Source organism: Cnephaeus nilssonii, assembly GCF_951640355.1.
Source record: "Cnephaeus nilssonii genome assembly, chromosome: 3".
In the NCBI taxonomy this organism is placed as follows: domain Eukaryota; kingdom Metazoa; phylum Chordata; class Mammalia; order Chiroptera; family Vespertilionidae; genus Cnephaeus; species Cnephaeus nilssonii.
The window spans coordinates 54,592,425-54,807,513 of NC_137074.1; the positions used below are offsets into that span (position 1 = coordinate 54,592,425).

Below are 215,089 nucleotides of genomic sequence, written 5' to 3' on the forward strand. Positions count from 1 at the left end.
CCGCTGAGTGAATCCGTGTCCTCTATGCTGTGTCCATGGACCACTTGAAATCCTTGGTGGATCAGAGTCACCCAGAGTCTTGTTAAAACACAGACGGCCCATTCAGTGGGCACATTTGAAATGTGCATCTACAAAGAGTTTCCAAGTCACGCTGGCATTGCTGGTCTGGGGAACACAGTTCCTGCGTCGCATCCTCTCTCACTTTGGGAATAACTGGGTTCGGGAAGGCTGACAGGTGCAAACCAGAAACAATGGCAAACCCCAAACAGGGGCAGCCTGCTCCCATCTGTGGTTGGCAATTTTCCTCTGAAAGAGCAACAAACCCAGGCCCAGCACTAGCATCCCTGAGAGCAGTTATACGCCCTGGAACCACTCACTTCCTCTGGGAGGGGACCTGAATTATAATTTGTAGCTGCCTGAGGACAGCTTTCTGACCTTAGTCAGCCCTCCCCAGGACCCCTCCCTTCCGGTGAGTGGAGGAGGAAGTAGGTGAGAGGTCAAACTACTTTCTGGGGAAAGCCCCATCCATATAACTTCTCCAAGAGCGTGTTAGTTCCAGGAGATAGATGGTGATGAGAATTTTTTTTTTTTTAGAGCTGACTAAAGTCAGTGGGGTGATTAGATAAGCGATGGCAGAGTTTTATAAGCCAAGACTCCAAAAGCCTATTCCTGCGTGTGTTTTTTTTTTAAACATATTTTATTGATTTTTTTTTTACAGAGAGAAAGGGAGAGGGATAGAGAGAAACATTGATCAGCTGCCTCCTGCACGGGGTACCCCCCACTGGGGATGTGCCCGCAACCAAGGTACATGCCCTTGGCTGGAATCGAACCTGGGACCCTTGAGTCTGCAGGCCGACACTCTATCCACTGAGCCAAACCAGTCAGGGCAATTCCTGTGCTTTTTAAATGGAACACATCTCCAGTAACTAGAAGCCCACAGGGAGGCATTAAACCTCTCCTGAGCCTCTGACATCCTTTGTGTATGAGAAGAGAGAAACCCAGGAAGAGAGCTCAGCCACACCACTGCCTCCCAACAGATCCAACCACGTCCATTTGTCCGCATTGCCTTCTAGTGCGCTACCTTGTTTCTATGGAAAAATGGAGTCTGTGTTCTGGACTTACAGCCTCGGCTCTGGAATGGAGCAGGGGCAGTGCTAATGAATATCACCCCTTTTCCTCGCCCAGGTTCTGAATCATGTAAGAATTAAAACAAAGAATATGACAGACGGCCGAAACTGGTTTGGCTCAGTGGATAGAGCGTCGGCCTGCGGACTGAAAGTTACCGGGTTCGATTCAGGTCAAGGGCATGTACCTTGGTTGCGGGCACACCCCCAGTAGGGGGTGTGCAGGAGGCAGCTGATCGATGTTTCTCTCTCATCGATGTTTCTAACTCTCTATACCTCTCTCTTCCTCTCTGTAAAAAATCAATAAAATATATTTAAAAAAAACACAAAGAATAGACAGACGGAGACAAAATATCGCTCCTCTGGGAGAATGTGGCTTCGGCTTCCAAATGCTGACCCTCTTCCCTCCCAGGCACAACAGTCGTGAGCACCCAGGTTCTCTCCCCGAAGGGAAAAGGCAGGATCAGAGGTGGGTAGTCCCACTGTGTTCTTCTGAAATAACTCACATCACCTCTCTCAGGGCCGTGAATAAAGCAACGCCCAGAGCCCAGGAGCGTGGCCCTCACTGAGTCCCCTCCACATGGAAGGACCCATGAGCAACAAAGAAGCCTTTCCCGGAATGAGAAGCTCCCTGTGCCCCTGTCTGTAATTCTTGGGTGTTGCTATCGGGTGTGGTCTGTTAGGAGGGGACATAAAAAGGGATGACAGCTGGTCCGCACTATCGGGACTGCCTGACTTGCTTCGTGGCTGAGCTTCCCCAGGTGAGGCCTGGGTGAGTCAGGCAGGCAGGTGTTTAGCAGGCCTCCGTCCCCTCCTGGCCATCTGCGTTGTACGGAGAAGAGGTATAGAAACCAGGGTCAGCGTCGGCACCATTGTAATATGGTGTCATTGGCAGACATTGGCAGACGTGAGCTATGGGCACTGCTCCCTTGATTGCCGGGACCCAAGACAAGGTGGAGCAGTGGGCTGTTCCTGGTTTAGGAGACAGGAATGGGGACCCTGCATTTGAGACCCTGCAGCTAATCTTGTGACCTCAGGCCACTTTTTAGATTTTCCTAGAATCCTGGTTAGTCTTTTATAAAGTGAATGTATAAATTTACAATGGTTGAGATGCCATGTAAAAATGGCAAAGGGAGACCATCTATGCAATCCTAGCTAATAAAGAGGGAATATGCAAATTGACCATCATGCCATCGCAAAGATGACAGCGCCCACAGCCACAAGATGGCGGCATCATGTCCCCTTAACCCCGCTGGGGCGGCAGGCACAGGGTATGGCCAGGCCTACCCCCAGACGGGATCTGGTTTCTCTGCTCGCCTGCCTCCAGAGTCTCCCAGTCTCCTCAGCCCCTCAGACGCCCAGGGCCAGCTCGAGGCACAGGCAGGCCTCAGATGGTGGCTGCCCAGCCAACGCCCAAGGCTCAGGCAAGCCTCAGATGGCAGCTTCCCAGCCGCCGAGGGCTGCCCGAGGCTCAGGTAACCAGGGCCGGCTGAAGCTTGCGCTGCTGGCAGTGGCAGCAGCAGAGGTGTGATGTGGGCGTTGCCTTCCCCTGAATGCCAGTCGACTCCCACCCCTGAGGGCTCCCAGACTGTGAGAGGAGGCAGGCCGGGCTGAAGGACCCGCCTCCAGTGCATGAATTTTCATGCACCAGGCCTCTAGTACATATATAAAGAACTCGTACAATTCAAAAATAAGATGACAAACAACTCCCATTCAAGGGCATATACCTGGGTTGCAGGTTCAATCCCAGCCCCAGTTGGGAGGCGTGTGGGAAGCTACCAATCAATGTGTCACTCTCACATTAATGTTTCTCTCCCTCTCTCTAAAAAAAGGAAAAGAAAGAAAAAAAATGGGCAAATGATTTGAACAAATATTTTACAAAAGAGATGTGAGTGGCTAATAAGCACATGAAAAGATGCTCAATATCATTTGTCACCAGGAAATGCAAATTAAAACCAAAGTGAGATACCACTACATACCCTAGGGATAGTTAATATTAAAAGACTGATAGTGACCAAGTGTTGGCAGGATGGGTAGCGACTGAAACTTGTGGGAATGCAAAAATGGCACAACTATGGAAAACAGTTTGACAAATTTATTACTAGTTAAACATATTCCTACCTTATGAGGAAGCCATTTTGGTTCTACCAGTAAGTATTTACCCAAGAGAAATGAAAGCATACATCCACACAAAGATGTGTACATGAATATTCATAGCACCTTTATTTTGTAATAGTCAAAAAGGAAACAACGCAAATGTCCATCAGCAAATGAATAGATAAACCATGGTATATCCAACATAACTATTATTACTATTCAGAAATAAGAAAAAACCTATTAATATATACAACATGAATGAGTCTTAAAATAATCATGCTGAGTGAAAGAAGCCAGGTCAAACCCCCAAACCCAATACATCTTTTAATTGCATTTATATAAAATTCTGAAAATGCAAACTAACCTATCATGACAGAAACCAGATGAGTGGTTCCCTCAGGTAGGGTGCGTGGGGAAGGATGGACCCAAGAACACTCAGGGGGTCATGAGGATGTTTGAGATCTTGATTACAGTGATAATTTCATGGGTGTATGCACATGCCAACACTTTAAATATATGCAGTTTATGTCAATAAAGTTACAAAAGAAAGAAAGGAAGGCAGAAAGGCAGGAGAGATGGAGGGAGGAAAGGAGGGAAGGAAGGAAGGAAGAAGGGAAGGAAGGAAAGGAAGGAAGGGAGGAATGGAGGGAGGGTGAGAGGGAGAGAGGGAGGGAGGAAGGAAGGAAAGAAGGAAGGAAGGAAGGAAGGAAGGAAGGAAGGAAGGAAGGAAGGAAGGAAAGGAAGGAAGGAAGAGGGAAGAAGGAAAGGAGGAAGGGAAGGGGGTAGGAAGGAAAGAAGGGCTGATATACACAGTAACATGGAAGGATTTTTCAAAATCATTGTGCTGAGGGGGAGACGCCAGACATACAGTCCATACCATATGACTCCATTGTTTTACAATTCTAGAAAAAGTCAACTGCTCCCTAGTGACAAAAAGCAGATCAGTGTTGCCTGGAGTTGGGGGTGGAGAGAGGAATGGACTGTGAAGGGGAAGAGAAAACGTCAGGGTACGATAGAAATGTTCTGCATCGTGAGCGTGATGGTGGCTCCAGATGTGTGCACATCTATGAAACTCATGGAATTTTACAATTTAAATGGATTTGTTTATTATGGCAAATTATACCCACCTCAAAAAAATTACACCTATCTCAAGAAAGTGAGTTTCAAAGGGAAAGAGAAAAGGATTATTTTAAAAAGGTTTTTGTTTAACTCCTGGTGCCAGGAATCACTCAAGTTGAGAATAACAGCATGAAACTTGGGCCCAAGAGGTGTCTTGCGTGGGGAAAATATGTAAATGAGCCTTTTAGCTTTATAAGAGCCAACCCCAACTCCCGTTGCTGAATGGAGACTCTTAGGACAAGAAGAAATTAGCCTGCTATGTAATAATATAAAAAATGTTGTGTTTACAAGGTCAGGGCGAAAACAAGGTGGTATTGGCTCCATTCCTCAGGCCCGGCTACCCCCAGGGGGTAGCGGTTCTGGATTTTCAGGAGGGAGGACTGGACTAAGCAGACCCTCATCGGACTGATAGAGCTGGTTCCTGAAATGCGGTGAGAGGCCAGGGGCTGAGGAGCGGCTGTCCGTACAGGACCCGGGAGGCAGCCACTTGAGCAGTGAACAACCAGGAATGAAGAGATAACCTCATCTGCTTACAATCTCCCCTTTTCTACACTGTATTTCTCCCTCCTTGACCTGCCACCCACAAGCCTTCGGTAAACATAGGTTAAATGCTACAAGTTGATATTAACAGTGTTTGAGGGCATTAATGGGGGCGAGGGTGGGGTCGGGCACTGTCCAGGTAGAGTGACCTGTGGAGAACGGTGAGCGCTCGCAGACATGATTACAGAGTTGCTAGGCGTGACCAAAAGGTGGCCAAAGCTAAGCAACAAACAGGCTGGGGAAACATGTAAGTACTCCTCAGGGATTCTCAAAACTACCGGGGGAAGAAATTGGATTTCCTCCACTCAAATGGGGTGAGGAAAGCACAGGCTGTATCATTGGGTATTTGAAGAAAGGGTGACCTCCTAAAAGGTGGTAGCTTGGGGACGTTTGGGATATAAAGAGATGAACCGCCACTCCCCCCCCCCCCCCCAGTCCCGCCCCCACCATCCCAACTCCTAAGGATGTTTGGACTGTCCTGAGTTATTTTGGACCATGACATAGAAAAATAGTTCATAAGGCCAGGTTCATCTCTTCCATCTCAGAAGCTCATCTGAGACCAATGGTATATGACCAAACCCTAACGAGTAATTGCTTTTGGCTGATTTGACGTCAGTTAATGGCTGGACTTTGTACCTGAAAGAGAGTTAAATCGGAAGGCAGTTGGGGGAAGATCATTTCCTCCTTGGGTTACCTGGCAAGAAGATCTAAAATGAAAGCCTTCGCTTGCCTCTCTCTCCTCAGCCTCCTTTTTGTAACTTCAGGTAAGGAACATTTAAATTTTTAACATTACTTTAATTGTGTTTGTTGTCTTTGGGATAGAACCAACAGGCTTTAGCTGTGCCCAGCAGATGGATTATTCTGTGGACGAAATTTCCTCGCCAACTGGGCTCAAAGACACAAGGCATTTCAGCCTGTGATGAAGGAGGATAGAGCAGTCGTAAGGAGGCCTCTGGACTAAGATTTGGGGTTCAGTAACCAGAGCTATTCCCGAGGCCAGAGAAGAGTGACTTCGTAGGTTCCCAGGGCCCAATGCCCTTCTTTTGGCCCCCCGACGTCATTTGGGTCCCAGGAAGCAGGTTTAATCCCTGCTTCTGGCATCAAGAGTTTTTTGCCCCCTCACATGTGGGAATTAAAGGTTTAGCCCCGTAAATCTCTTACTCCCTCTGAGTATTGGTGCACTCTTCTATTAAACGTGTCGCTCATATCTCCGTCCCAGGTCCTGTCAGGCATAGGGGAAGCCCTTGGTAAATGAGAACAGTAGGAGCGGGAGGAGCAGCAGTCAACGTGACTGGCTGGTGGACCATTTTCTGGCCCCTGGAAGAGCAATTGCTTACCTCCTCGACACCTAGGAATGGCTAAGCTGGGCCTCGTCAAGGTGGAGCCAGATTCTGCCGTCTAGGGACTCACAGACCCAGGGTGAATCAGGGAGACTTTCAGCAGTTTTCTATACTCGAGGGTTTAGAAATTGCTTTCTCTCTAAAACTTTTTCTTTTAGTCATGGGTTTAACCGATTGTCAATGTCAGAGTTCTAAAGACAAATAAGGGTCCTAGAAAACTGATCAATGGATCACTAAGCATTTACTACCCCATATGTCCAAAGGCATCTAAGAGTAAACAAACAAACAAACAAACAAAAGACAACTTTAATGATCACCATAGCCCTTAGGGCAAAGAACATCTCTATTCATCTTACTCTTTAAAAAGTTCATGTGTCTGGAATTTTTGGAGTTTTAATAGACACTTAATGAACTTTTTTATTTCATTATTCTTTAAACACACCCTTTCCCTTCTCTCCCTCATACCTGTCAACAGCTTTGCCTTGTAATGAAAAATTGGGACAATTGCCTTAAACTGTAAGACAAAGAAGTCCATTTCCAGGTTGTAACAGCGCCACCAGGTGACAGATTGACAGTACTACAACTACAGGCATAAATGATATTACTTCTTGGTATTCATGAACTCTGTCATATTTTAATAAAATTTTCCCAGTTTTATCTGTTTAATTTTTAACTTAATTTAATGTGAGTTTTGTGTGTGTGTGTGTGTGTGTGTGTGTGTGTGTGTGTGTTTTGAAGGAGTCACGTATTTTCGTTTTTAATGTTGTCAACTAAATAGTAAGTCCTCACCTTGTCGATAGGTTCTTCAACTTAAAGCAAAACGATGTATATTGAAACAAGTTTTACATAAGCTAATTGATGCAAACCAGAGTTAAGTTCCTACATCTAATCAACATTATTGCAAAAAAAAAATGTTGAATGAAACAACGTTATTCAAGAACCTGTTGTATTTATTTTTCAGAAAAGAATTAATTGGGTACTAATTACAGCTGACCCTTGAACAACACAGGTATGACTTTTAAAACCCAAGTATAAGTGGACTCAGAAAGTTCAAACCTGTGTTGTTCAAGGGTCAACTGTTGTATTAAATAAGTAGAGGCCCTGTGCACGGATTTGTGCACCAGTGGGTCCCTCGGCCTGGCCTGCACCCTCTCGCAATATGGGACCCCTCAGAGGATGTCAGAGGCCTGGTACACAGATTTGGCCCCATCCCCGCAGGCCAGGCCAAGGGACCACACCAGTGCATGAATCTGTGTACCAGACCTCTAGTAAGTATGCATATAAGATCTTTCGTTAATCTCTTCCCATCCTCTCCTCTCCCCCCTTCCCTCTGAGATTCATCAGTCTGTTCCGTGTTTCCATGCCTGTGTGTTGAGCATCTGCCCCCTGGTGGTCAATACGTGTATAGCTACTGTTGAACAGTCAAAAGGTCACTTAGGCTTTTACTAGTATACTAGAGGTCCGGTGCACAAAATTCGTGCATGGGGGCGTGTGTCCCTCAGCCCAGCCTGCACCCTCTCCAATCTGGGACCTCTCGAGGTCCAGGTAGGATCGGGCCTAAATGGGCAGTCGGACATCCCTCTCACAATCCAGGACTGCTGGCTCCCAACTGCTCGCCTACCTGCCTTCCTGATTGCTGCTAACCACTTCTGCTTGCCAGCCTGATCACCCCCTAACCACTTCCCTTCCAGCCTGATTGATGCCTAACTGCTCCCCTGCCAGCCTGTTTGCCCCTAACTGCCCTCCCCTGCAGGCCTGGTCACCCCTAACTACTCTCCCGTGCAGGCCTGGTCCCCCCCCCCCCCAACTGCCCTTCCCTGCAGGCCCGGTCACCCCCAACTTCCCTCCTCTGCTGGCCTGGTCACCCCTAACTGCCCTCCCGTGCAGGTTTGATCACCCCCAACTGCCCTCCCTTGCAGGCCTGGTCCCTCCCAACTCCCTTCCCCTGCTGGCCTGATTGCCCACAACTGCCCTCCCTTGCAGGCCTGATCCCTTCCAACTGCCCTCCCCTGCTGGCCATCTTGTGGTGGCCATCTTGTGTCCACATGGGGCCAGCCATCTTGTGTGTTGGAAGGGATCAGTGATGATCAATTTGCATATTACTCTTTTATTAGATAGGATAGAGGCCTGGTACACGGGTGGGGGCAGCCTGGTTTGCCCTGAAGTGTGTCCTGGATCAGGGTGGGGGTTCCCTTGGGGTGTGGGGCGGCCTGGGCGAGGGGCCTGTGGTGGTTTGCAGGCCGGCCATGCCCCCCAGTGACCCAAGCGAAGGCCCTGGTATCTGGGATTTATTTATCTTCTATAATTGAAACTTTGTAGCCTTGAGTGGAGCTAAGCCTCCTGCTTGCTCCATGGCCGCAGCCATTTTTGTTGGGATTTATTTATCTTCTATAATTGAAACTTTGTAGCTTTGAGTGGAGGCCTGGGCCAACCAAGGTGTGCGGAAAGCTTGGCTTCCTCCATTGCCGAGGAAATGCAAGCCTCCTGCTCGCTCCATGGCGGCAGCCATCTTGGTTGGGTTAATTTGCATACTCACTCCTGATTGGCTGATGGGCGTGGCTTGTTAGTGTAGCAGAATGGTGGTTAATTTGCATATTACTCTTTTATTAGATAGGATATATAGATAGCCATAGTAATTATATAGTTAATGTTCTGCCTTCTGAAACTTGGCATCTTTGTTCTTCCAGCCTTCAACCAAAATATAACTTCTGCAAACACTACTATCACCATCACTCCCACTGCCACTACCACCACCGCCGCTCCCGCCACCACTACCACCACCGCCGCTCCCGCGGCCACTACCACCACCGCGGCTCCCGCGGGCACTACCACCACCGCCGCTCCCGCCGCCACTACCACCACCGCCGCTCCCGCCGCCACTACCACCACCGCCGCTCCCGCCGCCACTACCACCACCGCGGCTCCCGCGGCCACTACCACCACCGCGGCTCCCGCGGGCACTACCACCACCGCGGCTCCCGCGGCCACTACCACCACCGCGGCTCCCGCGGCCACTACCACCACCGCGGCTCCCGCGGGCACTACCACCACCGCGGCTCCCGCGGCCACTACCACCACCGCGGCTCCCGCGGCCACTACCACCACCGCGGCTCCCGCGGCCACTACCACCACCGCCGCTCCCGGGGCCACTACCACCACCGCGGCTCCCGCCGCCACTACCACCACCGCGGCTCCCGCGGGCACTACCACCACTGCCGCTCCCGGGGCCACTACCACCACCGCGGCTCCCGCCGCCACTACCACCACCGCGGCTCCCGCGGGCACTACCACCACCGCGGCTCCCGCGGGCACTACCACCACCGCCGCTCCCGCGGCCACTACCACCACCGCCGCTCCCGCGGCCACTACCACCACCGCGGCTCCCGCCGCCACTACCACCACCGCGGCTCCCCCGGCCACTACCACCACCGCGGCTCCCGCGGGCACTACCACCACCACGGCTCCCACAGCCACTACCACCACCGCGGCTCCCACAGCCACTACCAGCACCGCGGCTCCCACAGCCACTACCAGCACCACGATAGCACCTACTTCCAGCAGTGTCATTTCACCAGGTAAGAGCAACTCCCTCAAAGACACCTCACTGAGGAGTCAGCATTGTGGAGGGTGGCAGGCAAGTATGTTCTTCTGGGACAGGGAAATGGTTATAGAGACTCAAGGTTTCCTTGGATATGAACCCTTGGAATTCAAAAATCTGAGTCACAACGGCTAGTAGTGATGGCCGAGGCCCTAACAATTACCCACAGTTCCATTATGTCCTCCTTTCCTTACTACCCATCCTACCTCAAGCTATTGATGTGGAATATTTTTATGAACTTGGACTTTATGAAAGGCATTTCCCTAACTGCCCCATCCCTAAGGGTTTTCAAAAATAGTCTCGGCTTCTCTGTGAAGGCCATGTCCAAATAAGCACCAACGCTTCAGCCCCGCCCCCTGCCCCCAACCTGGTCTAGCTCCTTTACCTAAGGAAGGAGTCAGCTCTACCCTTATTCCTTCTCAGGTGTTATTGAAAAAGAGGACAAGTTATGATGGTGGAATTTGAGCCTGAGGGATAAAAAGCCAAACAGCAGCAGTGCTCAAACGGTCCTAGATATGACCGGGCCATTGTCCAAAGGCCCGTTGTGCTGGGAGTACTGTCTAAGAGTTGGCCTCAAGCCAAAGTTATTGAAACAAACCACTTGACTCATTTCCCAAAGCTTGGTCCAGCATAGGGGTCAGCAGACTTTTATCGATAAAGGTAAACTAGTAAATATTTTAGATTTGGTGGTCACAACAGGGTCTTTCTTGCAACTACTCCACTCTGCCATTTTGACGTAGAAGCAGTTATAGTCAATATATAAATGAATGAGCCTGGCAGTGCACCAATGAAACTTTATAAGAACAGAAGATTGACCAGATTTGGCTCATGAGTCATCGTTTGTCAACCCCTGGTCTAAAAGAATCCTCAAACCTAGGCTTGAAGGGTCTGGATAAACCCTGTTGCTCTCAGATAGGGAAACAGAGGCCTCGAGAGGGCAGCCACAGAACAAGTTGAGTCTCCCTACACTTACATCTTTCGGCTTCCCCAATGTTCTCTGAAAGATCTAAAAAAAAATGGTGATTAGCAAATGGAGCCCTTATGTAAGACCTGGCTCCCAGTCTTTTGTGTTTGGAGGGGCCACTAGTTATGGAAAAAGAAGCTTAAACAGGGTAAAAGGATAGTCAGTAAAAACTAAATCTCCCTCCCGTCCTAAATCCTTAGGATCCAGGTTTCTAGTTTCCTTCCCCAGAGGCCAGTTCTGTGGCCAATTTCTTGTGTCTCCCTCCACAGATAATCTATACAAATATGTACATATTAGTGTGTTTTTGTTTATTCCCCCCTTTTTTGTATATTTCTATTGATTTTAAAGAGAGAGAAAGGGAGAGGGAGAGAGAAATAGAAACATTAATGATGCGAAGGAATCATCTATCAGCTGCCTCCCGTGTGCCCCATGCTGGGGATGGAGCCCGCAATCCGGGCATGTACCCTGACCCAGGTCATCTAACCAGTGGCCTCTTAGTTCGTGGGTCGATGCTCAACCACTGAGCCACCGGCTGGGTATGCATTCCCCCTTTTAATCACAAAAAGAGTATGTTATACACATTGTAACTTATATGTAGATTTTTTTTAAAAAGCTATATCTACCTATAGGTTCATAAGCAATCAGACAACTCTGAAGGTTGCCAGACATTTCATTTATTCAGAAATTAAACCTCAGAATCATTTCATTTGAAAGAGAGGAATAAAATGGCCAGCCAAGATCATCATTTGGCCACTGACCTAACTTTCTTCCTTGGATCCCATCTGATCTCTGGAGATAAAGACGCTGCACCCTGCCTGGTCTGGGGTCCCAGCCAGCAGTGCAGAAAACAACTGCAATATTATCCTAACCATTTATTCAAGTAATCCACTCAGAAAGCTAGGGAGTGGAGTATCATTTCATCAATTCCTCTTAGAATTGTCACTGACTTAATCCACATTCTCCCCTTAACATTCCTTCCTTTCATTATGGATCTGTATATCATGCATGCTAACCAGAACATAGCATCTAGTTTCTTTTTGGAGCTTCTTGCCTGTTCATCCCTATAAGACAGTTACTTATACCTTCCTTAAAATATATTATTTCTGTAATTTGAAAGAAGATATGTACCCCTATGTTCATAGCAGCTTTATTTACAATAGCTGAGATCTGGAAACAGCTCAAGTGCCCATCAGTAGATGAGTGGATAAAAAAGCTGTGGCACATTTACACAATGGAATACTACTCTGCCGTACAAAGGAAGAAAACTTCACCCTTTTCGACAGCAGGGATGGACTTGGAGAACATTATGCTAAGTGAAATAAGCCAGCCAGATAAAGACAAGTACCACATGATTTCACTCATATTTTGGCTTTAATTAACACACTGAACTACCAAGCAGACTACAGCCAGACACATAGATAGAGAGTAGGCAGACAGCTGGGGAGGAAGGGTGTTGAAGGGATTGAGCAAAAAAGAAAAAAGAGAGAGAGAGAGAGAACTCATGGACATGGACAACAGTGTGGTGATTGCCGGTGGGGGTGGGGGTGGGGGTGGAAGAGAACATAGAGATAAATGGTGATGGAAAAATAAAATAAATTTTTAAAAATATGATGATTTTATTATAAAATAGTTTGGGGAGCCCTATCTGGTGTTATTGGGTCAGACACCAAGGCTCTGGAGGTCCCTTGAGTTGCAGAGATTCCTGGCTCCTGGGAACTGCTCTGAGCACAGTCTTGCCACCAAGCTCTGACCTTTACTGTTCACAAGCACCTGTTCCTGAATTTCAGCAACAAGCTCCCTAGATGCATGAGAAAATATGTATTTGCTTCTGGCTCCTCTCAGGGTGTGCCCTGGAATAACACAGCCAAGGAATAGAAGACTCCCAGGAGGGAGGCATGAACATTTAAAAGTATGTTTCTGGGTGTCATTTGTTGTTCTGTGGAGTTTTCACCTCTTTTTACTCCATTTCAGGTCTTTGCAAAAATGATTCCTGTAGCGGTGGTGCTTCGTGTGTGGATCTGAATAATTCATACTTTTGCCTGTGTATTGATGGGTATTACTATAATTCTTCCATATGCAAGAAAGGTGAGTTACAAAGGATGAACCGTGCAGAGCTGCATCTCATACTTAAACTGGAATAGGCCCTAGCCGGTTTGGCTCAGTGGATAGAGCGTCAGCCTGCGGACCCAAGGGTCCAAAGTTCGATTCCAGTCAAGGGCATATGCCTGGGTTGTGGGCTCGGTCCAACGTGCAGGAGACAGCCAATCAATGATTACCTTTTATCATTGATGTTTCTCTCTCTTCCTCTCTGAAATCAATAAAAATACATTTAAAAATGAAGGAAGGAAGGAAGGAAGGAAGGAAGGAAGGAAGGAAGGAAGGAAGGAAGGAAGGAAGGAAGGGGAATAGAAAACTTAAAATAATGGCAAAAGAGCTTCCAGGATATGAGAGGTAGAGGAACATTTGGAGGCAACAAAGGCCAGTAAACTAGAAAGATGGCTCCTGCCTTTGTCTCCGTGGAACCAAGTGTGAGAGGAAATGGACTGTCAGGTTTGTGGGCTAGTCCTGAGGTCTGGGAGTGGATGTGCCCCTTCACTTTTCCTGTCCAAGGGAACGGTGCCATGAGGACAAATGGGAATGACAGGTGTCAAAGGCCCTGAGAAGGTACAACAACTGCACAAGTAGTGCTGTCACGTGGGGACCCTGAGGCAGATTGAGGGCAAGTGCCTAAGACCACGTGGTCTGACAGGCATGGCTGGTTCTCTGCCTTAGGATTTGCTGACTCCATAATAGCAAACCCCAGTTTTAGAGACTTCCGAGCCTCTCGGGTCTAGAAAGGGACACTAGGAGCAAATGTCCATAAACTTGATGTAACACCTTTTTGGTTAGGTCAGCTGGGTGCTATGAAGTTTCCAAGGCTCTTTTCTATAATAAACTTCTATTTTTCATGAATGAGAAATCACCCCCCCCCCCCCCCGCCCTTGCCAGAGCAGATCAATTGTATAGAAAACAAATGCATAGAGCAACCAAAGAACTTGTATGCATACATATAAGCCTAACCAATGGACATGGAACCAGGGGGGTGAGGGCATGAGTGGGGAGGGGTTAATGGAGGGGGTGAATGAGGACACATATGTAATACCTTAATCAATAAAGAAATTAAAAAAAAAGAAACCAAATGCATAGTATTGGCCACAGGGATTAGAGGTATTTCAAAAGCTGAAAGGATGTTATTTTTTGTGCTAATAATATTGTTTCTAGGGATTCTCTCTAAGTCAATGACCCAAAATATAGAAAGGTATGGGCATAAATATGTTCATTGCAACCTCCCCCCTTTTAAATAATTAGAAGTGCTAAAAAACAAAAATGACTACATCAATGAAGGGAACACATATTTCACAGAATATTATGCAGCTTTAAAAAGTAATAGCTATAAAGACCAGGTAATGATTGGTAAAAATGTTTAAAATTCTTATTATTTAATAACTAGAGGCCTGGTGCATGAAATTCATGCACGGGAGTGGGGCCCCTCAGCCCAGCCTGCATCCTCTCTAATCTTGGACATCCTTCTCATAATCCAGGACCACTGGCTCCTAATCGCTTGCCTGCCTGCCTGCCTGCCTGATCACCTCTAACCACCTCTGCCTGCCAGCCTGATCACCCCCTAACTCGTTTCCTGCTGGCCTGATCACCCCCTAACTGGTCCCCTGCTGGCCTGGTTCCCCACTAACTGCCCCCCTGCCAGCCTGGTTGCCACCTAACTGCCCCCCTGCTGGTTTCCCCCTAACTGCTTGCTCCCCTGCCAGCCTGATTGCTCCCTAACCACCTCTGCCTTGGCCCCCACCACCATGGCTTTGTCCGGAAGGAAGTTGAAGATGTCTGGTCAACCAGGTCTAATTAGCTTATTACCCTTTTATTAGTATATATAAGTAAAGAAGATTCATGCTATAAACTTGGAATTATAATGATATAAACTATGTATAAAAAAAAAAGGAACTGGGGGAAATATAGATTTCCCCGCTATCTGAAAGCAGAGCTTTCCACTGAAACCTTTTGTACACCGAAATGGTGTAAAATGAAGAATCAATTATCTTAGGAGACATCCTGCTAACAAAGCACAAAATACATAGAGATGACGCCGTGCAGAGCTATGGCAGTTTGGTGCCGGGATGCTGAGGGGTGTTTCTAGGGAAGGAGCTGGTGGGCCACTCTCACTGCTCAGGGTGTGTGCTGCCTCTATAGCAGCTTGCTGCAAAATGCTGAACGCTGCTGGTTTGCTCAGGGGTTAGAGCATCGGCCCACGGACTGAAGGGTCACAGGTTTGATTCCGGTCAAGGCCACATACCTTGGTTGCAGGCTTGATCCCCAGCTCTGAACCGCTGAGTGTCTCTCTCACATCGATGTTTCTCTCTCTGTGTCTCTCCCCCTCCTTTCCACTCTCTCTAAAAATCAATGGAAAAGAAATACCCTCAGGTGAGGATTAACAAATTAATTAATTACTTAAAACGCTGAACACTATTTTTGATTTTCACCTTTTTTTTATAAAAGCAAAAATCCTGTTAGGGTTTCTTTTGGTTCACGAAACAGGTCCTGATGTAGGCCTTTCGTCAAAGTGAAGTGGCATAAAGCGAACTTTTGAAAAGTTGGGGATACCTTATACCAAAATGAAAATGGTTGTGTTAGGTTGGGTGGGATTTGGGGTAACATTTATTGCATTTCCAGGCTTCCTGTCACAGCCTCATATAATGCTTAGAATTTTTTTTAAAGTATGTTTTTAAACAAAGTGAAAATGACCCTCTTTACATTAAACATTACAGAAAGATTCTGCTTGAATTTCAGGAAAGGTTTTCCCTGGAACAATTAAAGTAAACGTATCAGAAACATCTGGCTTGGAAGATGAAAAGTCGATGGCCTATAAAAACTTATATGTGGAAATTATAAAATTCGTAAGTATTTTCCAGCCTTCCTCCCTGTATAACACTGCGTCGCAGAGCATAGGGCTGATACTCAGGTGGTACAGCTGTTCCAGTAGTTGTTCACATAGCGAAATGCACTCTTACTGGTTGGTGAACAGCAGCTGTCCTGAGTCCCTGGTCCCTTCCTCGGCCACTGGGCCCCCCATGGTCCTCGCTCCAGCCGTGCCACACCGGTCGTTACATAAGCTCTTAGAATGTTTTTAAATGAACAGGTAAATATAATGATGTTTTAAAACGCATTATTTCCACAGTATTAAAGAGAAAACCTTTTAAAGATGTTGCTTTTTTTTTCTTCCTACATTCCAATTTGCATACATTTCTGAACTAGTGTGAGTTTTTTAATACCTGGAAGAGGAACTCCACCTGAAGGTGCATCTGGTCCCCTTTCTCCCTATTGTTCAAAAATTGCTCCTTTCCATTGTGGTTATCGTGAGCGACTGCGTCCACGCGAGATCTCCACGCCAGGACCACAGGCGTGGGACCTGGAGGGGCCTGCAGAGGGCATCCAGCCAGTGTTTCTCTCAGTGTAGCAAGACTTTGCCGTAAAAACTAAGGTCTTATTCTATGACAATGTACTTCCATTCGGAATTACATCATTACAAAAGAGTTTTGTTATTATAATAGATAACATATAAAAAAAGATTATCCAAACGACTTTACAGATTGTACAGAGAGAACTAGTGCCCAGGATGGAACAGCTGGCGCCTGGCGCTGCTGGGATAAAACCCCTGGCTGCCCTGGCCCCGGTCATGCCCCCTGTGCCCCATGGGCCAGCTGCCCATGACGTCTCCTCTTATTCTGGATCCACATTCCCATTTGCCAGCTTGGATGAGAGTCAGCACGTCGAAGAAAGCAACGTCAAGGGGCTCCTCCTTCCAGGGAGCCCTGGATTTTCTCGTGTGCCTTTACCGAGCCCTGGCCACTGTGGCCACCAAAAGGCCCCTCCAGCTCCAGAGCCCAGCTTAGGGACTTGGTCTCAGTCAGGTCTTGATGGTCCCAGGGGCATCAGGAAGGGGAGAGAGCGTTCTTATCATTTCCAAGAGGCTGTTAATCCAAAAGGGATGTGCCAGAACTTCCTTGCAACTCCGAGAGATAGGGAAATAGAGACCATTTACTTTCTGCAGGGTCCTCTCAGCAGATTTGGTAGCTGGGGAAGTCCCAGCTCAGACCTTGAGAAATCTCCCAGGATCCATTGTTTTACCCAGCTGGACCCAAATGGATAGTCCCTGATTTGGAGTTGCCCTGTTGCATGCGGGACCTGGCATTGTACATGTAATATTTCTAATTCTCAAAAGAGCCCCCTGGGAGAGAGAATACTGTGCTGCCTATTTTGTGGATTAGGCAGTCAAGGACCGGGAAAGTGAAGTGACCCACTGAAGGTCACCAGGCTAATGAGGGAGAAGGTTGGGATTTGAACCCAGATCTGCCTGACCTCAGACCTGCCTTCTCCTCACTTGCTGGCCCTGCTGTGCAGTGGCGGCCAGGCAGGCCTGATAGCTCCTGCCTTCTTACCCCTGGTGTACTTGCCTTGCAGGCAACTTGAAGACGTGTTCCTTAGGTGAATTGATGCGTGCATGGAGCAGGCATATAGATAAGTCTAATAAATAGGCAAAACTTCACCGTGACTTTAAAAAGACAAACCTAATAAGTTAGTCACCTTAATTTTTAAGAGTATGATCATTGATTTCGCTTTTTTAAGTTTCTAGCTTGTTCTTGGATAACCCTGACTTATATTAAATTCTTACCATTTTACAGCAAACATTACTGAAAGGTGTTAGAGAGCATATCAAGAATAAGTAATTTGCTGCAATGAACCATGTGTATTTATATACAGGAGTTTAGAAATGTATTTATGTTAAAACCTAGATACAGTATCACTTTCCCTGCCTCTGTGTAGTTGTCACTCAATTTGTTCTTCTCTGCCACAGTTCAAAGGTGCATTTACAAATCCGGATTTTGGACAGACGGTGATTCATAAAGTGAGGTAAGGCTGCTATGGACCGGTGGGGTACTTTGGAGGCAGGTGTGCGTTTGCTTGACTTCTCATCTTCTCTTGAGTTCCCTGTGCCGCACTAAGGCCGCCAGTGGGAAGTCACAGGTCAGGAAGAGGTGGTCAGCCTGATGTCACACTGACCTTGGTGTGGATGGGCAGAGTGTAGCCTGGGGACAGCAAGATGCTGTCTGTGATTGGCCATTCAGCAGTTTGCATGCATGGTCCAGGGCATCACCTGGATCCGCTGGTTTGGTTTGACCCCTTGGCCAACACATCACACCTGGTCAATCCCCGGAATGTGCATTCCAGGGGGGCCAGGAAAAGAATGAGTGGCTCATGGTCATCTCTTCCCTCATATGGGGGGAGTGAGGGAGACAACACCCACATCCCACCTGTGGCTACTGAAGAACCAGTTGTGAGCTCTTCCTGCAGTAAAAACAAGCACTTGTTGAGCACATCAATAGGCAGTGACCAGTGTAGAGGGCTATTGAGGGACACAAGGAGGCGAAGGGTTCTCAAGAAGTTAGCGGTTCTATATCAGCCTTCTCGGAAGCACATTCACACACAGGTGCTGCAGCCCGAGGAAAGAATGCTCTAAGATGAATGAAGTTGTGCAGGAAAAGCAGCCCTAATGAGTTCGTATTTTATGGTTTGACTATTGCATCTATCTTTATAAGCTTTGTCACTTTCTTGGTAGAATACCATACAGTGTATATTTATGCATAGAATTCAGAGAAAGCCTCCTGACGTTGGTGAGTTTTGAGCTGATGGTGAATGAGGGGCAAGTGTGATTGGCAGCCAGGAGACCAGCAGGCAGTCTAATGGGAGGCACAGTGCCACGTGGCAAGGGGCAGGCAGCAGGCAGAGAGGCAGGGCCCTGACACAGAGGCTCTGAAGCTGGAAGTTCACAGGGGACAGCTGCTGGAGGGATTCGCTTTGGTTTAGTGGACAACAGGGAGGTCATGCTTTCAGCACGGCTGGATAAGTGAGGTGGGATGGCTTCAGACAAACCTGAATCCTGGTCTTGGTGCTTCCTGGCTGCATGGATGAGCAGTTGTATTAACCTCTCTGCACTTTGGTTACCTCATCTGTATACCTGGGATCACCTGATCGACTTTCCTAAAACCGTGGGAGGAATAAATGAGGTAGCCTTTGAAAGCTCCCGTGCACAAAGTGCCTGGCACATGGGTGATTTCAGCATGTGTTAGCTTCCCTTCCAGCATATGGGGCTCTGCAAGTGTGATGGTGGTCTGGTCCCACAAGCACTTGGGGGGAGGGTTCCCTGAAACCGAACTCCATTTGTTCTTATGGAGTTACTGAAAGGGAGCCAGCAGTGTTCAGAGGCAACCTTTCACCTGTGAGCTCAGGGTCCTGGCCAGGAGCTACCTCCACCACGGGGACTGTGGCCGGGGGAATGCACCCTAGTCTGATTTTAACTTGAAGATGTGTGTTTTGTTTATTTTTAAGTCATCACCCAAGGATATGTGTGTTTTTTTTTTTATTGATCTTAGAGAAGAAGGGGGAGAGAGAGAGAGAGAGAGAGAGAGAGAGAGAGAGAGAGAGAGAGAGAGAGAAACATTGATGTGAGAGAGAAACATCAATTGGTTGCCTCCTGTACAGACCCTGACCAGGGATTGAACCCACAACCTAGTTACGTGCCCTGACTAGGAACTGAACCCATAACCTTTTGGTGCCTGGGACGATGCTCCAACCAAATGGACCACCCAGCCAGGGTGGAAGACATTTCTTGGGCTCCATCCCATGCTCTCTCCTTTGAACCCCCAAGAACTGTATCTATGGTACAAATGTTGGAAATGGAAGGCTCCTCAGAATTTTTCTAACTCTCAAATCTCTCTTTGGACAGAGGCAGGAACTCAGGCTCAGGGAAGCTGTGACGGGTCTTGGGCCGCAGAAGATTGAGACTATTTTGGGTCTAGATCTCAGGTCTCTTAACTCCAAGCCCAGCGCTCTAGTCTTTTGTCCTCTACCTTTTGGTGTCACTTAAGTGCACAGTGGCTCCCATCACTCAGAGTGTAATGTCTTGCCTCCTAAATTGGAGTGTAAGCTCAGATTCTTTGAAGGGATGAAGTACGGATGGCGTTTCTTCCCTAGCCCCATTTTGTTAAATTTATACCATAGATTTCTGGACACTTTTTAACCGATAAAGAATAACTGTATCAAGGAGCCCTTTCCACTCCATCTACATTCCTTGCCAGCTCCAAATCATAAATGAATCCTGGGAGACAAGTTAAAATAAGAATTCTGAAGCCATTTGGGTTTTTTTGGACTCGCTTTTGAGGTCATGGTTTCTAGAAACAGAATTTGGTAACTGTTTTTGGATTATGCTGATTGTTCTGAAGAACCAACATGGCTATCAACCTTTCCTAAGCAGGTTGGCTATGTTTTCGAGCTTCTGTACTTATTCCACAGTCCTAATGGGGTAGAGAGAAAAAAACGCTGAGCAGGAAAAATGTATCCTGAGTTAAAAATACACAGCCAAAGTTCAAGGAAGGGAGTTTTCTTAATGTCCTTTTATTTTTTTCTCAGTGGTTGTATCACTTGATTCCTTTGGGGCAATGAAAGAATTAGAAGTTGGCCCAGCTGTGCTTAGGGATCCAACATGCAGGGCTGATTAGAGAGAGACACCCTTACAAGGTCCTGTCCATAGCGGACACTGCGTATTTGGTGATAGGGTTTGGTATTATATGCTCATGTCTCCCACAGCCCCTGGGAGTGACCCAGACCCTGTCTGATGGATGACTGCTCTCTGGGCGCAGGGAGGGACCCATTCCCCTCTGTCTCTCTCCAAGTCCAGTTAGAGGTTTAACAGCTCAGCAAGAGACTCACTCTTAAGTTTCTACAGACAGTGACAAGTTACTATTTCAGATGTTACTTGTCCTACTTCTGGTTAGTTCCAGGCTCCTAGATTCTAAAAACGATTGTCCACAATTTGTCCAAGGATCCTCCAGTGGGATATTGCGTTAGCCATAGGTTTCCTCTGAACACACATTGAGCAGAGAACTCTGGGCCTATAAATTGCTATCCTATGGCAACCCCAGGCCTCCTTATTAGGCCCCTAATTATGGTTGTATCTGTGCATCAGGATTGGAACTGGGAGACTTGGGAGGATAGGAAGCTCAAAGACCAATTTGTTGACGCTTGTGTTCAGTTCCTCAAGTGACGAATTCATTTCATTTTTAGAATACCTGCTTCGGCAAGATCTGAAATGCGTGCTGGTAACAAGCTTGTTGATGTAACAGTAGTAAACCTTTTTGCAGAAAACGCAAATGAAAATGAGACAACCATATCTACTGCTATTGATAAAGCAGTTGCAAACAACCGTAATACCTTTTCAGACTATACTAGTAAGTATGAAATAATTTTATTCAAAGCTTACCTAAACACCTACCTACCTTTTTGTAAACTTTCCCATTATATGTAAGAAGGGGGCAAGAGGAATTGGATAACTGAATCTACAGATCTCCAAGAATGGGCTTTTTACAAGTCCTTTCTTACTCCCTTTCTTCTCTCACTTGCTTTCTACTCCTTTCTAACTCTCTCTCAACTCCTCAAACTGACCAGTTTGTTTCTCTTTTCGGAAAGTAGTCTTGGACAAATAGTCTCTGGACAGGGAAAGAGGAAGCAAGGTGAAACAAGAGGACTTTATCCCAAGTTATAGCTTTCCAAGCGATTAGAGAGATTTTACCTCTACTGCTTGCCCTTTAGGCGGATACACAAACTCATAGCCTTGCTGTAACAATTCACTTTTGCTGTGTTACAAACCACCCCAAAACTTAGTGGCCTATTTATTTACTGCAATGCCATCATTCTGTGGGTCAGAACTTGGACTGGGCCCAGCCGGGCAGTTCTGCTGATCTAGGCCAGGCGTGGCTGATCTCTGCTGGGCTCACTTAAGCAATTGCTGTTAGTGCTGGGTGGGTCAGCTGGGGGCTGACTGACCTAAGGTGGTTCAGCGGGATGGTTTGTCTCTGCTCCACATAGTCTCTCATCCTTCAGCAGGCTAGGCCTAAAGAGTTTCAAAGGCAGCGAGAGAGTAAGTTTCAATGCATAGGTATTTCTCAGATTTCTGCTTATCTGTCGTGATGGCCAAAGCAATTCACATGACCAAGAGCAGTGTGTCAGGCCCTAGCAAAGGGCATGGGTCCAGAAAGGCATGAGCAAATTGACCCTATTACAGCAGTCATCAGAAGTTCCCCATCTCAGAGATACCAGCCATGGTGGAAGCGGGGTGCAGCTGATTCTCAGTCCTGGCTGCCAAGTCCAAAGGCGTCTGCCGAGGCACAGTTGGTTTGTCTGCAGCATTTGACACGGGTCCTTTCCTGTCCTGAGGTCCTCTTCTCCCTGCGCCCCTCCCCCCAATCATACTCATGATTCCCTTCCTGCCTCCCTCGTCCTTTTCTTCCATGTTTCTAAAACTCTTTAGTCTCTTAAAATGTTTACTTTTTAATGATTGTAACCTCCTTGACCTACGGTCCCAAACTTCTCTTTCTGAAAATATAAATAAGTCCTGTTCATTTATAGCTTTCCAGCACCTCTTCTCTTTCCTCAAGATTCCACAAAGACCCTCACTATTCTCTCAGGACCTGGAGTGTAAATGCTCTATGAAAAGACATTTAAATTCTACCAGAAGGGATGGGCGCTCCTCCTACTGTTCGCTCTCCTTGGGCTGCAGTCCCGCCAGCAATGTCCATTCAACTCTTTCCATCTAAGTGTCATTTTCGGGCAGGGAGACTGGAGAAAATAGTTGGGGAGCCATTCTGTTTGTCTTATGTTATCCATCAACATAACACCAAGCAGGCCTGGCCTCTCCTTGAGCCCCTATAGCATGGAAAACACACGCATATGTACACACACACACACACACACACACACACACACACACACACGCCTCCATTCGTTTACCCATTTTCCCACTTCATCCCTTTGCTCTTTGTTACTGGATGTTGTTGTTGTTTTGGGTTTGGCTTATTGAGCTCTTTGGGGGCTCTAGCCTTCCTCTCACACTGGTAATATTCTGTCTTTGGTTTTGGGACCTTCTTTCCATGTTTTTTATGTCCCATTTGATAGCTTCCTGTGCAAACCATGCCAGTTTCTATTCCCTGACCCTCTCCCACATTTTTTTTTTACAGCTCATTTAGCAACTGCACAGTTAGAATTACATCTTCAGAGCTTCTAACATTCTCGAGTTGGATTCGTCTTCCAGAGTCTCGTGCCACAGAGTTATACCTTTTCCCTTCTGAACATTCCAATTCTTACTCTGTCAAAGTCATACTCCTCTCTCTGGCTATCACTTAGTTCTTGTATTCCAAGGGACCCATCACTACTACCTGCCCATCGATTTCTCCTTGGGCCAGAATTTGGTGCAGAGTAGCAATTCATGCAGTCGCAACCCCTACTCCCTGGGAGATGAAATTGTCAGCAAGGCAAGATGAACCTTAGCATACACTCTGCTTTTGGCTAGATGAGACTTCTAGCAAGTGCGAGGAAGCCGAGGGGCCCCATCAGCATGGAGACTGACCATTCAGAGTGGTTGCCAGCTGAAAATAACGAGTGCATTCTTCAAGATAAAGTTGGGGTCCCCTGTGTAATTCTCTCGTTTGAGATCTCCTCTGTAACCGCCTTGGCTTGAGGCCCTGGGACACTTGAAACCATTTGACCTCGGCTTGAGAATTACTCTCTCTTGACAACTCCTCTCAACATCTCTCCACTCTGAGGCCAGGCATGCGCTCTTACACACATTAACAAATTACCAAAGGATGCCAGTTAGACGTGGCCACAGCAGCCTGCACGCCCAGCAAAGGGAAGTGAGAGGCTCGGAACTTTTAGGGGGAAACACCTTTTTCTGCTTCCCGCTTCTGCTGCAAAGACGGTGTCTGCCTTCGGTGTCAAAAGTTGTAGGATCTTTTTCTCTAGACCAGGCGTCCTCAAACTACGGCCCGCGGGCCACATGCGGGTGTTTTTGCCGTTTTGTTTTTTTACTTCAAAATAAGATATGTGCAGTGTGCATAGGAATTTGTTCATAGTTTTTTTTAAACGATAGTCCGGCCCTCCAACGGTCTGAGGGACAGTGAACTGGGCCCCTGTTTAAAAAGTTTGAGGACCCTGCTCTAGACTTTTAATCGGAGGCATTTTTAAATAGCATGAAGGAAGGTTTGTGACAGGTCTGGGATGTTTAGAAGAGAGTAGCCACATAACTGTTCTACCTCCTCTTCTCTCCTCCTAGTCTAATCTCAGGTTTATCTTTTTATTCCAAATGCCTTCCAATCTGCTTCTAGAGTAACGTTCTTTTTAAAAAATATATATATATTATTGGTTTTTTACAGAGAGGAAGGGAGAGGGATAGAGAGTTAGAAATGTCGATGAGAAAGAAACATCGATGAGAGAGAAACATCGATGAGAGAGAAACATTGATCAGCTGCCTCCTGCACACCCTCTACTGGGGATGTGCCCGCAACCAAGGTACATGCCCTTGACCAGAATCGAACCTGGGACCCTTCAGTCTGCAGGCCGATGCTCTATCCACTGAGCCAAACCGGTTAGGGCTAGAGTAACATTCTTTTCAAATTTATTTTTCAGCTACAGTTGACATACAATATTATATTAGTTTCAAGTGTACAGCATAGTGATTAGACATTTATATGCCTTACAAAGCGGTCGCCCTGATAAGTCTAGTACCCATCTACCACCATACAGTTATTACAGTATTATTGACTATGTTCCCTGTGCTGTGCTGTACATCCCTGTGACTATTTTTATAACTGGCGATTTGCACTTCTTAACACTTCTTAATCCCTTTGTCTTTTTCACCCACTCCCTCATTCTCCCTCCCATCTGGTAATCATCAATTTGTTCTCTGTATCTATGAGCTTGTTTCTGTTTGTTTGTTTTGTTTTTTAGATTCCACATATACATGAAATTATATGGTATTTCTCTTTCTCTTTCTGATTTATCTCACTTGGCAAAATATCTGCTAGGTCCATCCATGTGGTCACATATGGCAAGATTTCATTCTTTTTATGGCTGAGTGATATTCCACTGTGTATATGTATATCACCTCTTTATCCATTCTAGACTAACATCCTTCAAAGATTGCTTTTTCATGCATGCTCCTGCTCAGAATCTACCAATGGATTCCCAGGCTTATGGGATAAAAGTCTCATCCTTAGCCTGGCATTCAAACCCTGCTACACCTGTGAATGAACAAAAGAATGATGATTTGTTGAGACTCCGACAGTGGGCGTGCACTTACGTTAGCTCACTCAGTTCTCACAACAATCATGTGAAGTAAGAATTACTCGCCCCATCTTATAGATTGAGGGAACTTGGACCCTCCAAAAATCAAATGATTGAACAGAGAGAGCCCATAGCCAAGAGCCCAAATGGCACAGCCAAGAATTTTCCATTTTTTTACCCTTTACCACACTGCCCTTCCCCTACCCACATACAACACCACTACTCCTAAACAAGAATTCTTTGCTTCTGCTCATGCCTTGTTTTCTCTACTTAGAAAGACTTTGCCTCTCCTCTGACTGTTCAAATCTTCCCTATCTTTCAAGGCAGCCCAATTCCCATCTCCTCCATGATGTTACCTTTAGCAACTTGAGCCCCTAACGTCCCATTGTACTTAAAGTCTGAATTATGAGTTGCTTGAAACAACTCTCTATGGGTTCAAACGTGTCATTCTACAAAGATGGGACCCAAAAGTTATATAGCTACTGTGTCCCTTGTGGAACCAGCATCGAGCGAGGGACAGAAGGTATCTTGAACTGGAACATAATTGCACTGCTTTCGATGGAATTAATTTGAATTGAATAATGTAAGGAAATTATCATGGAAGAGAGGATTGGGGAGTCGGGTTTTAGAATCCCAGATTTTCATTTGTTAAATCCCAAAACTTATTAAAAGACAGTTATAACAACACATATATTTTGGAATTACCTGTGCCCCTCAGCGCAAGATCGGTGTGATTTCTATGGTTGTGAGAATGCGCAAGATGACTGCAGGGACGTCTTACAGTGCAAGTGCAAACCGGGACTGTCAAGGCCCAACCCACAGACGGCTTTGTGTCTTGGTAAGTGTTCCACCTGCTTCTAAATGTTCTGCACAGCGCCTGCCCTCTCTCCTGTCACATTTGCAAAACACAGACTTTACTGCTCACGTGTCGAGGTGCTGAGGGCTGTGACATTTGGCTCCAGACACATGTCCGAAGTGGGGGCTTGGCCAAGAGCTGGTGCGGCGGCCCGTGGGCAGCTTCTCGGGGCACACTGTGTGCACAGCCCAGGAGCACCTCATTTTGCCTAGAAAAAGAAATGTGAAAAAATTGTATTCCGTGACGTATTACTTTGGGGTTAAAGAGGTTGGTTCTGAAGATGACCCCGAATTCACTCTGTTTTGAAGCTTTGTGTCCTGATAACTGCAATGCAGAGCTCAACATGCAGTGCCTGGTGCGGAGCGGTGGGAGCCCTGACTGCGTGTGCCTGCCGGGCTACCAGAAGGATGCCCAGGGGAGCTGCCAAGCGTAAGAGAAACCATTCCCTTTTTATCTTGCCATGGCTGGAGCTGATGTATGGGGTAAAGGATAAGGATAGAGCTTGCAACATGGCTTAGGGTCAGGAAGCTGGTATCCTGGCGTAAGTTCTCACAACAATCATGTGAAGTAAGAATTACTAGCCCCATTTTATAGATTGAAGTCTAGAGCATCATCATCGTCATCAGTAGTTTCTGAGCACGTCTATGTGCTGGGAGCCACCCTAGGGATACCTCTCATACAATAGCACCGTCAGAAATATGCCATTCCCCCATTTGCAGGTGAGGAAACTGAAGCTCAGAGGATATCCATCCTTTTCTTCAGCTCACGGGGGAGCAAATACATGCAGAGACCCATGGCCTCCCAGCCCGAGGGGGTCCCACGATGCTCCATGCCTCTGGGGTTCTGCTCCCCTGGGATAGCTGAATATTCCCAGAGATCAGGGGACGGAGTATTCTGTCAGTAGAAAATGAGACTGCCTGGGATTATGTGACCCCCCCTAAACCTTCTAGAGCTCCATGGAAGATGCTCACCGGGAGAATGGGACTATAGGGAAGGAGAGAGAAACAGGAGAAAGAACAAGGGAGGGGAGGATGAGAGAACAGTGGAAAGGAAGACGTGGGGCAGGGTGGGAACTCTGACACGCTCTTTACCATGGTTTCCTGTCATGTATTGTATCTTAGGTGTCCATTTGGCTACAGTGGAGTCAACTGTGAAGACGGTGAGTATAAAAGTCTTGCTTTGTTGTTAAGCACCTGAAAAACAAACATTAATCCCATTCAGAATTCAGCCCGGCCACCCAAAGCCTCTGGCTCCGTCATAGAGAGGGAGGGACCTGCCTGCAGCGTGTCCTCTGGGTGGTGCCAGCCCATCCCGCCCGCAGGTCACAGGCAGCAGCCCCTCTGCTGTAGGAAGTCACAGAACTCGGCCCAAGAGGTGGGCAGGCACCTCTGGACAAGTTCCCAGTCAGCCAAGGGCATCCTAACGTCCTCTCCATTTCCTACAGTAGCTTAACGATGCATTTTTCTGCTACTAGAAAGGACAAAAGACCAGTGTATTCCAAACGTGCTTGTGGTTGTGGGAGAGAACTAGACACCAGACATTTCAATACTGAAATATTTTTCAGAGCTACTTAGTAGTTTGGGATCTGTTGTTGCAAATTCAATGGCTTCATTTCCTCCCACCCCTCACACCCACCAGGTTGGGACAGTACTAACTTTACTAGAATATTTTAAATTATTTTATATTTAACATTTTACAAAATGATCCAAGATGAGGGAAATATTACGTTTGGCCTCCAGCCAGCTCCAAAGTTAGTGATGAGAAATGCGCTCAGTTTCTACATATTTGCTGGCAGAACTGGATATACTAAGTCATTTCTTCCTTCTGGGCTTTCAGCGTCCACACCTATACAATGAGAAGGTCAGGCTGGGTGACCTTGGAGGTGTAATGGTCTACGGCCCCATGAACCCAGGCGGAGGCATACATGACCGTCACGTTGCAGAGAGAGAAAGGGTCCAGGGCAGCACTATCTAATAGAAACATAATGTGAGCATCATATTTAACTTAAAATTGTAAAATTCTAAGTACATTTTTAAAAGTAAAGAGAAATGGATTTTAATGACATTTTATTTCACTCCACATATCAAAGATGTTATCACTTCAACATGTAATCAACATAAGAATTATTCACGGGATATTTCACAGTGTTTTTCAAATGTGTTTGAAATCCACTGGGCATGTTACACTTACCGGCCATCTCATAGCCATATTGCAAGTGCTCAGCTAGACAACAGATCTGGAGAGGGAGGATGGTGGTAATGAACCTGTTGACTCTCCCCTCACCCATTCTACCAAGCCATTGCCTATCTCCTCTATGAGGGACAACTTAACTCCAACCTACTGGGTCCCCCCAGCTTATCATCCAGGTCAGGTGTGGTGGGCAGCCAAAGGCAGCAGAGCTCAGGAGGGAGTGTGGTCCTCGGTTGAGATCCCATCCCCCACAAAGCCCATGGCCTCCATGGCCGCCTTCGCGTTTCTGGTCTTTTATCTGGCAAGGCTGCCTCTTCTGATTGAGTTCTGCAGATACGGTTGGGGTTTGGAGGTGGGGGGAGAGGTGAGGGACCCATCCAAGCTGGCCCCAGAGGGGTCCGAGCTGAGAGCCTGATTGGGTGAGCCCCTGGAGACCACGCACCTGTGCAGGAGACAGACAGTGGGGGTTTGCTTGTAGGATACTGCTCCTACTCTTCTCTTTTCCCTTCCAGAATTTCAGCTGATTCTCACTATCGTGGGCACCGTTGCTGGCATCCTCATTCTTGGCATGGTGATTGCACTTATCTTCCTGAGGTATGGAATGGAAGGGTCCCTGTCCTGGGGCACAGCGCCACCGGCATTACACTCTGGTTTGCAAAACACACGCAGCCTTTCCCAGGCAAGAGAAGGGACGTGGGCGAGGCTTCTCTAAAACCATGGAATGTTTTTTCATACCTTCTGATTACATAAGCGCTACATGATCATTGCAGGAAGTCTGGAAAATAGAGAAGGGCCTAAAGGAGCAGAATAAAACCACCCCAAAACCCACCACTCTGAGGCAACTAACATTTTGGCATATACCCTTCTGGGTTTTTCTCTATCTTTTGAAAGGATATTATATACATACTAGAGGCCCGATGCACGAAATTCATGCAAGGGGCTCAGCCCTCGCAGCCCTGGCTTCATCTGGAAGGTTGTCTGGAAGGACATCCGGAAGGTCTTTCAGCTGTCCAGTTTAATTAGCATATTACACTTTTATTATTATGTAATTTTGTGTCCTTTGTGTTTAAAAAAGTATTTGTTGAAGTTATTTTTGCTTAACACTGTAATGTGGCATAGCAGCCATTTCCTTGTGTCATAAAAACTCTTTGTGAACAGTATTTAACTCCATTGATGTTGTCAAATGTCATTTCCATGAAGTCAGTCCCCGGCCAGGACTTTGCTGCAGAGGATGGAAAATAGCCTCAACTGGAGCCCCTGGGTTTTAAGTAGAAACGTTTTCTCTCAGCTAGAGGCCTTAAGTGCTCTTAAGAACTTAAGTAGGGCCCATTCGTTTATTCAACAAGTAGTTAGATACCCTAAAGTTCCCTTCATTAGCAGGGAGAGAGAATGCTATTAACCATTCCATTCTTGTTTGGTTGGTTTTTGTTTTTTTGGTTAATCCTCACCTGAGGGTATTTTTTTTTTCCATTGATTTTTAGAGAGAGCGGAAGGGAGAGGGAGAGACAGAGAAACATGTTGTGAGAGAGACACATCGATTGGTTGTCTTCTGCTTCACCCCAACCAGAGCCAGGGAACCTGCAACCAACATACATGCCCTTGACTGGAATCAAACCTGGGACCCTTCAGTCTGAGAGCTGACGCTCTAGCCACTGAGCCAAACCGGCAAGGGCCATCCCGTCCATCCTAAATGTGCCAAGTGGTGAGCCACTTAAACAGGAAACAATCTACTTTTTAAAAAGAACATTTAGCTCATACCTTACATTTTGGCAAAATATATTTGCACTCTTACGTGTGAGGATACGTAGATTCGTAGGTTCCTAGAATATTTTGTTTCTGCCCTTTTTAAAAATTTCACTTTGATATTACCTCTTCCCTCTTCCCCAGAGACAATTATAAGGACAAAAAGCTGGGAACTGGGACTGGATCCGTCCCTTTTCCAGGGAGACGGCCGGAACATTCCCATCACGGCCCATGGCTGCCTCCTCCTTGCTTAAGAGAAGACCAGCTCTCTGTGCTGGGCCTCCAGGGCCCGCTGGGGCTGCTGTGGAACCTTGTGGCCCGGTACAGCCATGCCCCCTTCTTCCTGTTTGCTCTTCACTCAGCCTGATTCCTGGTTCTTGGGAACACACCCCAGGGGGTACTTCTTGGCCATTTGGAAGGAAAGAAAGTCTCTCCTCAGGCCCCTGAGACAGGAGTTGTCAGAGGGCAGGAGCTCTATGGTGGGCTGGGCTGGCCATTAGGGTCCAGAGTGAGTGGGTCTTCCCTTACGACATTCTCAGTGATGGAGGAAGAGTGACTGTCACCCTGGAAGGGCCCTGTGGGCATCATGGATGCAGCTGTCCCCAAATCCTACTCCTATCGTCTAGGGCCGTGGTCGGCAAACTGCGGCTCGCGATCCACATGCGGCTCGCGAGCCACAATTGGCCGCTCTGTTGACTAATAAGTTTGCAGACCACTGGACTAGACTAAATGTTACCGTGTAGTTGGAAGCTGTGAGGATTAGACAATTGTGTGCAAAGAGGTAAAGGGTAGTATATGACAGTGGTCGGCAAACTCATTAGTCAACAGAGCGGCAAACCACGGCTCGCGAGCCGCATCTGGCTCGCAAGCCGCGGTTTGCCGACCACTGGTCTAGGGCACTGCAGGGGCAGCCAGACCTGGGTTCAAAGCCTTGCCCTTCCTGTTTACTAAAAAAATAGAGGATTAAGGAACAGAAGGAAGAATAGGGCCCGAGGAACAGAAGGAAGAATAGGGTCACGATCAGGATGAATTGGGGTAGATGCCTCCTTCACTTGCAAGAACTTCACTTGGCTTGAAATGCTTATCCCCGAGAGGCCAATACGGAAAGGTAGTGAGACCTGTATACCTTGAACTTGTTTCCTTCACTGAGGTGCTTCTATAGACATAGACTTTGCTTGAATGGAAAAATGTATCACAAACCATCTTTTCTCTTTGACTTCTATTGTTATTTCCATAAATAATTCAAAAGCACACTTAAGAATGCTAACATTAGTGAAATCTACATGGCCTGGTGGAATTAGATGGTAATGTCGAATCCGTGTTAGCCCTCTGGTTTTAATGGTTACACGAAGCTTATGAGGAGACAGTCCTCAGACTTACTACCGACTCTACACTGAAATATTATAGGTAATAGGACATCAGGTCTTCGACTTATGCCTAAATGGTTCAGAAATGTTAACAAGTGGGGAATCTGGGCGCTGATGTATGAGAACTCTGCAATTTTTTTGGCAATTCACATGTAAATTTTAAAATATTTGCAAATTTTAAAACGTTTTTTAAAAAGAGTATTGGCATTAACATTTGCTTTCAGGAACTTTCTGCTATTGTCAGATCCTAATTCCCGTTACTAATTACAGATCAAAGAAGAATAAGGGTATTGAAGAACAGAACCTGATTGAGAACGACTTTCAGAGTCTGAGACTGTCGACAACAGGCTTCAGCAATCTCGGAGCAGAAGGGAGCATCTTCCCTAAAGTCCGAGCCACCTTCAAGGACAGCCCCGCGCAGAATCCCTACTCGCAGAATCCCTATTCACAGAGAAACATGCCCCGCCCCGACTATTAGGTGAGTCAGTGGGCTTGGTTTGGCTTTCCTGAGTGCAAGGCCCCAGGGCAGAGTAGGGACTTGGCTATTGTATGTTCACCAAGCTCTGGCTGCCTCAAGGGCCTTTTTTTTTTTTTTTTAATCAAGCTCTCTGTCATTGTAAATAGCCACCATTTGGTCCCTAACACTGACCATCTTTGTGACTTTAGCTACATCACTTAATTCCTTGGCCAACTATTTCCTTAATAATAATAATAATAATAATAGTAATAATAATAATAATGAGAAGAAGAAGAAGAAAAAGCTTAATTTAGATTCCCTTAAGGTCCCTTGAAATTACAAGTTTCTATGGTTACGACCCCTGTGGTTTTGTGGGGGTTGTTACAATTCCCAGGCTGTTTAAGGACCCAGGACATAGGCCAGGCCTGAGGAGGACTGTTGGAGGTAAACATGGTTCTGTGGATCCTTTCCAGTCAGACCATGTGCCCCCCCACCCACCCACCCGCAACCTGACTTCAAGGCAACCTGATCACCTTCAGTGCATGGGACCAGCTCAACCAACTGAGCTGATCACTTTCTAAAGAGAAGAGAGAAGGCAAGTTCGGCTGGTGGTCCTGTATTTCCCATGGAAGGGCTGTCAAGGAGAATGAATGGCTTGTACTCATTGGATTTGTAGCTGGTGTTGCTCAGTGTAATTGATCCAAAGCAAATGCTGAAAGGAGGAAGCCTGTAAGAGGCGACTCTCATGGAGAGAATGACCAAGGGGCTGAGGTGGACAGAGGAGAGATGGTGAAGGAGGAGGACACGGCGGGGGAGGGGGGGGGCAGAGAAGAGCCAGGAAAATGAAGGCAAGGAAAGAAATTATTTTTTTCTTTTTGCTAAAAAGGAAAGAAAAGGGGAGCAAGGGAAAGAAGAAAGGGTGAGGGTGAGGCATACCCAGAGGAGTAGAAAAATAGAGGATTAAGGAGGAGGGTCCAGAGGGGGCTGGAGGTGGCTGAGGTGGGCGGGCATAGGCTCCGAGGTCTCGTGGGGACGTTTCACCTCTGCAGGCTGCCCAGGTGAGCACACTGCCCTTTGAGGATCTGAACATGTTGGGAAAACGTGGATTTTTATTTTGAAATCCTACGGTTTATGTTGTGCATAAACTTTCCTTATCAAGGAAATCTAAGTGATTAATGTGAGTACAAAGGGATGACTTGCACAAGAGGCACCACGTTGGGTCAGACACGGGCTAGCCAGCAATAGCCACAGACGGATGTCCTTGGGGAGTGCCTGTAGGCCCCACCTGAAGTGAACCCAAAACACCAAACTCATTAGGAACCTCCTTTCCTCCTTATCAGTGGAGACCTCACTTTAAGTAAAACCTCTAAAGAGAGCCCTTTAGTGGTAGAATAAGTGTGGGGTTTAGAGTCAGCCAGACCTGGGTTCAAAGCCTTGCCCTTCCTGTTTACTAGCTCTGTGATCTCAGACAAGTGATTTGTTTTCTCATCTATGAAATGGACAAAACGCATCCTAGCTCATAGGACAAAGATCTAACACAGGGACAGGTTCTAATTTTAAAAACAGTATTCAAAGAATGTTCATCAAAATAATGTTAATAATTTATGCATCTAAATGTTCTCATGTTTCTGTTGGGACACTGCTTTTCTAAGAGTTTTCCTTTTCCTTCTTCCTTTCTCTCTTTTTGTCCAGGACGGTAAAACATTTGGAACCATCCAGGGCCCTTAACTCAGTGTCTGAGCGTTTACTTTGACCAAGAGACTGATGGAGCAGTGAGTAGCAGTGAAGACCTGGCCTGGTATTGTTCTTCCATCTGACATCCAGCCTCTCTGAGTGGACGTCGGGAATGTTTGCAGTGACGACAGCTTGTTTGCTATCTAAGTCCCTATGAAATTAAAGGCACTCAGATGCTATTAGCACTTGTAAGACAGTTGATTTTCTCCAAGCAGTACAATGGTTAGGGTTTTTGTTGTTTGGTGTATATATATATTTTTTTCCTGGTGGACAACAATAACCATTTCTAATCTAGAGGAGAGTTCCCAAGATTGTTTCCTCCTGGGGAAATGTTGCTCTTGAGTTGATCGCCTGCAGATGAGTGACCCACTTCTGGGGGGTGCTCACACAGCAGCTGTGGGGGTGCCGGGGCGTTGGCAGAGACACCACCTCTAAGGTTCTTCTATCCCATTGCATTGCTCTTGAATTGCCGGTGCCTGTGACATGGCCTCACACCAGGAAGACAGAAAGCAGACATGTCTCGGATGTTTGGGAGGAGTGATGGAATCCAGGACCTTTTTGTGAATTGGAAGGCTTGGACTAGCAGTGTCCACCGCGGGGTGCATTTTAGAGTTTTGGAAATGCCAGTAGGTGAGAGAGGCAGGGAGGAAAGTCATGACCAGGAGCAGGAGGGACAGCGGCAGAAGGCAGCTGGACTGGGAGATGAGTGAGGACAAGGTGCCCGGGTCGCCTTGGTCCTCAGATTCCCTTCGTCGGTGAGCAAATGGGCACTTCCTCTAATGCATCCCTTACCCAAGGCCCAGAGCCCAGGGGAAGGTGTGAAGACAAAAACCCCAGCGGCGAGAGCTTGAAGTCGCGTTGGAATTGCAGACATGCTGTCTGGCTGGTGGTGGGAGAGGGAGCTTGTGCTCTGGATCCAGATGTCCAGCCTTGTGATGCAGGTTCCAGAGGCCCTTCACTGAGGCCTCCGCCTTCCCTGGCGGCAGAGGCCTAGCTGTGGCCACCACACACCCAAGAAGCCACCTCCCGCACGGCCTTTCTTTAATGTCCGTAGTGTCCTTATGTATGTCTAATGTCTGGTCCCCTTGCAAGTTATTTTTATTTGTTGTTACTATTATTTGGTGCTGACTGTTCATGTGAAAGGTAACAAATAAAGTGTCTTTGGTAGATGGCGTCCCTCTTCGTGTCCCTTGTGTTCGGAGCTTCCGGTGCTGCACACGCCGCAGGAAGTCTCACTTTCGGTAGCAACCATGACACATGGCATGCTAGACTGACACCTGCTGTCCTCCTCAGGGGCGGTGGGATGACCCAAGGCATTTTTAAACAGAGAGTAGATGTTTTCAGCTGCTTCCGGGTGCACATCCCACTGCCCTCCCATTAGGAAACAGCCAAGCCCCTCCGGTGGGAATGATTGGAGCCTCAGCTCCCAGGGGCGGGCTTTGGTTAGCCTGAGCCAATCAGCAGAACCCCATCCCCCCTTGCTACAGTGACTGACTGAAGAGTGAGTTACCTGGCCTAACCGGATGCAATTAGAATGAAGCCCAGACTCTGGCAGGAGGCTTGGAGGAAGAGAAACGCTTTCTTCTGGAGAAGGGGCTGGAGGAGGTGAAGCCTCGAACTGCTCCAGTTTTGCTGAGCTGACAAAGAGGAAGACAGAGCTGAGAAGACCGCGGGAATATGAAGCCGGAGTATACAATCAGGCCATACCTAGGGCCCCTGGGTTCGACTGTTAGGCCAGGTTGAGAACAGGCGTACCTCGAGGATGTCGTGGGTTCGGTTCCAAACCACTGCAATAAAGCAAGTTGTAACCTTTTTTGCTGGTGAAGGGTCTTGCTTTCAATTTGTAAAAAAATGCAACATCTGTGAAGTGTAATATAGCAAAGGGAACTAAAACGAGGTAAGTCTATTTGGCCTTGTTCACAATTCCTGCTTCACAGTTTCTGAAACTCGGAATTTCCTAGGTGTTGAGAGTGGGGGGGGGGGAAAAGTGTCTTTTGTTATGTTAATGAGGTGACTTTTGGAAAGCACTCACTTAAGGAACCAATGGAACCAACCATGTGATTGGAGGGTTGGAACTTTCAGTCCCACCCCTAAATCAACCACCAATGGCCAGTGATTTAATCAATCATGACTAGGTAACTGAAGCCTCCATAAAAACCCACGAGGCTGGGGTTTGGAGAGGGGTGGGGTGGGGTGGGGGGAGTGATGAACAGTAAAGATTGAGGGAGTGTACCACACCTAGAGGGCATGCGTCTGCCCCTTCCCATATACCTGGCCCTTTGCATCTCTTCCATCTGGCTGTTCCTGGGCTCTATCCTTTAACAAACCAGTGATCTAGTAAGTAATGTTTCTCTAAATTCTGTGAGCTGTTCTAGCAAATCAACTGAACCCAAGGAGGGGTGGTAGGAACCTCTGATTTACAGCCAGTTGGTCAGGAGTACAGATGACAACCTGGACTTGTGGTTAGCATTCTGAGTTGGAGGGGGTCGTTGGAACCTCCAGTCTGTGGCCAGTAGGTCAGAGCACAGTGTGCAGCTGGTGGCTGAAGTGGGTGGAGGTGGGGAGCGGGGCAGTCTTGCAGGCCTGAATCCTTACCCTGTGGAATCTGGTGGATAGTGTCGGAACTGAGTTGAATTCTTGGACACCCTGCTGGTTTCTGAGAACTGCTTGTTGGTGTGGGGGAACACCATGGTAGATTTGGGCCTCGAACCCAGTTTACTTAATAAATCTCCAGGTTTTTGTGTGTGGTTTTTTGGGGGTTTTGCTTGTTTGTTTGTTTGTTTGTTTTTAAGTGCAGGGACCTCTCTGACCTTGAGAAAGGCATCCTGGGATCACAGGCCTAACACAGGGCAGGAGCATATACATGCCATTCTGCTGATCTCTGCATTAGACAGAAAGTTCTTTGAGGTCAGCAAGGGGTGAAACCAACTGGGGAAGGGCCACGGCCCTGACAGCCACTGGTCTCAGCACACATTGGAGTCACCTGAGGAGATTTAAAAATCCCTGATGCCGGGGCCCCGGGTCCCATGCCAGAGCACTTCACTGGTGTAGGGCAGGCATGAGCGTCCTGATTTTTAAGCTCCCCAGGTGATTCAAGGTGATTCAAATGTGCAGCAGCGTTTGAGACTCACTGCTTTAGATCTCCGCCAAGCCCCAGGTCACATCATTTCCCATTCCTTCCCCTCGAGAGTCTAGAAACCAGAAGCCCATTATGCAAGAAGCTTCCGTGTGCTCAACATCCTCACGGAGGAGGAGGTTAGGCGTAAAGGGTAGGCTTCCACACCAAAACAGCTTGAAACAAATCTTTGGCGAATTTTGCGCCTGAACCACCATCGCCCCTCTTACTTCTTCCTACCCCTTGGGCTAATTCTGAGGCCGGTAGGTGGCGCTGTCTCCTATGGCTTACAGGAAGCCCAACTCCCTGAAAGACAACTCTTAAAGGGCTTGTTTGAAATCGTTAGCTTTTAATCCACCAATTCAAATAATTTTCCCTTGACTTCTTCTTTGTCTCTTCATTCCTCGCTCTCGTGCCAGGGAAACATGAATGTTACTCAGCTCATTCTTATTGCAGTGTTGGCCTTATTTTTACTGGATCATTGGAGATCATACATTGTTCCTTTTTTTTGGCCCTATAATATCTTACATAGTATTGAAGTAGTGTTAATGTCATATTAATGGTGCATAAAATTTGGAATAATTGTTTATATAATCAATGTTTTATTTAAGGGTGATTTTTTCAAAATAAAAAAAGGAGATCAATTTTCACTGAAATCCATTTTTTAGTATAAAAACAAAGTACCACTAGTGGGAGGTCTGTCTCTCATCAGCTTTTAGGAGGTGAGCAAGGTCTGGCTGAACTTTTTTAGAAAATGAGTTTGGGAGAGCTCAGGGGCACAGTATGGGGTTTTCCCAATCTCCAGGCTGTGAAATTGTTCTTTTATTTAAAGACAGAAACAAAGCCTCATAATTCCTGCAGGCCCAGTAACATCTTTTCTGAGCCCACAATCATGACGTGTGGTCCAATAAAAGAATTCTCTCCTGCTTTCAGAAGAGAGCCACTTTGAAAAACAATGATGATAATAGTTAATATATTGTGGAGTGCTTAATGTATGCCAGGCACGATTCTTAGTTCTTTGCATATGTTAACCCCTTTAATTCTCACGATAATCACAAAGTAGGTACCATTATGAATTCTGTTCAGCAGTTGGGGAAGTAGAAGCAAGAAACACCCAAAGTCACATATGTGGTAAGAAGCACAGCTAGGGTTTGAACCCAGGCAGTCCAACTCCAGAGCCTAGCTCTGTCATTTAATGCCAAAAAGTTGGCATGACGGGTATTTCAATGGTCAGTAGGGACAATGAGACCTATATTGGAAACTGAGAGGTTCCTATATTTTACAAGGCCTGGTACCTGATGAAAATAGAACTTCCTGGTTCTTAGGTTAAAAGGCCTTTATTACCAAAAATGAAAAATTCTGTCTAAATTTATGCAATTATGAAATCGTTCAAATTTCAGAAAATAGTCTCTCCATTTAAAGTAATTCATTTAAATCCATATGCAAAATGCCTGCTGCTTTTTAAAAATATATATATAGCCGAGGCCGGTTTGGCTCAGTGGATAGAGCGTCTGCCTGCGGACTTAAGGGTCCCGGGTTCGGTTCCGGTCAAGGGCATGTACCTTGGTTGCGGGCACATCCCCAGTAGGGGGTGTGCAAGAGGCAGCTGATCGATGTTTCTCTCTCATCGATGTTTCTAACTCTCTATCCCTCTCTTTCTCTCTGTAAAAAATCAATAAAATATATTTTAAAAATATATATATATTTTTTATTGATTTCAGAGAGGAGAGGAAGGGAAAGGAAGAGAGAGATAGAAGCATCAATGATGAGAGAGAATCATTGATTGGCTGCATCCTACACGCCCCCTACTGGGGATTGAGCCTGCAACCCGGGCATATGCCTTTGACCGGAATCGAATCCCGGACCCTTCAGTCCGAAGGCCGTCGCTCTATCCACTGACCCAAACTGGCGAGGGCGGCCTACTGCTTATTATTACCCCAGGTGTGGCTTCTGTCTTTGTTTGAGGGGCCCTCCAGCTTCTCTCTCCATTCTCAACCAGCTGTGGTGTCCTGCCCTTATGTGGTATTAGAGAACTCTTTTTTTAATTTAATGATTTAAAAAAAATGTTTCTATTACAGTTGATATTTAATATTATTTTATATTAATTTCAGCTGTACAGAATAGTGGTTAGACAATTATATAATTTACAAAGCGATACCCCAATAATTCAAGTACCCACCATGGCACTATACAATTCAGGATGGGGCAAAAGTAGGTTTACAGTTGTTTGTATGGAAAATAATACAATAATTAATAAATGATAATACAAAAATAAACTTTGTGTTTCATGTACTCACAGCTGTAAGCCTACTTCCTCCCGCCCTGTAGTATTGATTATATTCCCTACGCTGTACTATACATCCCCATGACTATTTTGTAACTACCAATTTGGACTTCTTACCTTCAACCTTTTCACTCAGTCCCCCAAACTCTCCTCCCCTCTGGCAACCATCAGTTTGTTCTCTGCATCTATGAGTCTGTTTCTGTTTTGTTTGTTCATTTATTATGTTCTTTAGATTCCACATATAAGTGAAATCATAAGGTATTTGTCTTTCTCTGTCTGACTTATTTCACTTAGCATAATACTCTCTAAGTCCATTCATGCTGTGACAAATGCTAAGATTTCAGTCTTTTTATGACTGAGTAATATTTCACTGCATATATGTATCACTGCTTTTTTAACAACTCATCTATTGATTGGCACTTGGGTTGCTTCCATATTTTGGCTATTGTAAATAATGCTGCAATGAATATAGGGGTGCATATATTCTTTTGAATTAGAGTTTTGGGTTTCTTTGGATATATACCCAGAAGTGGCATTGCTGAGTCACAGGGCAGTTCTATTTTTAATATTTTGAGGAACCTCCATACTGTTTTCCAAAGTGACTACACCAGTCTGCATTCCCATCAACAGTGCACGAGGGTTCTCTTTTCTCCACATCCTCACCAACACTTGTTGTTTGTAGATTTATTGATGACTAGAGGCCCCGTTCACGAATTCATGCATGGGTGGGGTCTCTCGGGGTGGCCTGTGGGGAATCGGGCCGAAACCAGTACTCCAACGCAGCCTGCCGCTCCTGCCTGCCACTCCCGCCTGCCACTCCTGCTCATCCCGGCCCCGCTGCGCCTGCCGCAGGCTCGCGCCCAGTCAGTCCCAATTGGGAGAGGCTCGCGCAGCCACAGCAGTGCTTGCCAGTCATGAGCCCTGCATCTGGTGCCTGTCCTGAGGCGGGTGGAGGGGACCAGGATGTGATCGGCCCTCCAGGCGGGTGGTGGGATGCCCTTGCCAGCCCGGGATCCGGGTCCGTCTCTTTAACATTTGTGCTGGTTGTCGGGAGCCACCTGGCGGGCTCTTTTATATCGTTTCTGCCTTGTGGAAAGTCTAGGGAGGGGAAGTGGCCGTGGTGGCCGAGGCGGACTTCCAGGAGGCCGGCAGTGCTGGTGGAATCCAGTTGGCGGCACCAGTCCGTCGGTGCCTGGCTCGTTCTCTGGAGATTGGACCTGCTGGACTACCAAGGGAGGGAGTGGCTGCTGCCAGGCTGGTGGGCTGCTGGGACTGTTGGTCAGCTTAGTGGTGCTCCTGCTGTGGCAGCGCACTGACCACCAGGGGTCAGCTCCTGAGCTGAGCATCTGCCCCCTGGTGGTCAGTGCATGTCATAGCTACTGGTCGTTCCAATGGTCATTCTGCCGTTGGGTCTATTTGCATATTAGGCTTTCATTATATAGGACTAGAGGCTCAATGCATGAAAATCGTGCAAGAGTAGACCTTCCTTCCCCTGGCTGCCAGCACCGGCCTCTCTCTGGCACCCGGGACCCGGGCTTCCCTTGCAGCCCCAGCTTTGTTGGAAGGTCATCTGGAAGGACGTCTGAACAGTCGTTCCACTGTTTGGCCGTTTGGTCAATTTGCATATTATGCTTTTATTATTATAGACTAGGGGCCTGGTGTACAAAATTTGTGCACGGGGGGTTCCCTCAGCCCAGCCTGCACCCTCTCCAATAGGGGAACCCTTGGGGGATGTCCGACTGCCGGTTGGACATCCCTCTTGCAATCTGGGACTGCTGGCTTCTAACTGCTCGCCTGCCTGCCTGATCACCCCTAACTACCTCTGCCTGCCTGCCTGATTGTCCCTAACTTCCCTCCCCTCAGCCAGATCTCTCCCCCAACTGCCTCTGCCTGCCTGATCACCCCTAACTGCCCTCCCCTGCTGACCTGATCTCACCTCCAATGGCCCTCCCCTGCCGGCCTGATGTCGCCCCTAACTGCCCTCTCCTGCCGACCTGATCTTGCCCGCAACTGCCCTCCCCTGCTGACCTGATCTCGCCCCCAACTGCCCTCCCCTGCTGGCCTGATTACCCCTAACTGCCTCTGCCTCAGCCCCCACCACCATGGCTTTGTCTGGAAGGAAGTCGGACGTCTGGAAGATGGCTGGTCAACCCGGTCTAATTATCATATTACCCTTTTAGTAGTATAGATAGATTATATAGGATAGGATTGCTTAAATGGCGGGTTGGGGAGTGGGGGAGGAAGGGGAACCTTTTTCAGCAGGAAGAGAAGCTCTTGGCAGACAAAAACACACAATCCCTATATCTGCACTGACAGCCAGCCATATGCACTATGCTACCAAACTGGTCATGAAAAAATTGAACCGCTTTCTTACATCTTACACCAAACAGCTGTTGCCCTTAAAACCCCTCCTCAGCCACCACCTTAGGTTCTGCCTTCAAAGTTCACTCAGATTAGGTTCTAATTGGTCGGTTTCTATGCCAGTCAGCATTAAAAGCTCCACTTCCTAGGCAGCCATTGGCTCCTCACATTTCACCCAGATTAGGTTCTGATTGGTCAGTTTCTATGCCAGTCACCATCTCCAGGCCTATCTCTGGGCCTGATCAAAGAGGCGGGGCTGATCAGCAGCCCAGAGGAGGCCTGAAGAGAAACAGAGGCGGGGCTGCTGGTGAAGCCTGGAGAGAAAGAGAGAGGCAAGGGTGGATCAGCAGCTGCCATGGAGGCTGGGAATCAGACCCTGCCTCTCTCTCTGCAGGCCTCTCTCTGGGCCTGATCTGCAGCCCCCTAGGCAGTCAGTGCTGGGTCGCCACGGCAACCCAGCACTGACTTCCGGTGTTCAGTCAAGGCTTGGTCCTTATGGACCCTGGGTCTTTATATATATAGATAGATAAGCTGTAAGAAGGTGGTCTAGTTTCACTTTTATTGCATGTATCTGTCCAATTTCCCCAACATCATTTATTGAAATAGATTGTCTTTACCCCACTGTATGTTCTTGCCATTAAGTAGCATGATAACTCCAACTGCGTTCTTTGTTCTTAAGATTGCTGTAGCTATTTGGGGTCTTTTTTGGTTCCATATAAGTTTTTGAACTATTTGTTCTAGTTCTGTGAAAAACACCATTGATATTTTGATAGGATTTGCATTGAATCAATAGGTTGCTTTGGTAGTAGGAACATTTTAATGATGTTAATCCTTACTGTTCATGAGAACATTTATTTGTATCTTCTTCCATTTTTTTTTTTCAGTGTCTTGTAATTCTCCAAGTATAGGTCTTTTACCTCCTTGGTTAGATTTATTTCTAGGTATTTTCTATTTTTGGAAAGAATTGGAAATGAAATTGTTTTCTTAGTTTCTCTTTCTGATACTTCATCATCGGTATCTAAAAATGCCACCAGTTTCTGAATATTTATTTTGTATCTTGCTATTTTGTATCTTGCTACTATGCTGAATTCATTTTTCAGTTCTAGTGGATTTTTGCTGGAATCTTTGGGGTTCTCTCTATATAGTATCATGTCATTAGCAAATAATGATAGTTTTACTTCTTCCTTTCCAATTTGGATGCTTTTTATTTCTTCTTTTTGTTTGATTGCTGTGGCTAGGACTTCCCATATCAAGTTGATTGAATAAGAGTGGTGGAAGTGGACATCCTCTTATTCCTGATCTTAAGGGAAACACTTTTAATTTTTCCCTGTTGAGTATGATGTTAGCTGTGGATTTGTCATATCTGGCCTTTATTATGTTGAGGTATGTTCCCTTTATTCACATTGTGCTGAGAGTTTTTATCATAACTATGATCATATGATTTTTATCCTACATTTTATTTATGTGGTTTATTATATTAATGGATTCACAGATATTGTACTAATCTTGCATCCCAGGAATAAATCCCACTTGATCTTTTTAATGTATTGTTGGATTTGGTTTGCTAATATTTTGTTGAGGATTTTAGTATCTATGTTCATCAGGGATATTGGCCCACAATTTTCTTTCTTTGTCATGTCTTTAATTTTGGAATCAGGATAATGCTGTCCTTGTAAAATGAGCTTTGGAGTCTTCCCTCCTCTTGAATTTTTTGGAATAGTTTGAGAAGCATAGGTATTAGTTCTTTGGCTGTTTGATAAAATTCACCTGTGAAGCCATTGGTGTAGGACAGTGGTCGGCAAACTGCAGCTCGAGAGCCACATGCGGCTCACGAGCCGCGGTTTGCCATTCTGTTGACTAATGAGTTTTCCGACCACTGGTCTAGGACTTTTGTTTTTGGGGGAGTTTTGTATGTTTCTGGGAATTTATCCATTTCATCCAGGTTGTCCAATTTGTTGGCATACAATTGTTTGTAGTATTTTCTTATCATCTTTTGTATTTATGTGGTGTCAGTTGTTACTTCTCTTTCATTTCTGATTTTATTTATTGGAGTCCTCTCTCTTTCTTTCTTGATGAATCTGGTTAAAAGTTTATTAGTCTTGTTTATCCTTTAAAAGAACCAGCTCTTGGTTTCAATGATCTTTTGCATTATTTTTAGATTCTATTTTATTTCCACTCTGATTTGTATTATTTTCTTCTTCCTATTCACTTTGGACTTTGTTCTTCTTTTTCTAGTTCCTTTAGGTGTAAGGTAAGATTGAGATTTTTCTTGTTTATTAATGTAGGGCTGCATTGCTATGAATTTCCCTCTTAGGACTGCTTTTGCTGTGTCCCATAGATTTTTGGTTGTTGTGGGGTTTTTAAAATATTTTTTTATTGATTTCAGAGAGGAAGGGAGAGTGAGAGAGAGCTAGAAACATCAATGTTGAGAGAGAATCATTGGTCAGCTGCCTCTTGCATGCCCCACACTGGGGACCGAGCCCACAACCTGGGCATGTGCCCTGCCTGGGAATCAAACCGTGACCTCCTGGTTCATAGGTCAATGCTCAACCACTGGACCATGCCAGCTGGGCAGTTGTTGTGTTTTTATTTTCCTTAGTTTCAAGGTACTTTTTGATTTCTTCCTTGATCTCAAAAGTACCTTGAGACCATTCATTGTTTAGTAACATGTTATGTAGTTTCCATGTCTTCGTGTGTTTTTCAGTTTGTTTGTTTTTTATAATTGACTAGAGGCCCAGTGCATGAAAATTCATGCACTGGAGGGGATCCCTCAGCCCGGCCTGCCCCCTCTCACAGTTCGGGAACCCTCAGGGGTGGGAGGCAACCCGGCAATCAGGGGAAGGCAATGTCCCATCACACCTCTGCTGCTGCCACTGCTGGTGGCACAAGCCTCGGCTGGCCCTGGTTACCTGAGCCTTGGGCGGGCTTGCCTGTGCCTCGGATCGACTCTGGGCAGCTGGGGGGCTGAGGGGACTGGAGGACTCTGGAGGCAGACGTGTGGAGTGGCTGGGCCATGCCGCATGCCTGCCACCCTGGCAGGGCTGAGGGGACTGGGCACCGCCATCTTGTGGCTGTGGGCGCCACCATATTTGAGGGTGTGACAGTCAATTAGCATATTCCCTCCTTATTGGCTGTGGGCACCACCATCTTTGTGACAGTGTGAGGGTCAATAAGCATATTCCCTCTTTATTGGCTGTGGGCACCGCCATCTTTGTGATGGTGTGAGGGTCAATAAGCATATTCCTTCTTTATTAGCTAGGATTTCTAGTTTCATACCATTGTGGTTGAAGAAGATGCTTAATATGATTTCAATCTTCATAAATTTATTGAGACTTTTTTTGTGGCCTAACGTGTGATTCATCCTGGGATATGTGCACTTGAAAAGAATCTATATCCTGCAGTTTTGGGGTGAAATGTTCTGAAAACATACATTAAATCCATCTGCTCTAATGTGTCATTTAAGACGGCTGTTTCCTTGTTGATTTTCTGTCTGAAAGATCTATCCATTGATGTCAATGGGGTGTTGAAGTCCCCTACTATGACTATACTATTGTTGATCTCTTCCTTTTACGTTTTTATATATTTGTCTTTATGTATTTGTTTTTATGTATTTGCTTTATATATTTATATATAGGTGTTCCTATGTTGGGTGCATAAATGTTTAGAAGGGTTATATCCTTTTGTTGAATTGATTCCTTTATCAGTATGTAATGTTCTTTATAGTCTTTCTTCCATTTGCCCATTTACATTAAATGTCTTTTTTCCATCCCTTTACTTGCAGTCTGTGTGTCTTCTGATCTGAGGTGCATCTCTTATAGATTATATATATACTAGAGGCCCAGTGCATGAATTCGTGCACGGGTGGGGTCCGTCCAGCCCGGCCCCAATCGGGGTGGATCGGGGCTGGGCCAGTTGGGAGGAAGAGATGGTGGGAGGTTGACTGGCTGGCCTGCTCCAATCAGGGCCCGATCAGGGACAAGGTGGCTGGGGGAAGGGGTTGTGGTTGATTGGCTGGCGGGCCCCGCCCCCTAATGGGGTGGGGGTGCTGATCGGGGGCCAGTGGCCTTGGGCAGGGGCCATGGGTGGTTAGCCGGCCAGCCCTGCCCCTGATGGGGTGGGGGGGGCCAATCTGGGGTGGGGCCAGGCAGGGGGAGGGGCTGCAGGAGGTTGGCGGGCTGGTCCCATCCCCTATTGGGGTGAGGGAGCAATAAGGGGCAGGACCGGTGGGGGGAGGGGCTGCGGTGCCGATCAGGGTGGTGGGGGCCATTGGGGAATGGCCAACTGGGAGGAGGGGCTGCAGGAGGTTGGCTGCCCAGCCACACCCCATATTGGGGTAGGGGGTGCGATCAGGGGTGGGCAGTGGGGGGAAGGGGCTGTGGGCCTGTTGTGGTGGGGTGGGCTGATCAGGGGCAGGGCTGGCCAGGGGGGAAGGGAAGGGGCATTTGGCCGGTGGCCAACTCTTGATCGGAGTGGGAGAGTCTGATCAGGAGCAGGCTGGCAGTGGGGAAGGGCCAAAAGGTTGGCTAGCCCCACCCCCTCATTGGCTGGTTCGCTGGCCACAGTGGGCGTCATAGTGACCGGTCATTATGGCTGTGAGGGTCGCTGGCTTTATATATATATATAAAATACTGTGTGTGTGTGTGTGTGTGTGTGTGTGTGTGTGTGTGTGTAGTTCTGTTATCCATTCAGCTACCCGAAGTCTTTTAATTGGAGCATTTTATCATTTACATTTAAAGTGATTATTGATAGGTATGTATTTATTGTTATTATTTATATTTATATTCCTCTTTTGTTTTTTCTTTCTTCTTAAAGAAGTCCCTTTAACATTTCTTGTAATGCTCATTTGGTGGTGATGAACCCCTTTAGCTTTTTCTTGTCTGGGAAGCTCTTTATTTCTTCTTCAATTTTAAATGATAGACTTTCTGGGTACAGTAGTCTTGGTTGTAGGTCCCTGCTTTTCATCACTTTGAATATTTCATGCTAATCCTTTCTGGCCTGAAAAATTTCTGTTGAGAAATCAGTTGACAGTCTTATGGGAGATTCCCTGTCTTTCTTTTGCTGCTTTTAAGATTCTCTGTCTTTAACCTTTGCCATTTTAATAATAATATGACTTGGTGTGGGCCTCTTTGGGTTCATCTTGTTTGGGACTCTTTGTGCTTCCTAGACTTGTGTGTCTTTTTCCTTAACCTGGTTAGGGAAGTTTTCAGTCATTATTTGTTCAAATTATACTTCTTTTAAATCTACTCAAATTATGTTGACTATTTCATAGTCACAGTGAAGATAAAAAATTCCATTCAAAATGAGGCAGCTATGATATAATAGAAATAACAGCATAGCTTAAATTCAGGACATGTTGGCTCTATCAGTTATTACCACTTCTCTGAGCACCAATGTCCAAATGGGGAGAATAAGGTATGTTTTATGGCTTTGGTTTCCATGAACTATACATACCTAGCTGAGCACCTTCTTCTGGGCCTCTCTGAGTATGGTGACTTTTGAACTGTGCCTGTCTTCTGTTAGGAACCTGAAAAGTATATCCATGGATGTATTCTAAAATATAACGGCCTCTCAGCCTGCGAAGCTCTTACACCACCTGAGCAACATGGATCAACACGCACCTGAGCTGAATGCTGTGCCAGACTGAGCCCAGAGCTCTTGTGAGATGAACTCTTAATGCTGCCATGCTGGCCAGCTGCAGCTCCTCCCTATGTTGTTTTGAGTTGACTAAAGCCAAGTCTGGCTTCTGGAAGGCTTCTGGGTCTGAGTGTTTAGTTGAACCTAGGAAGAACCTCTGGCAGGCACAGCAGGCATCATGTTTTATTTTACTGTCTCTGAAGTGTTGGAGGGGACAGTAACCTATCTCTGCTCAAGCCAGGAGAAGAGGAAACTATCAAAGAATGAGCTTGGGCTACATGAAATGAAGAATTTGCTGTGACTTATGATTAAATAATCAGAGTAGGTTAATGGAGGTTGATGGAGGGTCCTTGGAGCATCATTTAAAGAGGTGATTATTTTCAGAGTGAACTCTCAAGGCAGACCCTCACAGTCTTCCCAGAGAGAGAACATGTTTTTTAAAAAGCATTACCTCCTCTGTGAAAGGGCAGTGACTTTTTGAAGGACATTTTTTAGTTGGTAGAGCAGGTTATATAAACCAGAACCTGCTGCCAAGTGCCAAACATTTGACTTCATAGCTAGTAATTATAGAGCCAGCTCTGGCATGATCCAGATCCTTTGATTTCTAAATAAGCAAACTGAAGTCTACAGAGGGGCAGGCAGTTGTGTGCTTGCTCAATTCGTTGATGGCACTGAGGACTGAAACTCCGAATCCAGATTTCTTTTTTTTTTTTTTTAATATATTTTATTGGCTTTTTAAAGAGAGGAAGAGAGAGGGATAGAGAGTCAGAAACATCGATGAGAGAGAAACATCGACCAGCTGCCTCCTGCACACCCCCCACCGGGGATGTGCCCGCAACCAAGGCACATGCCCTTGACCAGAATCCAACCTGGGACCCTTGAGTCCGCAGGCCGACGCTCTATCCACTGAGCCAAACCGGTTTCGGCCCGAATCCAGATTTCTAATTTTATTCCAGCAATTAAGTATGAAGAGTTAGCCCTGGCTGGTTTTGCTCAGTGGATAGAGCGTCAGCCTGTGGACCAAAGGTTCCTGGGTTCTATTCCGGTCAAGGGCACATAACGTTGGTTGCAGGCTCCTCCCTGGGCCGGTCCCTGGTCAGGGTGCGTGCAGGAGGCAATCAATTGATGTGTTTCTCTGACATCGATATTTCTGTTTTTCCCTCTCTCTTCCACTCTCTCTAACAATCAATGGAAAAATATCCTCAGGTGAGGCTAAACACACACACACACACACACACACACACACACACACACACACACACACAAAGTAGGAAGAGCTGTATTCTACAAAAGGGGCAGCAGGCTCTGCACACAGGGCAAAGTTGGGTCCCAGGTGGGTGGCTGATAGCTTCTTGCAGACTCAATCCTTAAGCACCTGCCCAGCTTCCGCTCCCTCATCCTACCTACAACCAGGGCCCCTAGGAAGGAAAAGGGGTCAGAAGCTTGTCTCACCTTTTGAAATGCTGCTGAACTCCTAGCTAAGCATCATTTTAAGGGCAACTGATAGACCTAAGACAAGGCAGAGGAGAGAGGCAAGAAGGAAGAGGCGGGTGGCAAGGAAGGGAATGGAGTGTAGGTGAGAAAAGGAGGAGAAAAAAGGAAGTGGTTATTTAGGTAGTCAAGGCAGAATGTTGACTCAGCTTCAAAAGCGTTCCCAAGTGACTGGCTTCTCCCTTCTAGTCTTCAGAGAGCTGGGTGTCTGTGATGTTCACTGCCCTCTGTCCCATCCTCCCATTCTGTGGCATTTCTCCTCAGGCCACATCTGCATGGACAGTACCTGTTCTGTGTCCCTTCCTCATTCCCTACTCACCCCTTTTTCCCCTTAGCATTTACTCTAGAAGTTTCCAGCCATGATTAATTACAAAGTGTGTGTGTGTGTGTGTGTGTGTACTTGTAGTCATTCATTGTACTTTTTAAAAACACAAACTAATTTTACTTTTTTTATTTTTTAAATTATTTTTAGAGAGAGTGGGAGGTGGAAGAGACAGAAACATCGATGTGAGAGAGAGACATTGATTGGTTGTTTCCTGCACATGCCCCGACCGGGGCCAAAGATCAAGCCTGCAACGGAGGTACATGCCCTTGACTGAAATTGAACCTAGGACCCTTCAGTCCTCAGGCCAATGCTCTGTTCACTGAGCCAAACCAGCTGGGGCAATTTCTTTTTATTTTTTTCTAAGTTTTATTGATTTGAGAGAGAGAGAGAGAGAAACATTGACTTGTTGCTCCACTTATTTACGCATTCATTGGTTGCTTCTTTTTTTTTTTTATTTCAGAGAAAGGAAAGGAGAGGGAGAGAGAGAAAAAGAGAGCGATAGATAGAGAAAGAGAGAGAGAGAGAGAGAGAGAGAGAGAGAGAGAGAGAGAGAGAGAGAGAATCAATGAAGAGAGAGAATCATCAATTGGCTGCCTCCTGCATGCCCTCTACTGGGGATCAAGCCTACAACTTAGGCATATGCTCTGACCAGGAATCAAACCGAGACCTCCTGGTTCATGGGTTGACTCTCAACCACTGAGCCACGCCCGGCAGGCCATTCATTGTACTTTTTTTTTTTTTATTGAAATAACTGGACAAGAATTTATGCCCTTAGGTGGTGTGTGGTATGCATAACTTATAGGAACAGAAAAACAGATTGTGATGGCTTTGCTAGAGCAAAAAGGGGCATTTAGATAAAGACTTTAGCAGTCTCTTCTGGGTCTAAGCCCTAAGAGAATTTTAAAAGAAAAATTTTCTTAAAAAAAAGCACAACATGCCAAAATTAATTGAAAAATATCACATTTTTACTGTAATTTTATTAATGAATATTTTTAAAAATATTTCTGTTCATGAGAGCTTGAAAACATACATTCCATCCGGAATATTTAATCTTAAAGAAAATTGTTCTCAGAAAGATGTAACTAATAAACACTTTCAGAACTGATAATTATATGAGCAGGGGGTTTGAAAACACATGAATTATTTGCGAAGGGTATGCCTCCTTAAAAAGTTTAAAATTCTTCTTAATTTCAGAGAAATCTGACATTTCTATGACGCACAGCTACATTTGGCATTAAAAGCAACAACAACAAACAGAAACACCTTTCCCTATTGTTGAAGATTTCTGTCAAGACCTGCTTTTTATTCCCCCTCTCGATGTGAAACTCCTCCCACTCAGGCCTGGCTTAACCACAATGTGATGCTTAACCCTAAATAAGCAAACAAAAGTTACTGAGGGATCTGCTATCTGCCAGTTAACCTAATAGGCTATTTTCACCAAACTGGCACGAGGCTTGACCTCTGCCCATCTCCCTGTTCACCTGTCCTCGGGATGTTGCCATTAGGCCTGACCTTGGGAGTCTGTGCAGGCTGTAAACTCTGAGAGCTGAAATGGGGATTATTTTTTCCTAACCAGGACCATGGTACACAGGGGGAGAAAAACCTGTAAAGGACATTTTCCTATAAAAAAGGAATATAATTTGACATTTTAAAAATAAAAAGTTGAAGAAAAATACATTGCTGCAAAAGAATTTTGTAATATTCTGTCACCAGGGCCATTCATTTCTTGCACTGTGACAAATTCCAGACATAACTATTAAAAGCAGAGTCAATTAAACATATTACCTAAACCAAGGTGAATATTGTAGGGTTGCGGTCTTTTCCCCTCTCTAATATCCGCCCCCCTGCATATTAAATTACAACCATGTATCAGGAAAATATTCTTGACCTGGATTATAAACTGAATTGCACAATGTGACAAATCACTGTGGGAGTGGTGAGTTAACATTAAATCTTAATTGCAAAATAGAAAAATTTTTACTAATGTGACTTTCAGTGTTTTTTAAAATTATGGTAAAATATACATAACATAAACTTTACAATTTTAGTAATTTTTAAGTATACAGTTTAGTGGTATTAACTCAATATTGTACAACAATCACCATGATTCATTTCCAGAACTCTTTTCATTATCTCAAATAGAAATCCTATACCCGTCCTTTATAATAAAAGGCTAATATGCAAATAGACCAAACAGCAGAACAAACGAACAACTAAACAACCGGTTGCTATGACATGTGCTGACCACCAGGGGGCGCGCACAGAATGTGTTGGGCGTCAGCCACAATGGGTGTCGGAGTTGCCGCTCGCACCCATTGACAGCGCCTGGTGCTAGTCCCAATCGCTCAGCATCATCAGCAGATGCAAGTGGTGGCTGCTGCCCCGATTGCCCCTGAGGGCTTCTCTACCTTCCACTGGTCCTGAGGGGCAATCAGGGCAGCAGCTGCTGCTCACACCCACTGCTGGCCCCGGCCCCAATCACTCTGCGCCATCAGTGTGTGGGAGCTGTGGTGGCGGGAGTGAGGCTGCCAGCAGTCAGGGGACGGGGGGGGGGGGGGGGGGGGCTGTGGCAGGAGGGGCCGGGCAGGGGCACAGAGGATGGGCCAAGACCTGCCCCTGTGCCCACCGCAGCCTCGCAACCCACAGTTCCTTTCCTTTCAAGGTGCATGAATTTGTGCACTGAGCCCCTAGTTAATTAATAACTCCCCCTCGACAGCCTCTGGTAACCTCCATTATACTTTAACTCTATGAATTTGTCTATTCTAGGTACACTCGTATGTAGAATGATATGTTTGTCCTTCTGCATCTTGCTTATTTCACTTAGCACAATGCTTTCAAGGTTTACCCATGTTATAGCACATGTCAGAATTCAATTCCTTTTTAAGGCTGGATTATAACCATTTTATATAGATACTACAATTTGTTTACCCACCCATCTCTAGGTAGACATTTAAGTTGCGTCCACCTTTTGTGAATAATGCTGTGTACACAGGTGCCTAAATATCTGTTTGGGTCTGTTTCAGTTCTTTTGGGTATATACTAGAACTGGAGCTGCTGGATCATATGGCAATTGTTTCACTTGTTGAGAAGCTAACATTTTAAAACTAATAAGAAACAAAGTTTCTCTGGGTTATCCATGCCCAAACCTCAAGAGTCAAACCCAATCCGACCAGCAGTTTCCATTGGGCCCAGAAGCTCAGCAATGATCAGAATTGGGATGTTCCCCAGACCACCACAAAGGAAACTGGTTCAGTGACGGTGGGAAGTACTGCCTCTTCTCCCTCCTGAGGGGGACTGTTAGCACACCTGGACTTTGCCAAAGCATGTGAAGGGCACTTTCATCCTCCGGCTTAATAAAAAAAGAATAAAGGGTTCCTGGACAGGAAAAAAGCTGCAAACCAGAAAGCAAACGCCTCAGAGGAATTAGAAAAGGCATCTCCAAACTGGTTCTGAGATAATGGAGCACGGAAGAATGTTGTCATCACTGGGGATTCATTGGCTTACGGCAGGCCTGGGCAGGTTGGAGACCTCCAGGTGGGGCAGGACGGGGCGTATTTGATTGCAGCTCTTCCCAGGTGCAGGCAGGTGAGTGGGGCTCTGTGTTGGTCTGAACAGCGGAACACAGTGTTAGGGTGGGGAAGGCGATGCACAGACACCACAGGGCCTAAACTTCGAGGATGCTTGATAAATGAAAGTTATTATTACATTTAATGCACTATTTACCCGGTTTATGAGCCTTAACTTTCTTCCACTTAATCTGTCCTTTACAAACCCTGCCAGGCAAATCTTTTAAAATCACCACCTCCCAGTTCAAACTCTTTTGCTAGCGCCCCATGCTTTATAAGCATTGCATTGCCTCTCAAGGTTGGGTAGGAGCAGCCCAAGGCCACTCCCCTGCGGCAGAAACCCCAAGATACACCCGGGGCAGCCTCGGCAGCAACAATTTTACTGGCAAGTGTTTGAAGACAAGCATGACTTTTACACCAGAGCAAACAAGATGCTATAGAATAAATGATATTTGCATGCAGGTAAAGGACGAAACGCTGGCCTTCAGGGAAACCTGGAGTTTTACTTCTAGGCACAGTATACTGTAAGAATAAGTTTACTTTCTCTGGCATGGGGCACCACTTTGGTAGTGTGTGTGTGTGTGTGTGTGTGTGTGTGTGTGTGTGTGTGGAGAGGGGCGGTGTAGAGCACACATGAAGATTGAACTCCAAACTCCCTAGTCTGGGCAGCTAGAAATATGCCCTGCCTGGCCCCTGGGAGCCATCTGTCCAACTGGTTCCTGACCTGCAGAGGCCAGGTCACACTGCTCTTGCCTCCTTCCTGCGGCTGTTTTTAGTCAAAGCATTCTGAACTTTTGGACGAGGCATCCCATCCCTGTCAGTTCCAGCAAGTTAAACCGTGTCTTGGTTTTCTCATCCGGATGACAGCCGAGTTGCCAGGAGGATTATGTGAGTTGACGTGGTGAAGCATTTAGTACAGCAGCGTGCTGTTTTCTTCCTACCTTTCCAGTCTCAACCCATTCATCAGTGCAGCTCAAGCCCACTTGGTCCTCCGCACGCGCCAACCCAGCCCTCAACCGGCAGTTTCAGAACCAACTCAGATGACGAGTTGAAATTTCGACTGAGCAGCCGTTTTTGAGTTTATCAGTTTGGCTTCACGGAACCCACTCGTGTACCGAGATAACACACAGAACAGCAGCACATCGGCCAGGCGCGAATCCTCGAAAGGGGAAGGATGTTAATTTGGAAATAGTGGGCTCCACGTCTCACGTGCCCTCCCTTCTCCATCCAGCTCGTCGCCTCGCGGTTACTCGCGCGGGCGCCTCGGTGCCTCCTCCGGCGAGCGCGGGGATGGAGGCACGATGCCACCTACCTGCCCTCCCTTCCGGAGACCAGCCGCCCCAGGTAACCTCGGCTCGCCCGGCCGAGAGTGCCCCGCCCCCCTGCGGAAGCGCCCAGAAAGCCTAGCCAGACACCCCCAGCGGTTCAGAGCCCCCGCCCCGAGTGCGCCGGAAGGGACTCCCACCTGGCCGCCCGCCGCCTGGCGTCCCGGGCCGGTCCCCGCGCGGGGGCGGAGCTGGCCGGGCAGGGAACTCGCCCCGCCCCGCCCCGCCGTAAGCTGACCGTGTGGCAGCCGGGCGGGGGCCTGGAATGGGAGAGAAGGGGAGGGGAAAAGAGGGGAGGAAAGTGGAGCCCGGCGGGCCGGAGGGAGGGCGGGGAGGGGCGGAGGCGAAGAACGGAGTGTGCGGCGCGCGGGGGAGCCTCTGCGCGGGGCGCGTCCCGGAGCCCAAGTTGCGGCCACAGCGCGGAGACAGCCCCTCCCCTGCCCGAGGCCGCCCGCAGGGCCGTCCCGATCGCCGACACCCCAGGCGTCCCAGCCGGCGAGCCGGGGCAGCGGCCGCCCGGGACTCCGCTGCGGGCGCTGCGGGAGGGATGGTGGCGGCGGGGCGCGGGCCAGCGCAGCCGCCGCCGACTCCCGCCCGGCCTCGGGCGCTGTGAGTCCCGGCTGCGCGCCGGGCATGCGGCTGCGGCCCCCGGCCCTCGGCCCCCGCGCAGCAGCCCCGGACGCGCGCCCCCACCATGCCGCGGGCCCCGGCGCCCCTGTACGCCTGCCTCCTCGGGCTCTACACCCTGGTGCCCAGGCTCCCAGGTAAGCCGCTCCGGCCGCTGGCGGAAAGAAACTTTGTGGCGCACAGAGCCGCCCGCAGGCGCGGGGCTGGGGCGGGAGGCGGTGCCCGGGGTGGAAAGCGCCTCTGAGCCCTCCCAGGTGGGCGAGCCGCCGCCGTTCGGCCCGGTGGGGGGTTAAGAACTGCGTGCGCCACCCGCGGTCTCGCCGGGCTGCCGCCGGCCGCCGGTCCTCTCCTGGCCGAGCGGGAGCCTTCCCTTCCTGTGTAAACAGCCCGGCCCGACCCAGTTCGCCCGCGCCCAGTGCGCGGGGAGGGCCGCGCCGGCCCGGAGTTGGGGCCGGGACTGCACTCCCTGGCACAAAGCGGCCCTTGTGGCCGGCCGGGGGCCGGCGGGCTAATGCGAGGCGCCAAGTGATGTCGCCGGTGCCCCGTCCCCGGACGGCGAAGGCTACTTGGAGGTGCGAGACCCGAAGCGTTAGCTGGAGCCAAAGAGGGGAGCCACGGCTCACCCCGGAGGGCTCGTCTCCTGGAGCTGAGGGTGCTCAGGGCCCAAGAGCGGACCCGAGTTTCACTGAGCCCAGGCCAGCCTGGCGCCTTCCTTTAGCGACGTAGTCCCTCTGCTTCTCCCCCAAGAAACCGCAGACCCGAGGGGAGAGCCGCGTCCCAAGCCCCAGCCGCCCCTGGGACTTCCCGATCTGGTCCCTCCGCCTTACTTCATACCGCGATTGCAAACGTGCTCCGTGCCTCACGCCCCCTAACTCGGGAGGATTTGCAGCGGAGGGCAGGGTGTGTGTGTGTGTGTGTGTGTGTGTGTGTGTGTGTGTGTGTGTGTGTGTGTGAGATTGCGTTAGCGCGACACCGCCAAGGGCTGGCTGCAGTGTGTTACCTGCCGTAAGTTTTTTCGAGTTGGGAGAGTGCTGGACGTGGCAGTTAGGAGGCCCCAGAGGAAGGATGCTCAACTGGGTGCTGGGGTTTCCCGGCAGAGGAGCTACCCCTGACCCCTCCAAAAAAGGGCAGGAAGCCCCCAACTCTCTCTTTCCCCGTAGGAAATAAGCGTGTTGGGGTGCGCCGTTCACTTGAAAGGCCGATGTACTTAGTGGCTCTTGTGAGCCAATGGCCTGGCTGCGGAGGGAGGCTGCACGCCCTCTCCACGGTGACTCATTTACATGAAGGCGGTGGAGGTTTCGGTCTGAGAGCGCAGGAGGGGTCTGGGCGAACAAAAACCTTCTTCAGGCCTAATTCAAACTCACTACTGCAGCGAGGTTTCTTTTACGGGACACTAACCACTCCAGAGCTTGGAATAGATCAGCGGCTTCCAAACACCCATCTGGCAACCAGTGCCCATCACTGATGTTTTCATGGGTCCCCAGGGAAATGCCAAAAAAAAAAAAAAATTTTTTTTTTAAAGATGTAGCCTGTCTCACACACAGGAGTGTATCTTTGCCAACCGGTCCCCTGCTTCACAAGGACTGCCCTTTAATTTGAAATTCTTTTTTATTTGTAGTGGGAAACTTTTTTAATGATTTAAAGTGGTAACAGAGGGTAGTTTTTCATTTTTGACAACATAAAAAAATTAGGTAGTCCTATATACATTTTGCTCCCCCCCCCATTTTGTTTTGTTGTGATCTTAATGTTCTGTGAACTCCAAAAATTAGGAATTGCTAAAGGAAACGACCTCAAAGTTCCCTCACAGCTTGACCTTTCTGTGATTCTAATAAAAACTCATATTTCCAGTTGCAAACAATTCTTTCCGCATATTATTTTTCATTTGCATTGTGATTTGTTTTTTGAAGTTCATACATGTCCCTACAATGATCTTCTTAAAATATATATATATATATATATATATATATATATATATATATATTATTGATTTTTTACAGAGAGGAAGGGCGAGGGATAGTTAGAAACATCAATGAGAGAGAAACATCCATCAGCTGCCTCCTGCACACCCCCTACTGGGGATGTGCCCACAACCAAGGTACATGCCCTTGACCGGAATTGAACCTGGGACCCTTCGGTCCGCAGGCCGACGCTCTATCCACTGAGCCGAACCGGTCAGGGCAAGACCTCAAGTCTGTTTAGGCTCAGTGCCCTTTGTCCCACATGATGCACCTTCGGTGGGAAAAAAGCACTGAGCCATGGTGGTACATATTTCCAACTCCTTCAGGTTACTTTTTCCTTCTGCCGTTGCCTTGGAGCTGAGCCAGCTCCTGGTGGGCCAGCAGAATGGTGGCAGGGCAAGCCCATCGCTGGCCTCCAGACCTGGTCATCTCCCTCTTACGTAGGCCCTGCAGCTTGTCGAGGTTCAAAGGGGCTGACTCAACTCCCCGTGAGTCCTGGTTTCCCAGCGGTGCTGAGCCAACTTCAAACATAGTTTGAAACAGTTTTCCGTTTTTTTCCTTGAAGCCCTGCAGGTACTTTCTCCAGAGTTTGTTTCTCTCTTGCTACTACTAGTAGGAACATGATTTGAAAGAAAAACCTTCCGCACCCAATGAAAGAAAGAGGTGCTCTCAGGGCCCCTGCCAGGGTGTCCCTCGACCATTAGCCAAGTTGCCGTCTCTTGCTTTCACCACACTTTCATCTCTGCGCGTCATCGAGCTGGAAACAGACTTTTCAGGGTGCTCGTTTCAAACAGGCCTCTGGGAGGTTGACAACCCCCCATCCCAGGCTTATCTTCTCTGCTCTCTGCCTTATCCCATGGCCAAGGGCCTCGGACCGGACCCTGGGACTGGTCTTCCCACGGAACCAAGGGAGGGTTTCTCTGGGGTGAGGCCCTTGCTCCCTAAGGCGTGGGGAATGTGCTGTTGATCTTACGGCAGGGCTAGAGTCGCGTTTGCTATCATAGTGTATGGCGTGTTACATGTCCCTTCAGTGATGCCCTGCGGATAGAATGCTCTGAGCCCTACAGAGAGCCCTTTCGTCTGTTTAGAGGCCTGCTGGTGGCAGCACGTCCCCCACCCCCATGTCCCTTGGTCTGTGATGGGGCTGTTGGAATCTGCCTGTGGGTTGGTGGCCCTCTTCAGGTGATCAGATGTAGGTTTAGAAGTGACAGGACAATGAAATGCAGATGGGGGGCCTGGTGTGTGGACTGCTGTTTACCCTAGGTATTTACATTCTGGCTCCATCATCCTTGAATCGGGGGGCTTTGTATAAAGGGGACTGAAGCGGAAGAGGGCAGGGCCTAATTAGCTCTAATTAGTATTCCTCGCCTGCTTGTTCTCCATGCTTATTTAGCTGCTGAGGCAACGGGGAATTAAAATATCTAAGTAGTTGGCAAAAGGCCCTCCGTGCCTGCCTGGCAACTACCTTTTCTCCTTCACGGGTTCACGGGCATATGCTGAGAGGTGCCAGCGCTATCAGCGATGTGGGGCAGTTACACGGCACTTACACAACAGCGTCCTTTCTGGGGCTGGTGTGCGGCTGGGTCAGGGGGTAGGGCTCTTTGCACAGGTATCTTCATTGGACTGGGGCCCAGGCCTTTGGAAGCCAAAGCTATGGTTTGTTTTCTTTCTTTGCAGTTGGAATGGGATTAATGGCCTTTAGAGATGTAAAGGAACACTTTAGTTACAGGCGCCCGTTTGCGTTGGAGGCCTCTTCTTGCCTCCGTTGAAAGCAGGGTTTGATTCCTGGGCCACACCACGAAACGTTGGCTCCAGGACGGGCCTTGACACGTCCCCCAGGGCGGATGTTTGGTGGGGGCTGTGCATAGCGGGGCCTGCCCTCTCCTTACTGGATTCCCCCCTCCCCCTCCCCCATCCCCTACCCCCAACACCACTCCCACCAGAGTTTTGCAGAGATGGTTGCTTGTCTCTTGTAGACCTGGGACCAGCTTCTGCCCTTGTCCCTTGAGTTATTCTTCACTCTGACTCGAGCGATCCCGCTAAAACTTAACTCAGACCATGCCCCTGGCTTTAAACCCTCCAAAAGGTCTGCCGGTGTGCTGCCGGGCTCTCTGTGAGCTCTCCCTTGCCCTACTCCCCTGACGTTACTTTTCTTACCACTTCCCCTCACACACTTCCCTCCAGCAGCACGCGCCTCCTCCTGGCTGTTTCCAGAGAGATGCCCAAGCTCCCACTGCTCCCGCTGCAGGCCCTTCTTCGGCCTGGAACACGCTCCTCCCAGGGATGCAGGCCGGCTTCCTCTACCTTTTCTCAGCCGGTTCCTGCTCAGCCACGCCCGGCTAAAGCTGCAGCCTCCTGCCCCACCTTCTTCCTATATCCTTTCCTTCCTTAATTTTTCTCCTTAGCTCTCAGCGCTGGCCAATGTACTTGCTTACCTTATTGTTATCTATCTTCCACAACAAGGGTATCCCCCATCCATGACATAAGCTCCGTGAGGCAGGGAGTTTTATCAGTCTTATTCCTCTCTATCCTCTGTGCCTGGAACTGTGTCTGAATGATATTAGTTGAATGTATAGATGAGCAGCAAATGTTAGTGTTGTGTGTGTGTGTGTGTGTGTGTGTGTGTGGTGGGGCGGCTTGTTTCATCCTTACCTCTTCACTGCCTTCTCCAACCAGTTTTGAGGTCAGGACTCTGCATGTAGCTTATTAGGAAGAAACATTCTGGGGGAGAGAGAACCCACTTAAATGTCAAGATTAGGGGGGAGGCAGAGTCTGTGATAGAGACCGTTTAGTTGAATTGTTTGCATGAAGATGCTGAGGCCTGGGAAGGTAAAATGACTTGCTCAAGGTCACGTAGCCAGTAAGTGGCAGAACAAGTCCTTGTTCCAGCCCGAATGCCCCCTCCCCATGGAGGCTTCTCTGCAGCCCTCTGGTGGAACAGAATTGGCCTCTCCTTCCTTGCCTTGGCTCATAGCACCTACGGGGGCCGGAGGGGGTCTGTCTCACCTGCTACCAGGTGAACTGCCCTGGTCCTACTTACCGTAGGTTCCTGATACCACCACTTCATGGTTTCAATTGCATTTAAAAAAAACCCACAAAATTTTAACTTTTAAGAAATGTAAAACAGCCCTAGCTGGTTTGGCTCAGTGGATAGAGCGTCGGCCTGTAGACTGAAGGGTCCTGGGTTCGATTACGGTCAAGGGCACATGCCCGGGTATGGGCTCCATCCCCAGCGGGGGGCATGCAGGTCGTAGCAGACTGATGATTCTCTCTCATCATTGATGTTTCTATCTCTCTCTCCCTCTCCCTGCCTCTCTGAAATCAATAAAAATATATTTTAAAAAAGAAATGTAAAACAGTTTTAGGTTACAGGAAAATGGAGAAGATGGTACAGACAGTTCCCATGTACCCACTTCCAGTTTTGCCAGTTATTAACATCTTCTATCAGTATGGTTCATTTGTTACAACTAAGGAACCACGTTGACATATTATTATTAACTAAGGCTCATACTTATTCAGATTCCTTAGCTTTTACCTAATGTCCTTTCCTGTTCCAGTTTCCCATCCAGGACACCACCTCTCCTGAGTTGTCCACATTGTCCCTGCGAGGTCTCTTATGTATCCAGAGTACTTTCTGCACATATGTTACCAATATGCCTCCCCCGCTCTTATTGAAAGGCAGCACTAAACACATGTCTGCATCTTGCCTTTTATTTATTTGTATTTTTTAATCCTCACCCGAGGTTATGTTTTTATTGATTTTAAACAGAGAGGAAGGGGGTGGGAGTGGGGGTGAGAGAGAGAGAGACAGAGAGAGAGAGAGAGAGAGAGAAAGAGAGAGAGAGAGAGAGAGGCAGGCATTGGTCATTGCCTCCCACTCATGCCCCAACCAAGGATTGAACCTGCAACCTGGCTATGTGCCCTGACTGGGAATTGAACCCACAACCTTTTGGTGTATGGGACAACGCTCCAACTGACTGAGCCACCCAGCAGGCTCAGTCTTTTATTTTTAATTTAGCAGTATATCAGAGTAAGCTTTATATCCATCATAATAAAATCTTAATATGCTAATTAGACCAGACATCCTTCCAGATGTCCTTCCAGACGACCTTCCGGATGAAGCTTGGTCTGCGAGGGAAGCCCGGGTCCTGGGTGCCAGAGGGAAGCCGTTGCCGGCAGCTGGGGGAAGGAAGGCCTGCTCTTGCATGAATTTCATGCATCGGGCCTCTAGTTAGTATATAGGGAGCATTGCACATTTTTTTAAAAAGTAGAAAGTATTCCATTGTGACCTAGACACAATTCTTCTCTCTAAAGCTGACATTGTTGGGTGTTCTGCTGATGTCTGATGTTCAAAAAGGCAGTCTAAAATGTGAACTAAGATAGATCCTTCCTAGAGAATATTATAGTATTTCACTAGAGGCCTGATGCACGAAATTCATGCAAGAGTAGGCCTTCCTTCCCCCGGCTGCCAGCACCGGCTTCCCTCTGGCACTCGGGACCCGGGCTTCCTTCCATCGCCTGCAGGCACCCAGGACCCGGGCTTCCCTCGCAGCTTCGGCTTTGTCCGGAAGATCATCCATAAGGACGTCTGGAAGGATGTCCGGTCTAATTAGCATATTGCCCTTTTATTATTATAGATAGTAACATCTTCAAATCCCTCTTCCCCCCTGACCAATTAGTTGCTAGGTTCTGTACTGGGAATAATTGATCTATTGTGTGGACAAATGTGGCAGATGTAGTTCAGGTCATAGGGCGAAGCATGCCAGTACCTTACTAACTTTTTTCTTTTTTAAACAAGAATAATGAAATGTGCCCTGGCTGGTTTGGCTCAGTGGATAGAGTGTCGGGCTATGGACTGAAGGGTCCCAGGTTCAATTCCAGTCCTGGGCACCCACATGCCCAGGTTGTGGGCTCCGTCCCCAGTAGGGGGCGTGTAGGAGGTAGCCGATCAATGATTCTCTCTCATCATTAATGTTCCTGTCTCTCCCTCCCTCTCCCTTCCTCTCTGAAATCAATTAAATTATATTTTTTTAATAAAAAAGAAGGTAAAAAAAAAGAATAATGAAATGTTTTATTTTCTGTTGTTTTGAAAACAGTGACGACAATGTAATTCAGGACTGTATTTCTCTGACCTGGCTTCTCACTTGTATCTTGAAGGTGGTGGCACAGACATTCACTGCTCCGAATGTCGTGGTCTGTTACTGTTCCTGTGCTTCCCACGGAGAGCGCACACCCCACGCGCTCATCACGCTTTTCCCACCACCCACCTGAATAGCGTTGCTCTCCTCTCCCCCAGCCAGTAGGGCCGGTCCAGCCTGGTGCTCACTCCTGCTATCCCACTGAAGGTTTTAGATCAGGAAACTTCAACCGCTGGATATGTGCTTCAGGAGGTGTTGACCTTGGACGTGTGCTGGGGAGAGGCAGAAGGGAGGGAGGCCAGCCAGGAGGCTGCTGCAGGAATCCGCAGAGGGCCTGGCTTGGACTGTGTGGGGTGGAGGGGGCGGGCAGGAAGGGCTGGATTGGAAAGAAAGAGACATTTCATACATCTTGAAGGAATGATCAGCCGGACATGGTGGCCGCCTGGATATGATTGATGAAAGAGAGGGGTGAGTCAATGAGTTTCGGAAGGAGAGCATATTTTTAGATTATGGTTTGCAGTAAACCCCGGGCTTCAGAGACATTAAGTGCCGCAGGCAGTTGAAGTTGAGCTGGGAATAGTCACTACACGAACAGCAACTGAGGAAAGATGTGGCCGGCGTCTGTGCCGCCAGCGCGTTTCCGTGACCTAGACACGACACTCTGACATTTGTGAACTCCGGCTGTTTAGCTTTTTATTCATTGCTTCCTTCCTTTCACGGTGCTATTGGTGCCCAGTGACTCATCCAGCCAAATCCAAACTGTCTGAAACATTAATAGGTGGAGAGGGGAGAGATGCCAAAGGGAGTAACTCTGGCACCATGACACGTACCAGCACACGGCCTTTGCCGTCGGTGCCTAGAGTGCCTGTCTGCTGCCTGGTACCCGGCCGGCTGTGAGCTCTTGGGGAGCCAGGCCTGGCTCACTCGTCTCTGTACCTCCAGCATCCCCTAGTCCTGTGCTTGGCATGCTGAGTGCAGGTTTTTTTAAACTTTTTTGTTCCCACAGCAACCTAATTCTAGGGGAATAATTTCAAGTGCAATAAAACTACTTTACTATTGCATATGAATGTTAATAATTAACTAGAAACAATTAGCAATGCAATATGACAGATATTTTACAGTCTGTCACATTTGAGCCTCTTCCGTGTTATATCTAAGGTCTTACGCTGGCAAAGTAGAGGGCCAGAGCCCAGTCTGATCTGGGTCAGAACCGAGGACCCCTGAGTCCAGATTCCCCCCACACCCCAAGTTCCCAGAGCTCAGTGATGAGGCCCTGGTAATTAGAAAGTGGTGTTTGTGAATTTATGTGGATTGGGGCAGAGACATAAATGAGATACTCGATCTCAAGTGTCTTTTTGACCAAAGGCCTGCTGGAGATCTCTTCCAGAGGACACTGGGACTCCCTGTCACGTGGCGTTGAGTCTGGGAGGGTGCCGGACTACCAGGCAGGTCCCTACATGGGCACTTGGTGGCCAGCATCCTCTCTGACCTCTCCCTGTAGACTGGGCTCCTGGTTCCAAGTCACTCTTGCTTTTCATGTTTTCATCCATCAAATGAGGCGACTTGACTCCTTCATCTTAAAACATTTTTAACTCCAAGGTTCTGTAGTTCCATGATGGCATGGAAATAGTTTTATTTTTTTTATTTATTTTTTTTTTACATTTTTTTTATTGAGGTATTATATGTGTACATATCTTACCATTACCCCCCACACACACCCCACACCCACACATGCCCTCACCCCCCAGAGTTTTGCGTCCATTGTTTATGCTTATATGCATGCATACAAGTCCTTCGTTTGATTTCTTATCTCCCCCCCCTCCCTAACTTTCCCCCTGTAATTTGAAAGTCTGTTTGTTGCTTTACTGTCTCTGTATCTATCTTTTTGTTCATCAGTTTATAATGTTCTTTATTATCCATAAATGAGTGAGATCATGTGGTATTTTTCTTTCATTGACTGGCTTATTTCACTTAGTATAATAGTTTTATACATCAAAGCACGTGGTATGCCACGAGGGCCTGAGTTTGTATTTGACGAACTGAGGAGAGCAGGGGAAAGTCACTTTCATTCTAGCTTTGACTGTCCCCGGCCCCTCAGGTGGCGGTTTCTGACAGGTAAGGGAATTGGACCGAAAAAAGGCAACTGGCATTTTGAAGTGTATCCTGCACACACTCTCTTTCTTAAAGGCGAAAGTGCCCATTTGAAAGTCACCGTAAGCAGGAAGCAGGCAGGGGTCTAAGATTTCCTTGGTCAGTGTTTGGACCTGGGAGGGGTCCCTGCTCAAATGAGGTCGTGCACCCTGGTTGGTCCCCCAGCTTGTCTCCCCGGGCAAGTGTGCTCTTCGCCCAGCGCTGTACCCAGGAGACCCGCCGCAGGGCGGGCAGCGAGGTGGTTTCTGAGCAGTGCCAGCTCCGTGGCAGGGAGGCAGGGCTCCCTACAGGATGATGGCAGGGGGACAGGGACCCAGGGTTCAGGGCTGGGGTCTGTGGCTGGTGGAAACCTTTGCGTTCACCTCAAGCCACCCTTTCTTTCTTCCCAGCAACTCTGGTCCTGCCCGTTTCTCCTCCCGCCTATGCCAGCCACCATTCTATCCCTCCAGTGTCCCATGGGGGGACCCAGTGTAGCTTCCTGTGTCACCCAGTTCCTGTGTGGTTTTACTTCTAGGGACAAAGGAGAAGCAGGGAGTTAAAATGAGCAAATTAGGGAAATGCTCCAGCTTCCAGATGCCTTGTAATGAAAGTTATTCTGGTGTTTAGCGGAGATAGGGAGGTATCTCTAGTTCCCTGTATTTTCTCTTCCACTCTCCCCTTTTCCTCTTTTTGACTTTCTGAGCCCTTCTTCCTATGGCTGGGTTTTCCTTATTCCGTCCATCGTGCCTCTAGGCCACGACCAGGCGAGACCAGTGGGTCTCTTAGGACCACGTAGAGTCATTTTCATTCAGAGAAAAACCATCCAGTTCTGCTTTGGGTCAAGAAAAAAAATCTGGCCTGATGTTTCAGAGAGGAAGGAAGAGAAAGGGCTGAGAAGTTTCACAAGGATACCCCTGCTGCTGTGAGGTGGGGGCGGATGGGTGGGAGGGTAGGGTGGAGGGAGGGGAGGGAACAATAGATTTAAACTCAACACCATTGGGGGAGGGGGATGGCCTGGGTTTGAAATAAGTAACTTTACAACAATAAAGAAATTTCCTTCTAATCTTAGTTTCTGATGTGTGTGTGTGTGTGTGTGTGTGATGGGTTTTGAATTTGATCAAACGCCTATTCATTACCTGAGGTGAGGATATGGCTTGTCTTATTTGACCCAGTAGTAGTTATATTGAATTAATGGATTTCCTTTATCCTAACCCAGCACTGTGTTCCTGGGCTACATTCTTCTTTAAGGGCTGCACTGGCACTGTGGATTCGGTGTGGTACCACCGATTTAGGATTTTCATTTCTTATGCGTGATGGAGACTGATCTGTTCTTTTTTATTTCCTTTTTTGTAATTTTTTGGGTCATTTTGGCTGAAAGTGTAAAGGGGCCTGCTATGCTATGTTATGTTATGTATAACCTGCTGTGTTATGGGGAGGGGGTGGAAATCCAGGTGTGTCCAGCAGAAGAAATGGGAGTTGCTAACACAGGTGTGCATGCTTTTGGTGCCGGCGCTTCAAAACCCCAGTGTTTGGCTTCAGCCCATGAGCCTTAGCCTGCAACGAGCACTGGGGCCTGCTCCCTGCAGCCTCACCCAGGCTCCCCGTTCGTAAAGGAGGGGACTCCTCCTCCGGCCCCTTCAAAGGCCTCGTCTGCAGGGATTATGGCTGACTATGGCCGGGAACTGATTGGTGCATCTTGATCTTGCTTTGAAGGTCTCAATGAATGCACCCGCGGAAGTGCCACCTCTTGTGAAGAATGTCTGCTAATCCACCCCAAATGTGCCTGGTGCTCCAAAGAGGTATGTGGGCCGGGGAAGCGGGGAGGAAGAAGGGAGGGAACGCTCTGGGGGTCGGGAGGGGGTCACGGCACACAAGCTGATTGGACAGAAAACGTGAGTGCCGATTCTGCAAGCTGTCTCTTCCTCCTTTCCCCAGGGCAATGAGCAGAGAAAAGTGGCATTTTTATAACGTTGGGTCTCTAGATAGAGTGTTGACCGTTTTAATTCTGTTTTCGGGAAGCAAGGCCTTTCTCTCCTTTTGTGGGGGAACCCGTAATGACTCTTGTGTCGTTTTCTCTTTAGTCAGAGACCTGAGCCTGTGAAGCGAGTGTATTTCAAAACATGCCTGGGTGGGTGACAGGTTGGTGGGTGCTGCTCATCGTGATGTGGCTTATTGGAGGATGACTTGAATGTCACGAACTGGCCTTCCTGGAATGATTTTACCGAAAAAGAATGGCTGCTGTTTCTTCAAACCCTAGAGCAGTGATGGGCAACCTTTTGAGCTTGGTGTGTCAAACTTCACCAAAAAACTGAGCATAACTCGGGTAGTGTGTCACTTTGAGGAAAAAACATTATTTCGCAAATGTTTCATCCTCAGGAGCCATAAATGTTTCATCCTCGGCATGCGGCCGCCTCAGCGGCCACGTGTCATCAGAAATGGCTACGCGTGTCAGTGCTGACACGCGTGTCATAGGTTCGCCATCACTGCCCTAGAGGAAGGAGAGTCAGTTTGAGCAGATTGCTATCCTAAAGCAATGCCAATATCAAGGTTGATGGGCTCATTGGGAAGTGATCTGTTTCTAAAGGAAAATGCTGGGTCCGTTTTCTAAACTGTCGTGAGAACCGTGGGCATAAGCCCTGCGTGCACGAGTGCACGATTAAGGTTCTTTGGAAAGAACTGAAAACTTTTCGTTGGGACCGGCTCAGCCTCTGCAGTTCAGTTTGTGGTGCCCGTCAGGGAGGCCAGGCCCTTTGCCCTGACGCGGCCTCAGCGGTCCAGGGACTCTTCAGCCTGCGATGGCTGAAAAGGATCGCAGGGGCCCCTGCTAGATGCCACACACTCTGAACACTGCATCTCTAATCGGCACAACAGCTCTGTCGGGTGGGTGGTGATGCACCCATTTTATTGATGAAAAGCTGAGGCTCAGAGAGGTAACATCTCTTTCAAGGCCACATGATGTTCCAAAGCTGGGGTTTGAGTCTGGCTTCTTGGATTTCTGAACCCAGCTCTTTCCTATAGGCTACACTGCCTCTTTTTAAAAAAACACATATATTTTTATTGATTTCAGAGAGGAAGGAAGAGGGAGAGAGTGATAGAAACATCAATGATGAGAGCGAATCATTGATCAGCTGCCTCCTGCACGCCCCCCACTGGGGTTTGAGTCCGCAACCCGGGCTTATGCCCTTGACCGGAATCGAACCCGGGACCCTTCAGTCCGCAGGCTGACGCTCTACCCACTGAGCAAACCAGCTTGGTCTACACTGCCTCCATTGTGTGACTGCCCTAGAATTTTTCTTAGTAGAGAGTAAGATTACAGCACAAGTACTTTGAGAGTGGAATCTTCGCAATATGTGAAACCCTCATTGATTTGTGTTTAATTCCTGGCTTTGATTTGAATGTTCTTTAAAGCCTTTCACTGGTTCCCTATGACCTGCAGGACAAATCCAAGTTCCTGCCTCCCCACATTGTCCCGTGCCCACCCCAGCACTCGAGCCGGAGGGAATCACCGGAAGATCCCCAGGACACTGATTGATGAGCCCCCTCGTGGTTCCCCCTGTGCGGCTCCTTCTCAGGGCCCTCTGGCGGCCAACACCTTGTCTCCAGGTTTCCAAGACTCAGGTCAAGCCTCATTTACTCAATGAAGGCTTTCATGGTTTTCCCTTGACACATCTGTCTGTCTGTCCGTCCATCCATTCATCCATCTATCTGTCCATATTTGATATGAGAATGCAAGCTTTTTCCACCAGAATGTTAGGGCAGGAGCTTTATCTGTGTTCTTCATTGCTATTATCTCCAGCACCCAGAGTGGTACCTGACATATAGTAGTTGCTCAATAAATATTGGTTGAAGGAGTTCATTAAATGGCTATTTATTGTGTGTGCCTGTGCAGGCCATGGTCACGTCTTTGTCTGCTATACTCTACTCCTTCAATAGCACTTCTAGACTCTTATTCTGTTCATTTGTTCTCATGCCTGTCATCAACTAAGTCATCATCTCCTTGAGAACCTAAACCATGTCTTACTCATCTTAGCATCCTCAGATTCAGCCAAGAGTCTGGCAGGAATTCATCTTTGATCAAAGAGGCCTGCTAAAAAGACATGGAGCTAGAAAATCAAAGTTTAAATACAGTTTTGCCATGATTTATTCTTAGTTCTTTGTATGTAAAATGAATAAGATATTTCCCACCCTCCAGCGTTATTGGGAGTATAGAATGAGATCAGTGCATGAGGGGGCTTGTGGGTGGGCTGCTGTTTAACCCAGCCTCCTGAGTGGTGAATGAGAGTTGTCCAGCAAACTGCTTTCACCGATGGGTATTTTCTAGTGAAATGTGGGCAGTGGGATCTGGACCCCAGCGTCATTTGTCTTCTTTAGGTTTCTTCCTTTCTTGTGTTAGTATTTGTGAGGTCCTGACATTGACACCGAATGCCATTATCCGAGGAGCATGTCATTGTCCCAGCCCACACTTGGGTTCCCCCTCTATGCCTAGATAGGGCCCCGTTCTTGGCTGCACAACTTCCCATGAGGCTTGCACGGGAGGCAGCTTCCCACCATCTTTGGAAGGTAACTTTCCCGGGGCCGAATGTGTCTCAGGGAGCTGGGTCTGGAGAGTTCAGGGGTGGCTTTGATCAATCCCTGCCCCTTAGCAAGACAGAATGAATGTGGCCAGTGCCTTCTTAACCTGGGACACCAGGGGAGAAGTACCGTACCTGCCAAGAGCGTATGGTGTGTGTGTATTGAGGGCTGATACTGAGTGGAAGCATGGAGGACCAGGTCCCTAACCAGTGTGTTCTCGTGGCTTCTGATCTGCGGGGTCCTAGTCGCTGCATATCACCCAGGGTTCATCCCAGCACACATCCCACAGGCCTCCCCTGCTCTAGATCCCCCAGTGCCTTCCTTGTTTTACCTGAGGTGGAGGTGGGGACCCTTTACATGTAACACCCCTCATCACCTCACCCACCTCCTCTACCCAGTCCACCTCCCAGCACTGTCCTCCCACAGGGGAGGTGGGGTCCGCCGGTGTCCTCCCTCCCGTCCTCCGGCGCAGTGCTGCATGCCGGTCGCTCCCAGCTCTGCTGCTCGGCCCTGTGAACCGCGCTCCTAACATGGTTTACCTGGCGGCTTCAGACTTCCCCTCGGGCTGTACGGCCACAGTTGCCAGACGCCCCATCTGAGACGAGGGTGTGTGTGTAGGGACTGCCTGTCCTCGCCTGCCTGCGCTGCACACCGCAGCCCCTGTCCCTGGTCCTTCGTGGCCCCTTGGCCCCTGCTGCTCAGCCAGCCCGAACACTTATGCGGTATGTGCTGCACAATAGAAAACACGCAGTAGCCCTAGCCAGTTGCTCAATGGTTAGAGCATTGGCCCGAGGATGGACGGGTCATGGGTTTGATTCCTGGTGGTGGTTGCAGGTTCGCGCCCACCCCCAGTCTCACATCTCTCCCCCGCTCCCTCTCAGCCTCTCTCTCTCCCCCTTCTTCCTTCCCTTCCACTTTCTCTAAAGATGAATGGGAAAATAACCTCTAGTGAGAATTAAAATAAATAAGTAAGTAAGTAAGTAAATAATAAACACAGCAAACTCGGGCAGCATATTATCTATTTTGTCCTTTTTTTTTTTTTTTAAATCCTCACCCAAGGATTTATTTTTTTTATTGATTTTAGAGAGACTGGAAGAGAGAGTCAAAGACAGAGAGAGAGACACATCAATTGGTTGCCTCCTGCATGAGCCCTGACCAGGGCCCAGGCCGGGGAGGAGCCTGCCACTGAGGTACGTGCCCTTGACCGGAATCTAATCAGGACGCTTTGGTCCGCAGGCTGATGCTCCATCCACTGAGCCAAACCAGCCAGGGCTGTCCTTCATTTTTTTAAAGTGGAAATTCGCCTCTGCTCTGAAGCTGTGTCACACCCCAGCCAGCCCCGAAGAGGAAGGTGTGCCGGTGCTTTTAGGACAACCCTTGGGGCAGCCCACATCATCCCCACCACATTTTCCGGTCTAAAACCCCGTCGCATCACTGCGCCCCAGTGCAACGAGAACTGGAGACGTAATCTAGCCGCGTGCCCAGGACAAAAGGGAGGATGGGCTTTGTGGACCAGCAGTGAGCTGGAGGCAGGCGGCTGGCGTGCCCTGCAAGGGAACAGCGGGTGAGGAGAAGGGGCAGGGCTCAGGGACCCATGGTCCCTGTGGGACAGAAAGCACAGCTGGGGGGAGCAGCAGGGGAGGCAAAGGCAGGCCAGGAGATGAGCTCAGGGCTGGGCTGGGGGAAGAAGGGAGACCTGGGGCGTGAAAGTGAGGCACGTTGAGGTGAGGTGGCCACGGGCAGTGCAGGCTGTTGAGCACCTGGAAAAAAGACCCAGGGAGGCCTGTGACTTGGGGCTGGGTGGAAATAGACTTGGGAAGAAGGCTCGGGGGAGCCCGGGCTGGGGTGAAGGGTCTGCCTTGGAGGTGGAGGTGGAGACGAAGGAATGAAGGATTCAGTAGGACTGGAGGCAGGAATGTGAGGAAGGAGATGGATTAGAGCTGGAAGGCAAGACGGGCTGACTGGACCTTCTGGGAAATTATGGTGGCAGGGAAAGTAGAGGAGACATTACCCACGTTTCCTCTGAGCTAGGAAAACATGAAAAAAAAAAAGAGAGAGCATTTGCTCCAGCTCACCACTAAAATATAGATTCTTTGAGAGAACATCTCTTTGTGGTCAGGAAAGGGATGATCTTGGCCTGTTGCAGATGCTTTATAAATATTTGTTCAGTGCATTTAGTCAGCCGACTGGAAGCTGACAGAGGGATTTCTCTACCCCCAGACAGGAAGCGCACGTGGCAGTGTGTGGCTGGTGCACAGATTTGGGGTTGCATCACTTACCTTCTCTCCTCCCTCACCCCTAAACCCATGAGGCCTCTGCCAAGCCAGGGCTGCCGCCTTGGCAGGTCAGAGAGCCTGGCCCGGTCATATTGCAGGAGAAGGCCAGCCTCAGAGGACAGCCAGCTCCCCGCCTGTGCCCACTTCTCTGCCGGGCTCTCTGCCTCTTCACCGGTTTGCTTCTTCCCTCTTCATCCCAGGGATTGGCCTGGGTGCCTTCTTCCGGCGTTAGGACAGTAATGCCTCTTCTTCCAGGGTCTGCAGTTTCAAACAAAAATCTGTCCTCCCCCCGGACAACCACCCACACCTTTTTAGCGTCTTAGCCTTTAGCAGGAGTAGGCGGGGTGGTCTGCAGATAAAATGTAATGACTGGTGTGGCACAGACAGACAGCCCTGAATGCACTGGCCAAAATGCACTGGCTGAGATGCCAGGCAGCTGTGCTCAGAGCCAGCTGGGCCTTGGCCTTGACTGCAGGAAAAGAGATTTTGATGAACAGAGTGTACAGGGAGTCAGGTGTTACAGTGTTACAATAAACAGTAAACCTCATTGTGTGCTCCGGTATCGGGAGATGGAGGGAATAGAGAGGGGCGGGTTATAACAAGGTGCAGAGGCCAGTGTTGTAGCAAATTAAAAGGACCTAAATTTGGAACACCTCCCGTTTCTTTTTTGTTATTACCAGATGGAGACTAAAAGCCACAAAAGATGTTTCAAGTTCCTGTTCCCATTCTGTCGCTTCTCTCGGTAACTTGCCTGTAGTGCAGTTATCCCGTGTGAGGCCTTTGGGGAGTTGATGATGAGGTTCTGGAGACCATGGACAGAGGTTCCTTCATGAACGGAAACCTCTCCAGCACGGAGCACTTGCAAGTAATTGAGCCCATCAGAGGCCCATCCTGAAGCTAGTTTCCAATTTTATTTTTTAAATATATTTTTATTGATTTCAGAGAGGAAGAGAGAGAAACATCAATGATGAGAGATAGTCATCGATCGGCTGCCTCCTGCATGCCCCCCACTAGGGATGGAGCCTGCAACCCAGGCATGTGCCCTTGACCAGAATCGGACCTGGGACCCTTCAATCCGCAGGCTGACGCTCTATCCACTGAGCCAAAACAGCTAGGGCTAGTTTCCTGTTTTCCATGTTGAGATAAAGTCCCCCCTCCCACCTTCCATACTCATTTTTCTGCACAAAGAGGACATTTATCCTCCAAGTTTGATAGGAGGCAGGAAGCTCTCTGCATTTGGGGCAGCAAGGAGATACTAAATGCAGAGGCATGGAATCTGTGTGCCCCGCTAGTTTTCTGCTGTGGGTTTCAGCAATGGCCTTGGCTGAGATGAGAGGGTGATGACACAAACAATGCTGGACTCGGGTCCAAGAAGCTGAGGCCAGGCGAATTCAGACTTCTCGGGTGAATGTAGGCACGGACTCAGGCATGTGGCCTCTGACTCCCCACCCGCAGAAGTGAGGGGCTGGCTCCAGGCGATACGTCCCCGGTCCCCTTCCCTTGGAGCGTGCTGTATTCCCATCTGGTGGAGGGTCCAGGTGCCAGGTTGCTGGGATAGAAAGGCTCTCAGCACGTCAGACGTTGGGATGTCATTCGTGTGAGAGGATTTTCTTCGGCACTAGTCTTCCTTTTCTCCAAAGGGTTTACCATGGGGGCATCTGCTCTCAGTGAATTTGAAGCTTGGCATTGCAGGTATTGAGACGTTGTCTTTATAATGCTTGTGTATCTGAAAGGTCATAACCATCACAGTATATGCCCCTGGCCTCTGTGGTCTTGGTTTCTTCTCTTTAAAGACGCCTATGCCCTAAAGTGAACTAGAAAGGAGCTTAGGGGAAGAGAGGAGAAGTTATTGGGCTTGTGGGGCGAACACTGTCTGGGGTCGGCAGCACTCTGTGCTTTTCTCGGGCAGTGAGAACCTAAGGCTAGAAATCAGACTCCACGGCATAGGGACCCTCCACTGCGGCGGGAACCCCACTGTTGAGGTAGCTGCCTTACCCTCACAGGGTTCCTCAGACCTGGCATGCCCAGGGGGTGTCTTTGAGGCCCTAAAGCTCTGGAACAATGACAAGGTTTGACATGTAGGTAAGGATGTCTCAAAGGCTGGTGAGCACATCAGTAAAACCTCTGGGCCGGCCCCAAGGAGCAAAACACTGAACTTCGCGAAATAGGGTTTTGACAAACTGATGATAGAGGTGAAGGGCCTTGAGACTAACTCTAACTTGGGCACGGGCGCCATAAGAGATGTCTCTCACTGTCCTAACGCTGGAGCTGCTGGGAAGGCGGCTGCCTGGACTGTCCCGTGGCTGCCTCGGTTGGCACTTCTGAAGTCACCCTGCAAGTTGCAGATTGGACGTGCTCAGTGGTAGTTCTCACGCCGGGAACCAGGCGGCGAGGCCGGAGTTCACGGTCCTCCGTGCTGGCAGCACACTTCGGGGCAGCCATGCACATCGGAGCTGAGGCTTTACCACAGCCTTGGAGAATGATGTGAAGGAGAAAGAGGGGGAAACGCTAGCAATGAGGGAATGAAGAGGCTTTGCTCCTAACATCCCAGAGAATAAAGAGGCCCAGAGTGCAGCTGGAAAAGCCAGCTACACAGATAAGGTGGTAACTGGCACAGGTGTGGCTGCCTCTGAGACCTTCAGGGGTGGGAGGTCTGCCCTGGACTTTGAGTCTCCTGGTGACGATGGCAGGTCCATCTTCCTGGCCAGCAGGCGGCCTCGGACAAGCCCTCCATCACAGGCTGGTAGTGTCTATCGAAAGCCCCTTGAGCAGGCTGGCCAGGAAGGTCCAGGCCATCGGGGACGATCTCGATGACCAGCCTGAAAGCGAACGGCTGAGGCTGTGGGGGAGGAGTCACGCAGCTGCCTCCCACCCAGAGTGAAGCACATCGGCTCTGTGGCCTCGTCTGCTCCACAGTGCAAGCTGCTGAGGCCCTGGGAGGGACATCGGGGGTTCCTGTCACTCTGGGGAGACCGAAGATGCTTTCCTTGCCAACCTGGTGGCAGGGGTCTGCATGGGACTGGTCGAGGCAGGTGCACCTTGGCAATCAGAACTGGGCCAAGGATAACCAGCTCCTCGGCATTGGAGGCGCTGGCAGCAAGGCCCCGTGTGCCAGCCAGGAGTTCAGAAACTCTAGCCCAGCGGCTGCCAACCTTCCGGACCTCACGGATCACCAGCGGTCTGCGGACCGCCGGTTGGCGACTAGCCGGGTAAGCTCTGACTGAGCAGGCAGGCCCTGAGCCCTTCCCGCTCCGGGCAGCTGGTTAGACCTCTGCTTCGGGCAGCGCCAGAGGCAGACCGGTCGATGCAGGGCCCTCCGAGGCGGACTCCCCTTCCCCTGGACCTGGGCTGCTGTTCTGCTTCATTAGAATTGTTACATCAGAGTCACATCTGCCCACTGGAGCCCAGGTTTGGAAACCCTGGCTTGGAATCCTATAAAATTTAAAGGGTAATCATTTTAAGCTAGAATACTCATGTCTCTCACCGTGTTTCACAAGGGGCTGTGGAGTCAGTTATACTTACGGCGCAGTCCCTGAGGTTTTCATAGGCAAGATCTCCAAGGGTTCGACACAGAAAATTGAAAAATCCACTTATAAACACACACACACACACACACACACACACACACACACACACACAAAACAAAAAAACTCATAAGCCCAGAACAACACATCTGGTTTTACTTATTTAGAAAATACTACACAGTCTTTCTTCTTGGTCTTGAATCTCGCAAAGACTCACAGACATAGACTAGCCTCAGGGCATCCTTGACCAGGACGGCGGGTGCCTCTGCCAGCAGTCTGGCTCCCAACACAGCAGGCAAGGGACACTCCACCCACCGAGGCTTCCGTCAGAGCTCCCGGGAGGCAGATCAGGGGCCTGACTGTCCAGCCTTTACAGATGGCCCCGTGCAGCCCTGGAGCCGGCCAGCGGGAGGTGACCTTAGTTCTCGCGTCTGTCAGCGGAAGGGCGTTCAGCAAGAACCCTGGGTTTGCTTTGCCATTTAAAAACGTCATTGCTGGGAAAGGATCCATACTGACGGTCACCATATATTAAAACAAAGTATATTATTTCCTGCTAACGTTAACAGCCCCGACTCTTAGTGACCACCTTGGGCTGGGCTGTCCTGATGCCCCCCTTCTCCTCAGTTCATCTTAAGAAATATTTTTCTCACCAATGTGGCTTTATTGTCCAAACAGCAATAAAGGACAATTAGGGTAGTTTATCCTAATACCTCAACTATCTTCATTTTAAAGTTTTTCTTTTGAATCCTAGTGCAGATACAATGATATTTTTCTGATCTTTTTACTAGGATGAATGTTCTGAAATTTCTACTTAGTCTTCATAATCATTGATAATGACTGTCATCTATTGAGTTGATATACAGGCAGTCCTCGGGTTATGTTGGACGTGACGTACGTCGTTTCGTGGTTACATCGCCACCTCCCGTTTATTTATTAAAAAAAAAAAAAGTTCCGTCATTTCGACGTATGTACATATGTGCTTTATGTTTTTTATTATTTACTTACCACAAGTAAAGGTCAAGAATTGTTATCTTTTAAGTTTTTTTTTTTACCGCTTCACTTCATTACTGCTGTGTATGTGCTCCATGTGAGTGACGTAGGTGCTTATGAAGGGGGGGTTTCGACTTAGGGCGAAAATCGCGTTACGTAGCGCCATAGGAACAGATTTCCGATGTAACCCGAGGACCTACTGTACCGTATTTTTCTTAGGGTTCAGGGATTTAGGTTTACACATTAGTGAGATTATGCTATTCTAAATGACAGCAGTCCATATCTGATAGAGTTTCCCCTTCCTCTTGATTAGTTTCTGTGGTGAAATCCTAGGAGAGGACCTCTAGGCCAGAGGATACAATGTATATTGCGACATTCCCCTCTCCATGTTGTGCAATGTCCAGTGCTGCGGAATGGACGGGTCGATGAGTGGACAGCTCAGAGATTAACTCTTGGTTGCCTGAGTGATGACCAACTTGGACACTTACATCTTTCAGAAAATTATAGCTATACAACTTTTGACCATTTCAGTGACTCTCTCCCGCTCATCATGTAGACAGGCGCATTTTTAAAGGAGCCTTTTGACCATTAAAATAACCAAGAAACCAAACATGTGTATTATGTATTTGCAGTTTACAAAATGCTTTCATATCCAGTCCCTCAATCCTCTCAATACCTGGTGAGGCATTTGGGATAGGGATGATCATGTCTCCATGTTTAGCCGGTGAAGGTGGGATGTAGAGGGTTCAAGGTCAACCAGCTGGTGATGGTCCTTCAGCCTGCGGTGTTCTGGAGAGACACCTGACTACCTCCCGCTCTCCTCCTGTTTCTTTGCCTAGAACTTCGGCAGCCTGCGGTCTGTCACCTCCCGGTGTGACCTGAAGGCAAACCTGGTCAGAAACGGCTGCGAAGGGGAGTTGGAGAGCCCGGCCAGCGTCACCCAGGTTCTGCGGAGCCTGCCTCTCAGCAGCAAGGGCTCCAGCTACGCGGGCTCCGACGTCATTCAGATGACGCCACAGGAGATCGCCGTGAACCTGCGGCCTGGTGAGTGCCCTCGAGGTGGGACACGTTAGTAATGGGGACACGAGCCAGGACAGGCTGAGGGCAAGAGCCAGGGGAGGGGGGAGGCAAGGCATGGCCCGGACTCTGGGAGCCAGCGTACAAGGCCCCGTGGAGGGACCGAATATCTTCCCTATTTTTAAAATTGTGGTAAAATAGGTGTAACATAAAGTTCGTCATTTTAACCATTTTTAACTGTGTAGTTCATTGGCATTAAGTACACTCACAGTGTTGTACCCTCATCACCACGATCCGTTTCCAGAACTTATTGCATCTTCTCAAACTGAAACTCATTAAGTACCCATTAAATAATAGCTCCTCATTCCCTCTTCCCCCCACCCTCTGGCAGGCACCTCCCACTTTCTGTCTGTGTGGGTTTGGCTGCTCTCAGTCCCTCAGATAAGTGGACTCATACAGTATTTGTCCTTCTGTGTCTGACTTATTTCACTTATAATGTCGTCAGGGCTCGTTGATGCTGTAGGATGTCAGAATTTTCTTCTTCTTTAAGGCTGGATTATATTCCATTATATGTATACTAGAGGCCCGGTGCACAAAAAATTCGTGCACAGGGCTGTGTGTCCCTCAGCCCAGCCTGCACCCTCTCCAATCTGGGACCCCTCGAGGGATGTCCGACTGCCCGTTTAGGCCCGATCCTGGTAGGATTAGGCCTAAACAAGCAGTCGGACATCCCTCTCACAATCCAGGACTGCTGGCTCCCAACTGCTCGCCTGCCTGCCTTCCTGATTGCCCCTAACCGCTTCTGCCTGCCAGCCTGATCACCCCCTAACCACTCCCCTGACAGCCTGATTGATGCCTAACTGCTCCCCTGCCAGCCTGTTTGCCCCTAACTACCCTCCCCTGCAGGCCTGGTCACCCCTAACTGCCCTCCCCTGCCAGCCTGGTCACCCCTAACTGCCCTCCCCTGCAGGCTTGATCGCCCCCAATTGCCCTCCCTTGCAGGCCTGGTCCCTCCCAACTGCCCTCCCCTGCTGGCCATTTTGTGGCGGCCATCTTTGACCACATGGGGGCAGCCATCTTGTGTGTTGGAGTGACTGTCAATTTGAATATTACTCTTTTATTAGATAGGATAGAGGCCTTGTGCACTGGTGGGGGCCAGCTGGTTTGCCCTGAAGGGTGTCCCGGATCAGGGTGGGGGTGTCCTTGGGGCGTGGGGTGCCTGGGCGAGGGGCCTGAGATAGTTTGCAGGCCGGCCACACCCCCCAGCGACCCAAGCGGAGGCCCTGGTATCTGGGATTTATTTATCTTCTACAATTGAAACTTTGTAGCCTTGAGTGGAGCCAAGCCTCCTGCTCGCTCCGTAGCTGCAGCCATTTTTGTTGGGATTTATTTATCTTCTATAATTGAAACTTTGTAGCCTTAAGCAGAGACCAAGGCAGGCCAGGGCTGCGGAAGCTTGGCTTCCTTCATCGCTGGGGAAACCCAAGCCTCCTGCTCTCTCCAGCTCTATGGCTGCCACCATTTTTGTTGGGATTTATTTATCTTCTATAATTGAAACTTTGTAGCCTTGAGTGGAGGCTTGGGCATGCCGGAGTGCACAGAAAGCTTGCCTTCCTCCATTGCCGGGAAAACCCAAGCCTCCTGCTCTCTCCGTGGCCGCAGCCATATTGGTTGGGTTAATTTGCATACTTGCTCCTGATTGGCTTGTGTGTAGCGGAGGTACAGTCAATTTGCATATTACTCTTTTATTAGATAGGCTATTGTATTTTGTTTATCCATTTAGCCATTGATAGACACATGGGCTTTAGCCATTGTGAATAATGTTGTTTTTTTATGGGAGGATGTAGTTAATGCAGGTTTCAGGGAAAGTGCTACTTCCGGGGAAAAGTGCTTTTTTCCTGCCAGCAAATTCCATTTGAGTCAGTGGTATTCTGAAGGGACACACTTTTAGAGTAAGAATGGTTTGTTTGATGACCCTGGAGACTCTGCAGGCCCTTGAGTTCATTGTGATGTAAGGAAACTAACAGATGTGCACACCAGCTATGTGCTGAATATTTGGCCTACCCCAAGGTAGGTAGCATCATTTTGTGGGTGAGGAGTAACGTGCTCAAGCTCTCCCGGTTGGATTCAGTCCCAGGTCTCTGACGGCAGGGCTCACAGTTGTTTCTAGTTCACCACTTCTGTTATCCAGTATCCACATATCAGAGTTCTCCAATGTCAAAAGGTGGATGTGCAGGTGGCTCAATTAGGAATTATTTCTTTGTTTAGGAATTATTTCTTTTTTTGGAGAAGGCAGCTTTCCCCCCAAGTTCCATTGATTTGTAGCCTTGTCTTCTATGCCATTGTCTAGGAAACCCCTGGCAGCCACTGTTTCTAGGTGGCTTAATTAGATGCCAGGGCAGCTTGGCACAGTGAAAGGTCATGGACCTGGTGGCCGTCTGGGGTCTAGCTCTGGCCCTGACCCTCGCTCAGAGGCCCCGGGCAAGTTACCCCACCCTTCACATATCAGGGTCGTTCTCACCTTCATTCCTCACAGCTATGATCAGAGGCTTAAATGAGGCTTTTTGTATAAATGCACTTTAAAAAGTTAAAATTGTTTTTTTCAAAGAGTAATGGCCACAGGCATAAATTCTAGAATCCCAGCCAGATAAAGTTTTGGGTAGGGAGTCTCAGCTTCTCAGAAAAGGGTTTAGCACGGCTCCGCACCTCGGAAGCACGCCACCTGCTTCTTGTTTTCGTTAGAGAGAGCCCTGAGTCATTGTATATTTGAGAAATGTTTTATTTGTCTATTGAGTTATCTTGGAAATAAGGAATCAAACAAGGATGCAAGTGGCCCTGCGGGATAGAGGCACAGACTATAGACGGCCCAGGGATTAGTGCAGGGATTAGCTGAAGTTGCTATTTTTATAAGTCATCTCACTGTAAGTGACACGTAGCCTTTTTGCTCGGTCAGACACCAAGATAGAGAGAGAGAAGGAAGGGGGCCTTACAAAGCTGTGTGAGCGGGTAGAAAAGTCAGCTGAGCCTGTGTGTGGGCAGATGTTTGGTGACGTTTGCTCTGGGGAAATAACTCACATCCTTCTGTGCAGACAGGTTCAGGGTCAAGGGCCTTGACCTAGAAGGGATGCGGGAGTTGTGGTGGACTATTGAGATATTGGAACATTGTGTAGGATGAGAATGGTTATCAATTAAGGTGAATGATGCATCTTCCTTTTTATTGTAATAACAGTCTAACAGTAACTTAAAGGAAATTTTTGAAAGATCCACTTTACACAATATTATTTTTCCTTTTTACTAGATCCTCTGTTTTTATTCACATGTTCATATTTTTTATAAATTATAATCCTATAATAATAAAAGGCTAATATGCAAATTGTCCCCTCAACTGGGAGTTCGACCGGGAGTTTGACTGGGAGTTTGACCTGGGAGCTGGGCCAGCCGGCCAACCGCCTGCGTCCCCTCCCCCTGGGCTGGCCTGGCCCAATTGGCCCCCATTGAGGCGGGCCAGTCGGACTCCACCCATGCACAAATTCATGCACCAGGCCTCTAGAGAATTTATAATTGTGTATAGTTTTTACTCAATAATCTTTGAAAACAAGGACCAAAATTAATCCCTCCAAAAGAGTTTATGGTTTTAGGGTCATCACCAAGGGCGGGGGGGCGGTGTTTAATAGTTTTAGAGCTCCTCATCTAGATTTACTCTCCAAGAAATTCCCTTGGTGGCAAATTCTTATTCTTAGGGGTTGCTTTAGGAAAGAGTTGACGGTCACACAAAGCCAGAGATGCCACAGTTTTAATGCCAGTTTTAAAAATTAGAATTAAGGTGTGACTATAAGGTGGAGAAATTGTGGTTTGGTTTGACTTATCACCTGGCTTCTAACTCCCCCAAAGAGGAGTTAAAGAAGCGATGAGAGTGATGGCAGTTCCTTGAAGTTCTCTTAGCATTATGCACAATACTTATTTATGCATGAAGTTCAGTGTATGCTCAGTTAAAGAAAAAATTTTGCCTTACTTGGTATAGTCACATCTCCTGCTAAGCATTATGATGCAGTTTCTGATATTGTAAGTAAAATGGAAAATGTGATCTTGTGTTCATGCAAAATAGTGTTGCGGGTGCCGTGTGTAGCTCTGGTCCTGTGTGTAGCTCTGGTCCTGAAACCCAGGCATGTACTGATGGAGGGCCCATTGCCCGGAGGTCAAGGTGATGGAGGGACAGGCTGCCCTATGAAGACACCCAAATTGTGAGGATGTTTCAGTCTGTAGAGATGAAGACTAGGAGCAGAGCTGATGAAAATATGAATGCTTAAAGATCTAGGACCTTGTAAATATGTTTCTCAAATAGAGAAACACTTGAAGCCAGTGATGCCCCTTAACATTTTGAAAATGTTAATATTTAAAGAGAAGTACAGGCAAACCCCGTATGTTTATTTATTTGGGGGAAGGAGAAAAATGGTACGTTGCAGTTAGCAACATCTTCAGTTTACCGAGTGCATACTGACCTCAAAGCAGCGACCCGGACTCTGGGAAAGGCGTGCAACTGTCCAGCAGTTTGCTCTTCCATTGTGCTTGTTGAGCGATGCTGGCGTCTCCTCCCTTGCCTGCTCCCCCACACCTCCTAATAGATGATTGCTGAGTGACATGTAACACTTTGCCAATGAAAGGTCAGCCACGGACAAGCCAATCAGAGGTCAGCCACGGACAAGCCTCAACTTACGAGGAGAGACTTCGCCCAGGCAAAATTATTGTTCCAGGATAAGCCTGGAAAAAAAAAGACAAAAAAACATTTCCCTCTAGTTTAAGCAGGATTTTTTGTTTTGTTTGTATTTTCTTTTTTAATTGAGATATAATTCACCATTTAAAGTGTACAACTTAGTGGTATGTAGTATAGTTACATAGTTGTGCAATCATCACCACTGTCGAATTTTGGAACATTTTCATCACTCCAGAAAGACACCCTGTACCCATTAGCAGTCATTCCTTCTCCCCACCCTCCCCACCAGTTCAGTCTCAGATGACTACTAATTTATTTTCTGACTCTGTGGTTTACTTATTTTGGATGTTTCATTTAAATCAGATAATGTGTGGCCTTTTATGTCTGGCATCTTTCACTTAGTAAAATATTTTCAAGATTCATCCATGTCATAGCACGTATCGGACTTCATTCATTTTTATGGCCAAGTAATATTCCATTGGACCACCTTCTAATTGGTGAATATTTGGGTTGTTTCCACTTTGGGGTAATTACGACTAATGCTGCTATGAACATTCGTGTGCGAGTTTTTGTGTTGACATATGTTTTCAATAATTTTGAGTATATAGCTAGGAGTAGTATTGCTGGGTCATGTGGTTATTCCGTGTTGAACTTTTTGAGGACCTGCCAAACTTTAAGCAGGATTTTGTATAAACACAGGATCATGTTTTCCATTTTGTTTTCAGTCCTGAAAATGTCAGGATAACAACCTTAAAAAGGCTTTAACAAGGGACATAAAATCCTTAAGAAAGGACATAAACTTTAGAATAAAGTTTATTGAAATGGTAAGAAGCTAGAGGTGGGGCAATTAGAAAGGGTTTACTTAAGTCATTATTTGCCTCAATCCCTTAGCCTCTCGAAAAAAATAACCTTTAGTTGGCAGGGTGGGTTTTTGTTTTTTTTATTTTAAAACTTATTATTTTTTAAATGTTTTTATTTCAGAGAGAGGAAGGGAGAAGGAGAGAGAGATAGAAACATCAATGATGAGAGAGAATCATTGATCGGCTGCCTCCTGCAGGCCCCCTGCTGGGGATCGAGCCTGAAACCCAGGCATGTGATCTGACCTGGAATCAAACCGTGACCTCCCGGTTCATGGGTCAACACTCAACCACTGAGCCACACCGGCCAGGCTAAAACTTTTTATTTTGAAATAATTTTATGTTCACAAGGAGTCACACAAATAGTAGAGCGTTCTTGGATCCCCTTCGCAGTGTTTCCCAGCGATAACATACTGCATAACCAGAGTATGTAACCAAAGCCAGGAAATGGACACTGGTACCGTACTGTTTACCAGACTACAGGTGACCGCTTGCTTTTGGTACGTGTGTCCTGCCAGCTCCTGTCTGTCTGCTTTGGAGGTGCCAGTCACCTGACTGAGGTTTGGCTTCTGCCACCCAGGCTGGCAGTGCACACACTTAAAGGGACTCGATGTGGGTGGGTGAGGGGTTTGCTGTGGACTGAATGTTTGTGGGTCCCCAGCATTCCTAAATTAAAATCCTAACCCCAGTGCGGTGGCATTAGGAGGTGGGGCCTTGGAGGGGTGATTAGGTCATGAGGGTAGAGCCCTAATGAATGAGGTTAGTGCTATAATTATAATAATAAAAACAAAAACAGTGAGACCCTGGAGAGCCTCTTGCACCATGTGAGGACGTAGCAAGAAGTTGACAGTCTGTAACTGGAAGAGGGATCTCACCAGAACTCTGCAGGCATGGACTTCCCGCCTTCATCACTGTGAGAACTAAATTTCTGTTGTTTATAAGCCACCCGATATATGGTGCTTGCTACAGTAGCCTGAACTGTCCAAGACAGGTTATTTTCAAGGGAACCAGGAATAATGAGCCCTGATGCGTGGGGGCAGACACTGGAGGCCAACCATGGTGCCATCCGTCCGGAGGCAGCATTCTGAGGTGGGGGTGGGGGTGGGGTGGGGTGCAGCATAGGGACCTTGTACTGGACCAGTCGGCGATTCTTTGGTTCTGGATTTAATTCTGGGATTCTGTTCCCTTTGCTGCACTGAACAGAAGAGCGCAAGTGTCACTGGGGCCCTGACCCCCCGCTCAGCTGTAGTCCTATTACGATAGAGCTGATGTTTATGTTTCTATTCTTTCTTCCAGTTTTTAGCAGAGAAGAGTAATTCGGGGGCATCAAACACTGTTTATATTTATCTGGGGTGTCAAGAGTGTTTATCTGTTGAGGTACTGCTTGGCCTTAACATATCAGTCTTTAAAAAGCTACACGTTCTTGCTGGAGTTCTGTCCCTTCACTCTCCCAAAACGTTTGTCATCTCATACACGTCCCTAAGGAAAAAGCTACCTTTTCACTTTTTATTGAAGGGAGGGCAGAGAGAAGAAAGCTTTAAAAAAAAAAAATCCATTTCAGGTGGAATGCATGCGAGTTGATACCTGATTATGGGGAGGGGGGCGGAGAGGGGAGCCTCCAGTCATGAACCGAGGGGTGTCAGGAATTCTGTGCAAAGTACCGTTGGAGCTGGCTGCCTGGGAAACAGGAGAAACCAGAAGCACATGAGAGGGGCTGCTTGCAGGGGCTGATCCATCCTCACAGGTGCTAGGAGCAGATCAGCTTTGCTTTTGAGTTTGTTTCTCCTATTGCTCTGATCCTGCCGTTGGCCTGAGGGGGGATTATATGGAATGTCCGCAGAGAGAAGGGGCACGGCCACACAGGGAGACGAGCCCATAGGGTCTTATGTGGAGAAGAGGGAGGAGGGGCATGTGGGAGGAGGGGTCTCACCAGAGGCAGGCACAGACCCAGCACCCACAGGAAGCGAGAGGCCGCTGCACCCTGCTGGATGCAGGGGATGCGTGACTGGTTTAAAGCCTCGGGTGGTGCAGGGCTGGGTGCCTGGCTGTTGGTTGGAGTGTGGCTAAGCGTACGTGCTCCAGACATGTGCGCTAAGATAGGAAATGTGCCCAGCCCTTCCCTCGGCAGAAGAGGGTGCCTTGCACAGGGCAGCATCCCCATCAGTTTGCTAACCCTGGAGGCCACCCTTGTTGGGAGTTAGTGCCCTGCAGCTTAACTCCCACACAGCATGGGTCCGGGAATGTCGGTCCCTCGCAGACATTCCATTATGGCCCATTGAGGAGTTGGTAGCATTTAAAATCGGGCCTAGTTGAGGGAGCAATGAACCCTCATTCTGAACATTAATGCTATTACTCCCTTTCTGGAAAACTGGAGAGATATTTCTTTTTAACATCTGCAGCCTCCCCATCATGTAGATGCACACACTTTCTTAGTGATCAATTTCACTAATGCCAAGAGGTTGCTCACTTCAAAATAGATACCCTCGTAGCATACAGAGAGACCTATGTATCACATCTTTACCTCATGTCTGGAAAATTTGGAGTTAAATTGAATGCCCACGGCTGCAGCCTTTCACACTCAAGTTTCTGGCAGAATTTCCTGTCTCTCTTTTTATCCCCACAGGAAATTGCTTTAATAATTGACTTTGGGGGGACAGAGGCCGATGTTTTCCTTGTGTAGAAGGGGTGGTGTTTGTATACACTGTCTCCCGTAATCCCTGCGGTAATTAACATCCTCCCGTTACTAATCCAGAAACTGAGCAGCAGTTAAAGAAGCCCGAGGTCTCCGAGTCCTTGGTGACAAGGTCAGGATTCCAGCTCAGCGGGGGGGACCCCTCCCAAAGGCTAGTGTTTGCTTCCCTCCCATGGGCAGCCCCCTGAATCCAAACCAGGTCCCCATTTCCTGGTCCTAAAGGGCTACCCGTTAATTACTGATAATTCACAGAAAGGTGGAAGTGGACTCTGGATAAATTGCAGGTGTGGCTGGGAACGTGGGGGGAAGGGCACAGGCGACAGAAAATGCTGAAGACCCTGCAAAGAGGTCATGGGATTGCAGGCTCTGGCCATCTGGGGTGTGTGGTCTGCCCATGCAAAGGCCAAGGAGGGTCTCCCCTCCCCCCAAGCTCACCCTTCCTCCCCCCCTCTCCCTCACTGTGTTGTGGCATCCAAGGCTGGGAGAGGCCCTGCTCTGTCTGCCTGATAGGAACCAGAGACGACGTCGCAGCAGCTCGGAATTCATTCTGGAAGAAATCTTGAACACTCTTCCATCTGAGTCAGACTCGGATGGTTTTTAAAAAATAGGCTTATCCCAACAGGCAACCTAAATTACATCAATCTTGAGGCGGCTAAACAAGCCAGAGGAAGCAGGCAGGGCGTGTGGTTCGGACTGCAAATAGTACTTACAGCGCTCATACTTCATTTCTGCAGGCGTTTGCTGCTTACAAAACACTTCTCTCTTGTGTGAGTGCTTCACGACCTTAATCAACACTGTGTTAAGAATTTCATTTTAGGAGAAAGCAAGATGGCGGCATAGGTAAACACCTATACTGCTGCGTCGCACAACAACTTCAAAACTACAACTAAAAGACAAAACGGACATCATCCAGAACCACAGGAAGGCTGGCTGAGTGGAAATTCTACAACTAGAAGGAAAGAGAAAAGCACACTGAGACTCAGAGGAGCTGCAGAAGGCAGAGGTACCGAGGTGCGTGCCTGCGGAGAGGGCTGGCAACTGAGTGCGCGGCTGGCTTTCTCAAGCGGGAGGGAGACAAAAGCTCCCGACTGCGCTGAACTCCAGTTCCGGGCGAGACTCTGGGGACCCAGACTCATTCGGGGAGAAACTGGACTGTCTGGCAGCGGGCGAAACTCGAGGGCAGCTTTCTCTCAGAGGTGCTTGCAGTGATTACCGTGGGACACTGAGACCCGGGGGGCCTCTTAGGGCAGGGCTGACGGGAAGCCATTGCTGTCTGCTCCGCCCTGAGACTCCGCCCCATCCAAGCTGAGCACAGAGGCTTTTGCAAGTCTTGTCTCATAAGGGTGTCTCCAGCACAGAAGTTCTCCCAGCGTAGACACAGCTGATCCTCACAGCCAATTGGCCTGGAGGTCAATTCCTCCCAGTGATACCAACAACAATCAAGGCTTAACTACAACAAGACTGTGCACACAGCCCACAAAGGGGTGCACCAAGAGTGTCCACCTCAGGTAACTGGGGAGGCTGAGCCACTGGGCCCTATAGGACACCTAGCACACAAAGCCACTCTATCAACTCAGGGAAGCAGCCAAAATGTGGAGACAAAGAAAGAGGTCACAAATGAAAGAAATGGAAGAAAGCAAACGACTGGATATAGAGTTCAAAACCACGGTTATAAGGTTTTTCAAGAATTTCCTAGAAAAGGCCAATAAATTTAGGGAGACCCTTGAGGATATGAAAAAGGACCAACTAGAAATTAAGCATACACTGAATGAAATAAAAAATAACATACAGAGATCCAACAGCAGACTAGAGGATCAGAAGAATGAAGTCAAAGATTTGAAATACAAAGAAGTAAAAAAAACCCAACCGGAAAAGCAAAAAGAAAAAAGAATCCAAAAATATGAAGGTAGTGTAAGGAGCCTCTGGGACAACTTCAAGCGTACCAACATCCGAATTATGGGGGTGCCAGAAGAGAGAGAGCAAGACGCTGAAAACCTATTTGAAGAAATAATGACAGAAAACTTCCCCCACCTGGTGAAAGAAATAGACTTACAAGTTCAGGAAGCACAGAGAACCGCAAACAAAAGGACTCCAAAGAGAACCACACCAAGACACATCATAATTAAAATGCCAAGAGCAAAAGACAAAGAGAGAACATTAAAAGCAGCAAGAGAAAAACAGTTAGTTACCTACAAGGAAGCACCCATACGACTGTCAGCTGATTTCTCAACAGAAACTATGTGAGAAATATGTGGGCCAGACGGGAGTGGCAAGAAATATTCAAAGTGATGAATAGCAAGAACCTACAACCAAAATTCCTCTACCCAGCAAAGCTATCATTCAGAATTGAAGGGCAGATAAAGAGCTTCACAGATAAGAAAAAGCTAAAGGAGTTCATCACCGCCAAACCAGTATTATATGGAATGCTGAAAGGTATTCTTTAAGAAGAGGAAGAAGAAGAAAAAGGTAAAGATAAAAATTATGAACAATAAATACATATCTATCAACAAGTGAATCTAAAAATCAAGTGAATAAAAAATCTGATGAACAGAATAAACTGGTGAATATAATAGAATCAGGGGCATAGAAAGGGAGTGGACTGACAATTCTCGGGGGGAAAGGAGCATGGGGGGTGCAGGAAGAGACTGGACAAAAATTGTACACCTATGGATGAGGACAGTGTGGGGGGGGCGGTAAGGGCATGGGGTGGGATGGGAACTGGGTGGAGGGGAGCTATGGGGGGAAAAAGAGGAACAATTGTAATAATATGAACAATAAAGATTTATTTTAAAAAAGAATTTTATTTTATATTTCAGGAAATTGAGGCTCAGGTTGCACCCCTAAAATGAGGGGCAGAGCTGGAACTTGAACTAAAATCTTTTGATCATTTTATTCTTCACGGTCTAGTTAATGAAGTATGTCTTGTCTGGGGTGGGAGGAGAGGGAACCCAGCAGATCAGTTCCCTTTCCTGAAAGGTCAAGAGGGCTTCAGCTTGCTCGTTGTCAGCTGGAAGTGGAGGATTGGTTTCTCTGAGACGTGAGGCCGGCACATCAGGTGTGTGCCCTTGGGCAGATGTGGCCTCTCCCTATTGCACCTCTGAACACAGAGTAGGTCCAGATTTCAACTGTGTGTGCACAGTTCTTCTACCCAGAGAGTTCTAGGTCATCCCTTGGTGCCTCTGAAGGGCTGAGTCCAAGGGCAGATAGAAAGACCTGGTATGATTTGCTTCTTGACATTGGGTCTAAACACTGTGTTTGTAGAGATTATAAATGATTTGGGATTATATGCTGGCGTGAGTCCTCCCGATATTGAGTTGACCTGGGCCTTCCTATGCATCTGGGGGTGGGGGATGAGACTGCAGAGGCCACGCCTCCCAGGCAATGGCTTTCCTTGGTTCTTTCCTCTGAATTAAGTCCCCTTTCCTTTGTCTGTTGACTTTCTTATTGTAAAACCAAAAATTAATTTCTTTTTCTTGTAGCTGGTGGACAAGTCTAGTAGTGTTTTCTTCTTGCTTTTTTTCTCCTTTTGATGGGGCTAAAATTTGGAATCTGTCTTCCTATATTTACACATATAATCTCTGATAATGTTGATTTATGACTGCAATGTTCCCAAACATCAGATATGCCCAAGAACTAAATACTATTAGTAGTCCGCCATGACGAAGTGATGGCATGAGCTAAAGTCGAACCTAAGAACTAAATATTATTGTCTAATAAATACCTAGAGGCATAGAAATAGGTGGCTTGGCACAAGCATGGGGGGTGTTCTAAGTGCTGTCTTTGTGTCCCCACCCTCCATTGCCCTGTAATCACTCTCTTCCCACCTTACTCTTGTCTGTACCTTTCTGTTAATTTCATCCCCATTTTCTATTTCACATACACCTTTATAGTGCCCTCCTGGCCACATTCCCACCTTGGCTGGTCCTTTCTCTGAAGTTGGTGTGTGGTTGGTGAGTTATTCTCACCCAGTTCATGTCCACGGAATTGTCTGGTTCACTGTCCACCACTTACCCAAGTGTCCTTTTTGCTGAGAAAACAGAACACCACTAAGAAGATGGTTATAAAGACTTTCCTTAAAAATGCTGAGCCAACCCCTAGCTGGTTTGGCTCAGTGGATAGAACATTGGCCTGTAGACCGAAGGGTTCCGGGTTCAATTCCGGTCAAGGGCATGTACCTCAGTTGCAGGTTCCTCCCTGGCCCGGGCCCTTGTTGGAGAAACTGATGTTTCTCTCATGTCGATATTTCTCTCTGTCTTTTCCTCTCTCTTCCACTCTCTCTAAAAATCAATGGAAAAATACCCTCGGGTGAGGATTTATGTAAAAGAAAAAAAAATGCTGAGCCAAGTGTTCGGACAGAGAGCCCAGCGCTTTATCCTCAGCACCGATATTCCCTTCTGTCACCCTACTTCCAAGAAAAAAATATTTCTTCAGAGACACACAGTCTCTGGAGAAAAGCAAGCAGTGGCCAGCTGTGAAAGCAAAATCCATCCCTTCAGCCCCCAGCGCGTTGATGACCTCTAACACGCACGGCCTCTCTGTTGGCACAGGCGACAAGACTACCTTCCAGCTGCAGGTGCGGCAGGTGGAGGACTATCCCGTGGACTTGTACTACCTGATGGACCTCTCCCTGTCCATGAAGGATGACTTGGACAACATCCGGAGCCTGGGCACCAAGCTCGCTGAGGAGATGAGGAAGCTCACCAGCAACTTCCGACTGGGGTTCGGGTCTTTTGTAGACAAAAGCATCTCTCCTTTCTCCTACACGGCCCCGAGGTACCAGACCAACCCATGCATTGGGTAAGTGACCAGCTTCCCTTCTGTTGGGCCTTTAAGGGTGGGGGAATGGAGTAGTGGGAGAACTTAACCCAAAGAAAGGACTGAGGGGGACATACTTAGGAGGGGAACCTGGCTTGGGTGTTTAATTTGGTTAACGATGACCCAGTTCTGTCCTCTCCCTCTGGGTGAAGAAATGAACTGTCACAACGTTGCGTAAAGATGCAATGATCGTAGTTCATCTGTTTCCCTGCCTACCTGGCATGGGACTCCTTGCTACATTAATAGATTTTGGAGAATGTTCTCAGGAAGTGACAGACCCAGGTGATCAGGGAGGGAGCAAACAGAACTGCCTAAACTTTCCCCTTGTTTGGAGTGACTGAGGTGCTTGGGATCAGTGAATTCGAAGTCTATTTATTGTTTGTAAAAAACTACAACTTACCTTGATAACACAAAATGAAATCCTGTGTTTTAAAGGTCTTGATTTTTTCCCCCAACGTAAGTACTTGAATTAGAAAATGTTTGACACATTATTAGAGAACAGGAGTTTCTAACTGCTGCAAGAAACAGATCCAAAGTATACAATGGCTCCAACCTGCTGGCAGTGTATCCCTGCTCACCTAAGTGCACACGGGTCTCCTGACCAGTGGGCTCCTCTCCTCCAAGCACGTCTCAGGGCCCAGACGCCACCATCTTCCTCATGTGGCTTCTAAGGTCATCTTGCCTGGAGATTGCTCATAGGAGGACCTTACGGGCCAGGAGGAGTGGCCTTTGCCTCTTCCGCTCCCACGTTCTAGTCTAAAGAACTGGGTTCTAGCAAGGAGGCTGGAGACCGAGGAAGATAAGGAAGGGGGACTGGTGAGCAGGGATCTGCCCTGGTGAATATGTGTGGGGGGTGGAGGAGTCATATCCCCAACTCCCCTAACAACCTCGAGGGGGCTGGTTTGCTTCTTTTCTAGTCTTTCAAGTATTCCTTTAAATGTAATGTGACTGCAATGAGTGGTGACTCCTAACTTTTTCTTGCCTCATCTCCACATTCACCTTTATTTAGTCAGTCTTTGGGATGTCCCTGGATAAGGAATAGCTAAGATTTAAGTTCTTATCAAGTGTCAAACATCATACTAAATACATTACATGGATTATTTTATTTAATCTGATAATGTTTTGAGGTCTTTAAGGTAGATGTGTACCATATTTTTTTAAGTATATTTTTATTGATTTCAGAGAGGAAGGCACAGGGAGAGAAAGAAACATCAATGATGAGAGAGAATCATTGGTCGGCTGCCTCCTGCACGCCCCTACTGGGGATCAAGCCCGCAACCCTAGGATATGTGCCCTTGATCGGAATTGAACCTGGGACCTTTCAGTCTGCAGACTAACGCTCTATCCACTGAGCCAAACCAGCTAGGGTGTGTGCCATATTTTAAAGATGAGAACAGTGAGGCTTAGAGAGAATAAATAATTTACCCAAGATTACACAAATAGTAAGGGGTAGACTTATATCCCCCCCCATCCAAATCATACTACAACACACGAACTTTACCTGCATGTAAGTAATCATATACATTCCAAAACCGCCCCGCCCTCTGATGTGTGCCTAAGGGTTGTGCTGGGCTCTGCTGTAGTAACAAACAACCCACAAATCTCAGTGGCGCTCAACACAGTGAAAGTTTATCTCTTGCTGGTACACCATCTGATGAGGGTTGAACTGCTTTCCATGGCAGCTTTCCCTCCCGCGGTGACTCAGGGAGCCAGGCTCTTTCCATCTGTGAGGTCATTTTTTGATTCTTGATCTCCTTGGCTGCTTCCCTAGGAGCAGAGAGCTGTTCTAACACCCTGAGCCTTTCCAGCATCTCAGCTCGTCTTTGGCAGCCTCGGCGGCTCCCAGCTCTGGGTTGGGCTGGTGGTTGGGGTGAGGTGGTATTTATGCTGGTGGTGTATGTTCTTCTGAATCCTTCCTGATTCTTCTGTCCAGGCTCCTGGAAGTTAACGTAGATCTTCCCCAAGGGTTGGGAGTGGACACAGTGGTGGAAAAAAACAAGAGAAGAAGAAGCTTTGAGTTCCTTAACCAGGAAGCAGCACTAGGTGTCATCATTTGCTGGGTGTAGCTTCCTCCTGGCTACCGATGACGGTGGGCATTATTACGTTGGTCCTGTCTCGAAGGCCCTTTGTAGCTGAGTCCCAGTACCACATGTCCTATCATTGGCGTTCTGCTGCTGACCAGGGGCACCAGCATCTTAACCGAAACATTTTGCAGTTCATGCGGAATAGTGATTCTCTCTGCTTCTTTTCACCTCTGCCCTCTGATTGGGCCCTGTCTCCAGATAGACAAGTTGTGTCTCCACTTTCCTCCTTCTGTGGAGCACCCACTAACTGAGAGCTGCTAGCCTGGAAGCTGGCAGAGGATGAAGGGCTGGCTCTGGGCACCCTGCATTTGAATTCAGGTTATTACACACGACTTATTCAGAGCCCCTTTCCTAAGCCCTAGAAGGCAGAGCCAACTGCAGACAGTAAAAGTCTTGACAGTGAGTACAAGGCACACTGAAAAGCTGCTTGAAAGACAGGAAATCTAGGGAAGAATGGGAGTTGTGAAGGAAACGTCACATCTCAGTTATGCAAATCTATCTTTTGCAAGCTGGGCAGCGCATCGGGGAGTCACTATTTGGCTCAGTGAGCTGGCTGAGGTTTCTCTCCCATTGCTTAGCAGTGGGCGTGTGCCGTGTCCTGGGAGATGGCCCACTGCTCCGAGGATGTATGTAATCTGTTCTGGGGCCTGATCCGGCCTATACATAGGCTTTGTCTGCCTTTCTGAATTTTAATGGCACTGTGAACCAGTTACCAATATTTAGAAAGTAGATTTAACCACGAATAACCAGGATTCCTAGGTTTTCTTGAAAGACTGGAAGGTCTAGTAAAGCTGGACTAATTCCACTTATGGTTTGGCTGCCACTGTCCCCACCACTCCCTCTTGTCTCACAGCTGGCCTGTGTCACTGGTTTGTGTTAAAATGCCTGGCTGGTAGACATTGTGATTCTTGTCTGTTCTTTTTCTTCAGCAAATGTGGAGAGAAAAATCACAGCGTTCTCAAGATGCAATGGCATCTTCAGTTAGGGTGTTCTTCCCTGTGGTGGTGAGAGCAGCAGAAGCAGCCTCCAGGAAGTTTTGGGGACTGAGCGGGGGGAGGGCGGGAGGCAACCAATCAATGTTTCTCTCTCTCTTCCCCCCTCTCTCCCTTCCTCTTTCTCATAACATCAATTTAATCCTCGGGTGAGGATTAAAGAAAAGATGTAGTGTAATTTAATCATTAGATTGAAGAACTGTAGTTGCTATTCTGAGTCATATGAATAGTCTCACTGGGAAGAGTCACAGGATAGTCACTGATTTGAAGGATTAATCCAATTGCTATTTCTGGTTCTGAACACTTTTCCTTTTACTAGAGGTATTGGGCTCTTCTTGAATTACATGGCATATCTCATCTGTACGTGGAATCTAAAAAAAGCCAAACTCGCCCTGGCCAGGTAGCTCAGTTGGTTAGAGTGTTGTCCCGATATGCCAAGGTTGGGGGTTCAGTCTCTGGTCAGGGCACATACAAGAATCAACCAGTGAATGAATGCATCAATAAGTGGAACAACAAATTCTCTCTCTCTCTCTCTCTCTCTCTCCCCCTCTCTCCCCCTCCCCCATCCCCTTCCCCTTTTTCTCCTACCCTCCCTTCCTCCATACTCCCTCCCTTCTTCCACTACTAATCAATCAATGAAAAATTCCATTTGTTAAAAAAAATAATAAAAATAAAAATAAGCCGAACTCATAGAAACAGAGAGTAGAGTGGTGGTTCCCAGAGGCTGGGAGGTGGAGAGGAGGAAATGGAGAGATGTTGGCCAAAGGGTACCAACTTCTGGTTATAAGATGAATATGTTCTGGGGATCTAATGTACAACATTGGATTGATAGTTAACAACACAACACTAGAAATTATACTTGTATAGTTGAAAGTTGTTAAGAGAAATCTTAAATGTTCTCACCACACAAAAAATGGAAATACTTGGTCTGCCTGTTTAATCAGAGAATACATCCTTATTCTTGAAAATTCTCAGACATTATTTCTTTGATTCCTCTCTCCTGTTCTGTCCACTTGCTTTTAACATCACGTGTGTCAGAGCTTCTCATTCTAAACTTTGTGTTTTTAAATTTTTCTCCCGTAATTTCTGCCCCCTCGGGTGGTTGAGTTTGCTGGCATCCCTCATGGTGGTTTGTTTCTCACGGGTCTGCACCTGAGCGTTAGCCCTCCTCACCGGAGGACCACAGGCTCCAGGTGCGTTGGCCGCCCTGCGGGGCGGCTTTGTGTTTGCTGCTGCCAGGACCCTCCAGCTGTCCCTGGGACTAGTCTTCCTGTTCATTTCTTAGTGGGGAGTTCTTTCACAGTAAAAGAAGAGAATTCTGACTTGCTTGGGCCTGGAGTTGCAATTTTTATGGGTGACTCATCCCACTCTTGGCCCAGGGTGGATGTTCCCTCTTTCCCAGGCCAGTGGCTGGAATTTTTCTGTTTTTGATTTTAGTGACAGGTCGGACACTTAGCATGTTAGCCTTGTATATATAGAGATGCTCTCCAGGCTCTTTAAGCATATGTATTTTATTTGTCTTCCTGGTTCATAACCCTTAATTTAGTAACCTTCCCCCCCCCCCCCCCCCGGCACGGCCCTAACCTGGGGTCCTATGGTGCAGACACAGGGCAGAGGTGGAAGGATTTCCTGGCATGAGACCCCCAAACACTAGATCTAAAGGTCACTCAGTGCTTCCAGGGGTTAGATTAGTCACAGGTGACTTTGTATTCCAGCGATATTCAGCAGGGTCTGTCCTTCCCCAACTAAGCTGTTTTTCAGAGGTGACTAATCTGGTTGAAGTCAATTCTCTGTAAAGAAGGCTTCTCACTGGCCAACACATTTTCCAGTTCCTAATTACTTAGTAGTAATTCTCCGCAGTAAAAATTTATCTACGGTGGACCCTTGAACAGCACAGGTTTGAACTGCATGTGCAAGTCAACTTACATGAAGACTTTTTTCAATAAATATGTGCAATATTGTAAATATTTTCTCTCCTTTAGGGTTTTCTTAATAACGTTTTCTTTTCTCTAGCTTTCTTTATTGTAAGAATACAGTATATAATACAAAACACACAAAATCAGTGTTAATAGACTGTTTATGTTATCCTCAAAGCTTCTGGCCAACAGTAGACTATTAGTAGTTAAGTTTTGGGGGAGTCAAAAATTATATGTGGATTTTCACCTGCATGGGGTGTCAGTGTCCCTAAACCCCCCGTTGTTAAAGGGCCAACTGTACTTATCGCTGTTTTCAGGGATGAAAGAGCAAAGGTAAAAAATGCTGAACCAATTTAGCTGAGCTTGTCACAGCTCTTCTGGTTTTCTCATTGAACGGCTGTTATTATTCTGCGCCTCTCCTCCCTTTCCTTAGCTAACCTGATTAACTGCGACAGTCAGCACATACCTGACGGCCTAAATCATGGACCAGCACGATACAGGAGGGAGTAGCTGCTGAGAGGAAGAGAGAGAGGGAAGGGAGAGTTTGTATGTACTTCCTCCTAGGCCTGTCCATGACCTAGATGACCCCAGAGGAGAACTCAGCTCGTTCCTTTTTCCAGATGGCAATGCAATTTCTACGACCCTTCTCTTTCTGGCAAAACGAGACAGGGATGAAAAGTTTGGGTGGCCCCAGGCACGGGTGAGAGGAGTCTGACCTGTCCAAGCACAAGGTGCAGGTGAAGATTTGGGGGTAGGAGGAGGGAGTGAACAAACAGGACAGCAGGTGGGGAAACCTCTGCCCATCTGGACAGCCGTGGCCGCTGTGCCGGTGGGGTTGACTGTCCAGAGCCAGCGAGTTGCTAGCGCCTGGTGGACGGAGCAGGCACTGTGGGCCCCAGAAGAGTGCAGTGGCCTCTCAGGGAGCCAAAGATGGCCTCTGCAGGAGGAGGGAGCCTGTCCAGACCTGCCCTGGCAGCCGCCTCTTGGCCACAGGGAGGCACGATCTCTAGCAACTGCTAAGCCTGTTTCCCTTCCCAGGCACAGGGCTTGCATTGGAGCTCAGGGCTTTCCCACAGACCTCGGTTAGTGTTTATTTTTCATCTTTTGTTCTGAAATAAAAGCTCCCTTAACATATCCACAGATCTGCAGTCTGGTCCAGCCTGCCTTCCCAGCCTCCTCTTAGCCCATCCTTGCCCTCATTCCCTGCACTGCAGCCCCGCTGGCCTCCCGCTGGCCTCCCCCTGGCCTTGCTCCCTCCTGCCTCAGGGCTCTTGCATGTGCTCTTCTCTCTGGCCGGGATGCTCTTCCCTCTCATGAACCCATTGTTGAAACAATGTGAGGCCTCTCTTCCTATTTCATTGGCTGAAACGCCTGAAACTACAACTGGGATCCAACTTCCTCCTGGCATGGGCCGCTGGGGATCCCTACTGCACCCTCAAGATGAGATCGCCCAGTGTTTCATTAATATGGTGCATTAACCTATTATTGAGATGCGGCACTTCCCTCTTTCCAAACTTCTAGATACAATTTTCCATTGGGAGATGGTTGGTTCCTAAATGATATTTATTGCATCTAGGAGAGCTGGTAGTTGAGCGTTGCAATGTTTATGAATGAATGAAGAAGCAGAAAGAACGTCTCCGTTCCTGTTGCATTTAGCGCTGGCTCACGTGCCAGCGTGTCCTGTGGTCTCTGAGGGGGGTGACATGAAGGGGTGATGTGATCCTTTGCCACATGACAGCAGCCGCGTTGGGAAGCTGGTTTCATAGAGTAACTGCCCACGTTGCCTTCACTCGACATTGCCCCGGCCCTGAGCCTCCCCGCTGTGCTGCGTAGGCCACAGCACCCAAACCACTGGCCCTGCTCCCTGAGGTCTTCCTCTGAGCCCAGCAGCCTGGTAGGACCTCTGCTTCCTCTCACCCACGCGTCCTTTTCATTCACTCACAACCTGGTATCTGCTGTCTTGCCTGCAGTTTAGAGCTTGATGTTTGGAGCCTCAAGACTATGTTATTTCTCTTGGTTCTCTCCACTGTGCCGGTCCCCGGGGCACACAGTAGGTGCTGGGTAAAAATTCAAGCGTAGTGGGTTGTTTCAGACCTAGAGACAGTGATGGAAAAGTGACTCTTTTTCCTCTTTCTCTCTAGGTACAAGTTATTCCCAAACTGCGTCCCTTCCTTTGGGTTCCGCCACCTGCTGCCTCTCACAGACAGAGTCGACAGCTTCAACGAGGAAGTTCGGAAGCAGAGGGTGTCCCGGAACCGCGATGCCCCCGAGGGCGGCTTCGATGCCGTACTCCAGGCGGCTGTCTGCAAGGTAACTTTCCTCTCCGGTCCTGTCCCTGCGCGGGGAGGTCCAGGAAGAGAGCGTCGGGCTGGGCGTGGGCACTGCCTGTAGGAGAGGGCAGACTTTGAGCCGCCCCAGCATGTGGCTTCCATGTCAGAGGATGAGCTCAGTGGACCCTGGGAAAACTACAGCAGTCAGCGCGGCCGGAGCTCAGGGCTGGATCCGGCTGGCGTGTATCTCTCTGTGTGTCAGGGTGTGGCTGTAGCAATGGGATGCTGTCTGTGCCAGGAGACAGCTGTTCTGTGTTTATACATTTGGCTTTTAGCATCCTTTCAGGGGGAAAAAAAAAAATAGTAAAGGTCCAGCCAAATGCATGGAAGCTTATCGAGCTTTCTGGCCCGATTTTGGTAAACCTTAAATATTGCTCTGTGGGGGGATCCAGCTGGAGGGGAGAACTACATGTCATCTCTGGTTGCATTTCTGTTTGTTTGTTTTTCTCCTGCTTCTCTGTGAGCCATGAATCCAGAGGGAAGGCATAGACTTAGGTCAGAAATGAACTCACGCTTTGAGGGTTCCAGTCTCAGCAGAATATATCATTGGAATGTTGGTAATGACTTCTTCTTAAAATAATGGTCTGCTGTCAAAACAACCCAGCAGCAACAACAACAAAGCACAAAAATCACTCTTGAATTTGCTATGCCAATGCATACTTTTGAAAATTTTCCATAGTGGTCATCACAAAGCACATGCAATTGGCAAAGCTTCCTTGAAGCATTAGGCGGGCTCGGCAGTGGGGGGGGAGGTGGGGGTCGGGACTGTGGTTTGGGGAGGGCCGGGGAAGGAGGCTGGGACTCCGTCTGGCGAAGCTGTATCAGCGGCTGCTGTTCCTTCCCTAGGTGATAAGCACTTCACTGGCCACTCACACGCTCTGATCCTCGAGGGCCTGTGCCCAGTGTGGCTCGCTCTCTTCTCCTCCACTCACTCCGTCAGGGTGACAAGAGAGCCAGTTTCCTTTCTGAAATAAGAAACCGAAACAGTGGACCGAGAGGGCTAAAGGGAAGGAACAAAGTGAAGAAGGTCCTCTTCTTGGTCCCACAGCTGGTCACGCGCCACGTCCTCGGGCCGCCCTGGAGAGGAGGGTTTCCCAGAGCCCCGACCAGGGTGGCTGCAAGTGGCCCCTTCCCAGCTGCGGGCAGAGCCAGAGGGTTTGACTCAGAGGTCCCTGACGCTTTGTAGCCGTCCAAGAAAGTGAGATGGCACACAGCTAGAGTGTGTTCAGCTCTTAATCTCTCGAATGCATCACAGAATAGACAGTGTCTAAATTTGCTTCAGAAAGAAAAATGGTATTTTGACTGGCATACATCGATTGTATGAGGCATTGTCTTCAGAGACATGCTGCCAAATCCCACTTCTTGGAAGGGACGAACAGTGCAGGGAAAATATAGGTTGCCTCTGTCTGCCCGTCTTGAGAATTTTGTGCATTTTGGGGGCGGGGGCGGGGGCGGGGGCGGGGGGAGGGGGGAGAGGGGAGAAATAAATCACCTTTAAGGCTCCGGGGAAAGAACCCAGCGACAGGCCTAAGCAATGTCCAGTGATCTGACTCTGTTTAATTTCCTTCATGGGAAGGGCATGACGATGCTGAAAGCACAGGCGTGCAGCTCCGTGCCCATGCCGCCTTTGCATCGGAGGAGGCGAAGGCCCTCCCTGGCTTTCTACGGGGCAGGGAGCTGGGGTTTAATGTGCACTTTTGAATCACTGACTGACTTAGTCGAGGAGGCAATGTTTCCTTGTTTTGCCTCCCGCCCGTGAGCTGTGCGTTGGGCTTCCCTGCCCTGCCCTGACCTGCCCACAGCTGCTCGTTCTGACAGGCGGGGTGAGAACTGCCTGAATTACAGCTCAGAATTACAACAGGGTGTGCGTGAGAGCTTGCATCTCCTTTGATCTCCCAGCATAACGCCCTGCTTCCTGCATAGAAGGTGTCTGCACACCTTGGCTCCCTGGCTGACGACAACGACGACGAGGCCCCTTCGACGCCTGAGGCTGTATTTCTGTACCTGGCGGGAACGTCAGTTTTTCCTTTCAAGTGACGGCTCCTCTCTGCTTTCCATGTCCGTTTGGCCAAGAGGAACAGAGATGAGGGTTTATTCCCGGCCTCTGGCACTGCTCTCCGACTCCATCCCTGCCTCTGCGTCCAGCCAGTGACCTCGAGTCGGTTCCCCTGACTCATGTGAGGCCCTTTGCACATGCTGTTTCCTCTGCCTGGAATATTCCTCCTCTGTTCCCCGGCTCTTCTTTCCTTTTTCACTAACAGTCTTTATTTTGTAAGAGCAGCTGTAGGTTCACAGAATTGAGCAGATAGTACCCAGAGTTCCCATATACCTCCCCCACAAAGAGCCTCCCCCATTGTCAATATCCCTCCTCCCCCTCCCCCCCCCGGAATGGTATATTTGTCACAACTGATGAACTTACAGTGACACATCATTGTCACCCAAAGTCCCTCGTTCACACTGGGGTTCACTCTTGGTGTACATTCTGTGGATTTGGACAAAGTGTAATGACATGTATCCCCTATTACAGTGTCATTCAGACTAGCTCTGCCCCGGGCACCCTCCGTGCTCTGCCCATGCACCCTCCCTTCTTCCCTGAACCCTCTTTTCTTTTCATGTCTAATCCATGGCTACCTCTGGTTGAGATCTCCGCTTCCTTGTCTGTGCAGGGGAAGCCCTGCCCGATGGGTCCTCCTGGCTAGGTCAGAGTCCCGAGCACCAGACCCCCGGCCACATGCACCCAGCTCCCATGTTATTTTAGTTGAGCCACACTTGTGTGCTATCTGTTCATCCTTTGAGGCGGTAAGCTCTCTGAGGACAGGGACCTGTCTCTTTCTCTCCAGACGTCAGTGCGGCTGTTTCCCCGGAGTCTGTTTTGCCGCCAGGAACCTGTAGCTGCTTTTGATCTGTAGTTGCCCCTTCCAGCCTGTGTTCTGTGTTCTGAGCCATGCACCCTCCACCCCCAGCACCATCGGCTCACTGCCTGGCACACCACAGGTTCACGGTACACATTTGGTGAAGAAACAGATGCTCTGTTCTTGCAGATTCCGTTGAGCTCCCGAAGTCCAGGAGCCCCCCAGGCCCACCCTCTCATCACACCAGGCGGCCCCCCGTCACCGTGTTTCCCACACGTCCACTAAAGCAGAAGGGAAGTACGGTTACTCGGTGGTACTTTCCCACTCAGAGCGTATCTATCAAGCCCCCAGTTAAGTGTGCAGTCGCAGGTAAGGGTGATGAAAATTAAAGGACGATGAGAACAAGTCCCTGTCCTCGGGGATTTGATTTGAGCTGGCAGATCCACCAGAAAGTCAATAAAAGAACCTGTTTGTAAACATTAGATGGGACCATATGAAATGATTGTCATTGGCGGTGCACCTCTAAGCTGCATTATCATGGGCCACCATGACCATGAACTCTATCATGGGTGCTCATTTGTAGGATATTTGATATTTGGCTATTGATAATTTCCTCCACAGAAACAGAGAACTGTGGTTCAGCCTCCCACGTCCCAGTGTTTCTCTTCTTCAGTTTAGGTTGGACTCTCCATGGAGTCCGCATCCGGCGTGTTCTGCTCACCCTGCTGGGGCTGGGGCTCGGGTGAATGTCTAAATCCTGAGTCACAGGCTGAGATTTCTTTTCCCCAAGGAAAGAAATATTACACTTTTGCCCTCAAGTTCAACCACAGAACAGATTTTTAAAAAATATTTTTTTATTACAAAATATGGATGAAAGCAGGGAAAAGAGCTATTATTGAGAACATGTTTATTGTTATAAAGTGACAAAAATAGGCTTGAATGTCAGTAAGATTGGGGGATCACAGAGGAATCTAACCTTGTGTTTTCATTATGTGTTGGCTGGAATTCAGACCCCTCAGCACCCAAGCTCAGACCCCTGGCTGGTCACATGAGCTCCCTTTCCTTCCTCATCTCCTCTCCCAAACCTGCTCTGTCTCTCTCAGTGGTTGCCTGGAAGGTTAATGTACAGTGTTTTATTATGACTTTTGGCAACTTATTGAGTTCTCACTGTGTGCAAGATGCCATGTTAGGCTGTGAGGGATGCAGAGATGAATGGGCCACAGCGCCTGTGCCCTGACCATCATTTCGGTTGGATGATTGATGTCCATACAGCATCTCAGGTACCAGCTGAGTGCACAGACTCTGGAAGGCCTAGTCCCTTAGGACCCAGCGGTTGAATCACACCGCTCTTGACCTTCGGGATCACCTTGGCCTCTTTGCTTCCCCATGTTTTCCCTGAGGCTCTGATGCTGATGATGCTATTGATAACTATTGGCCAAATGCTTTGCGAGAGCTGGTTCCATGCCACGCATTCCACAGAAGTTATTTTAGCTAATCCTCTTAAAGTGGTTTTACTCTCCCCTTCTGACAGGAAACAAGCCTAGAAAGGTTGAGTAACTTCTCAAAGGCCTTCCAGCTGGAAATGACAGAGCCAGAGATGGGACTGTACCCACCAAAGCCAGTGCTCTTAATCCTGACATTAGAGTGCCCATCGCAGGAAGGGAAGGGGGAAGGCGTGTGCTTCCAGAGGGAGCAAAGTCCTCATCGAAGGAGCCACTTCCCTTTCCCACGTGACCCAGTTTGCAGGACTGAATCAGTCCCGGGGGAAGACAGTTGCACATGCTGCTGTGCTCTGGAGCTAAGAGCTTCCTGTTTATCAGGGCGCTACAACAGCTCTGGCAGCCTCGGATTGTCCAGGGAGACCCCAGTCCCGTCCGGGTCAGTCTGCTGATGGGGCCCAGCCCTTTGAATGAGCAAGCTTATCTTTGCCCTTAGCTCCCCTGTCTGTGAAATGGGAACTCTCATGTCTGCCTGCTCATTCATAGTTCAGAGGGCGTCTCAGAACCATGGGTTCTGCTCTCTGTCTCTCACCCATAGTGCGGTGGAGACACTTTTTCAGATGGAGGGTCCTTTACAGCAGTGAGGGAGCATGTGGCCGTTGACTCTTCAGTGACCGCTGGGGCCCACAGGCCGTGTCAACAACATGGGGCTAGAGCAGTGGTCGGCAAACTCATTTGTCAACAGAGCCAAATATCAACAGTACAACGATTGAAATTTCTTTTGAGAGCCAAATTTTTTAAACTTAAACTTCCTCTAACGCCACTTCTTCAAAATAGACTCGCCCAGGCCGTGGTATTTTGTGGAAGAGCCACACTCAAGGGGCCAAAGAGCCGCATGTGGCTCGCGAGCCACAGTTTGCCGACCACGGGGCTAGTGGATCCATTCATTTGGGTGACCATTAATTTTAATTAGACATATTGACCTTGAGATCAGAAAACCCGGGCATTTAAAGGTAGTGTTTCTGTCATCACTGAAACTGCTCCCTGGATGAGCGCTGTTTACCAGAGAGTATCATGAGCGTTGTCTCCCAACCAGCCAGCCAAGGCGAGCCAGCCAGCCTACATTCAGACACGTGTTCACTGTTTTCTAAGACACTGAGTGGGGCCTCAGATTTCTCAGCTTCCCGGGAATTGATGTTCTAGGCTCTCCCCTCACTCCCCTGCCTCTCTCACTTGTGGGCTGTCATGGTCCCTGTGTGAGTCCCTGTGAAATGCCTCAGGGGACCCCCAGGCTTCCTGGGAGCCCCTCGGAAGATTCAGCTGCCCAACACAGGACATGCACTCCAGGGCTCGCCGGCCAAAGCCCCAACCCTGCTTCCTCGCACCGTCAGACCCCAACGAGGGGGCTGCGTCCGCCTCTGGGGGCTGTGTTTAAGACAGACGCTGATGCGAGAGCAGCGAGCGAGCGGAGGGGCTGAGTGGGTGGTGCTGAGACTGGCACTGTGTCCTCAGGGCGGGGTTAAAGGTTAACCAGGAGGAGGGACACCCCAGGAAGCAGCGAGTGGCCTGACCTCAGATAGCAGTGTGGAAGACTCCATGTGCTAGGGCAGCCTAGGGAAGCGGGTTTGAATCAACATAAAGAAGAATTTTCTAGGGATCGCTGCTCAATAGTAGAGTAAGCTGCCAGACGTGGCAGTGAGTGTGTGTGGGGACCCTGCCCTTGGAGTGGGGGTGCCACACAGATGATTTCTGCATTGGCTGGAGCTTGGACAAGCCAACCTCTGGGGTTCCTCCTAAACGTTAGGTGCCACTATTTCCTCTGAGCCAGTTTTTCTCTCCAGTAGCCACTGGTGCTTTTGTTCTGTAGGCGCCCCTTCTGGCCTGTCTTCTGTGGTTCTTGGCGGTGCACCTCTAAGCTGCACTATGATGGGCCACCGTGACCATGAACTCTATCATGGGTGCTCATTTGTATGCCAGGCTCAGCTTGCTTTGAGCGGGTGCCGAGAAATGCTTTCTCTGCTCCCGATGGCTTCCCCACGGAGTCTCCTTAGCCTGAGGGTGAAAGTCCAGGTGGGGAGGGGCCGCTGTACAAGAGGGCCAGGGACAGACTGCAGGTAGGTGGGGAGGGCGGAAGCCTGCTCTAGTCCCCTGAGTGACCTTCCTCCTTTCTCAGATTTTGCAGTCCCCGAGTGACTCCTTCCAACCCTAGAAACCAAGTTGCCCACAGGCCAGAGGCTCATGTCCTCAAACAGAGAAACCACATCCTTCCTCCCTGGTCCTGATTTCTCTCTCCTTTAGCCCCACACTCCAGAGCCAGATGTGGGAGATGAACAAGCCAGCAAGTCTGTCTTCACTCTTGGGAGGAGCAAGTTTTTATCTCTCTTCTCAAAGGCTGGAAGGCTCCGTCTTCCCTCTCCACTCTTCATAGACCACTTCCTCTTCACCACTTCGGAGTCCCTCATCGCCCTGCCTGACTTCCAGGCCTGGCTGCCCAGGTCCTCCAGGAACCATCCCACTGGCTACCTGGCCCCTCCCCCCTCTCCCCTCCCCCACCCTGCTGAGCTTCTTGCAGACAATCCCGTGGCCCTCTCGCCCTTTCTGCAATTGCCATTAGTTTTCTCATATCTTAGTGCGTGGCAGGCGATCTGATTAAATGTTTTTACTTATGATAGCTTTTTGGTGCTTCTCATATTTATATGTTTAAATGAAGATGTTTGTTAGAGCCCTGGCTGGTGTGGCTCCGTTGGTTGGAAGTCGTCCTGCACACTGAAAGGTCTAAGGTTCGACTCTCGGTCAGGGCGTGTGCAGGAGGCAGCCAATTGATCTTTCTCTCTCACATCGATGTTTTCTTTTCTCTCTCTCTCCCTCACCCTTCTTCACTCTCTAAAATTAATAAAAGCGTGTCCTCCATGAGGATTTAAAAAAATGTTTAAAAAGATGTTTGTTAGATTCCAAAGCATATTAAATAGCTGGTGGAATTGTGAGTGAAGCGATTTGAGACGTGAAGACATTGTGAGGGAGGTTGCTCAGTACCCAGCCCGCTTTTGTTTATGTGTTCATTCCCTCGCTCCTCACTGGGTGCTGGGGATGTGCCAAGGCGGAGCTCTTGTTATTCTGGGACTGGGCCCTGCACCCCTTCTCTTCCCTCAGCTCCCGGTCTCTGCTGCTTTCTGAGCACGGAGCAGAGTTTATGCAGATCCTCTGCTGCGTTCCTCCTCCGAGAAAGTCGTCTCCAGCCCCAGCCCTGGGCTGGTTGGTCCCCACAAAGCTAGAGGGTTTGCTTCTTGCCACCTGGATGGAATCAGAGATTTGGGGTGTGGTGATGGCTCCCCCAGCCACTGATTACTCCTGACACTTGTGTCCAGAGTCCATGGGTGGCTGCTTTGCACATAGCATGGCCAGGCCACCTAACCATGTATCCAGCTCACCTGGACCAGCTGGAGTAAACGTGGGTCACAGAGCACCCTGGGGCGACAGAGTGCAGGCTGGTGGCCAGGCGGGAGGTGAGCCTCAGGCTTTGCCTGCTCACCAGGTGTGTTTAGGGGGGCAGGGGAAGGTGCAGCACAACCCGGAGGCTCCAGCTCAACCCAGGTCCTGGGAATGGACTATGAGAGAGAACTCCTGGTTCGGGACTGGGTGCATGCTGTTGGGAGGCCAGGGCAATGTGATGGAAAAGACAGTTCCGAGGATTCTAGGACAGGCATTTGCTGGTCCCATTGCACAAGGGGGAAGCCTGGAGGGCAGGTGATTTGGAGGGAAGCTGGTGCAACGGCTTCCAGTAGGCTGAGCTCCCAGTGATGGCACAGATCTGGGAGGGAAACTCGGGAGGAAAACCAAGTGGTAGCGGATGTGATTGTGAGTCATCCAGGCAGATGCGCAAACTTGGATACATCTCTATAGGGGACAGTGTTACCTTTGACTTCGTCTAAGTGCTGGGAGAGGAGATGGAGCCAGCAAGCAGCCCAAGCGGCCTGGGGGAGTGGGATGGTCCCGGGTTCCAGAAGCCCAGGGCAGGAGGGCTCCGTGGAGGCCCTGGTCAGCAACGGAGAGGCCACAGGAGCGCGGCCTGAGGATGTCTGTGGGGCTGGTGACAACCTCAGGCCAGGTTCTCGGCCTTGACTTCACGGCACACTCACCCGGGGAGCTTTAGAAACCTAGGTGATAGGGCTGCAGGTGAGCCCAGTTGTAAGTGAACCTCTGGGCACCAGCGTTGTGGAAGCTCCCTTGAGGAGCCTCCAGTGCTGTCAGGACAGAGCCACTGCGGTGTACGCGGGGAGACGGAACTGAGAATCACTGTCTGGGAGACGGAGAGGAAAAGGTCATGGGGAGAGGTCAGATCATAAGGAATTGAAAAGAGGAAATAGAGGCAATAAGTCCATTAGGTTTGGGAAGGAAGGCGGGAGGGAGGGAGGAGTAATGAGAGATTGGCAGAGTAGCTGAGTCAAAAGAAGGGTTACTAAAAGTGAGTTATGAGCAGATTTCTTTAAATATTTTTTATTGATTGATTTTAGAGAGCGGGGGAAGGGGGAGGAGAAAGACAGGTAGACATAAATTTGTTGTTCCACTTATTTGTGAATCATGGGTTGATTCTTGTATGTGTCCTAACCAGGGATCAAACCCACAACCTGGCGTATCGGGACAATGCTCTAACCCTCTGAGCTACCTGGCCAGGGCCGGTTCTGAGCAGATTTTTAGGCACAAGGAAAGGAAGCAGAGAGACTGACCATCGTACACATTCTCTAAAGAGGGTGGGATCCAGGGGCTGCGTTTCCTGGTGGAGGGAGGAGCGGAGGGAGCCCTCTTTCAGTAAGATCGGAGGAGATGCCAGGAGGCGGCCCCTGCATTTACGAGGCATCCAGGATTGTGGAGCCAGACACTGTGAGAGCCCAGAATAGGCAAGAGGCAAATGCTGTTACCTTCCTCTCCGTTGGTGACGGAAAAAGCGAAGTCACCTCCTGGAGCAAGTGTGGAAAGTGAGTGTTTGAAGGCTGACACAGACCTTGTGGTGAATTTGATGCAGATGTGACCAGTGAACAAAGAGAAAATGAGTGAACTGCAGCCTTGGCCAGACTTGAGTCCAGCGGGTTTCCGTCCCGCCTACCCCTGACATTTTCATCTAAGGGCTGACCTCTATCACGCTGAGTTAAATTGGCCTTTAAAATTGTTGTTTTTAATCAGAGGCATGGAGAAAAGTTTAGGTCTTTAAAGTTTTTTTCTTAAAATTGTTTCTATAAAAAGAGAATATAGTTAATCTAAAACTTTGAAAATGCTGGTATGCAGAAAGGGCGTAAACATCACCCATAACCCTGCAACCCAAAGATAAGGTTTAAGATTGTGTGCTTCTGGACTGCAGTCTCAAGTCATAGATTTTCAATACCGAAGACAAAACCTGCCGTTCTTGACTGTTTACTTAACATATACAGGTGCTGAGCTGGGTGCTCTTTTAAATCATTTTGTTTAACTCTCTGGACAGCCCTATTTTATGGGTACTCTTATCATCTCCTCCTTAGAGCTGAGAAGCTGGAGCTGGGAGAGATTAAGTAACTGGCCTAGGATCACTAAGATCATAAGGACAAGCCGAGGCAGATGTGGGCTGAACTGGATTTGCCAGACGTCTGAGTCCAGGCCCCTGACTGCTATGTGGATGCTGCCCCAGAACAAAGAACATGTATGAGTGGTTTTCCCAGCCCATTACTAATGCTCAGTCTTTTCCTGTGATTTGTTGTATTTAAACAGCTCTCTGAGCAAACCAAGCCTTCTTAAACACACACACACAGAGCTTTATTGAGGTATAATGGATTTACAATATACTACCCATATTGAAAGTGTACAGTTTGGAAATGTTGACATATATATAACATATATACACACCTGTGAGATATACACACACACACACACACACACACACACACACACACCACAGTCAAGACAATGAACATACCTTTGCCATTTCTCCCTCCTGCACCTACTATCCCCTTACCCTAGGCAGCTGCTAACCTGCTTTCTGTCACTATACATTAGTTTGCATTTGCTAAAATTTTCTAAATACAGTATAGACTCTTTTTTGGCCTGGCTTATTTCACTTAGCACAATTATTTTGAGATTAATCTGTGCTGTGGAGTGTCTCCATTCATTTCCTCTGTTCCTGAGTAGTAGTACATTGTAGGGATGTCCCACAGTTCGTTTCTCCATCTGGACATTTGGGTTGTTTTGGATACTTACAGTTTTTGCTCATCATAAAGAGAGCTGCTATACATGTGTCCGTTTGAGTCTCTGGACATGTGCTTCCATTTCTCATAGGCCAATGCTTAGGAGTGGGAAGGCTGGGTCATTTGGTAGGTGCTTCACTTTTTAAGTAACTGCCAGTTTTCCAAGGTGACGTGTGCCATTTACATCCCTCCTGGCAGTGTATGGTAATTTCATTTCCTCCACATCTCCATCAACATTTGGTGTGATTAGTCTTTTTTATCTTTTTAAATTGAGATATAATTGACATAACACTGTATTAGTTTCAGCAGTACAATGTAATGATTCGATATTTGTATATATTGCTAAATGATCACTATAATAAATCCAATCAACACCCATCATCACAGAGTTACAATTTTTTTTGGTGGTGAGAACTCTAAGAGCTGCTCTCCTGGCGACTTTCAATTATGCAACACAATATTGTGAACTGTAGTTACTATGCTGTTCATGAAATCTCCGGCTTATTTATTTTATAGCTGGGAGTTTGTACCTTTGGACCCTCCCTCTGCGTCACCCATTTCACCTTTTAAATTTTAGCCATTCTATTAGGTGTGTGGTAGAATCTTGTGGTTTTAATGAACTCTTTGGTATGCAATACTTCATAGTCCCTGTAACAATTGGAGCCTCACATATCAAGTAGTAAGCGAAGTGAAGAAATGTGAGAATTATGACTAGTCTTAGAGTAATAATTACAGTTCTTTTTTAGTTCTTTTTATGTCCTAAGTACTTTTAAATGCATTATGTCTAACTCTAGCATGAACCCTGCAAAGGGGGATTGTCTCCATTTTATAGGTGACAGGACTAAAGGCTGAGAGAGGTGAGGAGGCTGAGTCGAGGCCTCGCAGTTAGCGCAGAACAAAGGTGGAACTCAGCCTCATCGGTTCCAAAGCCCACATTCTGTGGCCTCTATGCTCTACTTCATTTTTTAATGTGTTTTCCTTTTTTGAAAAATAAAAAAGGTATTTTTCCACTATTACCCTCTGCCCCAAACATGGAATACAGAACTTAAGACTTGAAAACAGCTAGCTCTGCTGACCTGGCAGTCAGTAGGAAAATTATTTTGAATGTAAATTCTTTGTGGAGTCACCACTTGTGAAAGCTCCAAGCCGCAAAGCCTGGCCGAAAAAAAATAAGCCTGCCCTGACTCATTCTCCGCCGTCCAAGTCCGGGCCCAGTTTGTTCACATCACTTACATAACCGGGGCCACTTCAGAGAAAACAGGATTTATGATTGTTATGCTGGGCCACTCTTCATCTGTGGAGCTATTTCCATCTCAGATTCAACCTTTAAATCCAACAAGCATCGAACTTGGGTTCTGGCAGTCATTGGTTGAGAGCCTACCCTGTACTTCCATAAATTGTCACATTTATTACACACACACACACACACACACACACACACACACACACTCCCCTCTCTTCTCTCCTTTTGTGATTGGGTAGTTCAGCTGTGTGGGTAAGAGACGAGCAGTCTACATCTGTCTCTCGGCTCCTTGCTGGTTCAGTGACCTTGGGCTAGTTACTTAATGTCTCTGAACTCCAGTTTCCTCATCTACAAGATGACATGACGTATATTACCTACTTCACAAGGGTTGCAGTGAAGATTAATGAAATAATGGAGGTGATCAATAAATGTTAGGTATTATTATTATTCCTATTTTACTGACAAGCAAGATGCTTTTGAGGTGTTTAGTAATTTGGTCAAAGCTGCACAGGTAGTTCAGGCTGCAGCAAAATTCAAATGCTCATCTTCAGGTTCCACACTGTTGTCTCCTCACCACCACCCTCTGTTAGGTCCCCACAGGTCCCTCGAAAAGCTGGCATGGAAGAAAAGGAGAGCAAAGCTGTTAAATGGCAGAGCCAACACCCAGAGCCCAGTCTTGGAAAAGTAGTCCTTGCTAATTAAAGACAATTTGGAAAAAAAGAAAAAGAGATTGCCCAATATCTTAACTCGAACCCCATTGTGGTGTATTTTGTTTGACTGTCTTTTTAGTAGAAAGTGATGCTTGTTTCTTGCATAGTTTGCAACTGCAGTGCTGTAGTCTTTATTTTTCACTTTATTTGTACATGTTTACCCATAATTTCATACTTTTCATGAGCATAATTTCTAATGGCCATAGAGGAGTTATCTTCATGTACTTACCTGTTCTCAAATAGTGGGATGTTCATGTCTTCCTCTTTTTTTTTTTTTTTTTGTCACTATTGGTCAAAATACTGTTTTTCATTTTTCAGAATTCTTCTTGCTGAGAGTCCCCTGAAGTAGAACCACTGAGCCAAAAGCTATATACCTCAGTAAGGGTTTTTTTTAAGTCGGGTTTATTAAGGGATAATTTATAAAGTAAAATTCACCCATTTTAGGCAAGAAGTCTTAGAGCCACCCCACAGTTAAGCTACAGATTACTCCCATCACCAGTATCCTAGTATCCCTTTGTTGTCCATCCGCCCTTCACCCTCAGACTTTGGCAACCACCCAGCTGCTTTCTGTCCCTACATTTTTGTATTTTCCTGAATACTAGGTGAATGGAGTTAGTACAGCGCCTTTTGAGTCAGGCGTTTTTCACTTAACGCTTCTGAGATTCATCTAACCTGTTGTGTCTCGGTCGTTTGCTTCTCTCATGGCTGAGTAGTATCCCATGGTACAGGTACACTGCAGTGTGTCTCTGTGCTCACCACTAGATGGGCATTTGGGTTGTTTTGGGTCATTCTGAATAGCTGCTATAAATATTTGCACAGAGGTTTGTAGGTGAGCGTTAAGTTTTCACTTCTCTTGGGTAAATGCCAAAGAGGGAGATTGCTGGGTTGATGGTAAGCGTGTATTTGACTTTATAAGAATTTGCCCAACTTTTCCACTTGCTGAGACATTCTGTGTTCTCACCAGCAAAGATGAGAGTTCCATTTTTCCACATCCTCACTGTTACTGGGTATTATCAGGGTTGGTTTGTTTGCCATTGGAATAGCTATCTCATTATGGTTTTAGTGTGCATTTTCTTAATGATAATGATGGCGAGGATCCTTTCGTGTGCTTATTTCCACCCATAGCTCTTCTTTGATTAAATGTCTGTTCACGTCTCTATCTTTTTAAATTCGGTTATTTGTTTTCTTATTATTGACCTATGAGAGTTTTATATATTTTATCAAATTGTTATTTTCTTGCAAATATTTTCACCCAATCTATGCCTTGTCTTTTCATTTTCTTTTTTAATATATTTTATTGATTTTTACAGAGAGGAAGAGAGAGTTAGAAACATCGATGAGAGAGAAACATCGATCAGCTGCCTCTTGCACAACCCCTGCTGGGGATGTGCCCGCAACCAAGGTACATGCCCTTGACCGGAATTGAACCTGGGACCTTTCAGTCCGCAGGCCGACGCTCTATCCACTGAGCCAAACCGGTTTCGGCTGTCTTTTCATTTTCTTAATGGTATCTTTCAAAGAGCAGCTGTGTCTAATTTTGATGAAGTCCAGTTCATCAGTTTTTTAATCCAGTGAACTATCTTATCTAAGGAATCTTTGCCTAGACCGAGGTCACAAAGGGTTTCTCTGGTTTTCTTCAGAAGTTTTATAGTTTTAGGTCTGCGATCTACTCTGAGTTAATGTTTATATTTAGTGAGATGTATGGGTTGGGCATTATTTTGCTTATGGATGTCTGATTGATCCAATACCTTCTGTTGAGTTGACCATATAAGTGTGGGTCCATTTCTGGTCTCTCCGTCCTGTTCCACTGGTCTGTGTGTCTGTCCTTCTGTCAGTACCACACTGTCTTGATTACTGTAGTTTTACAAAAAGCCTCGATCTTAGGTAACGAGTCTCCCAGCTTTGTTGTTCTTTTAAAAAATTATTTGGCTAGTCTTCATTGTTTGCCTTTCCGTATAAATTTGAGAATCAGATTGACATTTTCTCTAAAAGGTCTTCCGGCTTTTGATTGGGATTGTGTCAAATCTATAGATCACTCTGAGGAGAAACAGCATCTCAGCAACATTAACTCTCCCAGTCCATGAAAATGATCTCCCTGTCCATTTATTCAGGCTTCTGGTTTTCTCTAAGGTTCTTAAAACACCTGGTCAGATTAAAGGTTGGTCTTCTACATTCAGGTGAGGGTGTTTATTGCTGGGCCCTTCTGGATAACAAAGCCACATTTTTCTTAAAAAAAAAAACCTTGCTGGTTTATACTCTCTTGATTCTGCTTTATCTCCCATGGATTTCCCCCCTCCCTTCCACACTCCATGGGTTCTAATTATTGCTTTATTTATTTTAAAGTTTTAAGCTCTTTATCAAAGTATAATATACATGTAGAAATCTTCGCATAAGAATGCATTTCGACAGATTTTCACAAGGTGGAAACACCAGGTCATGAAACAGAGTATCACCAGCATCCCAGAACCTCCTTATGACCACTTCCTTTACTCCCCGCCCCGCCCCGTCCTGCCACCAATGGGAGCTGCGATCTTAACTTCTAACACCATGAATTAGTAAGCCCTGGCTTAGGACTTTATTGCTGTAAAGGCCTTCTAGATTTCTCACTCCAGGCCCCCGAAATGTGCCCAGCCTCCTCATTTTGCCCTTGCTAGTGCTTAGAATGACCAGCCCTCACCCCCTTCTGCCTCATTTCTTCTCCCAGCTTCCTTGAAGAGTCTCCTCATCCTCTCAGCTCAGGCTGAGCGTCATCTGCCCTGGAAGTCTTTCCCTGCCCCTTCCCTCCCAGCCTCCATTGACATAGCACGTCCATTTGACTGTCAGCTCCTCAAGTAACAAACTCCTGATACACAAGTCCAATTCATCAATGTATTCATCCTATGAACTGTCTTATCTAAGAAATCTTTGCCTAGACCCAGTGCCTTCATTGGGGCCCGGCACACAGTAGGAGGTCAGTAATTATATGTTGGATGAACGTTGAAAGTCAAGGAAACTGATTCCCCAAAAGGTTAGGTTCCTTGCTCATAGTAGGCCTCCTGGCTTTCTGTCCTCACTCACCTTTTTTTAAACCCCTTTTCTCCCGCATGTTACTCTGACTTTCTGTGACTTAAAAAAAATTTTTTTTATTTCCATGCTGCTTTCGGAGCAAGTGAGAAAACATCACAGCTCTCGAAGGCTGTTTTATCCATCATTAAGGTGAAAAGACAGAGAGGAAGAAGCCCTCAACCCCTCAGCTGCCGTAAGAGCAATAAATAGCTTCTCATTGTCAAGTCCCTGAGTCCAGTCCTCATTTCGGTATCCAGTGTCAACAGTGTTTAAATCCTTCATACAGCCGCCCTGCTACCGATGTATTTTGGGATGCCCTTTCGTTTAGATAAGTAAGATTAGTAAGATGGCAACCGTACCTCAGTGTTTATTTCTCTGTGTCAGGGTCTAGCTGCTCCCAATAATGAGTGGGAGTGTTTTTGTGTAGCGTTGGGGCTGCAAGCGGCTAAATATGAGAAGCAGAGTCCTCCCATCGCAATGCGGACGGCATTGAGCTGTGCCTTCGGCTGAAGCGTGGGCGCATTCCCTGTAGTGAGGCAGCGAAGGGGAGAAGAGCTTATCTGAGTGAACTGAACACCAGAGTGGGTCCGTTAGTGGTGGGAGTGGTTTACACCTGCCGGCATGGAGGGATGACCCGTTTTACCAAACCCTCTAATGGCAGATCTGTCTGTCGGTCATTTGAGCACTTCATTCTGAGCGATTGAGTCTAATTTGGGAACTGCGGTGTTGACTTCCTTGTCATCTCAGACAAGCCAGCCGGCCCAAGTGTGTTGTGAGGGTTGGGAGGAAGGCTGTTCTGGGGAAGGAATAGCAGGTGAGTCTAGAAGGGGAAGCAGCCTGGGAGTAAACCGAAAGGGGCAGGGAGGAGTGTGATGGGCAGGGGAGGAGTGTGATGGGCAGGGAGGAGTGTGATGGGCAGGGGAGGAGTGTGATGGGCTGGGAGGAGTGTGATGGGCAGGGAGGAGTGTGATGGGCTGGGAGGAGTGTGATGGGCTGGGAGGAGTGTGATGGACAGGGAGGAGTGTGATGGGCTGGGAGGAGTGTGATGGGCTGGGAGGAGTGTGATGGGCAGGGAGGAGTGTGATGGGCAGGGAGGAGTGTGATGGGCTGGGAGGAGTGTGATGGGCAGGGAGGAGTGTGATGGGCAGGGAGGAGTGTGATGGGCAGGGAGGAGTGTGATGGGCTGGGAGGAGTGTGATGGGCAGGGAGGAGTGTGATGGGCTGGGAGGAGTGTGATGGGCTGGGAGGAGTGTGATGGGCAGGGAGGAGTGTGATGGGCAGGGAGGAGTGTGATGGGCAGGGAGGAGTGTGATGGGCTGGGAGGAGTGTGATGGACTGGGGAGGAGTGTGATGGGCTGGAGGGACGGTTCCAGGCACCTGGGCCTGTGTGAGCCACGCCTGGGAAATCTGTCTCCATTATTTAGGGTTCCCAGCCCAGGCTGTGTCTCTTCTGAGCTCCGTGGGTTCCTCTCTGGTGTTTAACAGTGTCCCCAGTACACGGGGGAGTGCCTCTGAGTTAGACCCAAACCCCCTGGAGACGGGCCAGTGCCTTGTTGAAGCTCCGGGAAGGTGTGGGTAGGCCCAGAAAGACTTTGCACCCACCCCCGCTCTGTTCCTCAGGAGAAGATCGGCTGGCGGAAGGACGCCTTGCACCTGCTGGTCTTCACAACGGACGACGTGCCCCACATCGCACTGGACGGAAAACTGGGGGGCCTGGTGCAGCCACACGATGGCCAGTGCCACCTGAACGAGGCCAACGAGTACTCTGCATCCAACCAGATGGTGAGGGCTGGGCCCCAGCGCCGCCCGGGACCCTCCTGGGGTCACCTGGCCTGGGGTCACCCGCGGTGACATCCCTGTCTGGCCCTCTGCTCACGGACTTCCCCGTCCTTGGTTGGGATTGGGTTTCATTAGTCCATCTTCTCCAGCTGGGCTTCCAGAACTCCTCTTTGACTGGGAGCACTTCCTGCCACTGGCTCCTCTTTCTGCCATTGTGCACCGAAGTGGGAGTGTTTCCCTGAGGGAACGGGTGATCTGGGGAGACAGGATAAGCTCAGAGGGGCGAGGTGATCTTAGAGGAGGGCGGGGCCTGTGCTCCTGCAGAGATAAAAACTGGGATAGAAGTTACGGGACACACCAAGCCAAAATTTCCTGACTCCAGGAGCGAGCTCCCAGCACTGAGCTCCATCAGTGTCAGGAGAGGGCAGAGGGCGTCCTGCGTGGAATGGGAGGCCCCAGGGACCTTCCACTTCCAGAGATCTACGACCAGGACCCCGTAATTTAAAAGAATTTATGTAAAACTTCAAACATAGATAATGATCAATAGACCAATGAAATGAATTCCCACATTCCCATCACCCAGTCCCAACAATTACCAAGACCTATTCAATTAAATTACTATTCAATTAAAAAAATAACAATAAATCTATACCTTCTTCCTTCCCGAATCCATTCTGGTATCTGGCTAGAAAGGAATTCTTTCTAATTTTCTTTGCTGGACAAGCCCATTTTCTCCAGTTTCAAGAGGTGGCCAGTGTCCAAGCCTTCCATATTACCCACGAATAATGGAGTCTAGGAAAAGGACTCCTAGCCGTAGAACCTGATAACTGTAGAGCTGAAATGGGCCCCTGTGCCCATCATTAGCCCTTAAAATCCTTCAGGACATTGTTTAAGTGCCTCTCAGCCTCCTCCCGCCCTCCCGGCTTGTATCCCACCCCCGCCCCCGCCATGGCCCAACTTTGGTGCCGAGGTCAGCAGCCTCTCTGCCTGTCTGAGCTATGAGCAGGACTCAGCAGGACTATGGGGGGCCCTGGCAGGCCCAAGCGTGAGGCCTACCTAAAGGAAAATGAGGCAGGGGGATCGCGAGGAAAGGTCTTAGGGACAGAGGAAAGGTGACAGGTGCCGATGGTAGGTGGGAGGATGTGGTGGCTGTTCTTTGGGGGCCTCCCAGCTCTGCCCCTTCCCTGCTGGAAGGATGGGAACACGGGCCAGGTATGGGAAACCGCCATTCATCACCTCCCCATTCTGGGAGGGGGAGGGATCTAGTTTCCTGGAGGGTCTCCTCTTCACCTGCCTCAGGGGAAGCCGCTGGGGCTGGGTGGGGGAGGGGCTGCCAGGGGAAGATGCTTGTCCTGCCGCCGGTGAGGGACTGAGTGCACGCTGGAGCCTGTTAGAAGTGTCACAGCTTGACTTTTGCGTTGGACCTAGGACTACCCATCCCTCGCCTTGCTGGGAGAGAAGTTGGCGGAGAACAACATCAACCTCATCTTTGCGGTGACGAAAAACCATTATGGGCTCTACAAGGTACATCTGGAGGGGGGGAGGGAAACCAGTGTCCTAATTCTGGGGGCCATGCTGACCCCAAGGTGAATGAGGGACTAGAATGTGGGGGGAGGAGTGTTAACAGCCCTACTCTGTGTGTGGGGAGGGCCAGAGGGGGGGTGGATTATAGCCCTGTCTTGTTCTCGTGGAAAATATCAGTATTAAAGCAATTTACCCAGCAGTGTATACCTTTACAAGGAATGTAAACATGTGGTATCTCATTTAATCTTGAGAAAAACGTGGGAAATGTGAATTCTCGCTTTTCAGATGATGAAATGGAAACACACGGGGGTGGGGGGGGGCACACACTCTGGTGGGGAAGGACAACATAAAGGGAAAATGCAGGCATCGAAGCAGGCTAGTCACTAGCTCCAGGACTCCCCAGTTTTTCTGCCTTGCCCACAGAGTCCGGGGGACCCGTGGGTTAGCCTGGGACAGGAATTCCCAAAGGAAACAAGGAAGGTCTTGAGGGAACAGAGCAGTCTGTGTGTGAATCTGTTCTGGCTAAAAGAGACTGTTTCCAGGTCACCCCGTGGACCATCACAGTCACTCCCCTGGTGAGCGTGCCTTTTCCCACAGTCACAGGCCCGTGGGGAACGAGCACGCGCCTCTAAGCTAAACGTAAGCCCAGCTCGCCTCCGACCTCCTTGGAATTGAGAGGCTATGGGACCCTCATCCCCACCCCTGGGACAGCCGGCCCTGGTCCCTTCTCCTTTCCGCTCCGAACGCCCACCAACAGCCTTTGTCTAGTTACGTTTATCTCCTGCTCCTGCCTGAGATTACTGCCGACAAAAGGCCACTACATGTTCTTGAGCTCTTGATCTTCTTTGAGTCTGAGTCCATTTCAGAAGATGAAATCGAGGGAAGAGGATTGTTTTTCTTTTTCGTTTCGTGGAAGGGAGCAGGATAACACGTACCCACCCACAAATAGCGTTTTTAGAGGGGAAGACACCCGCCTTGGCCAAGCCGTCCTTGCTCAGAACCAGGGACACCTTGCTCAGGGAGGCGCCCACGACAGGCTGTGGGCGGAGGGTGTTTCTGGATGTTTCTGTCACTTTAAAAAGTGGTGTACTCGGGTGTTAGTACAACTGACAGAGAAAAGGCAACCGCTTCAAGGCCGCCTGCTTTGCGGCAGGACTTCACCCAGAGATCCCCAGCGGCCACCGTTCACATCTCTGGCCCCTGTGAGGGGAAGAGGCTGAGCAGATTGGGGGCCTCCTTGAGCTGATCCTGGGAATAGCTATGCAGACTAGGGCAGAGCTGGCAGGAAATGGGTGGGATGTGCCGGCCTGGGAGGAGGGACTTGCAGAGTTGTCCCGTTCCTGCCAGGGGAAGGGGTCTCCGAGAAGGAGCACGGCTTGCGCTGCAGGAACAGGCCTAGACCTTCAGGAATGGGTGCCGCACGGCCTGGCAATGCCTGTTGCCCCGTGCCAGTTCCTTCCACCTTTCCTGTGGCCTCCTCTCCGGTGTGTGGTGTGAGGGAGGGGCAGACCAGTGTGGGGGCCCCTTACATTCTAGAGCAGGGTTCACTCTCTGGCGGCATGGAAGGGCAGATAGACTGACTTCTTTTTTCTCCCCTCCCCCCCCCCCCCCAAGAATTTTACAGCCCTGATACCCGGAACAACGGTGGAGATTTTACATGGAGACTCTAAAAATATTATTCAACTGATCATCAATGCGTACAGTGTAAGTCACCAGTTCTTCCCGATCCCCACCTCCACCCCCACCGCACCTCTTCCCCTGAGGCTTCGGGAGCTGCCTGGACTCAGGTGGGCGGCGCACCACGCTGGCGTGCTTGGCTCTGCTTCCTGACTCTTGCCTCTTGAGTTGGGTGCCTTCCTCCTTTGCTCAGATTCGGGGTGGAGAAGGCCATCCGGCTTGAAGCCTCCCCTCCCCTCCCCTCTGCCAACCTGACTCTCATCATCAGCTGGTCCCTGTGAGCTGTGGATGCTCAGTCAGACTCAGCCCGCGGCCCCACCATGCAGGTTCTGACTGCGTGATCCCCCAGGTCCCACTGTAGCATCTCGCTCGGGTGGGTACAGGCACTCTCCACCCATCTAGTTGCCTAGGCGATCCTGCCACTGTGCTCCCTGTGGGGAGACGGGAGGAGCCTGCACACAGATGTCACCTCACAGTGACAGGACAGTTGAAATGCCCCAGGCTCACGGAGCTTAGCTTAGAGCTGCAAACTGAAATGGGATAGAAGACCCGCGAAGAATCAGCAATAGGTCTCTTGCCTACACACTTGGGATCTGACTGTAATCGGAGGAACCTGGGTGGGCCTGGGAGATTCTGTGCTGTTGGAAGCCATCGCATACCTTGGCTCTGCTATTGTAAGTGCAGCATTTACAGACGTGGCTTAGGAGTCACTTCCACACCCCAAACGGACTGTCCGTGATTCCCACACCTCTCTCCTCTCTATTCTCCTTTACCTCAATTCTCAATACCCAACAAGTACTTGCCTCCACCTACCTTAAATTTTTTTAAAAAAAATAAGTCTTTATTGTTCAGATTATTACAATTGTTCCTCTTCCCCCCCCCCCCCATAGCTCCCCTCCACCCGGTTCCCACCCCACCCTCTGCCCTTACCCCCCCGCCCATCCTCGCCCATAGGGGTTCAATTTTTGTCCAGTCTCTTCCCGCACCCCCGACACCCTCTTCCCCCGGAGAATTGTCAGTCCACTCCCTTTCTATGCCCCTGATTCTACTGTATTCACCAGTTTATTCTGTTCATCAGATTTTTTATTCACTCGATTTTTAGATTCACTTGTTGATAGATATGTATTTGTTGTCACTTTGTTGTTCATAATTTTTATCTTTACTTTTTTCTTCTTCTTTCTCTTCTTAAAGAATACCCTTCAGCATTTCATATAATACTGGTTTGGCAGTGATGAACTCCTTTAGCTTGTTCTTATCTGTGAAGCTCTTTATCTGACCTTCAATTCTGAATGATAGCTTTGCTGGGTAGAGTAATCTTGGTTGTAGGTTCTTGCTATTCATCACTTTGAATATTTCTTGCCATTTTTTAAAATATATTTTTATTGATTTCAGAGAGGAAGGAAGAGGGAGATAGGGATAGAAACATCAATGGTGAGAGAATCATTGATAGGATGCCTCCTGCACACCCCCTACTGGGGATTGAGCCTGCAAACTGGGCATGTGCCCTGACCGGGAATCGAACCGTGACCTCCTGGTTCATAGGTTGATGCTTAACCACTGAGCCACACTGGCTGGGCAGACCTACCTCTCTCCCCCTCCCCAGGAAAGTGGCGGGCACAGGTTCTTGTGCTGAGAGGCACTAATATGCTCTCAGCTGTCCTCTCCCCGCAAAGCTCCCAGTGTGCACCTTGCCCTTCACAGGGCCAGGTAATTCCCAAGCAGGATTCAGAGTGTATCTTCTGTTTAAAACAAAGTTATACGTAGAATAAGTATAGTTTAAGCACCACCATTAGTTCTGGGAGCCCAGTTAGCCACTGTGGCGTCACATGTATGAGATGAACCGTCTTTCCAACCTCAGCAGATTTACAGATGAGCATTTGGAGCTCAGCCTTTCCCAGTGTTGACTTTTCAGTCTACTGCTCCAGCCCTTTTCTGAGTGACCAGAGCCATAGGGGGTGCCCTCGCCACTGCTGCTGGAGGAGCCCTGGAGCTTGGCGGGGGACGTCGAGGGGGGATGCTAGCCCTCCCTTGAGCTCCTGGAGCTTTGGTGTGAGTTGGGGGGCAGCGAGGGTTTGTGGCTGGTCTTTCTCCCCCGCCCCCGCCGCCTTCTGTTACAGCTAAGGGTCCTCTTCTCCACAAATTCTCTGATTCCTCCTCACTCCTCACTCCCTGTTGAGAGAAACTGAAGACTTCCTTCTCCTTTCGTACCCCCCTCCCCACATACTAACATCCTCTCTTCTGATCTCTGACCTCTAAATTTTCACTGGATCCATTCATCACCTCAGAACCAAGAACCCAGTAAGACAGGGTTTCCAGGTTAACGTTATGCTCAGTGGCTTTCAGATTTCCACAGTGAATGGAAATGTAATAAACTGAGAGTATTTGAGAAGAGCGCATGTGCAGGAGGGAGGGGGCCTGGGCTGCCGAGTGTTGTCCTCTTTTCGAGGCGCACGCCTTGCTGGGAACCTCTTGGGAACAAGCTCTGGGCACTGAACTAAGGAAGTCAGAGTGCGCCCTGGCCAGCTAGCTCAGAGGGTGGGAGCATCATCCCGTGTACCAGAAGGTTGCTGGTTCGATTCCCAGTCAGAGCACATGCCTAGATTGTGGGTTTGGACCCCGGCTGGGGCGCATATGGGAGGCAACTGATTGATGTTTCTCTCTCACATCAATGTTTCTCTCTCTCCCTTCCTTTCTCTGAAATCAATGAGCGTGTCCTTGGGTGAGGATAAAAAAAAAGAAAGAAGTCAATGCAAGAGCCGGAACCATAGCCTGGGTTGTTGGCCCCATCCTTCCGGGGTTGGGAGGGGGCTGCTGTTAGACCTGCTCTCACTGGTGGGGTGGCCACAGCTTGCCTCCTGCTGAGCCAGGGCCTTTGGGGGAGCAATGGCTGAAGAGCAACCACATCTCAAGCTCTGGGGTGCGGTGAGGATGTTCTCCTGAGCTTCTGGGGAGGAGCCACCTCCCAGCATTTTCGTCCCCAGCTCCTGAGTCAGCCCCTGTGGGTGATCACAGACCCTGGGCCTCCCTGAGGGCACTTCCTGGTGAAGGTTCAGACTCTCAGCTCCTCCTGCCTTTGATAAAGGAGGGCATAAGGACACCCAGGCCCATAGTCCTGGCTGGGCGGTGTTCGCCAGAAATGGAAAACATTCCGCTCAGTCAGCGCTGTGTGGCTGAGGAATAGGATCCACAATGACTAGTCAAATTCGGTGGACAGTTTTAAAGCAGCTTTATTGGGAGACAATGAACACGTAATAAACTGTACAAATGTCAAGTGTACAGTTTAAGTTCTGACACACGTACCTGCCTGTAAAACTATCCACACTGCGTGGGGCTGCTGGAAACCGGGGAGTGTGGCATTGTTGCAACCCCTCCACCCCCCGGGTGGGAGCCGCGGGTGCTGGCAGTGTTCTCTCTCTGAGCCACGTTGCGTTGGCTCTGAGCAGGATCATGAGAAACGAATTTGTGTTCTTTACAGAAATCCGGGGACCTGGGGAAGCGTGCTCTGTCTGTGTGGGGGCGGGGGTCAGGAGAGGAGTGGGGAGCCCGCCGCTGCTGAGGCGCCGAGACGGGATGAATAGAGAACGGCCTTTTCTGGGGGAGCTGCGTGTGGAGCTGGGGTGAACCCGCTGAGGAATGGTGGGAACCTCGCTCTGTAACTTGAGTCTGAGCTAAACCGGTTCCTAAAAGAGAACGCGTGAGGCAATGAGACCTACAATGGATGAATGGACATTTGAAACTCAACTTTTTTCGAATGGGCAATTCTGGCATACGATCCCCGATGACTAGTCAAACTCAGCGGACAGTGGTGAAGCAGATTCATTGGGAGATAATGAGCACATGAGAAACTGTACAGATGTAAAGTGTGCAGTTTAAGTTGTGACACACGTACGTACCTGCCTGCAAAACCGTCACCACCGGGAAGACACGGAACAGACCTCACTCCACGTAGGGGGACGTGTGGCAGTTGCCTCCATCTGCCCCCCCCCCCCCCCGGGGGAATGTTAAAGTTAGATATTCAATAGAGATGTGAAATGGCAGGGAATCCAGAGCAAAGCCCTGGTGGTGGAAGCCGTGGTGGGTGTGCTGGTGCTCAATGCTGACTTAGTACCTGTTTCATGCTGCCAGTGTTTCTGGCACACGGGAAGCCCATGGACGTTTTAGCACTTCTCCTGGGGTTGAGCCTAGCACTGGCCTCTGCTGTGGTGCGTGCAGTGTGTGTGTGTGTGTGTGTGTGTGTGTGTGTGTGTGTGTGGAAAGGCGGGGGTGGTGGTGTGTGTATGTAGGGTATGTGGTAGGGGTGTGGGGGGGTTGTGTATGATGGGGGTGTGTTTGGGGTATATGTATGTGTGTGTGGTATGTGTGTGGTGTGTATGGTGTGTGTGGTTGTATGTGTGGTATATATATGTTATGTATGTCTGTATAGTATGTGTATGGTATGTGGGGGTGTATGTGTGTGGGAGGGTGTTTGTGTGGTATGTATGTCTGTAGTATGTGTATGGTATGTGGGGGGTGTATGTGTGTGGGGGGGTGTGTTTGTGTGGTATGTGTGTGGTGTGTACGTCTGTAGTATGTGTATGGTGTATGGGGGTGTGTGGTGTGTCTGTAGTATGTGTATGGTGTATGGGGGTGTATGTGTGTGGGGGGTGTATGTTTGTGTGGTATGTGTGTGGTGTGTGTATGGTGGGTATGTGGGGTGGAGGTGGGGGGGTGTGTATGGTGTGTGTGGGGGGATGTATGTATGGTGGCTGTGGCTGTGGCTATGGCTGTGGGTGTGGCTTTGTGCTCACTAGAGGCCCCAGTTAGCCCTGGCTACCCTTTCACCTGCTCCTCTCTCTGGCCAGGGTCCAAGCCCAGCTCTCACCGGACTGTTTGCATTTCCCTGTGCCACCTTTCCGTCTCAGCGGTTTGTGGTGCATTTCAAATGAGTCATACAGCACATGACTAAGCGAGGGTGTTGACTTTTACCCCCGAGAGCTGCTGGCAAACCATCTGTGGGGACATTCTGGGAAGATTTTGGTGGGAACATATGTAACAGATGAAATAGCTGTGGCATTTAGCTCGGCTGCGGAGGGAACAAAATGGGAAGGGCATGTTTAACTTAATATCTTGCAGAATCCAGTCTGTCATATGCAGTTTTCATAGTGAGAAATCGCCAACGCTGGGCTTTGACTTATAAACGTGTCCTCGCTGTGCCAGATTCCCCACTGAGAGACCCCGCGTCCCCGGAGGGTGTTCAGCGATGAGGAGCTTCGCTGCTCAGCTGGGCTGGTGACAGGCCCCTTCCCGCGCTCAGGGCCCTGGCTGCACACACAGCACCTGCACGTGCCGCACTGAGAACGGGGGGGAGAGGACGCAGGGAGCAATCACTGTGGCCTCTTCTCCGAGTGGGGAAGAGCAGAGTGAGCTGGAAACCACGGCCGTTGCATTGGAGGGTGACGTCAGAGCCGTGGTGTAAGCTGCTCCTCGCCGAGCACATGTTTCTCTTTTTGCTGTTGCCATCAAGTCTGCTCCCGCCCACACCACAGCTGCCTGACTTAAAGCAATTGCAGATGTGCCCTGGGCTGACCGCGTGCTTAATAGCCGTCAAACTTCTGACGCTCTCGACATTGCCTCCTAGTCTGAGGAGGAGGAGTAAGGAATCCTCTTCAGGGGCAGAACTGGTAGGGAGCTGTCGGATGCCAGGAGTCGCACCTAAGTCTTCACGTGGAAGAACTGCATTGCCTGTGGCTTTGGCCCTGCACTGCGGCTTGTTTTCTGTTCATTCATGCATCCATTCATTCAGCAAATACATACCAACAGCTGGCAGCCATATGCTAGACCTTGGGAATAAAACTGAACAGAACACAGGCCTGCCCTCGGGGATTTCACAGTCCTTTAGGGAAGACTGACCCTTACAAGCAGAATACAACCCGACCATCCACACTCTGCACACACAGAGCCAGTTTTAAAGGAAAGAAGTCTGGGTACGGTGATTACAGAGAGCACCGTGGGGGGCCCAGTGGCTGGCCCGGTCCTGGTCCTGCCTGCCTCTGGCAGCAGGTGGCCCTGGAGGAGCCCTGTCTTTGGCCTGCACTTCCATAGAAAGAGAGGTTCGAACTCAATAGTCTCCAAGGTTCCTACCCCTCTAACATCTTGAGCGCTTCCAGTTTTAGAGAGTGTGTAGCAAGCGGGAATAACATCAATTTCAGATCAGAACACAAAACTTTGGGGTCTGATGGCCAGAGGAGACCACAGAATTCAGGTTCCATCCGTTATAATTACTGACTCATAGACCGGGAGCCCCAGTCTCAGTGCTCTTTGTCCCTCTACCAAATTCTCCACGGACGCTTCCAGGTTCAGGATCTTCATGGGGAGCGCTGATACCCCCTCGCAGCATCCTGTTTGTGAACCACAAGGCCCATATGTCTTTTTTTTTTTTTAATATGTTTATTTATTTATTTTGTGAGAGAGGAAGGGAGAGGGAGAGAGAACAACATTGATGTGAGAGAGAAATATTGATCGGTTGCCTGACCGGGGATCGAACCTACAACCTGGGTATGTGCCCTGACAGGGAACTGAACCCGAGACCTTTTGCTGCCCAGGACTATGCTGCAACCACTGAGGCACACTGGCCGGGGCTGCAAGGGCCATATTTAACGTGACTCTCCCCAGGTAACTTCTACTTCTAGCTCCAGTCCACCCAGCCCTTTCATGACATACTGTTTTGCCTCATCCTCATAGTTAGTCACGATTACAAATTTTAAACAATTATCTAGTCTTTCAAAAATAACTTTAAGTTTCTCCCACTAGGCTGGAGCTCCTTAGTGTGGCTGCCGTTAGACTGTCCATCCTTCCATCCATCAACAAAAGCTTGTGCTCAGTCCCAGGGAGAAATATAATATGGCCCTTGGAATTCACAACTCGGTGGGAATAGCTAATCACTTCCAGCAGGAGAGAGAGAGAGTGTGTGTATGTGTGTGTGTGTGTGTGTGTGTGTGTGTGTGTGTGTGGCGGGGGTTGGGGAGGGGGGTGGAGTGGCGCTCTCGCAACCTTCTCCAGTTCAGGCTGGCACTTCCGAGAGGAAGTGGATTTCAGACAGGGTATTTTTAGAGTTGTAGATGCACTTGCACAATTAGTTGCAAAGAAAGAGAGTTTTTCCCTGGATGAGCCCTTTTCTTTTTTTACCAGCTGTTAATTTGTTAGGAAAGCTGCATATTTAACATATACAAGTTTAATACTTCATGTTCAGCAAAATGAAAAAGAAGAAAGAAAGGAAACCCCGTGAGAGCAAGAGGCAGTTCTGCCCACTGTTCTGTCAGTGGCGTGCTCCCAGAATGCACCTGAGGAGTCAGCCGGCCACCAGTTGATCCTGGGCAGCAGGTGTCCATGAGTCTCTTGGAGTGCGTACATCCTGCTACACAGAGCATGCTAAGTGCATAAAATATCTGGAGGGTAAGATATGCCCCCTAAGTATAAGCCAATTACTTTATTTGGTTTCAGTCTCCAAAGGACATCCTCTTTAGAAATTTCAATGGCAATTTTCTAAACTAACAGACAGAAAATTTGTTCAACTATTTCACAATCTAAATACACCTGAGTATCCAGCACCTGGCTAAAAAAACCACCACAGAATATTATTAGCACCCAGAAGTCCCTATCCTGCCCCCACGCCCCCAACCGCCATTACTGTCACCCAAGGGCAACCATTATTTTTGCCTGTTTTGAATTTCATGTAAATAGAATCATATAGTACTAGAGGCCTGGTGTACGAAATTCATGCATGGGCGGCGGGGGGTGGGGGGGTCTCCTCAGCCCAGCCTGCACCCTCTCACAATCCTGGACCCTGACTTCTAATCGCTCACCTGCCTGCCTGCCTGGTTGCCCCTAACAGCCCGCCCCCTGCTGGCCTGATCGCCCCTCACTGCCTCTGCGTGCCGGCCTGATTGTCTCTAACTGCCCCCCCCCACCAGCCTAGTCGCCCCCAACTGTCCCCCCACTGGCCTGATTGCTCCTAACTGCCCCCCCTGCCAGCCTAATCGCCCCCAACTTCCCCCCTCCTGGCCTGGTTGCCCCCAAGTGCCCCCCCTGCCAGCCTGATCACCTCTTACCACCCCCCTTGCCAGCCTGTTTGCCCCCAAATGCCCCCCCCCCCCCGCCAGCCTAGTTGCCCCTCACGGCCCCCACACAGCCTGCTTGTTCAGTCGTTTGGTCGTCCCTCGGGCCAGCCCTGGGTGGCTGGGCATCCGGCATCTGAGGCTTGCCTGTGCCTCGGGCCAGCCCTGGGCGGCTGGGGAGCTGAGGGGACTGGGTGCCGCCATCTTTGAGGGTGTGGCAGTCAATTAGCATATTCCCTCCTTATTGGCTGTGGGCGCCACCATCTTTGTGATGGTGTGAGGGTCAATTAGCATATTCCCTCTTTATTAGATAGGATAGGCCATTTGTGTCTGGCTTCTTTCAGGCATTGTTAGGTTTGTGAGATTCATCTGTGTCGTGAGATGTAGTTATATTTCACCCATTCTCAGTGCTGTGTGGTATTATGTGAACACGCCCCAATTTAAAAGTAAAACCTATTCTGTGGATAGGCATTTGGGTCGCTATTATGAACAGTGTTGCTATAAACGTTCTTGTACATATCTTCTGGTTAGTACACGTCTCTGTTGCGTATAACCCTTGGGTGAATTGGCAGGTCTAAGGTTGGCCTGAGCTTGAGTAGATGCTGCCAAAAGGCTTTCTCAAAGGCTGTGCCAATTGACACTCCCACCAGCAGGGTGTGAGGGCCTCAGTTGCTCCGCACCTTTCTAACACTTGATGTTTTCAGTCTTTTTTTCTTTCTTCTATTCTGATGGGAAATCTTGGCTTGATTTTCATTTCATTCACTGTCTTGAGAACATAATTCACACAAAAGCTGTTATTCTCTGATAAGGTTGTTTAGCCTTGTGCAAGCGGCTCTCATCTGATGGGGGAGGGGTGTGGGCCTGAAGAACAATACGGTTCCAGGGGAAAGTGCCTGCTGAACTGATTCTGAAGGAAGAGGAGGAGCCAGCCAGGGGAAGAGAGGAGAGGAGCCATTGAGCAGAGGAATGTTATTCCATGTGTGAAGGCCCACAGTTTGGAGAGCACAGGGCGCGATTGGAGGGTTTGAGGAGCTGCATGTCTGAAACTGAGGGTGGGATGAGAGGTGGCTGGAGAGGCAAGCGGGATGGAGCATCACTCCTGGAAGCAGATGATGATATCGTATGGCAGGTGGACCATGACCAACATCTCCGAGCTCCCGGAGGAGACCTCAGGCAGACCTTAGCTAGATCCGTCTGAGGATGTGGAGAGAAGAAAGGTCACCGAAAGGAGCCCACTGGCTCTTAGCTGAGTGAGAGGAAGCCCTGTGGGCATCAGAGAGCCTTTGTGGCCGGAGAGCATCCTGGCCATTGCTAAGTGGTTTGGGCCTCATCTTCTCTCTCCGTTCAGAGCATCCGGTCTAAGGTGGAGCTGTCAGTCTGGGATCAGCCGGAAGACCTTAACCTCTTCTTCACCGCCACCTGCCAGGACGGCGTGTCCTACCCTGACCAGCGGAAGTGTGAGGGCCTGAAGATCGGGGACACGGTGAGTTCTCGACCCTCAGTTTATATGGCACATTTAGCACTGGCCATCATTCTTTGGCTTCTGATGACTTTTGTGACTTATCAGATTCTTTTAGGATTTTTGCATTCTGTCTTCCTCATGGCAGGGCGGGGTTTCTTAAGTCTGCTCTGTGTTGTCATCTTCAAGGTTCCAGGTGGATCTGTTTAAAAGCCCCCATCAAGCCCTGGCCAGTGTGGCTTGGTTGGGCGTCGTCCTGTGCACTGAAAGGTTGCTGGTTGGATTCCTGGTCAGGTCCCATGCCTGGGTTTCAGGTTCCATCCCTATAGGGGGCATGCAGGAGGCAGCCAAGCAATGTTTTGCTCTCTCATAGATGTTTCCCTCACGCTTTCCCTTCCTGTCTCTAAAAATAAATTAAAACAAAAAAAGCCCAGTCAATAGATGACCTCAGTACATTGAGCCCTGTCTTCCTCAGTTGACATTGTGCCCTAGGTGTTTTACATCATTATTATTTCCAGTGGGCAGGGATGAAACCAGGTGGAAGAATATGGGCAGGGATCTGAGAGACCTGGCCTCATTCCTAGTCTTCTACAGCTCACTCTATGCTTTGGATAATCGGACCTTCACTTTTCCCTTCTGTAAAATATGAAGAAATCCACTCACCTCTTCTGTTTGGTGAAATGGAATGGAGAACTTGACAGAGCAGAGGGCATGGAGGCCTTGTGTGCACTAAGTGGATATGACTGAGTGATGGGAAAGAAGCATTTATGTCAAGATGTGTACCTGTGTGCCAGACCAAGGACTCAGGGAGGATAGACGGGCGATGAGGACACAGACGGAGCACTGGGCTCAGGCAGGCAGCGTGGACCCTAGGGAACAGCTCAGAAAGACGTAGGGAGAGGGCATGGCTGGTTACACCGCAGTCTTCCAGGTTTCTCACATTCCATAATTGATCCTCTCCTCCCTCCCCTTTCACAACTGCCCTTCATCCACTTTACAGCACAGGGGCTTACCCCTCACCCATTGTAAACATGACCACGGCGCCTTGCCCCACCGAAAGGATAACTCAAAATAATGGTGTTGATGTTGAGAAGGACTTGAGGGACTGGGTAACAAATCTTTTTCGAAGGCGGGTTTTTCCTCAAGCATCTTTGCTAAAAAAAAAAAAAAAGAAAGAAAGAAAGAAAGAAAAAGTGAAAGAGGGCCTCCTCAAGTTGTCAGATATATCATTAAAAATGATTATTTACGGCATTACCTCAGAGGGCATTCAGGAATAGGATGATGTTGCTGTAACAAAACTTCTGTTCCCATCTTCCTATTTATGTGAATAAGTTTTTTGGAGGGAGTGCTTTAATCTATACAAATAAAAAATAAGAATAGAATTGATACTGATCCCTGTCTTATTTAGCAAAAAAAGGATTATTATTTCACATATACATGAACTATTGGGGTGGGAAAAGCCTCATAATCAAAGAGGCACTTCCAATAAAATTTATTTATTTTTTTATTGTTTAAAGTATTACATATGTCTCTTTTTTCCTCCATCGGCCCCTCCCAAGCCACTCCCCCCCCCCTAAAATTTTATTTTTAATGCTGGTCAAATTTAGCAACATATATGGTATCCCAAAAATGTATACACACACTTTGAATAATTATACAAGCAGTGTTTATTAAAATACATTTCATTTTCAAAATTGAGCTATCAGCTGTTAAAGTGTGTATACATTTTTGGGGGGACACCCTGTATTTATGTTATTTTGATAAATTAAGTAATTAATCCAGATAATTAAAAAAACCCACACACAAAAGCCTCGTAGTCACAGGGCCTATAGCAGCGGTCGCCAACCTTTCGGACCTCACACACCACCAGTGGTCCGCGGACCACCACCGGTTGGCGACCGCTGGTCTAAAGACATACTTGTGGAAAATGGAAAGAGGTAGAAATAACAACAACAACAACAAAAACCCAAACATGTGAGTTTTATAGATCTGTGGGTGGAATATTGGGTGCAGTGCGTCAGGAAAGCTAAGGAATGATGTGTGAAAACCACCCAAACGGGGCCCTTTATCTGGAGAACCAGATGCAAAGGAGCAGAGGAAGAGTGAGGCCACGCGGCACACGGACGCCTGGTTCACTCAGGAAGGCTCTTGGCAATTTCTAATGGCATCCTTGTGCATAAGTCAAATAACTGCCCTGAGAGGGACACAACGTTATCATGTTGACAGATGAGAGAAACTGAGGCACAAAGAATCGAATTAATTGCTCAGCGCACCACAGCCAGTAAGTAGCAAAGTGAACGTTCAAAGCCAGGGCTCTCTGACATCACCTTTACCGGGCCTCTTGGTGCCCGCGATTCTGCTCTGTCGTACCTATTTCAAAGGGCTCGTCTCAGAGCAAAGTATGATAACATAGAACTGGGCCTCCACTCACGGACCCCAGTTGATGGAGTGACTTTACACTCCTTCCACACACCTGCGGCTCAGGAGGGGATCGGGTGCTGCCCCCGTTGCTGCCGGCAGCCGAGATTCAGGGGTGTGATGACCTGCCCAAGACCGCCCAGCTAACAAGCAGTGGACTTGCAACTCAAACCACAGTCTTTTCACTCTGGACTGGCTCATCTCACTAGTCCTTGCCTCCTCATCATGGAGGGAGTAACACGAGTTACTGTCTCATGGGAATTTGCAATGCGCCCAATACCGCGGCGGGGGCTTTACTGCTCCCTCTGCTTCCTGTGGTGGCTGTGTCCGGGCAAAAGCAGAGAGGTGGCAGGGGTGAGGGACAAGGATGTCCTCAAAGAGAAGTATTATATAAATAAGACCTTGAAAGCCCCCCGTCCAATGAGGTTCTCTTCTCCAGTGACTTCGGATTTCCCCCTAGTGTTCCCCCCCTCATCCCAACACCAACCAGGACTGACTGACAGGCCCAGCCTTGGCAGTCGGTTTTCTCATGGACTGGCCTTGACGAAGCAGCATGCGGGCGGCCTGTGCGGCGAGCACTAACGCCCAGGACAGAGGACCCAGCGAGCTGCCCGCCGTGTCCCGTTCCTGTCCCTCCTCTGGGCTTTGTACCCTGTGCCCACCCGGCACTTTGTTTCCCTGTGCTCTGGTGGGCTTGGCACCGGGCAGCCCTGGGTGGGTGGGTTTGGGGTGGGGGCTGGGCGGCCCGTTTGAAAGAGTGGGTCAGACCGGCCGCCCTGCTGAGGAACCAGGAGCATCCCAATGAGGGTTGAATAACAGGACCTTCCTCTCCCGTCTCCGCGTGGAGAACGGGGAGTCCAGGAACTGGGAGCCTTCGGTGTCAGTTGGAAGCCGTAATAACCAGGGGAGACGCCTGCCAGACTCCGGTTTCTCTCCTGCTCCCGTGGGGAAATGGGCTCTGAAAGGGAGGCTCGCAGAACAGGTTTACTTGCTGCTCCCGAGTGCTTTTATGGTACTCCTGTGCCCAGCCGGACGGGGGGCTGGAGCAGCCGTTCCGTGGTCATCGGGGGGCCGGCTGCATGAAGGCCACTGGACCTGCTTGAAAGCTGGGTCCCCCTTGCTCCCCAGCCAGGCAGCCAGGGCGGGAGCTTTTCTAAATCCTGGGTGATCAGCTGCTAGCGCTGATTCGGGGGCTCCCCTCACCTCTCACTCACTCCCAGCAAACACAGACACATCAGCATTTCATTCTCTCTCTCTCTCTCTCCCCCTCTCGCTACCGTGCCCCGTGACACAGGCAAGGTTTCCTGGGGGAGGTGACACGCACAGATGGACACTCTCCCAGTCTCAGTAATTAAATGCCTCTGGCTGTTGGTCCAGGTCGCTCCTTTGTGGTTTATTCCACTTCTGACCCACAGATGCCTTTGGGGGCAGGGCTTTTCATGTAATACGTGCAGCAAAGCGCAGCCCTGGGGCGCAGGCCACGGAGCAAGCCACAGCCTCTCCCCGAGCGAGCTTCGGAAGAGGGGAGTCCATCTCCGCATACTCCATGTCCCCGTGGAGGCTTCAGTTGGGCGCGGTCTCCCCTCCCTTCTCACCTGCAGGCCTGGGTCATCCTGAGCCAGGCAGGAAGGTTTGGAGGAGCCTCTGGCCCTGGGGGGTCACCCTCTAGTGTCCACAGTGAGCCAGGCTGCCTCTCCCTCTGTACCCAGACGTGGACACTGGGCACCTGTCTCATTCCCATTTCCGGGAGGTACCATGCCAAGGAGAGCACAGGCCCAACCCTCCCCAGCTGGGAGACCCCATTTTATCTCTGATAAATGAGAATGTCTCCTTCTAGGGCATGTGAGTGAACTGCTCATGGAAGTGGCTGCACAGTGGGTGCTTGGCACCCGGGAACTGTTAGTGTGTGTTGTCATAAGGTAGATTTCACTGCCCGCTGAGTCCCCATCTTGTTACTGTGCCTCAGGGCCTTGGAACTTAGTCCTGAACTTGCTTTTGTCAATCTCTCTTTTTGTCTCTTCCCGCCCTTTCTCCCCTTCTCCCCCCGCTCCCCACACACAGACATGGTGGGTGGGCTACTCCCCAGTCTGCACTTGGCTTGCTTTCCCAGAGTCCTCTGACCCTGGCTCCTGGTCATGGTCCTCCGCTCACTGTCATCTCCTGTGACCCCCTTTGGCTAATGCTGACTCCTGGGCGTCTGCTGTGAGTTCCCCGAAGCCGTGGCTTGCTGCCCAGCAGGACTCTCTCCAGGACCTAGACAGCTGGGTCTGTCTTCCTCTTCAGTCTCTCACACCCCCACCCTCACCCCTTCTTCCGGGTGTCCCTAGATGTCACAGTATCTGAAGGGAAGCTTTTTAGAATTAGTCAAGATCCAAAAGTCATAAGGATCTGTAGAACATTTAGAGAAAAATACGTTCCGTGCTCTCCAGAAGTACACATCATTACCCAAAGAGTGCCCCGTAAGGCAAGTTATTGGTGACTTTTTAAAACTCAGCTGTATTTCAGCCCAAACAATAGAATGAAGGATAACAATCCTTAAAGGTGATTGCTAACCCATTTGAACTTCAGAATGATCTGAGGAGACTTGGAAAGTAAAGACATCTGGGCCAGACATGGTGAGCCAGTTTCTGGAGTGGGCCCGGGCCTCTGTCTGTATAGGAAGCACCACCATTCAGAGGAGAAGCACCACCGTTCAGAGGAGGAGCACCACCGTTCAGAGGAGGAGCACCACCGTTCAGAGGAGGAGCACCACCGTTCAGGGAGAAGCACCACCGTTCAGGGAGAAGCACCACCGTTCAGAAGAGAAGCACCACCGTTCAGAGGAGGAGCACCACCGTTCAGAGGAGAAGCACCACCGTTCAGGGAGGAGCACCACCGTTCAGGGAGGAGCACCACCGTTCAGAGGAGGAGCACCACCGTTCAGAGGAGGAGCACCACCGTTCAGAGGAGGAGCACCACCGTTCAGGGAGAAGCACCACCGTTCAGAGGAGAAGCACCACCGTTCAGGGAGAAGCACCATCGTTCAGAGGAGAAGCACCACCGTTCAGAGGAGAAGCACCACCGTTCAGGGAGAAGCACCACCGTCCAGGGGAGAAGCACCGCCGTTCAGGGAGAAGCACCACCGTTCAGGGGAGAAGCACCACCGTTCAGGGGAGAAGTACCACCGTTCAGAGGAGAAGCACCACCGTTCAGAGGAGAAGCACCACCGTTCAGAGGAGAAGTACCACCGTTCAGGGAGAAGCACCACCGTCCAGGGGAGAAGCACCGCCGTTCAGGGAGAAGCACCGCCGTTCAGGGAGAAGCACCACCGTTCAGAGGAGAAGCACCACCGTTCAGGGGAGAAGTACCACCGTTCAGGGAGAAGCACCACCGTTCAGAGGAGAAGCACCGCTGTTCAGGGAGAAGCACCACCGTTTAGAGGAGAAGCACCACCGTTCAGGGAGAAGCACCACCGTTCAGGGAGAAGCACCACCGTTCAGAGGAGAAGCACCACCGTTCAGGGAGAAGCACCACCGTCCAGGGAGAAGCACCACCGTTCAGGGAGAAGCACCACCATTCAGAGGAGAAGCACCACCGTTCAGAGGAGAAGCACCACCGTTCAGGGAGAAGCACTGCAGATGGCATTTGGTCAGGGTGTGCCAGATCCCTGTCTGGATTTCCACAGTGCCCTGCTCCGAGGGAGTGCTGGATGAATATAACCACACATGGTCTGTTCTCAGTGGGAGGAGGGCAGTGGAAGAGTCATGCTCTACTTCCTGGGAGAATCACACCAAGCAGTGCCCTCGCTTTCCTCCCATTGCAGCCGAGTGGGCAGCTAACAGGCATCTTTCCTGCCATCTGCCAGCTCGGTCCACCTTGCTGCCTGTTTCCAGGGCAACGCACAAGCAGCTTAGGGGGTAGCAATGCTTCTTTACATTCTTTGTTTAAAAAGAAACAGTCTGGCCCTGCTGGTGTGACTCAGTGGTTGAGTATTGATTGACCCATCAACCAGGAGATCACCGTTTGATTCCCAGTCAGAGCACAGGCGCGGGTTGCAGGCTCGATCCCCAGGAGGGGGCGTGCAGGAGGCAGCCAATCAATGTTTCTCATCATTGTTGTCTCTATCCCTCTCCCTTCCTCTCTCTAAAATCAATAAAAATATATTTTAACAAATAGTCTGTCCACATCTGTAGCACATTTCATCAGCCATGATTTCCTTACGACCTCAGGGTAGTGAGCTGATTATGAAAGATGCAGCTGTGAGGAGGAGGCGGGTATGCTGGGAGGGACCCTGTATCCTAATGTCCCTTCTCCAGCAGGAAGGAAACCTCTCTTCAGAGGGGTCTGTGGGACCCCGGGGCCCCTGCGCTCAGGGAGCATGTGACGCAGTGCCTGGTGCAGATTTTCAGAATGGAGATGGAGAGAGACTAGGATATAGGTGAAAAGAAAGGGGAGAAAAGAACCCTTGCGTGAGTCTTTCTGCTTTCCTGTGGAAGCCATCTCCTCAGAGTCATGAGGATTAAGAGATCACGAACGTTCAGGACCAAGCACCATGCCTGGCAAATGTGCAGGAGCTTGCTGACCTGGGCCTCTTCCTCCGGGGCCGTGTGCGTGGACAGGGCCAGGCGTAGCACAGCTCTCCCCTGAGGCCTCAGAGCAGCCGCTCTTGGGCGGGGCCCTGGGTGAATGGGGAGGCCGAAGCAGATACCCTGACTCACTGTGTCCACGATGTCCCCTCTCTTCTTTCTGCCCAGGCATCCTTCGAAGTGTCGGTGGAGGCGCGGAGCTGCCCGGGCAAACACACGGAGCACACGTTCACCCTGCGGCCCGTGGGGTTCCGGGACAGCCTGGAGGTGGGGGTCACCTACAACTGCAGGTGTGGCTGCAGCGCGGGGCAGGAGCCGGACAGCCCCCGGTGCAGCGGGAATGGCACCTACGTGTGCGGTCTGTGTGAGTGCAACCCCAGCTACCTGGGCAGCAGGTGCGAGTGCCAGGAAGGGGAGAACCCGAGCGGGCACCAGAACCTGTGCCGCGAGGCGGAGGGCAAGCCGCTGTGCAGCGGGCGCGGGCAGTGCAGCTGCAGCCAGTGCTCCTGCTTCGAGAGCGAGTTCGGGAAGATCTACGGGCCTTTCTGCGAGTGCGACAACTTCTCCTGTGCCAGGAACAGAGGCGTCCTCTGCTCAGGTAGGCACCCCAGGCGAGCGCTTCTGCTCTGAGGCAGGCCCAGTCCCCGGTGCTGTGAGGACATCCCCCAAAGCATGCCTTTACCTTACTACCCTGTCCTCCTGGGAGGCAGCAGGGCAAGCCTTGCCCACCACCAGGCCGGGGCGGGGGGCGGGGACCAGCGTGTCAAATGCAAAAGCAGGAGAAGGCGCCGCCACATGACATGGGCTCTCGGCGTCGGAGGCCTTTGCCACGGCTCACCCAGGACTTGCCTGCACAGCATTCCTGGCAGGTGGATGTTCCGCCTCTTCTTGATTGCTCACTGCGGCTGGTAGTGGTTAGTCCCGTGTCGGTTGTCGCGTTCATCTCTGATCGCTGCTTTAACAAGTTACCAGTAACTTAGTGACTGAGGACGACACAGGTTTATTCTGTTACAGTTCTGGAAGTCAGAAGTCTGAGATGGGTGCTATTGACTACAGTCCAGGTGTGGGCAGGGCTGCATTCCTCCTAACGGCCCTGGGGGAGAATCCACTCCCGGCCTTTCCCGGTTTCTGGGAGCCACCAGCATCCCTGGGCCTGTAGCTCCCGCCTCCATTTCCAAAGCAAGCGGTGCAGCGCCCGCGGACGCCACATCTCTCTGACGCTCCTGCCTCCCCACTGAAAGGGTCATCCAGGAAAGTCTCCCACCTCCAGGTCCTTGACTTAATCATAGCTGCAAAGCCCCTTTTACCACATCCGGTCACACAGACGCAGCTCCGGGGATGAGGCCATGGACATCTTTGGGGGGCCATGTTCTGCCTCCCACGTGGTTTGAAAGCTTCTTATACTGAACAAAAAACTGTTCCTCAATTACTTTTCCCCAATGGTTTACAGTCTAGATCAGGCGTCCTCAAACTACGGCCCGTGGGCCACATGCGGGTGTTTTTGCCGTTTTGTTTTTTTACTTCAAAATAAGATATGTGCAGTGTGCATAGGAATTTGTTCATAGTTTTTTTTAAACGATAGTCCGGCCCTCCAACGGTCTGAGGGACAGTGAACTGGCCCCCTGTTTAAAAAGTTTGAGGACCCCTGCTCTAGATCCTTTCTCCACGTGACAGCCTGTCAAACACCTGGAGTGTCTTTATGTTTCTCTGCCCTTCTCCAGGCCGCTCCGGGAGGGCCTGTCGTTTTGTGCCGTGTGCTTCCCAGACGCGGGCACGGTATTTGTCCTTCGGCGAAACGGGGCTCAGCCCAGGGCTCGGCGGGACATTTGCTTCCTGTGGTCTGCCCAGGCCACTCCCGTCAACACATCCTAGCGATACCTTCACTTTTCTGTTCGACAATCACATTACACTGTTGAGCTTGTTTTTAACTTGACTACCAACACTTGAAGCTCTTAAATTTTGTTTGAAGAACAACCCAGCCAAGTTTTTATTGTGTCATGTTTGAGCACTTGGGTTTTTAAATCTGGGCATAGCACTTTACATGGACTCCAGAGGGATTATAATTGGGCAGTTCCCATTCTGGGAGTTGTATGCTGATGAGATAGTGTAGGGCAGTGGTCGGCAAACTCATTAGTCAACAGAGCCAAATATCAACAGTACAACGATTGAAATTTCTTTTGAGAGCCGAAAACCGACTTCTGCGCACGGGCCACGAAGTTTCAATCGCACTGTCCGTTTGCACGCACACGTGGTATTTTGTGGAAGAGCCACACTCAAGGGGCCAAAGAGCCGCATGTGGCTCGTGAGCCGCAGTTTGCCGACCACTGGTGTAGGGTCATATCTCCGGAGGGCCATTCCATCCCACACGAGGCCACTGCACATAGAGGAACCAGAACAGCTGTAGGTGGGACGTAGTGTCGTCTGCTGTGGGTCCTGTTGTGTATTCCGTGTGTATTCTCTTGTCTCCGGGATTCCTTCCCGAGAATGGCTTCCAGTTGGGAAGCGTTGCTCTGAAAGGAACTTAGAGTGCAGCAGGGGAGATAAAGCACAAATACGTGAAGCCATTCACAGCATATAAATGAGCTGTCCCTGTGGGCGGACGAAGCCAGTGCTGAGGGCTGCACAGATGTGGGTCGGCAAGTGAGGCCTCCCAGGGCTGACCACACTGTGAGACACGCCTGAGTGCACCCATGGGTGCAGTGGGACCAACATGCTCCAAAGTTGGAGTTGCTCCAGAAAGTGCAGGACACCGGAATGCCACAGAAGTGTTAGGGTTTGATGTGCTGAACATGCAGCAGGGGCCCACTCTCTCCCCGTCCAGGGATGATGGATTGGAGTAACCCGCTGGATCCGGCAGGATTAGCAGAAAACATGCTTAGGATCAGGCAGACCTGGCTCTGATTCCAGTAACGCCACATGCTGCTGGGTCACGTGGGCACAGAGTTGTTCTGAGCAACAGGAGAATGTAGAGGAAGCACCTAGCTCATTGCCTGGCACAAAAGGAGGGCGCGCTGACCCCCGACTCTCTTGAGAGTCAGTGCCACACAGCTCTGGGAGCCGCAGTTGCTGATGTGGGGGGGAGGGGCAGCTTCCCTCTCCTGCGGGGGTGGGGGCACCCTCCCCCCACCCCCACCCCCACCCCACCCCCACCCCCGAGTCCCCCTGTAAATCTCTGGCTTGCCTAAGAGTCCCAGCAGGGCTGGAGTCCCAGCGGTGGGATGGAGTTCCAGTCCCTGAGCAGCTACCATAAAAGCTCCAGGGAGCCTGGCAGTGTCTGCAGTTGGCTTTCAGCAGTGTTTGTTTTGTTTTTAAACATTTTAGCAAATATTTTCACAGAACCGTCACTCCTTTCCCCTCAGGAGCCAGAAATAATCCTCTGATAGGTCCTCATCCAGAGGCTGCTGCGTCCGCGCTGCTGGGAAGCCAGGGCTTCCAAGTCAGTGACATGCACGCTCCGTCCCCACAATTTATCTGCCTACTGCGCGGGCTGTCCTGGACTCAGCGCTGCTGTCTCTAACGTGGCCAACACCCCTCGTTTCTGCATTGTTTTGAGAATTGAAGAAGGCGTAGATACAAGGCCTGGCCCAACACCCCTCATTTCTGCATTGTTTTGAGAATTGTTGAGAATGGAAGAAGGTGTAGATACAGGGCCTGGCCTGGGGGTTGGCGGGAAACAGCCCATCCCATGCGTACAGAGGCCTCCTCTCCCTCTCAGATGTGACTGAATGGGCCCCGCGCTGGAGGTGAAGGGCGGGTGCTGGATGAGGAGTGCGTGGCCTCAGTAGTGAAACCTCGTCACTTTGGAAACAGGAATTGTCTTGCCTGTGGCTGAGTGGAAGTGCAGCTCTTTGGCTACAGAACACACAGTTCCGAGTTAGTCTTGCCCTTCAGTCTGCCAGCCCGTGCTCTCGCTCCCCGCTCCCTCCGTGCAGCCCTGCGGTGGAGACACGGAGGTTCGAGAAGCCTTTCAGGTCCCACATGCACGATGCTTCAAGTCACTAGCTCCCGGGATTGCTGACATGGGGTGTCTTTTCCCCCACACTGGGAACGCCATGCACATTCTTAAAGAAAACGGAAAAATACCAGGAAGTTGAAGGATGTGTGGTCATTCTGTGCCGTCCATCTCCTTGGTGACCGGGACTGATTAGGACACCTGGTGAGCCAGATAAGGAACTTCTGTCACCCTCACTGGTTCGCATGTGCACAGTCAAGAGTATGACTAGTTAGGTGGGGGGGTCCTGCTGGGGTCTGGAATGTTCTGAAGAGGAGAAAGAAAGATATTCATAATCCCATCACTCATGCTTTAAGAGTTAGTATTTTTCCTTCTGAACTTTTCTCAAGTTAGTGTGTGTCTGTGGCCTTGTACAGTTTTGTGTCTTGCTCCTCCCCCCGGCCCTCCCTCCCCATACTGTTATATCCTAAGAAGCACCATCCCATGCGTACAGAGGCCTCCTGTTCAGTTATTTTACTCCATCGTCGACTAGGCCATTTTGACGCTTTCCATCGCATCCCCGGCGAGCCTCCTTTACCCCTTCACTTTAAAGCAACAACGAGTTGAAACGTAAACCTTTCCAAGTCCTCCTGGGGAAAGCAGTTTCTGGAATGAGGTCACTGTTGTTTTGATTATTGAGGCAGCACAGAAACGAGCCAGCTCCGGGCAGGACTTCACAACACGCCCAGGCAGCGGCTCCTCGAGCATCCATGCAGCTCCCAGCTCTCCGTTCCTTCCTTGTCTCTCACACTCCACAGAAGGTGGCTGTGAGCGGGTGTGGGAGGGTCTCCGTTCCTCGGTTCCTCTGCATCCGTGGCCAAGGGCTTGGAGCTCCCACTCTGGGGTTGTGCGTGTTGGTTTTGAGCTCTTGGGCTGCTGCTCCATTTGGGGTTTTTGTGGGAGAAGTCTGTTTCCCAATAACCACTCTGGTCCTGAAGATGCTGACTCAGAGACTCCCGGGCAGCTGACATCAGCGTTCTCTCAGTCTTCCTCACCCCCGGCCCTGCAGCCCGTCCTGCAAGGGGACTGCGGTTGTGGTTTGTCTTCAGATGGGGGTGGAGGTAGAGCCAGGGCCGGAACTGCTGGGACAACTCCTTCCACTTCTCTCTGGTCTTTCCGTCTATGAGAGGCTTAGAGTCCGTCCCCCCAGCTTCCCCACCCAGAGCCAGGACCCAGGGGGAAATGCAAGCAGTTACGGGTTTGTAGGAGGTCACACGCCATAAAAGTTAGCAGTGAGGCAGATCAGACTAAGGTCTGGAAGCAATTGGACAGCCATGCTATTGCTCTGTGGCACTGTCACGGGGACGCGTGGGCAGCCAGGCTGGTGTGTCTCCCTCTGGTTTCTGGAGGCAGCAGAACTCGGAGAAGGGTTCTGTCCACAGACGGTTCCTGTGTGTGCAGAGCGAGCTCCAGGGGCCATCGGGCGGGTTTCTGTTCTCTTGAGCCTCATAAAGTGTTGCTAATAGAATATGGGAAGCTGTTTTTACTGCAATAAAATATTATTGCTCAGACTTTGTTGCTCTTTGCTGGTTTCTGCACCCAAACAGTGCATTTCCTGGGATTCGAGTTACTCCTTTAGGGTAAACCAGGCGTCCTCAAACTACGGCCCGCAGGGCCACATGTGGGTGTTTTTTGCCGTTTTGTTTTTTTACTTCAAAATAAGATACGTGCAGTGTGCATAGGAATTTGTTCATAGTTTTTTTTTAAACTATAGTCCGGCCCTCCAACGGTCTGAGGGACAGTGAACTGGCCCCCTGTTTAAAAAGTTTGAGGACCCCTGGGGTAAACGGTTGAGTGTCTGTACTTAAAATGACCGCACTGGGGTATAATGAATAACTTGCTGATGGTCAGCCTGCTTCTTGGGGTTCACATATTGAGAGAATTTAAATCAAGCAGGATATAGAATTTCTAACAGCACCCCTTTGGTCATGTGACTGTGAGATCCCCAAAGTAATCTAAATAAATTCTCATATATTTTACTGCATCTAACAGGCTATTTGGGCAGTTTATCCAGTATATAGATATATTATATAGATAATACCCTTTAATATGTGCCAGGTCAAGAGACATCTGCAGTTCTCTCCCAGACAATAATAATAATAAAAAAAAGAACTACACAGCGACACTAGTGTTGGCAGTCCTAGCGGCAGAGCCGGCACCTAAGCTTACGCTCTGGGCCAGGGTGCTGGTTTCCAGAAGGCTCACAAGGTTCTGCGAGACCTGCCCAGTTAAAAGTGCCTCTGGCAGTGTGGCCTGGTTCTGGACTTCTTGATTCTTGCCAGTGAAACACTTCCTGTGGCGACAGTTATCCCGATATGTTTATGAAAGAACTTCTCACCATATTTGCACCGTTTTCTTCAGAAATGCCATTTTCACGGCCCGGCGGCCACTGCCGAGGCTGTGGGCGCAGAGCTGCCTCCATCACTCCGTGGCAGTGTGCATGTCTTGTCAATGACCTGTTCCAGGACCGTCTCCAGGGTGGCTCCATGGCAAAGGACTCCACTCCCACAGTACCTTTCGAATGAGCCAAGGTTTGACATATTTTATTTCCCAGGAAAGGGGCTGCTTGGTGGGATGGCTCCCACTGTGTGCCCCAGGTGCGAGGCCTAGAAAGTTCTTCCCACAAATATTAATCTCTGCTCAGTTTGTTCATGGTTACCAGCTGCTGTTTGTAAATATGAGGATGCAAAGTATAGGTGTTTTTCCTGGATAAAGTGCCCCTCTCCCTCAGAGGCATGTGCCACGCAGCAGGTGCCCTCACCTGGCGGGTGTAAACGCTACCTCTCCACAGAGGCCGTGAGGTTCACATCCCATTTTGGAGGACTGAGGATACAGTGGCTCTGAGAGCAGAACGTGCGACAGAATTCTTCAGTGACTATGATTATGAGGAATAATATACCCATTCAAGATGTTTCCACCAGAGAGCATTTGACAGAGTGGTTGAGGACCAGGGCATGTTCACATCTGGATTCGAAGCCTGGCAGTGCCCTTCTGCCTGTGACCTTAGACTCTCCGGGGACCCTCTCTGACAGATGCCCCAGAGGGTCATCATGAGCATCAAGTAGGGTCCTCCTGTGAAACCTCCGGCAGGGGTATTGTGTAAAGGTTATTACCTGCCCACCCGCTTCCCGGAAGAACATTTTCTTACACACAGATAAGCACCAGAGAGATTCAGGGCATTAAAGCATGTTGGTTTTGGAAGTTCTCAATGGGTATCCCATGGTTAGTACTTCTCTAACTATAACATCTGTATCCAGACATTGCTCAAGTTCAATTGAAAGTCAAAAAGGAACCGAAATGTAGGCCCCCCCGTCATATAAGGACACAATGCATCTTTCAGACCAGTCACCTACACCAGGCACGCTAGGCTGCTTAGAGCTGGAGTCAGCTAGCTGCCACCGCTTGTCACTGGAGAAAGCTCTTTGGGAAAACCCGAGTTTAATAAGTCTCTGATCTTAGCCAGTGCAGCCACAGACATGGGAACAATGCTCTCTCACGGAGGGACACTGGTTTTCAGTAGGTTGCTGCTTTCTTCTCAGTCCACAAGAGCTCATTGAGCAACCCTCACAGGCCGAGTGGGACTGGGTGCCTTGGGTGCAGAGTTGGAGTTGCTTGTGGTCTTGAATTAATTTCTAATTCCCTGGAATTTCCCACTTCTCAGAAGCTTTCTGGGGTTGAGGAATGAGGATCTGAACCCTTTAAGCTTCTCCCCTCACCATCCAGATTTATATGGGGCAGGAAGTGTTGGGAAGCCGCTTTGAGAACCTGCCCCATTCTGTGCTCCGATCTTAGCTCTGGGAACGGAGTTTTCTTACTGCCCTTCCTCACTGCTCAGATCTTGTTTTTAGAAACATCTTATGCAACAATTCGCCAGTGATTGTGAAAATGGAGTAATCTAAGCATGGGATCTCACCTCACTACCCTTCTCTCTCTACTTGGAAAGGGAAGTATGGGAGCAGGAGGACTCGATGCATGCCTTTGAACTTCAGGCCTGGTCCTCAAGGTCATGAAGTTTGGCTTGTGAAGGAAAAATGAAATTCCAAAAGCATAGGAAAATCCTAGGAACACATGTGAATGTCATGTATAGATTTGGGTGGTATAAGCTTCTTTTTCTTTCTTTCTTTTTTTAATCCTCACTGGAGGATATTTTTCCTCCCACTGATTTCTAGAGAACATGGAAGGGAGGAAGAAGAGGGAGAGAGAGAAACATCCACATGAGAGAGACACATTGATTGGTTGCCTCCCACCTGCGCTCCTACTGGGGCTGGAGAACCTGCAACTGAGGTACGTGCCCTTGACCTGGAATCGAACTTGCAACCCTTTGGTCTGTGGGCCGATGCTCTAACCACTGAGCAAATCCAGCCAGTGATAGCTTTTTGATATTATAGAAGAACATGTTAGAAAAACTTTAATTTTTAGTTAAATTGAAAACTATGGGAGACCTCTGTGACTGAAAGAGTTATTTCTAAGGTCCTTTTGGTTCCATTTCTTGGGTGTCGAGCCGCCACTTTGAGTTTGGTCTTGATTTTGGAAACTGTGACATCATTGATTGTAGGCCTCTGCTGCTCAGTGCCTCTGGCCGGGTGGGGCGGCATTGGATGGAGCCCTGTTTTCCTTCAGGGTGAGTGTCTGTGACTCTCAGAACTCTGACCTAAGAGCTCCACCCAGATCCAGCTGCTCCTGGGTGTCTGGAAGTTGCTCTGAGCTAGTCTGACCTGCTGGAAGTTTTGATTCTTCTCTCCAGGGCACCTTCCTGAGCCCAGCCTGTTGCCCTTTGACCCACAGGAGGGGGCCGCCTATCACCCCAGCCCACAACCACTACCCCCAAAAGTCTTGATCAAGTGACTCCACTGTCCCCAAGCTAAAGAATGTACTTCCCAGGTTGGTATGCTGAAGACCACTATGTTGGTCTTCAGCAATAGGCGAATGTAATAATACACGGAGAATCTATTTTAATATCCCCTTTCTTTCCTGGGAAACAAACTGAGGCTAATTTGGTAGTATTTCCCATTCATCATGAGCAAGCACTAATAGTGGGATGATGTGCACCTCATGCCTTTTGTAACGCCACCAATCACACACAGTGGGTCAACTGTGTAGTACCTGCTTTGACTGTTCCCATTTGAGGAAACTGAGGCCCAGAATCTAGACTAACGCTCCTTGCGATTCTTGATTATAGATTCAGACAAGGAGAGCCTTGCAAATAATAGCGCCCTAACTTCTATCTAATTTTACTAATTTTGATTAGCTGAGACCCTTCCCAAATATCTGGATTACGAGTTCAGCCGTCCTGCTACTAGCCAAGCATGTAGCCCACATTTTCCAAGTCTTATCTAATAAGTGCTCTTTATTTTGGTCAGCATTTTAGGAAACATTTAATCTCTCTTTTCCTAAGTGGGTGTCTCTGGGCTACATAAGAATATATCAGACACAGTGGGCCAGGCTGAAGGACACACATGGACTGGCTGAGGTCCCCGACCCATGATTCTTATTTAATGAAAGGTACCGAATGTTGCTCTTAGTGTTCAGCGGGTGACTGACTGGCTTTGTTATTGATTATGCTGACCCCACTTTCCTTAAATGAACCTTCGTTGGCCTGTGTTCATCTATAAAACACTCTCGACAGGATGATCTCATTGAGTTGTCCTTCCTCTCCCAGGAGATGGATGTGGCTGTCACTGACCCGACCGTGGGGGAGGTTGTGGCTGAGGGGTTGGCATGTTGGCAGCACTCCTCAGTGAGGTGGGCCCAAAGCCTTGACCCAAGAAAAGCCCACCTCCCTTAACCCTCGGGGGCCGGGGGCTGTCTCCTGGGCGGCTGCTTCCTGCCATCTCATGGCTTGGCCGGACTCCTCAGCCAAGCGTCAGCGTGGCCCACTCATGTGACGTTCCAAACCGGCCCCATCCTGGAGATCCTGCGCTGGGCTCCGAGCCGCGGCCAGCTGAGGGTGGGATATGGCAACTGCTCCCCAACCACAACAGGGTGACGGTGTTCCAGGTTGGAAATAGAAACCCTCACGTGAATTCATGACTCCGCAGGTGTGCTTGGCATTTCCCCAGACGTGCCTGCCAGGCAGATGGGGCAGGTTTAGCCAAAATCAGTGTCAATCTGAAGTAGCTCTGTTTCTTTTGGCCACGGGCCTTCTGTTTGCCTCTCTGAGTCAGCATTCTCAGGGTCCTCTGAGGACGACGGTTCGTCCCACTCAGTTGTTTACAGACTTCTTTGAACCCAGAAAGGTGAGGTCATTAAAGAACATGGGATTTTTCCGTCTTCCCTTCATTACCTTCATCTCCCTGTGATCTGTAGAGTTGGGCCAGGGACCAAGTCCTTCCCTTGCTGCTCTCGTGTGAACTGTGGAGGTAATCCGAGGGACTTGGTGGCCAGCAGGCGCATTGAGAAATCAGGTGTAAGACCAGAAGGCAAGCTAACCTTTGGGAGGACTCGTGCCTTTGACAGTGGAGTGCACTTTCTAGCCAGTGCTGTCATCTCAGAAAGTAATGTTGAGGTTTGGGGAAGCTTGGCTTAAAGCCTTATTTGTTTAGCGGTGGTCCTGTTTGGCTGCACAGATACATGTGGCCTAGCAGATGAAGGCAAAGGGTGAGGGGCTAGTCAGGGAATTGCCTGTTGCGAAGCACTGTTAGTTGACCTTGTCAGGGCTGGTCCGTTGACGCTAAGCCAAGGCCCTGAGACTAAGGGCGCATCACTGCTCGTATCTCTGAAGTCTTTCGCCCCGAGCCCTATGATATCTGAACAATATGCAAGAACTGTAGTGGGAACAAAGTCTCTGTTTGACTGTGACCACGTCCTACTCGAGGAAAGAGAAATCTTGATCCTCTTTTCCTCCTGGTACCTGAAGTCTCTGGGTTCCTTGGACATGTGTGAAGAATTTGAAGTATCTCAGGTGTCACACTTGAGCTCATAAGCATCTTTAATGCTTCTGTGCCTTTTCTAATTTCCCACATTTGATGCCTGACCCCCAGTACATCAGGCTTGTCCTGATGATGTTCATAGCTTCCAACGACCAGCAACCGTATTCTGTGTGCCTGACGCCATGCTAGGCATTGGACAAACAAAAAAGAAACACCGTCTACTTTGTATGGAGTAGGCTAATGAGATGAAGCAAATGAGTAAACAAATAAACACTCTCCCTTTTAACTAAGTCTTCTGATCAGCTATAGAACATATTTAGGTCTCTTCAATCTTTTAAAAAAATTTTATTGAATTTATTGGGGTGTCATTGATTAATAAAATTCGGTAGGTTTCAAGTGTACAGTTCTATAATACATCATCTGTATATTGTATTATGTATTCATCAACCAAAGTCATGTCTCCTTCCATCACCATTTATCCCCCCTTTACCCTCTTCTGCTTCCCCCAACCTCCACCCCTTTCTCTCTAGTAATCACCACACTGTTGTCTGTGTCTATGAGGGTTTTTTGGGGGGGAAGGGGGGATGGTTTCTTTTGCTTAATTCCTTCACCTAGACCACCTTCTTACACCACACACAAGAATAAACTCAAAATGGGTTAAAGACTCGAAATGTAAGACTTGAAACCATAGCAATCCTAGAAAGAAAACATAGGCAGTAAAATCTCAGACATTTCTTGTAGCAATATTTTTTTCTGATATGTCTCCTCTGGCAAGGAAAACAAAAGAAAAAATAAACAAGTGGGACTACAGGTAAGAAAATGGCCAAGAGTGACTTACTGATAAGTGATAAAAAGCCAGCCTTGTGGATAGGTCTGTTGTACATTTTCAACTATACCACACCCTGGGTCACCTTGAACATTTATCCTGTTTGTTGTTTTAATTTTTATCACTTAATCATGACTGGATTATACTGGAGAGACAGTATGTATAGTGGTTAGAAATATGGGCTCCAAGACCACACAACTGTGGTTCAAATCTCAGCCCCTATTCCTACCTGCTCTGTGACTTTGGATGAATTACTTGGCCTCTCTGTACCTCGTTTTTCATAATTGGGAAAATCAGGGTAATAATTATACCACCACATAGAGTTATCTGGAGGACTAATGAGGTAATTCAGGTAAAGTGCTTAAACCTCACATTTCTCTGTTGCACATCACAGAGGATGTCCCCAGTCCTGTAAAATAGACAAGGTACTCTCCCGCCTTCATTGGTGAGGAAACTGGCCTGCTGCCCGGAGCAGCAGGTAGGTAGCTGAGATTGCTCAGTGGCACCCCTTCCAGAAAGGACGTCCCCAGCTGAGCAGCTCCAAGGAGTGTCAGGTGGAGGGACAAGGACGGGACTGAGCTGGTCAGAGGAGACTCTGCACAGTGAGTTCAGGGCTGGTGTGTACTGTGAGGGGCGCTGTGCTGTGCTTCCTGGTGGGAGGAGGTGGCCGTGGTTGGCAGGTTCTGTGGTAACGGGTCCTTGGCAAGCCCCCACGGTGTTTACAGGCCGAGGAAGCCTGTGGTGAGGACACCACTTGTCAAGAGCGACTTCTCTTCTTGCCCCTGGAGGTTTATTTCGTTTCTGCTGAGGTTCCGGGAGCTACACTACGATCCCTTATGAGGGAACTGGGAACATGTCCTGTGCATTTCAAGAAGCTCCGTGTTTTACTCTTTGGGACCAAAGCCAGTGCATGGAAGGGAAAGATAAAGCAGGGGGAGGGCACATGCCCCAGGGGCCAGACTCGGGGACCTGGCCTGGCCGAGCAGGGACACTCAAGACACTCAAGATGAAAAAAAAAAAAAAAAAAAAAAAGACACTCAAGATGGGGGAGGGCCTGTTATGGAACACTGACTGACATGCTGTCAACAAGAACCGGGAGAGCGCTTCCTAGCAGGGAGTTCCCCTTCCCGCTGAAGCCCTACCCTTTGCAAGCCTGTGGGTGTGTTTGCCACAGGGAGGTCAGCCCGCGTCTGGCTTTGGTTCCCGGTGGAGATCTGTGTGGGTGCCAGGATATCAGTGACCGTGAGGCTGCTCTCGGCTGTGTGTCCACAGAGAGGGGGCTCCAAACACCCATCGATGCTGAAGAGGCCCGGCTGTGGGCTCCGCTCCCAGCTGCCATGGCTCGGGAGGTCCTCTGGGCCCCTGGGTCCCACAGACCCCTCAGCTGGAAGCACATACAGCTCTGAGTTGTTGGGGAAGTTGTTAGAGAGCTGGTTGTCCGGGAGCTGGGCCCAGGTCTCACCCAGAGTGTCCAGAACACAGACAGATCTGACTCCTGGTGACAGGGAAATAACCCAAATGAGCGAAGGCTTTCCAGACACACCCCTTCTTTTCTTTTCTCTCAGGGCTTCCTGTTTACACGGCTGGCTCGGGACTGAGAGGTGGGGGAGACTGGGCAGACAGAGGGCTGTGAATGAAGCAGAGGGAGCCCCCGCCCCGTGTCCCCACCCCAGGGCTGTGAGGAGAGCGGGATACATGAGAGAGGCAGACACTGAGGGGATGCAATGAACGAAAGGAAGTGATTGCATACCCTGTGTCAGAGAGAGAGGGAGAGGGAGACAGGAACAGGAGAAAGGAGAAAGGGAATTCCTTCCTGCCTCAGGAACTGAGCTAGTCCTCCCCCTCCTCACCTCCCCCTCTGCCAGCCCTGAGGGGAGGGGAGGGGACAGGACGGAAGCTGCCACTGAGGGAGCCACAGTGCATTCCAGAGCTGCATGGGAACTATTTTTGGACCAGCTATGGAGGGAGAGATGGATCTCACGGGTCACAGCCCTGCCTCAGGCATCTAGCTGTCCCTTCCTGCTGGGGCCAGGTTCCGTCCCCTCCCTCCCTGGCTGCGCTGTGCATCCCCGCCCCCATCCTCTGGCACACCTCCCAGAGATCCCCAAGCAGCGCCTGGGGCAGGCACCCTGGTGTGTCAGCCTCCTTCCAGGCTCTGGGGCCCCAGGTGTTCTCCCCGCAGGCTGGGTGTGGAGTAGGTAACCTTATGGGAGCTTTGACCCCAAAAGGCTTTGATCCGAGCTCCCAGAAAGCGCTTCCCTCCACTCCTCCAAGATCTTCTCCAAGCCTTCCTCCCCTCGCTCCCATTATAACAATGATGACGATGATGACGATGATGACGATGATGATGATGGAGATTGCTAGCATTTATTGAGCCCTTACTATATGCCAACACCAAGTGCTTTATCCAGATTGAGTGGCTTCACTCACACAACAACCCTACAAGGGGGCATTTTATTAGTCCCATTTTAAAATTGAAGAAACCAAGATCCAGAGGGTTAAACCTTCTCTCCTGCTGGTAAACAGCAGATTTAGGGGCCAGCCCAGGCACTCTGCTTCCAGCAGTCCTGCGTTAACCACTATGCCTACTGCCCCGTTTTCTAGGCGTGTCCTTGAATCCCGGGGTCGTTCTTCGCCACCCTTCAAGTGACAGGCTCCTCTTCATTCCCAGCCTCTGCAGGAGCCCCGCCCCCTCTTTTTCCTGGAACTGATGGTCCCAGGAGCATTGCTGGGGGGCGGTTTGGGGGAACTGGCCTCCTCCCCCCCACCCCTGCTTTGCTTCTCGTTGCTCCCTTCAGAGCTTTGCTTCACCCCCTCGAAGGCCCCCCTTTTTTAGGTTGTGCCCTCCCACTACATGGTCCTCAACCTTTCCCCATCCCTGACCCCTAAATTCCACCTCACACTCGCCCCCTCCCCCCAGGTCCCACTGTCCACTGCATTTCCCCGTGGCGAGCTGCCCACCACCTTGGTCTCCCAGCCCCTGGATTGCTCAGCCCCGATGGCAGTCCCGAAGTTCCAGCTACCACTTCCTGGGCATCCTCGTGTGCCAGATCCTGGGTGAGGGCCTTCACATGCAATAGTGCCAGTACTTCTAACAACACTCCCACGAGGAAGGCATCGTCCTCACTGACAGATGAGGAAACAGACCATCACTCAGGTTTAGGGGCCTGCCCAGTGTGCATTGCGAATGGTGGGGGACAGGCTTGAACTTGGTTCCAGCCCAGCCCCGTGGCCTTCCTGCAGCCGATCACCATGACCTTGAACTCTACTGCTGGCACTGAGGACTGGAGCATCTCCCTCTGCCACAGCCTCACCCCTCCGCTCGTCCCCCGTGCTCCCACTGCATCTCTTTGCCGTGATCTCTGGAGTTTGCCCCTCGATTTTTCCATTTCCCCCCAAACCGTCTCTCTTCTGAATCTTTTTCTTTAATCGGAAGTATGCTCAGATATATCCCATCTTCAGTGTCCCCTGCCCTCCCTCCTCCTCCTCACTTCCTTCCCCTGCACAACCAGGTCACTGTGGCGTTGCCTGCGCTAGCTGTCGCCTCCCCCCTCCACCCGCTGAAGTCTGCCCTCGCATCCCCACTGAGGACGAGGCCCAGCAGCCGCTGTAGGACTTGCCCTCCCGGACCTCTACAGAGCCAGTGCTCGGCTTCCTCTCATGTCCCCTGTGGCCTCCAGGCCCCTGGTCCCACTCCTTCCCTGCCAGCAGCTCCTTCCCAGCCTACGTCAAGAGGACCTCTTCCTCTGAATAGCTGCCTTTCTAGTTTATGAAAGAAGGCAAGGGGCTGCGTCCTGGCCTCCAGCCCACACAAGCACTGTTGTGCTGAAGGAAAGCTGTTGAATTCTGTGGAGCTGAAATTCTGCATAAACAGACACATTTACAACTTCCTGTCCATTTAGCTATCCATCATCCTAACAAAGGTAGTACTAATAATAACTTGCACATGGAGCAATTCACAGCTCACTAAGTACTTTCACATGCCTCTCAATATCCATATCTGTGTGCAATGAAAATATTTTTATGTCTGCACAATATTAAAAAGGCGCCGTTACATTCGACTCGCTCTGCCACGGCGTTGGGGACAGCGTTCTAAATGAGCTTTGTTTTGATGTGCAGGCATTGCTTAGGCCCTCTGTGTGTTCTTAGGCCCTCTGTGACCATGTGCCCCACCCCCCATTCAGTGATTGACAGGGAATTGATCTCGGACAGGGCCGAATGACCCTCGTCATTTTAATATCATGTGTTCCTAGGGTGTTAGGAGAGGCCAAGGGCTCACCAGGGGATGCGGGAAACCTCCGCGCATGCCGGTTGAGGGGAAGGCCGGGGGAGGCCCAACTGCAGGACTGAGGCGTTGGGATTAGGATACAAGGTGACCAGACCTACCTAGTTGTTGACACTCTCTATGGGGCATGCTTTCTAAGGGAGACTTGGGAGCTTTAAGCCAAGTTGGCGAGTGCTTGCATCTTGGTGCTTTTCCCAGGAGAGGGTAGAACCTCCTTGGAGTGCGATGTTGAGGAGGATGCTGAGGCCCAGCCCAGGCTCCCAGAAAAGAGCCCTGACCCGACAGGACTGCCTGCGTGGGTGCGCGGGAGGACATGGCGGCGTCTGTGAAAGGCGGTGAACTGCCTGACAAACTGAGCCCGAGCTACCAGGGGAGTCAGAGGACCAGCATTCAGGTGGCTTCGGCCTTCTCGCCCAGCATGGAGCCGGGGTTTTTTTGTTTTTGTTTTTAATATATTTTATTGGATTTTTACAGAGAAGAAGGGAAAGGGATAGAGAGTTAGAAACATCAATGGGAGAGAAACATCTATCAGCTGCCTCCTGCACACCCCCCACTGGGGATGTGCCCGCAACCAAGGTACATGCCCCGACCGGAATCAAACCTGGGACCTTTCAGTCTGCAGGCCGACGCTCTATCCACTGAGCCAAACCGGTTAGGGTGAGCCCGGGGTTTCTTTCCTAGTTCTGGCTTTCCGGGACTTTGCTTTGGAAACGTCAAATATTGGAGTCCCACGGCCACGCGGCTGAGGACTTTCTGATGTCCCTCAATGACTCCCGCTGGCGTGGGCTGTGGCCACGGGCTCTGTCCCAGGGGTCCTCAAACTTTTTAAACGGGCCAGTTCACTGTCCCTCAGACCGTTGGAGGGCCGGACTATAGTTTAAAAAAAACTATGAACAAATTCCTGTGCACACTGCACATATCTTATTTTGAAGTAAAAAAACAAAATGGCAGAAACACCCGCATGTGGCCCGCGGGCCGTAGTTTGAGGACGCCTGCTCTGTCCACTCTCCAGGGTCCCTGCACGCTGTTCCTTCTTGCTGCGTCTTCGCTGTGCTCAGGTGTGCGGGGGCTTTCAGGAAGAGCTCACGTGTCTGTGGCGAGTCCTGTCCCTCTCCCCGGTGACTTCGCGTATCGTCAGCTCCCACTCTGTCCCGCCCGTGACTCCTGACTCTGCTTCAACCCGAAATAGAAGATTACTCCTGACTCTACGGGGGCACGCTCACCTGCACTGGCCGTGGACTGGGTTTGGGGGGCTCTCAGCCTGCACGGCACCTGCTGTACCCAAAGCAGCTGGGTTTGCCTGCCGCTCAGCCGCCTGGTGGACAGCACAGAGCGGCGGGCCTCTGCCTGGTTTGCCGCCAGTTTCAGCTGGAGGCCCGGTCCCCACGGGGAGCAGCTTCTCCCATCAGCACACACACGCTTCAATCAAAACCCACTCTTCCGTAGATGATATACTACTTCCTCTCCGAATCTCCCACACTTGGGAATACTGTGTCAGGTTATGGCTGGGCAATCTCACCTGGCTGCCAGGAACAGTTCGGCAGGAAGAAAAACAACACTCACCGTCTCAACAGAGCAGCCCCGCTGGCCTGGCCCGTCTTGGCTGCGCGTAGGTTCCGCACCCCGCTGCCTTCCACTCCGTGCGCTTTTGCTCTGTGGGATGGTGTGACGCCCCGGGCATTGGAGAGTGCCTGAGCTAGATGACAGACCTACCCCTGGCATGCACTGGCATCTGTAGCTCACTTTTAAAATATGGGTTGATGGATAATGGATCGAGGGCTCGACAGAGGTGGGCTGCAGGAACAGGTAACATACTGACGGTGGAAGGTGGGCGGTGAGTAGCTGGATGTTCACTGTACAGTTATTTCACTTGGCTGCTGGTTTGGAAATTTTCGTAATAGAATGTTGGGGTGGTGGGGGGGATTACCCCTGACAGTGAGCCATGTTAATTTAAAACAGGCTCTTGACCAGTGTGGTCCCTGAGGCCAGAGAGTGAGGGAATTTTGCGATTGGAGCTTGGAGCAGTTTCATTTGGGAAGACTTCCTGTGGGGAGTGGTTTCCTGCCGGCCATGGCTTACACCGGTGCTGTTCATAGACAGGCGGAGAGGAGGGACCGCCGTCCCCTCCCCAGGGTGAGCTGTGCACCCACTCTCCCCCTCCCCCACAGCCCCAGCAGGGTGCTGCTCTCTCCGGGGGCTCACCCTGCACGCACTGCGCAGCCTCCCCCGGCCCTGCCTGGCTTTCCCACCCATTTGGGAGGCTGCCCTATGCCTCAGCGTTGCAGTGAGGTGGGAGGGGGCTCTGGCCCCACAGCCTTTCTGTGGCTCTGAGTGAGCCCCTGGCTGAGCAAGCGGAGAGGCTGTTGGCCGGGGCGGGTTGGAGGCCTGGCTGCTCCAGATGGCCTCCCACCACCCGCAGCGCCTGGCACTGCAGAGCTGACCGAGAGGCCGGGCAGGAACGAGGGGGTGGTGCAGAGCCTCCCTGGGGTGCGGTCCTGACCTGGATTGTGGGTCGCGCTCCCTGGTGGTCTCACAGAAGGTGCTGTGAGACTGACGCGGGTGTGGGAGGGAAATGCAGCCCCCCCTCCCCCATCTGATGCCCATCCCGCCTCTCCAGTCTCCTGCCCGTGTGTAAGGGAGTGCTCAGTGAATACATTCTTCACCATATGCTACCGCCTTAGCAGAATGGCATCAGGGAGGAAACATGCTGCGACAACAGTGTTAGGAAGAGTTTTAAAATCTAGGTCCCATTTAGGGCGCTGCTTTCGGCGTCTGCTAGTGTAGAGAATTGAGAATCCACTAACTGTCAGTCTTCGGGCCGCTGGCAGGTGGCACTCTCCATGCTTTTCACTGCCGTCACATGTGCACACACCCGTGCTTATCTATGCCTGGTGCACACACTTACTCTGTCATACATACACTCACACACATGCCTAGTGTGCATGCTTACTCTCACACACGTGCCTGGTGCACACACACTGACACACATTCCATCCTTTGAGCTGGGCATTTCCCTGCCCGTGCCACGCGCAGAACCTTGAGGGGTGCCCGCCCCTCTCCTGCAGGCTCTGGAAGGGGTCCCTCCTGCAGACGGGAGCAGGGCACCCTCTGCTGGCTCTCCTCCTGGTTCGGGCCTGCTCTGTCCCCTTTCTCCTGAGAGGCAGTAGGTCCTGGACCTGGGGCCAGGCTCCCTGGTTGGCGTCCTGGCTTGGGGGCCGCCAGCTGTGTGACCTGCACCGAGCCGCTCTGTCTTTCTGTGTCTCGGTGTCATCACTTGGGAAGAGAGGAGTGTGGCGATCCCTTGCCCCGGGGTGTGTGTGTGTGTTTGTGTGTGTAAGATTCAGTTGAGTTTATGGTGTGAAGCCCGATGTGTATGTAGTGAGCATTGTTCAGTGTTAGCCACCGCTGCCCTCGGACTGCCCCTCAGTCACCCGCTCCGGGCTGCGGGTGCACAGCCAGAGCCAGAACTCAGCGTCTCACCCCGACCGGGGATGGCAACTGTGTTAGATTCCTACTCCTACTGTGCGGTACCAAATTCCCACACATTTAGTGACTTAAAACAACACGAGTGTATCCTCTCGGTTCTGGAGGGCAGAGTCCGCAGTCATTTTCCCTGCGCTGAAGTCAGGGTGTCAGCACCCCCCGCCCCCCAGAGGCTCTGGAGGAGGGTCTCGGGGAGCCTCTGTTTTCCCGCCCTTTCCATCTTCCTGCGCTGGCTGCGTTCCTTGCATTCCTTGGCCACTGCCGCCTCCTCCTCCTTCACAGGCAGCAGCACACGTCTCGGTTCTGTTGTTTCGTCCCCCTTAGCCTTCCCCTTACATGGACCCTCGTGGTGGCACTTGGGGCCCACTGGTACCCCAGGAGAACGCCCATCTCAAAACACGTCACTCAGTTGCTCTGCAGTCTCTTTTGCCATATGAGGTCCTGTTCTCAGGATGTGGACATATTTGGGGACTCTGAGGCCGGAAGCCCTCTGGGTCCTGTCCAGTGGCATGACGTGGCCAAGTTCTGGACCAGCTTGGAGCACAGGCCCAGCCCCAGCCACCACACAGCTTCCCGGCCCTCTCTGCCCACCCGGACAGACTCCGAGGGCACAGGGTCGCGTTCTGTTGGCCCCAGAGCCTGCCTGGCTCCTGGTGGCGCTGGGTGGTGGGTGCAGGCAGGTGCTGACGTGCTGTGCGTGCCCTTTTAGGACACGGCGAATGTCAGTGCGGAGAATGCAAGTGCCACGCAGGTTACGTCGGGGACAACTGTAACTGCTCAACAGACATCAGCACGTGCCGGGGCAAGGAGGGCCAGATCTGCAGCGACCGCGGGCACTGCGTCTGTGGGCAGTGCCAGTGCACGGAGCCCGGAGCCTTTGGGGAGACATGTGAGAAGTGCCCAACCTGCCCAGATGCTTGCAGCACCAAGAGGTAATAGCACCCCCACAGCCCTGCCTCCTCCACCCCCGCCCCCCCAGACCAGGCCTGCGTCCTAGCCAGTCAGCCCTCGGGCCGGCCAGCCTCCCCGCCCCGCCCCCCCCAGCTCCACCCTCCCAGCCTTGCTGGGGAGCGAAACTCTTACTAACATGACCTAAAATAGCATCTTTGAGATTCTGGTTCCGTGGGGATTTTGTAGGAAAACAACAAAACAGGGAAAAACCCAGACTGCTATTCTATTGGCTAAACTCATTTAGAAACGACAAGTTCACCGAGTTAAATGGAATTAAACTGGTTGTGATGCCAGACTAACATCTCAGAGCCTTTAGAGTGCTCCGGGCATTCCAGAAGGGGGGCTCAGTGTGCATCTCGCCTTGAATGACCCCCTCCCCCAGTTTAACCTCTCCCAGACAGTGTTTCGCAGGGCACAGCGTGGGAAATGCTGCTTGAAACAAACGTAATCGGAGGCGAAGGGGGTAGGAGGGCACCCGGCCTCGAGGAGGCACGCCAACACGGACTGCCGCGCCGGCTGCATTTGCTGCTCCGTTTGTGCAGATAACGGCACGCTGGCTCCGTGCGTGCGGCTGGTGAATGCGCAGATTGTGTAGCCCGGGCACCGGGCCTTCCCTGACGGGGCCGCGGGTCACGTTCCCGGGCTGACCTCCCGCGCTCTGCCCCGCACGCTGCCAGGGAGAGGGCGTTCCAGAAACCGACGAGTTCCGCCGCCAGGAAAGCCGGAGTGGCGGCTTCGCTTGAATGTCGCTGGAGAAAGAGCTGTGTCATCGTCCGTGCTAAGGGGCCCGCAGAGTGCGAGCAGAGGCACGGTCAGAAACAAATAATAACACAGACGGCATTTCTGGGGAACGCGAGTGTGCAATTTTCTTTTGGCAGGTTTCCCCCGCAAACGTCTGGCTCGGGCTGATAATGAAATGAGTTCATGCCCCCCGAGCCTGCCCTGACTGCTGGCAGTCCGTGCGCAGCAGCGTTCTGGGGGGCAGGACCCCCGGTTGGACACGTGCCACACACAGTCCGGGCGTGGGTAATTGGGAGCTGGCTGCAGAGCGAGAGGCAAGATCGACAGGGCCAGCTTTTATTTCTGTGTAATTGGTGGGGAGCTGGGGAGAGGAAGGAAGAAGGAGAACAGGCCCACGTTAGACCTGCTAAGAGTGGAAAAACTCTAGAAATTCAAGGGGAACACCCCAGGCCGAGGGCAGGATCCTGGATCTGGAGCCCAGAAAGCAGTGGCCGTCGGGGCGTGGCCTCACAGCCGTGATGCACGTTTGGTGTTGGAGGGAGGTGCCCCCGCCAGTCCCACCAGCAGGACCCTCTGAGTGTATGTTCCCAGTCCTTGGGGCACATGTGGGGGGTGGGGCCACGCTGGGACCACATGAGCTAAAATAGCATCTTTGAGATGCACGTGGAATCCATAGAAGTAGACCAAGCCCATTTCTTCCCTTCCTCGGGAGCAGCAAGGCGCTGTGCGACCGGCTCGGGTCAGTTAAAGAATCCCAAGGGGAAACAAGCCCTCGCTCTAAATGTTCAAAGCATTCATGTCCTAGAAGACACAGGCTTGACTATTGACTACCCATTACGCAATACCGAAGGCGCGAGGAGAGCAAAGAGTTGCCATCAGGGAGCCTTCTTACTCGTCTCTCGGCCACATGGGCCTTCTCTCTCTTTCATGGCATAGTTGCAACATAAAAAGAAAAAAAAAGACAAGTCCCCTTGAGAGGGACTTACTGGTCTGTCAGCTTGCTTTTCTACTTGCTGCTCTGCTGGGAGCATCTCACGAATGCCGGTGTCCTTCTCCCCCCACCACCCTCCGCCCGGGGTTTCAGAGCAGCCGACCTCCACTGTCTAGAACTAAGCACATACCCTTCCCCTTGGGTGAGTTCACACTCAGCCTCAGCTGATCCCCATGAACAGATTCTGTGCAAAGTCTCCCTCAGCCACTCGTTTGTTTAAAAGACCAGTTATTTTAATATGTGACTACCACACGTCCCAAGTTTCAACCCAGTACATGAACCACATAAGTTAGACCAGTGGTCGGCAAACTCACTAGTCAACAGAGCCAAATATCAACAGTACAACTATTGAAATTTCTTTTGAGAGCCCAATTTTTTAAACTTAAACTTCTTCTAACGCCACTTCTTCAAAATAGACTCGCCCAGGCCGTGGTATTTTGTGGAAGAGCCACACTCAAGGGGCCAAAGAGCCGCATGTGGCTCGCGAGCCGTAGTTTGCCGACCACTGAGACTGACATGTCTCCGTGGAGAACGAGGGAATGTGTCCTGGAAGCGGCCCTGTGGCTTAGTGACCGCAGGGGATGCAGGTGGAGGGGCAGCGAGTCCCAGCCCAGGCCGAGGCCCAGGCCCAGGCCGGAAGCAGCTCCCTTCTTTCCCTGGTGGTAACCCCGAGGCTGGAGTGGGGGCGGGGAGCTGGGCCAGCGTGAACGAGCAGAGCGGGAGCCGCGCCTTTCTGGACGGCGCCAGTCTCCCATGCCTGGCTCTGGAGCGCTGGCCTCGGGGAAATGCAGACGTTACCAGCCTGTTTGTCACTCCAGAAAGTTTCCCTGAGGTCAGCCCAGGCCAGCGGGATTTCGTAGCCAATCTGGGATAGTTGAACTCTTGAGCATGTGAGAACCCTCGTGAGAAAATCTTACCCACTTTCTCTTCATGATCTACTCACTTGTCTCCTTAATGAGCAGAAAGGCAAGTCGGGACTTGGGGAGGGTTGTCTGGGAGCTGGGCACTGGGGGGCTGGACCCAGCTACCCTGGCTTCTCTCTGGCCTCACGGCCCTCACCTGTAAACTGGGGGTGGGAGGCGGGGTGAAAGGCTCTCGAGCTCCCTTCCAGGTCTGTGTTCCAGTCCCCAGCGCCTGCCCTGGAAATGCAGTCACTGGCCTCTTAATCTCGAGGAATTAAAAGGCGGATGATGATAACGGCGATGCCCTGTGGTTGTACATCCTCGGGGATTTGCTGGAGACTTTCCAGATGCACAGCCCTCGGGTCCCCACAGCCGGTGGGGAAGCAGGGCAGCCCCTCGTGTGGCTGCGGCTCTGTGAGGTCACCCTGCACGCTGGTGCCAGGGCGAAGCCCTCGAGTCCTCGCCTCGTTTCCTGAGGGAGCCCCTGTTTGGGGGGTCTCACCTCCTTGCTTCACAAAGTCCCTGAAAGCTCACAGTCGGCTGGTTGTTTTGCCTCTGCCCACTCCTCCCTGGAGTTGAGTTCTCACCATCCTGTCCCGCTTGTGCGCCCCGTCCCCAGGCCCCCGGGCCCTAAGCCGGACCCTAGCTCCCTGGCCGGGCGTCCTCGGGAGTCCTGTTCTCCCTCATGAAACTGAAGGTGGAAGGGGAGTTTCTAGAGTTGGGTTTTGACTGTGCAAAGTATAAATCTGAATTGTTAATTGACCATTTTAATTAAGCATTTCACATACTGTCTGATTTAGACTGTCGGCCTGAGGTGGGAGGAGAGGGGCTTCTCACCCATTTTCTCCAGAAGGCCCTGTTGGAATGTGGGTTCCCTGGGGGGCCTCCCCCTGTAGCCTCTATCAGAGTTGAGTGTAGCTCAGCTGACAGGTGCGTGGACAGCAGGGCCATAGGGAGCCTGCCAGGCGAGCTCCGTTGGGAGGGCAGGGACAAGGGCCTGAGAATGTTCAGGACAGTGGTTCTCAGCCCTCACGGTTCATCCGAATCCCAGAGGCCTGGGCTCTGCCTCAGAGATGTGACTCCATGCGGGGGAAGGGTCACCCAGGCAGGGGCGCTTTGTCCTCAGAGCCCCCCTGGAGAGTCTAATGTGCAGGAGGGTTGAGAGCCCTGCCCAGGCAGTGACCAGGGGGTGGGGGGCATCCTGAGAGTTGGGCAACGTGGAGTCACCAAGCACTGGCCAGGGTGTGTGAGGACCCCTCCTCAAGGCTGGGGTCACGGGTTTTTATCGCTCAAAATTTTTGTTTTTATTGATTTGAGAGAGAAAGAAAGACATGTATTTGTTGTCCTCCTTATGCATGCATTCACTGGTTGCTTCTTGTATGTGCCCCGACTGGGGATCGAACCCACAACCGTGGCCTATCGGGACCAGGCTCTAACCAACTGAGCTACTCAGCCAGGACTTGGAAACTTCTTGCCGGAGCAGACTCCTCAGTCAGGTGTTTATCAGAATCTGAAAGGTCTCTAGCCTCCACCTGGACATGTCCGGACTGGGCTCTGAACTCGGCTTGGTTCCTGCAAGGACCCTGGGGCTTCCCTGTCCCGGCACCACACACAGGAGAGCGGCTGAGCAGAGCATCCCCCGAAGCCAAACACCTGAAGGCAGCCAGGAACTAGGGCCTTTGGGCGCAGGAGCGCTGGGCTGGGCGGGCCTTGTTGGGAGCTCATTACCTGTGTGGAGCCACTACCCAGCGTCTAACACCGCGTGTGTTGCCTCTTTTCCAAAGGGATTGTGTCGAGTGCTTGTTGCTTCACTCAGGGAGCCCAGCTGACAACCACACCTGCCAAAACCTGTGCAAGGATGAGGTGATCACACGGGTGGACGCCATCGGTGAGTGGATGGGCAGCCCCGCGCAGCTGCCCCCGCTGGGGTCTTACGGACACACGAGACCTTCTCCCCCGTGGGATGATCTTCAGGGCTGCTTGCCGGGGAGGAGGGTGGTTTCAGCCCTGAGTTAGGAAGCATGGCCTCAGTGTCCTTGGTATGACTGCTGCTCCCCCCAAATGGACTCGGGGAACCCGAGCTGGGGTCTCAGTTCCAGACTCTCTAGAGTAGAAGACCTCCCTGTTCATAAGTCTGTCCCATCACTGGAGCCCCGTCTCCGCCCAGGCTCCCTGAGAAGTTAGTATAGTGGAATAAGTAATGTTAGCTGCTATAACAAACAAACCTCAAACCTCAACAACTTAACAAAATCTAGGTCAGTTTATCTCTCTCTGAAAGCCCAGAGGAGATGCTCCTGCTGACAAGCCTTCCCTGTGGTCACTCAGGAATCCAGGCACTCTCTGTGCCGGGGTTCCTCCCTCCTCCAGGTCCTCGGAAGCCTCTTCATGTAGATGGCCAATGGGGAAAGACAGAGTGAAGGGTCACATGGGAGTGGATATGGGCTGGACCTGGAAGTGGTGCACACAACTTCCATCCCCGTTTACCTGCAAGGGAGGCTGGGAAATGCAGTCAGCTGTGTGCCTAGGAAGCGGAGTCTGCTCTCGGTGAACAGTCTCTGCCCCATTGGCCTCTGCCCCGCGCAGATGCTGCAGGCAGAGAGGGCAAAGCTCTCATCTGTCCCATTGAACCCAGGACTGAGTGATGCCCTGGCTCTCCTCCCGTCTCTGCGCCTCTTGCCCATTCCGTGTCCTGTTGCCTTGCCTGGCAGCTTCCATTTTAAGGCTCTTCTCACTCTGGCCACTCCAGTTTGACACCGTCCCTCTATCCCTCTGCCTTTCCCTCTGGACAAACGGCTGCAAGTCCGTTGCTGACTGGGAGCCCACAGAAGGCTCAGACAGAGGGACACAGGTGTTTGCTTCTTACCATCTTGGGGCTGCATCCATATCTTTTCTGGTACAGCCATTGCAGACCAGGCTGAGGAGTTCTAAGGGTAAGAGATGCAAAGCACATATCAGCCCTGTAAGCATGGAACTGTTTGGAACTGTTCTGGAACATTCTGTTTACTACATCCAGTCAAAGTGACCCGGTGTTGGAACCCTACTACCCTGCTGGTGGCAATACAAATGATGCAGCCACTTGGGAAATAATTTAGCAGTTCCCCCCAAATTAAACAGCGTCACCATACGATCTATCAATTCTGCTTCCAGGCATATACACAAGAGAACTGAAAACATAGGTTAACACAAAATCTTGTGCCTGAGTGTTCATGGCAGCGTTATCCATGATAGTCAAAAATTGGAAACAAACCCAAATGTACATGAACTAAGGAATGGAAAATAAAACGTGGTGCATCCATATAAGGAATATTATTCCACCATAAAAAAGGAACAAAGTGTCAGTACACGCTACAGCATGGGTGAACCTTGGAAATATGCAAAGCCAGGCATCAAAGAACATAGGTTATAGGATCCCAGTCATATGACAGGCCCCAAATAGACAAAAGCAGAGCGACGGGGAGTAGACTAGTAGTTGCCAGGGATGGGGTGGGAAGGGGGGAGGGGTTGGGACTGACTGTTCACACATATGGGCCTTTTCTCTGGAGTGACAGAAACGTTCTGAAACTAGACAGTGGGGAGGTCACACACGTTGTGAATATTACAAAACGACTGAGTTGTACACTTTAAAAATGGTTAAAAGGTGGGGAAGACTGTGCACCTTGGAAGGGACCCTGCATCTGAGGCCCCCTGGCCGGCAGCCTTGCCCTCTTTGTAACCTCAGCTGCTGCGGACTCCCTGCCCAGCTGCCTGTCGGCCTGGCCCTGCCTCGCCTTCTCTGTGGACTTCCTGCTCCTGCCTCTCTGACCCTGACTGACACCTCTGGCCAGATCATGGCTCCTGAGTATGCTGAGTCATGTATGCAGCCAACATTCATTGAGCACCGACTGTATGCCAGGGCTTGTGCTAAACCCGGGGGCAGTGGGAGCTTAAAGAGTCCCATCTTTCATGCCCATTTTCCTGCCCCTATTTCTGTCTTGAAACTTAAGGCAGAACAGCAGATTCTGCCTGCAGATCAGGGGCAGTTGCCCCCTAACTAGACGCACGCAGTTAGAAAAGGTGAGACGGTGCCCGCCGCTGGGCCACTAACTGGTTCCCGTGGCGCCGTGCTCCAATCCCCCACAGCTGCCTCCTGGTCTGCCCCTGGGAGAGGAAGCTGTCACTTCACAGAGCAGGTTTCTGTTTGAACCCACTCTTTACCCTGCCCCGTCCTCCTCCCTGGCTTTTTACACACACACACACACACACACACACACACACACACACACTCACGCAGACCAGGCGATGATGGGGCGGAGGGGAAAAGTCCAGGCCTCGTGCTTGAAAACCACACTGCTTTATCTGTTCCGGGTTGAAAGCCCTTGGTTCAGCAGGGTTACACAGGCCAGAGCCGGAGAGCATTTCACGTAACAGGAGCCTGCACCGTCATTCAGGCCGACCACCCCTTCCTGACACTCCCCTCCCGCTAACTCACACTCGCACAGCCCCTTTCCCGCCCAGAAACAGCCTCGCCCTTCCCTTCAGGTCATCCCGGTGGACGGGGACTGCGACACCTTAACCTGGGGAAGCTGCGGGCACAGGGAGGGTTGAGGCAGCTTGAGGAAGGGGCTTGTTACCACAGAGGAGGGAGGCCAGTCCGTGTCCGGGCTCTGCTTGGGGTGCGGGCACCACCTTGGGTACCAGTCGTTATCCCGACGTCCTCATCACCTTGTGGTCTTTTGGGTTTTACATCCCAAGAGAGAGCTTCTGAGGCTTGGCCTCCAGCCAGCACCCAGCCTGTGGACCACAGTGAACGCTCCCTCGGGCCTCGAGGGCATCAGAGGGCTCTTTTCTCTGTCCCTTTAACGTCCACAGCCAATTCCACGGACCAGTCCCGCCCCAGCACCCACGCCCCCTTTCCTTCCCCTCCACCCCAGCAAACACTTCGGAGGTTGAAGATCCTCTTGTTTTCCACAGGGATCCTTGCATCTGAGGAAATTCATGTCCCCAAAGCAAACTAAACTCAGCGCCTGGGCCTGCATTCTTGATGGGAGAAACCTGAGCTCTTTTTGTTTGTTTGTTTGTTTTTTAAGGGACTTAACACAAGCGTATGACCCGCACTTACTGGGAATGCCTCATTCATGGGGAATCATTGCCATCCCCTATCCTCATCACGAATGGGGTCCAATGGCTTACCCGCGTCTGCTGGCGTGGGATGGGCACACGCTGAGTCAGTCAGTGTAGCTCATGCAGCCCTCGTCCCTCTGAGAAGCTGGGGGATGCTGACTACTTGGGGATTGGCTGAGCTCGTTTTTAAAGGCCCAGCCTCCCTTTAAGCCTGTCTGCGCCCCTGTCTTCTGCGAGGTGGTAGGTTCCTCGCCCGTCGGTCGTTGGTCGGTGGTTCTGGGTTGCTCGGAGACACTCAGGACGTTCCTGCCTGGCTTTCTTCCAGTGAAAGATGACCAGGAAGCCGTGCTTTGCTTCTACAAAACTGCCAAGGATTGTGTCATGCTGTTCACCTACACAGAGCTGCCCAGCGGGAAGTCCAACCTGACGGTCCTCAGGGAGCCAGGTGAGGGCTCGTCCGGATACCACCCCTGCTATGGGCATGTCACCCGTCACTCCTCACCACCCTTTCCACGCTCCAGAGAGAGGAGGCTGACAATCCTTGTAAAGATCAGACTCCAAGGCCACACCTGCCTGACTCCTAGAGTTTAGAAGGAAGATGGTTGCATACCTGGGGCCCATTGCTGGGGCGTAGCTTGGAGGGCATGGGCGTTAGAGAGTAGGGGAGTATCCCGTCTCGGAGGAGAGCGGAAGCCCGGAACACACTTAACCTGCAGGGCTGAGCGTCTGTGGTGGGGGCTCCTGGGCTCTGCAGGGAGCTCGCAGGTCTCTGGACGATGAGAGCTGAGCAGGCCAGCGCTGTGCTGGGAGCATCTGGGTAGGCTCAACCCTGGCTGGGCCACTGCACTTCCCAGCGTGGAGTCTGAGGGCAGAGGGAGGCTGGGTTAGACATTCCCGTGGGCTGCTGGGCTGCTGAGCCTCAGGGCCACTGAGGAGGCTCAGCTTTAATCCAGAGTGCCTTTGGAGTAATTGGGGTTCTAGTGTGACCCCTTTTGTTCTTCTCTGGAGGGGCGGGGGGGCAGAAAAAGATGTGCTCTCTTTAATTCCAGCATCGCACAGTTTGTCCACCCTGGGCCAGACCACATGATGCGCCTCCCGGCTAGTGGTGGCAGCCCAGATGCGTGCCCGTGAGAACGAGGCTGTTTCCAAGCGCTGTCTGTGTGGGTCTTTGAAAATAAGCACGTCTGCTCCAGAGGGCACCACGCTGAGGGCTTACAAATGTCGGCTGGCCCAGCCCAGCCCTCGTGGAAGTGGCTCACGAAACCCCCCGCCTGCCCAGGCTGCCCCTGAAACCACTTACAGGAAGCGGAGGCGTGGCCCAGCGTCCTGCATGGGGCCTGGGCCAGACTGGAGCGGGCACTGCGAGCTGGGGGGGGGGGGGGGGGGTGGTGGAGACAGCCATGTGTAGGGCAGGCACATGGGAGGACTTGGAGCAGCCCCCGGGTTCTCACCTGGACTTTCCAGAGACTTGCTGTGTGGCCCCTCTCTCACCGAATGTGCATCGAAGAAACCTGCCTGCCCACCCACGTCGCCCAGGGCAGCGAGAGGCTCTTAGGATGAGGGAGGGGTGAGGGGGAGACAGGTACCTTTCGTTTAGATCCCCTGAGGCGGGGGGCAGGAGGGGCGCACCATGGGGGTGCCTGTGCTCACCGTGCCTCCTGGTCCCCCCAGAGTGTGGAACGGCCCCCAATGTCACAACCATCCTCCTGGCCGTGGTCGGCAGTATCCTCCTGATTGGGTTCGTGCTCCTGGCCATCTGGAAGCTGCTTGTCACCATCCACGACCGCAGAGAGTTTGCAAAGTTCCAGAGTGAGCGATCCAGGGCCCGCTATGAAATGGTAAGCCGCTGGGACGTTGAACGTAGGGGGGGAAATGCCAAGTTTAGGGGTCTGGTTGAGTTCAAGCAAGTGATAAAGGCCCACTAACATCTTCGGCATTCAAAACAAAGAACCAAACCTACACGGCGTGTGCCCTCCTCTGGACGGAGAGAAATGCGGGGCCCAGGAGCACAGAGGGCCCGGGACCAAGTCGGGAGACTCGGGGGGGGGCAGAGGTGCTCACCGGGCCTCCCCAGAAAGAGTCTGGAGGGTCTTAGGGAGACGACAGACCCAGGGTCTGTATCTCAGGATCCACCTGCATCAGGCTTGTCTCCACAGCGAACTGCACGTTCCCAAAGGACCGAGCAGAGTAAGGGGGTTCCTCGCCTGAATCCCCAGCTAGTTTCTGTTCAAGTGGGAGGGAACTTCAGAGGCCGACCCCCAGCCCTCACTGCAGAGGTGGAGAGCGAGAGCTCGGAGGGAGGGACGTGCCCGGGGCAGGCGCGTCAGAGGCCGCCGGTCCCTGCACACAAGGCTCTCCAGAGCCTGCGTGCTCTGCCTGCTGCCCTCCTGGGTGACTGGCCTCCAGCCCCGAGTGTGTGAATGGGAACGCATCGACTAACACGTGTCCTCCTGCCTTCCATGTCCCGCAGGCTTCAAACCCTCTGTACAGAAAGCCCATCTCCACACACGCCGTGGACTTCACGTTCAACAAGCTCAACAAATCCTACAACGGCACCGTGGACTGACGCTCCTTCTCCTCCGAGGCCTGGAGGGGCGCCCGGTGGAGTCAGGGGCTGACACGCTTTGGGCAGCTGCTGGACGCCATCGCGGCTCCCTGGATAGACAAGCAGAGGCTTCGCAGTGAGCCTGGGAGAGGAGCCCGTTGTCGGCGCAGGAAGGCTCCCAGCCCGCCGTGCCACGGGCTGCTGGGCCAGAGCCATGCCAGGCGCCACCCTCCGCGCCTGGGAAGGACCCGGGGAGCGTGGCGCTCTCGGCCTTCCCCGCCACATCCCGCTTGTCCTGTCCGTGGGCTGCCGAGATGCTGGGCCGCCCCTGCCTTCCAGGAGGGCTGGGCTGCAGTCTGGCCGGAGCAGAAGGCTCCTGGCAGCGTCGGAGTGCGTCACATCGGCGGATGGCCTGGCTTGTTTCGTGTGGATCATTTTTATATGAAATAAAAAGGTCGTGCATTTATGGTGTAGTTGTGATGCCTGAGAATCGTCTGCCTGGTGTCTGTGCACCTGGGTGTTGGTGATGGAATCGTGGGGACGCCTGCTGAAGGCACCGAGTTTGCAAATGTCAGCATTCCTCTCCTGTCCGTGATTGTTTAGTGCTTTTGTAACGAAAAGGAAAGAGATGGCTTGCGATTGAAAGTAAAAATTAAAACCAAAGTGTTTTGTGTTTGCCTGCCGCTCTCTACCATGCGTGTGCGTGTCCCTTCCCGAAGTGGCCTTGGATGGCGCCTCCGTGGGGACCGAGATGGCCGCGCACTTCCCTCCAGGGCCTCACAGGCCAGCCCAGCGCTCCAGACCGGCCTCTTCAAACAGCAGCCGGGGTGGAGGCTCAGGGGCCCCAGGAGGGCTGAGCAGGTGCTGTGGGCCCTCCCGGGTTTTGCTTAAAAAAAAGAGTGTAGGCTAGAAAACTTGAAAACCTCCCCTCAGACTTCCCTCCCCAGTTTCCAGATACTGAGGCCAGAAATAGGTTGAAGAAGGGGTCAAGATGTGGTTTCCAAACAAAAATCACATCTTACACATTGTTCTCAAGAACATGATGTCAGTGCCTTCCCCACCAAACTCCTACATCCCAACCAGGCCCAAAGCACAAAACCCATTTCAGCTTTTTTTTTCTCCCTTCAGGGCCCTGCAGTCCCCTTAACTCCCCCTATCTGAGATGGAAGGAGCCCCACAAGTTGTTTGACCCAACCCCCTATTTATAGAAGAGGAAACTGATGGGCAGAGGGGGGAAGTAGTCTGTCCAGGTGTCGGGAGGCTAACTCGTGGCAGACTGGTACTGAAGAGCCAGGTCTCCACCAGAGTGCCGGCCTCCTACGACCTGCTCTCGTTTGTAAAATCTCTAATCATTTTTTACTTTTGGAGTTACTTCAAGGTTATTGGGCTTTCATTCCAAAAAATTCATCTGTTTTCAGCCTGGGACCAGATTCTGCCTTAGTTTTGGCAAACAGGAAGACAAGGCTTGTCAGTAAACAGGGCCTATTACCCGGGCAGACGTGCACAGACTCTGTTTCCTTTGTCCTGTGCAATTGGGAGCCCCTGTGACTTGGTGAAGCTGCCTCAAATCCTTTTTGAAATAAAGCCAAATGTAAGTAAATATATAATAACTAGAGGCTCGGTGCACGAAATTCATGCACTGGGGGGCCGGGGAGGGGGGGGTGTCCCTCAGCCCGGCCTGTGCCCTCTCGCAATCCAGGAGCCCTCAGGGGATGTCTGACTGCCATGGAGGCAGAAGAGGCTCCCACCACCGCTGCTGCGCTTGCCAGCCGTGAGCCCGGCTCCTGGCTGAGCGGCACTCCCCCTGCGGGAGCATACTGACCACCAGGGGGCAGCTCCAGCGTTGAGCGTCTGCCCCCTGGTGGTCAGTGTGCGTCATAGCGAACATTCTTTCAGCTGTTCAGTCGATTTGCATATTAGTCTTTTATTATATAGGATAGGATAGGTAAATGGTGGCTTCGAGACTTTCTAAATTGAAAAAAAAAAAGCATACCTGGATTTGGGAAGAAACATTGGGTTTCTCTTCCGTTTAATTGTGGGTTTCCTGTAGACAAGTTGTGAACTTGTTCGAAATGTCTCTTTTGGGCACAGCGTTCTTGAGAGCCGGCAGCAAAGGATGATTTGCTGGGGCTTCCACCCGATGTGGATGATGTGGACGTTTCATCTGTGACACCGGCTGTTTCTTCTGTGACACCGGATGGCTGGTGATAGAACCAGCTGCTCACAGTGCTCTGCTGCCCCCTGCTGGAAGCTCTTGGGACAAGCTGTTCAGAGACCTGATTCTGACCCAGTATTGTATGTGATGTATTTCTTTCCTTTCCTTAGGGGATTTGGCCATGTCCCTTCTCCCTCTCCCTCTCCCCAGTTAACATAAATAATGGAGCAGGAGCTGAAGGTGGGCTGGAAAGCTCTCTCAAACCAAGGGCTGTGGAGGCACAGAGCGGGATGAGCCTTCTCATGCAGCGGTATCGCCTTGTGTGGCTGCCGTGCTCTGCAAGGAGCCACCCAGAAGTCCCGGAAAGTTCTTTCCTGGTGTCTGTCTGGAAAGACGATTGGTGCTTTGGCTGTTTGTTGAAAAGAAGGGGGCGCTCTTTACCTTGGTAATCAATCTATGTTGATACACAGATTTCCAAATAGTACTTACTACTTTTATTGATTTTAAACTTTTTAATTGCCAAAGTAATACATGGAAAATAGGTTATAAAGAAAGTAAAAATCTTTTGTAATCATTCCAAGTAGAAGTAACTGTTCTTGATCTTTCTGTGTATGCCTTCTCAGTCTTTTTTTCTACACATATCTACGCGACTTGAAGCAAGTTAGGACTGCAGTGTCATTCTCATTACAAGGACTGGGGACTCTCAGCTTGGTTGATTAGTACTTAGTCAAACTAAAGTAACAGCCACCTCTTCTGGGAAGGCAAGTTGCATTCTGCTTAATTAGGATCCAAGCTTGAGGTTGATTATCATGAAACTCTTGGGATGAGTTTCAGGTGACGGCAAACAGATGGGGAGATCAGAGTAGAGGTGTGACACTCTGTTCCAGTCCTTTTAACCAAATAGCCCCGCCCGCTGTGGGGGGCTTTCAGCTGCGGCTCCTGCTTCTGAGAAAGGGCCACAGGCCCAGCCCAGCAGGGCTCTGTGACTGGCCAAAAGGAGGAAGATGACAGCAGCTTGGATGGAACTCGGGAGGAGGTAAGTGTTAGGTCTGATCAAATAATTGAATCGATACCCCCTCCCCTGGGAACTGACCTCTAGGCCACGTCACAATGGACACTCCACTTGCTTAGGCCACATTCCACTTGCTAAGACCATTATCTCTCCCCTCCGGGCTTCCCCAGAATCTGGACCTGCACAGAGAATTCTCCGCCCAGAAAAAGCCCACCTAGATTCCTTTAAAAACCCCTGACTCCCATCTCTGGGTGCTGGCGCCATTTTGGGGCTTAGCCCATCTGGTATCCAGATGACCTAATAAATTCATAATTCTTCACCCCTTTTGGCCTCGTGTGTTCCTCCTTCGGTGACCCTAACATTTGGTGCCGAAACCCATGAGGGTTCCACGGAGATGGGGAGCCATCGCCCCGGCTTATGTCACCCCGAGTTTGCTACTTAGAGAGCAGTGGCAGCGGCAGCTCGACCTGGGCTTACCTCTGAATCCTACCTGGGTGACATGATTGCCGGCCTTGATTAGGCTTCCCTCCCTCACAGACCCTCCCGAACCAGCCAAGGAGGACACCGGATCGGGACTCTCCTCCATTGCTGACCCTCCATCCCACACCGGCCAGTCTTCTCTAGGTGAGTGACATTCCACAAGTCCCCTTGTCTTGAGTCTTCTGCCCACTCTCTCTCGCTGACTTCTCAAAAGTCTCTCGTCTCAAAAGTCCTAGCGCTAGGCCAGAAGACTCTTCAGCTGTTTGGTTTGGGTCCTTCTGGATTGGGGACGCCCAGCCCAGAGGGTCACCTCATTTCTCACGGTGATTTGTTTAGCAGCAGGGACGCCTGCCCTAAACAGTCACCTTTGGATTTGTGCTCTGTCACTCACCCTTCCTCTCTCGTGGGCCACACCACACTCCCTCTGCACACACGGGGGAGATCATGCCCAGCCACCTCATTTTACTTTGTAACACTGGTTGACCACAATATAAACTAGATAATAAGTCTCAATGGCCTGAAAACAGCACTTTTAATTTTAACACATTGCACAATTTAGATCATTGCTGTCACTGCAATGGAAAAGGTCAGAGATTCCCTACATCCAGGCCTTTTTCACCTTCAGTCCAGTCCTCTCTCTCAGTCCTGCTCTACCTGTCAGATCTTTCTCCTTCACACAGAACATCTTCCCCCTAACACTTCTGATTCTGAATCTACTTTTGACCCAGCAGACCACCGACCGCCACCTTCTTACATGCCCCCTCCCTCACCTGCAGTAGATTCCCAAAACCCAGACCCTCCTAACCAGCAACCACCTTCTCCCTGGCCCCTGAGAGCCCAAATCCCAAGAACACAAGCTCCAAAACAGCCTTTTCCCATCTAACACTTGCTCTCGGGCCACCCAAAGACCACCCTCCTCAACAGCCTCTTCTGTTCCCGTGCCCATTCTACCCCTGAGGGAGGCAGCAGGAACTGAGGGCTTTGTGGTCAATTATGACAAAGTTAGTGAAATCACTCAAGGCCCTGACAAAAACCCAGCTCTCCTCCTCTCCCGCCTCACAGGGGTCTTGCAGAAATTTACATTCTTAGACCACACCCCCCCCAGAGGGAACCCTTCTTCTGAACACCCATTTTATATTCCAATCAGCCCCCGACACACACCATAAACTTTGAAAAATAGACACAGGTCCACAAACCCCTCAATACGATCTCGTTAACCTGGCCTTTAAGGTCTTTAATCAGAGATGAGGAGACCCAAATCCAAAAACAAAGGTGAGATCAGGCCAAGACTGAGGCCCAGAAGGAGGCCTTCCAGCTCCTAGCCACCGCTTTCAAACCCCAAACGAAGTGCCGGTCCTCCAACCAAGAGTAAGTCCGGGGCTAAGCCTCCTGCGGGCCCTGCTTCAAATGCAACAAGAGAGGACATTGGACCAAGTCCTGCTCAAACCCAAGACCCCTGCCTGGGCCCTGCCCAAGGCGCGGAAGGGAAGGCCACTGGAAATCAGACTGTCGTCTGGCCCCTGCAGGTCGGACCTCAGCACGGCCGCCCGCTGGATCTGGTTTGGAGCTCCCAGACCTCCTGGGGCTGGCCTCTGAGGACTGAAGCTGCCCAGGCCCTGACAGGGCCCCACAGACTTCATCACCAGGACAGAGCCTCGGGTAATGATGCTCGGGAAATGGTGGCAGGTAAGCCAATCTCCTTTTAATTGACACTGGGGCCACTTATTCTGCCCTCCCCAAAATCGCTGGGACCCTTGTCCCCTCCTCAGTCTCTATTAAGGGGGTTGACGGGTTAGTCTCACAACCATTAGCCACCTCACCTCTACACTGCATCTTACTAAATTCCTCCATTCACTCTTTTCTCATTCTACCTCAGGGCCCAGCCAGGGCTACCATGCATCCACTCATAAAGCCCAGTTGTCCCAAACCACAGTCACCTACCTCAGTTTCACTCTCTCATCCCACAAGGCCGAGCCATTCCTTGGGCTATAAACGCCTTATCTCCTTATATCATCCATGACTGTCCCCTCCTCGAAACAAGAAATACTCTCCTCTCTTGGGCTCGCTGCACACTTTCATCGCTGGGTTCCCAACTTCAGTCGTCTCCCAAAGCTCCTCTATGACATGACAGTCTTCTCTGTCTCCTCACTGAGCCTTTAGATCCCAAGGCCGCATTCTCACACCTTTAATGCTCTAAAAACTGCTCTGACCTCAGCACCTTCTCACCCCGACTCCCACCCCACCTTTCCCAAAGAACAACTTCCTTTAATGCACATGCTTACTTAACAGTATGGCTACTATCAGAAGCTGAGCTCATTATCACCCAAACCTTAGCATGTTATCTCTGAGGGGAAATGTGGCAGTTTTAAACCCAAGGGGCTAAGGGCCTGGGGATAGGCTTCTGGGCCTGCTCCCTCCTCCCCCAACCTTTTCTCCAGCCTCATATGCCTAGACATAATTTTCCAAAGCCTTTGTTAACTTAAAGACTTTGGAGCATGGCTGCGTTACATGATAAACATCTAAATATTTTTAAATAGCATAAAGTACTGAAACATTGATGGCTAGACAAGTTTTAATTCACCTGCTCTTAGCTTCTATTCAGAAGGTCTCTTGTACGTTGTTGAATGTATATTTTCTTGGAAGTAAGAGTGTGTCTAAAGTGTTTTGATAAATGTTAATCTAAGAAATGCTGGCTGTTTACTTTTTGGTTATCGTTGGAAAACTAAGGTTTTTAAGAGGTGACACTAGAAGGCATAGGCATGGACGTGTATTCTGAAGGAAAAAGAAAGTGAGTTAAAGTTGTAAGAATGTTTATGGAAGTTGTAAGAAAGTTATAGAGGGTTTGTAGGGAGAAATGTTAAAAGGAAGTTACACAAATGACACAGGCCAGTAAGCCAGGACAAGCAGAACAGGGAAACTGAGAGAGTAAAACAGCAGTTTGCAACCATCTAGAAAATTCAGGTGCCAAGCAGTTTGTAGCCATCTAGAAAACCCTATCTTCTCTTAGCCAAGGACACTTAAGAACAAATGATTTGAAGATAAACCTCACTTTGGCATATTAGACTACAGCCCTCTAAACTAATGTCTCTTTCCTTCCACCAGACCATTTACCATAACTCTTTTTCTTCTAGCTTTTGCCCCAGTAATATTAAAATTTGTAACACAGTTTGTCTCCACCAGGTTACAAGCCCTACTTGTATTCAGGAAATACCACCCCTAGACATCATCATAGGCCCCTCGTCAGAACACACACTAATAAATGTGTAACTGGGGGCATACTAGAAAGTCTGGACCGTGTATCACGGCAACCGGGTATCATTCAACATCGGTGTGACTTCAGAGAGACCCTGCAAGGTTCAGCAGTTAGCGCTTCCTTGGTCCTCCCTGCACCAGATACCACGCCCTGCGACCAAAAGCAGCCTCTCTCTGGGACCCTCACGCTAGGCCCCGTGGGGTCCAGGGGAGAGATTTCCCCGTTTACAAAGGAGAAGCTGAGGTCAGTCGCACCGGGAGTGAGGGCTGGCAGTGAGCCCCAGCAGGGTTCCCTTCTCTGGTTTGAGGCTCTTTGCTCTCCTCCTGGGAAAGTGGCTGTTTTTTTCTGTTCCCAGACCTCCGTGGTATGGTGATGCCTGAGTTTCTGCCTTGAGGGCACACATCTCTACTGCAGTAAAATGAAGGGCCTCTGTGCAGAGTCAGGCATTACAAAAGGTCTCCCCCTCCCTCCTCCTTGAATCTCTCCCCTCATCCCCGGCACAGGCGCGATCTTGGACACGTGCACGCTGACCAGAACTCCAGGTTCAGTTCAAGGAGCCATTTTTTCAAATGAGGAAAGATGACAACGGACACAAATGTCATGACTCGTGGCACAACAATCCAATACTTCGGGCTCCTTTCCATGGCGGTGACACGCGTTGCCTGGGCCCTGGTTCATGGCTGTTTCCCCTGTGGCGATGGGACCGTTGTATGGGCTGACGTGTGTGCTGGTTGGCGTTCAGATCCTGACCCAAGACCATAAACAATATTTTGGAAAACCCGCAATGAGCAAAACGCCCAGTCAATGGAGGGGCGTGTGGGCCACACCCTTTGTGGGTGTCTCCTCGCAGGTGGAAGAGCTGAGCGAGGGTCCCAGGTGAGACAGGCGGGAGGCGTGGCTTTCCTGCCTACCCTGCACCCACCCTAAAGAGCCCTTTCAAGCTGGAGCCACGAGACTGTAAGCTTGATTTGAGTTGGGAGACATTCCCCTATTGAAGGGACCTGGAGTCTGAAAAGGGGAAGAAGACAGTCCTGGCTGGTGTGGCTCAGTGGGTTGAGCGTCGGCCCCTACACTGAGAGGTCACGGTTCCATTCCAGGTCAGGGCACATGCTAAATCTCCAGTAAGGGGTGTGCAGGAGGCAGCCAATCAGTGGTTTTCTCATCAGTGTTTCTCTCTCTCCCTCTCCCTTCTCGCTCTAAAAACCAATAAAAACATATTTGTTTGAAAAGATGTTATTTAAAAAGGGGAGAGAGAGAAGACAACAAAAATGAGGAAGAGGCGATGGAGCCCAAGGCCTTGGGAAAGTCAGAGGGCAGCGAGGGGGCAGAGGTGAGGGCAAGAAGAAAGGGCAAGGGGCAGACGGGACGAAGGACTCAGCTGGTTTTCCTGAGCAAATGCGATGAGGTGAACAGGTGTTTAGGCCATCCATTCACGTGTGCAAAACACATGCTGTGTGCTTTTTGTCTTTTTTTGTTTGTTTAAAGTATTACAAATAGTAGTACATATGTCTCCTTTCTTTCCCCATTGACCTTCCCACGGCCTCCCCTACTCCCCAGCACATGCCCTCACACCGCGCCCCCCAGTGTCTTGTGTCCATTGGTTGTGCTTATATGCATGCATACAAGTCCTTCGGTTGATCTCTTATCGCCCCCGCCCCGCCCCCCGCCCAACCATCCCAGCCTTCCCGCTGTAATTTGACAGTCTGTTCAATGCTTCTTTGCCCCTGTATCTATCTTTTTGTTCATCAGGTTATAATGTTCTTTATTATCCATAAATGAGTGAGATCATGTGGTAATTTTCTTTCACTGACTGGCTTATTTCACTTAGCATAATGCTCTCCAGTTCCATTCATGCTGCTGCAAATGGTAGGAATTCCTTCCTTTTTATAGCAGGGTAGTATTCCATTGTGTAGATGGACCATAGTTTTCTAATCCACTCATCTGCTGATGGGCATTTAGGCTGTTTCCAAATCTTAGCTATTGTAAATTGTGCCGCTATGAACACAGGGGTGCATAAATCCTTTCCGATTGGTGTTTCTGTTTTCTTGGGATATATTTCTAGAAGTGGTATTACTGGGTCAAATGGCAGTTCCATTTTTAATTTTTTGAGGAAACGCCATAATGTTTTCCACAGTGGCTGCACTAGTCTGCATTCCCACCATCAGTGAAGAAGGGTTCCTTTTTCTCCAGATCCTCACCAGCACTTCTCTTGTGTTGATTTGTTGATGATAGCCATTCTGACAGGTGTGAGATGGTACCTCATTGTTGTTTTGATTTACATCTCTCAGATGATTAGTGACTTTGAGCATGTTTTCATATGTCTCTTGGTTTTTTGAATGTCCTCTTTCGAAAAATGTTTATTTAGGTCCTTTGCCCATTTTTTGATTGGATTAGTTTATCTTCCTTTTGTTAAGTTGTATGAGTTCCCTGTAAATGTTGGAGATTAAACCCTTATGGGAGATAACATTGGCAAGTATGTTCTCCCATGCAGTGGGCTTTCTTGTTGTTTTGTTGATGGTTTCTTTTGCTGTGCAGAAGCTTTTTATTTTTATGTAGTCCCATTTGTTTATTTTCTCCTTAGTCTCTCTTGCCCTAGGAGCTGTGTCTGTAAAGATATTGCTACAACATATGTCTGCAACTTTGCTGCCTACAGAGTCTTGTAGGATTTTTATGGTTTCCTGTCTTACATTCAAGTCCTTTAGCCATTTTGAGTTTGTTTTTGTGTATGGTGTAAGTTGGTGATCTAGTTTCATTTTTTTGCATGTATTGGACCAAATTTCCCAGCACCATTTATTAAAGAGACTGTTTTGACTCCATTGTATGCTCTTGCCTCCTTTGTCAAATGTTAATTGAGTATAATGGCTTGGGTCAATTTCTGGATTCTCTTCTGTTCCATTGGTCTATATGACTGTTCTTGTGCCAGTACCAGGCAGTTTTGAGAACCGTGGCTTGGTAATATAGCTTGATGTCTGGTATTGTGATCCCTCCAACTTTGTTCTTCTTTCTCAGGATAGCTGTGGCTATTTGGGGTCTTTTTTTTTATTTCAGATGAATTTTTGGAGAGTTTGTTCTAGATCTTTGAAATATGCCATTGGTATTTTAATGGATATTGCATTGACTCTATAGATTGCTTTAGGTAGTATGAACATTTTAATGATGTTGATTCTACCAATCTATGAACACGGTATGTTCTTCCATCTGTTTATGTCTTCCTCTATCTCTTTTTTCAATGTCCTGTAGTTTTCCGAATACAGGTCTTTTACATTCTTAGTTAAGTTTATTCCTAGGTATCTTAATTTTTTTTGGTGCAATGGTAAATGGGTGTGTTTTTTTTTCATTTCTCTTTCTGTGAGTTCATTGTTGGCATATAAAAAGGCCATAGATTTCTGGGTGTTAATTTTGTATTCTGCTGCACTGCCAAATTCATTTATTAGGTCTAGTAGTTTTTTTATGAAGTCTTTGGGGTTTTCTATGTATAGTATCATGTCATCTGCGAAAAAGGACAGTTTTACTTCTTCTTTTCCAATTTGGATGCCTTTTATTTCTTCTTCTTGTCTGATCAACTATGGCTAGTACTTCTAGTACTATATCGACCAGGAGTGGTGAAAGTGAGCATCCTTGTCTTGTTCCTGTTCTTAGGGGAAATGAGTTTAGTTTTTGCCCATTGAGTATAATGTTGGCTGTATGTTTGTCATAGAGGGCTTTTATTATGTTGAGGTATGATCCCTGTATTCCCACTTTGCTGAGAGTTTTTATCAAGAAAGGGTGTTGGATTTTGTCAAATGCTTTTTCTGCATCAATTGATAGGATTATGTGATTTTTGTCTCTCAGTTTGTTTATGCAATGTATCACATTATTGATTTGTGGATATTGTACCATCCTTGCATCTCTGGAATAAATCCCACTTGGTCATGGTGTATGATCTTTCTAATATATTGCTGAATCCGATTTGCTAGAATTTTGTTGAGGATTTTAGCATCTATGTTCATCAAGGATATTGGCCTGTAGTTCTTTTTTTTTTTTTTTTTTTTTTTGGTGTCTTTATCTGGTTTTGGGATTAGGGTAATGCTGGCTTCATAGAAAGAGGTTGGAAGTGTGCCTTCCTCTTGAATTTTTTGGAATAGTCTGAGGAGGATAGGTTTTAATTCTTCTTTGAATGCTTGGTAGAACTCCCCTGTAAAGCCATCTGGACCAGGGCTTTTGTTTGCTGGAAGATTTTTGATCACTGTTTCAATTTCTTCGGTAGTTATCGGCCTATTCAGGTTTTTTGATTCTCCTTGGTTGAGTTTGGGAGCTTGTATTTTTCTAAGAATATGTCCATTTCATCTAGGTTGTCCATTTTGTTGGAATAGAGTTGTTCATATATTTTTTTTCATAATCGTTTGTATTTCTGTGGGATCGGTTGTTACTTCACCTCTTTCATTTCTGATTTTGTTTATTTGGGTCCTCTCTGTTTGCTTCTTGGTGAGCCTGGCTAGAGGTTCATCAATCTTGTTTATCCTTTCAAAGGACCAGCTCTTGGTTTTGTTGATCTTCTGTATTGTTTTTTGTTTGTTTGTTTTTTGGTCTCTATGTCGTTTATCTCTGCTCTGATCTTTATTATTTTCTTCCTTCTACTTATGCTGGGCTGTGGAATCCCTTATCACGTCCTGCATGTTTCAGGGTTCCCGTTCAGGTCTGGTTTCTGGAGAAGGCCGTAATCAAAATGAAGAGACTGGAAAAGAGTTCATGGGGGGCCAGGCGGGAGCCTACCCTGAGACTGGGCTTTTCTTGTTGCTCTCTTTCTAACTCTTTGAGTTGTATAGTTAGATAATTTATTACCATTGTTTCTTGTTTTTTGAGATCTATGAACTTCCCTCTTAAGACTACTTTCACTGTGTCCCATAGGTTTTGGATTGTTGTGTTTTCATTGTCATTTGTTGCCATGATGCTTTTTATTTCTTCTTTGATCTCTTTAGTAACCCAATCATTGTTTAATAGCATGCTATTTAGCCTCCAGGTGTTTAATTTTTTTAAATTGTTTTTATTGTAATTGATTTCTAATTTTATGCCATTGTAATCTGAGAAGATGCTTGATATGATTTCTATCTTGTTGAATTTGAAGAGACTTTCCCTGTGTCCCAATATATGGTCTATCTTTGAAAATGACCCATGTGCACTTGAGAAGAATGTATATTCTGTGGCTTTGGGGTGAAATGTTCTGAAGATGTCAATTAATTCCATCTGATCTAGTGAGTCATTTAGGATTGATGTATCTTTGCTGATTTTTTGTTTAGAGGATTTGTCCAGTGATGTTAGTGGGGTATTAAAGTCCCTTACTATGACTTTATTGCTGTCAATCTCTCCCTTGATAGCCTCCAGAATTTTTTTTTTTAATGTATTTGGGTGCTCCTGTATTGGGTTTGTATATGTTTACCAGAGTTATTTCTTCTAGTTGACTTTCTCCCTTTAGTATTATGAAGTGGCCTTCCTTATCTCTTATTATGGCCTTCATTTTGAGGTCTAATTTGTCAGATATAATTATTGCTACCCCAGCTTTTTTTGTTCATTTCCATTCACCTGAAAAACCTTTTTCCATCCCTTCACCATCAGTCTGTGTGAGTCCTTTGTTCTGAGGTGGGTTTTCTGTAGACAGCAGATATATGGGTCATGTTTTCTTATCCACTCAGCTACCCTATGTCTTTGGATTGGGCATTTAATCCATTTACATTTAAAGTTATTATTGATAGGTACTTGTTTGTTGCCACTGTTATTCTTTATGCCTGCGTTCCTTCTTCACTTCCTATTTCTTCTTTTTACAGCAGACCCTTTAGCATTTCTTGCATTGCAGGTTTGGTGGTAATAAACTCCCTTAGTCTGTTTTTTGTCTGTGAAGCTCCTGATTTCACCCTCAATTTTTATTGATAGCCTTGATGGGTACAGTATTCTTGGATTCAGACCCTTCCTTTGCATTACTTTGTATATTTCATTCCATTCCCTTCTGGCCTGATGTGTTTCTGTTGAGAAATCAGTCGCTAGTCTGATGGGGGATCCTTTGTAGGTAACTTTCTGTCTCTCTCTGGCTGATTTTAAGATTCTTACTTTGTCGTTGGTGTTTGCCAATTTAATTATAGTGTGTCTTGGCGTCAGTCTTTTGGGGTTCATTTTGTTTGGGACTGTGTGAGCTTCTTGGACTTGTGTGGTTTTTTTCTCCCCTATATCAGGGAAGTTTTTTGTCATTATTTCTTCAAACAGGTTTTCTATTCCTTGCCCACTTTCCTCTCCTTCTGGCACCTCTATTATGCGGATGTTGTTTCGTTTTGTGTTGTCCCAAAGTTCCCTTAGGCTCTCCTCCTGTTTTTAAAGTTTTTTTTCTAGATACTGCTCTGCTTGGGTATTTTTTCCTACCTTGTCTTCTAGCTCACTGATGTGATCCTCTGCTTCTTGTAGTCTACTGTTGATGCTTTCTATTGAGTTCTTTATTGCAGTGATGTCATTTTTTATTTCTTCTTGGTTATTCTTTATTTCCTCTTGGTTCTTACACATATTATTGAATTTGTCTTCCAACCTTTTCAGCAACCTTATGATCATTTCTCTGAATTCTTTCTCTGACATATTGCTTGCCTCCATTTTGTTTACTTCCTTTTCTGGTGATGCCTCCTTTCGTATGTGGGCTGTTGCTTTGTCTCCCCATGATCTCTCCTCTCCAGGTGTCTGGTTATGTAGCTCTCTCTCTCCTGCGTTAACTTAAAGGCACAAAATACAACACAACAAGGCACAACACACAAGACACTGAACATATATATATTCATGATACTAATGAAAAATAAAGGTGACTACCAGAGAAAAGAGAATTAGGGGATTTAAAAAAAAAAGAGTGCAAAAATGATATTGAGAAAAGGAAAAAAAGTAAGAGAGAAAAGAAGGAGAATAAAACAGAAGGGGGAAAAACTATTTATATGGGGGAAAACTCCAATAGAACAACAACTAATCTAAAAAAATGCAAACAACAAACACCCAGAGATGAATGCAAACTACAAACAATAACTAATAACAAGCAAGGAGAGGAGAAACAGAAGCAAAAAAAAGAAACAATCACACAAACAAACCAAACTAATCAACCATCAAACAAACAACAACAATAGGACAGAGAGAAAGAAGGGCAAAACAAAACAAAATAAAACAAAAGACATAAAACACAAACAAAAGAAAAAAGGGAAGAGAGAAAAATAATTGGATTGTGAAGAAAGAGAAGAGAGAAGTGTGTATGGACTTAGAGCAGGGGAGTGGAAATTAGATTTATAACTAGGATGAATTTTTAATGGGGGGAGGAGAAAGAATAGGGAAAATCTAAAGCAGAAATAGGGTAAGATAAACAGGACAACAAAAGGGGAAAAGTGGAGAAGAGAGTGTTGGCATAAAGGTAAAGTTGAGATAGAGTAAAATGATGCTAAAGGAAAAATGAAAATAGAATGTAGGACACTAATCACAAAATAAAATAAAATAAAATAAAGAAAATAATATGGAACTTTTAAAAAGGTAGAATAATAGTAGTAATAATACTAATTAAAATATAATAATTAAAAAGGTAAAATCAAGTGAGAAAAAGAAAAAATTTAGTTTCTTAAGTAAAAGAGAAAATAAAAATGTGCAGTAGTGAAGGTCATTCACTTCCTCTACTGTTCTGTTTGGCACGCCTGTTTTCTGTCAGGTAGTCAGGACAGTATTGAAGTTCCCTGCATTCCCACTGCTCCTCTGTGTCATAAGCCACAATCCTGTTTTCAAGCAGGCGGTATTTCTTTGTTTCTCAGCCTGCCTTTAGTTGTATTTACAGAAGAGTCAATTTGTGATTCAACCCCTGGGTGGCAATGTGTCTGTATTGATTGACATCTGGGGCTATAAATCCTCTCTACCCAGTATTTAGTTTTTGTTTTCCCTGCCACACTTAATACTGGGTTGGGGGAATGAACTGCCCCAGAGCTGGTTTTCTGATTGTTTCTACCCGCTCTGATCCCCAGGTTCCACAAAAACAACTTTCCCCTGCAGTCTCTGAGAGTGTTTTTAATTGGGAGATCCTATGTGCTGGGCTTAGTAATCAAAAGCAAGGATTTAAAGAGGGAAAAAAAGCTAGAGTAAGCGCGCGGACTTGCGACTTTTTCCCCCAGCACTGCGCTCGTCTCTGCACACATCTTTTTCCCTTGGCACTGCGCAGCCGGTATACTGGTAGAACTTCAGGATGCCTTTCTGTCCCCAGCCAGCTATGGGTTGATTTCTAGAGTTCCCTTCTGTCAGCAGCCCTGTGGACCCCCTTCCACATTCGTGGGCTATGCTGACTCCAACGGCCGCGGATTTTGTGGGGCGCACACTTCCTTTGAAACTCTAGATCCTGCTGTGTGCATTTCTCCCTCCAGCCTGGATCACAGACTTCACCTTTCTCTAGGTGATATTTGACCTTTCCGTGAGAAGGTGCAGGGTGCGTCCGCGTCCGTGCATTCACGTTGCTTGAGACCCAGTGTTTGTGGGTTCGCTGCTGGTCCCTGGGTGATGTGGTTGTAGGGTCCTGGGAGGTATCCAAGTTCTTCCCAGTTGAAAGTAAGGCTAGGCTTCCAATCACAGCCACTCTCCCCTTCAAGATGGTGCGGTCTCTGCAGCAGAGCCGGCCGCTCCGGGGGAGATTTCAGCAGCAGTGGTGGCTGCCTGGTCAGGGGAGCCCGGTCCAGCAGTCCCCAACAGTCCCTTGGAATATAACTGTCCCTCACTCACAAATAGACACTCCCCGCACATCCACACTCTCTCCTTTCGTTCTCTCACTCACACACCATCTTGCAGCCTGCCTTCCCATCGGCAGCCATCTTCCTATTTCCGTGCTTTTTGTCTTTTAACTCAACATAATCTTGACTTCAAGTATCTATTCGAGTGAGGGAGAAAACAGTTACTAGGCGCATAGGGACAGCGTGTCTTGTTAAACACAGTCATTTCTGGATCCCCCCAGCCCTCACTCTGGCGGGTGGCTAAGTGCAGGGGGCCAACGCCATGTTATGAATAACCTTGGAGGTCGGCAGGCTCACAGGGCCGGGCGTGTGCACACTGACACCTGCCAGGACATCGCTGTCCCCAGTAGAACCTCTCTCCCCCCAGATGTCCTTTCCTGGTGGCTGTCCTCGCAGTCGGGTCCACCAGATGTTTCCCAGCCAGCTCCCAGGCCCTCTTCAGGGACGCTCGGCTCTGTCATGTCACCCAGGAGCCACAGGAAGCTCAGCCGCCTCGGGTTCTGCCCAGACCACACAGCCTCCGAGTCCACTGCCGTGCTGTGTGCTGGGGTGGGGTCTCTGGGTGCTCATCGCTTTCCTGGGCCCCTCCGAGAAAAGCGAGGCCCAGAGCTCCTCTGTGTCTGGGCGGCGATTTCCCTCCCCCTCCTCCTGGGTTTGTCTTACCCAGATCTGACTGGGGCCACCCCTCCACTCCTGTGCTCTCCGAGGAAGGCTCCTCCCTCCGCCTTGGTGGGAAGGAGAGGCAAAGGTTCTTCCAAAGCAGTACTTACGCCAAGACCTTGAACTTTAAAAGTTAAAAAATATTCTAATTGTTTTGTTTCTCTTTGTGTTTCCATCATGACATCCCTTTCCTGTGGCACAAAGGCCTCGCATGGACTTGGAGGCTATGAAGAAAATGAAGGGGGTGGGGGAACCTTGATAATTCATCCAAGGCCAGATTATAAACTTTAAAGGCCCTAGAACCAAAAAAAAAAAAAAAAAAAAGCATTTCACATCCAGTAATCCAAAATAAAAACAGCATTTAATAAAATAGCATTAACTGTACAATAAATGTAAAAAAACCCCAAAGAGTCCTGATTCCCCCCCAACCCCCGCCCTCAATGCCTTAAAAAAAAATCAGATTCCTTGGTATCATTACTTTACTGGCCCTCTTAGGCCACGCTTGGTCGGCCAATTGTGTGCCCCTGCGCTGATGACATGGCATACCCACCTGCAGAGTCCCTGGGGTTGCCCATCATCAGGGTCAGTGACTGGGAATGGGCTGGCTGTGCTGAAATGCTGTATCCATACAAGAGCCACGAAGCCACTGCTTTTAGAGAGATCACTGAACGCAGCCAGAGGTGAAGACTGAGAAGGCTGAAGGAAGAGGGGTTGATCTTGGGATAGTTTTTGCTGGATCTGAAAGAGCCGGCACATCGTTAGATGTAATCGTTTGCTACCACTGCTCAATGAGCCACCCCAGATTCCATGGCGTACACAATAGGCAGTTACCATGCTCACAGGCTTACAGCCCAGCCAGGGCCCTGGTGCATCACTCAGGCTGCAAGGCTGGTGTGGGCTCTGCTCTGCTTTCTTTCATTCTCCTGGGAACTGTGGGTTAACCAGGGCATGCTTGCTCATGGCAATGGCAGATGTGAAAAAGGGGTGAGCAGAAACATGGGATCCTGGGCTCAGAAACGGTGCCATCACCTCTACCCACATTCCACTGGCCGATGCAGGCTACACGACCAAGCCCAGCATCAGTGAGGTGTGGAAATATTCTTCACCTTGAATGGAACTGCTGAGTCACATGGCAAAGTGTGGGGATTTAGAAAGCGGGGAGAATGGAGAGTTTACATAATAGAATTGCTACTTCAGTTTTGGCACTTCCTACTGAACATGGTAGTAATGGAAGGACGTGTTGTTTGTGATCGGTAGGAAGGGAAGACTGGCTGAGGTCTCTTCTGATAGGATGGAAGTCCTTTGAAAGTTTAGTTTTTAAACTAAGTTCCATAATGATCAGGACAATGTGTGTCTGGTTTGCTTCACGTGTTTAGTAAGTACTTTTTGATTAAATGGTGTAAGAATATATGTATCCTATCTAATAAAGAGGGAATATGCTAATTGACCATCACACCCTCACAAAGATGGTGGCACCCACATCCAATAAGGCGGGAATATGCTAATTGACTGTCACACCCTCAAAGATGGTGGTGCCCACAGTCACAAGATGGCGGTGTCCAGTCCCCTCAGCCCCGCTGGGGCAGCAGGCGCGCAGCATGGCCGGGCCCACCCCCAGGTGGGTCTGGCTGCTCCATGCTCCTGCCTCTGGAGTTCCCAGTCCCCTCAGCACCCCAGCTGCCCAGGGCCGGCCCAAGGCACAGGCAAGCCTCGGATGTCGGCTGCCCAGCCGCCCAGGGCCGCCCGAGGCTCAGGTAACCAGGGCCGGCCAAGGCTTGTGCTACTGGCAGTGGCAGCAGCAGAGGTGTGATGGGGACGTTGCCTTCCCCTGATTGCCAGGTCGCCTCCCGCCCCTGAGGGCTCCAGGACTGTGAGAGGGGCAGGCTGGGCTGAGGGACACCCCTCCAGTGCATGAATTTTCATGCACCAGGCCTCTAGTAGTTATATATCTGCATATAGACATAAAGGGGTAAAAAAGTTGAACATATCTACCTATAAAGAAAGGGGGTAAAAGTGTAATAAAAATACCAAGTTGGAGTCAAGAGACAGGTATTCTAGTCCTTACTCTGCTTGTAATTAGTTCTTGCAACCTTGTGCAAATCATTTTTCAATGGGCCTCAATTTCTTCATCTGTGAGATGGGATGATTGGATTAAATTTTCTCTAAGGAGCTCCCAATGTCAGTTTCCTAAGATGCTGGGATATAGTTACTCCAGCTGTTGGGTTCCATTTCTATTGGCTGGATAGAGGACTCTACCTCTGCACACCCCGCCTCCACCTGACAAAGACACTCATTGCATCACCCTCACCAGTGTGGACATAAATCCAAGCACTGACGTGCACTGTGAACAGGCTACTGGGAGCTGCGAACACTCCCCATCAGGCTACCTGAGAGGGGATCATCTGGCTGGATTCAGGGTAACTGGTTATGACAATCCTTTCTTCTGAGGGCCTGTGGCTGTCGCTGACTCCAAGCTTCCAGTGTTACAGATGACAGTGACTAGTTACTAGTGCACTAGTCTGATCACTTTTAGCTTGCAAGTAATGTATTCCTCTAGATAGCTGTAAAATTGTTATCCTTGACATTCAATAGTTTTTATAGAGTGTGCCTGGGTATATGCATTTGTCTGTAACTCCTGCCTAGAACTTAGTGGCCCTTTTTGATCTGCAGTCTTAAGTATTTTTTCAAACTGGAAAATTTCATTTTTTTTCTATAATTGCTTGCTCTCCTCCCATTACGTCTTCTCCTCTAAGCCTCTTGTCTAAGCCCTCACTATTTCCACTTCTTTGTCCCGTCGTTTTGAATTTCGATGATTCCTTCCACTTGACCTTCCAGCCCACAATGCAGTTTACAATGTTATACCATCTTCCAATTTTTCCATCAAATTTTGAAACTCTAAAATTTTCTTTTAGCTCCCATAAAAACTTGTGTCTTCTTGTTGTCATTTTGGTCTTTGAAGTGTGTGTTTTCCGGTGGCTGCTCATTTTCTCCAGAAGCCTCGTGCTGGCGTTCGATCAGAAACATTCGCTGGGCTGTTCCAAGTGCAGAGAACATGCCACAAACACCAGTGAGATCCCTGCTCTCTTGGGAGCTCACACCTGTTACGGGTGGTTTTCTTTGCTTTCCTCCCTGGTTGCATTTCCTCGGGCACTTTCTTTCTTTTGCCTGCACTTGGCTCTGTCCACCTGGAGAAGCCGGGTGGACCCTCATGTCGCAGCAAACCCCTAGTTGACAGGAGACTGAAGACTACTTGTCAGAAAGCCCAGTTCCTCTGGAGCCAGGAGGATCTGGGTGGCCCCGAGATGAATAAACACACACACACACACACACACACACACACACACACACACACACGAGGTGCCACTCCTCCCCAAGTGCTGAGCCTCCCCTCTATTGCTCCTTGCTCCCACCTGCCTTAAAGGAGACAGTCCCCTCACCTGCCCCTTCTCTGGAGACCAAGGCAGACCTGTGATCAGTGCTTCCAGGCCTTGCCTGACTGGAACCATTTTGTTCAGGGGAGGCAGGAGAAGGGGAGTTGAAAGAACATTCCAGGTGTCCTCAGGCTGCCGTCTGTGGCCTCCAGTGCCTTTTCTCAGAGACTTCAGACGCCCCCAGGGGCCACGCATCTCACCTGAGGGCGAGAGCTGGTACTGAGACTGCAGGCCTGGTGGCCACAGGCTGGCTGAGCAGATCCCTCTACTATTCCGGCTCTGTGCTTCTGTCTACGTTTAAAGTAAAGGGCGCCCTGTCTGGTTTCTTAGGGTTCCCAGCTCTACAGACCGACTGGCTTAGGCTCTACTAAATGCCTGGAGGACTGAAGATGCCAGGATAGTTCTCCACGCCACTAGTTTCACAGGTGTCTGGGCACCCTGGGGGGATAGTTCGCATTTTCCTCAGTAGGACCAGGTATATAATCCTCAGAGCTCATGCTGTGTAAACATTCCTTGACTGAGAAGAGGCTGAAGTATCTAATGCCTCCAAAACACTTCTATGCTGAATAGCACCTTCACAGGCCCCAGGCAGCCGTTCTTTGTCCAAATCAATTTGTGCTCCAAATTTGTGACTCACGGACTGTCTGGTCTTTGCTTACATAAGGGCTACAACACTGGGCTTATTCTCAAGAAACATCACTACCACCTGGGCTCCTGGGAGAAATGCAAGTTTCTCCAAATCTGCTAAAACACACTCTCTGATGGGGGCGTGTTTTAAATACACAACAAGGGCCATGGGATTCTCGACGCCCCTCTGACCTCACGTTACCCAGATGGGGCCGTGGGTGAGCTTCAATCACAGAGCAGGCAGTGCCAGTCCTGCTGTGGCAGTTTACACTCTGAGGGCAGGGTTAGGTGACTTAGCAAGGAGGCGGCAGACCCAAGGGCCAACTCATTGCAGAAGAAAAATGGCTGACAGTGCAGTGGTTGAGTGGTCTCTGCACCAGCAGCATCAGCGCTGCCTGAGAACCTGTTAGGAATGCCAGTTTTCAAGCCCCGTCCTAGAATTATTCAGTCAGAAACGCTGGGGCAGGGCCGGCATGATTTAAGACTCCTGATGCGTGTTGACGTGTCCACTGAGCTCCTAAGTCCACTACGTGGCCACTTGACACCCAGCAGTTCACTCCCAAGGTATCTCAGCCCCAGGTCACCAAGACTTTGAAGACATCTAATTGATCCCTATGAGCGTTATTAGATCTTCCTCTTCCTAATCCAGCTCCTTCAGAGGAGCCCCCAGGGCCACATCCCTTCCTTTTCCTCTGGCCGTCCTCCTTGATGCCTGCCTTTTCCACAGGGGACTTCTCTGGCTGCAGCACTGGGGCCTCAGAGAAGCTCCTCAGTGCAGACACCGAGAGGGAATGCAGTGAAAGGCCGAACGGAAACCCCAGGTTCCCATCGGAGTCATCAGGAGAGGGGGCTGTCAGGGGCGGGAGCAGCTACCATCACGAGGAAATGCCAAGTGTCCTCTGACACCCGCTGCTGTCTGTAAACAGTCCAGACGAGAAGGAAAGGCAGATGGTGGGGGTGCTGGTGGACTCAGAGCTGAGCCTTCGAATGCAGCTGCCATGCTGGCCCCGCTTAGTCAGGGCTCTGAATGCAGAGTGGGGCCATTTCCAAATGGTCATCTGAGCTCACACCCTTTACTCTCCTCCCTCCACGATGCTTCCTGAATAGACCACAGAAATATATAAATGGAGATTATCTATCTATTGGAGAACGGGGATCATCCAGAAACTCAGAAAAATTTCTGGGAAATATAGTGGAACCTCAGATTTTAAACTTAATTCGTTCCAGAAGGCTCTTCAAAAACCGAAGCATTTTTCTCATCTATACTAATAATAGGGTACCATCACAGTAACGACCAATCAGCAGGCTGCATGTGCAGCAGGTGTGGTTGGGTGGGGACTTGCAGCATCAGGGACCGGGGCAGGGCTGAAGCGTGTGGACAGGCCTCCACCTGAGGGGCGGCTCCTGGGCAAGCGCTGCGGCTTCAGCGAAGCGGCCAGCCAGGAGCTGCGGCGGCCCAAGGGGTGCAGAGTGGCGCCGAGGCAGAGTGTACCAGAGGGGGCTCGGGCCGGGGCAGGGGGCCAGTGGATGGATCTGCCTCACCTACAGAGAGCGAGGTCCTATAGTGGCCCCAAGACGCGGGTCGGCCCAGCGGGGAACAAGGGGCGATGATTGCCGGCGTGGAAGGACGCCGGGGCAGAGGGGCGCAGACCCGTAGCCCTGAGGCGGGGTTGTGGGGCGGTGCCAAGGCTGCATCTGTGAGGTGTGGGTGGGGCTGTGTGCATGGCACATCTGCAGGCACCAGCGAAACCAGCCCCTCCCTCGGCCCCACCCCTGATCAGCCTCTCCCACCCCAATTGAGGGTGGGACGGCTAGCCAACCCCCCCACCACACCCCAGTGGCCCCTCGCCCAGGCCAGCCACGCCCCCATGCTTTTCAGGGGCTGGGGGTACCCCAGGCAGGCTGCAGGCACGCGTCGGTCAGAGGCAAAGGTCCTGGCTGTCCCTGGCCTAGAGAGTCCAGAAAACCTCAGCACTGACCAAAGACCAAGACCAAGTGGAAAGGTCCCTGCCGGAGCTTATGGCTCAAAGTGCTAGGAGGAGGCGGAGCATCTTGAACCTGCAACCCTGGCATCTGCACACCAAGCCTGGGGGCACACCACGCCAGTGGTGCCTGCGGGTGAAAGGGGGACAGCAGGGAGCTGGGGCGCGGACCTGGGGGGGGGGGGGCGGGATGGCACCTAAAGTCTTCAGGAGCATCCCCGTACCTTCGCCCCTGGAGTCTGGGCGTGGGGAGAGCCGCCTGCCGAGGTTGCGGTGACCTGTGTGCTCTGGCCGCCAGGCTCTGCTCCCTGCCCAAATCTGGGTTCCCACAGGTGAGCGAGTTTCACCAATTCCCAGCCTCAACTCTCCCCAGCTGCAGGAGTGGAGGGAAGCCAAGCGCTGCCGTAAGACATAGCCTGCCGGGGACCACCACACATCCTGGTTTCCTAAACCGGTTCCTTCAGCTTCCGGATGTCCCAAGCCCAGCTCGGGCTTGGTCAAAGCCCCTGGTCAGCTCTGCCGCTTGCCTTCCAGGTGCGGCTAGCCCTGAGCCGGCCGGCGTTGTGCTCAGAGAAGCAGCTGTCACTGGGCTCCGTTAAATAAGAGAAATTGAAGAGCCAAGAGTGAATACCCTCCCAGCCCCTTCCTATGCCCCCAGACAAGGAGGGCTGGGGATGGGGGTAAAGGAAAACGGCTGCTGCTTGGCGTTTTATAATGAAAAGACTCCTGCTATGTAGAGAGGAGAGCTGATTCGTTTCCAGCAACACCTGGTGTGTTCCCTGCCCCAGCCCTGAAGCCTGACAGCACCTAGCAACGGTGTGTCCACACAGCCATGTTGGCCTGGCTCCTGGAACGTTGGGAGCAAGTTTGAGCTGCATTGATTAAAAAAAAAGTAAAGATTGAAAAGCACCTCTTTGTACTCAAATGGCACTATAAAATGCAGATTACAGCATCTGATTTTGTCTTCTGTGTCGATTGAGGCAGAGCGTAAATAGGTTCACCGGAAAAGCAGAAAAAACAAAGGGCAAGGGAGCGGATTCTGCTGTCCACAGCACTGAACGTTGTTTTTGTTATTTTTCCTTCTGTTCTTCAAGTCAGTATATGCCATTTCAACCACTCTATGGCATTAGGCAATGAGCTAATGCTTCCTCTATTAAGAGCAAGCAGCAGTGCCTTTCATATGAGTCACATACATTTAATCCATTCAAATGGAGCATACTGAGTGGAGAGAATGGTATGTGTCATTATATAAAGAACTTGGCATTATGATGCTATCTGGCTGAAGATCTTATTTTGCAATTTAGAGAATGTAGACAAATCAGGCACTGAAAATGAATGTGCATGCTTAAGTGCATGACTTTATTTTCATCTGCAACAACCAAACAACTGGTCACCAGGAGGTACATTGACGGGTCCCATGGTGCAGCAGGTCTGGGGTTTCGGGGTGTGGCGTGGGTCGGGGCCAGGGTACCTGGGGCCGTGCCCCCTCTGTCCCAACACTGGGACACCTGAGGCCGCGCCCCCCACCCCAGCGCTGGAACGTGAGGCTGGACGTGGGACTGGCCAGGTCTTGGTGTTACCAAATGGAGGTGGGGCCAGCTAGACACTTCTATTATAGAGAAAGGGCAAATAGCAATATTAAAATATTTCCTCTAATTAATTCCCTCTTATGTGCATGAATTTTGTGCACTGGGCCACTAGTTAGAAATAATATAAATTGGATTAATCCATTCCAGACCCCCAAGTGATTCCGTTTTAACTTTTCTTATATACAATGCATGTCTAATGTACTGCTTAACCTATAAACACTTTAAAAACAAAAAGGACATGCAATGTAAATGAAAACTTAACAAAAAGGATATTAAATATACAATAAAAAATGAAAATTTAACAATAAGCAGCAACAAAAGAAAATAAACAATATTCACAGCACAATATCTTGAGTTGTTGACAGCAGTAACCTCTTACTTGAGCATCCTTTCCTTTTGTCACCTGAGAAACACGTGATTGATCATACAGGTATCAGCATGAAAGGGTTGTCAGGTTGAGAGGCAAACTGTTTGAGATGTGAGACGTTTGAGAATCGAGGTTTGACTGGAGTGCATTTGGGACGTGATTGAGAGGGCTGCCTAACTGGTTATGCCATGTGTGTGATGGTGGGGCCTGTGAGCAAAGGTGGTAGAAACCAAGATGTGGACAATATCAGCTCTGTTGCTGAGCTTCTTTTTCCTTATTTCTAGTGAAGTCTGACTTTCCCCTCTGTCAACGACAGTTGGGACAATTATGTAGGATCCTGAAGCAAACCTCCCAATGGAACCTTAGACCTCCTGACGCTGCTGCCTTTTTACATAAATGAAGGAGCAGCTTGTCCATTGGTAATCCAAATAAGGCAAAGGGAAGCTGTGCCTGGATTTCAGCACAGGTCCACACCACACTGCTGCTGGAAGGAGAGTCAGAAACCCTCTGTTGAAGTGAAAGCCAGGTATTGGTCCCCGGGGCACGGCTGTAGTCAGCTTCCCACTTCCCCACCTTGCTCCCTTTGGTGAGTGAATAGTGGCAGTTCTGAGAACCAGCACCATTTGGATACCTGGACTATCACTTTTAAGAGGAGAAGAACTAATATTTTAATATTGTTTGGGCATCACATTAGACACAGAATAAAGGACACAAGAAATGTTGTACTTCGATGTCCAAAATGCTGTACTCTTAATGTCCTAAAGTTTTTGTGCCACAGCAACTAAAAGAATCAAAAAGCCTGATCTAGAGATGGGGGTTGAGGGAATCCTCAAATGTGGAAGGCTTTACCACAGACAGGACTGTGACTGCTTCGCCAACATCAGTCTCACTAAAGAATGCTTGAAAACTAATGCAGTGATTACAGCTGTTCAGTATATTCTAAGCATGATGATAACTCTAGAAGTCACTCCAACACAGGACCCATGGAGGAATCCAGGCAGTATAAAAGGCTGCTTGTTATCCAGCCAAGGCATCTCAGGAGACAGCGGGTCTTCAAGGCCTTCACAAAAAGTATCTGAGACTCAGACGCCAAGTCTACTCAAATAGGCTTCCCAGGCAGCCTTTCTGTACATCTCTGCTGCTTCCAGACGATTGGCTGATGCTATTATACCCCGGCCTACAATGATGATATCAGAACCTCGTTTGCCAATAACTTCTTGTGGGCTATTGTACTGTTGGCCGAGATTATCACCTGCAGAAACACAAAAGTTACTTATCAACACAATACAGAACATCAGAAAACCTGTCATGTGACCATTTGGAAAAGTATCTAACCAGCTTTATTTAACACCATGCTCTTGCTTTCCATGTTCCTTCTGCACAGCAAGTGAGTAAATACAGGTGAAGAGACAGACCCTGGACAGGCTAGAGATATCCACAGTGAAGCAGCTAACCAACTCCTTTTCAGTGTCTAATTGTAGAGCATTTATAGTTTAACAGCATAAAAAAAAAAAAGTAAATCTCCTACCAATGCCAAGAAAGGTTCAACACAAAATAATAATAAGATAAAGCTAGGCCTTACAATTGAAGGCAATTTTAGTATACACCTCAGAATCACATGCCACACCACTGGGAAAGTCCTCAGAAGGCACTGAACGGGACCACGACCACATATGTGAACCTTTCTGCCGCAACCCCATCAAGTGCTCATACTATACAGGGGCGCAAAAGTCGGTTTACAGTTGTTCGTATGCAATACAATAATAAATAATAATACAAGAATAAACTGTTTCACATACTCACAACTGTAAGCCTACTTTTGCCCCACCCTGTATATAAAGCCTGTTCCTTAATTTTGTTTTTTTCATTCTTTTTATATCTTTTTTTATTGAGGTACAACTAACATATAACATTAGTTTCAGGTGTACAACATAATGATTTAATATTTGTGTACACTGAGAACTGATCACCACAATAAGTCTACTTAACATCCATCACCTGGCATTAATTACTAAATTTTCTTTTGTGAAGACAACTTTCAAGATTTAGCAACTTTCAAATATGAAATACAATATAATTGACTATAGTTGCCTTGCTGTAAATACATCCTCATGACTTATAACCTTTGAGCCCCATCACCCATGTCTCCCATCCTTCAACCCCTACCTCTGGCAACCACCAATCTGTCCTCTATATCAATGAGCTTATTTAATTTTTTGTATTTAAATTCCACATATAAGTGAACTCATGTGGTATTTTTCATTCTTAGTCTGACTTACTAGTATTTCACTTAGCATAATGGGTACATCCATGATATTGTAAATGGCAAGATTTCATTTTTATATGCTTGAATAATATGGATAATTAAAATTTCTTTATCCATCAATAGACACATAGGTTGTTTCCATATCTTGGCTATTGTAAACAATACTGCAATGAACGTGGGGGTACATATCTCTTTTTAAGTTAGATTTTTGTTTTCTTAGGATAAATACTCCCAGTGGAATTGCTAGATCATATGGAAGTTCTATTTTAAATTTTTTTAGGAACCCCGTTATACTGTTTCCCATAGTAGGTGCACCAATATATATTCCCACCAACAGTACACAGGGTTCCCCTTTCCCCACATCCTCTCCAACACTGGTTATTTCTTGCCTTTTGATAAGTCATTCTAGGAGGTGTGAGGTGATATCTCATTGTGGTTTTGATTTGTAACCTCCCTGATGATTAGTGATGCTGAGCATCTTATCATGTATCTGTTGGCCATCTGTATGTCTTCTTTGGAAAAATGTTCAAAGATCTGCCCATTTTTTAAATCAGATAATTTGTTTGCTATTGAGTTGTACAATTTTTAAAAATATTTTATCAGATACGTAATTTACAAATATTTTCTCTCATTCAGTAGGATGTCTTTTCATCCTATATAATAAAGAGGTAATATGCAAACTGACCATCACCCCAACATACAAGATGGCCACCCCCATGGACATAAGATGGCTGCCACAAGATGGCTGGCAGGAGAGGGCAGTTGGGGGAACACAGGCCTGCAGGGGAGGGCAGTTGTGGGTGATCAGGCCTGCAGGGGAGGGCAGTTGGGAGGGACCAGGCCTGCAAGGGAAGGCAGTTTTGGGGCAATCAGGCCTGCAGGGGAGGGCTGTTAGGGGTGACCGGGTCGGCAGGGGAGAGCAGTTAGGGGCGACTGGGTTGGCAGGGGAGGGCAGTTGGGAGCGATCAGGCCTGCAGGGGAGGGCAGGTGGGGGTGGGGGTGGGGGCCCAGGCCTGCAGAGAAAGTCAGTTAGGGGCAATCGGGCTGGCAGGGGAGCAGTTAGGCATCGATCAGGCTGGCAGGGGAGGGCAGCTGGGGGAGACCAGGCCTGAAGGGGAGGGCAGTTGGGGGGGGGGACCAGGCGTGCAGGGAGGACAGTTGGGGGGGGGAGACCAGGCCTGAAGGGGAGGGCAGTTGGGGACAACCAGGCTGGCAGGGGAGGGCAATTAGGGGCAATTGGGCCGGCCGGGGAGAAGTTAGGCATTGATCAGGCTGGCAGGCAGAAGTGGTTAGGGGCAATCAGGCAGAGGCAGGTGAGCGATTGGGAGCCAGCAGTCCTGGATTGTAAGAGGGATGTCCGACTGCCTAAACGGGCGGTTGACATCCCTCAAGGGGTCCCAGATTGGAGAGGGTGCAGGCTTGGCTAAGGGACAACCCCACCCCCCGCCCCTGCACGAATTTCGTGCACCAGGCCTCTAATACACACATACACACTGAGTGGCCAGATTGTTATGCTTTCAGAGATCATAATAATCTGGCCACTCAGTGTATCTGATACATTCTAATGAAAAGTAGTTTTCTAAATTGTCACCCTAAAATTAGACTGCAAGCTACTTCACATACCTAGGTCAGTATCACCAGGCCAAAGGGCTCATTCATTATTGTTCTAGATAAACAAGCTTTTTCTTTAGCAACTTTGTAACAACACACAGAATTTCATCTAGCCTTTGCCGACTTGGGTAAAGAAGCATTTTTGAAGAACCATGACCAATGAACAGACTTACCTCCTGCTTCTAACTGAACTCCTGGAGTCAAGTGAAGAAATTCTGGTTTCATGCTTACTCGGGAGCCAGAAATAAAACCAAACACAAATTCAGAATGCTCCTCAGCCATTCTAACCTAAATGGAATGTAATAGGACAGATTACAAGAAAGCAGTTAACCACACAGAATAATAATTCTACAAGTAAAGTTAAAAACTGGCTCTATTAACTAGTAAGAAATGGCTATTTTATAGATGTCTTTTCTCATTTCATATTAAATTCATTATATCTAAAACAGGTAATCTTAGCTATGAATCTACATCCTTGCTCCATTAACCCTGTCTCTTCCCTTCTCCCAATTAACCATACCCTAAAAACATAGTGTCCATACTATACTATAGTAAATCCTATACTAACTATGGTTGTCTAGAATCTAGATGCTGCAAAATTACTTATTTTTAATAATGCTTGAGGACCCTCCTACTTCCAAAAAGGCTATGAGGAAAGTACTCTGGACTATATTTCTAAACGGTATAAAACTACATTGAAGACTTACTGCCTATCTACACAGGGTGCTCCACATTCAAGGGTAGCTATGCTGTCAAGAGCTAAAGAAATCTCAACTCTACTGCTTTCCCTCTTCTTTAATACTTGCTAATTGGTCTCCACAATTTCTATACCATTACCCCATATTCATAGAAGCTTCTCTACAAGGTCTGACTTCCTCATTTGGCTCTTCCCTGAGACTTACACTGTTCTGTTCTTGCCACAAGTACTACTACCTACCAGAGAGTGATGTCTTGTCCTTGAGCCAGACCCAGATCCCCAGAATGACCCATGTACCCCTCTGTTATGAGAATTGGGAAATCATAGTTGTTTATGGACAGACAGTTCAGGTGTGGGGTTAAAACCTGGTCCTAGGGCCACATGAGTTCTTCAGTTCCATAGAGAGTATTGGAAATAACAAAATATCTGTAAAGGTGATCTATCCAACTATGAAACTTTTTAACTAGTTAATTATCTTCTCATTTTATTCTGGAATGTAAGGGTGGGTGCTGGGTATTAAGTGCAGTGTTATAAAAACTTTTGATAATGGGGAGTTACTGGAGGAAGCAATGAGTCTGGGCTCTAGTTAAGAGCTTTACCATACAGTACCAATCAACATCAAAGACTGAAAAAACAAACAAACAAAAAACATGTGGGCTGCTGTCCTGGGAATGCATCTCTGTGGGATTGGGGAGGTTCTGAGGCACTGCATATATCTGGGAAGCAGCTCTTCAATTCCAACTCATGGCGAGATAAAAAACACCTCTGTCTTAAAGGTCAGGTAAGCGTGGCAAATGTTTATCTGACCAAATATCTGTTTCAATGTTTCTCTCTTGGGTGTACAATTCAAATCTCTTTTAAGTGTTCAACACAAGATATAAAATGCTATTAACTATCAGAGAATTCTAGCCAATGAGTATTAATATACTGTCACATTAACAGCAGCTTTTTTTTTTTTTTTAGCAGTTTCATAGACCCAAAAAGAAGGTATTTTCTTCCTCTAGAACATGTGGTTTACAGCCCAGTCCCTCTGGCACTTACTGCTGCTTTAGTGTAGTCCCCAGTGGCCAAGGAGCCAGCGGAGCTCATTTCCGCAATGAGCAGGCACCCCCGGTGCAGAGACAGGCCAACTTCTTGCAGGCCTTTCACAACTCCCGAGCCTGGCACCACGTGAGCATTTACTACATCTGCCCAGGAAGCTATTTTAAAGACACCACCTAAGAAGAAAGAGGCAAAAAGATATTTGTTAAATTTCACACAAAAACCTCCTTTTTGCCAAACAAGAAGAGTATGAAATGTCCTAGTAACATGTTAATGAAATAGTGAAACACTTCAAGAATTTTAGTGTTTCAGTGGACTTACGTATGGTTCTAAGTGCGAAACATTTATCTACCTAGTAGCTAGTTGAGAGATCACAATGAGAAAATTCTTGCAAAGTTCTGTACTTAGTTTCTAAGCAACATTAAACTGTTTTTCCTTGCAGGCTGAAGCTGTGACCAATAAAACTTATGCAATTAGAAATGAACCCCAGTGAAGATGGGTGTTTATGAAGGTCAAAGATATTAACATTTGGAAATTCCTCCGAAGACAACAAATTTTCATTCTGCAGAGATCTCATAGCAACTTTACCATTTCTCAAATCTTCTACTTGTTCCTAAGGTCTCTTTCGGTCTTCAAATATCAATAGGCAATTATTTTCATTTAAAATGCTAACAGCAATAACCCTAATCGATTTTTTAAAAGACTCTATGTAAACCTGTAGAAAGTTTGTATAACTCTTACATCAGTCAACAAACTAAAGAGGACATCTGAGGCACATAAAAAGAAAACATGTTTGTAGACAAATCTATCCCAAAGAAATAGCTTCAGCATAAGCATGCATCACCTTAAAAAAAAAAATCTCAAAAGATGTCTATAAATGTTAATAACATGATAAAATAAAAGGTTAAGTGAAGAAAAAACATTAGATATGTACACTATGGCAGAAATTTGCATAGAAGGGTAAGTAGAGAATTAAGCTATTTTTTTCAACCAACATATGCTCTATTTTAACAAAATATTTTTAAAAGAATGTGTATCATCAACAAAACTTTTTCTGCTAAAAATGAATTTTACACCTTTATACTACTTTTTCATTGTTTCCCATATCTGCAATTTTCATTCTTCAAATAACAGAATTCACTGTTTTGCCATGCCCAACCTCTGTCATGTTTGCCTGCCTAGACCCTATGTTCCTGTCTTCTGGCATTGGCACACTTGTTTTTTTTTTAGGGGAACTACCCTTTACCAGATCTTGGTTTAAGAAGTTTATACAGAGTTAACCACCTCACATTACCTACCAGGGGTGGGGCATATTATCCAAGTGTTAGTGATATCTTTAGCTACTCTATACCTAAAGGTATTCTATACCCAGTGACTGAATTGGAGTAGGCATGAGGACTGTGCCTACCTGAGAAAGAAGGAAGAAGGCAGAGCTGATAGAAGAGAAAGCAAGTCCAAAAGACATCACTTGAGCTCCTGGATCCAACCATGCTTGGCAGCCTGTTCTATGGATGGACTTTCAGTGATGTGAGCCAATACATTTCCCTTTTTTCTTCAGCTACTTTAAACTGGATTTCTGATTCTTGCAGATTCCTGAATAATACTTACCTTCATACTGCTTTTTTACTGTGTTTCCTATGTCCGCAAATTTCCGGTCTTCAAATATTAAAAACTCATGGTGTTTTGCCAGACTTGTTAACTCCTTCATCACATCCAGAGTAAAGTCATTCAAAATATCTACATGAGTCTTGAGCATGCAGATGCTGGGTCCTAAAGCATCTGCTAGCTGCAACAGCTCTCTGGATTCTGAAATGTCAGCAGACAGACACAGATTGGTCTCCTTCTTTTGCATAAGCCTGAGCAGCTTTGATGCAACTGGATGGATCCCGGGCAGCTCTGCACGTGCACCAAAGCTGAGTTCTTTGGGTGCTTTCTTTATAGATGGGAGAGAACCATTATGATCAGCTGCCACAAAAACATTCTCCTGAATAAATTTCTTCACTCTCTCAACCATCTCAGCATCAATTTTTTTCTGTTGCTCAAGAATCTCCAGCACTTTGGACAATGTACACACTGAGTGGAGATGAAGCCCATGTGCCTGCAGCTTATCCTTGCCTCCTTGCTCTCTGTCCAGCAGCACTATGACATCTGTGACCTTCAAGCCCTCCTTCTGAAGAACCTCAACAGTTTCCAAAACACTAGATCCACTGGTAATAACATCTTCAATGATCAAACAGTTTTCTCCTGGATTAATAGCCCCTTCTACAAGACGTTTAGTACCTGGACAAGAAAGAATTATATTGATTCCAATTTAGTATTTCATCAACCCAAGATGTATCTTACAAAATAAATCTGCATGTATTTATGAAGAGGTGGATAATTTAAATCTTATTTTCTGATAAACTATATTGGAACAACTTTATTTTTGATGAATCTGCAATGTGTCATAATTACTGTTTTATCCAGTGTGTCTGTATCCCAAAATTGTCAGTTACAGATACAGAATATTTACAGTAAAGTTAGCAAATTATTTTGGATTGTAAATAAAAATTACTTAACATGTTTATACTACTTAAATCAAAGTTTCAAATATGTGGTTTCTTAAAGCAAGATAACCTAGATCAGTAGTCAGCAAACTCATTAGTCAACAGAGCCAAATATCAACAGTACAACGATTGAAATTTCTTTTGAGAGCCAAATTTTTTAAACTTAAACTTCTTCTAATGCCACTTCTTCAAAATAGACTCGCCCAGGCCGTGGTATTTTGTGGAAGAGCCACACTCAAGGGGCCAAAGAGCTGCATGTGGTTCGCGAGCCGCAGTTTGCCGACCACTGATCTAGATCAAGGAAAGTGATGAAACAAAGAATAACACAATATCCTCAATGAAATCATTCCTTTTTCCATCAATAAATCAATTCACTATTCAAGATCAGCCAGAAAATTGGCCTTTGCATATATAGATTCAGGAGAGAAAATACTCAGCAATCATTTAGACCAATCATTACAACTTTATAAATTATACTAGAGGCCCGGTGCACAAATTTGTGTAACAGTGGGGTCCCTCGGCCTGCGGGATCGGGCCAAAACAGGCTCTGACATCCCCCGAGGGGTCCTGGATTGCAGGAGGGTGCAGGCCAGGCTGAGGGATCCCACTGGTGCACAATCGGGGCCAGGGAGGGATGCGGGAGATTGGCCAGCTGGGGAGGGACCACGGGAGGGCTCCAGGGCATGTCCAGCCCATCTCGCTCAGTCCCAATTGGCCAGACCCCAGCAGCAAGCTAACCTATCGGTCAGGGCATCTGCCCCCTGGAGGTCAGTGCACGACATAGCGAGCAATTAAACGGCCTTAGCATATCATTAGCGTATTATGCTTTGATTGGTTGAACAGACGACCAGACACAGCATATTAGGCTTTTATTATATAGGATAATTCAATGTGACTAAATATACTTTCCCATTCCAACTCCAAGATAGATTATTTTCAGGTAACCTACAAAATGTAATTCAGGCTGTAGACTTTACAGACTCATTTTTAGACTCATTTTTCTGTTTCCCACTACCAAATTTGTCAAATTTTGAAACAGAAATAGAATTGGTGACCATTTTTCCCACTTTTTGAGCTTTACCACAGGTACCATCACTGCCCTTTCCCATTCCTTTCCTCCCTATTGAAGAATTGGCAAGTTTCACTGAGTCAGCATGGACTAGAATGCAAGACTGTGAGTATTTATAGGCATATTTAAAAATTAACAATCTTATTCCAACAAATATTTTTGAAGACAAATCATAAGGAAATAGAAATAATAGTTTCTTTGTGGGCAGAGATCCATACAGATAAACACTGCCTTCAAGCAGCATATATTCTTACTATTTTTTAAGTAGACAATGTCAAACAAAACTAGCCAAAATAGTTTAACAAACACCAATAAATACAGCACTCCCCACTTAAAAACTCCTGGTCAATCTTGTTTCAACTATATTCCTTTTCCCTTCCTCTCCCCATAGTTTTCAGAAGCAATTCTCAGAAATCATGATTTCATCATAAAAATTTTTAGAATCTATACTAATAAAAGCCTAGGTGGCTCTCGCCCTCACGTCATCACAAGATGGCTGCCCCACGCCATCACAAGATCAGGGGAGGGCAGTTGGGGGTGACCAGGCTGGCAGGGGAGGGCAGTTGGGGGCTAGATTCGTGCACTGGACCCCTAGTTTAAATATAAATATACTGGGAAAGTACTCTTACTAGTAGAACACACTGCTGACAAGAGAAGGGCTGGTAAAAATGTTGGATCTCACAGATATAGTGAAAAAAAAACCCACTGTTTTTCATTGCCATTTCACCTCTAGACTCTAAAGGAAAGGAAGGTGATATATATAGCAACAGTTGCCATAACAACTTAAAGGACCTATGAAGAACATTCAAGGTGCCTGGTAAAACAGCAGTGCCTAGAAGAAGAAAAAATTCTAGCAGTATGAGGTTACCGTAATCCTTTGTTTCTTTTCTTCTAATGAGCATTGGAATTTGGTTAGTTGAACAGATAACTGTAGCCAACGGTAAAGCTGTGTAAGGTACTCCACAGACAGTGTCAAAATTGATCCCTGCATTTTGGGCAGTTTGGAATAAAAGTTCTGCGACCTGTAAAAAAAACCAGAACACATGAACTCTTATTGTTCTATTTTAAACGGTGTATAAATAAGGTAGCATAACCTTAGAGACAGTAGGAAATAGTCTCAAACCTGATTAGAAAACTACAAATGCCTTTTTGTTAAATCACACTCTGCATAAACACATTTACAAATACAAAAACACAACAAGTCTACTCGTCTAAACTCAGGGTCTGCTCTGAGGACAATATAGGATGTGTAAGGGAAGGCTACAATGTTGACCCCAAGGACTAAAGATGGCCCCCAGGGTTCCCAGTTTCCTTTGGTAATCCATTATGCTTTCAGTATTTAAACCTTTCTATTACCTACTAGTTATATTTTCTTCCTGAAAGAAGTCTTCAGTTTCACAACAAAAATTAAGAAAACAATCCCGTTTAAACAAGGAACAAATTTAACCAACGAGGTCAAAGACCTGAATACTGAAAACTATAAGATAATGATGAAAGCAACTGAAGACACAAATAAATGGAAAGATATTCTGTGCTCACGGATTGGAAGAACTAATATTGTTAGAATGTCCACACTATGAAAACAACCTACATATTCAATGCAACCCCTATCAAAATCCCAATGGCAAGGGGCAAAGTCAATGTGGCAGATTTCTCAACAGAAACATTAAAGGTCAAAATGGATTGGCTTGAAATATTCAAAGTGATGAAAAGCAAAGACATACAAACAAGATTCCTCTACCCAGCAAGGCAATCATCTATAATCAAAGAGATAAAGATTTGGCTAACCGGTTTGGCTCAGTGGATAGAGCGTCGGCCTGTGGACTCAAGGGTCCCAGGTTAGATTCCGGTCAAGGGCATGTACCTTGGTTGCAGGCACATACCCAGTAGGGAGTGTGCAGGAGGCAGTTGATTTGATGTTTCTCTCTCATCAATGTTTCTAACTCTCCCTCTCCCTTCCTCTCTGTAAAAAATCAATAAAACATATTTTTTAAAAAGAAAGATTTGTCCAGACAAGAAAAAGCTAAAGGAGTTCATCAGCAACAAACCAATATTACCAGAAATGTTGAAGGAACTTCTTAAAAAAGAAAATATAAAAAAATGAGAATTAGAAAATATAAGAACAATTCTTACTGACAAAGACAAACACAGTGTTTATAGCAGAACCAACTATAAAGCTAGTAAGAAAGTTAAAAGGCAAATGTAGGAAGATCATGTGTGATTACAACAATAAATTAAGGCAGTGGTCGACAAACTCATTAGTCAACAGAGCCAAATATCAACAGTACAACGATTGAAATTTCTTTTGAGAGTCAAATTTTTTAAACTTAAACTTCTTCTAACGCCACTTCTTCAAAATAGACTCGCCCAGGCCGTGGTATTTTGTGGAAGAGCCACACTCAAGGGGCCAAAGAGCCACATGTGGCTCGCGAGCCGCAGTTTGCCGACCACTGAATTAAGGAATACACACAAACACACAGAAGTAAAAAATAATGACAAAAACATAAATGTTTGTAGAAATTATAGTGGTTTTAGAATGTGTTTGAACTTAGATGACTGTCAACTTACAATAGGCTGTTATAAACATAGCTTAGTATAATGAAGCACGTGGTAACCATAAACCAAAAGTCTACAAGAAATATACAAGAAATAAAGAGAAAGGAATAAAAACACACCCAACACAACATTACATAAAATCATCAACATAGAAAAGAGCAAAAGAACAAGAAAGGAACAGAGAGGAACTACAAAAACAATCAGTAGCCCTAGCCGATTTGGCTCAGTGGATAGAGCGTCAGCCTGTGAACTGAAGGGTCCCAGGTTCGATTCTGGTCAAGGGCATGTACCTTGGTTGCAGACTCCTGGCCCTAATTGGGGACATGCGTGAGGCAACCAATCGATGTGTCTCTCTCACATCGGTGTTTCTCTCTGTCTCTCCCTCTCCCTTACATTTTCTCTAAAAATCAATGGAAAATATATCCCTGGGTGAAGATAAAAAATTTTAAATCAGTAAACAATTAATAAAATGGCAATAATTACATACCTGTCAATAATTACTTTAAATGTAAATAGACTAAATGCTCTAATCAGACATACATTGTTAAAGGGATTAAACACACACACACACACACACACACACACCCCAAAACCAGGCCTAGCCGGTTTAGCTCTGTGGATAGAGCATCAGCCTGTGGACTGAAGGGTCCCGGGTTTGATTCTGGCCAAGGGCACATGCCCGGGTTGCAGGTTTGATCCCCAGTTGGGGGCGTTGCAGGAGGCAGCCAATCAATGATTCTCTCTCATCACTGATGCTTCTCTCTCTCCCTCTCCCTTCCTCTCTGAAATCAATAAAAATATATATATTTTTAAAAACCATACATATGCTACCTATCAGAGACCCGTTTCAGATCAAAAGTCACACCTGCTGAAAGTAAAAATATGGAAAAAAGATATTTCATGCAAATAGAAACAAACAAGCAAAAAAGCTTGGGGAGGAATACTCATATCAGACAAAATAGACTTTTTAAAACAAAGGCTGGAACAAGAGACAAAGAACAGCATTTCAAAATGATAAATGGATCAATCCAGTAAAAGGATATAACCTTCATAAACATCTCTGAACCCAATATAGGAAGCAAATATAGAAAAAAAAAGGAATATCAATAGTAATATAGTCATAGTAGAGGCCTCTTTAACACCCCATTGGCATCAATGGATAGATCTTCTAGACAGAAAACCAACAAGGAAACAGTGATCTTGTATGGCACATTAGACCATATGGACTTAATATTTTTAGGACATTTCCCCCAAAAGCAACAGAACATGCACTCAAGTGCACATTGAACATTTTCCAGGAAAAACCAGGTTAGGCCACAAAACAAGTTTCATATCTTCTCATATCACAATGGTATAAAACTAGAAATCAATTACAAAAAGAAAACTGAAAAACACACAAATACGTGGTGGCTAAACATCATGCTACTAAACAGTGACTGGGTTAACAATGAGATCAAGGAAGAAATCAAAAGATACCATGAGACAAATGAAAACACAATGACCCCAAATCTGAGTGACATAGCCAAAGCAGTTATAAAAGGGAATTTTGTAGCAATACAGGCCTACCTCAAGAAACAAACAAAAAAACTCAAATAAACAATCTAATCTTACACCTAAAAAAACTAAAAAACAAAACACAAAAAATAAAGCACAGAGTGTGTAGAAGGAAGGAAACAATAAAGATCAGAGAAGAAATAAACAAGATATAGACTAAAAACACAACTGAAAAGATCCATGAAAAAGACTGATAACCCTTTAGCCAGACTTATCAAAAAACAGAGAGGGCCCAAATAAGTAAAATCTGAAGTGAAAGAGAAGTGACAACTGACGTCACAGAAATACAAAGGATTTAAAATAAGGAAATACTACGAACAATCATATGCCAACACATTGGACAACCTGGAAGAAATGGTTAAGTTCCTAGAAACATACAATTTTCCAAGGCTGAATCAGGAAGAAAAAGAAACTCAGAAGACACTTCCTCCTACTAATGAAGTTAAGGCAGTAATAAAAAATACTCCCAATAAACAAAAGCCCTGGACCAGATGTCTTCACAGGTAAATGTTTACCAACCTTTCAAAGAATTAATACCTACTCTTCTCAAACTATTAAAAAAAAATTAAGAGGAGGGATGGCTCCTAAACTCATTTTACGTGACCAGCATTACTCCATACCAAAATCAGACAAAGACACTACAAAAAAAGAAAATTATTGGCCAATATCCCTGATGAACTTAGATGAAAAAATCCTCAACAAAATAATAGCAAACTGCATTCAGCAATACAATATAAAGGTCATATACCATGATCAAGTAAGATTTATTCCCACGATGCAAGGTTAGTTTAACATCCACATAGCAATTAACATGATACGCCAGATAAATAAAATGAGGGATAGAAATCATATGAACATGCCCTGGCCAGTGTAGTTCAGTGGTTGGAGTACGTACCTGGATTGCAGGTTAGATCCCTGGCCCTGGTCAGGGCCCATGCAGGAGGCAACCAATTGATGTGTCTCTCTCACAATGTTTCTCTCTCCGCCCCTCCCCACCTCCAAAAATCAATTGAAAAAATATCCTAAAGTTAGGATTTACAAAAATAAAAAATCATACCATCACATTGGATTTTGTCAAATGCAGAAAAGCATTTAAAAATATCCAACTTTAATTTATGATAAAAACTCTCAGCAAAGTGGACATAGGGAAACATAACTCCACATAATAAAGGCCATACAAGACAAAACCACAGCTAACATTATACTCAAAGGTGAAAAACTGCTAAGCTTTATCTCCCAGATTGGGAACAAGACAAGGATGTCTACTCTCACCACTTTTACTTGACATAGTATGGAAGTCCTAACCTTAGCAATTAAAGAGAAAAAGAAATAAAACACTTCCAAATTGAAAACAAAGAAATAAAACTTACTGTTTGCAGATAACATGATACTATATAGTGAGAACAATAAAGATTATACCAAAAAACAACTACAACTAATAAATGAATTCAGTAAAGTTTCAGGATACAAAATTAATCTTCAAAAATTGGTTACATTGTTATATATTAACAATGAACTATCAGAAAAAGAAATTAGGAATATAATCTCGCCCTCCTGGGTAGCTCAGTTGAGTTGGAGCATCAACCAGATGCACCAAGGTTGCAGGTTCAATCTCCAGTCAGGGCACATACAAAAAGCAACCAATGAATGCATAAAAAATCTCTCTCCCTCTCCCTTCCCCCTATCTCTGGAATCAATAAAAAAATTTTAAATTAAAAAAAGAAAAAAAAAGAAAGTCTCATTTACAGTGGCAACAAAAGGAACAAAATACCTAGGAATAAATTTAATAAAGGTAAAAAGACCCGTACTTTGAAAACTGTATGACACTGCTGGAAGAAAATGAAGACACAAATAAATGGATGTGTTTGTGGATTGGAAAAATTAACACCATTAAAATGTCCATATTTCCCAAAGCAATCTATATATTTGATGCAATCCCTATAAAAATACCAATGGCATTTTTCACAGAACTAGAACAAATAACCCTAAAATTTATATAGAACCACAAAGACCCCAAAGAGCCAAATATAGAGAAAGAACAAAGTTGGAAGTATCAGGCTACCTGATATCAAATTATACAAGGATACAGTAATCAAAGTGGTATGGTACTGGCATGAAAACAGACAGATAGATTAATGTAACAGAACAGAGAACTCAGAAATATGGTCAATTAATTTACAACAAAGGAGGTAAGAATATACAATGGGATAAGGATAGCTCTTCAATAAATACCACTGGGAAAACTGAACAGATAGATGCAAAAGAATGAAACTGGATCACTTTCTTACACCAATAAACTCTTACAAGAATAAACTCAAAATGGATTAAATACTTGAATGTAAGAACTGAAACCATAAAACTCCTAAAAGAAAAATAGGCAATAAACTCTTTGACATCACTCTTAATAATATTTTTTTATATGTCTCAATGGGCAAGGGAAACAAAAAAAAATATACATAAACAAGTGGGACTATATCAAACTGAAAAGTTTTGCACAGTGAATGAAACCATCAACAAAACGAAAAGAAAATCTACTGAATGAGAGAAAATATTTGCCAATGATATATACGCTAAGGGGTTAATATTCAAAATATACTGTATAAGAAACTTATACAACTTAACACTGAAAAAACTGATTAAAATATGGACAGAGGTTCCAAATAGACATTTCTCCAAAAAGGACATACAAATGGCCAATAGACATATGAAAAGATTCTCAACATCACTAATCATCAGGGAAGTGCAAATTAAAACCACAATGAGGTATCACCTCACACCTGTCAGAATGGCTATCATCCATCAATGAATCCAACAAACAATTGTTAGGAAGGATGTGGAGAAAAGGGAACCCTGTGCATCATTGTTGGGAATGTAGATTGTTGCAACCACTACGGAAAACAGTATGGAGGTTCCTCAAAAATAATTAAAAATAGAACTCCCATTTGACCCATCAATTCCACTTCTGGGTGTTTATCTGAAGAAAGCAAAACACTAATTAAAAAAGATATACACACTCTATGTTCATTGCAGGATTATTTACAATAGCCATAATATGGAAGCAACCTAGACATCCATCAATAGACAAATGGATAAAGACACAAGTCAGACAGAGAAAGACAAATACTATATAATCTGACTTATAAGTGGAGTCTAAAACAAAGAAACAAAAAAGAAAGAAAGAAAGGCCAAATTCATAGATATAGAGAAGAGATTGGTGGTTTCCAGAGGTGGGGGCTGGGGACGGGTGTGATGAATGAAATGGGTGAAGGTGGCCAAAAGGTACAAACTTGCAGTTATAAAATAAATGTCACGGGATGTATATGCAGCATGGTGAGTATAGTTACTAATACTGTATTGCATATCTGAAAGTTGCTAAAAAGACAGTAAAAGTTATCACCAGAAAAAATATTTAAATATGTATGGTGATGAATATTAACTAGCCTTATTGCAGTGATCACTTTGCAATATATACAATTATTAAATCATTATGTTGTATACCTGAAATTAATGCTGTATGTCAATTATACCTCAAAAAACCAATTAAAGAATATACAAAAATGTAAAAGAATGAAAAGTTTCATAATATAGAACCTATTATTTTATAATACCCTTTCCACATAAATCACATATTAATGCTAGAATGCATACTCCTACTGAACACCACCTTATTTAAAAAAAAAGAGAAGCAAACAAGCAGAGTTGCTTACTGATCATGTCTTCATAATTTTTTGCTCAGATGAAAAAAAATCTATGAATATTTTTACGTTGCAAAAGATGTAATTTCCAGAGTACCAAAAGCATTAACATATAATATAGAACTGTTACATCACTCTTTTAAGTGAATATAATGGGATCCAAATGCTATCGTGATTTGATACTCAACATCTCCATTAAAAAAACAATGCTAGGCTATGATAGCTAGAAAAGCCTACATTTTGGGGGAACTTATATTTTCATTCCATTATTTCCAAAAAAATTTATTCTAATGCAATATATATTTATGTCTGAAAAACTTTTATTGATATTTCCATACTAGTTCTTCACAAAAATATACAAATTGAAATTTAAAGTTGTAAATTAAAAAACATTCCCTGTGACTGTAAGTCTCTAAGTGTTAAAAATTCTTCTGTACTGAGTTATCATTTACAATTGTTATGAGCATAAAATTAATGAAAACGTAATTTTCAAATTTTGATAGCATAAAAACTGATTATTTCAGAAATGCATTTTTTAGTGAGATGAACAGTACTTTTCCTCCTTGCATTAGTTTATGTATCTACTGTAGTTCAATAGTACTTACTACTAAGAAGGTAGAAGAGTTAGTGTAAATTCTACAGCTTTTTCTGGATAGAAATATTGAGAAACCCTATTCATATAAAGTAGACACGAAAGAAGTTCTATTATACCAAGGTCTCTCAATGTTTTGAACTCCTTCCAAATTAACTACCAAAAATCACACCCACACCAAGACCTAGTATTAAAAAATAATTTTTAGTCACCTGTCAACTGACGACTTGTTAAAAAAATACATCAATTTTTCATTAGAAGAACCCCTCGTCATTCACTTTCTCGGCAGCACTGCTGAAATGCACCACAGCAAGATTCTGTGTAGTTTGAGTTTCCAACCCATTTTAACTAGTGCTCCAATCCTTTCCATAATAAGCACACAAAGGGTGAACATAAACATCCTTAAGTGACTGGTGAAACATATGTGTCTTCTAGACAGAACTTCTATGATGATGGAAATATTCTATATCTGCACTGTCCAATATGATAGTCACTAGCAACATGTGACTATTTAAATGTAAAAAATTCATATTGCTCAATATTCACATGTGGCTAGTAGCAACTGTACTGAACAGCACATTGAGACCCTTCTGCTCAGAGTGTGGTCTGCAGCTTTGGCTGGCAGTTTATTAGAAGGGCATAACCTCAGCAGGCCCTGCCTCAGATCTACCCAACCATATTGCACCGTTTAACAAAATCCCCGGGTGATTCATATATACTCAAAGTTTGAGAAGCACTCTGCTGGCAATCTCTAATTTGTAGTAAGTTTTCCCTTATATTGACCAAAAAAAAAAAAAAAACACCAAAAAACGAAAACAAGAAACTCTCCATGAAATGTCCACCCTGAGGCGTTAATTCCTGCTCCAGGTCACACAGTGCAAAATGGAACCTCCTTCCAAGCAACAGCCCTTCCAAGTATTTGAACAGCTACTAACTTCTCCCCACACCCACCTTTTTCTCTCTCCCCCACATCTAACTTTCTCGAGGTTAGATACACAGAAATCCTTCAACCACGTCTATGCGAGACAGGGCCCCAAACTGGAGTCCCGACTCTTGCAAACCACGTGTCAAAGTCGGTGGGTAAGACAGCAGGCTGCTCTCTGGGTCCCCCCCAAAAACGAACAGTTCCTGGCCTCCGGGCTTCTCAAACTGACTCCCCAGGCTGACAGTAGGGTCGACCCTCCTGCTTAGCTCCCACTGGCAACCCAGCCCCAGTCGCCTTCCTCCATCTCCCGATCCCCTTTTCCGCCACCCGCCCAGTTCGTCCCGTTTCCGGGCTGACACCTGACTCAGAAGACGTGGTCGAGACACGATGCCCCGCAGATCTACGTAGACGGGGGAAGAGAGCCCGCTCTTCAGCACGAAATTCCCAAACTTGAAAGCCTGCGCGTCGTACAGACCCTTTACCAACGACCCCAAAACTGCATCGGCGGCCGCCATGGTGCAGAGCCACATTCGCGCCAAACGCCGTAGTGCGCCGGAGCTGCGGCGCTCTGGTGACGTCACTCTACAAGCCCCGCCCCTCCCGCCCCTTTTCCGGCGGCCGGCTGGCTCACTGCGCCCTCTACTGGGGCCTAGGTAACGAGGGTCGGGTGGCGGTAGTGCACCTTGCTGAGGTTTATGTTTCTGTTGCCTGCCTCCGCGTGGGGTCGGTGGAATTTAAAGCCCGGAGACTGTATATAAACCCCGCCCATTTTTTAAAGCTCAGAGTCTTCTTAATTAGCTCCACTACTTAGCCAAGCATGTCTTTATTTGCTTGTTACTAGCCACGAACCCCCACCTGGTTTCACCAAATGAAGTGCAAGTTCTCCAAGACCGGGACTTTTTCTCAATTTTTCTATTAACTTCCCAGCATCCGTCACGTGACAATGTCAGCAATTTGCACTTGGGACTGTACAGCTCTTTGCAGGTTCATTACCTTCTCTGTGGGCTCTGTGTGTCCTGGAGGAGTATGTGTATTCCCCTTAGAGTAGCTCAGGTGCTTGGCATGTAGCACGTGTACAGCTGATGAGAGGGAGGAGAGTAGAGGATGAATTGACTGGGATCAAGGTTATCCAGGAGGGTAATCTGGCCTGCCAATCTGAAATCCCAAGCGTATTCCGTCTTCACAAATAAATCTCTTAAAGAGGAGGAAATTCTCATTATGTGTAGAAGGCAATACTTTAAGGTACATAACCCAGAAAGCCATAGGGCTAATGATGGTTGCTCATCAAATTGATCTCTATTCCATTTCAATATTATTTATGTATATCCTCGTTTTCTCTGAAGAAATTGTGCTGACCAACCAGTGTGAAGAGCCTGTGCATTGACAGTTGTTTCTCATTTTAAATAAATGGTAAATCTTGGTGAAATAGAAGCCAAATATTAAAACATTTTTAAAAATATATTTTTATTGATTTCAGAGAGGAAGGGAGAGGAAGAGAGATGGAATCATTGATTGGCTGCATCCTGCACACCTCCTACTGGGGACCAAGCCTGCAACCTAGGCATGTACCCTTAACCAGAATCAAACCCGGGACCCTTGAGTCCACAGGCCGACACTCTGTACACTAAGCCAAACCAGCTAGGGCAAAACATTTTGTTTTTATTGGCAAAATAAGCCAATCAATCTGAACACTCTAGCTAACTGACACTTGGGTGGCACATGCAGAGTCTTTCGACGCCTGATCATATCTATGTAGGCTAATCCAGATTCCTCGAGTTCATACTATGTATGATTCATAAACTTGTTGAGATCCAGCCCAAACAGCCTGCCAATTTGCTAACAAAGTTGCCACATGAAACACTAGAATGCAGTTAACAATTCACACCTGAGACTTACTCAGCATTTTTAAAAATAAAAAAATGGCCCTGACCGGTTTGGCTCAGTGGATAGAGTGTTGGCCTGCGGACTGAAGGGTCCCGGTTCATTCCAGTCAGGGGCATGTACTTTGATTGCGGGCACATCCCCGGTAGGGAGTGTGCAGGAGGCAGCTGATCAAAGTTTCTCTCTCATTGATGTTTCTAACTATCCCGCGCCCTTCCTCTCTGTAAAAAATCAATAAAACATTAAAAAAAATAAAAAATAAATTTAAAAAATGGCCCTAGTCAGTTTGGCTCAGTGGATAGAGCTCCGGCCAGAGGACTGAAGAGTCCCAGATTTGATTCAGGTCAAGGGCACATGCGGGCTCCATCCCCAGTAGGGACCATGCAGGAGGCAGCTGATCAATGACTCTCATCATTGATGTTTCTCTCTCTCTTTCGCTCTCCCTTACTCTCTGAAATCAATAAAAATAAATGTAAAAATATATAAAAATTTAAAAACGCCTTAGAATACTTCTCCAGGCTACAAAATTGTTACTTTCTATCCAAAATCCTGGGCAAAAAGTGTTGTAATATTTTTACCTTGTCAGAGGCTTTCGTATATTTGGGGAAAGAGAGGGAAAATTACTTTTTTGAACAAAGGTTTTAATTAGAAAACAAAAAGGCCACCAGAAATAATCATCTTTAGTATAGTATATTTATAGGCATGATAACTTGTGAGATGTACATTTTGAAGTTTCAATCCATAACTTATAACATTTACTATAGTAATGACAAAACAGCAGGTCATCACTTTACAACATTACACATGAGTAAATTTGACTTACAAATAAAATATTTACAACCTACATTTACAAAACGACATTGTGTGCATACAAAATGAATAACTGCAGAAAATTTAAAAAAATAAGACAACTAAAACCCAGAAGATACACTTAAGGCAGACCAGCAAGACACTGAAATAATTAAGGCTGTGGAATTCTTCTGCACCTTGAAAATATAGAGCTATTTATCAATACTGTGGAGTGATTTTTAAACCAATTATTAACAAGCCTGATGAAAGTATGAACTTATATGTATATGTGTAATGGTCCCTATGGGGAAACCTGTCCACTTATGGAGAAGGCCCTTTATCTGAATAGCCAGAGAAGCCACCCCAAATTCTCAAAAGACTTGGTGGGGAGGGGTCACTCAAAACCAAGAGGTACCAGTGCAGTTAACCAACTGTTAATAATTCAAATATAAAGGTACTTCTGACTCCATATAAGCATAATATCCTAAACAATGGCCCTATTATGCTCCAGGCTTCGTTGATTTGGTTTTGTGGACTTCAAGACAGCAAATAATTCCTAACTGAGTAGGATCTAACTCTACCCACCAGCCCTAATGATTTTGAACGGCCCTGAATCGTTTTCCAATAGGAAAACGGACCCACCTGGGCTGTCTTCAAATGGATAGATTTCTGCATATGAGCAATAACATATACATATATATTATACACTATATACATGTACAGATGTACATATACCCATATTTTCTAACAGTTTGCACTTTGAACACTACTGTTCTCTGACTAGGATCTCACTCTGAAGAGGATGTTTAGTTTTTTCACAGTCTTCACATTTGTCTTAACTACAGTTTTACTCACCTTCCCCATAGAGTAGGCTGAAGTTTGGCAGAAACAGAGGTAAAAGCACCAGGGTAAAAAAAAAAAAAATCAAACATAGAGATGACAGATATGGCTTAAGTTAGTGAGAGAATATGTACGTTTGTTAACTTCAAATTCATAACCACAATCCTTGAGATCATGGTAACAGTCTCCATAGTACTCCTGGATGTGGATTCAGTTCTTGATAGAAGTCAGGCATGATGGAACTCTTATTCTAGCTATTCTTGGGCTAGCAGTTAGGTTGCTTAAATTAAGCCTCCAGAGTTGGGACTCCAATAATTTTATTTGCATGTTTTTCCACCACCCTCCATTTTCTCAGCTATTATCACTATCCAAAATAAGTTATGTGAATAAACAGTTAATCTTGAACATTTGAATAGAAACTAAATCTGACCACAGTTTAGAATCTCCCAGCAAACAGGCTGACAGGGAAACGCAATAGCCTGTATTATTGCAGGCTTTCCACAAGTATCTCTTAAAGATGAAAATTTGCCTTAGAGTAATTGTTTTTTAACTTCTACATATATTAAAAGTGACGGTCCTGGCTGGTTTGGCTTAGTGGATAGAGCGTCGGCCTGTGGACTGGAGGGTCCCGGGGTTTGATTCAGGTCAAGGGCACATGCCTGGGTTTCGGGCTCGGTCCCCAGTAGGGGGTGTGCAGGAGGCAGCCCATCAATGATTCTCTCTCATCAATGATGTTTCTATCTCTCTCTCTCTCCCTCTCCCTTCCTCTCTAAAATCAATAAAAATATATTTTTAAAAAGTGATGAAGAAAATATGGCCTATGATACCCCAGTGTTCTATTTCTGTATAGGTTTCTCACATGAATATTTTCTAAATGTGTAGTGCTGTGAACAAAATTCAGTGCCTTTTAATCCTCTAGAGTTAATGAAACGACCAGAGCCTTAGAGTTTTTAGAAAATGAATACGAACATAGTAGCTTCTCTTAGTGGAGTATGTGAAAACCTTATCTTTCTTAACCACGCCCCATTTTACTCATTCGTTTCCAAATGATCACGAGATTTTAAATAGTTAAGAAAAACCATGGTACAAATGAATCCACTGAAAGCTCACATACTGGGTTTGCCTAGCCTGGACTCCACAGAGATGCTACATGGGAGAGAAAGAAATAGGTCAACATTCCCCCAAACTGAGCAAGGGATGGTATTTGCACATTTGCCTTGCTGTGGAGACCCCTTATGTGTGACATATTCCCTCCTCTACCAAATTCATGGGGCAAAGTTTTAGTTAATACACAGAAATAACCTCTATCTGATTTATAATATATTTGCTCCCCCATATTCTTACAGATCTAAATTTCCATGCTCTTTCACATAAGAAAAAAGTGATGACTAACTTACGGACACCAAATCACAAAGACTATGAGAAAGAAAATATACTTCTGAAAAACTAATTATCTTAAAAGAAGAAGAAGAAGAAGAAGAAGAAGAAGAAGAAGAAGAAGAAGAAGAAGAAGAAGAAGAAGAAGAAGAAGAAGAAGAAGATTCAAGATTTTCCTTCCCCGAACCAACAGTTCTATTCATTTCTACACCTGCGCATTTAACTGGCTTCTGTAGCAGATGACAGTGAGACTCTGAGGAGTGAATTGTAAAATCAGACAATATTTTATTCTCACTTCTGCCCTCCCAGTGAGGAAAGTGGCTGTTTGGGGTCTTCTCTGCCAATTTTTCCAGAGTGCAAAGCTCTCTGAGAAGAGAGAGTAGTGGTGGCTTTGGAGGGCATCTTACTCCTTGTGTCTGCCATAAGAAATACTGAAGAAAACGGTGTATTGACATGAGACTTCAATCAGCTCTTCCTAACCTTTTTCTGTAGACAAGCTTTTAAATTATCAAAATTACAGGCCAAGACCAAATAACATATAGACAAAGAGCACTTAGTACTTCCAATTAAAATCAATTGATGGAATTTAACCTCATGAGCTTGCAAACGGTATCTAAAGACATGAATATTGAAAAATTGGAATGTTCAAAGTTCCTATCAATAAAATTCTTAGCACTGGCAGTGTGTAGCACTTTTAAAAAAAATCAAAGTATTTTCTAGACATCCCAACTAAGGTATTCTTCCAACATCCCTATGAAATTAACATCTACCCTCTTTCCCCCTAACTTTCTAACAATGGGGACATTTGGGCCAAATAAAAACAGACTTTCTGTAAGAAAGGATGAATCAGGAATAGCTGAGGTTGAAACTCAAGAATTCCTCGGCTTACCCTATATTCAGATGTTTTCATTTAAAAGGTATTATAAAATGAAGAAAAACGCTGCAATATCAGTCACTCTAAATACAATGAACTTCTTTATCTCCCATCCTCCCCTCTGAAAGGCACTACCATTATAAAGGCTTTGTGAGTCACAAAGCAGTGAAGCCAGCTTTTCCCCTGCCTCCTCCTCTCCCCAAGAGTGATATGGCTGTGAGAGACCTGAAGGACACTGCCAACACCACACTTTAAAAAAAAAAAAATGTTCCCACATTCAGCTGTAAGTGGATATAAATCTATTTAATTTGAAACAATTGTAAAAGATGCAGTAAATCATTATGCCTTTTAAAAATTATTCTGAGTTGTCCCTGATCTTTCCCTTTTTCTCCATCCCACCCTTACAAAACAAAATAAACAAATAAAAAACCCCAAACCCTATGCAATGAATATAAGCCAAGCAAGAAGCCTGTGACTTTAACCAACATTTATATTTTCCCCAGTTCAACTAGAAGTTCACGTTCACTAATTCCTCGCTAAGTTTTGATTTCAAGGACCACTGTATTAGAGAAGTGGACTGATTAGAGAAATGGACTATTTTCTCTCCTTTTCACTCGTCTGTGATCCAAAGGACTAACTAAATACACCTCCCAAAACAGGTACAACAAAGTGATCCCTGACCCCTCGTCTCTCACCTAAAGTCCATTTCCCAGTTCTCTTTGGGGACTCCTTGTTACTTCCAACTTGCTATGGAGAATTCTTGAGCCAGGATCGCTGCCTCATCATTGCTGCGAGGAACCAGAGACTTTGCAGACAGGGAGCGTCCCTGTTAGTTTCCTTCAGTTGCCAAACTAGATAAACTAGACCCTCTTTCTCTTGGGGCCACTATTAAATTTATTCTACTCTAATGATTGTACTTTGGCTCCAGTTAACAAAATCATACTACTTTTCATGCCTGTGTCCTTCTCCTTCTGTCTCCTCACTTCCCCAAGTGTCCTTGGCGAGGGGGAATTCCATGCAATTTCATGTCTGAGTCCTCTCCACCCTGCTGTGAAAGCTGATGCAAAAGCTTTGGCTCTAACATCCTGTCAACCGCCCTCCCCACAGCACGATTCCACTGATGCTCTCCTGTGCAGCCCGTGCACCATTCATTGTCCTGGGTGCTGCCCTTCTTAAGCAGAAACTCAGCTTGTCTCCTGCTTGGTCATCAACACACAGAATGACTCAGCAGGGGCTCTTTCATCGCCATCCACGGTGGATGGAACAGAACTTGCCAGGCCATACCATATGGATATTTGGAATCCCCAGTGCCTGCACTCTATCTCATGGTGAGCGCAGGGACCAGGCTTTCTTCTTTTATGCTATGTCTCATAATAAAGACAGGTTTACGGAAAGAGTTTTCGGTAAATTGTTTTACATTTTAAAATATCATGTCATATAGCATTTGTATATACATTCGTTTCTAAATGAAGACTATGGAGGGTTCATCAAGGGAACGCTCTGAGGAAGGGACCCTTGATGGCCCAGGCCATTCAAAAACTAGGAAACGAACACAGTCGGAGTCAGTTTCCACATATTTGGTTAATCCTGAAAACACGAAGTGCTATCTAGTCTTATTGCTTATACTTTCTACTCATTTATTAATTTATAATCTTGGATGGGATGAAGTGGAGGGTAGATGAGGAAGTTGACTTAGAAATCAGGGGAAAGGAATGATGAGTATTTTTAATTCTACCTTTCCACTGTGCAGATCAGTGTTTTTGTATGTTAAAGTTCAGGCTTATGTCCACCCTTCTTTTTCACTTGGATAGGTTTGTAGTTCTATTTATTCTTCGTCAGCTCCCTGCTTGCACTTCTGAGCTGCATGATTTCAATGTTCTCAATCCTACTCTAGGACAGAAGCAATGCCATTAAACCTGATTTGGACAAATATGTGACTTAAATATTTAAAGTATTGTTTTCATAACAACAAGTTTCAAAACATGTTCTAGAAAACAAAGAGTGGATCATGTACAAACACAAAAACAAAAAACATTTTCCAAAACAAAAACAAAAAATAGAAAAAACAAAACATGAAATGCCCAGGTTTAATTGTTTTTCCACTAGCAGAACAAAGGGCAGTTAATAGTCATCTGAGGCGGAGAATATACACCAGAAAGCAGCGTCGGCCTCAAAGTGCAATTAGTCCTTTTAGTCTCAGGAAATATTGGCGGCTGAGTGGTGGTAGGTATTGCAATCGCAGTTAAAACTCAATGCTCTATTAGGGTGATGTATCGGGTTTTACTCCATGGCTTCAAAAAGGACTTGGGACCAGGCCTTTACCAGGCCTATATATGGCTGCCTCCTTTTGGTGAGCACCCCTTAGCTTCCACAAGGGGTAGGAAATCAAGTAGGCCAGCTTTCTGAGGACTGCATTCTACAGTTGTAGAGGTCAGCAGAAAGTGGTACAGAGTTCAGAGAAACTGTAGGAAAGATTTCTATTTGCCCTTTTGTATGAACCTGTTATATTCGCTATCAATTTCAAACCAAGTGTAGACATAAAAGTAGCCCACAACTCTTACTGATTTTCCGGCAGGCTTCCCTACCAGATGAACTCTGAGCTGCCAGTGAATTAGGGAGTAGCATTTCCTATACAGAACCTACGTGAGTCAAGTGCCTGTGACTGAGAGAAAGGTCTTCTCACCCACAGAT

General features: G+C 48.2%; 3 protein-coding genes across 3 annotated transcripts; 2 read left to right on the top strand and 1 right to left on the bottom strand.

The window, feature by feature from the left end:
• The first annotated feature begins 5,581 nt into the window (after positions 1 to 5,581).
• MUC13 (mucin 13, cell surface associated) lies at positions 5,582 to 34,376 on the top strand. The gene is made up of 12 exons (XM_079766306.1): positions 5,582 to 5,644; positions 8,908 to 9,795; positions 12,754 to 12,867; positions 15,622 to 15,728; positions 17,687 to 17,742; positions 20,953 to 21,116; positions 25,724 to 25,843; positions 26,170 to 26,290; positions 26,983 to 27,020; positions 28,564 to 28,645; positions 31,432 to 31,639; positions 33,311 to 34,376. The coding sequence occupies exons 1-11, from the start codon at positions 5,593 to 5,595 to the stop codon at positions 31,637 to 31,639; spliced, it is 1,950 nt and encodes a 649-aa protein (XP_079622432.1). The 5' UTR covers positions 5,582 to 5,592; the 3' UTR covers positions 33,311 to 34,376.
• Positions 34,377 to 53,748: 19,372 nt separating this feature from the next.
• On the top strand, positions 53,749 to 164,420 carry ITGB5 (integrin subunit beta 5). The gene is made up of 15 exons (XM_079766459.1): positions 53,749 to 54,217; positions 65,020 to 65,105; positions 75,508 to 75,712; positions 88,493 to 88,742; positions 95,894 to 96,062; positions 113,201 to 113,362; positions 114,788 to 114,883; positions 116,498 to 116,587; positions 126,002 to 126,136; positions 133,264 to 133,693; positions 153,259 to 153,481; positions 157,919 to 158,022; positions 161,560 to 161,679; positions 162,906 to 163,072; positions 163,705 to 164,420. The coding sequence occupies exons 1-15, from the start codon at positions 54,148 to 54,150 to the stop codon at positions 163,798 to 163,800; spliced, it is 2,403 nt and encodes an 800-aa protein (XP_079622585.1). The 5' UTR covers positions 53,749 to 54,147; the 3' UTR covers positions 163,801 to 164,420.
• Positions 164,421 to 187,394: 22,974 nt separating this feature from the next.
• Positions 187,395 to 207,197, bottom strand: UMPS (uridine monophosphate synthetase). Its single transcript, XM_079767282.1, has 6 exons — positions 206,997 to 207,197; positions 198,184 to 198,337; positions 195,309 to 195,980; positions 193,701 to 193,876; positions 192,136 to 192,250; positions 187,395 to 189,337 (listed from the first exon to the last, which is right to left on the bottom strand). The coding sequence occupies exons 1-6, from the start codon at positions 207,165 to 207,167 to the stop codon at positions 189,168 to 189,170; spliced, it is 1,458 nt and encodes a 485-aa protein (XP_079623408.1). The 5' UTR covers positions 207,168 to 207,197; the 3' UTR covers positions 187,395 to 189,167.
• Between the last annotated feature and the right edge of the window lie 7,892 nt (positions 207,198 to 215,089).

Bases quoted from the DNA above. Each gene is read 5' to 3' on its own strand.
- UMPS (XM_079767282.1), bottom strand. From the start codon at position 207,167: ATGTGGCTCTGCACCATGGCGGCCGCCGATGCAGTTTTGGGGTCGTTG. The intron at 198,338-206,996 runs GTGTCAGCCCGG...TTTTTTTTACAG, and splicing joins GACCACGTCTTCTGAGTCAG to GTCGCAGAACTTTTATTCCA. The intron at 195,981-198,183 runs GTAACCTCATAC...TTTCTTGTCCAG, and splicing joins AAAAGAAACAAAGGATTACG to GTACTAAACGTCTTGTAGAA.
- MUC13 (XM_079766306.1), top strand. From the start codon at position 5,593: ATGAAAGCCTTCGCTTGCCTCTCTCTCCTCAGCCTCCTTTTTGTAACT. The intron at 17,743-20,952 runs GTAAGGCTGCTA...TTTCATTTTTAG, and splicing joins ACGGTGATTCATAAAGTGAG to AATACCTGCTTCGGCAAGAT. The intron at 25,844-26,169 runs GTAAGTGTTCCA...TCTGTTTTGAAG, and splicing joins ACAGACGGCTTTGTGTCTTG to CTTTGTGTCCTGATAACTGC.
- ITGB5 (XM_079766459.1), top strand. From the start codon at position 54,148: ATGCCGCGGGCCCCGGCGCCCCTGTACGCCTGCCTCCTCGGGCTCTAC. The intron at 126,137-133,263 runs GTGAGTTCTCGA...CTTTCTGCCCAG, and splicing joins GCCTGAAGATCGGGGACACG to GCATCCTTCGAAGTGTCGGT. The intron at 163,073-163,704 runs GTAAGCCGCTGG...CATGTCCCGCAG, and splicing joins CCAGGGCCCGCTATGAAATG to GCTTCAAACCCTCTGTACAG.